General features: G+C 45.6%; 4 protein-coding genes across 8 annotated transcripts; 1 reads left to right on the forward strand and 3 right to left on the reverse strand.

The window, feature by feature from the left end:
- The first annotated feature begins 5,072 nt into the window (after window positions 1-5,072).
- Window positions 5,073-121,765, forward strand: DGLUCY (D-glutamate cyclase). 3 transcript variants are annotated; one of them, XM_056546975.1, is made up of 15 exons: window positions 5,073-5,164; window positions 19,156-19,201; window positions 22,897-23,008; window positions 34,140-34,293; window positions 38,810-39,008; window positions 40,011-40,161; window positions 41,310-41,432; window positions 42,465-42,662; window positions 44,814-45,074; window positions 46,095-46,194; window positions 49,180-49,328; window positions 50,760-50,879; window positions 51,002-51,153; window positions 53,542-53,699; window positions 121,368-121,765. In XM_056546975.1, the coding sequence occupies exons 3-14, from the start codon at window positions 22,906-22,908 to the stop codon at window positions 53,680-53,682; spliced, it is 1,851 nt and encodes a 616-aa protein (XP_056402950.1). In that variant the 5' UTR covers window positions 5,073-5,164; window positions 19,156-19,201; window positions 22,897-22,905; the 3' UTR covers window positions 53,683-53,699; window positions 121,368-121,765. The 3 variants fall into 3 exon arrangements, with proteins under 3 accessions (XP_056402950.1, XP_056402949.1, XP_056402948.1); XM_056546974.1 differs by lacking the exons at window positions 5,073-5,164; window positions 19,156-19,201 and adding an exon at window positions 19,203-19,281; XM_056546973.1 differs by lacking the exons at window positions 5,073-5,164; window positions 19,156-19,201 and adding an exon at window positions 20,929-20,991.
- GPR68 (G protein-coupled receptor 68) lies at window positions 61,890-89,088 on the reverse strand. The gene is made up of 2 exons (XM_056546977.1): window positions 89,043-89,088; window positions 61,890-63,702 (listed from the first exon to the last, which is right to left on the reverse strand). The coding sequence occupies exon 2, from the start codon at window positions 63,661-63,663 to the stop codon at window positions 62,554-62,556; it is 1,110 nt and encodes a 369-aa protein (XP_056402952.1). The 5' UTR covers window positions 63,664-63,702; window positions 89,043-89,088; the 3' UTR covers window positions 61,890-62,553.
- CCDC88C (coiled-coil domain containing 88C) lies at window positions 99,988-201,674 on the reverse strand. Of its 3 annotated transcripts, XM_056546970.1 has the most exons (31): window positions 201,370-201,674; window positions 190,527-190,627; window positions 186,046-186,154; window positions 166,415-166,484; window positions 166,270-166,328; window positions 164,931-165,014; window positions 164,241-164,381; window positions 158,188-158,372; window positions 156,523-156,604; window positions 155,844-156,002; window positions 155,016-155,162; window positions 151,983-152,127; window positions 151,118-151,299; window positions 149,415-149,552; window positions 147,341-148,411; window positions 142,556-142,683; window positions 140,738-140,879; window positions 137,503-137,673; window positions 136,547-136,708; window positions 135,941-136,218; window positions 135,558-135,701; window positions 133,698-133,884; window positions 131,468-131,613; window positions 131,272-131,361; window positions 127,727-127,959; window positions 121,389-121,568; window positions 118,518-118,586; window positions 118,292-118,360; window positions 112,622-112,884; window positions 109,668-109,883; window positions 99,988-107,752 (listed from the first exon to the last, which is right to left on the reverse strand). In XM_056546970.1, exons 1-31 carry the CDS (start codon window positions 201,427-201,429, stop codon window positions 106,841-106,843), a joined length of 6,123 nt encoding a protein of 2,040 aa, XP_056402945.1. In that variant the 5' UTR covers window positions 201,430-201,674; the 3' UTR covers window positions 99,988-106,840. The 3 variants fall into 3 exon arrangements, with proteins under 3 accessions (XP_056402945.1, XP_056402946.1, XP_056402947.1); XM_056546971.1 differs by lacking the exon at window positions 109,668-109,883; XM_056546972.1 differs by lacking the exons at window positions 99,988-107,752; window positions 109,668-109,883; window positions 112,622-112,884; ... (1 more) ...; window positions 118,518-118,586; window positions 121,389-121,568 and adding an exon at window positions 124,209-125,593.
- A 24,999-nt stretch (window positions 201,675-226,673) lies between these two features.
- Window positions 226,674-265,744, reverse strand: PPP4R3A (protein phosphatase 4 regulatory subunit 3A). The gene is made up of 15 exons (XM_056545987.1): window positions 265,042-265,744; window positions 257,011-257,066; window positions 251,373-251,471; window positions 247,795-248,412; window positions 243,006-243,083; window positions 242,437-242,553; window positions 240,080-240,196; window positions 238,756-238,887; window positions 233,808-233,910; window positions 232,497-232,655; window positions 231,540-231,709; window positions 231,245-231,387; window positions 229,804-229,994; window positions 229,224-229,450; window positions 226,674-227,615 (listed from the first exon to the last, which is right to left on the reverse strand). The coding sequence occupies exons 1-15, from the start codon at window positions 265,181-265,183 to the stop codon at window positions 227,499-227,501; spliced, it is 2,469 nt and encodes an 822-aa protein (XP_056401962.1). The 5' UTR covers window positions 265,184-265,744; the 3' UTR covers window positions 226,674-227,498.
- Between the last annotated feature and the right edge of the window lie 22,614 nt (window positions 265,745-288,358).

Here is a 288,358-nt window from a genome sequence, read left to right on the forward strand (position 1 = left end):
GGCGGGGCCCGCGGTCCAGATCCGGACCGTGGCCGCCAGTAATGCCGAACGGAACGCTCCCCTGTAGCAGTGTGGAAGATGGGGGGGGGGTGCAGCATTCTCCACACTGCCACAGCCCCCCATCCTCCACACTCCCACAGCCCCCCATCCTCCAACCTGCTACAGCCCCCCCATCCTCCCACAGCCCCCCCATCCTCCACACTCCCACAGCCCCCCATCCTCCAACCTGCTACAGCCCCCCCATCCTCCCACAGCCCTCCATCCTCCACACTCCCACAGCTCCCCATCCTCCAACCTGCTACAGCCCCCCCATCCTCCCACAGCTCCCCATCCTCCACACTCCCACAGCCCCCCATCCTCCAACCTGCTACAGCCCCCCCCCATCCTCCCACAGCCCCCCATCCTCCACACTCCCACAGCCCCCCATCCTCCAACCTGCTACAACCCCCCATCCTCCCACAGCCCCCCACCCTTCACACTCCTGCAGCCCCCCCATAAATAAAGCCCTACCCTGAAAATAAGCCCTAGTGTGTTTTTTGTGACTAAAATTAATATAAGACCCGGTCTTATTTTCAAAGAAACACGGTAAGAAACTACACATATATAGACACAGGCCTGCTCTTATAGACATAGACCTAGTGATACAGACATATATAGACCTGCTGACATATATAGACATAGACCTACTGCTACAGACGTAGACCTACTGCTACAGACGCAGACCTACTGCTACAGACGCAGACCTACTGCTACAGACGCAGACCTACTGCTACAGACGCAGACCTACTGCTACAGACGCAGACCTACTGCTACAGACGCAGACCTACTGCTACAGACGCAGACCTACTGCTACAGACGCAGACCTACTGCTACAGACGCAGACCTACTGCTACAGACGCAGACCTACTGCTACAGACGCAGACCTACTGCTACAGACGCAGACCTACTGCTTCAGACGCAGGCCTACTGCTTCAGACACAGGCCTACTGCTACAGACACAGGCCTACTGCTACAGACACAGGCCTACTGCTACAGACACAGGCCTACTGCTACAGAAACAGGCCTACTGCTACAGACACAGGCCTACTGCTACAGACACAGGCCTACTGCTACAGACACAGGCCTACTGCTACAGACACAGGCCTACTGCTACAGACACAGGCCTACTGCTACAGACACAGGCCTACTGCTACAGACACAGGCCTACTGCTACAGACACAGGCCTACTGCTACAGACACAGGCCTACTGCTACAGACACAGGCCTACTGCTACAGACACAGGCCTACTGCTACAGACACAGGCCTACTGCTACAGACACAGGCCTACTGCTACAGACACAGGCCTACTGCTACAGACACAGGCCTACTGCTACAGACACAGGCCTACTGCTACAGACACAGGCCTACTGCTACAGACACAGACCTACTGCTACAGACACAGGCCTACTGCTACAGACACAGACCTACTGCTACAGACACAGGCCTACTGCTACAGACACAGGCCTACTGCTACAGACACAGACCTACTGCTACAGACAGAGGCCTACTGCTACAGACAGAGACCTACTGCTACAGACACAGGCCTACTGCTACAGACACAGGCCTACTGCTACAGACACAGACCTACTGCTACAGACACAGACCTACTGCTACAGACACAGACCTACTGCTACAGACACAGACCTACTGCTACAGACACAGACCTACTGCTACAGACACAGACCTACTGCTACAGACATAGACCTACTGCTACAGACATAGACCCACTGCTATAGACATAGACCTACTGCTACAGACATAGACCTACTGCTACAGACATAGACCTACTGCTACAGACATAGACCTACTGCTACAGACATAGACCTACTGCTACAGACATTGACCTGCTTTTATAGACATAGACCCACTGCTACAGACGTAGACCCACTGCTACAGACGTAGACCCACTGCTACAGACGTAGACCCACTGCTACAGACACAGACCTACTGCTACAGGCATAGACCTACTGCTACAGACATAGATCTACTCAGGTATCAGATGAGTATCTGCCCCCTTCTGAATAAGTTTATCGAGAGTGGTACACACGCTAGGTAAGACCACCCAGTCACCTGTTAGCCGAGATGATACTTTCTTTTTATTAAAACAGGAAGAGACTGTACAAGGTTTATATAGATGACAGTGATGTCTGCGAAAGGGATTGTGTGAATTGAGTGTTAAAAGCACTTTATTGTGTGGTATGGGGTGTGAGATGCAGGGCAGATGGAATTACCCTAGGGGCAGATGGCATTAACCCCTTGTATTCGTGATGCCAGGGTGTTATTTATCCTCAATACCACCCGAAGGTATACCACTAGATCCTTGGCTAGGCACGGGGGCAATAATGACTCCGACGCCAAGTTACGGACAACAGTAGTTTTACTGAGTGACAGATGGTAAAGTCTATACAGTGTAGCCAGGGCCACGGAGGTGACCAATGACTTCAGAGACCTTAAGGGCTTGCTGAGACCTGTAGTAGAATGGGACAATTTAGTGCAGGCCACGCTGACTTGACAGATGACTTTGACTTGACTGACTTGTGACTGACAATGCTGTGACTGTGGCTTACTTGTGGCTGCAGACTTGACTTGAGGCTCCTATGACTCCAGACACACTCCTAGATTCGACTGCACTGGACCTCAGCTTAGCAGAAAGAGGGCGAGCAGAGGCTCCACCCAGGGCTTTTATGGGGGAGACTCTGGTGGGATCCCATTGGTCACCCTTAAGTCACCTGGCCACTAATACCTCCTGGGTAACAATCACATGATAACTCACATGACAACTGGTGATCACATGGGAACATTTCTTAGAGGTATAACACTTCTTTACACACTTTACAGCATAATAAATGCCAAAACATATGTACATGATGGGACGGGTGTAAGGAGGTCCAGAGGACACTGCAGGGAGGCTGCATGACAGGGCAGCAAGAGTACGGGGTAACAACTCCCATAATTGTCCATTGTAAAACTTTGTCTACGCAATTCTTCATTAGATACATTTTCTGCTATCTTTGCTACATTCCACAGCTAATCGCCATCTTCGATACACGATGGGAGGGGTAAGGAGCATACAGGTGGGGGAGGAGGGATCAGTTTAATTGAGCAAATATCTTAGTAAGTAGTTTAGGGAAAAATAGACATTTTATATTAGTACATATATATTAGTACATATGAATCCATTATAGCCCCCTCCCCCCTTAAAATGTCTATTTTACCTATCCCTTAACATGTGCCTAGCTCTTCTGTCCTTATATGCCCTGGAACTCTTTTGTGCTGCACGTTAGATAAGCCATGGCTACTTCATCGCCTCCCTTGTTGCAGTTTCTGCACATGAAGAACAGATGCTTTCCCTACGAGCCTTTAAGTCTGTATTGACCGGTAAGCTTTGTAATGGAAAGTAAGACTTATCAAAGTTGTCAAAGCTGAAAAACCCTACCTTATTGCCCAGGGCAGGAAGGTAATGAGTTGGCTGCACTGGCTGAGGCCTGTTCTGCGGCCACCAAAAGACAGGTAATATAGTTTTTTCCCCAGAGCCCAGTTATCTCGAACCTGTCATAGTGACTATCTGTTGCCCGGTTATCGTTACATGTAAGTCTGTTATTTGTATGTTGTTATATATAAGTCTGGCCAGTGTCTAAGGGACTCTGGGGGATTGAGTTCTAGTAACAAGACATCCCCATGATCTGTGAAGGGACTCTGGGGAATTGAGCGAACTGGGGGGCCTCCCATAATAACAAGACATCCCCGTGAACCCTAGAGGAACTCTGGGGATTGAGTGAACTGGGAGGTTGAGCGTGGTCATCCCTCTGACAGCAACACAGTGGGCTTGTCGCTTAAGGAGAGTGCCGGGAATTGCCCGTCACGGTCGCAGGATGCCGGAATATTGACACGGTAACTCCTGAATGTTTGGTATAAATGAAGATGAGAAACAGAATGTTACAGAAGGCCCATAGGAAGTAAATCAGAAAGTGGTTAGAGAAGAATGTAGGAGAAATTATAAAGTGTGTTGGAACTGTAGAAAGTGTTAATATATTGTTCAAGAATGTACTGAAGGAGTCAGGGGGAACCACAGGGGGTCCCCTGGAACCAATGAATAGCATAATAATAATAGTAGTGAATACTTTCCTTTTTAAAACTGTTAGTATGAATAAAAAGTGTTATAATTAATCATTTCAAACTAGTAAAAAGAAAAAGAAAATCCACGTGGTATTAGTTGAATTTTATGTTAATATATTTGCATCATTTTATCCTTTTATATTTTTGTGAATGTGTGAAGGAACCTTTGTGTGTATCCTATCTGTTATTATGTTATCTCTTGTATATGATTGTATGTGTTTGCAGTCTTTGTGTTATTGGTTGTTACAAAAGAAGAGAATGCTTGCAGATAGTGTTGTATATTTTGTATACATCCCTCCCCATCTCCTCTCTGCCTGGAGTCTGTGTACATCTGTGAGTGTATGATGTTGCATATACAGCACTTGCTATATCTAACACGCTACATTTCCAAGTGAGTATTGTATTTCTATGGTAATGGAAGACAAAGTCAAACTTCTTTTTCCCACATATTTTATGTAAGATACATTATAATCTTTGTTTTATAAAAATACAGAATCTTCAAAGCATAGGCATAGTGCTATGTCTCAGAATGGCGTCTGGGGACTAGCCAACTCCCAAAAGGTGGGGATTGTATGTTATACAAATGAATGTGTAATTAACATAAATGCTATAATATCATAGGATAAAGCAAGTTGTGGTGTCCCAGTATGGGATGGTGTGTCGCGGTACTTTCCTTCTGCCCTGTCAGGCAGAGTCCCTGCATGTCCCCAGGGTCCCCCTTATAGTATCACCATAATGTATATATGTTTGTATTATAAAAGTGTACTGTTTCTTTAATGTTTGTACCACATGATTGTTACCCAGGAGGCTCCAGTGACCAGGTAACCCCCCAAGTGACCTATGGGCTCCTTGCACAGCCCCCCTATTTAACCAGAGGAGGGGCTGTAATCACTCTCTTAGCACATTGCTTTTCCTGCTGAGGTTCCGTGCAGTCAAGTTGTTCCAGTGTCTGTGTCCAGAGAATTGGAGGCCTCAAGCCTAAAGTCCTGCAGCCACAAGTCGGTCATCAGTAAGTCAAGTCATCATATTGTCAGTCACCATCTCTGTCAAGTCCATCTGTAGTCACCGTGGCCTGCACTAAAGTCAGTCTAACTACTGCAAGTCCCAGCAAGCCTGCGAGGTCCCCCTGTGTCACTGGTCACCTCCTTGGGATATTTGGCTGTACTGCAAAAGACTATATCACCTGTCTTGCCTCAGTAAAGCTGCTGTTATCCTTAATCTGGCATTGGTGTCATCATTGCCCCTGCCTAACCCAGGATCAGCAGTATTACTTTCGGGTGGTTAAGGCTAAACCACCCCCTGGCGTCACGACAAGAAGGGGTTAATGCCATCTGCCCCTTGGGCCATAACATCTGCCCTGCATCTGCTTTGTTTTGGGTTTTGCCTAAGTCCTAATACAGTCATGGCTGTAGATGTTGGCACCCCTGAATTTTTGAAGAAAATGAAGTATTTCTCACAGGAAAGGATTGCAGTAACACAGGTTTTGCTATACACATGTTTATTCCCTTTGTGTGTATTGGAACTAAACCAAAAAACAGAGGGGAAAAAAGCAAATTGGACATAATGTCACCAAATTCCAAAAATGGTCTGGACACAATTATTGGCCCCTTAACTTAATATTTGGTTGCACACCATTTGGAAACAATAAGTGAAATCAGTGTCTTCCTATAAGCATCAATAAGTTTCTTACACCTCTCGGCCGGAACGTTGAACCACTCTTCCTTGATACCTTTCATCAATTTTTCTCTTCCGTCCGCGCCCAGGGAGATTAGCTACAGTGCCATGGGGTGTAAACTTCTTGATAATGTTGCGCACTGTGGACAAAGACAAATCTAGATCTCTGGAGATGGACTTGTAACCTGGAGATTGTTGATATTTTTCCACAATTTTGGTTCTCAAGTCCTCAGACAGTTCTCTTCTCCTCTTTCTGTTGTCAATGCTTAGTGTGGGACACACAGACACACAATGCAAAGACTAAGTGAACTTCTCTCCTTTTTATCTGCTTTCAGGTGTGATTTTTATATTGCCCACACCTGTTACTTGCCTGAGGTGAGTTTAAAGGAGCATCACATGCTTGAAACAATCTCATGTTTCCACAATTATGAAAGGGGACAATAATTTTGTCCGGCCCATTTTTGGAGTTTGGTGACATTATGTCCAATTTGCTTTTTTTTCCTCCTTTTTTTGTTTAGTTCGAATACACACAAAGGGAATAAACATGTGTATAGCAAAACATGTGTTACTGCAATCCTTTTCTGTGAGAAATACTTCATTTTATAAAGAAAATTTCAGGGGTGCCAACATTTCCGGCCATGACTGTATACAGTAAAGTCACCTTTCTATTTTGCATAATTTTGCCTTGAGTAATTGTAAAGTTCCGTAGAACAAACTGTTTTGTTGACATTGTTGTCCCCTTGGGTTAAAATTCTGTCTTCGAGAAAGGCTGAACTAATTCCAGGACTGTATCTTGTTTTGTTGATGGGGGAGTCACCCTGTAGGTTTCATTCACTGACTTGTAGCAGTGTTGGGGACTAACCCTTAACCCTCTCCTTTATATGGGCTTTTAAAGAATTCCAGTTAAGCACAGTCAGTTCCAGATCTCATACCCTCCCTGCTTGAAAACTCCCTTATCTTACGCCAAGCACAGAACACAACCTTGAATGATTCAGGGGGGGAGAGGAAAAAAAAATTAAATTAAAAATAAAATTAAAAAAAATAGAAAGAAAAGCATGATTGTTCGTTTCTTTTGATATTTGCTGGACTGTTAAGTTTGAATTCTAACAATTTACTACTTTGTTCCACAAATGAAATGTATTTTTTGGTATATATTTTGACATTTTGGTTTGACATTTAAGGTTACCTTCCCTACCCCCATCTTTCCTTATCATGTTTTACAAATTGTACATATCATCCAGGTCGGAATTTTATGCATGTTCTGAATTATCTAAGAGTTTTATAAATCGTAGCCCACAATACATTTTGTGCATGGGTTTCTCTGAACAGTGTGTCAATTTTTGTATGTTCCTGCCCTTTTGCTTTTTAATAAAAAATAATAAGTACATTTTCCCTCATGGGCTAAAAAATTGCCACATCGCCATTCAATGAAAATGACTGAGCTTAGTGTAATTCTCCATCAAGAACCTTCTCTAGGTATATAAGCCCTATATGATAAAATGTATGTTTCTTCTATACTGCTAAACTCTTTTCTATACAATATACCGTATATACTCGAGTATTAGCCGACCCGAATATAAGCCGAGGCCCCTACTTTCACCCCCAAAACCTGGGAAAACTTATTGACTTGAGTATAAGCTTAGGGGGGGGAAATACATCATCCCCCCCTGTCATCATCCAGACCCCCCCCTGTCATCATCCAGACCCCCATTATCATCACCCCCTGTCAAATCCCCCCTGTCATCATCACCCCCAGTCTATATCCCCCCTGCCATCATCCAGACCGTCCCCTCCGTCATCATATAGGCCCCCCTCATTGTCTACTCACCTCCCCAGTTCTCTCGGTCCTGTTGCTTAGTAGCTGCAGGGACCGTCCGCATTCCGGTGGGGAGGGTGAGCCGGTCTGGGCCGTCCATCTTCACCGGGAGGCCCTCTTCTCCACTCCGGGCCGGCCCCAGACTAGTGACTAGCTGCATTGACGCTTCCGCCGTCTGCTGTGCACGGACGTCCCTGTGCGTCGTCCTCAATGCAGCATCACTAGTCGGATGGTCCCTTCAGCGAAGATGTATGGCCCAGCCAATCCCCCCTCACCCTCACCCCCAACGTTTTTTTTTCCACTCAAGTATAAGCCGAGGGGGGCATTTTCAGCACGAAAAATTGTGCTGGAAAACTCGGCCTATACTCGAGTATATACGGTACTAATGTTACAGGAGACAGCAGAATTCTCCATTACAAGACAACCTCCTTACAGCTTACTGGTACCGCAGAGTCAGTTTTAATGCAAAACAATCTGGGCCTAAAGGAGGAAGGAATAAAGTTATTGCAGAGATTTGTCGGTAGCTATAACCCTATTCATTTCTTTTACTGCACAGCTCCCAGCTTCCTTTATGATAGCAATAATTCTGAATATGTGAGTGAAGCAGCTGGATTCCCATCTTGGTGCTCTGCAGCCTGCGGTGTGCCTGACACTTTATACAGATTGATACCTGTATATGGAGCCTGTGTACATGGTTCATAGCTGTAAGTCTTGAAGCAGAAACAAGTGGTCCCTCATATTCGTCCTAGACTCTAGACTCTGCTCCCCTGCACCATGTCTGGAATCAGCATCATATACTTTATACACTGCTCAAAAAAAAATACACACTAAGATAACACATCCTAGATCTGAATGAATGAACTAATTGTATGAAATACTTTTGTGGTGGCCCAGTACGGGATGGTGTTACCCCGTACCTTCCCTGCCCTATCAGGACATGTCCCTCCGTGTCCCAAGTTCCCTCTACAGTGTTTCCCCCATTGTAAATATGTTATGCAATATGCTGTGTATTGTACCTTTAACAAGTTATACCGTGTGATTGTTACCCAGGAGGTACCAGTGACCAGCTGACCCCAAGAGTGACCTATGGGCTCCTTGCTAGTCTCCCCATATAAGCCCTGGGTGGAACTAGCTCACTCTTTCCTCTCTTGGAGCTTATAGCTCTGTGTGCTGAGGTCCAGTGCAGTCAAGCTGTCTAACTGTGTGTGTTCAGAGCATTGGAGGCCTCAAGTCAAGTCCTGCAGCCACAAGTCAAGTACGAGTAAAATAAAGTCACCATCCTGTCAGTCACAAGTCAGTCAAGTCAAGGCATCTGTCTACTCAGCGTGGCCTGTACTAAATTCTCCCGTCTAACTACAAGTCCCAGCAAGGTCTCTGTGTCACTGGTCACCTCCTTGGGCCCTGGCTGTACTGCAAAGACTATACCAATTGTCTACCCTCAGTAAAGCCCCCATGCCTAGCCCAGGATCCAGCGGTATAACCTTCGGGTGGTTATAGGCTAAACCACGCTCTGGTGTCACGAATACAAGGGGGTAATGCCATCTGCCCCTATGATAACACCATCTGCCCTGCACCTCACACCCCACCATACCAATGGAAATCAAATTTATCAACCCATGGAGGTCTGGATATGGAGTCACACTTAAAATCAAAGTGGAAAACCCCACTACAGGCTGATCCAACTTTATGTAATGTCCTTAAAACATGTCAAAATGAGGCTCAGTAGTGTGTGTGGCCTCCACGTGCCCGTATGACCTCCCTACAATGCCTGGGCATGCTCATGATGAGGTGGCGGATACCTGGACAGTCTGTGGGGGATGGAGCAAGACATGATGTCCCAGATGTGCTCAATCGGATTCAGGTCTGGGGAACGGGCGGCCAGTCCATAGCATCAATGCCTTCCTCTTGTAGGAACTGCTGACACACTCCAGCCACATGAGGTCTAGTATTGTCTTGTATTAGGAGGAACCCAGGGCCAACGGCACCAGCATATGGTCTCACAAGGGGTCTGAGGATCTCATCTCGGTACCTAATGGCAGTCAGGCTACCTCTGGCAAGCACATGGAGGGCTGTGCAGCCCCCCAAAGAAATGTCACCCCACACCATTACTGACCCACCGCCAAACCGGTCATGCCTGAGGATGTTGCAGGCAGCAGAACGTTCTTCACAGTGTCTCCAGACTGTCATGTCTGTCACATGTGCTCAGTGTGAACCTGCTTTCATCTGTGAAGAACACAGGGCGCCAGTGGTGAATTTGCCAATCTTGGTGTTCTCTGGCAAATGCCAAACGTCCTGCACGAGGTGAGCTGTAAGCACAACCCCCACCTGTGGACGTTGGGCCCTCATACCACCTTCATGGAGTCTGTTTCTGACCGTTTGAGTGGACACATGCACATTTGGGGCCTGCTGGAGGTCATTTTGCAGGGCTCTGGCAGTGCTCCTCCTGCTCCTCCTTACACAAAGGTGGAGGTAGCGGTCCTGCTGCTGGGTTGTTGCCCTCCTACGGCCTCCTCCACGTCTCCTGATGTACTGGCCTGTCTCCTGGTAGCGCCTCCATGCTCTGGACACTACGCTGACAGACACAGCAAACCTTCTTGCCACAGCTCGCATTGATGTGCCATCCTGGATGAGCTGCACTACCTGAGCCACTTGTGTGGGTTGTAGACTCCGTCTCATGCTACCACTAGAGTGAAAGCACCGCCAGCATTCAAAAGTGACCAAAACATCAGCCAGGAAGCATAGGAACTGAGAATTGGTCTGTGGTCACCACCTGCAGAACCACTCCTTTATTAGGGTTGTCTTGCTAATTGCCTATAATTTCCACCTGTTGTCTGTTCCATGTGAAATTGATTGTCAATCAGTGTTCTTCCTGAGTGGACAGTGGGATCTCACACAAGTGTCAGTGACTTGGAGTTACATGGTGTTGTTTAAGTGTTCCCTTATATTTTTGGGAGCAGTGTATATTTATATAGGCAGAGGAACATGTTGCTTGCCACATTGTTGCAGCAGTAAGTGCCAGGCAAATGTTACCCAATGCCATCTACGAAAATACTCCAGGACGTATCAGATTCAATTCCTGGAAATATTGTTCACTTGGAGTTTTTCCATGTAAGTAAATTATTTGACACAGTCTATTTCCTGTGCCCAGAGGCGTAGCTTGTAGCTTCTGGGCCCCGATGCAAAATCTGCAACAGGGCCCCAAATGCCAATTAAAATACTGGTCTCTTATGGGGCAGATGTGTTTTGGGGCCCCCTTAGGCACTAGGGCCGCTGTGGCTGCTACCTGTATAGTCAAGCCCCTGCCTGTGCCTACAAATATTCACATTGAAATATATTGAAAGAACACCTAGCTTTATATCAGTGGTCTCCAATCTGAGCCATAGGTTGGAAAACACTGCTGAGGATCACACAGTCTCATTAGGGCAGGGGTCCTCAAACTACGGCCCACGGGCCACATGCGGCCCGCCGAGGACATTTATCCGGCCCGCGGCTGCCTGGGACATCCCTGTGTTCTGAAAGATGTTTTCGGGACACAGGGATGTGCTCTCTGAGACCCCGCGTTTACTTTAAAAACGCAGGGGCCGCCGGGAAGGTGGCGCACGCAGCAACGGAGCGCGGAGGAGCGGGGCAGCGATGAGGACGTGCGCTGGCCAGCTAGGTAAGTGTTACCAGCGGCACGTCAGCTTCGGTGCTCCGACCACCGCTCCTTCGGTCCCGGGACTTACTGCTATGTCCGGACCGGAGGAGCTGTGGTTGGAGCACTGAAGTGGGGGCAGAACACAGGATCGAGGCTGTATGTCTGTGGGGGAACATACTGCACCTAATGTGGGGGAACTATAGCCTAATGTGGGGAGCTATACTGCACCTAATTGTGGGGAGCTATACTGCACCTAATTTGGGGGATCTATACTGCACCTAATGTGGGGGAACATTATACTGCACCTAATGTGGGGGAACATTATACTGCACCTAATGTGGGGGAACATTATACTGCACCTAATGTGGGGGAACATTATACTGCACCTAATGTGGGGGAACATTATACTGCACCTAATGTGGGGGAACATTATACTGCACCTAATGTGGGGGAACATTATACTGCACCTAATGTGGGGAAACATTATACTGCACCTAATGTGAGGGAACATTATACTGCACCTAATGTGGGGGAACATTATACTGCACCTAATGTGGGGGAACATTATACTGCACCTAATGTGGGGAAACATTATACTGCACCTAATGTGGGGGAACATTATACTGCACCTAATGTGGGGGAACATTATACTGCACCTAATGTGGGGGAACATTATACTGCACCTAATGTGGGGGAACATTATACTGCACCTAATGTGGGGGAACATTATACTGCACCTAATGTGGGGGAACATTATACTGCACCTAATGTGGGGGAACATTATACTGCACCTAATGTGGGGGAACATTATACTGCACCTAATGTGGGGAAACATTATACTGCACCTAATGTGGGGAAACATTATACTGCACCTAATGTGGGGAAACATTATACTGCACCTAATGTGGGGAAACATTATACTGCACCTAATGTGGGGAAAAATTATACTGCACCTAATGTGGGGAAACATTATACTGCACCTAATGTGGGGAAACATTATACTGCACCTAATGTGAGGAAACATTATACTGCACCTAATGTGAGGAAACATTATACTGCACCTAATGTGGGGAAACATTATACTGCACCTAATGTGGGGAAACATTATACTGCACCTAATGTGGGGAAAAATTATACTGCACCTAATGTGGGGAAACATTATACTGCACCTAATGTGGGGAAACATTATACTGCACCTAATGTGGGGAAACATTATACTGCACCTAATGTGGGGAAACATTATACTGCACCTAATGTGGGGGAATTGTACTGCACCTAATGTGGGGGAACTGTACTGCACCTAATGTGGGGGAACTGTACTGCACCTAATGTGGGGGAACTGTACTGCACCTAATGTGGGGGAACTGTACTGCACCTAATGTGGGGGAACTGTACTGCACCTAATGTGGGGGAACTGTACTGCACCTAATGTGGGGGAACTGTACTGCCAACCCTAATGTGTGGGAACTACAACCTAACGTGGGGGATCTATACTGCCAACCTAATGTGGGGGGAACTGTGCTGCATACTTAAAGTGGTAGTCCACTAATAAGATATATAATTGTGCATATCTTTTGATATCTATAGTCCGGCCCTCCAACTGTCTGAGGGACTGTGAACTGGCCCCCCTGTTTAAAAAGTTTGAGGACCCCTGGATTAGGGCATGCTGGGATTTGTAGTTTTACAAAAGCTGGATAGCCACATGTTGGGAAACGCTGTGGGCTTAGGGCATGTTGAAAGTTGTAGATTATGAACAGCTGGAGATCACAGGCAGGCTTTTAGGTCATGCTGGGAGTTGTAGTTTTGCAATAGCTAGAGTAGTGGTCTTCAAACTGTGGCTCTCCAGATGTTGCATAACTACAATTCCCAGCATGCCCGGACAGCCGTTGGCTGTCCGAGCATGCTGGGAGTTGTAGTTTTCAAAGCTGGATGGCCACAATTTGAAGACCACAGAGCTAGAGAGCTACAAGTTGGAAAAACACTGCAGGAGATCACATGCAGACTGTTAGTGCAGTGTTTCCCAATCGGTGTTCCTCCAACTAAAACTCTCAGCATGCCCGGACAGCCCAGTTAAACAGTGCAACAGCTAAAGGCACATTGGTTGGGATTCGCCATGTTTGGGCATGCTGGGAGTTGTAGTTTGGCTACAGCTGGAGAGCCCCGGAGGCACAGTTCGGCTAGGTTCACACTACGGAATCTCCAGGAAGAAAATTTCCGCCTGGAGATTCCGATTGCGGCCAGCGCTGACTGAATCAGTCGGCGCTAGGACCGCGCGGACACTGCAGTCTCCAATAGTATTAGTAATAGTAATAGTATGAGCAAAGACATTCTTCAGGCGGAAATTTCCAAGCGGATTTTCCGTTCAGAAAATTCCGCTCCACAAATTCCAAAGTGTGAATTTGTGAACGGAAACCCATTCACTACACTATACAATTTCAAAGCAGAATTACAGGTGGAAATTCCGTAGTGTGAACCTAGCCTTAGGGAACACTCCAAGGGAACACACACAGCCTGTCAGGACATACTAGCAGTTGTTCTTTTGTAATAGCTGGAGAGCACTCGTCTATATTATTTGAATGATTCACTTTATATTGAGGGCCCTGAGGGTTATGTAGCTTTCATGACATCAACCAATAATAACTATTTACATGATGCAAACATATACCTAGACACCCACACGCCTATCACATGTGAAGCAAATACTTTCCCTGCAGTGCATACACCCGGGCACATACATCAGTCTGCCAGTCTCCTCACCAGATTCTCAGGTCCCAGGCACCGGCGCATCGGTATTTGGTAGAGATAGTCGGCATGTTGGATCTTTACTTCTTTACTGCCCAACCTTATTGTTCTTGAAGTGATAAGACAACAACCACGAGCGTAACTGGAGGAGTCCCAAAGACCCCTTCTGTTACATAAAAAAATCCTCTTGTCTTATAAATGGCACATGGAAGGTGGGGCCCCTGGAAAAATAAATTCACTGGGGCCCAGGAGCCTTTAAAGGGTAGCTCAGACCATCCTATTTTTTTTTTTTTTGCTAGCCCGTTACCCCCCCCCCTACGCCACTAGCCCGTTCCCTCCCCCCCCCCCCCCCCCCCGCATACCCCGTTCCCTCATTACACTTGCAGTTACTGCAGAGTCCGGCAGCGGGCGTGCAGGGACAGCGGCGGCAACGAGGCGGCGGTGGCGATGTGCGGGAGGAGTGGCCTCCCAGCCAGTGGCCGGGGAGCCAATGCGCTCGCTCCCGCCTGTCTGATTGACAGGCAGGGAGCGAGTGCAGCCTAACTGAAAAAGGACTGATTGCCACTCCAAAATCAGTCCTTTTTCAGTAGCCGGTTTTTAAATGTAAATTAGACCTTTTTAATGAAAAAAAAAAATAATAAAAGTATATTAGAGATATGTTGTAGTACATAAGTACTACAACATATCAAAAAATAAAGTTGGTGACAGTGCCCATTTAAGGGGTACTCTGGTGGGAAAAAAAAAAATTTTTCCAGAAAGTTAGACAGATTTGTAAATTATGCCATATTTTTTTTTTTATCCTTCCAGTACTTATCTGCTGCTGTATGCTCCAGAAGAAGTTGCGTTGTTCAAACTTAGCTAAACTGAGTTTGGAGTGGACAGAGGAGTCTGGAGGAGGACAGACGAGTGTGGAGGAGGACAGAGAAGTAAGGAGGAGGAGGAGGACAGAGGAGTGTGGTGAGGGTGTGATGAGGGCAGATGGAATTACTCTAGGGGCAGATGGCATTAACCCCTTGTGTTCGTGACGCCAGGTCATGGTTTATCCTCTACACCACCCGAAGGTATACCGCTGGATCCTGGGCTAGGCACAGGGGCAAATAATGATTCAGACGCCAAGTTACGGAACAACGGCAGCTTTACTGAGTCAGACAGATGTAACAGTCCATGCAGCTTGGCTAGGCTCAAGAAGGTGAATAGTGACTTCAGAGACCACTGGACCGGATTAACTCTTTCAGGCACAGACTTTACACAGTTCACAATGGCAGATAACAAACTTCTCTTCACCTCCCCCTCTATTTCACAAGCGCCTCGGAATAAACACTTTTCACTGATGAAGTCCCGTACACTTTCTGGTGCAATTTCTTTTTGCATCTGCGCGTAAATTTTCGGCAATACTGGACACCGTTCAGACTGGGGGGTAATTTTTGCACAAGGCGCACACCAGTATCCTGTTCGTAGGATGCCAAAAGTTGTGGTGAGGGTGTGATGAGGGCAAATGGAATTACCATAGGGGCAGATGGCATTAACCCCTTGTGTTCGTGACGCCGGGTCGTGGTTTATCATCTACACCACCTGAAGTTATACCGCTGGATCCTGGGCTAGGCACGGGGGCAAATAATGACTCCGACACCAAGTTACGGAGCAACGGCAGCTTTACCGAGTCAGACAGATATAACAGTCTATGCTGCTGGGCTAGGCCCAAGGAGGTGACCAGTGATGTCATAGACCACAGGGCTTTCTGGGACTTATAGTGGACTTGGACACTTTGATGCAGGGCCACTTTGATCCATGCCTATTTTGCTTGGAGCCCCCAAATTCCTTCAAGGCCCTGCTTAAGATGATACATAAGACAAGTGTGTGTGTGTGTGGTTGTGTGTGTGTGTGTGTGTGTATGTGGGGGGGGGTCACTGACTTGGAGTCTGCCTGAAAGGGCAGCAAAGGTACAGGGGTGCAACTCCTGTACTGGGCCACCTCAGGAGTATGAGGACAGAGGAGTCTGGAGGAATGGAGGAGGACATAGAAGTGTGGAGGAGGACAAAGGGGTTAGGAGGAGGAGGACAGGGGAGTGTGGAGGAGTAGAAGGACAGAGGGGTTAGGAGGAGGATGACAGAGGAGTGTGGAGGAGTAGAAGGACAGAGGGGTTAGGAGGAGGATGACAGAGGAGTGTGGAGGAGTAGGAGGACAAAAGAGTCTGGAGGAAGAGGCCAGAGGGGTCTGCAAGAGACAGAGGAGTCTGACAGAGGGGTCAGGAGGAGGAGGAGTCTGGAGGGAGGAGGACAGAGGAGTCTGAAGGAGGAGGACAGAGGAGTCTAGAAGAGACAGCGGAGTCTGAAGGAGGACAGAGGGGTCTGGGGGGAATAGGACAAAAGGATTTGGAGGAGACAGTAGTCTGCAAGAGGTATCTGAAGGGGAGAGAGAAGTCTGGAGGAAACAGGAATTTGGAAGGGAACAGAGGAGTCTGGAGGAAGACTGAAGAGTCTAAAGGGGTCAGAGGAGTCTGAATGGGAGACAGAAATCTGAAGGGGGGCAGAAAAGTCTGAAGGGGGACAGAATATTCTGGATGAGGAGGCAGGAGTCTGAAGGGGGACAGAGGAGTCTGGAGGAGGAGGACAGAGGAGTCTGGAGGAGGACAGAGGAGTCCGGAGGAGGAGGACAGAGGAGTAGAAGGACAAAGGAGTCAGAAGGAGGGGACAGATTGGGCTGGAGGTGGAGAACAGAGGAGCCTGGAGGAAAAGATGGATGATTCAGGAGGAAGTGACAGAGGAGTCTGGAAGAGGAGGACAGAGAAGTCTGGAGAAGAGAACAGAGGAACCTGGAGGAGAGGACAGAGGAGTCTGAAGGAGGGGATAGAGGGGGCTGGAGGTGTAGAACAGAGGAGTCCGGAGGAGGAGGACAGAGGAGTCTGGAGGAAAAGATGGATGATTCAGGAGGAAGTGACAGAGGAGTCTGTTAGAGGAGGACAGAGAAGTCTGGAGAAGAGGACAGAGGAGCCTGGAGGTGGAGGACAGAGGAGGCAGAAGGGGAAAGGGTATCTGGCAGCAGCTTATTCCTCTGTACCATTGTGATACATAAGTAGGCTCAGCAGTGTGTATGTGTCTGCTGGTGATGGGAACATTCAGCTGGATTAAAATGTACCTGCAGCTTTAAAAATACATAAGTCAAACGTTTTGATCGGTTGGGGTCTGAGCATTCAGAACCTGACCAAATGTTAGAACGAGCGGGGAGAAAATTGCAGCTGACAGAGACAATCCCATAGACAATGTAAGTCTGTCTCCTGCACAGCGCACTCCTCTGTCAGCTGGTTCTAGCATCTACCATCTCATGCAGGAAATAAATGTATAGATTTATGGCTCTACTGAAGTGAATCATAGATGGATTTATAGAAAGACATTTTAGATTCATCTGTGGTGAACCAGGAGAGTTGTGGTGTCTGGGGTGTTGCATTGATGTAAGTGCAGGGTCTGGTGGTATTAACCCTTATATGTCGTGACGCCAGGGTGCGGTTTCCTTAGTGTTAATGGTCCTACCGCCAACCGTCCCAGAAACGGTAGGGAAATTAACGTAATGTCCACATCAGACTTTATGAATAAACAGAAGAACTTTACTTGAAGATTTTATGCAACAGTCTTCATACGTAACAGTCTCTTAAGAAGCAACCGGAATGCAGGTTCCGCTGGGACTTTGAAGCAATGAGCTTTGATGCAGGCCACTGCGCAACTAATTATAATCTTTAAGGTGGTAGTAGTCACACAGGATTTGATAGATTAAGCTTGGTAACTCACGGTTTAGTGGCTGCAGGTTCTTAGGCTTTGGCCTAGATGAATTTAGATTTCTTCTGAGATGTTTGTGCTTGCTTGATAGTCCGTCAGCAAGAGCAGGAACTAAGAGAGTCAAATTAGTGGCTACAGCCCTTTATATAATAAGGGGCTGGACTAAGCTCATTGGTCAGCAAACCTGTAAGTCCTGAACCCAGTGAACTCTGGGTACATCACATGACCATGGAAGGTCCTTGAACAATAGTACATTACAACTGTGCATCACGTGACCCGGGAAAGGTCCTATACATATATATCTCCTATACATTAATATTATCTTTATATATTAAACAATGTACAATTTATATGAGGCGTCCAGGGGTAAGCCCTGCAGGACAGCCCTATGGGAATGAAGGGACTCTGGCTGAGGGGACTTTAGACAGGGACAGGACCAGATCCTGTACCGGGACACCACACATCTAAATACAGGAAAATGTTTCCCCTACAAGGAGCTAAATATATGGTGACTCCCAGAGATCATAAAGCAGCTGAATGAGGCGAAGTCCACAGAGTTCTGCTTCATGTCCTGGGAGCTGTCCTGCAATGACACATATCTGCCAGCAGAGAGCAGCTCAGTCTTTCCTCTTGCTTTATGGCAGTGTTTCCCAACCAGGAGGCCTCCAGCTGTAGCAAAACTACAACTCCCAGCATGCCCGGACAGCCTTTGGCTGTCCGGGCATGCTCGGAGTTGTGGTTTTGCAACAGCTGGAGGTAAATTGGTTTGGGAAACATTACTTTATGAGTTCATTTATTTTTTTTTTTTTTATTCATCGCCCATTGTCAGAGGGATGCACCAAAGGCTATGAGGGCATGCTGGGAGTAGTAGTTTTGCATTAGTTGAAAAAAAAAAGACCCCTATAAACTACTTTACATCGGTCTAAATTAAAAGAATAAGGTATATATATATATATATATATATATATATATATATACACTGTATATATAAATATATATCTATATATATTATTGGGTATTAAGAAACATGATTGTTGACTGTTTCCAATTACAGCCCTGGTTAGTGAAGATTCTCAGTGTAAGATGGCACAGGGTAGTTTTGCTTTTAACAAATAATCCTTTAAATACAGAAGTTTTGTCAGCTTATTCTTCTAAATAAGTTTATAAAATTAAAAAAAGGTAAAGTAAGAAATATCAATGCAAAAATCGTGAACAAGGGATATAATAGGAAATTGGAATAAATAATACAATTGTATTGTAAATGAGTAAATTGTATTCATGGTGATAATAATAATAATTCTGGTAATTTCGTTCTCTCACCACTAGATGTCGCTGTGATACTAATAACGTTTATTCCTCAGGAACCTTGTTTGGCGGCTGCAGTTTCCGCTCGGGGGGTGCAGGAAGGTGAGTGTGTCCGCTCTGTGACTTGTCCTGGTGCAGAGGAGGATCAGTGTCCTATAGAGGAAGTGAACATAAAGTAACGGGTGTGTAATGTCTCCATAAGTCGTGATGCATTGCTATACAGTATTTGACCATATGGGGTGCTGTGGGGTCCGACACCTAATAAGGCTCATCATAAGGTGTAGTTACCCCTACTGAGGGCAGTAACCTTTATCATGTGTCACTGTTATGTGTATTGTCCTGGTGCATATGACATTACATGCTCAGTATACCTGAATATATATCATCACTGTGTATTATCCCTGTACTGTGACATCACTGTATATTATCTCTGTACTGTGACATCACTGTGTGTATTATCCCTGTACTGTGACATCACTGTGTATTATCCCTGTACTGTGACATCACTGTGTATTATCCCTGTACTGTGACATCACTGTGTATTATCCCTGTACTGTGACATCACTGTGTACTATCCCTGTACTGTGACATCACTGTGCGTATTATCCCTGTACTGTGACATCACTGTGTATTATCCCTGTACTGTGACATCACTGTGTATTATCCCTGTACTGTGACATCACTGTGTGTATTATCCCTGTACTGTGACATCACTGTGTATTATCCCTGTACTGTGACATCACTGTGTGTATTATCCCTGTACTGTGACATCACTGTGTATTATCCCTGTACTGTGACATCACTGTGTATTATCCCTGTACTGTGACATCACTGTGTGTATTATCCCTGTACTGTGACATCACTGTGTGTATTATCCCTGTACTGTGACGTCACTGTGTATTATCCCTGTACTGTGACATCACTGTGTATTATCCCTGTACTGTGACATCACTGTGTGTATTATCCCTGTACTGTGACATCACTGTGTGTATTATCCCTGTACTGTGACATCACTGTGTATTATCCCTGTACTGTGACATCACTGTGTATTATCCCTGTACTGTGACATCACTGTGTATTATCCCTGTACTGTGACATCACTGTGTACTATCCCTGTACTGTGACATCACTGTGTATTATCCCTGTACTGTGACATCACTGTGTATTATCACTGTACTGTGACATCACTGTGTATTATCCCTGTACTGTGACATCACTGTGTATTATCCCTGTACTGTGACATCACTGTGCATTATCACTGTACTGTGACATCACTGTGTATTATCCCTGTACTGTGACATCACTGTGTATTATCCCTGTACTGTGACATCACTGTATATTATTGCTGGATTGTGATAGTAAAGTGGGGCCCTTTGCAGGTTTTTGCTGTGGGGCCCCTTGGTTACCCGTTTGGCCCCTGTGTTGAGCTTTATACAGCTGGGATTGTAAGGTTTGGTTCACAATTAGCAGATTTGTTACTTAAATCTCTGCTGCTCGTTCATCTGGATGTGGTTGTTCCTGCAGCAGTTGCCATGATGTACAGGACACGTGAATACTGATTGACCTGCCCTAAATTAGGGGAGATTGAGAAAGAATACATTTATTCTCTATTAACCTGTTTATGTAAGTATGGAGCCGGGCTGCGTTTCTTGCTGACGTTCGGTCTGTGTGTCAGTATGAAGGGTCGTCCGTCCCTCCTTGTGGCTGATGTACAATCGTTCTCTTTCAGGAGATAAACTATAAAACTTATGACTGTTTAACCAGTTAGTTAAAAATTGATACAAAGTGAAGAAAATCTGGAGATCAGGCTCTGTGTATAATCCGCACTGTGTATAATCCGCACTGTGTATAATCCGCCTGGTATGGACGGAGCTGGGTCCCCAGGGCCCGAGGTAGGTCACATGGTGAAGGGGCCGCAGCGGTGCCGTGTCCTGTTGTCACATTCACTGCTGCCAGGACACGAGGGGAAGAAGTCACTTGTGTTATGTATAAGCTATCTGTATGTTGTAATGACCTCTGCTTGTTGTCAGTGAATGGAACCATCGATCTGACAGGATGTGGACAGGCACTGGGTGGAGACAGTTGCAAATAGATAAGTGGTTTCCAAACTGTGGCCCTCCAGATGTTGCAAAACTACAAATCCCAGCATGCCCGGACAGCCTTTGGCTGTCCGGGCATGCTGGGAGTTGTAGTTTTGCAACATCTAGAGGTCCGCAGTTTGGAGACCATTGCATTAGACCATGCCCAAGGCTGTCCAGACATGCTGGGAGTTGTAGTTTTGTAACATCTGGAGGTCCGCAGTTTGGAGACCACTGCATTAGACCATGCCCAAGGCTGTCCAGACATGCTGGGAGTTGTAGTTTTGTAACATCTGGAGGTCCGCAGTTTGGAGACCACTGCATTAGACCATGCCCAAGGCTGTCCAGGCATGCTGGGAGTTGTAGTTTTGCAACATCTGGAGGTCCACAGTTTGCAGACCACTGCATTAGACCATGCCCAAGGCTGTCCAGGCATGCGGTGAGTTGTAGTTTTGCAACATCTGGAGGTCCACAGTTTGCAGACCACTGCATTAGACCATGCCCAAGGCTGTCCAGGCATGCTGTGAGTTGTAGTTTTGCAACATCTGGAGGTCCGCAGTTTGGAGACCATTGCATTAGACCATGCCCAAGGCTGTCCAGGCATGTTGGGAGTTGTAGTTTTGCAACATCTGGAGGTCCGCAGTTTGGAGACCACTGCATTAGACCATGCCCAAGGCTGTCCAGGCATGTTGGGAGTTGTAGTTTTGCAACATCTGGAGGTCCGCAGTTTGGAGACCACTGCATTAGACCATGCCCGCGGCTGTCCAGGCATGCTGCGAGTTGTAGTTTTGTAACATCAGGAGGTCCACAGTTTAGAGACCATTGCATTAGACCATGCCCAAGGCTGTCCAGGCATGCTGGGAGTTGTAGTTTTGTAACTTCTGGAAATCCACAGTTTGGGGTAAACTGGAATCCTTTCATTAGAATAGGACACATGCATAATGCTTGCTGGGCAGTGTAGTACGCTCGCCTGTCCGGTCTGCAGTGCATCTCTCTATGCACCATGTCAGATCAGGAGAGAGAGTACCTGCATGTACAACCTCCTTAAAGAAATTATTCACAATTAGAAAAAAGCATTTGCAGCTTTCTTCCAGAAACAGCTCCATCCCTGTCCTCAGGTTGTGTGTAGTATTACACCTCAGCTCCATTCAATTCAATTGAACTGAGCTGCAATACCAACCATAACCTGTGGGCAAAAGTGGCGCTGTTTGTGTAAGAAATGAGTTATGTTTTTTTTCAATCCTGGATATAGGGATTATTTTCTCATGAACCAGATCAGAGAGTTTACAGCAAAAGCTGCATTGACTCATTGGACACATCAGTGGGTTTATTAATGCGTTGCGGTCGCGTTGCACTTTTGTCACAATTGTCCATAATCTCAGCAAAAATTGCAAACTTTTAAGCGTGGACTCCACTTGGCTATTGTGTCATCTGCAAATTGCATTAAAGTGTAGTGACCTAAATGGATCCAGATTTTGGGGAAAAAAAATCATGAATGACTATTGCGAAGAATGTGTCACAGTCGTATAAGGGCTTTTAAATTTGTAGTTGTGAATTTTTTGTATTGCATTTTTTTACATAGATTTCATCGCAGGTGACACTGTGTATTTTTGCTATAGGGATCAGTGCAACATTTTTGCAACATTTGATGCACGATCTATAAAAACTGTACAGTCAGATCTGGTGATCCTAATCATTATTTGGTTCTTCTCCTGACAGGAGCCGGGAATGGTTTGTCTGCACTCGCTGAGGTCTCTGGTCCCCTCTGCTGTCCGCTGTTTAATACGTCAAAATGGAATCCATGTCCGTAACACGTCTGGGATGTCTGCAGGTAACAAGCGCTGACATTAATGGGTATAACCATGTAAACGGTCCCTCGCCATGATAGTAATGCAGATGGTGCTGCAGGGATCTACAGGACGTTGAATTGTCCTTCTCATGCAGTGGTCTTCAACCTGTGGCTCTCCAGCTGATGCAGAAGTACAACTCCCAACATGCTTCTTGGACAGATGGGAGTGGGGATTTTTTCAGCAATTTTGGGGAAATCACAGCAAAAACTAAATAGTACACAACATGAAACCTATCCCGATCCCATAGAGATAGCAGCAGCAGTATAAAAATAATGCTGGGAGGGGAGGTTTATAACTACTATATATCCTGATCCCATAGAGAGAGAGAGCTGGAAGGGAGGTGTATAACTACTATATATCCTGATCCCATAGAGATAGCAGCAGTATACAGGTAGAGCTGGAGGGGAGGTGTATAACTATTATCCCAATCACATAGAAATACCAGCAGCAGTATAAGATATCATGATCATGTTCTGATCCCCGAGAAATTGCAGCAGCAGTATACAGATAGAGCTGGAGGGGAGGTGTATAACCACTATCTATCCTGATACCATAGAGATTGCAGCAACAGTATACAGATAGAGCTGGAGGGGAGGTGTATAACTACTATATATCCTGATCCCATAGACATAGCAGCAGTATACAGATTAGGGATCGACCGATTATCGGTATGGCCGATATTATCGGCCGATAATCACGATTTTGGGCATTATCGGTATCGGCAATTATCTTGCCGATAAGCCGATAATGCCCCGCCCCCCGCACCGCCCCCACCGCACCGCAACCGCCACCCCCTCGACCCGCCGCACCGCACATCCGACCCACCGTGTCGCACCCCCCACCGTGATGCTAGGCGGTATACCGGTATGGATTTTTTCCCATACCGCTATACCGGTCGGGCCCCTCCCCCACCCTCCGAGTGAATAAAAAAATTAAACTTACCCGTAATGGGGGTGGTCCAGGCCATCCTTCCTTCATGTAGTGTCCGGGGACGTTCCGGGTGGAGGGTGGTCCGGTCCGGGCCGTCCTTCTTCTCCCACGGTCTTCTTCTCCACTCCGGGCAGGCTCCGGCCTAGTACGCTGCATAGACGCCGCTACGCCGTGACGTCGGGTGCGTCACTGCGCAGCGATGTCTATGCAGCGTACTAGGCCGGAGCCTGCCCGGAGTGGAGAAGAGGCCCGCCGAAGAAGAAGGACAGACCGGACCACCCTCCACCCGGAACGTCCCCGGACACTACATGAAGTAAGGATGGATGGCCCGGAGCACCCTGGCAGGTAGGGGAGAGAATCGGGTGGTGGCGGCGGCGGCGGCGGCCTATGGCCCCGCAAAAGCCACTGCAGATCATTGATTTAAAGCGCCCGCTTTAAATCAATGATCTGCAGCGGTGTCGCAGGGGGTTAAATAGCCGATAACTTATACCGGAATATCGGTATAAGTTATCGGCTATCGGCCCTAACCTGCACCGATTATCGGTATCGGCCCTAAAAAACCGATATCGGTCGATCCCTAATACAGATAGCTGGAGGAGGGGCGTATAATTACTATTTATCCTTATCCCATAGATATAGCAGCAGTATACAGATGGGGGGGGGGGGAGTTCTGAGAGCTACAAGAAGAGATCTAATGGTGATGATGTCATCCTGTAGTTCACAGGAAGTCAGCTGACCAAGGACTGACCACTTCCTCTGACACATTAAGCACTTTTTCTGTGGGTCAGACTGGTGATCACATGACCCATTTAAAGGGAACCAATCAGCATATTTTAGCATATATAAAGCTTGGCAATGCGATATATATGCTAAAATCCTTATCCTCACCATGGTGAAGGTATTGAGTTATAAATTCCCTCCCGGCCGCCCGGCAAGTAGTCCACTGGGCGGGGACTTACACTTACCAGCTTTGTTTGCTGCGGCCATGGCCCCGACAGCTTAAGTGACGGCTCGCGACACCGCTCTGCTCCGTCTTCTTAGGGAGCAGAGCGGTGACGCGAGTCTTCATTCAAGCCGGGGGGGGGGGGGGGGGGTGCTTTATAACTTAATATCTTCACGATCCCATATCAGGGGTGCCAACATTTACGGCCATGACTGTATAACGTCTAGCTCTGAGGGGGTGTAACGTGCACCTCATGACTTATAACACAAAGTACCATCAGCGCAAAACTTTAAAGGAATGAACACGAGAGCAGAGAGTCCACAATCTTGGCGTTGTCAATTATTGAAGGAAATTGGCCAAAGTTCATAGTGTAAATGTATACTGCTATAATGATTGTATAACTGGATGACCATACCTGACTGCATGTTATATCACTATATACCGTATATAACCTGTGCTGTTAGGGATCCTACGATGTCAGGTAAGAAACAATAAAAACACAGCAGAAGCATGTACTGTTGCAATGCCCCGGTTCTGAAACCACCTCAAATCCATTTGTTTTGGGGATTTTAGTTCTGTTCTTCCTAATTAAACAATTGCTCAGTACTACAATTCCCAGAATGCATTGCTTTCCCTCAGCTCTTCATCACAGCCCTCCCACTTTGCTTTCACCTCTGCTACATTACTCTACAAGTTTCCTACCCAGAGCTGCTGTGGAACATCATATTCCACAGCAGACTGTTCACACAGTCAGTGAGGTTGCATCACCTGCTTCATTGCCTGTCTGCTCCTCTGCCTGTGGCATTGTTTAGCACAAGGCAGTATGCTGTAACCACACCTCATTGTTCGCTAAATGTCCCAATATAGATATATATGTGTATGACAAGGAGTTGGTGATGTAGGTGTAATTCAGTGGTGGTGAAATCATTTAGGGGGCGGGCTAGAGCTTAAAGACAAAATCCAGCCACACCTCCTGAGACCGCAGAGGATTATACGTTGTCTCTGGAGGGAGGGAGAAGGGAGCTATGGAGACAACATCACACTGACAATGAGAGGACTACACAACTTCCTGTCAGGAGAAAGGGAGGGGCTGGGGAACTGCTGAGTGTCACGATGCCGGCTGGCAGGTAGTGGATCCTCTGTGCCAGAGAGGGATTGGCGTGGACCGTGCTAGTGGACCGGTTCTAAGCCACTACTGGTTTTCACCAGAGCCCGCCGCAAAGCGGGATGGTCTTGCTGCGGCGGTAGTGACCAGGTCGTATCCACTAGCAACGGCTCACCTCTCTGGCTGCTGAAGATAGGCGCGGTACAAGGGAGTAGGCAAAAGCAAGGTCGGACGTAGCAGAAGGTCGGGGCAGGCAGCAAGGATCGTAGTCAGGGGCAACGGCAGAAGGTCTGGAAACACAGGCAAGGAACACACAAGGAACGCTTTCACTGGCACTAAGGCAACAAAATCCGGCAAGGGAGTGCAGGGGAAGTGAGGTGATATAGGGAAGTGCACAGGTGAACACACTAATTGGGACCACTGCGCCAATCAGCGGCGCAGTGGCCCTTTAAATCGCAGAGACCCGGCGCGCGCGCGCCCTAGGGAGCGGGGCCGCGCGCGCCGGGACAGAACAGACGGAGAGCGAGTCAGGTAGGGGAGCCGGGGTGCGCATCGCGAGCGGGCGCTACCCGCATCGCGAATCGCATCCCGGCTGGCAGCGGAATCGCAGCGCCCCGGGTCAGAGGACGTGACCGGAGCGCTGCCGCGGGGAGAGTGAAGCGAGCGCTCCGGGGAGGAGCGGGGACCCGGAGCGCTCGGCGTAACAGTACCCCCCCCCTTGGGTCTCCCCCTCTTCTTAGAGCCTGAGAACCTGAGGAGCAGACTTTTGTCTAGGATGTTGTCCTCAGGTTCCCAGGATCTCTCTTCAGGACCACAACCCTCCCAGTCCACTAAAAAAAAATTTTTCCCTCTGACCTTTTTGGCAGCTAAAATTTCTTTGACCGAGAAGATGTCCGAGGAGCCAGAAACAGGAGTGGGAGGAACAGATTTGGGAGAAAAACGGTTGAGGATGAGTGGTTTGAGAAGAGAGACGTGAAAGGCATTAGGGATACGAAGAGAGGGAGGAAGAAGAAGTTTATAAGAGACAGGATTAATTTGAGACAAAATTTTGAAAGGACCAAGATAGCGTGGTCCCAACTTGTAGCTAGGGACACGGAAGCGGACATATTTAGCGGAGAGCCATACCTTGTCTCCAGGGGAAAAAACGGGGGGAGCTCTTCTTTTCTTATCCGCGAACTTCTTCATGCGTGATGAAGCCTGTAAGAGAGAATTTTGGGTCTCTCTCCATATGATGGAAAGGTCACGAGAAATTTCATCCACAGCGGGCAGACCAGAGGGCAAGGGAGTAGGGAGGGGGGGAAGAGGGTGACGGCCGTACACCACGAAAAATGGGGATTTGGAGGAAGACTCAGAGACCCTGAAGTTATACGAGAATTCGGCCCATGGGAGGAGATCTGCCCAGTCATCCTGGCGGGAGGAAACAAAATGTCGCAAATAATCACCCAAGATCTGGTTAATCCTTTCTACTTGTCCATTGGACTGGGGATGATATGCAGAAGAAAAATTTAATTTAATCTTGAGTTGTTTACAGAGAGCCCTCCAGAATTTAGACACGAATTGGACGCCTCTATCCGAGACAATCTGCGTAGGCAACCCGTGAAGACGAAAAATGTGTACAAAAAATTGTTTAGCCAACTGAGGCGCAGAAGGAAGACCAGGAAGAGGGATGAAATGTGCCATTTTGGAGAATCGATCAACGACCACCCAAATAACAGTGTTGCCACGGGAAGGGGGTAAATCAGTAATAAAATCCATACCAATCAGAGACCAAGGCTGTTCGGGGACAGGCAGAGGATGAAGAAAACCAGCGGGCTTCTGGCGAGGAGTCTTATCCCGGGCACAGATAGTGCAGGCTCGCACAAAGTCCACAACATCCGTCTCCAGAGTCGGCCACCAATAGAAGCGGGAGATGAGTTGCACAGATTTCTTGATACCCGCATGACCTGCGAGATGGGAGGAGTGACCCCATTTGAGGATTCCGAGGCGTTGGCGAGGAGAAACAAAGGTCTTTCCTGGAGGAGTCTGCCTGATGGAGGCAGGAGAAGTGGAGATCAGGCAGTCAGGTGGAATGATGTGTTGCGGAGAGAGTTCAACTTCTGAGGCATCCGAGGAACGAGAGAGAGCATCGGCCCTAATGTTCTTATCGGCAGGACGAAAGTGAATCTCAAAATTAAATCGGGCAAAGAACAGAGACCACCGGGCCTGGCGAGGATTCAGCCGTTGGGCAGACTGGAGGTAGGAGAGGTTCTTGTGGTCGGTGTAGATAATAACAGGAGAACTTGATCCCTCCAGCAGATGCCTCCATTCCTCAAGTGCTAATTTAATGGCTAGAAGCTCTCGATCCCCGATGGAGTAGTTCCTCTCCGCTGGAGAGAAGGTCCTAGAGAAAAAACCACAAGTGACAGCATGCCCGGAAGAATTTTTTTGTAGAAGAACAGCTCCAGCTCCCACTGAGGAGGCATCAACCTCCAATAGGAAGGGTTTGGATGGGTCAGGTCTGGAGAGGACGGGAGCCGAAGAAAAGGCAGACTTGAGTCGTTTAAAGGAGTCTTCTGCTTGAGGAGGCCAGGACTTGGGATCAGCATTTTTTTTGGTTAAAGCCACGATAGGAGCCACAATGGTAGAAAAATGTGGAATAAATTGCCTGTAATAATTGGCGAACCCCAAAAAGCGTTGGATAGCACGGAGTCCGGAGGGGCGTGGCCAATCTAAGACGGCAGAGAGTTTGTCTGGATCCATCTGTAGTCCCTGGCCAGAGACCAAATATCCTAGAAAAGGAAGAGATTGGCATTCAAACAGACATTTCTCAATTTTGGCATAGAGTTGGTTGTCACGAAGTCTCTGAAGAACCATACGGACATGCTGGCGGTGTTCTTCTAGATTGGCAGAAAAAATTAGGATATCGTCCAGATATACAACAACACAGGAGTATAACAGATCACGAAAAATTTAATTGACAAAGTCTTGGAAGACGGCAGGGGCGTTGCACAGTCCAAAGGGCATGACCAGATACTCAAAGTGTCCATCTCTGGTGTTAAATGCCGTTTTCCACTCGTCCCCCTCTCTGATGCGGATGAGGTTATAGGCGCCTCTTAAGTCCAATTTAGTGAAGATGTGGGCACCTTGGAGGCGATCAAAGAGTTCAGAGATGAGGGGTAAGGGGTAGCGGTTCTTAACCGTGATTTTATTAAGACCGCGGTAGTCAATGCAAGGACGTAGGGAGCCATCTTTTTTAGACACAAAGAAAAATCCGGCTCCGGCAGGAGAGGAGGATTTACGGATAAAGCCCTTTTTTAGATTCTCCTGGACGTATTCGGACATGGCAAGAGTCTCTGGGGCAGAGAGAGGATAAATTCTGCCCCGGGGTGGAGTAGTGCCCGGGAGGAGGTCGATAGGGCAATCATAAGGCCTGTGAGGAGGTAGAGTCTCAGCTTGTTTTTTGCAGAAAACATCCGCGAAGTCCATATAGGCCTTAGGGAGACCGGTTACTGGAGGAACCACAGAGTTACGGCAAGGGTTACTGGGAACCGGTTTTAGACAGTTCTTGGAACAAGAGGACCCCCAACTCTTGATCTCCCCAGTGGACCAATCCAGGGTAGGGGAATGAAGTTGAAGCCAGGGAAGTCCAAGGAGAATTTCCGAGGTGCAATTGGGGAGGACCAAAAGTTCAATCCTCTCATGATGAGATCCGATGCTCATAAGAAGGGGCTCCGTGCGGAAACGTATGGTACAGTCCAATCTTTCATTATTTACACAATTGATGTAGAGGGGTCTGGCGAGACTGGTCACCGGGATGTTGAACCTGTTGACGAGAGAGGCCAAAATAAAATTTCCTGCAGATCCTGAGTCCAAGAAGGCCACTGTAGAGAAGGAGAAGGCAGAGGCAGACATCCGCACAGGCACAGTAAGACGTGGAGAAGCAGAGTAGACATCAAGGACTGTCTCATTATTGTGCGGAGTCAGCGTACGTCTTTCCAGGCGGGGAGGACGGATAGGACAATCTCTTAGGAAGTGTTCGGTACTAGCACAGTACAGGCAGAGGTTCTCCATACGGCGTCGTGTCCTCTCTTGAGGTGTCAGGCGAGACCGGTCGACCTGCATAGCCTCCACGGCGGGAGGCACAGGAACAGATTGCAGGGGACCAGAGGAGAGAGGAGCCGAGGAGGAGAAACGCCTCGTGCGAACAGAGTCCATATCTTGGCGGAGTTCCTGACGCCTTTCGGAAAAACGCATGTCAATGCGAGTGGCTAGGTGAATAAGTTCATGTAGATTAGCAGGAATTTCTCGTGCGGCCAGAACATCTTTAATGTTGCTGGATAGGCCTTTTTTGAAGGTCGCGCAGAGGGCCTCATTATTCCAGGACAATTCTGAAGCAAGAGTACGGAATTGTACGGCATACTCGCCAACGGAAGAATTACCCTGGACCAGGTTCAACAGGGCAGTCTCAGCAGAAGAGGCTCGGGCAGGTTCCTCAAAGACACTTCGGATTTCCGAGAAGAAGGAGTGTACAGAGGCAGTGACGGGGTCATTGCGGTCCCAGAGCGGTGTGGCCCATGACAGGGCTTTTCCGGACAGAAGGCTGACTACGAAAGCCACCTTAGACCTTTCAGTGGGAAACAGGTCCGACATCATCTCCAGATGCAGGGAACATTGGGAAAGAAAGCCACGGCAAAACTTAGAGTCCCCATCAAATTTATCCGGCAAGGATAAGCGTATCCCAGGAGCGGCCACTCGCTGCGGAGGAGGTGCAGGAGCTGGCGGAGGAGATGACTGCTGAAGCTGTGGTAGTAACTGTTGTAGCATAACGGTCAGTTGAGACAGCTGTTGGCCTTGTTGCGCTATCTGTTGTGACTGCTGGGCGACCACCGTGGTGAGGTCAGCGACAACTGGCAGAGGAACTTCAGCGGGATCCATGGCCGGATCTACTGTCACGATGCCGGCTGGCAGGTAGTGGATCCTCTGTGCCAGAGAGGGATTGGCGTGGACCGTGCTAGTGGACCGGTTCTAAGCCACTACTGGTTTTCACCAGAGCCCGCCGCAAAGCGGGATGGTCTTGCTGCGGCGGTAGTGACCAGGTCGTATCCACTAGCAACGGCTCACCTCTCTGGCTGCTGAAGATAGGCGCGGTACAAGGGAGTAGGCAAAAGCAAGGTCGGACGTAGCAGAAGGTCGGGGCAGGCAGCAAGGATCGTAGTCAGGGGCAACGGCAGAAGGTCTGGAAACACAGGCAAGGAACACACAAGGAACGCTTTCACTGGCACTAAGGCAACAAGATCCGGCAAGGGAGTGCAGGGGAAGTGAGGTGATATAGGGAAGTGCACAGGTGAACACACTAATTGGGACCACTGCGCCAATCAGCGGCGCAGTGGCCCTTTAAATCGCAGAGACCCGGCGCGCGCGCGCCCTAGGGAGCGGGGCCGCGCGCGCCGGGACAGAACAGACGGAGAGCGAGTCAGGTAGGGGAGCCGGGGTGCGCATCGCGAGCGGGCGCTACCCGCATCGCGAATCGCATCCCGGCTGGCAGCGGAATCGCAGCGCCCCGGGTCAGAGGACGTGACCGGAGCGCTGCCGCGGGGAGAGTGAAGCGAGCGCTCCGGGGAGGAGCGGGGACCCGGAGCGCTCGGCGTAACACTGAGACAACACTACACTGACAATGAGAGGACTACACAACTTCCTGTCGGGAGAGAAAGGATGTGGAGCTGCTGAGACAACACGACACACACAATAAGAGGACTACACAATTTCCTGTCAGGGGTGATTCATGCAAAAACATGCTGAAGCCAGTACAATGTATGATAACCCTATATTAGTAAGTTGTATATCCTGGGTTAGTAGTATAATTTAAACACAATTTTAATTTGAACCCCAAACGTGACCTCATCAAAACCTTCCAGAGGACATCCCACTCCATCCTGTCAAAGACCTTAGATGCATACAGAGAGAGCGGATGGATGCTCCCACTCTGTGCTTTCTGAATGCAAGTAAAAACCGTATGAACATTATCAGATGCACTCCTACCTGATAAAACCGCTTGGATCCATTTTGATAATCTTCACAATATGCCCCTTCAAATGTAGATTAAGGATTTTAGAAAAGATTTTAACATTCTTATTTATCAAAGAGATGGGCCTGTAATACTCCAAATACAATGGGTCTTTATTTTTAATGCTTAGTAGAACATATGGGTGGACTGGGCCAAGAACTCTCCCTGACAGGAGTCATTAAGAACTTCTAAAAGCTTAGGTAGTAAAGAAGACCTAAATCTCCTATAAAAAAATTGTGCATCTCTAGCAGGTTAGCCACACACCAGAAGTTGGGGGGATGAGATGTGGGTGCTGAATGGAATGTGATTACTACGGGGGGAGATGAGATGTGGGTGCTGAATGTAATAACTACTGTGGGGGATGAGATGTGGGTGCTGAATGGAATGTGATTACTACGGGGGGAGATGAGATGTGGGTGCTGAATGTAATAACTACTGTGGGGGATGAGATGTGGGTGCTGAATGTAATAACTACTGTGGGGGATGAGATGTGGGTGCTGAATGTAATTACTACTGTGGGGGATGAGATGTGGGTGCTGAATGTAATAACTACTGTGGGGGATGAGATGTGGGTGCTGAATGTAATAACTACTGTGAGGGATGAGATGTGGGTGCTGAATGTAATAACTACTGTGGGGGATGAGATGTGGGTGCTGAATGTAATTACTACTGTGGGGGATGAGATGTGGGTGCTGAATGTAATAACTACTGTGAGGGATGAGATGTCGGTGCTGAATGTAATTACCACTGTGGGGGATGAGATGTGGGTACTGAATGTGATTACTACTGTGGGGGATGAGATGTGGGTGCTGAATGTGATTACTACTGGGGGGGATGAGATGGGGGGGTGGATGAATGTAATTACTACTGTGGGGGATGAGACGTGGGGGATGAATGTAATTACTACTGTGGGGGATGAGATGTGGGTGCTGAAGGTATATACTATGGGGGGATGAGATGTGGGTGCTGAATGTGATTACTACTGTGGGGGGTGAGATGTGGGTGCTGAATGTGATTACTACTGGGTGGATTAGATGTGGGTTCTGAATATCATTAGGTAAAAAGGTAGACCTTCTTTTTAATTTTAAATAAAAATATATTAAGTTAGTATGGGTGCAGCTAGGTAATTTTTTTTTGCCTAGGGGTGGGTGCCCTAAGGCCAAGAATGTTGGGAAACACACACTGGCATAGGGAATGCAGCATGATCCAGAAACACGTCTGTCTAAAAACATTCCCCCTTATAATTCCCTCTGGTTATCTATTTCTGACTCTTATACGGATCCATTTTTATCTCTCGTTGACATAACTGCTCTCATTTTGACTCCTAATGATTAGAATTGAGTTTATTTGTTTTGTAACTTTCAACAAATTTGTTTTGGCCACGAAAAAAAATCCCATGTTAGTTTTTATCTGTCAAAAAATTCTTATATTCTGACTGTTTATTTTTATGATTCTGCAGATTTATATCAGAAGGAAACTCTGAGAAAGTTCTGGACAACCCTTCCACATTTCTCCTAATTTTATTTTCCTTAGGTCACACTTTTTCTTTTACAACTACATCTAAACCTTAAAGGGGTCCTCTGGTGCTCCAGCGTTCTGAACATTTTGTTCATAACGCTCGCAGCCGGAGGCCGTCGTTGTGTCAGTTTTTTTTTCTTTCCCTTACTTAAAGGGGGTACTCCACTGCCCCATTTTTTTCGGAGCATTTAATTCCAAACGATGTGTGCAGGCTGCGTGGGTCGTGATGTCACATCACACCACACACCCTCAATGCAAGTCAGCCGCCACGCCCCCTCCCACAGACTTGCATTGAGGGGACGTATCGTTACATCATGAGGGGTGTGACTGTGACGTCACGACCCCTGCAGCCCGTACCCAGCGTTCAGAACTAAATGTTCCGAACGCTGGGGCAGTGGAGTACCCCTTTAAGTATGGGGGGGGGGGGGGAAACTTGTGGTAAGTCTGTGCAGCAAAAGATGTGACAATATGTTTTCCCAGAGTGCTTCTTTAAAGATCAGGTACAGATATCTATAAATACAGATCCCATGTTTCCTCCATGCTCTAGATGACTGTGTGTATGTAAATTTCCAGGATACAATCAGGCCAACGTGGTGATTCTGCACAAGTCTTTAGCTGATGATTTTGAGAGATTTTGCCGGGAAAATACTGGTCCCCTGCCTCTGCTATACCGCAGCGCTCCCGGGGAGTGGAAGTCTCCCCCCCTGAGCAATGACTCCGATATACGGTAAGGAAGTCTGATATATCCGCCATCATATGTAATGATATCAGCCGCTCCTCTTATAACGCTCCAGTACTGATATAATCTCTATATATTACATCATATGTGACTGATATCAGCCGCTCCTCTTATAACGCTCCAGTACTGATATAACCTCTATATATTACATCATATGTGATGATATCAGCCGCTCCTCTTATAACGCTCCAGTACTGATATAATCTCTATATATTACATCATATGTGATGATATCAGCCGCTCCTCTTATAACGCTCCAGTACTGATATAATCTCTATATATTACATCATATGTGAGTGATATCAGCCGCTCCTCTTATAACGCTCCAGTACTGATATAACCTCTATATATTACATCATATGTGATATCAGCCGCTCCTCATATAACGCTCCAGTACTGATATGACCTCTATATATTACATCATATGTGATGATATCAGCCGCTCTTCTTATAACGCTCCAGTACTGATATGACCTCTATATATTACATCATATGTGATATCAGCCGCTCCTCTTATAACGCTCCAGTACTGATATAATCTCTATATATTACATCATATGTGATGATATCAGCCGCTCCTCTTATAACGCTCCAGTACTGATATAACCTCTATATATTACATCATATGTGAGTGATATCAGCCGCTCCTCTTATAACGTTCCAGTACTGATATAACCTCTATATATTACATCATATGTGATGATATCAGCCGCTCCTCTTCTAATGCTCCAGTACTGATATAACCTCTATATATTACATCATATGTGAGTGATATCAGCCGCTCCTCTTATAACGCTTCAGTACTGATATAACCTCTATATATTACATCATATGTGAGTGATATCAGCCGCTCCTCTTATAACGCTCCAGTACTGATATAATCTCTATATATTACATCATATGTGATATCATCCGCTCCTCTTATAACGCTCCAGTACTGATATAATCTCTATATATTACATCATATGTGATGATATCAGCCGCTCCTCTTATAACGCTCCAGTACTGATATAATCTCTATATATTACATCATATGTGATGATATCAGCCGCTCCTCTTATAACGCTCCAGTACTGATATAACCTCTATATATTACATCATATGTGATGATATCAGCCGCTCCTCTTATAACGCTCCAGTACTGATATAACCTCTATATATTACATCATATGTGATGATATCAGCCGCTCCTCTTATAACGCTCCAGTACTGATATAATCTCTATATATTACATCATATGTGATGATATCAGCCGCTCCTCTTATAACGCTCCAGTACTGATATAACCTCTATATATTACATCATATGTGATATCAGCCGCTCCTCTTATAACGCTCCAGTACTGATATAACCTCTATATATTACATCATATGTGATATCAGCCGCTCCTCTTATAACGCTCCAGTACTGATATAATCTCTATATATTACATCATATGTAACTGATCTCAGCCGCTCCTCTTATAACGCTCCAGTACTGATATAACCTCTATATATTACATATGTGATGATATCAGCCGCTCCTCTTATAACGCTCCAGTACTGATATAACCTCTATATTACATCATATGTGATGATATCAGCCGCTCCTCTTATAACGCTCCAGTACTGATATAATCTCTATATATTACATATGTGATGATATCAGCCGCTCCTCTTATAACGCTCCAGTACTGATATAACCTCTATATATTACATCATATGTGATGATATCAGCCGCTCCTCTTATAACGCTCCAGTACTGATATAATCTCTATATATTACATCATATGTGATATCAGCCGCTCCTCTTATAACGCTCCAGTACTGATATAACCTCTATATATTACATCATATGTGATGATATCAGCCGCTCCTCTTATAACGCTCCAGTACTGATATAATCTCTATATATTACATCATATGTGATGATATCAGCCGCTCCTCTTATAACGCTCCAGTACTGATATAATCTCTATATATTACATCATATGTGATGATATCAGCCGCTCCTCTTATAACGCTCCAGTACTGATATAATCTCTATATATTACATCATATGTGATGATATCAGCCGCTCCTCTTATAACGCTCCAGTACTGATATAACCTCTATATATTACATCATATGTGACTGATATCAGCCGCTCCTCTTATAACGCTCCAGTACTGATATAATCTCTATATATTACATCATATGTGACTGATATCAGCCGCTCCTCTTATAACGCTCCAGTACTGATATAATCTCTATATATTACATCATATGTAATGATATCAGCCGCTCCTCTTATAACACTCCAGTACTGATATAACCTCTATATATTACATCATATGTGATATCAGCCGCTCCTCTTATAACGCTCCAGTACTGATATAACCTCTATATATTACATCATATGTGACTGATATCAGCCGCTCCTCTTATAACGCTCCAGTACTGATATAATCTCTATATATTACATCATATGTGACTGATATCAGCCGCTCCTCTTATAACGCTCCAGTACTGATATAATCTCTATATATTACATCATATGTGATATCAGCCGCTCCTCTTATAACACTCCAGTACTGATATAATCTCTATATATTACATCATATGTGATATCAGCCGCTCCTCTTATAACGCTCCAGTACTGATATAATCTCTATATATTACATCATATGTGATGATATCAGCCGCTCCTCTTATAACGCTCCAGTACTGATATAATCTCTATATATTACATCATATGTGATGATATCAGCCGCTCCTCTTATAACGCTCCAGTACTGATATAATCTCTATATATTACATCATAAGTGACTGATATCAGCCGCTCCTCTTATAACGCTCCAGTACTGATATAACCTCTATATATTACATCATATGTGATATAAGCCGCTCCTCTTATAACGCTCCAGTACTGATATAATCTCTATATATTACATCATATGTGATGATATCAGCCGCTCCTCTTATAACGCTCCAGTACTGATATAACCTCTATATATTACATCATATGTGATATCAGCCGCTCCTCTTATAACGCTCCAGTACTGATATAACCTCTATATATTACATATGTGATGATATCAGCCGCTCCTCTTATAACGCTCCAGTACTGATATAACCTCTATATATTACACCATATGTGATATCAGCCGCTCCTCTTATAATGCTCCAGTACTGATATAATCTCTATATATTACATCATGTGATGATATCAGCCACTTCTCTTATAACGCTCCAGTACTGATATAATCTCTATATATTACATCATATGTGATGATATCAGCCGCCCCTCTTATAACGCTCCAGTACTGATATAATCTCTATATATTACATCATATGTGATGATATCAGCCGCTCCTCTTATAACGCTCCAGTACTGATATAACCTCTATATATTACATCATATGTGATATCAGCCGCTCCTCTTATAACGCTCCAGTACTGATATAATCTCTATATATTACATCATATGTGATATCAGCCTCTCCTCTTATAACGCTCCAGTACTGATATAATCTCTATATATTACATCATATGTGATGATATCAGCCGCTCCTCTTATAACGCTCCAGTACTGATATAACCTCTATATATTACATCATATGTGATGATATCAGCCGCTCCTCTTATAACGCTCCAGTACTGATATAACCTCTATATATTACATCATATGTGATGATATCAGCCGCTCCTCTTATAACGCTCCAGTACTGATATAACCTCTATATATTACATCATATGTGATGATATCAGCCGCTCCTCTTATAACGCTCCAGTACTGATATAATCTCTATATATTACATCATATGTGATATCAGCCGCTCCTCTTATAACACTCCAGTACTGATATAACCTCTATATATTACATCATATGTGATATCAGCCGCTCCTCTTATAACGCTCCAGTACTGATATAATCTCTATATATTACATCATATGTGATATCAGCCGCTCCTCTTATAACGCTCCAGTACTGATATAATCTCTATATATTACATATGTGATGATATCAGCCGCTCCTCTTATAACGCTCCAGTACTGATATAATCTCTATATATTACATCATATGTGATATCAGCCACTCCTCTTATAACGCTCCAGTACTGATATAATCTCTATATATTACATATGTGATGATATCAGCCGCTCCTCTTATAACGCTCCAGTACTGATATAATCTCTATATATTACATCATATGTGATATCAGCTGCTCCTCTTATAATGCTCCAGTACTGATATAATCTCTATATATTACATCATATGTGATGATATCAGCCGCTCCTCTTATAACGCTCCAGTACTGATATAACCTCTATATATTACATCATATGTGATGATATCAGCCGCTCCTCTTATAACGCTCCAGTACTGATATAACCTCTATATATTACATCATATGTGATATCAGCCGCTCCTCTTATAACGCTCCAGTACTGATATAACCTCTATATATTACATCATATGTGATGATATCAGCCGCTCCTCTTATAACGCACTAGGTGAAATCTTTGGGTTTCATGTTTTCTAGCACGGATTGTCTTCAGTATCGGAGATATGAACATGGCGTCTATGCTGAGAGTCTCACCAGTCTGGAGAATTACTCAGAGCAGCTGAAGGATATGGTGACTTTCTATCTCGGATGCAGCTTTTCCTTTGAGAGCGCGGTGCAGAAGCTCGGGGTCCCTGTGAGATACGTGGAGCAGGGGCGGAATGTCAGCATGTATAAGGTAGGTGTATTGGGGCGTAAGGTAGAGGGCGAATCCAGTACTGTGGATTAGATGGGGAATATGATTATAGGATAGGAGTTTTATCAATTTGAAGAGGGTGGGGGGGGGGGGGTAGATTCATTATATGGAGTTATCCGGTTTATAAAAACAGCGCCTCACCTGTCCTTATGTCCTGTGTTGTATTGCAGATCAGTTCCATTAAAGTAAATGGAGCCAAGTTGTAATAAGAAGTGGTGCTGTTTTTGAAGAAATTAGCTCTGTTCTCTGTTGCCGTTAAAGGGGTACTCCGCCTCTAGATATCTTATCCACTATCATAGCTGCGGCACCCCAGACATCCAGTGCACAGAGCGAACTTCGCTGGATGACTGGCGATGCGGGGTGGAGGCTCGTCACTGCCGTCACGCCCCCTCCCATAGACTTGCATTGAGGGGGCATGACTGTGACGTCACGATCGGGGCGCGGCCGTGATGTCACGAGCCTCCGGTGCTGCAGGGAGATTGCGGGGTCCCCAACGGCAGGACCCCTGCAATCAGACATCTTATCCCCTATCCTTTGGATAGGGGATAAGATGTCTAGCGGTGGAGTACCCCTTTAAGACAAAATATGGAAGAGCAGATTCTTGCTGTATTCACAACCAATGTTCTCACATAAATTATAGTAAATGTATAACGCTCCTCCTGCTGCGCCCGCTCACTTTTTGTGAAAGTGCCGTGAAGAGTGCAAAATAGGAAAAAAATTTAAACTTTTTGGGGCAAATGAGACTTCTAAAGGAATTGGCAACTTTTGCGCTGCAGGTTTAATAAGCTCCTCCAGAGACTTTGGACCTGAGGTTGCATTGTGGCCTTGCAGGTAATGATTGTTAATGTGGCTGCATTACTCCATGCAAGGGGCAACACATTGAGCAATCCAAACCTGTGAGGATGGCTCCTTGTGTCTCTACCCATCATGTGCGTGCAGACTCTGAAGACTTCTTCCCGTGATGCAGTCTTTGTTTCTCCACAGACGTCTGTGCCGTGCCATCCAGCGGGCGCATTTTCCTGTAATCTGGTGGTGACCATGAGGCCGATTCCACAGCACAAGCTGGAGGCTGCAGCTATTGCCACACACCCCATGAAGAAATGTCATGGAGCTCCAGTGCACATAGGTTCCCCAGGTCAGCCGTGCCTTGTGCAGCGCCACTCACCCGTACAGATAATAATGGCTACTACGGATAATAATGGCTGATGTTAGGAACCAGCATATTGGTGCAGAATAGTCCAAATCACTATGGGATAATCCTGCCATACGCACTCCAGCATATTTTTTTAAGGATTGGCTATTATTAGAGAATAATTTAAAAGGTCTTGTGTATGCCTTGTGCTTACCTGTTTTAGCTGATGTGGCAGGCATGGGAGTTTTTAGCCATCCTGGTTACAATTCCATCACTGAAATGTTTCCTAATCCTGCCTACGTTTCCTATGAATCCTCTGGCTTTGCAGAGAGAGGAGGGGCAGTCTGATCACTGCACCTGGTCATCTATTTAGGCTTCTTGTGCTGGAGATCAACCAGGTGATCTGATTAGACTCATAAGTGGGTTGGGGTCAGTTCACATTATGTGCTGTTAGGATGCATTTTCTTACTCAAAATGCACTTTTTAGAGAAATATTGCCATTAGGCTGTGTTCACACAGAATTTTACTGCATTTGTACACAATTGTTTTTTTCTGCGTTTTTTTTTCTCAATTGCTGTAAAATAGTCAAATTTTTACAGTGATTTGGGAAAAATCACAGCAAAAACAGGAAAAATGCTGCAAAATTATGCAGTGTGTGAACGCAGCCTCACAGGGGAGTTGTATAAATACTATATATCCTGATCCCATGGAGATAGCAGCAGCAATATACAGATAGAGCTGGAGGGGAGGTGTATAAGTACTATATATCCTGATCCCATAGAGATAGCAGCAGTATACAGATAGAGCTGGGAGGAGAATGTATAACTCCTGATCCCATAGAAATAGCACAGGTGGAGAGGTATATAAATACTATATATACTGATCCCATAGAAATAGCAGCAGCAGTATACAGATAGAGCTGGAGGAGAAAGGTTCAGGATTAACCTGTGTCTGTGTCCATAAAAGGGCACCAACATCGGCTACTTTCATCATCTGTACAACTACGTTGAAAAAAAATCACAGAACCTAATGCCCCAGGATAAATGCTTCTGGCTAGGACAGCCCTTTAATTTCTGAGTACAAAACATATCAGTGGGTTCTTCTTTATCTTCATATAAAAGACCATTTTCTCCTTTCTCCCTTTGATGCAGATTTTCTTGGGATTAAAGATCTTCAGAAGCCGGATTATGGGGATGCGGTGCAGTCACTTCCTGGGGACGTCCCGGTGTTTTGGGCTTGTGGTGTTACCGGGGTGGAGGCCGTTGTTAGTTGCAGTGAGTATTAACCCTACCCGCATAGAGCTGGCAAAACCTTATACATCGTGCAGCTCTGACAGATCTGTGTGTTTTGTTTCTACAGGTTGTATCTGGTATTGCAGCTCAGTTCCATTTAGACATAGACATCTTATCCCCTATCCAAAGAATAGGGGAAAGATGTCTGATTGCGGGTATTCCGGTGCTGGGACCCCCGCGATCTCTGTGCAGCACCCAGCGTTCGTTTAGAGCACTGTGTGTGGGCGGCGGGGTCGTGACATCATTGCCACGCCCCCTCCCATATACTTTCATTGAGGGTGTGTGGCGTGACTTCACATGGGTCGTGGCAACGATGTCACGACCCCGCCGCCTGCTCAAAACATTCAGAACAACAACAAACATATTCCGAATGCTGGGGCAGCGGAGTACCCCTTTAAAGGAGTGTTCCGGTCAAAAACAATTTTTTTTTTTTTTTCATATGAACTGGCTCCAGAAAGTTAAACAGATTTGTAAGTTACTTCTATTAAAAAAATCTTAATCCTACCAGTACTTATCCGCTGCTGAAATTGAGTTGTTCTTTTCTGGCTGACCACAGTGCTCTCTGCTGACACCTCTGTCTTTCTCAGGAACTGTCCAGAGCAGGAGAGGTTTGCTATGGGGATTTGCTCCAACTCTGGACAGTTCCTCAGACAGAGGTGTCAGCAGAGAGCACTGTTGTCAGACAGAAAAGAGCAACTCAACTTCAGCAGTTGATAAGTACTGGAAGAATTAAGATTTTTTTTTTTTAATAGAAGTAATTTACAAATCGGTTTAACTTTCTGGAGCCAGTTGATATGAAAAAAAATTTTTTCACCGGAGTACCCCTTTAAGTAAATGGGACTGAGCTGCAATGCTACACAGGACCTGTAGATGGAGTGGCGCTGCTTTTGCAAAAAAAGAAGCAGTGTTTTTCTAATACTGGGCAACCCCTTTAATAAGACTGAATTCTGCTGCTGTTTCTCTGTCCTCATTGTGTCTATGGACAATGGTGAATGTGTAATATTGCTCTTGCAGAATCTCCCTTGGCTTTCACCCATTCTCCCGGCTCCATGTTTATCACTGATGTAAAGAATGAGGACTCCCCATCCCCCGACCCCCAGGACGGTCCAGCGGTTGTACAGATTTCCTCCGATCCTCTGCATTACAGCCTGGTCTCACAGCGCACGGCGCACAAAATCAGATTGTTGGAAGAAATAGTTGCCATAGACCCAGGTAACTATATGTGATATAGTTGCAAAAGTTTTGCAGCTTCCTAAAATCTTAATTTAGCAAACGCCAAAGAAACTTTCAGCAGGTTAAAGCAAATGTTTAGCGTTCTACACCATAAGCCTATGGCCGGCACGCTACACTATGGCCATAGTGTGCAGCACCATATAAGACCCCCCCCCCCCCTGCTACATATGTACTTTGTTTCACTCCAAATTATCCTGTTGTTGTCAGTGAATGAAAACATAATAAAGGAGTGCTCTGCTGCTAGACATCTTATCTCCTGTCCAAAGGATAGGGGATAAGATGTCTGATCTCCCGAACGCTGGGTTCCTGCGGCATTGGTTGTGCAGTCACTGCCACGCCCCCTCGTGCAGTTATGCCACGCCCCCTCCATCCATTTCTATCGGAGGGGGTGTGTCGGCTGACACGCCCCCTCCCATAGACATGGATGGGGCATGGCGTGACATCACGAGGGGCGTGGTCATGGCATCACGATCACGGCCTCTGGCTCCGAGTGTTCTGAACAAAATGTTCAAAACGCTGGAGCACCGGAGTACCCCTTTAAGGCTGATCATCCAGCATGTAAGAATTATGGAGGCCACTGAACTCATGGGAACTTTCAGTGCAGCAGAAATGTTTTGTCCCCTTCTCCAGATCTTGTCTGTGAGCTCTACAGGCAGTCCTTTCTACTCTTTGCTTGGTGTTTTCTCTGATATACATTGTCAGATGTGAGAACTTATATAGACAGGGCTGTATCTGAGCTATACAGGTAGTTCTTTCCCTCTCATGGCTTGGTGTTTGCTCTGATATACATTGTCAGCTGTGGGACCTTATATAGACAGGGCTGTTTCTGAGCTCTACAGGCAGTTCTTTCCCTCTCATGGCTTGGTGATTGCTCTGATATACATTGTCAGCTGTGGGACCTTATATAGACAGGGCTGTTTCTGAGCTCTACAGGCAGTTCTTTCCCTCTCATGGCTTGGCATTTGCTCTGATATACATTGTCAGCTGTGGGACCTTATATAGACAGGGCTGTGTCTGAGCTCTACAGGCAGTCTTTTCCCTCTCATGGCTTGGCATTTGCTCTGATATACATTGTCAGCTGTGGGACCTTATATAGACAGGGCTGTTTCTGAGCTCTACAGGCAGTTCTTTCCCTCTACATTGCTTGGTGTTTGCTCTGATATACATTGTCAGCTGTGGGACCTTATATAGACAGGGCTGTTTCTGAGCTCTACAGGCAGTTCTTTCCCTCTCATGGCTTGGCATTTGCTCTGATATACATTGTCAGCTTTGGGACCTTATATAGACAGGGCTGTGTCTGAGCTCTACAGGCAGTTCTTTCCCTCTCATGGCTTGGCATTTGCTCTGATATACATTGTCAGCTGTGGGACCTTATATAGACAAGGCTGTTTCTGAGCTCTACAGGCAGTTCTTTCCCTCTCATGGCTTGGCATTTGCTCTGATATACATTGTCAGCTGTGGTGCCTTATATAGACAGGACTGTGTCTTGTCCAATCATTTTTTTATCACAAGGAACAACATAACAAAATGTGAAAAAAAACAAAAGTGAAAGGATCTGAAAACTTTTTGAATGCATTTTAAATCACTTTTTTTTAGGGACACTGCAGGTATACCTTGGGGTACCAGTGTACTGAGGTGTATTGCAGCAGGATTTTAGTGGACTGAATGTAGTTTACTGTTTCTGCAGAATATTCCTCTTTTTTTCTTAACTTTTCTGTTCTTCAGCTTTAAAGGGGTATTCCGGCTTTATACATCTTATCCCCTACCCAAAGAATAGGGGATAAGATGTATGATCGCAGGGGTCCTGCCGCTGGGATGCTCGCGATCTCTGTGTAGCCCCTGGCAGCCACGCCCCCTTGTGATGTCACGCCACGTCCCCTCCATTCATGTCTATGGGAGGGGGAGGCACATCCGTCACACCCCCTCCCATAGACAAAAATGGAGGGGGCGTTGTGTGACGTCATGAGGGGGCGTGACCGTGACAGGGGCTGCACCGATATCGCGGGGGTTCCAGTGGCAGGACCCCTGTGATCATACATCTTATCCCCTATCCTTTGGACGGGGCATAAAGGGCATGTATAAAGCCGAAATAACCCTTTAAGGAATGGTGACGATGTGATTGTCTTGCAGGTAACAGAGGTATAGGGAATCTGCTCCTTAAGGATGAGCTGCTGAGGAGCTGCCTGTCTCTGTCTCACGCCCGATCCGTCCTCATAACCACCGGATTCCCCACTCACTATCAGCACGTTCCTCCCGAGGAGACGGACGGTCCCCCCGGGGCCCTCGCTATGACCGCCACATTGCAGGCCCTTGGAAAGAAGGTTGTCATAGTTACAGATGAACACGCCATCGGCATGTACAAAAAAATTGTGGAAGATGCGATAGATCAAGGTACATTCCCTTAGAGTTTATATAGGCAGAATTGCGGTTAACAAAAAATAAATAAATACATTAAAAAAAAAAAAAAAAAAGGCAGTATTTTGTAAATCCACCTCCCAAAAATTTAAGCAATGGCAGTTAAAGGGGTTATCCAGGAAAAAACTTGTTTTAAAATATCAACTGGCTCCAGAAAGTTAAACAGATTTGTAAATGACTTCTAATAAAAAATCTTAATCCTTTCAGTACTTATGAGCTTCTGAAGTTAAGGTTGTTCTTTTCTGTCTAAATCCTCTCTGATGACACGTGTCTCGGGAACCGCCCAGTTTAGAAGAGGTTTGCTATGGGGATTTGCTTCTTAACTGGGCGTTTCCCGAGACAGGTGTCGTCAGAGAGCACTTAGACAGAAAAGAACAACTTTAACTTCAGGAGCTCATAAGTACTGAAAGGATTAAGATTTTTTAATAGAAGTAATTTACAAATCTGTTTAACTTTCTGGAGCCAGTTGATATCTAAAAAAAAAAGTTTTTTCCTGGATAACTCCTTTAAAAAGTTGTATGTACCTGAAAATGACACCAATAAAAACTACAGATTTTTAAGTTTAAAAGTCCCCCACCCTCCCCGTTTTTTGTCAAGGAAATTAAGTTATGGGTCTTGGAATGTGGCAAAATATTTTATTCTATTTATTTATTTATTTATTTTTTTTTATAAAAAAGTGTTTATTTAAAAAGTGCCAAACTACTAAAATAAAATTTTTAAAAAACTATGCAAATTTGGTACAGCTGTAGCGCTAGAGAATAAAATTACAAATGATGTTAAAAGAAAACTTGTCACACAAAAAAACATGGCAAAGAAATAATAAATAAGTTATTGCTGTTGGAATGTGGTGATGAAAGAAAATAAGGAAAACTGTTTGGGCGATAATACTCAAGTTGGCTTGGTCATTAAGGGGTTAAACATAATAGAAGAGAAACGGTAAATGGTAGACACACAGCGCAACGTGAACTTATCACTTCATTGCTTTGTATTTCCCAGGAGTCCTGCGGGTCACTGTACCTGTGTTATCCTACAAGGGAGAAACTCCAGATTGTGCCGTGAAATTTCTGTGTGAGAATGGAGACCCGTCGGCCCCCAGGTTAGTCACTGGCTCCCCCTGCAGGTTCACAACTAGAGGTGAGCGAACTTACAGTAAATTCGATTCGTCACAAACTTCTCAGCTCGGCAGTTGATGACTTATCCTGCATAAATTAGTTCAGCTTTCCGGTGCTCCGGTGGGCTGGAAAAGGTGGATACAGTCCTAGGAAAGAGTCTCCTGGGACTGTATCCACCTTTTCCAGCCCTCCGGAGCACCTGAAAGCTGAACTAATTTATGGAGGAAAAGTCAGCAACCGCCGAGCCGAGAAGTTCGTGACGAATAGAATTTACTGTAAGTTCGCTCATCTCTATTCACAACATGACCAATGATAATGACGATCTGTATTCACTTTTATGTCTATAAACATCCCAGAGCGCTATTCCGTTCACAGGACATAAAGTGGTTAAAAAAAAACAACTATTTTATTAAAGGGGTTATCCAGGAAAAAACTTTTTATATATATATATCAACTGACTCCAGAAAGTTAAACAGATTTATAAATTACTTCTATTAAAAAATCTTAATCCTTTCAGTACTTATGAGCTGCTGAAGTTGAGTTGTTCTTTTCTGTCTAAGTGCTCTCTGATGACACCTGTCTCGGGAACCGCCCAGTTTAGAAGCAAATCCCCATAGCAAACCTCTTCTACTCTGTGCAGTTCCCGAGACAAGCAGAGATGTCAGCAGAGAGCACTGTTGCCAGACAGAAAACAACAATTCAACTTCAGCAGCTGATAATTATTGAAAGGATTAAGATTTTTTAATAGAAGTCATTTACAAATATGTTTAACTTTCTGGAGCCAGTTGATATAAGAAAAAAAAAATGTTTTTCCTGGAATACCCCCTTTTTTTTATTTTTTATTTTTTAAATCAGGTAAATTTTTATTGAACTTTTTCCAATAACAACACACACAAAAAAAAGAAAAAGTAACAATACATACACAAATCCCCACCTCCCACCCACAAAGAACCCACCCACAAAGAACAAATCCCCACCTCCCACCCCCACCCACAAAGAACAAATCCCCCTTCCCACCCGCGTGTCTTCTCATCGCAAAAAGCAATAAACAACTTTCGGTACGAACAGTGCAGTACAATATATAAACATTTTAACATACAAATACGCAATGCGTCCGAAACGCCAAACTGTGGCATCGTTGGAATACCCCTTTAAGAGGCTGATAAACCCTGTATAGCAGTGGTCTTCAACCTGCGGACCTCCAGATGTTGTAAAACTACAACTCCCAGCATGCCCGGACAGCCGTTGGCTGTCTGGGCATGCTGGGAATTGTAGTTTTGCAACATCTGGAGGTCCGCAGGTTGAAGACCACTGCTGTATAGGATAGTAAAGCCTCGTTCTAACCGTTTTGGAGTGGAAGTAAATCGGAGATGATTTTGAAATGTGATTTGGATGGGAGAATTGTTGTGGATTCTACATCCAATTCGGTGCAGAATTTTAGCTGTATTTTTGTGTATGCCTTTGAAATTGATTGCAACCCGACCCGGTATCAGATGAGTATCTGCCCCCTTCCTAATTAGGTGTCAGAATCAGCATATGCCCGATATGCCCGATATTCTTCCTGTATTTGGAACAATTACAAGGGTTTATATACCGTAGTCTGTAGCATTTCATGAACAGCTGTCCTTGTGATTGGTTTCTTCCATCTGTAGGTGTTCCTCGTCCATCACGTGGGTCTCATCATTTTGGGTGGAGTCTCTCTGGAAATGCCATCTTGAGACGTTCTTTCAAACACGATGGGAGGGGGCAGAGCGTGTTGCCATTTCTGCAGGCGTATTCTGAAATAGATATTTTACCTCATCCTCCAAACCTTGTGCTTACATGTTTTAGCTGATGTGGCAGGCATACTGCCTATCTTTTCCATGAATTCCCTGGCTTTACAGAGAGAAGGGGTGGAGTCTGATCACTGCACCTGGTTTTCTAATTAAGTGTCTAGACTCCAGCAGCTGAGACTCATAAGTGGGTTGGGGACATTTCACATTATGTGCAGTTTTAATGCATTTTTTTATTTATTCATTGTGTGTTTTCTAGAGAAATATTCCCATAGGGAGAAGGTAATTAGATCCATGAACACAATTTAAGTATTTTATAAAGATATAAAGCTTTCAGACTGTGTTCATATGTTTTTTCTTTTTAACTGCATTTTTATAGCATTTTTTACCATGTTTTTGCTGTGACTTTCCAAAATTAAGGTAAAAAGTATGCATTTTTATCGTGACTGTATAAATCCTGAACCCATAGAGGCGTCAGCAGTATACAGATAGAGCTGGAGAGCTATCAGCAGTATACAGATAGAGCTGGAGTCGGGGGGTGGGGGTGGGGTGGGGGTGTATAACTACTATATATCCTGATCCCATAGAGATAGCTGGAGGGGGTGGGTGTATAACTACTATATATCCTGATCTCCTAGAGATAGCAGCAGTATACAGATAGAGCTGAAGTAGAGGTGTATAACTACTATATATCCTGATCCCATAGAGATAACAGCAGTAGTATAAAGATAGAGCTGGGACAGGAGCTGTGTAACTACTATTTATCCTGATCTCATAGAGATACAGCTGGAGGAGAGGTGTATAACTACTATATATCCTGAACCCATAGAAATAGCAGCAGCAGTATGCAGAGAGAGTTGGAGGGGAGGTGTACAACTACTATGTATACTGATCCCATAGAGATTGAAGCAGCAGTATATGGATAGAGCTGGGAGGGATCTAATAGGTGAGGATGTCATCCTGTAGTTCACATGAAATTAGTAGGATCAAATTCTGTAGGATCAAATTCTGTGTTCACTAAAATCTCAGAACATGGCCCTGCTTATGCCAAATGCTGTGTTCCTGAATGTTGAAGTATTGCTGTACAAGGGAATAAAGTTTTATTAGACTACAAAATAAAATAAATAAACAAAAAAGGAGCTGCACCTTCTAGTTATCCTGAGTGACATTTTAATCTTATTCGTTCTCCTCTCCAAGGTTTGACCATTTGATAGCCGTAGAAAGAGCCGGACGAGCGAGTGATGGGAATTATTACAACGCCAGGAAAGTCAATATCAAGCACTTGGTGGATCCCATCGATGACCTGTTTGTCGCTGCACAGACCATTCCCGGCATCAGCACAACAGGTAAGCCCTGCATGTAATACTGTTTATCAAATACTGTTCCCAAACATTGCGCCTCCAGCTGTTGTATAACTACAACTTCCAGCATGCCCAGACAGCCTATGGCTGTCTGGGCATGATGGAAGTTGTAGTTATACAACAGCTGGAGGCTATAACTATAACTTTTTTTTATTTTTCTATATATGAGGCTGTTTGAGGGCTCATATCTTGTACAAAGACCTGTAGGTTTTATTTGTACCATTTTTTTTAAATGTTTTTTCAGATGGGGCTATTTGATCACTTTCTATTATTCTTTTCAGGCCTATGATATGACAAAAAAAAATCAGCATTTCTGGCATTTTGTATTTTTTTATGTTTACGCTATTCACCATGCAGGATCATAAGCTTTATATTTAAGTATATTAAAGAATAATTTTTTTATTTTTTATTTATAAAATGGAAAGGGGGGGGGGGGGTAAATGTTATTAGTGGAGGGACTGATTTACAGTTTTAATTATTTATTTGAATTTTATTTCCTATTTCACATTTCTTTAAATGGGCACTGTCATTAAAACAAATTTTTGCTATTGCACGCTTTATGGTAAATAAAAAAAATCTTTGTAATGTACTTTGTTCAAAATAAAAAAGCTGCCACTAGGTGTCTCCCTACTTGTCCAAAGCACATCTGCACAACCCCCCCCCCCCCCCCCCATCTCTTGCACAGACTTTGGACTCCTGCTGGCCTGGCAGAAGTCCAAAATCAGCAAATACTAAAGGTGGGGGGGGGGGGGGTTGCAGCCTTATCCAGTCATAGCTCATCTCACACTGAACTGCTCTGAGCTGTGTGTAGCAGAGTGAGGGAGGAAGTTCTCCCCTGTATGGCTTCAGATGATGTCACGCCTGCTGGGGAACGCCCCTTCCCAGTCTGTGAATCTGACTGAGCAGAAAATACAGAGCAATATCAAGGTAGAAAACTAAAAATAATAAAAAATAAAGGCAGGGGGTCGTTTATCATGATGGGGGCCGTGACCTGGGAGGATTATAAAATGCAACAAGATCATGAGAGGTACTGTTTCAGCTTTTTTTAACCAAGAAGAATTGACATTTCCATATCTAGATATGGGAAGCTGATGGAGACATCCCGTAAAACACTGGCAGCTGTAATTGCAGCAAATGGTGGTTCTACCGAATATTCAGGGGGGTAAATAATTATTCATCCAACAGATGTCAACTTTTTGGTTCTCATTATTCTTTCATAATTTAAATTATTATGTATTTTGCACTAGTGCTATACATGTTGCACTGATCAAATTGTAAAAGTCTATTTAATTCTCTTTGAATTCTGGTTTGTAACAGTAGCAACATTGGCAGAAAGTCCAAGGGGGTGAAAACTTTTGTAATTAGTTTCCTTTGGTTTTTTGTTGTATGTATCATATAGTTGTTTCCACTTTACAGGGATTGGAGATGGTGGCAATGAGCTGGGCACAGGCAAAGTGAAAGAGGCTGTAAAGAAATATATCAGGAATGGAGACACCATCGCATGTGATGTGGCTGCAGATTTCGTAGTGATCGCCGGTAAGAAGCAAAGAACATACTGGTCGTCTTCTCTCTTATTAATGTGTTTTTGTTCTGTCATTTCTACCATCTTCTTTCCTTTGCTGCACTTATGTACCCACGTTGTCTTTGTTCTATCCTAGGTGTGTCCAACTGGGGCGGATACGCCGTGTCCTGTGCCTTATACCTCCTGAACATCTGTGAAATTCATGAACGTTACTTGAGAAAAGCAATTGGATTCCCGAAATTGTCAGAGCGAGAGACCTGGGCCTCCTCACTCCCCTCTGTCCAGAAGGTGATATTTCCCTTACATTGTGCAGTATTTAATAAGGTTCCCCAGGCTTTTTTTTTACTAATTCATTGCCAATCCTTTGGTTAGGCCAATAATATCCGTTCAGTGAAGGTCTGGTGAATATCCGATCTGTGGAGGTCTGATCAGTATCCAATCACTGGAGTTCTGATAAGTATCATATGAGTAATAGTCTGATCATTATATACGATCAGTGAAGGTCTCATCAATATCCAATCTGTGGAGGTCTGATCAGTATCCATTGAGTAAAGGTGTGATCAATAACTGATCTGGTGAGGTCTGATCAGTATCCAATCACTGGCATTCTGATAAGTATCCAATGAGTAGAGGTCTGATCAATATACGATCAGGGAAGGTTTGATCAATATCCAATCTGTAGAGGTCTGATCAGTATCCAATCACTGGAGTTCTGATAAGTATCATATGAGTAAAAGTTTAATCAATAAACGATCAGTGAAGGTCTGATCAATATCCAATCTGTGGAGGTCTGATCAGTATCCGTTGAATAAAGGTCTGATCAATATCTGATCTGGTGAGGTCTGATCAGTATCCAATCACTGGAGTTCGGATACGTATCCAATGAGTAGAGGTCTGATCAATATACGATCTGTGGAGGTCTGATCAGTATTCAATCACTAGAGTTCTGATCAGTATCCAATGAGCAAAAGTCTGATCAATATACGATCAGTGAAGGTCTGATCAATATCCAATCTGTGGAGCTCTGATCAGTATCCAATGAGTAAAGGTCTGATCAACATCCGATCTGTGGAGGTATGATCAGTATCCATTGAGTAAATGGTCTGGTCAATATCCGATCAGTGAAGGTCTGATCAATATCCAATCTGTGGAGCTCTGATCAGTATCCAATGAGTAAAGGTCTGATCAATATCCGATCTGTGGAGGTATGATCAGTATCCATTGAGTAAATGGTCTGGTCAATATCCGATCAGTGAAGGTCTGATCAATAGCCAATTATTGGGGTTCTAATTAATACTCGATCAGTGGGGCTCTGTTCAATATCTCATTTAGGGGGCGGTCTAATCAATATTTGATCAGTGGGGGATGGGGGGGGGGTCTGATCAATATACAATCAGTCTGGGTCTGATCAATATTGGATCATTGGGGATATTATCAATATACGATCAGTGGGGTCTGATTAATACCCGATCAGTGGGGGGGTGATCAATATCCTACCAGGCTATACCTTTTTTATTGCAGCTTGTGTAGTGAAGGAGATGAGCTGCACTACCACATCCAGCAGTCTATGGAGCCTGATAAGGATGCAGCAGCCCCTTCAACCGGCTGATCGGCAGGGGTACTAAGAATTGGACTCTCACCAGTCAGTTATTGATCAGACCCCCACTGATAGGATATTGATCAGACCTCTCATCAGACCACCACTAATAGGATATTGAACAGACCCCCACTGATCGGATATTGATCAGGCCCCCACTGATCGGATATTGATCAGGCCCCCACTGATCGGATATTGATCAGGCCCCCACTGATCGGATATTGATCAGGCCCCCACTGATCGGATATTGATCAGGCCCCCACTGATCGGATATTGATCAGGCCCCCACTGATCGGATATTGATCAGACCCCCACTGAACGGATATTAACTGAACCCTGAAGAACCCCTTTAACATTTATAGTATTAAACTCTCCATGTATAGAGTGTGTATAGCCGCCAGGTTCAAAATGTATCTCTTGTCCTGCATTTTATTTTGCTATTTTAACCCTGAAGTTGCTGGACTAGCACCTCCTGTCATTATCAACATTTCTTGCACAATCCTGTTGGGCTTTTTTTTATTCCTGTGTGTTTATCTGTCAGACATCACTCACCCAGATTGGAAGTTAAATGGAAGCTCAATAGCTTAAACATACAGCTTGCAGAATACATAGTTGGGTGATGGTGCAGGGAGACCAAAAATAATACAGTAGTCACATGTATATTGTGATCATTGGACTTATCACCTGAATTTGGCCTTGACTTTTTGCAACAGCTGGAGAAGCTTAGGTTGAAGACGCTCTAGGTCTGTATTTCCCAACAATTCTGCCTCCAGCTGTTGCAAAACTACAACTTTCAGCATGCCTTTGGCTGTCTGGTCATGATGGGAGTTGTAGTTTTGCAACAGCAAGAGGTACGCTGGTTGGGAAAACACTGCTCTTTGTGAAAGCTTTGTATCCAGTATAGCCGGTCTTCTGTGAATGGGGATTCTGCATCTCACTTTACATGTTAAAATGTTACTTCTATTGGAACCCAAGATCATTATCCCCAGTGAAGGGCAGTGGTTGGTGCTTGTACTTATGTGTATATATTTTGGACAACCGCAGCACTTTGTAACTATGTATCTAATATGTTTCTACAGGAGGAAAAGCTACTGGCGATACTGGTGAATCATGGTATCCGCAGTGGATTTACTGGGAATCTTGCCATGGAAGTAGACGGTCTTCCATTCTACGACGTTCATTCGGACATGATCAAGCGGCTTCTTGAGGTCATTGAGTAATCGGTCGATGTCACCAGGTCAGATGTTGATCACAGGCAGCAATAATCAATCAAATATATTTTGTGTTTTATACAATGTTTAACTTTTCCAACCAAGGTGCCTCCAGGTGTTGCATAACTGCAACTCCCAGCATGCACGGACAGCCGAAGGCTGTCCGTGCATTCTGGGAGTTGTAGTTATGCAACAGCTGGAAGCAGCTTGGTTGGAAAACACTGGTATTCATCTGGGATGAATACACAATGCAGATAAACGCCATTGTACAATGATGAAATTATATTTCTTCTATATGAATGAAACCCATTTTTAGCAGCTAGGAGCAGGTTGTGTGCATCCTTCTTCTTTTCAGTGGGTTCTGCATTTGCAGCAGAACCAGACACTCAGACCTCTAGATTCAGCCGCAGCTAAACTTAGCAAAACAAACACTGTTTCCTGGAAAAAAAAAAATCTTGTTGGTGGAACATAGGTTTCTGGAAACTCTGAACAATTAACCACAAATGACTGAGATTGAAGCCAATCTATTGTCCTGGTGCATATAGACCGCAGCTCTGACGCTTCACATCCTCTCCTTTGTCGATGGCTCTGATGTAGTGACGCCCGGTTTTATTAGCCCAAGCTCATAACACGTGGACAATCTCCGCCAAAACACAGATTTAGCTTTTATTTTATTGTAGGTTGCAGACAGGAAAACAGTATTTTTAGTGAGTACTTCTATGAAGACTAGTCAACACCAAGCCCGGCTCTGCTTATAGGCAAAATAGGCAGCCACCTAGAGCGCCTTCTTGATGGGGACGCCGCTCTGCCTGCTGCAATAAAGTAAGCAAGCATCCGAAACACCTGCCCATCAAGCAAAACCCCGCCACGGTACCCCCACCCCACCTGTACTATAATAATCAGCTTTTTTCAGCCTGCTGGAGGAGCACAGCACCAACTCTGAGGCAGACACGGGCAATCACTAAGGTCAGGTCCATCCAACATCCTGACATCGCACGCACCACATCGGGAAGAGCCAAGGGGTGGCAAAATTAGCTTTCACCTAGTGTTGCAAAAATCCTTGCACCAGGCCTGGTCAACACTATCCTGGTTTAGGGTGGGATCTATTTCGTTTTGGGTTGACACTGTCCAAAATTTAGACTTGCAGTTGTCCTGATTTAGGACGGGCTTACAAAAAAGACAAAAAAGAGCGCTCCATGGTGCAATAAATAACATATGTGGGAACGCTAATAATGATAGAGCGCTTACCAATGTAAGTTGTGCAAAGGCCAGCACAACTTGGATGATAGCATGAAGCAGATCCCTCTGCTGCCACTCCACAATAAAAGCAATTAAAAAAACCAACGACCTCCAGACCAGTGGATGGTAAGGCGCTGAGGGACCAGGCAACAGTTGAAGCAATCAGCTTTATTCCCAAAATGCAATGCGTTTCGCGCTAGTACACTTCATCAGGCATCATTTTCATTTGCCTGATGAAGTGCACTAGCGTGAAACGTGTTGCATTCCCAGTTTAGGGTGGGTTTTATCCCAATAAAGGGGGAATTCTGTCCCGGTTTCGGGTGGGCTCTGTCCCGTTAAGGGTGATCGCTAACAAGAATTCTAAGTGTATTCCATGTTGAAAAAAAACAATGTAAATTGTGCTTTCTGAAAGATAGTATTTTGCATTTGTAATGTTCTCCAGCTATGGACAGAGCTGCAGGTGACGAAGAGCAGCATTCCCCATTGCTTTCCGTGTAACGCTGTCCGGTTCCTTATCTAATAATACAGAAAACGTAATAGCAGATAATAAGCAGATAATCCTCTTGTAATCGTCTTGTAAAGATAATAAGAGGACATCCAGCACTCATCTCAATTGATTTGCTTCATCTTCAGTAGGGAGGAAAGCTGGACGATGTCATCTGAAACCATGTGTTTTCTTGTCATAAATAATCTGATTATGCCTGGTAACGCTGATCACACCGCAAAACCCACACAGTCAGCTTAGACCACATGGCAGAGCCCACACATTCCATTAGTTTTTAATTATGCAAATAAAGAAACGCAGCCCAAAAACGCTAAAGTGAAAACACAGCCTAAGGTGATGTTCACACAATAGCTCTGATTTACTGTTAGTGTTGGTTTTCTGTTTTGTAAAAATTTTTTCCTGACTTTCTATTTTTTTCTGCACATGGTCATCATTAATTATGAAATCTGCCCAAATTTGGCGCAGTGTGACAGAAATACACTACCGACCATGCCACTATTTAAATTGTTAAATACCGTAGTTTTTTACATTTAAAAAAGGGACTTGTAATATTTCTTAGAATATATAATACAAATAATAGACTCGCCTTCAGAATTGCAATTCAAAATAAATAAATAAAAACTAGGCAGTTATCGAGCATTTTTTAATAAATATGAAAAAGTCAAATTTCCTTGTATTATTATGGTGTTTAATGAATTTAAATGCTAAACACCTGCCTATACACCATCCCATAACAGTGATGCACATGTGCTGTGAGGTATAGAAGGCGCAGGCTCACTGGTAACATTCATTGCATGTGCACAGCCAAAATGACAGCATTGGAGGCGTGGGGCCAGCTCACTCAGCTCCCCTGCCTCCTCTATGTTCACTTTCTGCCCCGTCTATGCTAGTGAAGGCCATGGGGGAACGCTCTGCTCTCTATGCGCTCACCCACTGCTTTCATTATCATAATAATAAGGGGGCTGGGCCAGACCAGGAGGCAGGGGAGCTGAGTGAGCCGGTGTAATGAAGTTCCGCCTCCAATGCGCACTGGATAGCAATGTATAGAAGGTTTACAGTGACAGAACTCTGCATATACTCAATGGATTTAAGTAAGTGACCCCTCTTTGTAAAGCTGTTCACCAGTACTATAACGCAGTATATTGGGTTTAGTGCGGGTGAACATGGTGTCAGATTCTCTTTAAACATAGTTTTGTACACAAATAAAGACATGCACGCTAGTTACAAAGGTATGACAAATATACTTTAAATAGGATCTATTGAATAGTGCCGCCAGTTCATTTGCAAATTTCTACATCACAGATTCACTTTAAGGGCTTAAGGGGGCACTACGCTGGAAAACAACTGGTGCCAGAAAGTTATACAGATTTGTAAATTACTTCTATCAAAAAATCTTAATCCTTCCAGTACTTATCAGTTGCTGTATGATCCACAGGAAGTTCTTTTCTTTTTGAATTTCCTTTCTATTTGACCACAGTGCTCTCTGCTGACACCTCTGTCCATTTTAGGAACTGTAGGTATGTAGGTTTTCTATGGGGATTTGGTCCTACTCTTGACAGTTCCTGACATGGACAGAGGTGTCAGCAGAGAGCACTGTCGTCAGACAGAATGGAAATTCAAAAAGAAAAGAACTTCCTGTGGATCATACAGCAGCTTATAAGTACTGGAAGGATTAACACTTTTTTTTTTTTTTTATAGAAGTAATTTACAAACTTTCTGGCACCAGTTGATTAAAAAAAAAATGTTTTCCAGTGGAGGACCCCTTTAACATTGTAATGTGAACAACACCTAAGCTTTTTTTTATGTTAAAGGGGTATTCCATGAAAAAAATGTTTTTCATATCAACTGGCTCCAGAAAGTTAAACAAATTTGTAAATTACTTCTATTAAAAAATGTTAATCCTACCAGTACTTATCAGCTGCTAAAGTTGAGTTGTTCTTTTCTGTCTGACAACAGTGCTCTCTGCTGACACCTCTGTCAGTCTCAGGAACTGTCCAGAGCAAGAGAGGTTTGCTATGGGGATTTGCTGCTACTCTGGAAAGCTCTGGAGAGGTGTCAGCAGAGAGCACTGTGGTCAGACTGGAAAAAACTACACACCTTCCTGTGGAGCATATAGCAGATGATAAGTACTGGTAGGATTAATATTTTTTAATAGAAGTAATTTACAAATCTGTTTAACTTTCTGGAGTCAGTTCATATGGAACAATTTTTTTTTCACCTGAATACTCCTTTAAAAAGGATTTAAAAAATGATGCACGCCTTAAAAAACAGGTAGCTACTTAAATAAATATCCTTTCGGAAACTTAGAAAATCAAACTGCTGCTATTAGATGTAATTTTAATACTTGGATCCATGCAGTTTGATGCTGTAACCACAGGGGGCGTATATGTTGCTGATATGCATGGGGTAAATCCGCAGTGAGTTACATTTACAGTTTTACACACAGCCGAAATTGATCTGCAGATTAGATTTTTTTTAATGCACAGCACCTTAACGGGGTACTCTGCCCTAGACATCTTATCCTCTATCCAAAAGATAGGGGATAAGATGTCTGAGCCTTGCTGCTGGGGACCACCGTGATCTCAGCTGCAGCACCCCAGACATCCGGTGCACGGAGCGAACTTCACTCTGTGCTGGATGACTGGCAATGCAGGGCGGAGGCTCGTGACGTCACGGCCACATCCCTTCAATGCAAGTCTATGGGCGGGGGCGTGACGACTGTCCCCTATAGACGCCCCCTCCTATAGATTGCATTGACCGTGACATCATGAGCGGGGTGTGGCCGTGATGTCACAAGCCTCCGGCACCGCACCCAACGCTCTAAACAAATGCCGGGTGCAGCAAGGAAATCGCAAGAGTCCCCAGCGGCGGGACCCCCCCCGATCAGACATCTTATCCCCTATTCTTTGGATAGGGGATAAGATGTCTAGGGCTGGAGTACCCCTTTAAACTTATGTCTCACATTGTCTCCATATTTATTGTATGGATTTTGCTGCTCATTACCCCAAAATCTACAATGTCAACTTTAAAATATTTTTTTTTTGTTTTCTTAGGGAATCCAGAGCAGCAAACCTGCACCAAATCCGCTCAGATTTGGAACAGTTTTCAATGCAGATTCGCTGCAGAAAAGTGGTGCAACAAATCTGTCTAGTTGCAATGTAGCCTAAATCTGCATTGTTGTATAATGTGCAAATTAAATACATTAGAGGTCGCCTGTTATTGGTTTTGTGCATATAGCATGTATTCAGACCCGTTCGTTTTTCACATTTTGTTATGTTGTTACTTTGGCTAAAATCCATTTCTCCCCCGCCCCCCTATCATTCTACACTCAAAACCTCATAATGACAAAGTGAAAGCAGAATGTTAGAAATCTTTGATCGATGTAAAAAAATAGTATTCAGACTCCGCCCATTTCTCCTGATCGTCTCTGAGATGTTTCTCCACCTTGATTGGAGTCATCTGTGGTAAATTCAAATGATTGGACAAGAGACAGTCCTGTCTATATAAGATCTCAGCTGATAATGCATATCAAAGAATATAAATAAATAATAAAAAGACATGAGGAGGAAAGAACTGCCTGTAGAGCTCAGAGACCGGATTGTGTGGGCCGGCTGGAATCACTGCCAAAGGGGCTACACCTAAGTCCTGAGTATAGGGTAGGAATACTCATGTCATATGTTATAGTAAAGGGTATGAATATTTATGTCACTGCAAGGTTAAGTAAACATTTGTAACATTCTGTTATCACTTTGTCATTATGGGGAATACAAGGAGCAACAGAACAAAATGTGACAGAAGTGACCAGGGGTGAAGACTTTCTGGATACATTGTATATAGTGACCGGGGGTGAAGACTTTCTGTATACATTGTATATAGTGACTGGGGGTGAAGACTTTCTGGATACATTGTATATAGTGATCGGGGGTGAAGACTTTCTGGATACATTGTATATAGTGACTGGGGGTGAAGACTTTCTGGATACATTGTATAAAATGACCAGGGGTGAAGACTTTCTGGATACATTGTATATAGTGACTGGGGGTGAAGACTTTCTGAATACATTGTATATAGTGACCGGGGGTGAAGACTTTCTGGATACATTGTATATAGTGACCGGGGGTGAAGACTTTCTGTATACATTGTATATAGTGACTGGGGGTGAAGACTTTCTGGATACATTGTATATAGTGATCGGGGGTGAAGACTTTCTGGATACATTGTATATAGTGACTGGGGGTGAAGACTTTCTGGATACATTGTATAAAATGACCAGGGGTGAAGACTTTCTGGATACATTGTATATAGTGACTGGGGGTGAAGACTTTCTGAATACATTGTATATAGTGACCGGGGGTGAAGACTTTCTGGATACATTGTATATAGTGACCGGGGGTGAAGACTTTCTGTATACATTGTATATAGTGACTGGGGGTGAAGACTTTCTGGATACATTGTATATAGTGATCGGGGGTGAAGACTTTCTGGATACATTGTATATAGTGACTGGGGGTGAAGACTTTTTGAATACATTGTATATAGTGACCGGGGGTGAAGACTTTCTGGATACATTGTATATAGTGACCAGGGGTGAAGACTTTCTGGATACATTGTATATAGTGACCGGGGGGGGGGGTGAAGACTTTCTGGATACATTGTATATAGTGACCGGGGCTGAAGACTTTCTGGAAACATTGTATAAAATGACCGGGGTTGAAGACTTTCTGGATACATTGTATATAGTGACCGGGGGTGAAGACTTTCTAGATACATTGTATAAAATGACCGGGGGTGAAGACTTTCTGGATAAATTGTATATAGTGATGGGGGGGAAGACTTTCTGGATACATTGTATAAAATGACCGGGGGTGAAGACTTTCTGGATACATTGTATAAAATGACCGGGGGTGAAGACTTTCTGGATACATTGTATATAGTGACCGGGGGTGAAGACTTTCTGGATACATTGTATATAGTGACCGGGGGTGAAGACTTTCTGGATACATTGTATATAGTGACCAGGGGTGAAGACTTTCTGGATACATTGTATATAGTGATCGGGGGTGAAGACTTTCTGGATACATTGTATATAGTGATCGGGGGTGAAGACTTTCTGGATACATTGTATAAAATGACCAGGGGTGAACACTTTCTGGATACATTGTATATAGTGACTGGGGGGTGAAGACTTTCTGGATACATTGTATGTAGTGACCGGGGGTGAAGACTTTCTGGATACATTGTATATAGTGACCGGGGGTGAAGACTTTCTGGATACACTGTATATAGTGACCGGGGGTGAAGACTTTCTGGATACATTGTATATAGTGACCGGGGGGGTGAAGACTTTCTGTATACATTGTATATAGTGACCGGGGGTGAAGACTTTCTGGATACATTGTATATAGTGACCAGGGGTGAAGACTTTCTGGATACATTGTATATAGTGACCGGGGGGTGAAGACTTTCTGTATACATTGTATATAGTGACCGGGGGTGAAGACTTTCTGGATACATTGTATATAGTGACCAGGGGTGAAGACTTTCTGGATACATTGTATATAGTGACTGGGGGTGAAGACTTTCTGGATACATTGTATATAGTGACCGGGGGTGAAGACTTTCTGGATACATTGTATATAGTGACCATGGGTGAAGATGTTCCAAGTACTTTGTATATAGTGACCATGGGTGAAGACTTTCTGGATACATTGTATATAGTGACCGGGGGTGAAGACTTTCTGGATACATTGTATATAGTGACCGGGGGTGAAGACTTTCTGGATACATTGTATATAGTGATTGGGGGTGAAGACTTTCTGGATACATTGTATATAGTGACCGGGGTGAAGACTTTCTGGATACATTGTATATAGTGACCGGGGTGAAGACTTTCTGGATACATTGTATATAGTGACCATGGGTGAAGATGTTCCAAGTACTTTGTATAGCTTCCAGTTTTGTTTCCTGACATATATTGGTAACAGGGCTTAGTTGGAGTAAAGGTTTGTTTGTTTCTTACAATATTTGTGACAACACTGTGCAGCACAGAAATGCAAAAGGCAAATAAAGTGATTATGAAAAACGTACCAAATTAATTGTAAATCCTGCAACAAGTATGGCACGTTTTATGATATTTGCATGAGGGAACGGCACACTAGCGAAGTGGAGTAGGCGCAATGGCGCAAATGGTTAGCCCACCCCTCCTCCTTGACTTATTTTTCTTTTCCGTGTTTCACATATGAAACAATCTGCAGCTTTTCAGTTCCTTGTTTGTTCATTACTGAGGTTACCAGGAATACTCCAGCAAGTCTCGGTCTAGACCAGTGTTTCCCAACCAGTGTGCCTCCAGCTGTTGCAAAACTACAACTCTCAGCATGCCCGGACAGCCAACGGCTGTCCGGGCATGCTGGGAGTTGTAGTTTTTGCAACAGCTGGAGGCACACTGGTTGGGAAAAACTGGTCTATTCAGTAACATCTGATCAGTTTGCAGTTTTATGAAGCATCTAGTCTCTGTATATACATGTCATTTTTTAGCATCCATGTGCCACCTCCTCCCTATACCTGAGGGTCAGACTCTTCCATTTTCGGGTATACCGGGAGTTACAATTTTGCAACAGCTGGAGGCACATTGGTTGGGAAAAACTGGTCTATTCAGTAACATCTGATCAGTTTGCAGTTTTATGAAGCATCTAGTCTCTGTATATACAACATGTCATTTTTTAGCATCCATGTGCCACCTCCTCCCTATACCTGAGGGTCAGACTCTTCCACTTTCCCATTTTTGGGTATACTGGGAGTTATAATTTTGCAACAGCTGGAGGCACACTGGTTGGGAAAAACTGGTCTATTCAGTAACATCTGATCAGTTTGCAGTTTTATGAAGCATCTAGTCTCTGTATATACAACATGTCATTTTTTAGCATCCATGTGCCACCTCCTCCCTATACCTGAGGGTCAGACTCTTCCACTTTCCCATTTTCGGGTATACTGGGAGTTATAATTTTGCAACAGCTGGAGGCACACTGGTTGGGAAAAACTGGTCTATTCAGTAACATCCGGATCAGTTTGCAGTTTTATGAAGCACCTGGTCTCTGTATTTACATGTCATTTTGTAGCATCCATGTGCCCCCTCCTCCCTATACCTGAGGGTCAGACTCTTCCTCTTTCCCATTTTCGGCTCTGGATACTTTGTGTTTGCACAGTACTGTGGTCTCTGTCTCTGCAGGGGAAGGATTTGCTTTGCCGGCCTCTCCCCTGGAGACATCCGTATTGTTCAGCTCATACTCTTCTTTTTGCGCGACCCTCCCGCAGCTTATACAGCGCAGACAGGAGTCCTTCATCCTCACAAAGTCCTTGTAGGTGCTCTCGCTGGCAAAGCAGTAGAGCGCAGGATCCGCGACACAGTTAAAGGTGGTGAGCAACAGGGACAAGTGGTAGGTGTTGTAGATTTTAGAAGCAAATTCGCAATTCTTCTCGAACAAACTCCGAACGACCACCAAGATGTGATAGGGGCCGAAGCAGACCAGAAATATCAGGACGGTGCTGAAGACCAGCTGCTTTATCTGGAGCTTTCTCTTTATCTGCGTCCCTTGGCTCTTTCGAATGACCCTAAAGATCCGACAATAAGAAAATAAAAGGAGAAAGATTGGAAGGAGGAAACCGGCAAAGAATCTGTAATAATTGATTCTGTGCTCCCAACTCTTTATGGGATAATGTTCAAAGCAGACAGTATGGCTTTCGGGGTCCTTGCTGACCTCCCCGTGACCAAAAAAGATATAACTGGTCATTAATTCCTTGAGCCAGATGACCAGGCTGACCACAAGGGCGACTTTCATTGTCCGCAGCTTGTGGAACCGGAAAGGGTGAACTAGGGCCAGGTACCGGTCCATGGAGATGCAACATAAGAACCCGATGCTGATGTATATGTTCTCATACAGGATGATGCCACAGATCTTACACATCACCTCATTGTAAGTCCAGTTGTCGTGTTGAAGGACATATTGAAGCCAGAAGGGCAAGGAGAAGATGTACAGGAGGTCAGCCAGGGTTAGGTTGACCAGATATATCCCTAACTCATTCTTGGCTTTGATCTGAAGATAGCCATAGTACAAGGACACGCAGTTTGCTGGGAGGCCTATGACGAACACCGCAATGTACACTACTGGGAAGAGAGTCTGATGTATGGTGTGGTCAATGTTGCAGAAGGAGATGTTGCCATCCAGGTCGTCATCAGTCACATTCTCCATGTCACAGGTCACTTCAACATTATTGGTCTTCTGGGTTCTCTGTAAGGAACATAATATTGGAATGAATAGAAATGTCCTTCAATGATGGGATAGGTGCTGTATGTATGGCTACAACATAAACTATTTTTATAATGACCAAAATCCTCATAAAACATATATCTAGACATCAGAGGTAGATAGCTGACTGATATCCTGTGGGCCTTAGAGCTGATGGGACCCATAGATCTCACTGAGCTAGGTGGGACTTTGTGAAGGACAACCTGAAATGAGGGAATCAAACTCCTCTGTCCTCCTCCTCCAGACTCCTCTGTCCTCCTCTGTCCTCCTCCTCCAGACTTCTCTGTCCTCCTCCTCCAGACTCCTCTGTCCTCCTCCGTCTCCAGACTCCTCTGTCGTCCTCCTCCTCCAGACTCCTCTGTCGTCCTCCTCCTCCAGACTCCTCTGTCGTCCTCCTCCTCCAGACTCCTCTGTCCTCCTCCTCCTCCAGACTTCTCTGTCCTTCTCCAGACTTCTCTGTCCTCCTCCTCCAGACTCCTCTGTCCTCCTCCTCCAGACTCCTCTGTCCTCCTCCTCCAGACTCCTCTGTCCTCCTCCTCCAGACTCCTCTGTCCTCCTCCTCCAGACTCCTCTGTCCTCCTCCTCCAGCCTTCTCTGTCCTCCTCCTCCTCCAGGCTCCTCTGTCCTCCTCCTCCTCCAGACTTCTCTGTCCTCCTCCTCCTCCAGGCTCCTCTGTCCTCCTCCTCCTCCAGACTTCTCTGTCCTCCTCCTCCAGCCTTCTCTGTCCTCCTCCTCCAGCCTTCTCTGTCCTCCTCCTCCTCCTCCAGATTCCTCTTTCCCCTTCCTCCAGACTTTTGTCCTCTCCTCCCTTCAGACTCCTTTGTTCTCTCCTCTAGACTTCTCTGTCCTCCTTTAGACCCTTTGCCCCCCTCCGGCTTCCTCCAGACTCTGTGGCTTCCAGTCATCTTTGTCCTCCATCCTGACTCCTCTGGCAGCGGATTACCTCTCTGATCATACCTGATCTATCTCCCCAACATCTATTATTGGGGGAGAGTCAAGAGGTCCCGTACACATTAGATCAGTGTTTCCCAACCAGTGTGCCTCTAGCTGTTGCAAAACTACAACTCCCAGCATGCCCGGACAGCCTTTGGCTGTCCGGGCATGCTGGGAGTTGTAGTTTTGCAACAGCTAGAGGCACCCTGGTTGGGAAACACTGCATTAGATACATGAGGAGTGTACAAAGATTTTATATGTAAGACATGCACACTTGGTCCCCCCCAGTTGACACTTCTGACCTGTATAGAAGCAGCTGGGTTGCAGCCTAAGAGGATAATCATACATTGCAGATTTGGTGAAAAAATTGCTGAAACTAAAAATGCAGTTTTGTTTATCTGGATGGCTGCATCCAGTCACATCAGTCACATGTAAATTCCCCCTTCTTATAATTATGTGTATGTATATTAGTATAAACCTATTCTCAATGGCTTTTGCAATAACACAATATTAAACAATTGGAAACCACATAGCGCTTCACTCCCCCGCTTCTCCACCTGTATCTCTTACCTAGATACAATTTTGCATGTACCCATCTACCTCTGGCATATAACACGCACACATTTCCGTCATCCACCACAAAGTTCCTAGATGTTCACTTTGTGTCTTTACTTATTCACATTTATTTCTTTATGCTTCCTGCTCGTATTAACAGAGGTCTCCACCCAATGGCATTAGCCATTCACAATAAAAATGACACACATCCTCCGAACAAACAAAGGCTCCCAGCTCTCCCTCTGGTTAATGGGATTTTCTCACTCTGGGGTATATAGTGTAAACACTGTGACGGGATGGGGCGTGAGGAGCTTTGCCAAGTGATTCCATTTTCACACGGTATTGTCTGATATTATATTTCTGTGTAGAATTAAAGGTTATGCACATATTTGCTCCAATTAATCGGAAATAAACAAACATATCTTCAAAAATGACTGGTTAAAATTCTCCTAATAAGTGTGTATACAGCTCTTATTGCAGACCCGTGTGCAGCAGGTGGATTCATCTGCTGATCCATGCTTTTTCTATGTAGTCTGATCATGCAGTCACGTATCGCACCTTTTTTTTTGTGCTAATCTCCTGATTGCTGTAAAGGCCTTTGTGGCTATAGCAGGTTGTTATTATTTAAACAAAGCATGTTCTATATCCCCGAGGATACTGTTTACCCCTGTCAGCCTAACAGAGAATATAGAGAGACAGGTATTCTATCATTTATAGAAGGAAGGGGAGCAGCTTCATAGGGAACTAAACCTGCAGCTGTACAAGCTGGGAACACTCAATGAGCTCTGAATCTGCAGCTATACAAGCAGGGAACACTCAATGAGCTCTGAACCTGCAGCTATACAAGCAGGGAACACTCAATGAGCTCTGAACCTGCAGCTATACAAGCAGGGAACACTCAATGAGCTCTTAACCTGCAGCTATACAAGCAGGGAACACTCAATGAGCTCTGAATCTGCAGCTATACAAGCAGGGAACACTCAATGAGCTCTGAACCTGCAGCTATACAAGCAGGGAACGCTCAATGAGCTCTGAACCTGCAGCTATACAAGCAGGGAACGCTCAATGAGCTCTGAACCTGCAGATGTACAAGCTTGGAACACTCAGTGAGCTCTGAACCTGCAGCTATACAAGCAGGGAACGCTCAATGAGCTCTGAACCTGCAGCTATACAAGCAGGGAACGCTCAATGAGCTCTGAACCTGCAGCTATACAAGCAGGGAACACTCAATGAGCTCTGAACCTGCAGCTATACAAGCAGGGAACACTCGGTGAGCTCTGAACCTGCAGCTATACAAGCAGGGAACACTCAGTAAGCTCTGAACCTGCAACTATCCAAGCAGGGAACATTCTGCGAGCTCTGAACCTGCAGCTATACAAGCAGGGAACACTCAATGAGCTCTGAACCCTCAGCTATACAAGCAGGGAACACTCGATGAGCTCTGAACCTGCAGCTATACAAGCAGGGAACACTCGATGAGCTCTGAACCTGCAGCTATACAAGCAGGGAACACTCAGCAAGCTCTGAACCTGCAGCTATACAAGCAGGGAACACTCTGAGCTCTGAACCTGCAGCTATACAAGCAGGGAACACTCAGCGAGCTCTGAACCTGCAGCTATACAAGCAGGGAACGCTCAGTGAGCTCTGAACCTTCAGCTGTATAAGCATGGAACACTCGGTGAGCTCTGAACCTGCAGCTATACAAGCAGGGAACACTCAGTGAGCTCTGAACCTTCAGCTGTATAAGCATGGAACACTCAATGAACTCTGAACCTGCAGCTTCAGAAGTAGGGAACACCCACTGAGCTCTAAACCTGCAGCTGTATAAGCAGGGAACACTCAGAAAGCTCTAAACCTGCAGCTTCAGAAATAGGGAACACCCACTGAGCTCTGAACCTGCAGCTTCACAAATTGAAACACACATTGAATGCTAAATCTGCAGCTCCACAAGCAGGGAAAAGCATCTATACTGTGAATCTGCAGCTTTACAATCGGGACACCCACTTATTGATGATCTTCCACCATGAGGATACCTACAGGTTAGAAACATGGCAGTGGGGAATTGGCACCTCCTACACCATTCTACTTAGATAGATACAGAAGAACTAATATAGGAAACACTGTAGGCAGGAAATCTGACTGTGAGGACTTTCTTGCTGGACCGTGACTTGCATTCAGTGCATGGCGCACAGCTTAAAGACTACCCTCTGCTTAATCACTCATAGAGAACTGTGTGGTCATACAGTTACAGCTGCACAGTCCTCTCTATCCCCTCCCTGCACTCATCTCTATGCTCATAGAGAGAAATGTGTGACCATACAGTTACAGCTGCGCAGTCTTGTCCATCCCCTCCCTGCAATACTACCGGGACCACCAGGGATACTAGCATTAAAGTGTACCTGCCATTAATTAGCATGTTTTTAGGTAAAAAAAAATGTTCGTCCCTGCAGTTATTGCCTGTGTGTCTTTGTGAGGAGTCCAAATACATGAAGTGAGGGCAGAACAAGAGCCCTGCTTGTTCTCAATGTACAGAGCCCTGCTTGTCCATGGTGTACAGAGCCCCGCTTGTCCTCAGTGTACAGAGCCCTGCTTGTCCTCAGTGTACAGAGCCCTGCTTGTCCTCAGTGTACAGAGCCCTGCTTGTCCTCAGTTTACAGCTCCCTGCTTGTCCTCGGTGAACAGAGCCCTGCTTGTCCTCGGTGAACAGAGCCATGCTTGTCCTCGGTGAACAGAGCCCTGCTTGTCCTCAGTGAACAGAGCCCTGCTTGTCCTCGGTGAACAGAGCCCTGCTTGTCCTCGGTGTACAGAGCCCTGCTTGTCCTCGGTGTACAGAGCCCTGCTTGTCCTCGGTGTACAGAGCCCTGCTTGTCCTCGGTGTACAGAGCCCTGCTTGTCCTCGGTGTACAGAGCCCTGCTTGTCCTCGGTGTACAGAGCCCTGCTTGTCCTCGGTGTACAGAGCCCTGCTTGTCCTCGGTGTACAGAGCCCTGCTTGTCCTCGGTGTACAGAGCCCTGCTTGTCCTCGGTGTACAGAGCCCTGCTTGTCCTCGGTGTACAGAGCCCTGCTTGTCCTCGGTGTACAGAGCCCCGCTTGTCCTCGGTGAACAGAGCCCCGCTTGTCCTCGGTGTACAGAGCCCTGCTTGTCCTCGGTGTACAGAGCCCTGCTTGTCCTCGGTGTACAGAGCCGTTATCTTCAGTGAATTATAGGGAGCGGTCACCTGTGTTCACACTGTACAGCGATAGTACATGTGTGTCTAATAGGTAAAGAACTAGAAGGGAGTCGCAGCATTTCTTAGCGACATGGGGTCTAGTATTGAAATAAAGCTCCATCCTTGCTGCAATGTGCCCTTGCATCTATGTAGTCATTGGGCCCCATTGTACTTAGGGGCCCATATATATGTCTATCCCTGATTTCACATTATACCCAATGACTGCGTGGGTGCAAGGACACATTGCAGCAATAGCCAGTGCTGAGACCCTTCTAATGTGATCACGTAGCACCCCTGCTGGTCATGGCAGTAGAGCCCATCTCTGGTGTCAGGTTCAGGAGGTGTAATTTATGCAGTTTATCGACTACTGCAGTGTTTCCCAACCAGGGTGCCTCCAGCTGTTGCAAAACTACAACTCCCAGCATGCCCGGACAGCCGTTGGCTGTCCGGGCATGCTGGGAGTTGGAGTTTTGCAACAGCTGGAGGCACATTGGCTGGGAAACACTGGACTACTGTGTACAAACATATGTATATAGGCAGCCCAGGAGCAGAAGGAGCCCATCCTGAGCTCTGTCACGTAATCCTCATGGCCATAGCCCCCTTAGATATATACAGAGCGTATAATACATGCAGGTCTGGTATTCCGAGGTCCCGGCCTCTCCTATCCTCAGGAATTTTGATTCTCCCACAGTAAACTTCTCAACCTTGGAGTCATCTCTGCAAATTTACATCTAAACCAATTTGATAAACTAAGGCAAAACTAGGAAGAAGGATTCCTCCTGAACATTCCAGATTAGTGCTGGAGGGGGCTGTGATAGGAAAGGGTTAAGAGGGCAACATGGTCACTATTAGTTCCTGCTCTGCGGCAAAGGTTATTTGGAAAGTTTCACTGTTCTCGGGAAAAAAAGTAAGATCCTGGGAAATACTTAATAATAAATTGACATGTTCTGCAGATTATTACACCTCTAGCCTCTCTACAGTTTTGCAGAACATCGCTCTGTCCTCTCTACCTCCTGATATATAGTGATATATCCTGCAGATTATTACCCCACTGTCCTCTCTACAGACCTGCAGAACATCGCTCTGTCCCCTCTACCTCCTGATACATAGTGATATATCCTGCAGATTATTGCATCACTGACCTCTCTAGAAATCTGCAGAACATTGCTCTGTCCTCTCTACCTCCTGATATATAGTGATATATCCTGCAGATTATTACACCTCTGACCTCTCTAGAGATCTGCAGAACATTGCTCTGTCCTCTCTACCTCCTGACAGTGATATATCCTGCAGAATATTACACCACTGACCTCTTGAGATCTGCAGAACATCACACTATTTCTCTTTACCTTTTCACAGATACATAGTGATATATCCTGCAGATTATTACACCCCTGACCTCTATACAGATCTGCAGATCGTTCTGTCCTCTCTACCTCCTGACGGATACATAATGATATATTCTGCAGATTATTACACCTCTCGAGATCTGCAGAACATCACACTGTTCTCTTTACCTTTTTACAGATACATAATGCTATACTCTGCAGATTATTACACCACTGACTTTTCTAGAGATCTGCAGAACATCGCTCTATCCTCTTTACCTTTTCACAGATACATAATGCTATATTCTGGAGAGTATTACTCCACCAAACTCTCTAGAGATCTGCAGAACATCGCTCTGTCCTCTCTACCTCCTGACCGATACATAATCTGCAGGATATATCACTATGTATCAGGAGGTAGAGAGGACAGAGCGATGTTCTGCAGATCTGTAGAGAGGTCAGAGGTGTAATAATCTCCAGAATATAGCATTATGTATCTGTGAAAAAGTAAAGAGGATAGAGCGATGTTCTGCAGATCTCTAGTAAAGTCAGTGGTGTAATAATCTGCAGTATACATCACTATTACACCACTGACTTTTCTAGAGATCTGCAGAACTTCGCTCTATCCTCTTTACTTTTTTACACATACTTATGTGGTGGCCCAGTATGGGAGGTGTTAACCTTGCTGTCCTGTCAGGCAGCCTCCCTTCAGTGTCCCCTGGGCCCCCTTGCATCTGTCCCCCATATAAATATGTTTATTATGTGTTATAATATGTAATGTGTGAAGAAAGCGTTGTCCCTTTAAGACTGTTAAGACCCCCATATAAGTCCTGGGTGGAGCCTCTGCTCTCTCTCTTGGAGCTTAGAGCTCTTTCTGCTGAGGTCCAATGCAGTCGAGTCCAGGATTGTGTCTTTAGTCATAGGAGCCTCAAGTCAAGTCTGCAGCCACAAGTAAGCCACAGTCACAGCATTGTCAGTCACAAGTCAGTCAAGTCAAAGTCATCTGTCAAGTCAGCGTGGCCTGCACTAAATTGTCCCGTTCTACTACAGGTCCCAGCAAGCCCTTAAGGTCTCTGAAGTCACTGGTCACCTCCTTGGGCCCTGGCTACACTGTATAGACTTTTCCACATGTCTAACCTCAGTAAAGCTACTGTTGTCTGTAACTTGGGGTCGGAGTCATTATTGCCCCCGTGCCTTGCCCAGGATCCAGCGGTATACCTTTGGGTGGCATTGAGGATAAACCACGCCCTGGCATCACGAATACAAGGGGTTAATGCCATCTGCCCCTAGGGTAACAACATCTGCCCTGCATCTCACACCCCATACTACACATAGTGATATATCCTGCAGATTAGTACACCACGAACTCTCTAGAGATCTGCAGAACATTTCCGCAGTATGTTCCCTCTGTTCCTTGACACAAGTATCCATGTTCATTGTTCAGTCATTATGTAACACTTGGGTAGACTGTGTACATGGTGTTGTGAAGTTTCAGTATCGTGCAGTAGCTGATGCCGCCTACTCCTACTTTCTTAGGGCTTACTGCAGTGATTCCCAACCAGTGTGCTTCCAATTGTTGTAAAACTACAATTCCCAGCATGCTGGGAGTTGTAGTTTTGCAACAGCTAGGAGCCATTCTGGATTTGAAACAGTGGCTTAGGGCATTGCGATGACTGGGCAGCAATATGGGGGGTAATTTCCAATATGGCCGCGTCCACTGTGTTGGGGCGGGGGCGGGGGGGGGGCACATTGTTGTTTAGATAAACAGATCAATAAATCTCTGGTATCATTCCTAGACTCCTCATAGATCTGAGCGCAGACGGTGACATCACACCACGCCGGGGAAGTGTCTCCAGCCGTCCGCTCGTGCTTGGATTTCAACAATAATTTTTTTTCCCCTCCACAAATGATTTCCGCTCTTCGGGTTGTATAGTCATCTCATCCCAGACACTAGGCAGATGACACGCACTTTACTTATGATTACATGATCTATACTACATGGCGGTACATTGAGGAATTGTACAGTCTTTTCAGTTTTTTAGTAGTCACTTAAAGGGGTACTCCGCTGCCCCAGCTTTTAGAACATTTTTCTCCGACGGTCATGCCCCCTTGTGATGTCACGCCACAGCCCCTCAATGCAAGTCTATGGGAGGGGGCATGACGGCCGCCCACCCCCTCCCATAGACTTGCATTGAGGGGGCCTGGGGTCATGAGGGGCGTGTCCCTGACATCACCACCCCAATTGCCCGCACTCAGTATTCTAAACAAACACAGGGTGCTGCACGGAGATCACGGGGCTCCCAGTGTGGGACCCCTGCGATCAGACGTCTTATTCCTTATCCTCTGGATAGGGGATAAAATGTCTAAGGGCGGAGTGCCCCTTTAATCAGAAAGTGAAAAATTGGTTAAACAACATAGTTGGATAAAAATTACCTTGAATGGTTATTATTAGTATTTTCAGTCTTCTCCCCTATCCCCTAAACATACTGTTTAGAATGGAGGGTGCTGCACAGAGGGTCCCGGCATCAGGATCCCTGTGATCAGACATCTTATCCCCTATCCTTTGGATAGGGGATAAGATGTCTTGGGGTGGAGTAACCCTATAACTATTCCATGGCTATAAAAGGGTTCACCCACATATAACTATGATATTTCATTATTTCAGGGACAGTCGTGACCCTCATAATATTTATAAGGGAAAAGTTAGATATTTAGTTACTTATGAAGACTTTCCCTGTTGTGCATGGATAATACTGAAATTACTTTATCCCCATTGCCCAGGTGGTCACCAGGGTTTAGGAACTATCCTATAGAAATTGAACATGGTCGTACTGTTGGGTAAGGTTTCATATAGAAAGGAACCTGGGTGTTTGGGTTAGGGTTAAGTTCTTGTCGGGATTGAACAAGGTCACACAGTTGGGTTAGGTATATACATTGGGTTTCATATAGAGAGGAACCTTGGTTTTTTGTGCCACCTTTCTGGAGAATGATGGCATCTTGTGTCCTGTTGGGTAAGATCTTGCTGGAATTGAACATGTTGTATTGTTGGGTTAAGGCTGATATATTTTTGGAAGTGTACGTGGTCATACTAATGACATGGTTAAGGTCTTATTAGAAGTGGACATGGTCGCAATGTTGGGTTCTTGAGGTCTTGTTAGAAATGAACATTGCCGTACTGTTGGGTTACAGCTAAGGTCTTGTTGGGAGTGAACATGCATGTTCTGTTGGGTTGAGATTGAGGTCTTGTTGGGAGTGAACATGATGGTACTGTTGGTTTGAGGTTGAAGTCTTTTTGAAAGTGCATATAGTTGTATTGTTGGGTTAGGGTTTGGGTCGTCTTGGAAATAAACATGGTAGTTTTGTTGGTTTAAGGTTGAGTTCTCGTTTAAAGTGAACATGCGTGTACTGTTGGGTTCAAGGTGAGGTCTTGTTGGAAGTGAATATGGTCATATTGTTGGATTAGAGCTGAGTTATTTTTCAAAATAAACATGGTCATACTGTTGGGTTAGGGTTGAGGTCTTGTTGGAAGTAAACATTGCCAAACTTTTGGGTCAAGGTTTAGGTCTTGTTGGGAGTGAACATGGTCATGCTGTTGGATTAAGGCTAAGGAATTGGTCATGCTTTTGGGTTAGGGCTGAGGTCTTCTTGGATAAGAACCTGGTTATCCTGTTGGGTTTACTTTGAGTTCTTGTTGGAAGTAAACCGCTGTTGGATTAGGACTGAGGTCTTTTTTGGTATTAAACATGGTCATTATGTCGGGTTAGCTTTTGTAGGGTTGAGTTCTTGGAGTTCAACATGATCATGCTGTTGAATTAGGACTGATGACTTGTTGGAAGTAAACAATGGTGTACTATTAAGCTAAGGTTGAGTTCTAATTGGAAGTGAACATGTATGCACTGTTTGGAAAAGTTTTGTTGGGAGTAAACATGGTCATACTGTTGGGTTAGGGTTGAGGTTTTGTTGGACCTGAGCATGATCATACTGCTAGGGTTGTGGTCTCATTGGAAAAAAACCTGGTTAAACTTTTGGGTTAAAGTTTAGGTAATGTTGGAAGTGAACAGGGTCATGCTATTGGAATAGGGCTCAGGTCTTGTTAAAAGTGAACAGGGGCGTACTGTTGGATTAGGGTTGAGGTCTTTTTGTATGTGAACATGTCATACTGTTGGGTTAGGGTTGAGGTTTGGCTTAAAGAAAACATGGTTATACTGCTGGATTAGGGTCCATACACACTTTTTGGAATATGTTAACATCAAAGATGGAGGTCTTTCAGTTTGTACCATCTCCATAAGCTGGTGCTGAGAGGCACTGAGAAGAAAATCTCTTTGCTTATAGAACTTCAGATGACTGTGCCATGTGCGCAGTGATTACCCATCCATTAGGCCAAATTATACCACTGGGAACACTACTGATCTCTGGGATTTCAGCTACATGTCCTGCTATGTTTGTCTGATAATCAGTGGTCAGGGACAACCCCCTTAACGGTTCTTCACTTCCAAAATGATGGAATTGGAAGAGATTTGTGGATAACAGGAGAAATAAGATTAATATTATGTATATGTACGTCAGCCGTGCGGTTGCACGTGTTTATTTCATATTTTATGGTCATTGTTGCTGTTTTTGCTGACTTCAGGTGGTTTATGGTTCTATTGATAAATCTCCCTGACTGGCTGTGACAGAGTTCTCTCTGGTTCCTTCAACTTTATGGTTCTTTTTCTTAGTGATTAACTGTATAGTGCAGTGGTTCTTAACCTTGTTGGAGGTGCTGAACCCCACCAGTTTCATATGCGCATTCATCGAACCCCTCTTAATTGGAAAAATAAAATGATTTTTTTCAAATTCAAAACATAGGAGGTATATATTTATACATAGGAGGTATATATTTATACATAGGTGCACAAAATGAACAAAACCATTAAGACACATTAGGCGCAGGCAGTGTTCCCCCACACATTAGGTGCAGGCAGTGTTCCCCCACACATTAGGCACAGGCAGTGTTCCCCCACACATTAGGCACAGGCAGTGTTCCCCCACAAATTAGGCGCAGGCAGTGTTCCCCCGCACATTAGGCACAGGCAGTGTTCCCCCACACATTAGGTGCAGGCAGTGTTCCCCCACATTAGGCGCAGGCAGTGTTCCCCCACACATTAGGCACAGGCAGTGTTCCCCCACACATTAGGCACAGGCAGTGTTCCCCCACACATTAGGCACAGGCAGTGTTCCCCCACAAATTAGGCGCAGGCAGTGTTCCCCCGCACATTAGGCTCAGGCAGTATTCCCCCACACATTAGGCGCAGGCACTGTTCCCCCATACATTAGGTGCAGGCAGTGTTCCCCCAGTCATTAGGCGCAGGCAGAGTTCCCCCAAAACATTAGGCACAGGCAGTGTTCCCCCACACATTAGACACAGGCAGTGTTCCCCCACACATTAGGGACAGGCAGTGTTCCCCCACACATTAGGGACAGGCAGTGTTCCCCCACACATTAGGGACAGGCAGTGTTCCCCCACACATTAGGGACAGGCAGTGTTCCCCCACACATTAGGCACAGGCAGTGTTCCCCCACACATTAGGCACAGGCAGTGTTCCCTCACACATTAGGCACAGGCAGTGTTCCCCCACATTAGGTAGGCAGTGTTCCAACCACAGACATACAGCCTCCAGCCATATACAGTGTATGCCCGTGTACTGCCCACTTCAGTGCTCCGACCACCGCTCTGGCTATAGCAGTAGGTCCCGGGACCGGTGGTCGGAGCACCGAAGATGACGTGCCGCTGGTCACTTACCAAGCTGGCCAGCTTGGTGTCTTCCTCCTTCTTGATCCTCCGGTCTTCAGCACCTTCGTTTCTATGGGCGCACGGGACGTCAGTGACGTCCCGGCGTGCGCTATCTCCCGGCGGCCCCCTGCATTTTTAAACTTAATGCGGGGCTGCAGGGAGTTAATAGTGATGGGGGGAATTGCCCCGTCGCTACAGGACGGGCAAACACCGGCTCTTCTCGGGGCCCCAAGCAATTGCTTGGTTTGCCTGTCCTGTTGCGACGGGCCTGAAGTCGGGTGTGTGTCTTGACCTCCGCCGAACCCGCGAGACTGTCTCGCCGAACCCCTGGGATTTGATCAAACCCAGGTTAAGAACCACTGGTATAGTGGAAGTTAATAGTGACCTCACTAGGGTGTAAAATTCTGAATATTTGAAGTATATGGAGCGTCTTCTTAGTTTCTTTATTGAGAAAAGCGATATATATGTCCTAATTATCTGTTGGTGAAATCCTTTCTGCAAGTGTCAACTAATCCACTGGCCGCCCCCGGAATCGTTGCTGATAAGTAATGGCCCGAGCCCACTAATGTATGCACGGTCAATACACCGACCACTTAGCAAACCTCTCATGTCCTCAGAAGGTGAAAATGGGGTTGTCAGGATCACTTAACCCCGAATTATCAGGAGAGAACTCTAATATGAGAGGGGATATCAGCCTGTACAACACCTACAGAGGGGATATCAGCCTGTACAACACCTACAGAGGGGATATCAGGCTGTACAACACCTACAGAGGGGATATCAGGCTGTACAACACCTACAGAGGGGGATATCAGCCTGTACAACACCTACAAAGGGGATATCAGCCTGTACAACACCTACAGAGGGGATATCAGCCTGTACAACACCTACAGAGGGGGATATCAGCCTGTACAACACCTACAGAGGGGGATATCAGCCTGTACAACACCTACAAAGGGGATATCAGCCTGTACAACACCTACAGAGGGGGATATCAGCCTGTACAACACCTACAGAGGGGATATCAGCCTGTACAACACCTACAGAGGAGATATCAGCCTGAACAACACCTACAGAGGGGAAATCAGCCTGAACAACACCTACAGAGGGGATATCAGCCTGTACAACACCTACAGAGGGGATTTCAGCCTGTACAACACATACAGAGGAGATATCAGCTGTACAACACCTACAAAGGGGGATATCAGGCTGTACAACACCTACAGAGGGGATATCAGCCTGTACAACACCTACAGAGGGGATATCAGCCTGTACAACACCTACAGAGGGGGATATCAGCTTGTACAACACCTACAGAGGGGGATATCAGCCTGTACAACACCTACAGAGGGGATATCAGCCTGTACAACACCTACAGAGGGGGATATCAGCCTGTTCAACACCTACAGAGGGGGATATCAGCCTGTACAACACCTACAGAGGGGATATCAGCCTGTACAACACCGACAGAGGGTAATATCAGCCTGTACAACACCTACAGAGGGGATATCAGCCTGTACAACACCTACAGAGGGGATATCAGCCTGTACAACACCTACAGAGGGGATATCAGCCTGTACAACACCTACAGAGGGGATATCAGCCTGTACAACACCTACAGAGGGTAATATCAGCCTGTACAACACCTACAGAGGGGATATCAGCCTGTACAACACCTACAGAGGGGGATATCAGCCTGTACAACACCTACAGAGGGGGATATCAGCCTGTACAACACCTACAGAGGGGATATCAGCCTGTACAACACCTACAGAGGGTAATATCAGCCTGTACGACACCTACAGAGGGGATATCAGCCTGTACAACACCTACAGAGGGGGATATCAGCCTGTACAACACCTACAAAGGGGATATCAGCCTGTACAACACCTACAGAGGGGATATCAGCCTGTACAACACCTACAGAGGGGGATATCAGCCTGTACAACACCTACAGAGGGGGATATCAGCCTGTACAACACCTACAAAGGGGATATCAGCCTGTACAACACCTACAGAGGGGGATATCAGCCTGTACAACACCTACAGAGGGGATATCAGCCTGTACAACACCTACAGAGGAGATATCAGCCTGAACAACACCTACAGAGGGGATATCAGCCTGAACAACACCTACAGAGGGGATTTCAGCCTGTACAACACATACAGAGGAGATATCAGCTGTACAACACCTACAAAGGGGGATATCAGGCTGTACAACACCTACAGAGGGGATATCAGCCTGTACAACACCTACAGAGGGGATATCAGCCTGTACAACACCTACAGAGGGGGATATCAGCTTGTACAACACCTACAGAGGGGGATATCAGCCTGTACAACACCTACAGAGGAGATATCAGCCTGTACAACACCTACAGAGGAGATATCAGCCTGTACAACACCTACAGAGGGGGATATCAGCCTGTACAACACCTACAGAGGAGATATCAGCCTGTACAACACCTACAGAGGGGATATCAGCCTGTACAACACCTACAGAGGGTAATATCAGCCTGTACAACACCTACAGAGGGGATATCAGCCTGTACAACACCTACAGAGGGGATATCAGCCTGTACAACACCTACAGAGGGGATATCAGCCTGTACAACACCTACAGAGGGTAATATCAGCCTGTACAACACCTACAGAGGGGATATCAGCCTGTACAACACCTACAGAGGGGGATATCAGCCTGTACAACACCTACAGAGGGGGATATCAGCCTGTACAACACCTACAGAGGGGATATCAGCCTGTACAACACCTACAGAGGGTAATATCAGCCTGTACGACACCTACAGAGGGGATATCAGCCTGTACAACACCTACAGAGGGGATATCAGCCTGTACAACACCTACAGAGGGGGATATCAGCCTGTACAACACCTACAGAGGGGGATATCAGCCTGTACGACACCTACAGAGGGGATATCAGCCTATACAACATCTACAGAGGGGATATCAGCCTATACAACACCTACAGAGGAGGATATCAGCCTGTACAACACCTACAGAGGGGGATATCAGCCTGTACAACACCTACAGAGGGGATATCAGCCTGTACAACACCTACAGAGGAGATATCAGCCTGTACAACACCTACAGAGGGGGATATCAGCCTGTACAACACCTACAGAGGGGACATCAGCCTGTACAACACCTACAGAGGGGATATCAGCCTGTACAACACCTACAGAGGGGATATCAGCCTGTACAACACCTACAGAGGGGATATCAGCCTGTACAACACCTACAGAGGGGATATCAGCCTGTACAACACCTACAGAGGGGATATCAGCCTGTACAACACCTACAGAGGGGGATATCAGCCTGTACAACACCTACAGAGGGGGATATCAGCCTGTACAACACCTACAGAGGGGATATCAGCCTGTACAACACCTACAGAGGGGGATATCAGCCTGTACAACACCTACAGAGGGGATATCAGCCTGTACAACACCTACAGAGGGGGATATCAGCCTGTACGACACCTACAGAGGGGATATCAGCCTGTACGACACCTACAGAGGAGATATCAGCCTGTACAACACCTACAGAGGGGGATATCAGCCTGTACAACACCTACAGAGGGGATATCAGCCTGTACGACACCTACAGAGGAGGATATCAGCCTGTACGACACCTACAGAGGGGATATCAGCCTGTACGACACCTACAGAGGGGGATATCAGCCTGTACGACACCTACAGAGGGGGATATCAGCCTGTACGACACCTACAGAGGGGGATATCAGCCTGTACAACACCTACAGAGGGGGATATCAGCCTGTACAACACCTACAGAGGGGGATATCAGCCTGTACAACACCTACAGAGGAGATATCAGCCTGTACGACACCTACAGAGGGGATATCAGCCTGTACAACACCTACAGAGGGGATATCAGCCTGTACAACACCTACAGAGGGGATATCAGCCTGTACAACACCTACAGAGGGGATATCAGCCTGTACAACACCTACAGAGAAGGATATCAGCCTGTACAACACCTACAGAGGGGGATATCAGCCTGTACAACACCTACAGAGGGGGATATCGGCCTGTACGACACCTACAGAGGGGGATATCGGCCTGTACGACACCTACAGAGGGGATATCGGCCTGTACGACACCTACAGAGGGGATATCATCCTGTACAACACCTACAGAGGAGGATATCAGCCTGTACAACACCTACAGAGGGGATTTCAGCCTGTACAACACCTACAGAGGGGATATCAGCCTGTACAACACCTACAGAGGGGATATCAGCCTGTACAACACCTACAGAGGGGATATCAGCCTGTACAACACCTACAGAGGAGATATCAGCCTGTACAACACCTACAGAGGAGGATATCAGCCTGTACAACACATACAGAGGGGATATCAGCCTGTACAACACCTACAGAGGGGGATATCAGCCTGTACAACACCTACAGAGGGGGATATCAGCCTGTACAACACCTACAGAGGGGATATCAGCCTGTACAACACCTACAGAGGAGATATCAGCCTGTACAACACCTACAGAGGGGATATCAGCCTGTACAACACCTACAGAGGGGATATCAGCCTGTACAACACCTACAGAGGGGATATCAGCCTGTACAACACCTACAGAGGGGATATCAGCCTGTACAACACATACAGAGGGGGATATCAGCCTGTACAACACCTACAGAGGGGGATATCAGCCTGTACAACACCTACAGAGGGGATATCAGCCTGTACAACACCTACAGAGGGGGATATCAGCCTGTACAACACCTACAGAGGGGATATCAGCCTGTACAACACCTACAGAGGGGGATATCAGCCTGTACGACACCTACAGAGGGGATATCAGCCTGTACGACACCTACAGAGGAGATATCAGCCTGTACAACACCTACAGAGGGGGATATCAGCCTGTACAACACCTACAGAGGGGATATCAGCCTGTACAACACCTACAGAGGAGGATATCAGCCTGTACGACACCTACAGAGGGGATATCAGCCTGTACGACACCTACAGAGGGGGATATCAGCCTGTACGACACCTACAGAGGGGGATATCAGCCTGTACGACACCTACAGAGGGGGATATCAGCCTGTACAACACCTACAGAGGGGGATATCAGCCTGTACAACACCTACAGAGGGGGATATCAGCCTGTACAACACCTACAGAGGAGATATCAGCCTGTACGACACCTACAGAGGAGATATCAGCCTGTACGACACCTACAGAGGGGATATCAGCCTGTACGACACCTACAGAGGGGGATATCAGCCTGTACGACACCTACAGAGAAGGATATCAGCCTGTACAACACCTACAGAGGGGGATATCAGCCTGTACAACACCTACAGAGGGGGATATCAGCCTGTACGACACCTACAGAGGGGGATATCAGCCTGTACGACACCTACAGAGGGGATATCGGCCTGTACGACACCTACAGAGGGGATATCATCCTGTACAACACCTACAGAGGAGGATATCAGCCTGTACAACACCTACAGAGGGGATATCAGCCTGTACAACACCTACAGAGGGGATATCAGCCTGTACAACACCTACAGAGGGGATATCAGCCTGTACAACACCTACAGAGGGGATATCAGCCTGTACAACACCTACAGAGGGGGATATCAGCCTGTACGACACCTACAGAGGGGATATCAGCCTGTACAACACCTACAGAGGGGGATATCAGCCTGTACAACACCTACAGAGGGAGATATCAGCCTGTACAACACCTACAGAGGGGATATCAGCCTGTACAACACCTACAGAGGAGGATATCAGCCTGTACAACACATACAGAGGGGATATCAGCCTGTACAACACCTACAGAGGGGGATATCAGCCTGTACAACACCTACAGAGGGGGATATCAGCCTGTACAACACCTACAGAGGGGATATCAGCCTGTACAACACCTACAGAGGGGATATCAGCCTGTACAACACCTACAGAGGGGGATATCAGCCTGTACAACACCTACAGAGGGGGATATCAGCCTGTACAACACCTACAGAGGGGATATCAGCCTGTACGACACCTACAGAGGGGATATCAGCCTGTACGACACCTACAGAGGAGGATATCAGCCTGTACAACACCTACAGAGGGGATATCAGCCTGTACGACACCTACAGAGGAGGATATCAGCCTGTACAACACCTACAGAGGGGATATCAGCCTGTACAACACCTACAGAGGGGATATCAGCCTGTACGACACCTACAGAGGAGGATATCAGCCTGTACAACACCTACAGAGGGGATATCAGCCTGTACGACACCTACAGAGGAGGATATCAGCCTGTACAACACCTACAGAGGAGATATCAGCCTGTACAACACCTACAGAGGGGGATATCAGCCTGTACAACACCTACAGAGGGGGATATCAGCCTGTACAACACCTACAGAGGGGATATCAGCCTATACAACACCTACAGAGGGGATATCAGCCTGTACAACACCTACAGAGGGGATATCAGCCTGAACAACACCTACAGAGGGGATATCAGCCTGTACAACACCTACAGAGGGGGATATCAGCCTGTACGACACCTACAGAGGAGATATCAGCCTGTACGACACCTACAGAGGAGATATCAGCCTGAACAACACCTACAGAGGGGATATCAGCCTGTACAACACCTACAGAGGGGATATCAGCCTGTACAACACCTACAGAGGGGATATCAGCCTGTACAACACCTACAGAGGGGGATATCAGCCTGTACAACACCTACAGAGGAGGATATCAGCCTGTACAACACATACAGAGGAGATATCAGCCTGTACAACACCTACAGAGGGGGATATCAGCCTGTACGACACCTACAGAGGGGATATCAGCCTGTACAACACCTACAGAGGAGATATCAGCCTGTATAATGGGCAAAATTATGACGTTATCTGTGGTGTTACATAGGACTGCAGGTAATAACTAATATGTTATCTGCACTCAGAGAGTTATAACTGTGTTATCTGGGGTGTTACATAGGACTGCAGGTCACATCTATACATTATCTGTACTCAGAGAGTTATCACTGTGTTATCCGGGGTGTTACATAGGACTGCAGGTCACATCTACTACATTATCTGTACTCAGAGAGTTATCACTGTGTTATCTGGGGTGTTACATAGGACTGCAGGTCACATCTACTACATTATCTGTACTCACAGAGTTATCACTGTGTTATCTGGGGTGTTACATAGGACTGCAGGTCACATCTACTACATTATCTGTACTCAGAGAGTTATCACTGTGTTATCTGGGGTGTTACATAGGACTGCAGGTCACATCTACTACATTATCTGTACTCACAGAGTTATCACTGTGTTATCTGGGGTGTTACATAGGACTGCAGGTCACATCTATACATTATCTGTACTCAGAGAGTTATCACTGTGTTATCTGTGGTGTTACATAGGACTGCAGGTCACATCTATACAGTATCTGTACTCAGAGAGTTATCACTGTGTTATCTGCGGTGTTACATAGGACTGCAGGTCACATCTATACATTATCTGTACTCACCGAGTTATCACTGTGTTATCTGTGGTGTTACATAGGACTGCAGGTCACATCTATACATTATCTGTACTCAGAGAGTTATCACTGTTATCTGTGGTGTTACATAGGACTGCAGGTCACATCTATACATTATCTGTACTCAGAGAGTTATCACTGTTATCTGTGGTGTTACATAGGACTGCAGGTCACATCTATACATTATCTGTACTCAGAGAGTTATCACTGTTATCTGTGGTGTTACATAGGACTGCAGGTCACATCTACTACATTATCTGTACTCAGAGAGTTATCACTGTGTTATCTGTGGTGTTACATAGGACTGCAGGTCACATCTATACATTATCTGTACTCAGAGAGTTATCACTGTGTTATCTGTGGTGTTACATAGGACTGCAGGTCACATCTATACATTATCTGTACTCAGAGAGTTATCACTGTGTTATCTGTGGTGTTACATAGGACTGCAGGTCACATCTATACATTATCTGTACTCAGAGAGTTATCACTGTTATCTGTGGTGTTACATAGGACTGCAGGTCACATCTATACATTATCTGTACTCAGAGAGATATCACTGTGTTATCTGTGGTGTTACATAGGACTGCAGGTCACATCTATACATTATCTGTACTCAGAGAGTTATCACTGTGTTATCTGTGGTGTTACATAGGACTGCAGGTCACATCTATACATTATCTGTACTCAGAGAGTTATCACTGTTATCTGTGGTGTTACATAGGACTGCAGGTCACATCTATACATTATCTGTACTCAGAGAGTTATCACTGTATTATCTGTGGTGTTACATAGGACTGCAGGTCCTATAAAGTTCAGATAAAGTAGTAGATGTGACCTGCAGTCCTATGTAACACCACAGATAACAGTGATAACTCTCTGAGTACAGATAATGTATAGATGTGACCTGCAGTCCTATGTAACACCACAGATAACACAGTGATAACTCTCTGAGTACAGATAATGTAGTAGATGTGACCTGCAGTCCTATGTAACACCACAGATAACAGTGATAACTCTCTGAGTACAGATAATGTAGTAGATGTGACCTGCAGTCCTATGTAACACCACAGATAACAGTGATAACTCTCTGAGTACAGATAATGTAGTAGATGTTACCTGCAGTCCTATGTAACACCACAGATAACAGTGATAACTCTCTGAGTACAGATAATGTATAGATGTGACCTGCAGTCCTATGTAACACCACAGATAACAGTGATAACTCTCTGAGTACAGATAATGTATAGATGTGACCTGCAGTCCTATGTAACACCACAGATAACAGTGATAACTCTGAGTACAGATAATGTATAGATGAGACCTGCAGTCCTATGTAACACCACAGATAACAGTGATAACTCTCTGAGTACAGATAATGTATAGATGTGACCTGCAGTCCTATGTAACACCACAGATAACACAGTGATAACTCTCTGAGTACAGATAATGTAGTAGATGTGACCTGCAGTCCTATGTAACACCACAGATAACACAGTGATAACTCTCTGAGTACAGATAATGTATAGATGTGACCTGCAGTCCTATGTAACAGCACAGATAACAGTGATAACTCTCTGAGTACAGATAATGTATAGATGTGACCTGCAGTCCTATGTAACACCACAGATAACAGTGATAACTCTCTGAGTACAGATATTGTATAGATGTGACCTGCAGTCCTATGTAACACCACAGATAAGTGATAACTCTCTGAGTACAGATAATGTAGTAGATGTGACCTGCAGTCCTATGTAACACCACAGATAACACAGTGATAACTCTGAGTACAGATAATGTATAGATGTGACCTGCAGTCCTATGTAACACCACAGATAACACAGTGATAACTCTCTGAGTACAGATAATGTATAGATGTGACCTGCAGTCCTATGTAACAGCACAGATAACAGTGATAACTCTCTAAGTACAGATAATGTATAGATGTGACCTGCAGTCCTATGTAACACCACAGATAACAGTGATAACTCTCTGAGTACAGATAATGTATAGATGGGACCTGCAGTCCTATGTAACACCACAGATAACAGTGATAACTCTCTGAGTACAGATAATGTATAGATGTGACCTGCAGTCCTATGTAACACCACAGATAACAGTGATAACTCTCTGAGTACAGATAATGTATAGATGTGACCTGCAGTCCTATGTAACACCACAGATAACAGTGATAACTCTCTGAGTACAGATAATGTAGTAGATGTGACCTGCAGTCCTATGTAACACCACAGATAACACAGTGATAACTCTCTGAGTACAGATAATGTATAGATGTGACCTGCAGTCCTATGTAACACCACAGATAACACAGTGATAACTCTCTGAGTACAGATAATGTAGTAGATGTGACCTGCAGTCCTATGTAACACCACAGATAACACAGTGATAACTCTCTGAGTACAGATAATGTATAGATGTGACCTGCAGTCCTATGTAACAGCACAGATAAGTGATAACTCTCTGAGTACAGATAATGTATAGATGTGACCTGCAGTCCTATGTAACACCACAGATAACAGTGATAACTCTCTGAGTACAGATAATGTAGTAGATGTGACCTGCAGTCCTATGTAACACCACAGATAACACAGTGATAACTCTCTGAGTACAGATAATATATAGATGTGACGTGCAGTCCTATGTAACATCACAGATAATGTAGTAGATGTGACGTGCAGTCCTATGTAACATCACAGATAATATATAGATGTGACGTGCAGTCCTATGTAACATCACAGATAATGTAGTAGATGTGACCTCCTTCTATCTCCCAGGTTCCGTTTCTTCATTGCTGGTTATGAACCATATATATCAGTTTTCTTCTTTATAGTCTTTCTATGTCCTTTACAAAGTTTTTCTCTTTATTTGAAATTTGATTTTTTTTATTTTATCACCTCGTTATGCAGTCAGTGATCTTAATATTTCCTCTATTATACCTGTCTTTGTTCCTGTATCTGCCCCTGCTCCTATTAATGCCCCTGTTCCTGTATTTGCCTCTACTCATGTAAATGCCCCTGTTCCTCTATCTGCCCCTGCTCCTATAAATGCCCCTGTTCCTGTATCTGCCCCTGCTCCTTTAAATGCCCCTGTTCCTGTATCTGCCCTTGCTCCTATAAATGCCCCTGTTCCTGTATCTGCCCCTGCTCCTATAAATGCCCCTGTTCCTGTATCTGCCCCTGCTCCTATAAATGCCCCTGTTCCTGTATCTGCCCCTGCTCCTATAAATGCCCCTGTTCCTGTATCTGCCCCTGCTCCTATAAATGCCCCTGTTCCTGTATCTGCCCCTGCTCTTATAAATGCCCCTGTTCCTGTATCTGCCCCTGCTCCTGTAAATGCCTCTGTTCCTGTATCTGCCCCTGCTCCTATAAATGCCCCTGTTCCTGTATCTGCCCCTGCTCCTATAAATGCCCCTGTTCCGGTATCTGCCCCTGCTCCTATAAATGCCCCTGTTCCTGTATCTGCCCCTGCTCCTGTAAATGCCTCTGTTCCTGTATCTGTCCCTGCTCCTATAAATGCTCGTTTCTGTATCTGCCCCTACTCCTATAAATGCCCCTGCTCCTGTATCTGCCCCTGCTCTTATAAATGCCCCTGTTCCTGTATCTGTCCCTGCTCCTATAAATGCCCCTGTTCCTGTATCTGCCCCTGCTCCTATAAATGCTCGTTTCTGTATCTGATCACTCCTATAAATGCTTGTTTCTGTGAATGCCCCTGTTCATATAAATGCCCCTTTTCCTGTATTTTCCCCTGCTCCTATAAATGCCCCTGTTCCTGTATCTGCCCCTGCTCCTATAAATGCCCCTGTTCCTGTATCTGTCCCTGCTCCTATAAATGCTCGTTTCTGTATCTGATCACTCCTATAAATGCTTGTTTCTGTGAATGCCCCTGTTCATATAAATGCCCCTTTTCCTGTATTTTCCCCTGCTCCTATAAATGCCCCTGTTCCTGTATCTGCCCCTGCTCCTATAAATGCCCCTGTTCCTGTATCTGCCCCTGCTCCTATAAATGCCCCTGTTCCTGTATCTGCCCGTGCTCCTGTAAATGCCCCTGTTCCTCTATCTGCCCCTGCTCCTGTAAATGCCCCTGTTCCTGTATCTGCCCCTGCTCCTATAAATGCTCATTTCTGTGAATGCCCCTGTTCCTGTATCTGTTCCTGTATCTGTCCCTGCTCCAATAAATGCCCCATGTTCCTGTATCTTCCCCTGCTCCTATAAATACCCCTGTTCCTGTATCTTCCCCTGCTCCTATAAATGCCCCTGTTCCTATATCTTCCCCTGCTCCTATAAATGCTCGTTTCTGTGAATGCCCCTGTTCCTGTATCTGTTCCTATATCTGCCCCTGTTCATATAAATGCCCCAGTTCCTGTATTTTCCCCTGCTCCTATAAATGCCCCTGTTCCTGTATCTGCCCCTGCTCCTATAAATGCCCCTGTTCCTTTATCTGCCCCTGCTCCTATAAATGCCCCTGTTCCTGTATCTGTCCCTGCTCCTGTAAATGCCCCTGTTCCTGTATCTGCCCCTGCTCTTATAAATGCCCCTGTTCCTATATCTGCCCCTGCTCCTATAAATGCCCCAGTTCCTGTATTTTCCCCTGCTCCTATAAATGCCCCTGTTCCTGTATCTGCCCCTGCTCCTATAAATGCCCCTGTTCCTTTATCTGCCCCTGCTCCTATAAATGCCCCTGTTCCTGTATCTGTCCCTGCTCCTGTAAATGCCCCTGTTCCTGTATCTGCCCCTGCTCTTATAAATGCCCCTGTTCCTTTATCTGCCCCTGCTCCTATAAATGCCCCTGTTCCTGTATCTGTCCCTGCTCCTATAAATGCTCGTTTCTGTATCTGCCCCTACTCCTATAAATGCCCCTGTTCCTGTATCTGCCCCTGCTCTTATAAATGCCCCTGTTCCTGTATCTGTCCCTGCTCCTGTAAATGCCTCTGTTCCTGTATCTGTCCCTGCTCCTGTAAATGCCCCTGTTCCTGTATCTGCCCCTGCTCTTATAAATGCCCCTGTTCCTGTATCTGCCCCTGCTCATGTACATGCACCTGTTCCTGTAACTGCCCCTGCTCCTGTAAATGCCCCTGTTCCTGTATCTGCCCCTGCTCTTATAAATGCCCCTGTTCCTGTATCTGCCCCTGCTCTTATAAATGCCCCTGTTCCTGTATCTGCCCCTGCTCTTATAAATGCCCCTGTTCCTGTATCTGCCCCTGCTCTTATAAATGCCCCTGTTCCTGTATCTGCCCCTGCTCTTATAAATGCCCCTGTTCCTGTATCTGCCCCTGTTCCTGTATCTGCCCCTGCTCATGTACATGCACCTGTTCCTGTATCTGTCCCTGCTCCTATAAATGCTCGTTTCTGTATCTGCCCCTACTCCTATAAATGCCCCTGCTCCTGTATCTGCCCCTGCTCCTGTATCTGCCCCTGTTCCTGTCTCTGCCCCTGCTCCTGTCTCTGCCCCTGCTCCTGTATCTGCCCCTGCTCCTGTATCTGCCCCTACTCCTATAAATGCCCCTGCTCCTGTATCTGCCCCTGCTCCTGTATCTGCCCCTGCTCCTGTCTCTGCCCCGGCTCCTGTCTCTGCCCCTGCTCCTGTCTCTGCCCCTGCTCCTGTCTCTGCCCCTGCTCCTGTCTCTGCCCCTGCTCCTGTCTCTGCCCCATCTCTTATAAATGCCCCTGTCCCTGTATCTGCCCCTACTCCTATAAATGCCCCTGCTCCTGTCTCTGCCCCATCTCTTATAAATGCCCCTGTCCCTGTATCTGCCCCTACTCCTATAAATGCCCCTGCTCCTGTATCTGCCCCTGCTCCTGTATCTGCCCCTGCTCCTGTCTCTGCCCCATCTCTTATAAATGCCCCTGCTCCTGTATCTGCCCCTACTCCTATAAATGCCCCTGCTCCTGTATCTGCCCCCTGTGTGCTGTGATGGGTGTCATAGTTCATGTGCTCTTACCTGGGGGTCCCAGTGCTGGATATCAGCGGGGTCTCTCCTCTACCTGTCACCATCCTCCTCTGCTGTCATCCCACATCTGTTCAGCCCCAACCAGTTCTCTCCCATATCCTCCCCGTCCGCCTCTGCAGCTCCAGACCCCTCCCCAGGTGTCATGTATGTGGTGCTGGGGACGTGCAGGAGCCATCACTTTCCTATACGTCCTCCTGCATTCATATAGATGGATAGGGAAGCATTGTACCCGGCGCTTCAGTCAGAGACATTTCATTTTGTTGCTGGTTGTTAAACATATTGTGAGAGTTTATTTATTTATACTTTTGTAGCTTTTTGCATAAATGTTTTACTATTAGAGGGGTGAATGCAAAATGTGCTTAGAAAACAGTGTATTGGCCGTATTGATATAGAGACAGAGAGGTGGATGTAACATCTGGAAAGGGTGGACAGAGGACGCTGGAGGAGGACAGAGGGGTCTGGAAGAAAAGGACAGAGGACGCTGGAGGAGGACAGAGGGGTCTGGAAGAAAAGGACAGAGGGGTCTGGAGGAGGAGGACAGAGGAGTCTGGAGGAGGAGGGGGGCCAGAGGAGTCTGGAGGAGGAGGGGGCCAGAGGAGTCTGGAGGAGGAAGACAGAGGAGTCTGGAGGAGGAGGAGGACAGAGGAGTCTGGCGGAGGAGGACAGGGGAGTCTGGAGGAGGAGGAGGACAGAGGAGTCTGGAGGAGGAGGAGGACAGAGGAGTCTGGAGGAGGAGGACAGGGGAGTCTGGAGGAGGAGGACAGGGGAGTCTGGAGGAGGAGGAGGACAGAGGAGTCTGGAGGAGAAGGAGGACAGAGGAGTCTGGAGGAGGAGGGGGACAGAGGAGTCTAGAGGAGGAGGACAGAAGAGTCTGGAGGAGGAGGACAGAGGAGTCTGGAGGAGGAGGACAGAGGGGTCTGGAGGAGGAGGACAGAGGAGTCTGGAGGAGGAGGAGGCCAGAGGAGTCTGGAGGAGGAGGAGGACAGAGGAGTCTGGAGGAGGAGGGGGACAGAGGAGTCTAGAGGAGGAGGACAGAAGAGTCTGGAGGAGGAGGACAGAGGAGTCTGGAGGAGGAGGACAGAGGGGTCTGGAGGAGGAGGACAGAGGAGTCTGGAGGAGGAGGCCAGAGGAGTCTGGAGGAGGAGGCCAGAGGAGTCTGGAGGAGGAGGACAGAGGAGTCTGGAGGAGGACAGAGGAGTCTGGAGGAGGAGGAGGGCAGAGGAGTCTGGAGGAGGACAGAGGAGTCTGGAGGAGGACAGAGGAGTCTGGAGGAGGACAGAGGAGTCTGGGGGAGGAGGAGGAAGACAGAGCAGGAGGAGGACAGAGGAGTCTGGAGGAGGAGGACAGAGGAGTCTGGAGGAGGACAGAGGGGTCTGGAGGAGGAGGACAGAGGAGTCTGGAGGAGGACAGAGGAGTCTGGAGGAGCAGGAGGACAGAGGAGTCTGGAGGGGTCTGTCCCTTTCCCCTCTTTAGAAATGTTACAATGTTCCTGTGTGTGACGCAGGATAGCTGTATAATATTAGGACATTCTGCTGTGATACACACTGATCTGCTGGGTATAGTAGTCAGGGGTCGGCGTCCTGTAACGCTATGGAATATTTCCAGGTGGACATTCCACAGACAATGGGCGCTGGCAGAATATGCCGGCACTAGGACCGCTCAAAAATGCGCCAGGATCGAGATTTCTGCGGTAGATGTTGTTTTACCACTGAAATGCAGCGTCATGTGCACAGTGCAGCAGAATCCCATTGAAATCAGCGGTACTCTGCTGCAGCGGAATGTCCGAGCAGAATATTCCCACAAAATTCCGCCGTGTGAAAATGGCCTATTACATTATATTTCTCTTGTGAGGTAAAAGACGACAATATGGGGACATTTATTAATCTGATCCAAAGAATAATTCTCTGTCGCCCGTAGCAGCCAATCCGAGCTGAGCTTTCATTCCTTGGATTATGGACGCTGCTCTGTGATTGGTTGCTGTGGCCGGTAAAGACATTTTTCCTCCATAGACAATTTTGATAAATCTGCCCCATTGTTTATGGGCCACACCCGGGGAGAGCGCAGCTAATATATACAGAGACATCCCCGGGAAGCCTCAGTGTTTACTCCACCGACCGCTCCTCCATTATTGGATTTTCTCGGATGCTGAATCATAACAGGGAAATCCAGAGGATTCCATAGCGTCCACTCTAATCCCCGGCGGAAAATCACGTCATGTGTCTGGATATTGGGGGTTTATGTCCGAAAACCTTCATCATTGGGGAATGAAACGTTCTGAAACTTCCTAGAATTAAGGGGAGATTTGAGGATGTCTAAAAGATTAATAAAAAGTTTTTAAAAAGTGACACTGGATGGACTGGATGCAGCAGAGAGTCCTGCTACACTGTAACGAACTCTGCCTTGTGCAAGTCAGACATGATTAAAGGGGTACTCGGGTGGAAAACAATTTAAATGATCTGGTGCCAGAAAGTTAAACAGATTTGTAAATTACTTCTATTAAAAAATCTTAATCCTTCCAGTACTTATCAGCTGCTGTATGCTCTGCAGAAAGTTCTTTTCTTTTTGAATTTCCTTTCTGTCTTACCACAGTGCTCTCTGCTGACACCTCTGTCCATTTCAGGAACTGTCCAGAGTAGGAGCAAATCCCCATAGCAAACCTATCTCACTCTGGACAGTTCCCGAAATGGACAGAGGTGTCATCAGAGAGCACCGTGGTAAGACAGAAAGGAAATTCAAAAAGAAAAGAACTTCCTGCGGAGTATATAGCATCTGATAAGTATTGGAAGGATTAAGATTTTTAAATAGAAGTCATTTACAAATCTGTTTAACTTTCTGGCACCAGTTGATTTAAAAAAATAGTTTTCCACCGGAGTACCCCTTTAAAGGGGTACTCCAGTGCTCTGGCGTTCTGAACATTTTGTCACACCACGACCCCTCCCATAGACATGAATGGAGGGGGCGTGGCCGTGACATCACGACCACTGCCGCAGGAAGCCAGCATTTGTTTATAAAGTCGGGTGCTGTGGGAGATGGCGGGGGTCCCCAGCAGCAGGACCCTGCGATCAGACATCTTATCCCCTATCCTTTGGATGTCTAGCAGCAGAGTACACCTTTAAAGAAGTACAGTGGTAAGAAATGTATCCTCTAAATGTCTGATCAGAATATTCCGCACGGACATTCCGCTTCAGCAGAGTCCCATAAGTCCCATTGATTTCCGAGCGGTCCTAGCGCCTGCCAGAACCTTCACATGTCCGAAATGTTTGTTCATGGTTCCCGCACATTTTACTACTGTGTGAACAGTCTCTAAGGGTACGTTCACACGGCGGAATTTCCGTGCGGAATTCTGCAGAAGAGTTCCACCGGAAATTTCGACGCCATTTGGGATTCCGCAGTCCCAGAATTTCTGCTTTCCCCATTCTGTCAAAATGTATTAATTAAAAGACGAGTCTTATATTTTGCAGAATTCCTTCAAAATCAATGGGGCTTGAGTTTCAGCGGAATTCTGTGTTTAGAGAACACAGAATTCCGACGCAATTCTGCTGCAATTTTGGTGGAATAACACAATTCTGTACAGCAAGCTTTGCTGAGCGGAATTTCTGCGGAATTGCGGAAATTCCGTCACACGAACAAAGCCTTATGCTGGATTCCATTCGGAAATTCTACCGTGTGAACGAGCCCCTAGAGCTGGGGGGGGGGGGGGGGGGATTGAAGGGTCGTATAAGCTGCAGAATCTTTTTCTATTTACAGTGATGATGATTATCTGCATTAGACGTATACATGACACCTTCTGCCTCTCTTCATTACTTTCCTTACGTGACCATTTCTGCAGATTGAGAGTCAGATTATAATGATGGAAAAGTCTTCAGTGAACCCTATGGCAGTGTTTCCCAAGCAGTGCGCCTTCAGCTGTTGCAAAACTACAACTCCCAGCATGCCCGGACAGCCGTTGGCTGTCCGGGCATGCTGGGAGTTGTAGTTTTGCAACAGTAAAATTGGAGTGCAAGCGATTTGGATCTGTCTGTACAGTTATTGTACACGAGGGGTTAATCTATACGTTCCGGCCGCTCACATGTCTGCGCAGCTTCAGTCTCCCAGACACGCGTCCTGCATTTCATTTACACAATTAGAGCGTCTGCTGGAGAGGACGGAACGGAAATCCATCCAGAATCAGTGAGTGCATCAATGTCTCTGAGGAGAGGACAGGAGCCTGTAGTGTCCAGATGTTACTATACTACAACTCCCAGCATGCCCTGACAGCAATCGGTAAATCTTATTCTCCAACATGTGGCTCTCCCATCATGACCCCTCCAATACTGCCCCCTGTGGTCTCCACTAGTAACAGTGACCCCTCCAATACTGCCCCCTGTGGTCTCCACTAGTAACAGTGACCCCTCCAATACTGCCCCCTGTGGTCTCCACTAGTAACAGTGACCCCTCCAATACTGCCACCTGTGGCCTCCACTAGTAACAGTGACCCCTTCAATACTGCCCCCTGTGGTGTACCCTAGTAAAACCCCTCCGATTCTGCCCCCTATAGTCTTCACTAGTAACTGACCCCTCCGATTCTGCCCCCTATGGTCTCTACTAGTAACTGGTCCCTCCAATACTGCCCTCTATGGTCTCTACTTGTAACTGATCCCTCCAATACTGCCCCCTATGGTCTCTACTTGTAACTGATCCCTCCAATACTGCCCCCTATGGTCTCTAATTGTAACTGATCCCTCCAATACTGCCCCCTATGGTCTCTACTTGTAACTGATCCCTCCAATACTGCCCCCTGTGGTCTCTACTTGTAACTGATCCCTCCAATACTGCCCCGTGGTCTCTACTTGTAACTGATCCCTCCATTACTGCCCCCTGTGGTCTCTACTTGTAACTGATCCCTCCGATTCTGCCCCCTATGGTCTCTACTTGCAACTGATCCCTCCAATACTGCCACCTATGGTCTCTACTTGTAACTGGTCCCTCCAATACTGCCCCTTATGGTCACTACTTGTAACTGGTCCCTCCAATACTGCCCCCTATGGTCACTACTTGTAACTTATCCCTCCAATACTGCCCCCTGCGGTCTCTACTTGTAACTGATCTCTACAATACTGCCCCCTATGGTCTCTGCTAGTAACTGTGACCCCTACAATACTGCCCCATGTGATCTCAATTAGTAACTGCCCCCCCCAGTACTACCCCCTTTGGTCTCCACTAGTTACAGTGACCCCTCCAATACTGCCCCCTGGTCTCCACTAGTAACTGACTCCTTCAATACTGACCCCTATAGTCTTCACTAGTAACTGACCCCTCCAATTCTGCCCCCTATGGTCCCTACTGATAACTGATCCCTCCAATCCGGCCCCTTTGGTCTCTACTAGTAACTGTGATCTCCCCAATACTGCCCCCTTTGGTCTCCACTCGTAACTGACCTCTCCAATACATCCCCCAACCCCCCCCCCCCATACCACAGTTCCTATAGAAAAGCACACATAACTATCACAGTACAAAAGCTAAACTCTTCTCTGCTACATCTACAATTTGCAGCTGCAGTTGTGTTCCCTTCTGTAGAGCAGGGCTCAAGTCCTGCAGGAACGCATGGGAACGAAGTCCCTGCACTTTTTCCACAGCAGGAACCCTGTTCCCAATAGCAGGAGTCCTGCAGGACTAGCCCTTAAAGGGGTACTCCGGTGAAAACCTTTTTTCTTTTAAATCAACTGGTGGCAGAAAGTTAAACATATTTGTAAATTACTTCTATTAAAAAATCTTAATCCTTCCTGTACTTATTAGCTGCTGAATACTACAGAGGAAATTCTTTTCTTTTTGGAACACTGATGACATCATGACCACAGTTCTCTCTGCTGACGTTATACTATAATAATAATAACACTTTATTTATTGTTGTCCTTAGTGGGATTTGAACCCAAGTCCCCAGCACTGCAAGGCAGCAGTGCTAACCACTGAGCCACCATGCTGCCCTTAGCATACATCTGCTATGCATGGTTGCTAAAATGGTGATGTCATCAGTCTTCCAAAAAGAAAGGAATTTCCTCTGTAGCATTCAGCAGCTAATAAGTACTGGAAGGATATAAGATTTTTTAATAGAAGTAATTTACAAATATATTTAACTTTCTGCCACCAGTTGATTTAAAAGAAAAAAGGTTTTCGCCGGAGTACCCCTTTAAGTGGAAATCTTGAGTTCCCACACTTTTTTTTCCCCCAGGACTTGACCCCTGCTGTAGAGCATATACATATATACATATATACCTCACCTCCAGAGCTGAACTCTCCTCTGTGTTGGGAACGGAATGCGGTTTACCTGATATTGGCGCACAGTCATGTGACGTCAGAATGAACTGCGCTCTTACAAGGAGTCGGGGGTCATGATTGCAGCTCTGGAGGTGTTTGCTCAGTCTAAGGATTTACAGAATGACTCAGTATTGTGTGTAGGACGAGTCTTGTGTAACACGTTGCGCTCTATGCGTTTGTTGATGGGACGGTGCTCTTTGGCGCGATCTTATGTAACATTTCCTCCTTTGTCTCCAGATGGAATCCATCTTGTGGGGGAGTAGGATCCATTATTCAGTTTCCCCCTGGCCATAGAACTTAGATAAGTGCTACCCAGGGCACCTCCATCTGTTGCAAAACTACAACTCCCAGCATGCCCGGACAGCCGAAGGCTGTCCGGGCATGCTGGGAGTTATAGTTTTGCAACAGCTGGAGTCACATTAGTACAACAGTACTTGTCTAAATAAACGATTCTACATAACTTTAAAGGATAGAATAATATGAACTCAACAGATGCAAAAATCATAATATTAACTGTAGCCCACTGGATTGAATCAGTTTGTTGATACCCAGCTTTCCTAGGAACAGAATAAAAAAATGCAGCTTAAAGGGGTATTCCAGGAAAAACCTTTTTTTTTAAATATATATATATATATATAAATATATAAATCGGCTCCAGAAAGTTAAAACAGATTTGTAAATTACTTCTATTAAAAAAAATCTTAATCCTTTCAATAATTATCAGCTGCTGAAGTTGAGTTGTTGTTTTCTGTCTGGCAACAGTGCTCTCTGCTGACATCTCTGTTTGTCTCGGGAACTGCACAGAGTAGAAGAGGTTTGCTATGAGGATTTGCTTCTAAATTGGACGATTCCCGAGACAGGTGTCATCAGAGAGCACTTAGACAGAAAAGAACAACTCAACTTCAGCAGCTCATAAGTACTGAAAGGATTAAGATGTTTTAATAGAAGTAATTTACAAATCCATATAACTTTCTGGAGCCAGTTGATATATATATAAAAAAAGTTTTTTCCTGGAATACCCCTTTAATCTTTAATATACAGGATCGTTGCCTTCATGGCTGCAGAGTCTGGTTATTTATTGGATCTTATTGGCAGCGGCGGCAGCGCTCCTGACAGCTGCCATCATGTAAACAGCGTCGATCTGCTCGCCCTACAGTCTTGGCTACAGCTGCTTTGACCTGACTGGATGATGTAACTGTGTGAGGATTATACCGCACAGATGTTGTCTATGGTGCAGGAAGATATTAGGGAATATATTGTCTCACTGTATTGTCAGACAACAGGGGGAGATTTATCAAAGCTGTCAATTTCCCGCATCAATATAGACCAAACTACAAAGGGTTAAGCCGGTCTAGAGTCGCGCGACTCTTGATAAATTCTGCGCACAGACTTCCGGATCTACAGTTTAGACTGTATTTAAAGGGGTACTCCGGTGGAAAACTTTTTCTTAATCAGCTGGTGCCAGAAAGTTAAACAGATTTGTAAATTACTTCTATTAAAAAAAACTTAATCCTTCCAGTACTTATCAGCTGCTGAATACTACAGAGGAAATGTTTTTCTTTTTGGAACACAGAGCTCTCTGCTGACATCATGACCACAGTGCTCTCTGCTGACATATCTGTCCATTTTAGGAACTGTCCAGGAGTAGGAGAAAATCCCCATTGCAAACATATGCTGCTCTGGACAGTTCCTAAAATGGACAGAGATGTCAGCAGAGAGCACTGTGTTCCAAAAAGAAAATCATTTCCTCTGTAGTATTCAGCAGCTAATAAGTACTGGAAGGATTAAGATTTTTTAATAGAAGTAAATTTACAAATCTGTTTAACTTTCTGGCACCAGCTGATTAAAAAAAAAAAAAAAAAGGTTTCCACCGGAGGACCCCTTTAAACCTGCTCCAGCATGGTCTGACATTTCAGCGTACTTTCAGCTGATGCGACTTGTCGACGTAAAAGTCGCTAATGATGAATTCAGCACCAATGCATTTTTCCATTTAAAATAGACTAGAATGCATCATGGACTAAAAATCCTCTAAAGCAAAAGTCGAGAAAAAGTCGCACGTATTTAGACATCGACTTCCTGTGCGACAATTTTAGACAGGAAAAACCAGTCTAAATCCTTTGATAAATCTCCCCCCATGTATCCAAATGTCAGTCATGTGACCAAACATCTTTGTTCTAAAGGGCGATTGTCATCCAGATGACGTGAAAAGACGTATGCGTTACGGGTAACTGGCCTGTGAAAGAGCAGCTGTACACGTGGCGATCAGCACCTTGACTTGCCACTAAACAGTCTAGTGCAGGAGCATACTCAGCCGCCACGACTAATACTGCCACGTGCAGGCTTCTTATAGCCTCTGTATTTTCTGGCTCACTTTCTGTCTCCAGCTGTTGCAAAACAGCCAAAGGCTGTCCGGGCATACTGGGAGTTGTAGTTTTGCAACAGTTAGAAGCACACTGGTTGGTCTGGGCATGCTGGGAGTTGTAGTTTTGCAGCAGCTGAAGGTTCACTAGATGCGAAAGTGTAAAATCTGACTGTGATATACGCCCTATGTTATATGGGACCTAGGATAGGATCGATTACGCCAATAGTGGGGTGGTTCCTGGTTTGAATATTTACTATATATTTGTCCATTGACATCTGACATGGTATCACAGTTGCATTGCTCTCCACACCTTGTGAGACTTACTGGCCGACATTTATCATTGTCTTTAGACTGTTTTTTGTCTAGAAAAGGCGCAAAAAAGGCGCAAGCAGGGTTTATTTGCACCTTTTGATTTTCACATTTCTGCTGATTTTGAGTTGCAATCCATTGATTTTGGCAATACACATGATATGGATGGGATTTATGAACTGTGCCTTTTTGTTAAAAGGCACAAAAAAGGCGCAAAGCCACTGAAAATTCTGTAAAACTACACCAGCCCAGACCTAGTTTTTTGGTGTATGTCAAGAAAGAAATTTCAGAAAATATGACCTGCACAAAATGTATCAAATGTTCTGCGATCTTTTAATAAATGTGGTGCTTCTACACATTACAGCACACGAAAAGGGTGTAGAAAAATGCTTCACTTACACCTACAATGATAAATGCTTCACTTACACCTACAATGATAAATGCTTCACGTACACCTACAATGATAAATGCTTCACTTACACCTACAGTGATAAATGCTTCACTTACACGTTACACCTACAATAATAAATGCTTCACTTACACCTACAATGATAAATGCTTCACTTACACCTACAGTGATAAATGCTTCACGTACACCTACAATGATAAATGCTTCACTTACACCTACAGTGATAAATGCTTCACTTACACGTTACACCTACAATAATAAATGCTTCACGTACACCTACAATGATAAATGCTTCACTTACACCTACAGTGATAAATGCTTCACTTACACATTACACCTACAATAATAAATGCTTCACTTACACCTACAATGATAAATGCTTAACTTACACGTTACACCTACAATGATAAATGCTTCACTTACACCTACAATGATAAATGCTTCACATACACCTACAATGATAAATGCCGCCCACTTGAACCCATAGTAGACCAGTAAGGCCAGGTTCACACTGCATTTATGTTTCAATTTATTGTACAGTACGTGTTTTAGGCTTGGGTTACACTTGGCGTTTTTTTTTTAAGGCAATAGAGAATAAAAGTCGCCATAGAAGACCATTTCATGAAAATCCGCTATACCCTCAATGTGTTGAGATTTTGGTAAAAACATCTCTTAACCCTTAAAATGCCATATAAGGGTAAAAAAAATTATATTTTGACCAAAATCTTAAAATACTGAGGATATAGCTTTATTTATTTATTTTTCCTCATGAAATGTTCTATGGGAGGAAAAAGAATGCCATGCGTATTTTATAATTTTATATTGTCTCTTTTTTGGTGTGTGTGTGTGTGTGTCCCTAATTTTTCAAGTCACAAGGCTAAACAATCAAAAATAAAGCAGGGGATAAAATACCCAAAAGAAAAAAACACCAACACTAATGCTTACATCTTTGAAAAATAAAAGCCACAAAAAAAACCTGCATCTTGTGAGAGTAAAATGAGCGGGAAATTTTCTGTGGTCTTTTAAAGAAGAAAAATTTTTTTTTTACAAAAGTTGTGCGCAACCCCAACCTTATACACTTAAAAACGGATCAGAATCAATTCTAACAAAAATAACAAACATTTTATATACACATATACGTATGTGTATCTCTCTCTCTCTCTCTCACTCTCTCTCTCTCTATACCTACAATGATGAATGTATAATAAATATATACTTAAATATTAAATATTATATATAATATTTAAGTATATATTTATTATATAAAATAAAATATAATATATATATATATTTTTAAATACATACACACATTTTATATATATATATATATAGATATATATATATATATATATATATACATACCCAGACACACAATAAATATAAAGTGAATAAATAAATATATATCTATCAATTTTATATACACAATAGCATAGGTGATTAACTTTGCTATATACAAAACATAAATAGAATGTTCAGACTGAGGCATCTTACACAGGCCAAAATTTTTTAATTATCCTACACGTCATATTCCTCTGTAAAGCAAAAAAAAGGCGGAAGCAAAGTCGCTGAAAAGCGCACATTTATTACAAGAGAAAACACGGACAGGATGGAATCTGGAACGTACAATGATTGATTGGCGAACGGCATCAGTAGGAGAATCACATTGTAATAAAACCACTGCAATGCTCCTCACGATACAATATGGCCGTACATAGCACCACTGTTTACATTGAGGTTTGGCTGGGGCTGATCACGTTGTGGGATCGTGAATTACTGAAATTAGAGACACTTATATACAGAAGAAAAACTATACAGTCATATACATTGTATGTACATAGCGGCGGCGCCATCACAAAGTGCACGAATGTCCAGAACCAATCAGGGGCATGCACGATGCCGCCAACAGAGGTGCATCAAAAATGATGTGCCCCCCTTCATGTATGAGGGAAATAGACAACTATTACTTCAGAATTCTCAGTAGTAACAAAGTTTTATATCCAGTGATTTCCTTTCTTGCAGCATCTAAAATTCTGGCACTTGGTTGCAGCACAGACCTGTAATGCGGAAGCGGGAAACTGAGCATTCGTATCGGGGAATAGTCATGTGCTGCCATGACATCAATAGAATATATGATAATCCAGCACTTATTGGGCAGTGCTGATGCCAGATTAAAGGAATTAGACTGTATAGGGTTAAAATTTACTTACCAAAACTTTTTCTTTTCATGAGTCCCAAGGCGGCACACAACGGGTTAATATATTTCTTTTTTTTTCCTACTGTACAGAAGATATGATCACCAATTAGAATTAATTAACAAATTAATCAATAAACTAATGAAACCCGGCTAGGCACCTCCTATGGGAAAAAAAACAGCAGCAATAAACAAAGTTTAATAGGGAGGGAATTTGTGCCGCCTTGGGACTCATGGAAAGAAAAATTTTCGGTAAGTTAATTTTAACCTTCCATTTGGTTCCTTGGCGGCACACAAAGGGATATGCAAAGGGAGGGATTAGATCCAGCACATGTCTGCCAAAGGACACCTCCTTGCTAGCTATAAGATCCAACTTGTAATGGTTAATGATAGTGGCCGGAGAGGACCAAGTAGCTGCTCGGCATATTTCATCCAGAGAAACTTGAGCCAGATTTGCCCTGGATGTCAACATAGCTCTGAGGGAATGCACATGAACACCAACCGGACAATCTTCACCATGAATAGAATAACACAAATTGATAACATCCTTAAAGGGGTACTCCGCCCCTAGGAGTTATCCAAAGGATAACTGATAAGATGTCTGATCGTGGGGGGGGGGGGGCCGCCGCTGGGGACCCCCGTGATCTCCCTGCTGCCCCCGACATTCGTTTAGAGCGTCGGGTGCAGCTCTGGAGGCTCGTGATGTCACGGTTACTCCCCGCTCGTGCCATCACTTTAAATAAAAAATCTGTTAACCTTAGGAGGAAGTTATTATTAGCTGAAAACTAAACCCATAGTGTATTAGGCTTGAGCCCCTTATCAAAACCCTCTTTAAAAAAATTCCAGAACATGTGTAAGAGAAGGGGCCTCGGCTTGGTGACTGATCCACCAGGAGCGAAACACCTTCATAACTCTGGAATACACTTTGAGTGTAGACGGTTTCCTTGATGCAGCAAGCAGATTAATAACATCTTTTGAGAAACCTTGAGAGTGAGAATCATCCTTTAAGAAGCCAAGCTGTAATTTGTGTAGTGTTGGATGGCTCAGTCCTTCCTGAAGAACAAGGTCCGGAAGGAGAGGTAATCCCCAGAGACAGCCTTTCGAAAGATTTAATGAGAGTTGGAACAAAGCCCTCCTTGGCCCAAAAGGCAGAGGTGCCAAGACTTTGGCATGTTCTTCCTTGATCTTGGGCAACAAAGGAGCAGAATAGATGAAGTTTCCGATTCATCCTTGTTGCCATCACATCCATCTCTTGTTCTCCGAACTTCTTGACAATCTGAAGAAAGACTCTGTTATTCAGATGCCATTCTGCCAGATTGAGCTTCTTCCTGCTGAGGAAGTCTGCTTGAGAATTCAGGGAGCCCCGAATGTGAACTGCATAGAGATCTTCTAGATCCACCTTGTCTGGTCGCAACCACCAGGCGAGATCTTGTCTTGTGGAAACAGACAGGGACATATTCCTGTCCAGACCCCAGGGTCTTTGATCCACTGGGCAAGGATATCGAGCTGCAGGGGTCTATAATGTGCGCTATCCCCCATGGAATTGCACCCAGAGCAGATATCAAGCCTAGGACACTCATGGCAGACCCGACCGAAATCTCTGTGCATATGTCTGACAACCTCCGACTTCAGTTTGAGACGTCTGTTCTCTGACAGGAACAGCCTCATGGCAATAGCGTCGATCCTGAATCCGAGGAACTTGCCCTGCGTTATCAGAGACGGGTGAGATTTCAAAAAATTCAGGAAAAATCCATTACAGGACAGAGATTGTCAGATGGATGAAGAAGCTATTTTGAGTGGGCTAGAATTAACCAGTCATGTAAGTACGCTATTAAATTGACGCCTTGAAGACGGAGATGGGCCAATATTACCACAGACACCTTTGTGAATACTCGAGGAGCGGATGAGAGGCCAAAGGGGAGACAGGTAAATGGGAATGCATAACTTTCCTGAGATGAGCAGAATCTCCTGTGAGACCTGAGGATTGGGATGTGAAGGTAGGCATCCAATCGCCTTTTTCTAGCAGAGCCAGGACTGACCTGATGAATTCCATTTTGAAACCCTTTTTTTATTTTTTTATTTTACAATAAACTTGTTCAGGGAAGTCAAGTCTATAACGAGTCTCCATGACCCTTCTTTTTTGGGAACTGCGAAGACTCTGGAGTACACTCCAGAACCTCTTTGGCGGCCTGGAATGGTTCCAGATCTCCTTTTTGAAGGAATTCCCGAAATGAACAGACTAATTTGAGCACCCCCTCTGTTGAGGAAAACTTGTTTGAGGGAAGCTTCGTAGCCTCTTGAAATTACAGACTTTACCCACGAATCAGAGGATGTTTGATACCAGGCTGAGACAGAAAGGGAAACCCTGGCGCCGAAGAGTTGGCATTAAAAACCTTTAGAATTGTCAACGCCCTGAGGAGATTTCTTTTTGTATGAAGAAGATTGAGGCCGAGACTGATGCTGCTGTCTGTTCTTCTGAGCAATGAACCTCCTGTGCTGTGAAGATGCTCTAAACGGTCTTCTTCCCAGACGGAATTTCGGCTTCTTAGAAGTTGGAAAGAACAACCCTTTCTTATTGCTCATAAGATCACGCAAAATCTCTTCCCTTGGCACTGGAAAGCCATATCCGGAGAGCTTGACCAACCCGCAACGACACAACTGAGGCTTTACAAGGTCGAAGCAGCGGCAGCATAACCCCTTTTGAGGAATCCCTCAGCCCTCCTATCCATCTGATATTTGAGCAGAGAGGAGTCATCAGTCATCAACAGACTTTTTGGAAAGTCTCGACACTTTTTGATAGACTTTAGGAAGGGCATGCCAAATCTCTGAGCACCCCAGATCCATTCTGTAGGCAAACTTAAATCTGGACCCCATGTCCGATTTTTCTCTCATTCTTCTGCCATTCTGATTTAATGAGACTCCAAGAGAGGTTGACCAGGGTGAGAATGGTGACTAGACTGAGGAAAATAAAAAACTTTTTTAGGTAGATTCTCTTCTCTAGGCTCACCCTCGACAGTTTTCTTCACGGATTTAATTGAGGAATTAAAGGGGTACTCTGCCCCTAGACATCTTATCCCCTATCAAAAGTATAGGGGATAAGATGTCTGATCGTGGGGGTCCTGCCTCTGGGGACCCCCATGATATCCCTGCTGCACCCGGCCTTAGATTAGAGCGCCGGAGGCTCGTGACATTACGGCCATACCCCCTCAATGCAAGTCTATGGGAGGGGCGTGACGGCAGTCACACTCCCTCCCATAGACTTGCATTGAGGGGGCGTGACTGTGACATCACAAGCAGGGTGTGGCCGTGACATCACGAGCCTCCGCCCCGCATCGCCAATCACCTGTCGTGGAGTGAAGTTCGCTCCGTGCACCGGATGTCCGGGGTGTCGCTGCTGAGATTGCGGGGGTAGCGGCAGAGTACCCCTTTAAAATACCTACCCACTACTGCCGGCATGCGCTTCACCAGAAACTCTGGGAAGTAACATGCGCCGGGGTGAAAAAAAACCATTGGATTCCACAGGCAGTGTCGGTGCTTATAAATCTTGTCCCTAATAGTAAAAAAGTATCCATGGGTTCAGCTAAGCTGTGTCAACAGAATTCCAGGAGGAAGATCATAGGGGGAGATTTATCAGAACCTGTCCAGAGGAAAAGTTGCCCATAGCAACCAATCACATCGCTGCTTTCATTTTTAATATGGCCTCTGCAAAATGAAAGAAGCGATCTGATTTGTTGCTATCGGCAACTTTTCCTTTGCACAAGAAGGAAAAAAAAAAGTGTTTTTTCCCCCATATCCATAGGAGGTAATGAAATAAAAATAAATAAAATACCGGCCATGCCAATTTCTATAATTATATATGCGTGACATCACTGGAAGCTCCGCCCATGTCCAGACACGTCGTATCACGTACCAGCGTCAGCAAATTAACCCCTCAGCCTCCAGAGTCTGGCAGTGAGGTTCACAGCAGGGGGAAGGGGTGGATTGACAACTCATGGGGACCCCAGGTAAGAGTTGATCATGGGGGGCCACTGGGATTGCCACCTTTCTCGCCCAAAAATACCTGCCATTCTAATTTGCGTAATTAATTATATATGCATGACATCACATTAATCCCCCGAGCCGTAATCATTCCAGTTGATTCTCTATCCCCCCCCACCCCATATTCGTTTACTCATAACCATTCGTATCATAACCATAGCCAGGTTTCATTAGTTTATTGATTAATTCATTCTAATCGGTGATCATATCTTCTGCCCAGCAGAAAAAATATATATTTTAACCCTTTGTGTGCCACCGAGGGACGAAAGGGAATGAAAATTTTCTCAACATTCTTTGAAGTTTCTAAAGTCTAACATTTCATTGGACAACATCATCTTACATCATATGAGCCGTTCAGCAGCATATAGAGCAGTGTTTTCCCAACCAGTGCAGCCGTTGGCTGTGGGTGCATGCTGGAAGTTGTAGTTTTGCAACAGCTGGAGGCACACTGGTTGGGAAATACTGATATAAAGGGCTCACATCATGAGTACTCTCCAACCTGTGGCATTTTATCTGTAGCAAAACTACAACTCCCAGCATGCCCCGACAACTTGCAGCTGTCGGGGCATGCTGGGAGTTGTAGTTTTGCAACAAGCTGGGGAACACAGCCCTAAAGGCTTACATACATATCACCATAACAGAAGAATTGCATTTATACAGTAGTAAAGGACCCCAAAATATTCCTGACATATCATGGGACCCTCCGTTCAGTAAACAGTCCCCCAATATTTTATTACAGGTCTATAGACTCCAGTGTTAGCGCCACATTCCTCCAAACACGATGACCGCCTATACAAGACGCGGCTTCCCGTACAGTCCAGCTAGTCCTTGTGCTTCTAAATATTCAGTAGTCAATCAGATCAATAAATTAAACAATAAAGCAGAATCATTTATCAATAGTAAAAAAAAATCTATATGTGAATCTGATGAATTAATATCTGTATAATAGACGATCGGCTGTACATTACCGCTAAGCGAGAAAAGAGATGGAGAAAGTGCAATGCAGAGCGCAGAAATGAGAACATATATAGCGGTGTGGACTAGCAAATGTTGCAATACTACAACTCCCAGCATGCCCGGAGATGGTAGTAGTTGTAGTTTTGCAACATCTGGAGCTCCACAGTTCACGGCTATACACTCAATAGTAAAGAAATAGGGAATAAATTAGAGGAAGACCCCTTTAATAGGAAGGCTAAGGCCATGTTCACATGGGCAAAAATGTGCAGAATGTGGGCCTGGAAAACACAGGCGGACATTTTCACACATTTAAAAGTTCTGGCGGGCGCCAAAGAGCACTCGGAAATGTGCCGTCTCATAGGCATCAATGCATTGCCGAGTGAATAGACATGTCCGTGGCAGGAACACCCGCAGTGTCCACAGTACAGAAGAATCCCATTGAACTCAATGGGACTTTGCTGCAACTTGGAAATTCTGCTGAAATTTTAGGCTTCTTTCACACTGCCGTTTGGACACAGCAGTGTGACGTCCATCGGGGAAGACGGGGAGAATAGCGAGAGGAAAAATACATTGTGCAACATTTTTCCTCCCACTTCTCCTGTGAAAAAAAACGACGGACCCCATAATAGTAAATGGGATTTATCGGGACCCGTTGTTTCCCATCAAAAACAACGTGCGTTAAGGCACAAAAAAAAAGTGCCTGACGGACGTTCTCTGACGGGGCACAACGTCAGTGTGAAAGGGACCTTACTTCAATAGGATTCCGCTGTCCCATTCACACAATGTCTTTCAATTTTGTAGAATTGCAGGCGGAATCCCATTGAACTCGACGGGGCTTGAATTTCGACAGAATTCTGTATTTAGAGGACAAAGAAATTCTGCTGCAATTTTGGCAGAATTTGTGTGGCATTTTGCTGTGTGAACATGGCCTAACCGTACCAGCTGACAACTTTGCATCCCACTTTACAAGCAGCGGGTAATGACTCTAGGAAGCTCAGGGAATGATTACGTTGCACATTGAGAGTCCATCACTAATAGTAAAATTAGGTTAGTCTGATTTGGGTGATTGATAAAACGTAGGGACCAATAGAATCTACATAGGCACTAGAATAAATCCTACATACTTGTGTTCAGTTGCAATCACAAAAAAAGTGTTTTATGCTCAACTTCCAGCCCGTAGCGATAGTTTCCCATTTTATGAGGCGACACCCCAGAAAACCAGCATTTACTCAGACGCAACCGTACTCGTACCAAACTGTCTGTGGGTCGGCATTGGGGTCCGGAGAGGCGGGAGTACTTTTGGGCGAGGTTGCGTTAGAGTCGTCTTCAGCACTCGGTGGGGGGAGGCAGTCGGGAGATGGGCTTGGCGATTTAGGGTTAGCAGCTCCCGTCTGACCTTCCACCTCGGGAATGCTGGATATCGGCCTAACTGGTGAAACCATGGCCACTTCTCCAAAGCGGGAGATGGGCCTGGGCCGGCCTCTTCCGGAAGTCTGGGGAGAAGTGTAAGGCTGCTGTAAGGAGCTGGTGGATAGGGCGGGTTGTAGTGTCTTGTCTTCTCTGGAGACGGCCAGCGAAAGGCGTCTAGTATCTAGCGACCGCGTGCGAAAGTCGTCGCTCTTTGGTGGGTTGGACACCCTGGCGGGTTGGGGTCTGTCTCTAGGGAAGCCTGTCGGTGTAGATGTTCTTAAGATGTGACTACCAAAGTCCTTTAACATAGGTGTTTCCAGCTCTGGTTTGTCCATACGGTTCAGGTCTGGACCATTGGCTTTTAGTAAGTCTGCAGTGGCCAGGCTGAAAGCCCTGTTTAAGGAATTGGCCCTAGCAGCCAGGGGCCCCGGGTGCTGTGGCTCAGGAACCTGCTTAGTGCTGTTGACCGGCTGCTGCATTTGAGGTCGCCTGAGTGAAGCCGACGGGTTAGTCACCGGATCAGTCGGTCGCAGGTTGGGTTTGACGTATTGGCCGGGCCTGCCATCTTTGATATCTCCTCCAGGTAATTTGGCTGATAGGTTTCCATAAATTGCCGGTGTAGACTGAAAGTCTCTATAACCAGCCTGGACCGTCGGACCCCCGAAGTCAGAAGAGTCGCTGGTCTTCCTAATATAATCGCCCAACAAATCCTCCCGACCGCTCGACGTGTCCTGTAAAAGGATAGAAGGGTTAGTCCATAGTATTAAGAAGATGGTGCACTGAGGTCTTCACCAATTGTACCTAAAAAAAATATTCATTATCATCTACATTGCACTTTGAGATCTGACTAGTCACAAGTCCAGTGGTCTCCAAAGTGTGGTCCTCCAGCTGTTGCAAAACTACAACCCCAAGCATGCCCGGACAGCCGTTGGCTGTCCGGGCATGCTTAGGGTTGTAGTTTTGCAACAGCTGGAGGGCCACACTTTGGAGACTACTGCAGAGAGAGAGAGCAATAATTTTGAATCGCCTACTAGGAAGCCAATACAATATCAGTTGCGCCAAAATTTTCCACCACGCTGCGGGATGTGGTTTCAGTGGGCCTCACCTGTATGGATATGAAACACTAGTCCCAGTTGTGACATGAAGTGCAGCCAAAACAAGTGCAAGTGCGCAGCACGAAACATCTACATCTATGGACTATCTAAGGCGAAATGCACACATGGCAAAAACGTTGCGATTTCGTGCACGTAAAGTCTGCAGCAGATTACAGGACAAATTTACGTAAGATCCCATCCATGTGGATTTTTCTTTAAAGGGGTACTCCGATAAAAATCAACTGGTGCCGGAAAGTTAAACAGTAAATTAGTTCTATTAAAAAAATCTCAATCCTTCCAGTACTTATCAGCTGCTGTATGCTCCACAGGAATTTGTGTAGTTATTTTCTGTCTGACCACTCTCTGCTGCCACCTCTGTCAACATCAGGAACTTTCTGGAACAGGAGAGGTTTGCTATGGGGATTTGTTCCTGACATGGACAGAGGTGGCAGCAGAGAGCACTGTGGTCAGACAGGAAAGAACTATACAACTTCCTGTGGAGCATACAGCAGCTGATAAGTACTGGAAGGATTTAGATTTTTATATAGAAGTAATTTACAAATCTGTTTAACTTTCTGGCACCAGTTGATATAAAAAAAAAAATTCCCACCGTAGTACCCCTTTAACTCATCTTTTGGGAAACGCTCATATATAGGAGTCCGGGGGGGGAGGGTGCAGTGGGTATTGAAAAAAATAAAATAAAATCTTTCACATGCTGTGGGATTTTTCTAAGTGCAGATAAGCTTGTCGGGAGGTCTGCTGTGGTGTTTTTTTTTTTTTTTTTCACCTTTTAAACCTAAAAAAACAAAACAAAAAAACTACCCTTTCACTCTGCACTCCGAAGATGCAGTTTTTTTAGACTTTTTTTCTTTTCAAAAATTGCAGGTTTTATTTCTGACTTTTTAATAAAATTTTTTGCATAATTAAAGTCAATGTAATCTGCTGCAGCAAACCCGCTTCTAAATCCGCCCTTGTGAACGTAACCTAAGGCTATGTTCACACTACGGAATCTCTGGCTGGAAAAATTCTGGTTGAGATTCCAAGGGGGCCTGTGCCAACTTAATCATGTGGAATTTCTGAATGGAATTTAAAAGCCAAATTCCACTCGAAAATTCCGTAGTCTGAACCCAGCCTAAATCCGTGTGGAAACCTACTGTAAAAGTAAAATCCCCCTTGACGCAAATCAGTTTGATCCGTTTAGCATTGATACATGCAAAAAATATATGCAAAAAATATATAAAAAATTCACTTGTGCACATTAGTGACCCATTGGCCCATCAACTATTTCGCACATTCTTCCCATCATACAAACATTCTTGGTTTACTATAAGTCCAAAACTTTTCCACCACAAAAACGTTAGGAATGCGTAGACGTAAATGGGTTAGCGTGAACATTAGGTTATCATCCACCTCAATGTTAGTGTGAAGACGTAGATAATGGAAAGAGACTCCCCCAGGTGAGCTCGGAGGGTTAATAAACGCCGCTCCAGGAGATCACCGAGTGCGTGTTAGACATGAGAAGACTGAGGGGGAAAGAATTACAGCGAGGTACCCTGAGGATATACAGCGAGGTCGCTCTCCGGTCTGCTGCGCGTTGCCTCCATGCGCCGTTCTCAAGAGATGGCGACGAGGTTCCTGACGACGACTCTGAAGGCTCCTTGTGGTGAAGCGTGGGAGAAGGGGAAAGGGAAGAAGCGTGTAGGGAATCGGCCTCTAATAGAAACTCCTGCAGGGTGATGAGCTCGCTGTCAATGACACTGTGCCGGTGCTGGAGGAGAGACGGGCGTAAGATCATCAGCCTCCCATAGACCAGGCCGAAAGACCCCAAATCTGCACTCGTTAGACAGGATACCAAAAGATAACATTGAGCAACTCTGAGAAAACACTGTACTGTAAAGTACCTGGTGTAACGAATAACAGTATTTGCTAACCAGTGTGCCTCCAGCTGCTGCAAAACTATAACTCCTAGCATGCAAAATCTGGTATGACCCTGTGGGGTCTCCCAGGACTGTATGCAATACTCATGGAATCTGTGCACGTTCAAAGCAGAATTCCTTTTTTTTCAAGGCTAAACTAATCTATTTCCAATTAATTAGATTATTAAAGGGGTACTCCGCTGCTCAGCGTGTGGAACGAAGTGTTCCGAACGCTGGAGCCGGTAGCTGGTGATGTCATAGCCCTGCCCCCTCATGACTTCACACCCCGCCCCCTCAATGCAAGGCTATGGGAGGGGGCGTGACGCCCCCTCCCATAGCCTTGCATTAAGGGGGCGGGGTGTGAAGTCATGAGGGGGCAGGGCTATGACATCACCAGCTACCGGCTCCAGCGTTTGGAACAGTTTGTTCCAAATGCTAAGCAGCGGAGTACCCCTTTAATAATTTTGTCCACAATCTTTACCTATAGGGTATGAGCGAATCTACAATAAGATTATGAAAAAGAATGATTAAGAATCAAGCATTGATTTGTTTAGTCTTAAAAAAAGGAATTCTGCTTTGCAAGTGCTCAGATTTCCTGGGAAATGATTGTGTACAGTCAAGTATTACATATGTTAATTATTCTTATCAGACAGTGATTTGTTTAGTCTTGGAAAAAAAAAAAAGGAGTTTTGTTTTCCAAGTGCTAAGATTCCTGGGAAGAGTATTGCATTCAGTCCTGGGAGACCCCACAGGGTCATACCAGATTTTTTTTTATGGACTTTGAGCACTTGGAAAGCAAAAAATACTTTCAAGAATAAACAAATCAATGTTCAATTCATTAGATTTTTAATCATTCTTATACATATTATTGTAGATTCACTCACCTCTACTTACAGGTAAAGATAATGGATAATAATGTAATGAATCGGACATGGATTTGTTTAGTCTTCAATAAGTATTTTTATATGTCGAGTGTTCTAATTCCATGGAAAAAAAATCTGGTATGACCCTGTGAGGTCTCCAAGGACTGTATGCAATATTCTAGCAAGGAATCTGAGCATTTGAAGCAGAATTCCCTTTTTTTTTATTTTTATTTTTTTTAGACCAAACAAATCGATGTCTGATTCCTTAGATTCTTTTTCATAAACTCATTGTAGATTCGCTCACCTATATAGGTAAAGATTGTGAATAACAATGGTTAAAAATCTAATGAATTGGACAATTATTTGCTTAGTCTTGAAATAGTATTTTTCCTTTGAAGTGGCCAAATTTTCTTTAAAAAATTTAATAAAATCTGGTATGACCCTGTGAGGTCTCCTAGGACAGTATGCAATACTCCAAAGAATTTCAGCACTTGGAAAAAAAAAAAAAAGTGTTCCATTTTCCAAGACTAAACAAATCGCTGTCTGATAAGAATGATTAAGAATTAAATAGATTGGATACTGATTTGTTTAGTCTTGAAAAAAGTATTTTTACTTTCCAAGTGCTTTTATTCTCCCAAAAATCTGGCATGACCCTGTATGGTCTCCTAAGACGCAATAATTTTTCAAGACTAAACAAATCATTGTCCAACTTATTCACAATATTGTACATTTGCTTACTTCACTTCCACAAAATCCCAATAATACTGGTGATTAAAGCGTCAGAACACTGATTAAGTATGAATTTACCCTTCAAGTGCAATACTAGGTTACATGACAGCCCTCTTGGAATTATGACATCACAAGTGTGATGAAATTACTACCCTGTGATGTCAAAGATACCCTTGTGACATCCTTATTGTGATTATGCCTTAAAGAGCCAGTACACTGGTTAAAGGGGTACTCCGCCCACAAACTTGGGTAATAAGATGTTTCATGTTTGATCGCGGTGGGTCTTGCCTCCGGGACCCCCCCCCCCGAGAAGTGATGTCACACCACCCCCCCCCCCCCCTCCATGCATGTCTATGGGACAGCCGTCACGCCCCCTCCGTACACATGAATGGAGGGGAAGTGACATCACGAGGGGGCGTGGCGTGATGTCTCTGGCCACCCAAACCCAGCATTCTAAACATACTGTTTAGAATGCTGGGTGCGGCACGGGTGCTGAACGGAAATCGTGGGGGGTCCCAGCGGCAGGACCCTGCAATCAGACATTTTATCCTCAATTCTTTGGATAGGGGATAAGATGTCTGTGGGCGGAGTACCCCTTTAATGATGCACTTTCCCTTTAAATCATAACACAAATTTAGGAAAAAACAGCGCCTGTAATCCCAGCTGTCTTGAGAGGTCAGATATCACCACTAGAGATGAGCGAACTTACAGTAAATTCGATTCGTCACAAACTTCTCGGCTCGGCAGTTGATGACTTATCCTGCGTAAATTAGTGCAGCCTTCAGGTGCTCCCGTGGGCTGGAAAAGGTGGATACATTCCTAGGAAAGAGTCTCCTAGGACTGTATCCACCTTTCCCAGCCCACCGGAGCACCTGAAAGCTGAACTAATTTATGCAGGAAAAGTCATCAACTGCCGAGCCGAGAAGTTCGTGACGAATCGAATTTACTGTAAGTTCGCTTAATCTCTAATCACCACTCCACCTCTCCCGACTACTTACATTGGATGGGGACTTCTCATTACTCTCCTCCAGAAATTCTTCTAAGGTCACCATCTCGCTCCCCGGAGAGCCGGACCGCGGTCTTGGTTGCGCACGGCTCGGGGGCCTCCACTCAGGGTTGTTGTTGGACACCAGACTGGTTCTGTTAGCAGTTACTTCCAGTTTACTGCCGGAGCCGGTCCGACTGACGTAACTTTCTCTAGGTAACAGGGCAGCCTCCTTGGTGGGGATGAAATCATCGCTGCTCATACTGTCTGGTCTACCTGAGGGGAAACATGATGAAGCTAGATATAAAAAAAACTAAATAAAAGACGGACCAATAGCAAGTTATTATCACATGTCCAATGTTTATTTAAAGGGGTATTCCAGGCAAAAACTTTTTTATATATATCAACTGGCTCCGGAAAGTTAAACAGATTTGTAAATTACTTCTATTAAAAAATCTTAATCCTTCCAATAGTTATTAGCTTCTGAAGTTGAGTTGCTGTTTTCTGTCTAACTGCTCTCTGATGACTCACGTCCCGGGAGCTGTCCAGCTCCTATGGGGATATTTTCCCATCATGCACAGCTCCCGGTACGTGACATCATCATTGAGCAGTTAGACAGAAAACTTCAGAAGCTAATAACTATTGGAAGGATTAAGATTTTTTAATAGAAGTAATTTACAAATCTGTTTAACTTTCCGGAGCCAGTTGATATATTAAAAAAAAAGTTTTTGCCTGGAATACCCCTTTAACCCCTTCATGACCCAGCCCATTTTCACCTTCATGACCTGGGCATTTTTTGAAAATCTGACCACTGTCACTTTAAACATTAATAACTCTGGGATGCTTTTACTTATCATTCTGATTCCGAGATTGTTTTTTCGTGACATATTCTACTTTATGTTATCGGTAAAATTTCACTGATATTTGTATCCTTTCTCTGTAAAAAATCTAAAAATTTCATGAAAATTTTGAAAATTTTGCATTTTTCTAACTTTGAAACTCTCTGCTTGAAAGGAAAATGGATATTCCAAATAAATTACATATTGATTCACATATACAATATGTCTACTTTGTGTTTGCATTAAAAAATTTACAAGTTTTTACTTTTGGAAGACACCAGAGGGCTTCAAAGTTCCGCATCAATTTTCCAATTTTTCACAAAATTTTGAAACTCGCTTTTTTTCAGGGACCAGTTCAGGTTTGAAGTGGATTTGAAGGGTCTTCATATTAGAAATACCCCATAAATTACCCCATTATAAAAACTGCACCCCCGAAAGTATTCAAAATGACATTCAGTAAGCGTTTTAACCCTTTATGGGTTTCACAGGAATAGCAGCAAAGTGAAGGAGAAAATTCTAAATCTTCATTTTTTACACTCGCATTTTCTTGTAGACCCAATTTTTGAATTTTTACAAGGGGTAAAAGGAGAGAAATCACAGTAAAATTTGTAACCCAATTTCTCTCGAGTAAGCACACACCTCATATGTGTATGTAAAGTGTTCGGCGGGCGCAGTAGAGGGCTCAGAAGGGAAGGAGCGACAATGGGATTTTGGAGAGTGAGTTTTTCTGAAAGGGTTTTTGGGGGGCATGTCCCATTTAGGAAGCCCCTATGGTGCCAGAACAGTGGACCCCCCCCACATGTGACCCCATTTTGGAAACTATACCCCTCATGGAATTTAATAAGGGGTGCAGTGAGCATTTACACCCCACTGGCGTTTGACAGAAATTTGAAACAGTGGACTGTGCAAATCAAAAATTTAATTTTTCATTTTCACAGACCACTGTTCCAAAAATCTGTCATACACCAGTGGGGTGTAAATGCTCACTGCACCCCTTATTACATTCCGTGAGGGGTGTAGTTTCCAAAATGGGGTCACATGTGGATATTTATTGTTTTGCGTTTGTCAGAACTGCTGTAACAATCAGCCACCCCTGTGCAAATCGCCTCAAATGTACATGGTGCACTCTCCCTTCTGGGCCTTGTTGTGCGCCCCCAGAGCACTTTGCGCCCACATATGGGGTATCTCCGTACTCAGGAGAAATTGCGTTACAAATTTAGAGGGTCTTTTTTCCCTTTTACCTCTTGTGAAAATGAAAAGTATAGGGCAACACCAGCATGTCAGTGTAAAAAATTTTTTTTTTTACACTAACATGCTGGTGTAGACCCCAACTTCACCTTTTCATAAGGGGTTAAAGAAGAAAAAGCCCCCCAAAATTTGTAAGGCAATTTCTCCCGAGTACGGCGATACCCCATATGTGTCCCAAAACTGTTGCTCTGAAATACGACAGGGCTCCAAAGTGAGAGAGCGCCATGCGCATTTGAGGCCTGAATTAGGGATTTGCATAGGGGTGGACATAGGGGTATTCTACGCCAGTGATTCCCAAACAGGGTGCCTCCAGCTGTTGCAAAACTCCCAGCATGCCTGGACAGTCAATGGCTGTCCGGCAATACTGGGAGTTATTATTTTGCAACAGCTGGAGGCTCCGTTTTGGAAACAGTAGCGTACCAGACGTTTTTCATTTTTTGGGGGGAGGGGGGCTGTGTAGGGGTATGTGTATATGTAGTGTTTTTTACTTTTTATTTTAGGTTAGTGTCAGTGTAGTGTAGTGTTTTTAGGGTACAGTCGCATGGGCAGAGGTTCACAGCAAGTTTGCCGCTGGAAGTTTGAGCTGCAGCGCAAAATTTGCGCCATCTCAAACTTGCAGCACTCACTGTAAACCTCCGCCCATGTGAGTGTACCCTGTACATTCACATTGGGGGGAGGGGGCAAACATCCAGCTGTTGCAAACTCCGAGCATGCCCTTGAGCTGTCCGTGCATGCTGGGAGTTGTAGTTTTGCAACAGCTGGAGGAACACTGGTTTGGAAACACTAAGTTAAGTAATAAACTTTCAAGTGTTTTGCAACCAAACTTAGTGTTTCCAAACCAGTGTGCCTCCAGCTGTTGCAAAACTACAACTCCCAGCATGCATGGTCTGTCAGTGCATGCTGGGAGTTATAGTTTTGCAACAATTGCAACAGCTGGAGGCACTGAGGTAGGAAACGGACAATGTTTCCCAACTAGTGTGCCTCCAGTTGTTGCAAAACTACAACTCCCAGCATGCCCAGACTGCCAAGGCATGCTGGAAGTTGTAGTTCGGCAATATCTGAAGGATCAGATGTTGCCGAACTACAACTTCCAGCATGCTTGGGCAGTCTGGGCATGCTGGGAGTTGTAGTTTTGCAACATCTGGAGGTCCACAGTTTGGAGACCACTGTATAATGGTCTCCAATCTGTGGTCTTCCAGATGTTAGAGAACTACAACTCCCAGCATGCCTGGACAGACTGAGCATGCTGAGATTTGTAGTTTTGCAACATCTGGAAGAGCACAGATTGGAGACCATTATACAGTGGTCTCCAAACTGTGGACCTCCAGATGTTGCAAAACTACAACTCCCAGCATGCCCAGAAAGCCAAAGGCTGTCTGGGCATGCTGGGAGTTGCAGTTTTGAAACTCTCAGAGGCAGCAGTGAGATCGCTTTACGGCGATCTCACTGCTGCCAATGAAGATGCCGCACTGCTGCCGGAAACTCACCTCCGGGACGCAGCGCAGCCGGGACCGCACGGAGGATGCCGGGACCGCACGGAGGACGCCGGGACCGCTCGGGACACCGCTCGGACGGGTAAGTGACGCCGGGGGACGGGACAGGGACACTTAGCAGAGCGGTGTGTGTCCCGATCCCCGTGATCCGGACTCACACACCGCGCTGCTAAGTATTTTCATAGCGAAACGCTGCTATCAGCTAGTCAGATTTGCCCAGCTGATAGCAGCGATCGCTGGGGGGGGGGGTGGGGGACGAAACCCCCCGTGGTCGCACGGTAAGATGGCTGGCTATCAGTGATAGCCACCATCTTTCCGGGCGCTGCGGGATGCCGCGAGTAGCGGCAGTAATGTCCATGACGTACCTGTATGTCATGGGTCGGGAACACCTTGCCACCCATGACGTACAGGTATGTCATAGGTCGGGAAGGGGTTAAAGGGTACCTTTCATCAAAAAAACTTTTGATATATTATAGATTAATGTATGCAGAATAACTTTTCAATTGCATGTTATTAAAAAAATATGCTTCTTTCTATTGAATTTTTTCCCTTTGAAAAAATGACCACTAGAGGTCTCCCTACCAGTCCTGGCCACAAGCCTCATACCGCCCCCCTCAATGCAAGCCTATGGGAGGGGGCGTGACACGCCCCCTCCCATAGGCTTGCATTGAGGGGGGCGGAGCTTGATGTCACACGGGATGGATTTTAAATGGGGTGCTGCGTGCAAGATCACGGGGGTCCCCAGCGGCGGGACCCCTGCGATCAGGCATCTTATCCCCTATCCTTTGGATAGGGGATAAGATGTCTAAGCGCCGGAGTACCTATTTAAAGGGGTATTCAAAGGATAGGGGATAACATGTCAGATCGCCGCAGTCCAGCTGCTGGGGACCCCAGGGATCGCCGCTGCGGCACCCCGCCATCATTACTGCACAGAGTGAGATCGCTCTGCACGTAATGACGGGCGATACAGGGGACGGAGCAGCGTGACGTCATGGCTCCGCCCCTCATGACATCATGGCCCATCCCCTTAATGTAAGTCTATGGCAGGGGGCGTGACGACCGCCACGCCCCCTCCCATAGACTTGTATTGACGGGGGCGGGCCGTGACGTCACGAGGGGCGGAGCCATGACGTACCGATGCTCCGTCCCCTGTATCACCCGTCATTACGTGCAGAGCGATCTCGCTCTGCGCAGTAATGATAGCGCGGTGCTGCAGCAGCGATCCCTGGGGTCCCCAGCAGCAGGACCCCCGCGATCAGGCATCTTATCCCTTATCCTTTGGATAGGGGATAAGATGTCTAAGCGCCGGAGTACCCCTTTAAAGGTACGTTCACAAGTACACAGATTTGATGCGCAGGATTTTCTGCTGCAGATTTCAATGTAAACTAAATTTTTTTGTAGAAAAATATTACAATGAGGAGAAAGTGATTTGACCTATAATCACAATTGAGGTGTTTTATAAAGATGAAGCCTTTAGGCCACGTTCACACATTTTTACAGCATTTATAAAACCTTTTTACTGCATTTTTGCTGCCCCTTTTACAAAATCACAGTAAAAATTACCACAATTGTGCAAATCACTGTAAAAATGCACAATGTGTAAACAGTTGCAGCAGTATACAGAAAGAACTGATGTGGAGGTGTATAGCTACTATATATCCAGATCCTATAGAGATAGCAGCAGTATACAGATAGAGCTGGAGGGGAGGTGTATAACTACTATATATCCTGATCCTATAGAGATAGCAGCAGCAGTATACAGATAGAGCTGGTCTATGTGAGGGGTCTAGCAGGGGGGTCTTTATAGGTGATCTCATCCTGTAGTTTACAGGAACTAAGGGTCAGGACGGTGATCACATGACCCAGTTAGAGTAACACATTGGTGCAGCTGTGCTGGAATAAAACAGATGTTGCACAGGACTTGAGTGTTAATGATATGGGGGGGGGGGGGGAGATACAAAACCTGGAGCGATTCTTTAATAAAAATAGCCTAATACCATTCACAGCTGAGGGTTTGTTACACTTATAAACAATGCTCTATGAGCTTCAATACAACGGCACAACTCTAGTTTGTTATGATAGATGTTTTGGGGGGTCACTTACTTTTCAGGGTCAGCGGCGAGCTGGTGGTGGACGCGTTTCTGTTGTTATCCAGATTGTTGGGCCGAGGGACTGGAAAGAAATATTCTTCAATAAAGGAAAAGTAATAGAAAGAGGGAAGATAAGAAATAATGATGTCTGTAGCGATAGGTTCGGGGGCGACATGGTCTAAACTAGTGAATAGATTCTGATGTGGATCCAAATGAAAATAATAAATTGATGAATTTACCACGAAGTCCTCCGGGGCCGAGCTCTGTATCCGGTAACTGGTCAAAGACGTTATCCTCAGAATTGTAACCTAAATGTAGGAAATTCTGATTATTATTTTCAAAGTAATTAAAGGGTTAATCCAGGAAAAAAAACTTTGTTTTATATATCAACTGGCTCCAGAAAGTTAAACAGATTTGTAAATTACTTCTATTAAAAAAGCTTAATCCTTTCAGTACTTATTAGCTGCTGAAGTTGAGTTGTACTTTTCTGTCTAAGTGCTCTCTGATGACACCTGTCTCGGGAAACGCCCAGTTTAGAAGCAAATCCCCATAGCAAACCTCTTCTACTCTGTGCAGTTCCCGAGACAAGCAGAGATGTCAGCAGAGAGCACTGTTGCCAGACAGAAAACAACAACTCAACTTCAGCAGCTGATAATTTATTGAAAGGATTAAGATTTTTTTAATAGAAGTAATTTACAAATCTGTTTAACTTTCTGGAGCCAGTTGATTTAAAAAAAATGTTTTTCTCCTGGAATACCCCTTTAAGAAAAAAAGTATATTAACAAAATTATAGACACACATCTATCTATCTATAAATATATATATATATATATATATCCCTATATATACACACACAGTGATCCCTCAATTTACAATGGCCTCAACATACAATGTTTTTTTCTGGATCATTGTAACTTGAAACCAGACTCAACATACAATGTACAGACAGTCCAGATCTGTGAAATGTGTCACAACTGGAGGAACTGACCAATCAGAATGGGCATTTTACTGTTAAATCACCTGTATTACTGAAGTGCATGCACTGACTGGTGTCTAGTAGCGCCCCCTACAGTACAGGGAGGTATTACATGTTCTGTACTCTTTACCTGTATTACTGAAGTGTATGCACTGACTGGTGTCTGGTAGTGCCCCCTACAGTACAGGGAGGTATTACATGTTCTGTACTCTTTACCTGTATTACTGAAGTGTATGCACTGACTGGTGTCTGGTAGCGCCCCCTACAGTACAGGAGGTATTACATGTTCTGTACTCTTTACCTGTATTACTGAAGTGTATGCACTGACTGGTGTCTGGTAGTGCCCCCTACAGTACAGGGAGGTATTACATGTTCTGTACTCTTTACCTGTATTACTGAAGTGTATGCACTGACTGGTGTCTTGTAGTGCCCCCTACAGTACAGGGAGGTATTACATGTTCTGTACTCTTTACCTGTATTACTGAAGTGTATGCACTGACTGGTGTCTGGTAGCGCCCCCTACAGTACAGGGAGGTATTACATGTTCTGTACTCTTTACCTGTATTACTGAAGTGTATGCACTGACTGGTGTCTGGTAGCGCCCCCTACAGTACAGGGATGTATTACATGTTCTGTACTCTTTACCTGTATTACTGAAGTGTATGCACTGACTGGTGTCTGGTAGCGCCCCCTACAGTACAGGGAGGAACTACAAGTTCTGTACTACTCTTTACCTGTACCAGGGTTAGTTGCTTCTTTGGACACCAGGTGAGGGCTGCTCCATTTGGGACACTGTGTACTGTACAGGACCCTGAAGAAGCTCCTGTCCTCTACATAAACCATTGTTTTCCAACCAGGGTGCCTCCAGCTGTTGCAAAACTACAAATCCCAGCATGCCCGGACAGCCAACGGCTGTCCGGGTATGCTGGGAGTTGTAGTTTTGCAACAGCTGGAGGCACCCTGGTTGGGAAACACTGACATAGATAGTGATTACAGCTCCCAGCAGATCTTTATTACTTTTATATATAAGGATTTGCTTTATCTGTATTAGTTATCTACTTATTTTTCTTTAATCCTCACTTTTTCCTATTTTTGGATGACATTTTGGTGACTTCAGAACCAATTACCAGGTTTCCATAATTATGGTCTCAACATACAATGGTTTCAACATACAATGGTCGTCCTAGAACCGATTAATATTGTAACTTGAGGGACCACTGTATATATATTTATTTTTATATTTATTAATCAGGTAACAGAATCTTGCATGACCATGCTATGCTGCCCTCTGCTGGCTGAATGTCTACATAGAGCAGTGTTTCCCAGACGCGGTCCTCATGTCCGCCCAACGGGTCATGTTTTCAGGATTTCCTTAATCTTTCACAGGTGCTTTAACTGTTTTGATGCCGGATTCGCTGACCATAATTATATCAGCTATGAAGGACTAAGGAAATCCAGAAAACATGACCTGTTAGGGGGACTTGAGGACCGCGTCTGGGAAACACTGGCAGAGTACATGCGGAAGATCTGGGGGGGGGGGGGGGGGGGGGGAGGCGTTCGCCAACACAATTATGAAAGCAGCTCTGGATGTGACTGGAGTGATAAGAAAAAAGTATTTGAGGAGTAAGTTAACATTTCAGGGGGATTCATCTTCTTGCTATAAGTCAGTGGTCTCCAAACTGTAGCCCCCCAGATGTTGCAAAACTACAACCCCCAGGCCCCTGCAGGCCCGGACAGCCAATGGCTGGTGCGATTAGGCCTGCACATTTTGGCATAAACCAAAAGATTAAGCAATTAGTGCAACTTTTCTATGCAAAGGAAGGCATAGAGTTGTCATACATTTCCCATATAGTGTGTATTTATGGTTCTCCCTCCACCCATTGCAATAAACATGCATGCTCGGGAGACCTGAGCATGCATGTTTGTGATGGAGCATGTGGTTCTCTGTGCAGAGAAAGGTGTCAAAGTACCCCTATAGTGTGTGTTTATATGTTCCCCCCCCCCCCCCCTCCACCCATCGTAACATGCATGCTCGTAAGACCTGAGCATGCATGTTTGTGGTGATGCATATGGACACTCCCCACCATACATCACATCTCTGTTATCTCTACAGGGCCTCCTCTTCTTCGCTCACCTTTCGCTCTCCCCGGATGCTGTGACCTCAGACTCGCCGCGGGGCTCAGGTGGATCGCAGACGTGGAGAAGGCTCGGGACGCCGGACCTATCCTCCGGGGACGAGAAGCCCGCTCCGAGCCCTCCATCTCCTCGCCATGATAAGACATCCGATTCTGCTTGTGACCAACATCGACCAAGACTGGAGAACCAAAAAAAAAAAAAAAGAGCGCACAGTCTAGTGAGAACGGATCGCAACGCTGAGCGGACGTGGCCCTGACACAGCGCACAGCGGCGGATGCTGACCAATCAGTGGACTGTCCTTAGAGATCAATGTATCCAATAGAAAGTGATTTCTTATGTAACAATTTAGAATAAATGTTTAAATTTCCTTAAAAAGTAATGTATCTCGTATATCCGATCCATAAACTGCTCAATCACAAGCCCAGGATAGACCCCATAGATCAGTGTTTTCCAAACAGTGTGTCTCCAGCTGTTGCAAAACTACAACTCCCAGCATGCCTGGACAGCCGTTGGCTGTCCAGGCATGCTGGGAGTTGTAGTTTTGCAACAGCTGGAGACACACTGTTTGGAAAACACTGCCATAGATTAATCACTATATGTAAAGTCTAAGGCCGCGTTCACATCACGATTTTACCATCCGACTTGTGCGCACGATTTTTTTCATCTTCAAACTCGAACTAAACTGTATATCAAGGTTTATCCATTGACTAAATCTTATCCAACACATGCATCAGTTTTTGTCCGCATCCGATTTTGCGTGTGGGGGGAGAAATCATGGTTGAGCCGTGATTTTTCGCCCAAATTTTAAATTATATTAAAATAGTGTCCAATTTTATGTTATTAATTAATAATAGTGTCCAATTTTATGTTATTAATTAATAATAGTGTCCAATTTTATGTTATTAATTAATAATAGTGTCCAATTTTATTATGTAAACCGTATAGAATCGTGTGACTATGTAATTTAATCACTTTAAATCGCTCCCAAATTTTTTTTATTCATTTTTTTGACACATGCGCAGTAGCCCCCTTGAAAACTTAAACGGGTCCGATTTTGTTTAAAAAAAAATATGAATTATCCATTATCTATGGTTACGATTAGAGATGAGCGAACTTACAGTAAATTCGATTCGTCACGAACTTCTCGGCTCGGCAGTTGATGGCTTATCCTGCATAAATGAGTTCAGCCTTCAGGTGCTCCGGTGGTCTGGAAAAGGTGGATACAATCCTAGGACTGTATCCACCTTTTCCAGCCCACCGGAGCACCTGAAAGCTGAACTAATTTATGCAGGAAAAGTCATCAACTGCCGAGCCGAGAAGTTCGTGACGAATCGAATTTACTGTAAGTTCGCTCATCTCTAGTTACGATTTTTAATTACTTCCAAATTTGTAAAAAAAAAAATATTTGTATTATTTTATACGATTTTGTGCAATCAGTTTTCGTTTCGTCTCATTTTATTTTATATTGATTGGATGGTAAAATCGCGATATGAACGCGGTCTAAGTCATTTACACTGAAAGGAGTACTCCCGGGGGTGGGGGGGGGGGGGGTGAATTGTTTTCAAATCAGCTGGTACCAGAAAGTTCTACACAGTGGTTATTACTTCTGTATATAATCTTAACCCTTCCAGTACTTATCAGCTGCTGTATGCTCCACAAGTTGTGTAGTTCTTTCCAGTCTGACCACAATGCTCTCTGCTGACACCTCTGTCCGTATCAGGAACTGTTCAGAGTAGGAGCAAATCCCCATAGCAAACCTCTCCTGCTCCGGACTGTTCCTGACTAGAGATGAGCGAACTTACAGTAAATTCGACTCGTCACGAACTTCTCGGCTCGGCAGTTGATGGCTTTTCCTGCATAAATTAGTTCAGCTTTCAGGTGCTCCCGTGGGCTGGAAAAGGTGGATACAGTCTTAGGAGACTCTTTCCTAGGAATGTATCCACCTTTTCCAGCCCACCGGAGCACCAGAAAGCTGAACTAATTTACGCAGGAAAAGTCATCAACTGCCGAGCCGAGAAGTTCGTGACAAATCAAATTTAATGTAAGTTTGCTCATCTCTATTCCTGACAACAGGCGCACCATAGGGTAAAAAACACCCGGTGTGAGAGATCAAATGATAAACTGCTCACCCTGGATGGTTGTGTAGATTCATACACAATATATAAATGGTCGTCTGCTGCCCTCTGGTAGATGATATCGGATTAAAGTGCAGATATTGGCTTCAATGGACGTAACAGGCTCAATCGGCGCTGGCTGACCAGGACACAGCGAGGAGGATTAAAAAAACGGACTTTACTACCAGGATGCAACGTGTTTCGCTGTTCATGCGCAGCTTCTTCAGGCATAAGAAGGTGGAGACAGCGGCACACTTATAAAAAGGTAAAAATTTACCACTAATGTAACAGAATAAAATGAAGGGATTAACCCTTTACATGGTTACTAAGATGCATGCAGTGAATCCCCAGGAGAGGGCGCTGATCCATTGCATGCATGCAGCAAGAGAGTCCCTTAGAAGGGGTCGCTACAAAAAATGGGCCAATTTTGCTTCAGGATTTTCTTTATTTCATTTGCCCCACAATTACAGTTCATTATAAAATTATATTTGAACTTCTTAGGGTTTTTGTCATTTTAGGGTTAAGATTTTTATACAAAGGTAAATTTACAAATCTTATAACTTTTTTTATTTTTTTTTATTTATTATTTTTTATTTTTTTTTATTTATTATTTTTTATTTTTAAACTCCCCCCCCCCACCGGAGTACCCCTTTAATGTTAGACATTAGACTTAAAGACAAATAATTGGGACTACTCCCACAATGCACTGGTGGTCAGATACGCCGTTGCGCTGCGTCAGACCTTTACTATGAATAAAGCAACGTGTTATCCACATCACATGGGAGAGACAATAAAAGGGACAGGACATAGGCCAAAAAAAGCATTGTAGGGCAGTCCCTACACCCCACAGCCCTGTACTATGTATAACAATATAACCCACGAACCTGGACAAACAACGCAGACATACAGTATAAGTCACTTCTCATCCTGTCCTAATTGTAACATGTAAATTGCAATTTAACACTATTCGGATTTTGGTTTCACTCATTGCTCTTATGATCCACATACATAGTAAATGCAACAATATAGAACTCACGCAACGCACTAAAGCCCTGCCTACTGTATAAGATATTTGGACACCACTGATACATACGATGTATCATCTCCTCCTAATACGGACTCATTTCAGGTACCGGACCTGACACAAGACGCACAGTGAACAAAGGGTTAATAGACGGAGGCGCAACACGGCGGGTTAGACGAGAAAAAAAGCAAAAGAAAAACCAGACATGCAGTGCGAAGGGATCAATCATGACGTCTGGACGGACAGGAGGGGAACCACAGTCACCGAGGAGAAGTATTCATTCATTTCTGTATATATATATATATTTCTATATATAGGACCTAACCTGAAGAGCATTGGTTGTCGGGGCATGATGGGAGTTGTAGTTTCTGCACCAGCTGGAGAGCAGAGGCTGTTGGGTCATGATGGGAGTTGTAGTTTCTGCACCAGCTGGAGAGCAGAGGCTGTCGGGGCATGATGGGTGTTGTAGCTTCTGCTCCATGCTGGGAGTTGTAGTTCAATAGGTGAGGGTTGGGGGTGCTTCATTGAGAAATGAATTAATACTTCCCCTGGTCACATGGGATGACGGACGGTAGCACAGCAGCGCAGCATGTCACAGGCATAAAATATCGCTGCAGGGAGCGGTGAAGACTTACGCGGCCCCGGGAACAGACGCTTTCTGGTGAGCGGTGATTGGGCGGGATGGGGGGGGGGCAGATTCAGTTTTAAGAAAGGGGGGGGGGGGAAGGGTTAATAAATCTTCGCCTTTCCTTCTCGGTAACATGCAACTTACAGACTATACAGATGGGACGTGGAGAATTTACACTTTGGTCCTCGAGGTAAAAAAAAAACGTAATAAATATGTAGAATAATAAATAGGGGAAGGAAAGAAAATGGAGGAGACTGGGAGAGAGCGTCAGACGTCCCTGATCTCCGGGAGGGAGACCGAGCTCTTATGAGCGGTGGGGGAGATGTCTACGGATGACCAGAATCGCAGGCGCTCCGAGAAACGGCGCTGACTCTGGGGCGGCTTCTTCTCTTGACTCTTGCTTTTCAGAAATGGAAACTTTTTGTTGCGGGGGGCGGCTAGAGAAATAGAGAGAGGTGACCAGAGCGGGACAGGAGAGAAGTCAGAGTTATAATGGATTACACAGTGTTACATGAGGAGTATACATCTACCTGTATATACACTGGAAGAAAACATTAAAGGGGTACTCCGCCCCTAGACATCGTATTCAAAGGATAGGAGATAAGATGTCTGATCGCGGGCGTCCCGCCGCTGAGGACCCCTGTGATCCCCCTGCTGCACCGGCATTCGTTTAGAGTGTCTGGTTCAGTGCCGGAGGCTGGTGATGTCACTGTCCCGCCCCGCTCGTGACGTCAAGGCCACACCCCATCAATTCAAGTCTATAGGAGACGGCCATCACACCCCCTCCCATAGACTTGCATTGAGGGGGCGTGACCGTGACGTCATGAGCGGGGCGTGACAGTGACATCACCAGCCTCCGCCCCGCATCGCCAGTCCACTCCGTGCACCGGATGTCTGGGGTTCCACATTGGAGATCGCAGGGCTCCCCAGCGGCGGGACCTCTGCGGTCAGACATCTTATCCCCTATCCTTTGGATAGAAGATAAGATGTCTAGGGGCGGAGTACCCCTTTAAGGGGGATCTCCCACATGGAGTTTTATTTTCCTCATTAGATTAGATACTAAACGTTCTTTTTTCTAATCGGTTTCTATTTTCTGATTGCAGTCACCATGGAAAGTGTTAAAAAACATTTCCTTTACGGTTGCAAAAAGACGCTAAACAACACAGAAGTGAAGTGGATACAGCCGTTTCACGCAAAATTTCTACTAGATGAACTTTGTTGCTATATCTTTTTGTATGGGATTTAAGCATTTCATGGATTGAGGTGTTTCCTTTAACCTGTGTCCACATTGCCGTGCTGTCCCAGGTGGTTTCATGCTGTGATTACCAACAATTGTGTCGACTGCTGTATCTATGTATGTTATGCTTTACAGCAGTGGTCTCTAGACCAGGGGGCCTCCAGCTGCTGCAAAACTACAACTTCCAGCATGCCCGGATTTGCTGGAGGTCCACAGTTTGGAGACCACTGCTTTACAGCAAGCCCCCTGGACACACAGTGAAGGAAAATATTATTTGCTGATCTTGTACATATGTCCACAGACAAAATAAATAATCAGTCGACTATTTCATTGCCTGTTTATCTGAATAGTGAAAGACAGAATAACATCAACAAAAGTCCCAAAAAAACATTTAGATTAAGTTATGATTTGATTAGCATTTTCCTCAAATCTTATACAAGAAATACATTTTTCATCCCATGGTGGAGAGTTTGGAATCTGATTGATGACTTCTGTGGACAGGTGTCTTTTATACAGGTAACAGGCTGAGATTAGGAGTGTTCCCTTTAATCTCAGCTTCTTACCTGTATAACAAGATACCTGAGATACAGAAATATTGCTGATTGATAGGGGATTAAATACTTAATTTAACTTAATTCTTAACTTATTTGAAATGCCGTTTTCTATATATTTTTAGGTTATTTTGTCTCTCACTGTTCAAATAAACCAACCATTAAAATGAAAGAATTTTTTTTCCAGTGGACAAGTGTAGAAAATCAGCAGGGGATCAAGTCTTTTTTTGTCTGCACTGTAGACAACAATAAACAGGAGCTGTCCCAGTGACATGAATGGGAAAGGTTTCTGGGCATGCTCTGTGCAGAGGTCATTTCACAGGAGAGGGGGAGACTAAACTTCTATTGTCTTTATCTACTGGTGTCACCTTTTGCTGTAACGCCGTACAGATCTCTTTCCAGCATCCTTCTTCTTATCACCGATTGAACAAGAGGTCTCAACTTATTTTGGCCACTAGGCCTAAAACTAAGAACTACAAGATTTAAGGATGAATTTTAAAATATAGATAGTAAAATTAAAAGAAAAGAAAAGAAAACATATAGAAAGAAATTCCAAAAGTTCTTAAAAAATATATTTCCCATAAAAAAAAACCTGATATGAAAAAATAAAATAAAAAGTGCCAAATGGGTTGGAAACTATTGCTCTAAAGCAGTGGTCTCCAAACTATAGGTTGCAAAACTACAACTCCCAGCATGCCCGGACAGAATGCTGGGAGTTGTAGTTTTGCAACAGGTGAAGGGTCTCATAAATTAAAATATGATGAGATTTCCGTGTAACTCACCTTTATTGCTGAAGGTTCTTGCTGAGTCTTTCTCGTCAGATGCCAGGGAACAGTTATCCGTATTCTCGTGCTGGACTCGCAGCGGCCGCGAAACAGACGGTGATGCCGCCATCTCCAGGTTCTCCGCCGTTTGGTTGGCAACGTCGCCCACAGACTTGGGTCTCTCTCTGGAACTTTCTTTCCTGGGTTTGATGAGTTTGGCCAGAGCTCGAGCGCCGGACCAGTGATTCTTCCTACGGATACAAAATCCCAGTAAGGGAACAGACGTTATACTGGGAGCAATAGGGGGTGCGGGGGTGACGTCGCATTGTTTCCATTGGATAAGAAAGTAATATAAATATATAATATGCCCAGCAGAGGTGAGTGAAATGAGTGTTAGGGTCCCATCCGAAATGAGGCCACCTCCGTGTGGTTGATGGGGGACGCGTTTTGATCAAAAGTGCGCTAAGAGCCTCCTTTTTTTGACCAAGAAAAACAAAGAAAAGAGAGGTAAGGCACAGTGGAGGACTTATAGTCCAGAGTGGGTGCACAGGCTCCAAGGGTCCGACTCAAGATCCCAGGTAATCGAAGAATGCAAGGAAGAAGCGGCACTCCAGGGATTGTAATCCAAGAAAATGATTTATTCACCCATCAGTGAGATGCAACGTTTCGATCCACAATCCGGATCTTTATCAAGCTTTTTTTGACCAAGAGTGCTGCTGCAACCTTCTTTTTTGTATATAATATATGTATATAAAATCTCTCTATATATATATATATTATTTTTTTTTATTATATTTTATTATATATATATATATATATATATATATATATATATATATTAAAAAATTATATATATTCTATATCTATATATATTTTATATTTTAAAAAATATATATTACGTATACATTATTTATCTCCTGCAGTTATATTAACGTGGCCAAGATACTCATCCCTCCACCCTCTACAGACAAAACTAACAAAAGGCAGCTATGTCTACTGAATTTGGGATAATTTAAGATTATTACAAAAGAATTTGGGAAACCAACAGCTGGAACATGAGACCAAAAGGCCCTACTGTGCATATAGAATACTGCAACACAGTGCCAACATCATACAGTGCCATAACTAATACAGGGCAAAGATAAAAATGCCATACTGTGCACACTAAATACTGCTATACAGTGGTTTCAACATACAATGCCGTACTGTGCATAATACTGCCACACAGTGCTAAAATCATACACTGTCATACCATGCAAACCTAATACAGGGTCTATATAACAAGGCCATACTTTGCATCCCAAATACTGCCACACAGTGTTTAAATCATACAGTGTCATGCCATACATATGTAATAATACTTCCACACACTGCTTACATAATACAACCATATATTATAAAACTAATACAGGATCTGGATAGCACTATCACACAGTGAACACAGTTCCATACTGTGCACAACAAATACTGCTAAACATCATACAACCACACACTGCAAACATAATACAAGGTCTATACAGCACTGTCATACAATGCATACCTCATACTGCTATACAGTGCCTACATCATACAACCACACACTGCAAACATAATACAAGGTCTATACAGCACTGTCATACAATGCATACCTCATACTGCTATACAGTGCCTACATCATACAACCACACACTGCAGACATAATACAAGGTCTATACAGCACTGTCATACAATGCATACCTCATACTGCCATACAGTGCCTACATCATACAACCACACACTGCAGACATAATACAAGGTCTATACAGCACGGTCATACAATGCATACCTCATACTGCTATACAGTGCCTACATCATACAACCACACACTGCAGACATAATACAAGGTCTATACAGCACTGTCATACAATGCATACCTCATACTGCTATACAGTGCCTACATCATACAACCACACACTGCAGACATAATACAAGGTCTATACAGCACGGTCATACAATGCATACCTCATACTGCCATACAGTGCCTACATCATACAACCACACACTGCAGACATAATACAAGGTCTATACAGCACTGTCATACAATGCATACCTCATACTGCCATACAGTGCCTACATCATACAACCACACACTGCAGACATAATACAAGGTCTATACAGCACTGTCATACAATGCATACCTCATACTGCCATACAGTGCCTACATCATACAACCACACACTGCAGACATAATACAAGGTCTATACAGCACGGTCATACAATGCATACCTCATACTGCTATACGGTGCGTACATCATACAACCACACACTGCAGACATAATACAAGGTCTATACAGCACGGTCATACAATGCATACCTCATACTGCTATACAGTGCCTACATCATACAACCACACACTGCAGACATAATACAAGGTCTATACAGCACGGTCATACAATGCATACCTCATACTGCCATACAGTGCCTACATCATACAACCACACACTGCAGACATAATACAAGGTCTATACAGCACGGTCATACAATGCATACCTCATACTGCTATACAGTGCCTACATCATACAACCACACACTGCAGACATAATACAAGGTCTATACAGCACGGTCATACAATGCATACCTCATACTGCTATACAGTGCCTACATCATACAACCACACACATCATACAAGGTCTATACAGCACTGTCATACAATGCATACCTCATACTGCCATACGGTGCCTACATCATACAACCACACACTGCAGACATAATACAAGGTCTATACAGCACGGTCATACAATGCATACCTCATACTGCCATACAGTGCCTACATCATACAACCACACACATCATACAAGGTCTATACAGCACTGTCATACAATGCATACCTCATACTGCCATACGGTGCCTACATCATACAACCACACACTGCAGACATAATACAAGGTCTATACAGCACGGTCATACAATGCATACCTCATACTGCTATACGGTGCCTACATCATAGAAATATACACTGGAAACCCAATGCCTACATAACACTGGCATACAGTGAAAACATAGCGCCATACCGTGCACACCTCATACTACCATACATTGCCTCCATCATAGAAGCCTACACCGCAAACCTAATACCAGGTCAGCGCAACACCATAATGCTAGAGGGAGGACATCTAACACCATACTGTGCATGCTTAAAGGGGTAGAAAAGTTAAACAGATTAGTAAGTGCCGATCAGTGCCGCGCGCTATTAGCGGCGGGTCCCGGCATCACTATGACGCCGGGCCCGCCATGATATGATGCAGGGTCACCGTGGGACCCCGCGTTATATGACGGGAGCGGGACCAAGGAAGTACTCATACATCCTTGGTCCTTAAGGGGTTAATGCTGCCATACAGTGCCACCATAAGAAATGTTACACGAGCGACCAGAGAGCATACAGCTATATTACGGTTACATGAGTATATTTAGGAAAGACTTTGCTGATCTGCACAAGGCACTAAATTCTGTATGTAGCCGCCTTAGGCAAGGGAATGCTGCAGATCCTATATACTCCACGTGCTGTGCAGACACTTAGGTCGCAGACAATGATCGGTAACACTCACTTCTTTGGCGCGGGGTCATAGAACTTATACTGGTCCATTATCTTCTCCTCCAGCTTCTCCTTCTGTCGTCTCAGGTCATTTAATTTATCTCTATGGGAAGAAAGGACATCACATGATCATGTACTGAGACGCCTCCCAATGCACATGGATACGGTGTGACGGTATACGGTAAATGCATGTCCTCTGCTGCACCTACATGTACTGTTTCTGCTCCTCGTAGTAGTGCTCTTTACTCTCCATACTGGACTCCAGTAACATCTGGTTCTGCTGGTTCAGCATCTGGATCTGGCTCAGGAGGTGATGGTTCTCCTCCTCCAGGTTACGCTTCAGGCGGCTCATCAGCTGCAATTAATTCATGTCAGAGAACGTCACTCCAAGTAATGCAATACAATTGCCTCAACACAACAGCGCCACCTGATGGCCAGGCGAGGAATATGTCTGCACATATACAGTGGTCCCTCAACATACGATGGAATCCGTTCCAAATTAACCATCGTTTGTTGAAAGCATCGTATGTTGAGGGATTCGTGCAATGTAAAGTATAGGACAGTGGTCTACAACCTGCGGACCTCCAGATGTTGCAAAACTACAACACCCAGCATGCCCGGACAGCCAACGGCTGTCCGGGCATGCTGGGAGTTGTAGTTTTGCAACATCTGGAGGTCTGCAGGTTGTAGACCACTGGTATTGGAGGATATACTCACCTGTCCCCGCTGCTCTGGACCGTCACCGCTCATCACCGCTGCCCTGGATGTCGCCTTTCATCGCTGTTGCCGCGTCCCCGGGGTGTCCCCGATGCTCCGGCAAGGCCTCTGCTTCCCCGGCATCCTCGCTCTCCGTCGCCGCCATCACGTCGCTATGCACGCTGCTCCTATTGGATGACGGGACGGCGTACGCAGTGACGTGATGACGAAGATGGAGAGCGCCGACGATTCAGGGGATCCCGAAGAGGACGCGCCGGAGCCCCGAGGACAGGTAAGTGATCGTCAGCGGACCACACTGGGCACTGTAAATGGCTATTCGGTGGTAACTGAAGCAGTCTGCGCTGTAGGATAGCCGTTTATACGATGGCCCCGACATACAAAAGCATCGTATGTTGATGCTGCCTTCAGCATGTGATGGACTCAGAGTGATCGTATGTCGGGGGGGTCAGCAGTCTCCAAACTGTGGACCTCCAGATGGTGCAAAACTAAACTACACTTCTCAAAAAACTAAAGGGAACACTTAACAACACCATGTAACTCCAAGTCACTGACACTTGTGTGAGATCCCACTGTCCACTCAGGAAGAACACTGATTGACAATCAATATCACATGGAACAGACAACACGTGGAAATTATAGGCAATTAGCAAGACACCCCCAATAAAGGAGTGGTTCTGCAGGTGGTGACCACAGACCACTTCTCAGTTCCTATGCTTCCTGGCTGATGTTTTGGTCACTTTTGAATGCTGGCGGTGCTTTCACTCTAGTGGTAGCATGAGACTGAGTCTACAACCCACACAAGTGGCTCAGGTAGTGCAGCTCATCCAGGATGGCACATCAATGCGAGCTGTGGTAAGAAGGTTTGCTGTGTCTGTCAGCGTAGTGTCCACTGTATGTCCACTCATATGGTCAGAAACAGACTCCATGAGGGTGGTATGAGGGCCCAACGTCCACAGGTGGGGGTTGTGCTTACAGCCCAACACCATGCAGGACATTTGGCATTTGCCAGAGAACAACAAGGTTGGGAAATTCACCACTGGCCCCTGTACTCTTCACAGATGAACGCAGGTTCACACTGAGTACATCCGAATCATACTGAGCACATCTGGGACGTCTCGCTCCATCCACCACAGACTGTCCAGGAGTTGGCGGATGCTTTAGTCCAGGTCTGGGAGGACATCCCTCAGGAGACCATCCCCCACCTCATCAGGATCATGCCCAGGCGGGGAGGTCATACGGGCACGTGGAGGCCACACACACTACTGAGCCTCATTGGGACTTGTATTAAGGACATTACATAAAGTTGGATCAGCCTGTAGTGGGGTTTTCCACTGTGATTTTTGAGGGTGACTCCATATCCAGACCTCTAGGGGTTAATGATTTCCATTGATAATTTTTGGTGATTTTATTGTCAGCGAATTCAACTATGTAAAGACGAAAGGATTTCATACGATTAGTTCATTCATTCAGATCTAGGATGTGTTATCTTAGTGTTCCCTTTATATTTTTGAGCAGTGTACAATTCCCAGCATGCTCAGATAGCCAACGGCTGTCCGGGCATGCTGGGAGTTGTTGTTTTGCAACATCTGGAGGGCCACAGTTTTTAACCCACTTGTATAGTATAATGGAGAGGTCTAATAATTGGACACATTCTTAAAAAAATTGGTGCTAGTTTTATATCCCGTTCCCTGCGGTGAAGTTAGCGCCCCCCCCCGGTCCTACCTCACAGCGGTTGTCCAGCTTGGTCAGAGTAATGTCCATGGTCTGGTGCTGCTCCTTTAACTCATCGAACTTGGCCTGCCATCGGTTCAGCTCCATCTGGGCGTTGTTTAGCGAACCCTTCATGTCCTTCGTGTGTTTGTGTAAAGAGTTGTATTCGCCCTGGAGCTCATTGTGCAGGAACTTCAGTCTGAAACACACAAGATGCAATGTGAAAAGCATTTAAAAAGGGAACACGGTCATCCCTAATTTTATATGAATGAAGCTTAAAGGGGCTCTCCAACATAAGGTGACTTTAGTATTTACCTGCCAGATAAAGGAAGGATCCGGGCTAATGGTCGTGTCCCGAGACCCCCATAACGCTGCTGCTTTCTTTTTGTGAAATGGCTATTTCCTGCTGGAATTCCCTCCCTTCAACTACAAGTTCCAGGATCCCTTGTTTGTAAGTGTGAGGTCCCTCTCACACACCAGTCACCCAACCCATTGCAGCACAGCTGAGCTCCCTTCCATGCGTGCTGTGCTTGAAACCACAATTCCCTGCAGCCCTGTGGAGAATAATCTCCCCCTCCATCCATTGAAGCAAAGACAGGCTCCCTTTCATCACCTGACTAGTGATGTAATGTCTAGGACCTCACTGCAACCTGGGAAAAGCCAGAGACCGCATTCATTTTGTAAGTGGCAAAAATCACATAAGAATTGTGAGACCACCATCACACACAGGTACAGACACTATATTATGAACTACACTAACTTTATAGCCCCTGTAACATAGTGAAATAAAAAAGAAAATTCCCGGAATACCCCTTTAACACACAGCCAAAATTGTCAGGTCCTATAACAAACACAGCAGTGGGGGGAGGCTTCTGCTGCAGAAAGCTTCCTCCCAGCTGAGTCTGATCTGAAGTCAGAGTAGAAAAAGGGCGAAATGGATAGGACCAGGGCTCAAGTCCTGCAGGAACTCATGGGAACGGAGTTTCTGCACTTTTTTCACAGCAGGAACGCAGTTACTATTAGTAGGAGTTCTGCAGGACCAGCCCTTAAAGGGTACTCTGCCCCTATCCAAAGGATAGGGGATAAGATGTCTGATCGCAGGGGTCCCGCCACTGGGGACCCCTGCGATCTGGGCTGCGGCACCCCAGACATTCGGTGCACAGAGCGAACGTCCCTCAGTGCTGAATGACTGGCGAAGGGGGGCAGAGGCTCCTGACGGCCATCACGCCCCATCCCATAGACTTGCATTGAGAGGCGGTGGCCGTGATGTCACGAACCTTTGGCGCGTTACCCAACACCCTAAATGAACACCGGGTGCAGCAGGGAGAATGCGGGGTTCCCCAGTGGCGGGACCCCCACGATCAGACATCTTATCCCCAATTCATTGGATAAGGGATAAGATGTCTAGGGGCGGAGTACCCCTTTAAGTGAAAATCTTGGGCGAGTTCCCATACTTTTTTTCCCAGGACTTAACCCCTGGATAGGACACACACAAGAAAGACTGGATCGGAATCAGAAAAGGATCCCAGAAGAGCAGGATAACAAGGGCATTGGGATAAGGATTTTATATGCACCTTTAAAGGGGTACTCCGGTGCTGAGCATTCGGAACAAATAGTTCCGAAAGCTTAGAGCTTGCGTCGCGGCTCGTGACGTCACGGCCCCACGTCTCGAGACATCACGTCCAGCCCCCTCAATGTAAGTCTATGGGAGGGGGCGTGGCGACTGCCACGCCCCCTCCCATAGACTTACATTGAGGGGGCGGGGCGTGACATCACGAGCCCCGACACAGGCTCTAACCTTTCGGAACTATTTGTTCCGAACGCTCAGCACCGGAGTACCCCTTTAAACAACCATTTTGCTAGTGCCCTCACCTCTCCAGCTCTTCTCGTAGCTTCTCGTTCTCACTCGCGGACAGGACATTCTTCTTCTTTTCCTGATGTAATTCTTCATTCTCACTGTTCAGTGCTTTGTCCCGTTCCTCCAGCTCTGCCTTATGGCGCAGCAGGTTGTTGTAGCTGCAACAAAACGCAACAATTTATAAAAAGGACAAAAGAGGCCAAACACTGAAATCAATATGGCGTTTGGCGTATCGGTTCAGGGTAAGCAATAACCCCAATGGTTCTGTGAAGACCGAAATGCTGCACAACCAGGAGTCAGGAGGATGTAAAGTGTGTTTCTACTAACTGGCAGCAAGCGGAGATCTTGGTGGAACAGAAGCATATGATCGTGTGGCGATCGTTTCACCAGGACCCACCTGTCCTCCATGCTGCGTTGCGTCTGCTCCAGGCTCTTGTGCTGCGCCTTCAGCGCGCTGTGCTGCCCGATGAGCCCCTCGTACTCCGCAGACTGACGTTCGTACAGGGACACCAGGTGATCGTGGTCCCGGAGCAGCGCGTCATGGCTGGCGGTGGCCTCTTCCCGCTGGCGCGCCACCTTCTCGTTCTCGCCCTCTAGGATGCTCAGCTGGTTCTGCAGCTGGGAGATCTGCGATTTTAAGGAAGCGTTTTGGGAAGCAGCTGCAGAACTCTCCACCTGAAACCAATACAGGAAGGGTTAGGGCTCGTTCACACTGCGGACATTCAGCCGGCGGAATGGCAGCTGGCAGCAGGCGCTGTTAAAATCGCCGGCGGTAGGACCGTGCGGCTGAACGCCGTCTCATAGACAGCAGTGCAGTGAAGGCGTTACTTTTTTGGGCGGACGTCCATTCCGCTTCCACTAGTGGAATTCCGCTGCTGCAAGCGGAATTCTGCCGGCGGAATGTCTGCAGTGTGAACGAGCCCTTAATGCGCCATTCACGGCTACTGGAACTAGAAGAGAAAAAACGTCCTTATTTCCCCCTAGACATTTTCTCCCCGTTCACCTGCAGATTTGCCGTCTGCGTCTGCAGAGCGGTATTGTTTTCTTGCAGGAAAGTGATCTGTTTCTGCAGCGCCCCCATCTGGTTATTGAGGGAATGGTTCTGCGTTTCCAGATGGCGCAGTTGGTCTTTCGTCAGCTTCTTCTCCGCTTGCAGCGCCGCGTTCTAGATAAAATACAGAAAAAAAAAACATCAAATCTCATAAGCGGGGATAGATTCCTATTAAAGGGTCAAAGGCCACATCCATTAAAGGGGTATTCCGACCAGAATAATTTATCAGTGGATAGGTTATATTTACTTCATTGGTGGGGTTTAGTCTCGGAGCCCCTCCACTGATCACCAGGATTCGAGACCTACGTGCAGCAAGATGGCGGCTAGGAAGTGTTAGGATGGAGTGGAGATCCCCCGCCCCGTAGGTCAATGTTTCCCAACCAGTGTGCCTCCAGCTGTTGCAAAACTACAACACCTGGCATGCCCAGACAGCCTACAGGGGAGTTCCCCCACCCCGTAGGTCAGTGTTTCCCAACCAGGGTGCCTCCAGCTGTTGCAAAACTACAACACCCAGCATGCCTAGGCAGCCCACGGGGGAGGTCCCCCACCCCGTAGGTCAATGTTTCCAAACCAGAGTGCCTCCAGCTGTTGCAAAACTACAACACCCGGCATGCCCAGACAGCCTACAGGGGAGTTCTCCCACCCAGTAGGTCAATGTTTCCCAACCAGGGTGCCTCCAGCTTTTGCAAAACTACAACACCCAGCATGCCCGGGCAGCCCACGTAGGAGGTCCCCCACCCCGTAGGTCAATGTTTCCAAACCAGAGTGCCTCCAGCTGTTGCAAAACTACAACACCCAGCACGCCCGGACAGCCGTGCGGCTGTCCGGGCATGCTGGGTGTTGTAGTTTTGCAAACCCTGCCTAAGGTTTATTGTCCGGAATACCCCTTTACTATACGACGCACTTACATCCCGTTCCAGCTCGATGGCGCGGTCCTTCACCCTCCACAGCTCCCGCATGCTCTCCGGTTGCCCGTTCTCCAGGGTCTCCGTGTTGTGGATGTTACGGCCGCTCCTACCGCGGGAGTTCTGCACCGTCTGATCTACATTCACATTTTTCATCTCAAAGTTTTGTTTCAGCTGAAATATTACAAAAAACGAAAGATCAGATTTAGACAAAAGGGATATTTTTTTTCCTTGCCTGCTCCCCAAGAGCTGACAATCTAAATCTACAATCTATCTCCCCCCCCCTGTGATGTAGAGGTTGTGGTGCTTTCTCACGCTCGGCTGGCACCGTGGGCCCTGATGGTGATGGCCGGGCCCTTCCTGGTGCTAATTGTTTCCTGTACATACTGGGATCACAATCACCGATCGCCCCTTTCATCCACTGCATTTACTTACAGGACACTGAGCCCATCAGGAACAGAAATTCTGCAACTTTCATTCGTTCTAATATATTTCAATAATTCTGCATGCTGTCAGTGAATGGAAACAGGCATAGAACCCTGGATAGCTGAGAGTTCCGTACATTTCTCTGCATAGAAGTCTATGGCTTGGCTGGTGAGGGAACGAAGCACAATAATGCCCGCTTCCCTGGATAATCGCTCACAATTGAAGCGGGTCTCAGGAGTGACACTGGGTCCGATCAACATCTTTTGACATGTCTGACATTGTCAAAAGTTGTTTTTAATGACAGTATTGCTTTAAATTACAATGATTAACCACTATATACCCACACACACAGCTCTGCTGCACCCACATACACTACTCCACTACACATTCTGCTCTGCGGCACATACATACACACAGCTCTGCTGCACCCACATACACTACTCCACTACACATTCTGCTCTGCGGCACACACATACACACAGCTCTGCTGCACCCACATACACTACTCCACTACACATTCTGCTCTGCTGCACCCACATACACAGCTCTACTATACATACTGCTCTGCAGCACCCACATACAAAGCTCTGCTGCACCCACATACACAGCTCTACTATACATACTGCTCTGCAGCACCCACATACAAAGCTCTGCTGCACCCACATACACAGCTCTACTATACATACTGCTCTGCAGCACCCACATACAAAGCTCTGCTGCACCCACATACACAGCTCTACTATACATACTGTTCTGCTGCACCCACATACACTACTCCACTACACATTCTGCTCTGCGGCACACACATACACACAGCTCTGTAAATGATAAACAATTACATACTAACAGCTCAGCTGCACCCACATACACAGCTCTACTATACATACTGCTCTGCAGCACCCACATACACAGCTCTACTATACATACTGCTCTGCAGCACCCACATACACAGCTCTACTATACATACTGCTCTGCTGCACTCACATACAAAGCTCTGCTGCACATATTGCTCTGCAGCACCCACATACACAGCTCTACTATACATACTTCTCTGCAGCACTCACATACAAAGCTCTACTATACATACTGCTCTGCAGCACTCACATACAAAGCTCTGCTACACATATTGCTCTGCTGCACCCACATACACAGCTCTACTATACATACTTCTCTGCAGCACTCACATACAAAGCTCTACTATACATACTGCTCTGCTGCACTCACATACAAAGCTCTGCTACACATATTGCTCTGCTGCACCCACATACACAGCTCTACTATACATACTCTTCTGCTGCACCCACATACACTACTCCACTACACATTCTGCTCTGCGGCACACACATACACACAGCTCTGTAAATGATAAACAAATACATACTAACAGCTCAGCTGCACCCACATACACAGCTCTACTATACATACTGCTCTTCAGCACTCACATACAAAGCTCTGCTGCACCCACATACAAAGCTCTGCTGCACCCACATACACAGCTCTACTATACATACTGCTCTGCTGCACCCACATACAAAGCTCTGCTGCACATATTGCTCTGCAGCACCCACATACACAGCTCTACTATACATACTGCTCTGCAGCACTCACATACAAAGCTCTGCTACACATATTGGTCTGCTGCACCCACATACACAGCTCTACTATACATACTGCTCTGCTACACATATTGGTCTGCTGCACCCACATACTGCTCTGCTATACATACTGCTCTGCTGCACCCACATACACAGCTCTACTATACATACTGCTCTGCTACACATATTGGTCTGCTGCACCCACATACTGCTCTGCTATACATACTGTTCTGCTGCACCCACATACACAGCTCTACTATACATACTGCTCTGCTACACATATTGGTCTGCTGCACCCACATACACAGCTCTACTATACATACTGCTCTGCTACACATATTGGTCTGCTGCACCCACATACTGCTCTGCTATACATACTGTTCTGCTGCACCCACATACACAGCTCTACTATACATACTGCTCTGCTGCACCCAAATACAAAGCTCTGCTACACATATTGCTCTGCGGCACACACATACACAGCTCTGTAAATTATAAACATGTACATACTTACAGCTCAGCTGCACCCACATACACAGCTCTACTATACATACTATTCTGCTGCACTCACATACTAAGCTCTGCTACACATATTGCTCTGCTGCACTCACATACAAAGATCTGCTACACATATTGGTCTGCTGCACCCACATACTGCTCTGCTACACATACTGCTCTGCTGCACTCACATACAAAGCTCTGCTACACATATTGCTCTGCTGCACCCACATACACAGCTCTACTATACATACTGCTCTGCAGCACTCACATACAAAGCTCTGCTACACATATTGCTCTGCTGCACCCACATACACAGCTCTACTATACATACTGCTCTGCAGCACTCACATATAAAGCTCTGCTACACATATTAGTCTGCTGCACCCACATACACAGCTCTACTATACATACTGCTTTGCTGCACTCACATATAAAGCTGATTTCAATAAAGACAAGTCCCTCAGTATATAGTGGTTGGAAGTCGCTCTGTGACTGATCACATTCTCAAGCTGTGCAGGACCTTTCACACTGGGCCTAGTGCTATGTTCTTGGGTGTTTGGATGCCATGCACATTGCATCCAGCTAACTCCTGACCGACTCTCCTTTGAATGACAGGATCACCTAGTTTGGGAATCGCCGCTCTAAAGCTTTACTATAATTCTACATATTCACAGTCTGAGATATAACACTGGGGAATCCTAATCCCGGCTTCTTACCGAGTTCAGCTCATTCTGCAGCTGCTGGTTCAGACTCCGGACCTCGTCCACCTGACCCTCCAGGGACAGAATTTTACTTTCTTTTACAGCCAAAGTCGTCTTTAGTGTTGATTCAATTTTACTCTCCAGAACCTTGTATTTCCTGGAAAATAAAGAAAAATTGTGAGAAATGTTGTTGAAACCACAATATGTTAATGTCTACGCAGGTCATCAGCGCTAAAGATATGATAACAGAGAGCAATAGACTGTATAGACCCGTCCTATGATTTAGTCTCACCCCAACCTGACGTGGCTGATAACAGAGAACAATAGATATATTCACCTGTCCTACAGTCACCTCTCCTGACATGGCTGATAACAGAGAACAACAGATATATTCACCTGTCCTACAGTCACCTCTCCCCTCCTGACATGGCTGATAACAGAGAACAATAGATTATATTCACCTGTCCTACAGTCACCTCTCCTGACATGGCTGATAACAGAGAACAACAGATATATTCACCTGTCCTACAGTCACCTCTCCTCTCCTGACATGGCTGATAACAGAGAACAATAGATTATATTCACCTGTCCTACAGTCACCTCTCCTGACATGGCTGATAACAGAGAACAACAGATATATTCACCTGTCCTACAGTCACCTCTCCCCTCCTGACATGGCTGATAACAGAGAACAATAGATTATATTCACCTGTCCTACAGTCACCTCTCCCCTCCTGACATGGCTGATAACAGAGAACAATAGATTATATTCACCTGTCCTACAGTCACCTCTCCTCTCCTGACATGGCTGATAACAGAGAACAATAGATATATTCACCTGTCCTACAGTCACCTCTCCCCTCCTGACATGGCTGATAACAGAGAACAATAGATTATATTCACCTGTCCTACAGTCACCTCTCCCCTCCTGACATGGCTGATAACAGAGAACAATAGATATATTCACCTGTCCTACAGTCACCTCTCCCCTCCTGACATGGCTGATAACAGAGAACAATAGATTATATTCACCTGTCCTACAGTCACCTCTCCTCTCCTGACATGGCTGATAACAGAGAACAATAGATTGTATTCACCTGTCCTACAGTCACCTCTCCTCTCCTGACATGGCTGATAACAGAGAACAATAGATATATTCACCTGTCCTACAGTCACCTCTCCCCTCCTGACATGGCTGATAACAGAGAACAATAGATTGTATTCACCTATCCTACAGTCACCTCTCCCCTCCTGACATGGCTGATAACAGAGAACAATAGATATATTCACCTGTCCTACAGTCACCTCTCCTCTCCTGACATGGCTGATAACAGAGAACAATAGATTATATTCACCTGTCCTACAGTCACCTCTCCTCTCCTGACATGGCTGATAACAGAGAACAATAGATTATATTCACCTGTCCTACAGTCACCTCTCCCCTCCTGACATGGCTGATAACAGAGAACAATAGATTATATTCACCTGTCCTACAGTCACCTCTCCCCTCCTGACATGGCTGATAACAGAGAACAATAGATATATTCACCTGTCCTACAGTCACCTCTCCCCTCCTGACATGGCTGATAACAGAGAACAATAGATTGTATAGACAAGAACTGTTGCAAGTTCATTATAAACTGTTACATTGTAACCAAAACTGATACATTTTTGAATAACGTGGAAATATATACCATTAAAACCAACCAGATTTTACCTATAAACACCATGTGACTCCTCATCAGGCCACACCCCCCTTAGTGGCGCCACCACATTCTATTACTACGCCTCCATTATTTAGTGTACAATGTTCTCTATACAGAAGTTACTCACTTTTCGGCATTGCTGTTCTCGTCTTGCAGCATTAACTCTTTGTTTAGCCCGATCTTCTCCAGCTCCAGGCTCAGTTTGTCCAACTCGCTCGACATCTGTTGAGTTTTCAACTTTTCCAAGACCAGATCCTGTAGTTACAGATCAGTACGAGAAATGATAAGGGTGCAATTTAGTGTATAAATCTACATGCTGACTGTGTCCTGTTACCGGAGCGCAGGGCATTATGGGAGATCACATATTGACTGCAGATAAACAAACATTCTACATATTAGCCAGAAGTGTAGAGAATAAATATAACAATTCAATGTACAGTGCATAGTGAAAGTATTCGGCCCCCTTGAACTTTTTGACCTTTTGCCACATTTCAGGCTTCAAAACATAAAGATATAAAACTGTAATTTTTTGTGAAGAATCAACAACAAGTGGGACACAATCATGAAGTGGAGCGAAATTTATTTGATATGTCAAACTTTAACAAATAAAAAACTGAAACATTAAGCGTGCAAAATTATTCAGCCCCTTTACTTTTAGTGCAGCAAACTCTCTCCAGAAGTTCAGTGAGGATCTCTGAACGATCCAATGTTGACCTAAATGACTAATGATGATAAATAGAATCCACCTGTGTGTAATCAAGTCTCATTATAAATGCACCTGCACTGTGATAGCCTGAGGTCCGTTTAAAGCGCAGAGAGAGCATCATGAATAACAAGGAACACACCAGTCAGGTCCAAGATACTGTTGTGGAGAAGATTAAAGCCGGATTTGGATAGAAAAAGATTTCCCAAGCTTTAAACATCCCAAGGAGCACTGTGCAAGCTATAATATTGAAATGGAAGGAGTATCAGACCACTGCAAATGTACAGAGACCTGGCCGTCCCCCTAAACTTTCAGCTCATACAAGGAGAAGACTGATCAGAGATGCAGCCAAGAGGCCCATGATCACTCTGGATGATCTGCAGAGATCTACAGCTGAGGTTGGAGACTCTGTCCATAGGACAACAGCCGTATACTGCACAAATCCGGCCTTTATGGAAGAGTGGCAAGAAGATATCCATAAAAAGTGTTGTTTATAGTTTCCCACAAGCCACCTGGGAGACACCAAACATGTGGAAGAAGGGGCTCTGGTCACATGACACCAAAATCCAACTTTTTGACAACAATGCAAAAAGTTATGTTTGGCGTAAAAGCAACACAGCTCATCACCCTGAACACACCATCCCCACTGTCACACATGGTGGGGGCAGCATCATGGTTTGGGCTTTTCTTCAGCAGGGACAGGGAAGATGGTTAAAGTTGATGGGAAGATGGATGGAGCCAAATACAGGACCATTCTGGAAGAAAACCTGATGGATTCTGCAAAAGACCTGGGACTGGGACGGAGATTTGTCTTCCAACAAGACAATGATCCAAAACATAAAGCAAAATCTACAATGGAATGGACCACAAATAAACATATCCAGGTGTTAGAATGGCCAAGTCACAGTCCAGACCTGAATCCAATGGAGAATCTGTGGAAAGAAGTGAAAACTGCTGTTCACAAACGCTCTCCATCCAACCTCACTGAGCTCCGGCTGTTCACAAACGCTCTCCATCCAACCTCACTGAGCTCCAGCTGTTCACAAACGTTCTCCATCCAACCTCACTGAGCTCCAGCTGTTCACAAACGCTCTCCATCCAACCTCACTGAGCTCCAGCTGTTCACAAACGCTCTCCATCCAACCTCACTGAGCTCCAGCTGTTCACAAACGCTCTCCATCCAACCTCACTGAGCTCCAGCTGTTCACAAACGCTCTCCATCCAACCTCACTGAGCTCCAGCTGTTCACAAACGCTCTCCACCCAACCTCACTGAGCTCCAGCTGTTCACAAACGCTCTCCATCCAACCTCACTGAGCTCCAGCTGTTCACAAACGCTCTCCATCCAACCTCACTGAGCTCCAGCTGTTCACAAACGCTCTCCATCCAACCTCACTGAGCTCCAGCTGTTCACAAACGCTCTCCATCCAACCTCACTGAGCTCCAGCTGTTCACAAACGCTCTCCATCCAACCTCACTGAGCTCCAGCTGTTCACAAACGCTCTCCATCCAACCTCACTGAGCTCCAGCTGTTCACAGATGCTCTCCATCCAACCTCACTGAGCTCCAGCTGTTCACAAACGCTCCATCCAACCTCACTGAGCTCCAGCTGTTCACAAACGCTCTCCATCCAACCTCACTGAGCTCCAGCTGTTCACAAACGCTCTCCATCCAACCTCACTGAGCTCCAGTTGTCCACAAACGCTCTCCATCCAACCGCACTGAACTCCAGCTGTTCACAAACGCTCTCCACCCAACCTCACTGAGCTCCAGCTGTTCACAAACTCTCTCCATCCAACCTCACTGAGCTCCAGCTGTTCACAAACACTCTCCATCCAACCTCACCGAGCTCCAGCTGTTCACAAACACTCTCCATCCAACCTCACTGAGCTCCAGCTGTTCACAAACGCTCTCCATCCAACCTCACTGAGCTCCAGCTGTTCACAAACGCTCTCCATCCAACCTCACTGAGCTCCAGCTGTTCACAAACTCTCTCCATCCAACCTCACTGAGCTCCAGCTGTTCACAAACGTTCTCCATCCAACCTCACTGAGCTCCAGCTGTTCACAAACTCTCTCCATCCAACCTCACTGAGCTCCAGCTGTTCACAAACGCTCTCCATCCAACCTCACCAACCTCCAGCTGTTCACAAACGCTCTCCATCCAACCTCACCGAGCTCCAGCTGTTCACAAACGCTCTCCATCCAACCTCACCAACCTCCAGCTGTTCACAAACGCTCTCCACCCAACCTCACTGAGCTCCAGCTGTTCACAAACGCTCTCCACCCAACCTCACTGAGCTCCAGCTGTTCACAAATGCTCTCCACCCAACCTCACTGAGCTCCAGCTGTTCACAAACGCTCTCCACCCAACCTCACTGAGCTCCAGCTGTTCACAAACGCTCTCCACCCAACCTCACTGAGCTCCAGCTGTTCACAAACGCTCTCCATCCTACCTCACTGAACTCCAGCTGTTCACAAACATTCTCCATCCAACCTCACTGTGCTCCAGCTGTTCACAAACGCTCTCCATCCAACCTCACTGAGCTCCAGCTGTTCACAAACATTCTCCATCAAACCTCACTGAGCTCCAGCTGTTCACAAACGCTCTCCATCAAACCTCACTGAGCTCCAGCTGTTTTGCAAGGAGGAATGGGCAAAAATTTCTGTCTCTCGATGTGCAAAACTGATAGAGACCTACCCCAAGCGACTTACAGCTGTAATCGCAGCAAAAGGTGGCGCTACAAAGTATTAACTGAAGGGGGCTGAATAATTTTGCACACCCAATTTTTCTGTTTTTTATTTGTTAAAAAGTTTGAAATATCCCAAATATTGGATGATTGTGTCCCACTTTTTGTTGATTCTTCACAAAAAATTACAGTTTTATATCTTTATGTTTGAAGCCTGAAATGTGGCAAAAGGTTGAAAAGTTCAAGGGGGCCGAATCCTTTCACTATGCAGTGTAATTTGCAAACTTTTCCTTTTATGTATAATCTGTTTTATTTCTCTTGCTGGAGGAGTTTTGTTTATTCTGAAGTATATGCATTGGAATAATTTCTTTATTTTATTCTAATTAATTTACTTTCATTTATTTAAAAAAAAAATACATTTTTAATTTTTTTTTTAAATTTGTTTCATTTATTTAATACATTTTTATTTATTTTATTTAATTTGTAAATATCTTTATTTTCATTTATTTAAAAAATATTTTATTTATTTTTTAATATCTTTATTTTCATTTATTTAATTTAGTTTCATTCATTCATGTATTTTATTTAACCAATGTATTTTTATTTTATTTTTTTTATTTAATTGTATTCATATTCATTTAATTTATATTTTTATGTATTTAGTTAGTTGTTTTAGAAGAACTCCGGATTAAAAAACTGACCACCTAATGGGACTACCAGTGATCAGCTGCAATCTTTGGGGAACTTGGCAGTGTGCGTTCAATTTTCCTGCAGTGCCTCCGCAGGATAAGTGAGGTATTACACCACACTTCTTCAAATCAATGTGCTGTCTGTAAAATGCAGGACAGGAGGGGACCTCCAGAGAGACTTGCTCTTTACGGCCGCTCTTTTCTGGACTAAAGAAGAGGATCCTGCTCTTAACCTGGCAGTAAAACTCTCCTGTTCTCGCCATATGCATGAAAGTCCAGCGCGGCATATATGTTTTCTATGGAAAAGGCTAGGCCAAAAACCAGTGTTTCCCATACAGGGTACCTACAGCTGTTGCAAAACTACAACTCCCAGCTTGCCCGGACAGCCTTTGGCTGTCCGGGCATGCTGGGAGTTTTAGTTTTACAAAAGCTGGAGGCAGCCTGGTTGGGAAACACTGCAGCAGCCAGACAGTTCTGGCGCCGACTTTGAACTCCCAGAGCAATACAAGGTTGGGTGGAGAGTCCGGAGGCCCCCATTCACTTTAGATAGCCAGCAAAACCTGGTGGGTGTGGCTGACATTTGGGCACCTCAAGCGTTCAATTTCCCTGCAGCGCCACCAGAGGAGAAATGAAGCATTACACAGCGTCTATTACAATGAATGGGTTGTTTGTGTAATGCAGGACAGGACTTGGCCTCCAGACACTCTTTGTTCACGACCCTCGTCTTGAAGATGATACAGAGGACCCCCCTGTCCCATATTATCTCAGAGTTCCATAATACTGTATGTTTTTGTATTATTTTTTTTGCCTGGACCACCCCATTACACCGTACCTCTCGTAGTGTGGCCAGCGTCCTCTTATCCACCGTCAGTTGCTGCACCAAGTCCTTATTTTCCTTCTCCAGTTCTCGGGTTCTAGAAGACATCTCCCTCAGCTTAGAGACCTCCTTCTCCAGCGTCTTGTTCTCCTTCTCCAGGTCGGCCAGCTTGACCGTGTTATCATCCAATATGGCGTCCTTCAGCTCCACCTGCTGCCACAGCCTCTTGGAATCCTTCTCCAGCATCTTCTTGTCTTTCTCCAGTTGGGTCATCTCCTGCTCCATCACCATCTTCTCTTGCTCCAGACGTTCCAGCCTCTTACTATTGATCTTCATCTCCTCCGAGGTCTTCTGCAGTTCTTTGTTTTCTCTCTCGGTTTCCTTCAGCTCTGCTTCCAGCTCATTCACCTTCTTATTTCCGGCCTCCACCATCTGCTGTAGCCTCCAGTTTTCCTCGCTGAGGCCTTGGTAAGTCACTTCCAGACGCTCGGACTTCTTCCCAAGGGCCTTCAGCACTTCCACGTTCTTCTGCAGGTCTTCCTTCTCCTTCTGGAGCTCGCTGTTCTCTCTCTCCATCTGGGTGATCCTGGCACAGGAGAACCTCATGGCCTCCACCGCTCTCCTCAGCTCCAGGTTCTCCTCATCCAGCTGCTTGTTCTCGTTCTCCAGAACCTCCAGTCGGATGGAGACGTTCTGCATCGTGTCCAGAGACTTCTTAAATATCCTGTTTTCACTTTCCAGTTTCCCGTTCTCTTTCTCCAGCCCCTCCACCTTCTCTTCTAGGATCCTCATGGAGGACAGTTTCTTGGTGACGAGTTCATTCTGCTTCTGTAGTTTTCGGACCTCCTTCTCCATCTCCTCCGCCTGCTCCACCTTGTCCTTCACCTGGTCGTACGCCTTCTGCAGCTGCTTCTTCTTGTGTTCCGCTTCATTCAGCTTACTGCTGGTCTCTGTGATGGTTTCATGGAGCATCTGGTTTTCCATCTCAACTTCTTTGACTCTCGAATCTGCACTTTCTTGGGCCCTTTGTTGTAAAGCCGCCATCGCCTGCGACAAGTGTTTATTTTCCTGTTCCAGCTCCTTAATCTGCAAAAAAAAGTTTAGAAACCAAGTAAGAAATAGGGCTACAGAGGTTGCGCAGCCAAAATCTGCTATGCTGGCAGTGTGTTCTATGGCGATCTCTGTCACCATGTAGCCCCAGCCTTAAAGGGGAACTCTAAAAACTACATTTTTGCTTTTGCACTCCTTATGGTAAATAAAATATTTCTAATGTACTTTGTTAAAAAAAAAAAAAAGTTTTCTATGTTTTATTTGTGTTTAAAAAAGCTGCCACTAGGTGTCTCCCTCAGAGCACATTTCCCCCCATCTAGTGCACAGACTTTGGACTCCAGCTGATGCAGTCTAGGGTGCTGGGTATGTGTGTGTGTGTGCGCAGCCTTAGCCTATCATAGCTCATCTCACACTGAACAGCTCTGGGCTGTGTGTAGCAGAGTGAGGGAGGAAGTTCTCCCCTGTTTGGCTTCAGATGATGTCACGCCTGCTGGGGAACGCCCCTTCCCAGTCTGTGAATCTGACTGAGACGGAGCAGAAAATACAGAGCAATATCAAGGTAGAAAACTAAAAAATAATAAAAATAAAGATAGGGGGTGGTTTACCATGATGGGGGCTGTGACCTGGGTGGATTATAAAATGTAATAATATCATAAGAGGTATTCTTTAAAGGAAATCTGTCATCAGTATCACGTGAACTAAGCTGTCAGTACAGGCAGGTAATGCAGGTGACACTGATGATAACCATACTTACCTGTCCCTGCTCCATGCTCCCGGTCTCCTGCTATCTTCCTTCATATATTCTGTTCCAGGGCCGACTTGGAGCATGGGCGGAGCTAAGCTCCGCCCATGCTCCAAGTCGGCCCTGGAACAGAAGATACGAAGGAAGATAGCAGGAGAACCAGAAAACGGAACAGGACCAGGTAAGTATGGTTATCATCAGTGTCACCTGCATTACCTGCCTGTACTGACAGCTTAGTTAACGTGACACTGATGACAGATTTTCTTTAAAAACAAAAAGTTTAGATGAATCACCGACCTGCTTCTCCTTCTCCGATTTCACGCTGTCCAGAATTCGGGCGAGCTTCTCCTTCTCCTTCAGTAAATCTTCCCCCAGACTCTCCAGGTCGGCGCTGCTCTGCTTTTCCTTTTCAATTTGAGAGTTTAGGTTTTCAATCTTAAAAAAAGGAAAGAAAAAAATGTTAAAAAAATAAAATCCTTTGTCAAATATAAATGAAATAAATGGGGGGGGGGGGGGGGGGATTTTTTTATAGTTTTCTTTCACCTTTAATCTTGGTGTAATATGCGCCATTTTTTCATGGCCCTCCAGACTTCAGCATATTAATGATGCATTTGCGCCTTGCCCATTGGTTTTGTACCCTGACAGACGTTCTCTGCTGTACTTTTTTTTTTTTTGCCATATTTTTATTTGACACCTTATAGTAAGATCCCTGTTCTACAATGGCTGACAGGAACCAGCAAACGATCAGTGAGATCAGCATTTGATTATACAGCCTGCGAGCCTCAATGGCACGGCGCATTAAATGAATCATTTTTCGGGTACACATCCCATTATCCCAGGTCGATTTGTGACCAACCATAATTTAAGTGGTTGCAAATGAGCGTTTGTTTGTTTGTCAGCTGCTCAGTGGCCCTTTTAGGTTGTATTCAAATGTAGCGGCTTATTAGCGGGAGGGCAATTAATTACAAATTTTCACACGATTTGAGTCATTTGCGGCAAAGGTGCATGCGGTAATGAGTTGCAGTAAGGCTAATGAGCCGCAACCTGTGAACACAGGCCGATTATCGGGGACAAGAACCCTCATTCACCCCATAATCAGCCTGCGTAAAAAGGCCTTAAAGGGGTACTACGCCCTTAGACATCTTATCCCCTATCCAAAGGATAGGAGATAAGATGACTGATCGGGGGGTCCCACTGCGATCTCCCTGCAGCACCTGGCATTTGTTCAGAACGCTCGCTGCAGTGCCGGGGGCTCGTGACGTCATGGCCACGCCCCCTCAATACAAGTCTATGGCAGGGGGAATGGTGGCCATCATGCCCTCTCCCATTGACTTGCATTTAGAGGGAGGATGTGCTGTCACGAGATGGCGTAGTCGTGATGTCACGAGCCTCCGGCTCCGCATCGCTAGTTATCCGGCACGGAGCAAAGTTCGCTCCATGCACCGCAGCAGAGATTGCGGGGGGGGTTCCAGCAGCGGGACCCCCCCGTGATCAGACATCTTATCCCCTATCCTTTGGGGCCGGAGTACCCCTTTAAGGCACAATCTCACTCCACTCTATGGGCTGCATAGAAATTTACTAACCCAGCCATTGGCTGTCCGGACATGCTGGGAGTTGTGCAACAGCTGGAGGCACACTGTTTGTAAAGCACTGGTCCAACCTGTGGCTCTCCAGCTGTTTTAAAACTACAACCCACAGCAGGTCTTTATAGCCCAAGGGCCGATTATCAGAAACAGAAACGCTCATCCACCCGATGATCAGCCTGTGTAAAAGGGCCTTAAAGCTAAATTTTTGGCACAATCACACTCCACTCTATGGGAGTGTTTCCTCTCACTAGTGAGGCTAGGCTGGGTTCCCATATGGTGTCAGGTAGCTTCCCTAAAGCATCTATAGGAGGAGCCATGCGTCTTTTCTCTAGTAAATGTCCCTATAACCCTCCCTATATCAGAGTGGTCTCCATGGTGGAGGCCGAGGCAGGACGACCCCCCCCCAGTACCCACCTTCTCGTTGAGCTGCTGGTTCTCCTTCTCCAGTTCTTGGCTCCTCAGGCCGCTCTCCTCCAGGCTGATGGAGGCCTCTCGGAGCTCCTGGATGATCTGCTGGAGGCTCTGGTTGTCCTTCTCCAGCTTCAGGATGCGGCTGGACGCCGACTCATTCAGCTCGAACACAAAAGATTTCCTGGCTGTGAATCAAAGGAAAGATCTGTATTCTGAATTTGGCTGTTGCAGAACTACAACTCCCAGCATGCCCTGACAACCTTCAGTGTATTCCACTAGTGCATCATATCCCCCCGACCTGTGGGTCTTCTGCTGTTGTAAAACTACATCTCCCATCATGCCCTGACAGCCCTTGGTGCATTCTATACCCCAACCTGTGACTCTCCGGCTGTAGCAACAAACTACAACTCCCAGCATGCCCCGATAGGATGCACCAGTGGGACGTACCAGGGCTATTGTACAACTCAGTGTTTTTCCAAACAATGCATCTCCAGCTGTTGCAAAACTACAACTCCCATCATGCCGGGCAGCCTTCAGCTGTTAATACATGATGGGGATTCTAGTTTCTCAATAGCTGGAGAGCCACAGGTCAGGTAACACTTCTATAGGGCACCGTTTCTCCCGTGTCACTAGGGGGCGCTCCTTAGCTATATTTGGCAACTGTAGGAAATCCGTTGGTGACTTATTGAGTAAACATCGCAACGTTCCAAGAAAACGATAAAGAGCAGGTAACAGGAGCCAAACCCAGAGCCAGGATCAGGCCGAGCTAATGGCATCCTAAGATGACCTGAGCGGTGACAAATAACGCAGGTGGGCGGAGTCATATAACGCTCCGTAATGTGAGGATATCAGTTTATATCGTTCTCACCATCGGACAGATCGCTGCTCTTTGACGCCTGCTCCAGCTCCCAGCCCAGCTGAGCCGACTCGTTCATGCTTTGCTTGTGCGCGATCTCCAGCATCATGTTCTCCTCCAGCAGCTCCTCGATCCGGTTCTTGTCCGAGAATCGGTCCTGGCAATGGAAAACACACAGATTGGCGATACATGACCACGCCGTTACCCATAGCAACCAAGTTCAAAAGGAGAATCTATCATGTAATTTATGTCAGCAGCTAATAGTCAGTGCTGGTGTCCCTAGAGGTTGCCCCACTGCCTAGTGACCCTAGAGGTTGCCCCCGCTGCCTAGGTGTCCCTAGACGTCGCCCCCGCTGCCCAGCGTCCCTAGAGGTCGCCCCCGCTGCCCAGCGTCCCTAGAGGTCGCCCCCGCTGCCCAGCGTCCCTAGAGGTCGCCCCCGCTGCCCAGCGTCCCTAGAGGTCGCCCCCGCTGCCCAGCGTCCCTAGAGGTCGCCCCCGCTGCCCAGCGTCCCTAGAGGTCGCCCCCGCTGCCCAGCGTCCCTAGAGGTCGCCCCCGCTGCCCAGCGTCCCTAGAGGTCGCCCCCGCTGCCCAGCGTCCCTAGAGGTCGCCCCCGCTGCCCAGTGACCCTAGAGGTCGCCCCCACTGCCTAGTGACCCTAGAGGTCGCCCCCACTGCCTAGTGACCCTAGAGGTCGCCCCCACTGCCTAGTGACCCTAGAGGTCGCCCCCACTGCCTAGTGACCCTAGAGGTCACCCCCACTGCCTAGAGTCCCTAGAGGTCGCCCCCACTGCCTAGTGACCCTAGAGGTCACCCCCACTGCCTAGAGTCCCTAGAGGTCACCCCAACTGCCTAGTGACCCTAGAGGTCACCCCACTGCCTAGTGACCCTAAAGGTCACCCCACTGCCTAGTGTTCAATGTGGTCGCCCCACTGCATAGTGGTCGCCCCACTGCCTAGTGTCCCTAGAGGTCGCCCCACTGCCTAGTGTCCCTAGAGGTCGCCCCACTGCCTAGTGACCCTAGAGGTCGCCCCACTGCCTAGTTTCCCTAGAGGTTACCCCACTGCCTAGTGTTCATAGTGGTCGCCCCACTGCCTAGTGTCCCTAGAGGTCGCACCACTGCCTAGTGTCCCTAGAGGTCGCCCCCACTGCCTAGTGACCCTAGAGGTTGCCCCCACTGCCTAGTGACCCTAGAGGTCGCCCCCACTGCCTAGTGACCCTAGAGGTCGCCCCCACTGCCTAGAGTCCCTAGAGGTCGCCCCCACTGCCTAGAGTCCCTAGAGGTCGCCCCAACTGCCTAGTGACCCTAGAGGTCGCCCCACTGCCTAGTGATCCTAGAGGTCGCCCCACTGCCTAGTGACCCTAGAGGTCACCCCACTGCCTAGTGACCCTAGAGGTCACCCCACTGCCTAGTGTTCAAAGTGGTCGCCCCACTGCATAGTGTTCATAGTGGTCGCCCCACTGCCTAGTGTCCCTAGAGGTTGCCCCACTGCCTTGTGTCCCTAGAGGTTGCCCCACTGCCTAGTGACCCTAGAGGTCGCCCCCACTGCCTAGTTTCCCTAGAGGTCACCCCACTGCCTAGTGTTCAAAGTGGTCGCCCCACTGCATAGTGTCCCTAGAGGTCGCACCACTGCCTAGTGTCCCTAGAGGTTGCCCCACTGCCTAGTGACCCTAGAGGTCGCCCCCACTGCCTAGTGACCCTAGAGGTCGCCCCCACTGCCTAGTGTTCAAAGTGGTCACCCCACTGCCTAGTGACCCTAGAGGACGCCCCCACTGCCTAGTTTCCCTAGAGGTCACCCCACTGCCTAGTGTTCAAAGTGGTCGCCCCACTGCATAGTGTTCATAGTGGTCGCCCCCACTGCCTAGTTTCCCTAGAGGTCACCCCACTGCCTAGTGTTCAAAGAGGTCGCCCCACTGCATAGTGTTCATAGTGGTCGCCCCACTGCCTAGTGTCCCTAGAGGTCGCACCACTGCCTAGTGTCCCTAGAGGTCGCCCCAACTGCCTAGTGACCCTAGAGGTCGCCCCACTGCCTAGTGATCCTAGAGGTCGCCCCACTGCCTAGTGACCCTAGAGGTCGCCCCACTGCCTAGTGACCCTAGAGGTCACCCCACTGCATGGTGTTCAAAGTGGTCGCCCCACTGCATAGTGTTCATAGTGGTCGCCCCACTGCTTAGTGTCCCTAGAGATTGCCCCACTGCCTAGTGTCCCTAGAGATTGCCCCACTGCCTTGTGTCCCTAGAGGTTGCCCCACTGCCTAGTGACCCTAGCGGTCGCCCCCACTGCCTAGTTTCCCTAGAGGTCACCTCACTGCCTAGTGTTCAAAGTGGTCGCCCCACTGCATAGTGTCCCTAGAGATCGCACCACTGCCTAGTGTCCCTAGAGGTTGCCCCACTGGCTAGTGACCCTAGAGGTCGCCCCCACTGCCTAGTGTTCAAAGTGGTCACCCGACTGCCTAGTGACCCTAGAGGTTGCCCCACTGCATAGTGACCCCAGAGGTCGCCCCACTGCATAGTGTTCCTAGTGGTCGCCCCACTGCATAGTGTTCCTAGTGGTCGCCCCACTGCATAGTGTCCATAGAGGTCAAGCAATTGCATAGTGTACATAGAAGTCCCCCAACTGTCTAGTGTCCCTAGAGGTCACTCAACTTTATAATAATCATAGAGGTCACCCAACTGCATAGTAACCATAAAAAGGTCTGGTTGTAGTTGTAGTTTTGCAGCTGCAGGAGGGCCACAGCTTGGAGACCTCTGATATAATACTGCACCAGTGACTATAAATCAGCGTTTCCCACTTTGTGGCTCTCCAGCTGCTGCAAAACTACAATCCCCATCATGCCCTGGCAGCCGAAGGCTGTCAGGGCATGATGGGGGTTGTAGTTTTGCAACAGCTGGAGAGCAACAGGTTGGGTAACATGGAAGTGCTTTGCATGCAACAGTCATGATGGGAATTGAAGTTTCACAACAGCTGGAGAACCGCAGTTTGTCAGGGCATGCTGGGAGTTGTAGTTCTGGTTGGGGAGCTCTGCTTTAATTATTAGCGCCCTCACCAGCTCCAGGTCGTGGATTTTGGATTTCAGCTGCAGGTTCTCCTTCTCCAGCTCGTGCACTTTGTCGGTCCGGGCGCGCGCCGCCTCCAGCTGCTCCTCCAGTAGAGTCTTTGTCTCGATGAGGATGAGATTATCTTCTCTCAGCTCCTGCAACGAAATGATAGCGAATCACATCTCATTTACCAAAAGGAAACTACAACTCCTATCCTCCCTTCCAGATAATGCAGACAGGAATCCCATAATCCAGAATATGTCTTTGTGCCGGATTACTGGGATTACACCCGTCGCACTTGTTCGGTCACCAGCAGCAGTAATCTGATCATTTAGGTATTGATCTGTATACAGTCTGATGGGAGTCGTACCGGGTCAGCGCTCCCGCACACAATGCTACCTGGGTATCGGCGTTTCGTCTCAGTTTCGCCGCGGCTCTGAACATATAATGTTAATGGGATCAGGTTTCTCCTCTCGAGGGAAACTGTGAATTTAATCTGTTACTGCAAAGAATAATCCAGCAAAATACACTCTCCGGAGGTCACAAAACCAGAATACGGTGCGGAATAATGTATGACTAAGGAGATATTACCATTCAGGCGTCTGGGAAAGCTGAGTGACCACAACCCCCTGTGGGAGCTGTAATGGCCGCCTTGTTACTCATCAGGCACCATGGAATAAATGCCGACCATCACCTTGTTTCACAATAGTATCACGACAGAACAGAAATACGAATCATGTGACTTTCTATATAAAGGCGGTTCATGTAGTCACCCAGCTTTTCCTGGAGGGATAAACGCTAAGGAGCAACTGAAGAAAAAAAAAAACGGAACTTACGTCCATCCGCGCCTTGTAGAATTCCACATCGTGAAGTTTTTCCCGGCAGCGGATGAGTTCGTTCTCCAGGCGGTCGACCTTGCTCGCGGCTTCTTTTAGCGAGTCCAGCTCGTCCCGGTACGTGCGCGCGGTGCGAGCCTCTACCCCCAGCTGGGTGTTCTGGGAAACACAGGAAAAGGCGGGAAATAGGGAAATATTTAAATTTTTTTTATCTAATTAACACCAACTGATGAGCGTGCACGGGGCGTGTGATATCTGGTCGCTAACGAATTGCGCTAAGATTGTAGCATCACCGCCACATCAGTATATCCATATTGGAGAGGAATTCACAAGTCTTAAGGGGTACTCCGCTGCCCCAGCGTTCGAAACATTTTGTTACGAACGCTGGGTGCGAGCTGAGGGGGTCGTTACTTCAAGGCCACGCCCCTTCAATGCAAGTCTATGGGAGGGGGCGTGACTGTCGTCACGCCCCCTCCCATAGACTTGCATTGAGGGGGCGTGAACGTGACGTCACGAGCTTCCACCCAGCGTTCAGAACAAAATGTTTCGAACGTACCCCTGAGTACCCCTTTAAAAAAAGATCCTTGAAGGAAAGTGTAAATCACTGAAATGTTACAATCTTCCCAAGCATGTGAATATATATCTTTATGTGTCTGTACATATATATTTCTTCTTTTACCTCTTGTTTGAGCCTCTGGATCTCCAGGCTGAGTCTCTCCACTTCATGTTTAGTGTCCAAGAGAATCTCAGACTTTTCTTCCCTGTGATGATTTATAAATATTAAAAAAAATTCTACAATGTAAGTTTACAGGTGTCTATTAAACCCCAGGGCTGCACTCACAATTCTGCAGGCTGAATCATTCTAACATCGCCTGCTTGTTCAGTGTCTGTTCAGAGGCTGTTATAGTGATTTGCATTTTGGGAAATGTCATCTTTACATCAGAGATTGTGCAGTCACATGATGGAGAACAAAAGTAATTGCCCCCCGGTAACAATTTAACTCAGGATAAGTTATGTAATGTATGTACACAGCGACCCCACCAGCAGAATAGTGAGTACAGCTCAGGATATAACTCATGATCAGTACAGGATAAGTAATGTAATGTATGTACACAGTGACCTCACCAGCAGAATAGTGAGTACAGCTCTGGGGTATAATACAGGATATAACTCAGGATCAGTACAGGATAAGTAATGTAATGTATGTACACAGTGACCCCACCAGCAGAATAGTGAGTACAGCTCTGGAATATAATACAGGATATAACTCAGTATCAGTACAGGATAAGTAATGTAATGTATGTACACAGTGATCTCACCAGCAGAATAGTGAGTGCAGCTCTGGAGTATAATACAGGATATAACTCAGGATCAGTACAGGATAAGCAATGTAATGTATGTACACAGTGATCTCACCAGCAGAATAGTGAGTACAGCTCTGGAGTATAATACAGGATATAACTCAGGATCAGTACAGGATAAGTAATGTAATGTACATACACAGTGACCTCACCAGCAGAATAGTGAGTACAGCTCTGGAGTATAATACAGGATATAACTCAGGATCAGTACAGGATAAGTAATGTAATGTATGTACACAGTGATCTCACCAGCAGAATAGTGAGTACAGCTCTGGGGTATAATACAGGATATAACTCAGGATCAGTACAGGATAAGTAATGTAATGTATGTACACAGTGACCTCACCAGCAGAATAGTGAGTACAGCTCTGGGGTATAATACAGGATATAACTCAGGATCAGTACAGGATAAGTAATGTAATGTATGTGCACAGTGATCTCACCAGCAGAATAGTGAGTACAGCTCTGGAGTATAATACAGGATATAACTCAGGATCAGTACAGGATAAGTAATGTATGTACACAGTGATCTCACCAGCAGAATAGTGAGTACAGCTCTGGAGTATAATACAGGATATAACTCAGGATCAGTACAGGATAAGTAATGTAATGTATGTACACAGTGATCTCACCAGCAGAATAGTGAGTACAGCTCTGGAGTATAATACAGGATATAACTCAGGATCAGTACAGGATAAGTAATGTAATGTATGTACACAGTGATCTCACCAGCAGAATAGTGAGTACAGCTCTGGAGTATAATACAGGATATAACTCAGGATCAGTACATAATCAGTAATGTAATGTATGTACACAGTGACCTCACCAGCAGAATAGCGAGTACAGCTCTGGAGTATACCTTGTGAAAGGATGAATTCTCATTTTGTGGTAATATTTTTTGTATTATATTTGTAATATGATGTCACTATTATATACGTTTTCTGCACTTCTGTCTGGAATCACCGCGCTGAGGAGTTACTCACAATTCCTGCCGTAAACGTCGCACTTTGGCTTTGCTGTCCGCGAGCTCCACAGCCAAATGCTGCTTGTCCTCTGTGGATAAATGGCTGATCACGTTGGACGACAAATCTGGACTGGAGGACTTGACTGGACTGGGTGGATTCATAGACTGGAGGTAATCCCTCTCCTGGGTGAGATCTACGATCACCTGAAAACAGAACAAGAAATCAGCATTCTATAGATTCTACAGGAGTGGTCTCTAAACTGTGGACCTCCAGCTGTTGCAAAACTACAACTCTGTTTGGGCATGCTGGGAGTTGTAGTTATGCAACAGCTGGAGGTCCACAGTTTAGAGACCATTGCTCTATAGCTACTCTATGATTAGCGTTAAGCCTTTCAGGCTGTATTTGTGCGAGGGGTGTGAGTACGTTCCGCCCCTGCACTTCTAGGTGGGGTGTTAAGGAGTTGTGTGTAGGGGGCAGAAGTAGGTAACGCCCCTGCACCTACTGGCGGGGTGTACGTGACGTTTTTCAGAACAGGTAGACATGCTGCGTCTGGCGTTTGATTCTCCCGCCATGTGTTGAAGTTCTATGGCTGTTCCCGAGGGTTAGGTCGTCGGTGCGGCCGCAACATCTCCCGTAGTCTGCTACCTCGCAACGGGATGCCTGGCCGACCGCTTGGTAAGATCGTGACTTATCTCCAGTACGGAGGTCGCCGCGAAAGGTACTGTTCATATATAGATTGGGGGCACAGAGAGCGCGCACAGTAGTTATTCTGCGAGCTGCTCTGGGAGTGCTGGGGCGCAGCACAGTAGTGAGTGAGTATGCGGGGAGGGGGTTCTCCGCTGTTTGACTCCAGGGTTTGCATGGGGCCATTGCTTCAGATTCGGTGCTCACGTGATCCGGCTTCAGCTCCGGGTCTCGGGGGCCGCGGTGGTGTCCAGGCAGTCACTGTGGTGCAGGGCCGGACGGCTCTTACTCTGGGTCATGTCAATGTGGGACAGATCCGCCGCTCGTTGAGTCTAGTGCTATATCATTTCGTTCGGGGAATGAGTCAATGTTATAAAGTGGTCCCTCAACATATGATGGTAATCCGATCCAAATGGACCATCGTTTGTTGAAACCATCGTATGTTGAGGGATCAGTGCAATGTAAAGTATAGGACAGTGGTCTACAACCTGCGGACCTCCAGATGTTGCAAAACTACAACACCCAGCATGCCCGGACAGCCAACGGCTGTCCGGGCATGCTGGGTGTTGTAGTTTTGCAACATCTGGAGGTCCGCAGGTTGTAGACCACTGTTAGAGAAAGTTGTACTCGCGTGTCCTCGCCGCTCCGGACCGTCACCGCTGCCCGGTATGTTGCCATCCTTCGCTGTGGTCACGTCCCCGGGGTGTCCCCGACGCTCCGGCAAGGCCTCTGCTTCCCCGGCATCCGCGCTCTCCGTCGCCGCCATCACGTCGCTACGCACGCCACTCCTATTGGATGATGGGACGGCGTGCGCAGCGACGTGATGATGACGATGGAGAGCGCCGACGATGCAGGGGATCCCGAAGAGGACGCGCCGGAGCCCTGGAGGACAGGTAAGTGATCATCAGCGGAGCACACGGGGCACCGTAAATGGCTATCCGGTGGCAGATGAAGCAGTCTGCGCTGCCGGATAGCCGTTTATGCGATGGCCCCGACATACAAAAGCATCGTATGTTGATGCTGCCTCTGAGAGTGATCGCATGTTGAAATTATCGTATGTCGGGTCATCGTAGGTCGAGGGGTCACTGTATTGTGAATCTCATGCCGAGCCAGCGGACGGTTTCAGTAGCAGACTATCAGGTCGACGTGTTCCCCTGCTGTGTAAAAGGTGTCCTGGCTAATCCTTTGCAGGTGTATTTCGCTGGTACCTTATATCATTATAATAGGACCAGATACACGGAGCGTTAGCGGTACGCACAATGCTTTCCGACCGGTTACTGCTGCAATTTAGCGTTATGCTTGTTTTGTTTTTTCATGTTAATGTCCTGATGCTAGTGATTTCATATACGGCTTTATAATAGTGACCTCAGGTATATATCCTCACACTAGTGATAGGTGTCATTTCATGCATTTATGTTGTGCTTAAAACTTACACTGTACATACGCCGGGTGTGTTTGTACTTTACATACGCTCGTGGTTCCATTGTACATATGTAGCTTGTAGCGTTATTCGCTTATAGCTTAATGCTGTATGTGGTGTCCCGATACAGCACCTGGTCCTGTCCCTGTCTAAAGTCCCCTCAGCCAGAGTCCCTTCATTCTCATAGGGCTCTCCTGCAGGGCTTACCCCTAGTCGCCTCATATAAATTGTGTATTATTGAATGTATATATACATAGGTATTATAAGTGTATAGGACCTTAGCAGGTCATGTGATTATAATTATGGTTGTACTATTGTTCAAGGCCCTTCCAGAGTCATGTGATGTACCCAGAGTTCACTGGGTTCAGGACTTACAGGTTTGCTGACCAATGAGCGTAGTCCAGCCCCCTATTATATAAAGGGCTGTAGTCTGTAAATTCTCTCTCTTAGTTTCTTCTCTCTTCCTGACGGACTATCAAGCAAGCACAATCAGCATAACGTCATTCAATTCATCCAGGCCAAAGCCTGAGAGAACCTGCAGCCACTAAACCGGGAGGTGCAAAGCTCAATCTATCAAATCCCGTGTGACTACTAAAATATTATAATAATTAGTAGCACAGTCTGCATTAAAGCTCATTGCTTTAAAGTCCCAGCAAAACCTGTGAGGAACCTGCATTCCGGTTACCTCTTAAGAGACTGTTATGTATGAAGACTGTTGCATAAAATCCACAAGTAAAGTTCTTCAGTTTATTTATAAAGTCTGCTGTGGACATTCCGTTATGGACCATTAACACTAAGGAAACCGCACCCTGGCATCACGACAACTAAGGGTTAATACCACCAGACCCTGCACTTACATCAATGCAACACCCCAGACACCACAACTCTCCTGGTTCACCACATGTACATACGTTGGTTGTCATATCGTACATATGCTAGTACCTCTCATAATCGTACGTACGCTAGTAGTTGTAACTGCACATACGCTTGTACCATTTATACTGTGCACACGCTAGTGGTTATGATACTGTAGTAGTTATACGGTATATACGCTTGTACCATGTATATTGTACATACGCTCATACTATTAGTACTGCACATACACTCGTAGTTATACTGTGCACACATTGTGCCACTTATACTGTAAATACGCTTGTGCCATTCATACGGAACATACGCTCATAGCTTTATACTGTTTACCGTACATATGCTCATAGCTTTATATTGTGTTTACTGTACATACACTTTATATTGTGTTTACTGTACATAGCTTTCATACTGGACATACGCTTGAAGCTTTCATACTGTAAAGATGTTTCGTAGCCATACCATACGTTCACTAATAGTTTTACTGTACAAAGGCTTATACCATTGTACTGTACATACACTTGATAACATAATTACACATACGTAGGTGCATACCCTTCATACCTGACAAGTCCGCTGACACGATGGTTACGTAAAGACCTGTCACGTTTACAGGCTCAATGACAACGCTAAGAACCGTCACGTCTACAGACACGATGGTTCCTTAAGACCTGTCACGTCTACAGGCACGATGGTTCCCTAAGACCTGTCACGTCTACAGGCACAATGGTTCCCTAAGACCCGTCACATCAACAGGCACGATGGTTCCTTAAGACCTGTCACATCTACAGGCACCGATGGTTCCCTAAGACCTGTCATGTCTACAGGCACCATAGTTCCCTAAGACCTGTCACGTCTACAGGCACCATAGTTCCCTAAGACCTGTCACGTCTACAGGCACCATGGTTCCCCAAGACCTGTTACGTCTACAGGCACCATGGTTCCCTAAGACCTGTCATGTCTACAGGCACCATAGTTCCCTAAGACCTGTCACGTCTACAGGCACCATGGTTCCCTAAGACCTGTCACGTCTGCAGGCACGCCTGTTGGTGTACAGGCGATATGGCGCCACAAGGTTATCATCAAAGGTCTGTCATGTATTTTTATTATTGTATATCGTTTTGCTAACAGTTTATTTTTGCCTCTCAATAGCAGGGACTTGGATAGCTTCATGTTATGTCTGACAGGTATCTATCGGTTTCACTCTTGCCATGATGTCATAAGTATGTTAAAGATGCATATATCAGCTAGCATGTCAGCTCCTGTTTCAGTGCCGGCTAGTTTCTTTCAGAGTGGGCGTGACTATTATAGCCTATCTGTACCAGGCATCGAGTACTAGGACAGCTAGATCGCAGATCCTACTTTTCTGTCTCAACTTAGAGTCTAAATATGGGTTTGTGTTAGTTGTTGTGGTATTTGTTTACAATTATGAATTCTGTCATTTATCCTACCAGGTTAACTTTTTGCCCTCTTAAGGCGTAACCTCCGTCACAGTTATTGGGCACAGATCTGACCACTTTGTTGAGTTTGATGTTGTTCCATGCAGGTGTGTGCGCATCGAGCACAATTATTATTTAGATTATTACTATAATTATTATCCTTTTACTACTATTATTATTTTATTACTCTTATTATTATTTAATAATAAAATATTCTGCACTCTGATACCTTACAACATAATTTACAGCTGTGACTTTTCCATAAACAGACCCCGCGGTCGCACCAGAATATCCAGCTATGGAGCCAATGTCAGATAACGCCAAATGAGCTCAGTCACTGGAGCAGAGAATGACCCCCCTGGGGCATGGATTCATTTTGGCTGCCATTCAAAGAGGACAAGCGAGCGTCGTGTCCCGCACCAGAGGTCAGCGCCACCAGCAGGGAAGAGGTGCCGGCTGCTCCCTTCCTCCCCAATCACAGGGTGGAAAGAAAAAAATAATAATCAAAGCACAGGGCGAGTTGTTTTTTTTAAATATTTTTGTCCTATTTTAGTCTGAAGCGCCCCCCCCCCCCCCCACATAGGAAAATCATTATTATAAATACAAAAAAAATGCGCCTGCCTTCACATACCTGGCCCACCTCCCCCCCAATAACAGGCCTGATCTATGAGGGGGTCACATGAGTCTAAACAGCACTTGTAATGGGGGACGCTCTTTCAAGAACCGGATGATAACTACACTTTTAGGGTCTTTATATGCGCTTAGTGCGATCGCCCTCCCATACCAGGCCCGATCTGTGAGAGGGGGGGGGGGGTCACCAGGCCCGATCCGTGAGGGGGGGGGGGGTCACCAGGCCCGATCCGTGCGGGGAGGGGGGGTCACCAGGCCCAATCCGTGAGGGGGTCACCAGGCCCGATCCGTGAGGGGGGGGGGGGGGGTCACCAGGCCAGAGGGGGGAGAGGGTCACCAGGCCCGATCTGTGAGGGGGCATGCTGGGAGTTGTAGTATTGCAACATCTGGAGGTCCGCAGGTTGAAGACCACTGGTCTATACAGTACATCCACTATGTTCGATCCCCCTTAACCCCCAACACCATGAGGGGGATCACCCAGGACCCTCTCACAAGGACAGGTCGTTATTAAACCTGAAGTTTGAGGGTCCATGAATTCAAAAAGTGCGATTCACCCCCTAAAGTTGCCAAATCTAAGCCCCATCATCACTGTTGTCCATGGCAACCAATTCGCTCCCACCTTTCCCATATATACGAACAGTGATCTGATTGGTCGCTATGGGAAATGCGGACACTTTTTGTTGGGTAAAAATCATGTGATTGAACTCGGACAGGAGTTAGGGGGCGGAGTTACCACTAAGTGCCATCCCTTCCTACCCAATAAAGTGCCAGTCTGTGGAGCAGAAGGTACAAGCCCCTCCCCTTGATGCCGCACATGGAGGCCCTGCTCTTAATAATCAGTGTTGCCCCTAGCAACCACCTGGATTTTATCTTTCCCAGATACGAGCTGCGATCTGATTGGTTGCTAAGGGCAACGCTGACACTTTGTCAGGGAAAAGTCATGTGACTCCTCTCAAGGGCATTTAGGGTTAACCACAAAACACTGTCCTTCGGCGCCAGCGGTTACCATTGCGCCCGCCGCCAACATTTACCTCTTTACAGTCGTCCCTCTCATCGAGCAGCCTCTTGAGGTGGACCGCCATGTTTCGGGATAGAGAGTCCAGCTCCTCGGGGGCCATGTCCGGCAGATCCAGCCATTGTAGATCAAACACGTTCTCCTGGTTGTGGGTGACCTGTCACACAGCAAAATCACCCATCATTTACAGGAAGCGCAGGAAAGCTGGGTGACAAACAGTATGGCTGCCGTTAAAGCTCCAACAGCTGACACCACCCAGTTCTTCCAGAACCCTGAATGGTAACAAGTCACTTTTAGTGAGCGTGCTGACATCTAGGAAAGCTGGGAGACATTTTAGCCATATTGGTTGTAACCCAGCTGTCCCAGGATCCTGATCAGTAACTAGTCAATTTTATTGATAAAGCTTTGAGACAAGTCGGCCATATTGGCTATAACCCAGCTTTTCCAAAACAAGACAATTGTAAACGTGTGACTGAGCGCGGGCATCTTTGGCAGCACGTTCGTCTCTCAGCGCCAATGTAATGATATAAGCAGTGACTGCGCGGTGTATTATATTACAGGATGATAGAATACGATAGATTTATTATCGGTTCTACGGGTCATGTGATCAGCGCCCGCCATCTGCCATCATAGTTCCGTCTCCAGGACGACCCGTTAACATAAGCTCCTCTATAATGAATAATTCAGGGTGACCAGCGAGCGTTACCTCCTGGATGTGCGATACGATTCCCTCCTGCGTCTCGATATCCAGCTGCTTGATCTTCTCGATATACTCCTCTTTCCTGTCACACTGAAACAACAAGACAAATTACATCCACTCATCTTTTCTAGACTCCTGAGCAGCAAATACAATTTTGTGATTCAGCTTCACTTCACCTCATCACTGTGTAACCAGGTCGAGGAGACTAAGAAAGCTGGGTGATAACAAATATGGCCTCAATGGTAGCTCCTTTAGAGGTGGACGCCCAGCTTTCCCATAGCCCTGAAAAGTTATTTATTGAGGTTTCCTCAGCCCTTATATGGTTGGCAGATTTACTTTTTGGGGTGACAACTACTATAGTCTCTATTAGCTCCCACAGAGAAAGTTATAATACATTGTACTTCCCTTTTTTAGGACTATATCCCAAAGAACTATTCAGGGGTATGGAAAAGCTGGATGACCACCTTTGTTAGCTATAAAGCAGGCAATATTGGTGCTCGCAGAACTTTTTGCGCATCCCGAATGGTAATTTTGCAGAGCAGTATTAGAGACAGGGAAGTAACTATGCACAAGTGCCGTTCAGTGGCATAGGAAAGCTGGGGGACTGTAATAAAATGTATATTAGTTGTTCACCAGCTTTTCTAGTTTACTGAAAGACACTGAAAGTTCCGTTCAGGCATAGGGGAACACTGGATGACACCCACTGTGGAATCCGTAACAAACCCTATACTGGTTGTCACTCAGCTTTCCCTGTTTCCTGAAATACCAAGCTGACAGTATGGATCCGTTCACACTAGAAATCCTGCTGAAATCTGCGCTTATTTTGCACAGAAGTTTACCGGAATCTGCTCAAAATTTCTGAGCAGAATTTCCATAGTGTTAATGAGCCCTTAAAAGTTCTATTCAGGAGAGCGGTAAAACACTCAGCTTTCCCAGGTTCCTGAAAGACCAATATGACAAGTGCTATTCAAGTGTGCAGGAAAGCTGGGTGACCTCATTTGTGGGAGTTGTAACGGCACCCAGCTTTCCCCCAAAACACACACAGTGAAGAGGTCTTAATTTGTAGTTTGGCGCTGTTGTTGCCGGTGGATTTAGCGCAGGTGACAGGAAGGAACACGCTGCGGTGAGGTAAGGCGCCATTCTGCCTCTAATCCCCATTGTCTGTGATAATTATTGACCTTGTCAGCGCAGATTTTCCCAGCGCTGGAGGCTACAGACCCGGCTCTGCAGCAACACGTCGATTCTAATCCAGCAACGTCTCCTCTCATCATCACACGCTACAAACCATCGAAACACCACCGCCACCGAAAAACGCGGAAAAAAAACGTACAAACGCGCCACTCACCTGCACGGCGCAGCCCAGCATCAGCAGGAGAATCTTCTTCAGCTCCTCCATGCTTCTCCCTGACGGACAATACAAAAAAGTATAAAACGTCGGCATTCACGTATACAAGATGGCGGCACGTCTGCGTTATGGGGTCATCACAAACCTGTCAGGGGGTCTTTACCGATCAGCAGAACATTGGGCAGAGTCATCACAATCAGCTGCTGCAGAACCTCCTGCAAAAAACAAAATTACATTTTTTCTTTCTTATTACTTAAAAAAAATATATATTTTTTTTATTAAATAAATTATATGAAATAAAAATGTAATTTATATATTTAACTAAATAAAAAAACATTACATTTATTATAATAATTTTTTATTAATTTTTCATTATTTTTTATTTTTTTATTTTAGCAGAATTTATATGCGAATCCACAACAAAATCTCGCAGCGATGCTGCAGTAGTCACCCGGGCCGGACGGGCCTCACATACACAGCTCTATTGGGCTGTATTCACACAGGGGATTTTATTTTTTATTATTTTTATATATATATATATATTTTTTTTTTTATTGTGCAGCTTTGACAATATAGCCACAATTCCTCTGCTATTGACAATTATTACAATATGGCGGACGATATCTGTAATGCCACAACTTCCCGATTATAGGGCAGTGTTTTCACACCAGGGTGCCTCCAGCTGTTGCAAAACTACAACTCCCAGCATGTCCTGGACATCCTTAGTTTACAAGTAGAAAACCTGTCGTAAGGTAGTCCTGCTTAAACAGGTGCAGGGTCGTTACAGTGTATCAGAAATGCTTTTCTAAGGCAGTACTACCCAAGCAGTGCTCCTCCAGCTGTTGCAAAACTACAATATCCAGCTTTCCCAGACAGCTGTTGGCTGTTCGGACATGCTGGTAGTTGTAGTTTTTGCAACAGCTGGAGGCTCACTAGTTAGGCGGTTTGAACCTCTAGATGCTGCAAAACTACAAGTCTCAGCATGTCCAAACAGCCTCTATATAACAGTGTTTCCCAACCATTGTGCCTCCAGCTGTTGCAAAACTACAACCCCCAGCATGCCCGGACAGCCAGAGAGCAACAGGTTGGAGAACACGGTCTCTGTATAGCAATGTTGGCCGCTTAGGGCAACGTTTCCCAACCAGGGTACCTCCAGCTGTTGCAAAACTACAACTCCCAGCATGCCCGGACAGCCAACGGCTGTCCGGGCATTCTGGGAGTTGTAGTTTTGCAACAGCTGAAGGCACACTGGTTGGAAAACACGGATATAGGTCTCCAAACTGTGGACATGCTGAGACTTGTAGTTTTGCAGCATCTAGAGGTTCACAGTTTGGAGACCTATATCAGTGTTTTCCACCAGTGTGCCTCCAGCTGTTGCAAAACTACAACTCCCAGCATGCCTTGACAGCTTTTGGCTGTCCGGGCATGCTGGGAGTTGTAGTTTTGCAACAGCTGGAGGTACCCTGGTTGGGAAACGTTGCCCTAAGCGGCCAACATTGCTATACAGAGACAGTGTTCTCCAGCCTGTTGCTCTCTGGCTGTCCGGGCATGCTGGGGGTTGTAGTTTTGCAACAGCTGGAGGAACACTGGTTGGGAAACACTGCTGTAGGGCCTGGACTACTCTCTATAGGTGAACATAAATTATATATATCTCTATCCACGATGGTGATGAACATGTAGCCTATATGATCATCTATAGCAATGTTTCCCAACCAGGGTGACTCCAGCTGTTGCAAAACTACAACCCCCAGCATGCCCAGACAGCCAAAGCCTGTCCGGGCATGCTGGGAATTATAGTTTTGCCACAGCTGGAGGCACCCTGGTGGGGAAACACTCATCTATAGAGATGTATGTTACCCAAGTAAAAAGAGTTCTGACAGTAACGCCAGGGATATGCCCAAGCTACCCCAAAATGGCGGCTCTAGAACCAACAACGTGGTCTGATCACCAGGGGGGGCACAGTGACCCCCCCCATCCCTATACGTCACCGGAGACCAGGAGTCCCACATTCCGGCCCCCACAACCTCTGAAGGAATTAGTCACAGCCAATGGAGACGCCTGAATAGAAAAGAGCAAAACAAAAAGAGAAGCAGCGGCCGAGAAAGAGAGAAAGCGCTAAATAAACGCTGAAAAGAACAAAACCAGCATGAGCTCACCCCCCCCCCCCCCCCGCCCCCGCCCGCCCCATTAACCCCTCACAGCCCAGGAGACAATTCACATCATCCCCACCAGATTCGGATCTGATATATTATTAACCAAATACAATTTATTGTGTATATATATATATATATATATATATATATATATATATATACACACACACTCACTATATATATATATATATATATATATATACACACACACACACTAGATATATACACGGCTCACAAAATAAAGTGAACCCATAAACAACGCCATGTAACTCCAAGTCACTGACACTTGTGTGAGATCCCACTGTCCACTCAGGAAGAACACTGATTGACAATCAATTTCACATGGAACAGACAACACGTGGAAATTATAGGCAATTAGCAAGACACCCCCAATAAAGGAGTGGTTCTGCAGGTGGTGACCACAGACCACTTCTCAGTTCCTATGCTTCCTTGCTGATGTTTTGGTCACTTTTGAATGCTGGCGGTGCTTTCACTCTAGTGGTAGCATGAGACGGAGTCTACAACCCACACAAGTGGCTCAGGTAGTGCAGCTCATCCAGGATGGCACATCAATGCGAGCTGTGGCAAGAAGGTTTGCTGTGTCTGTCAGCGTAGTGTCCAGAACATGGAGGCGCTACCAGGAGACAGGCCAGTACATCAGGAGACGTGGAGGAGGCTGTAGGAGGGCAACAACCCAGCAGCAGGACCGCTACCTCCGCCTCTGTGTAAGGAGGAGCAGGAGGAGCAGGAGGAGCACTGCCAGAGCCCTGCAAAATGACCTCCAGCAGGCCACAAATGTGCATGTGTCCACTCAAACGGTAAGAAACAGACTCCATGAGGGTGGTATGAGGGCCCGACGTCCACAGGTGGGGGTTGTGCTTACAGCCCAACACCGTGCAGGACATTTGGCATTTGCCAGAGAACACAAAGATTGGCAAATTCACCACTGGCCCCTGTGCTCTTCACAGATGAAAGCAGGTTCACACTGAGCACATGTGACAGAGTCTGGAGACGCCGTGGACAACGTTCTGCTGCCTGCAACAACCTCCAGCATGACCGGTTTGGCGGTGGGTCAGTAATGGTGTGGGGTGGCATTTCTTTGGGGGCCGCACAGCCCTCCATGTTCTTGCCAGAGGTAGCCTGACTGCCATTAGGTACCTGTGGAGAGTTGTAGTTCTGCAACAGCTGGAGGTCCACAGGATGACTTTTGTCCGTCAGAGCATGATGGGAATTGTAGCCAGAAAGCCACAACCACTGAAGTCACTATAAACTACAACTCCCAGCATGCCCTGACAGCCAAAGACCAACACTGTGGCTTTCCAGCTGTTATAACAACAACAACAACGACCAGCCTTTGGCTCTCAAGACATGCTGGGAGTTGTAGTTTGGGCAACAAGTGGGGAGTTACAAGGGACCTCTGACAGGGCCCTAGAGTTTGGGTCCCCAATTGTTGATCAGGGGCCCCACATTTTACACCGCAGTCACATGACGTGTGGCAAAGTCTTTGTCCTATACAGCAGCGACAGGAACCAGTTTTACAACATGAACATTTTTTTTTTTTTTGGCCGATCCCCCTAAAATAAACAAAAGATATCGAGCGCCCAAAGTCCATCCCCATAAAGAGACAATTCAGCAGAAACACCGCAATCCCCATAGAGCCGCCACCACCCAGCTGTCCAGGAGTCCTGAATGGTAACAGGCCACAACAGGGGCAGCTAGTGTAACAGGATCCTGGGAAAGCTGGGTGAGCACAACGAAACGAGGAAAGAGTACAAAGAGAATCACAAACCATAATGCAAGACTTTAAGGGTTACAGTTTATATACAGTGTAAACCATGAAAGGAAATTCCTTTAGTCCGGCATTTATTAATCCAGAAAATGTAATAATCTGGCAGCAGATTTAATAGTAACATTTTACATTTGGGATCCAGATAGACCTGAAAAGAAGTAAATATTATATTCATCTACAAGTGCCCAATAATCTGGAATCAATTGTTCTCACTGTTGCAAAACTACAACCCCTAGCATGCCCTGACAGCCGAAGGCTGTCAGGGCATGCTAGGGGTTGTAGTATTGCACCAGCAGGTGAACTACAGGTTTACCTTTAGTTATCAGGGCATGCTGGGAGTTGTAGTTTTGCAACAGCAGGAGAACCACAGGTTTACCTTTAGTTATCAGGGCATGCTGGGAGTTGTAGTTTTGCAACAGCAGGAGAACCACAGGTTTACCTTTAGTTATCAGGGCATGCTGGGAGTTGTAGTTTTGTACCAGCAGGAGAACTACAGGTTTACCTTTAGCTATCAGGGCATGCTGGGAGTTGTAGTTTTGTACCAGCAAGAGAACTACAGGTTTACCTTTAGCTATCAGGGCATGCTGGGAGTTGTAGTTTTGCAACAGCGGGAGAACCGAAGGGTTACCTTTAGCTATCAGGGCATGCTGGGAGTTGTAGTTTTGCAACAGCGGGAGAACCGAAGGGTTACATTAAGCTATCAGGGCATGCTGGGAGTTGTAGTTTTGCACCAGCAGGAGAACCACAGGTTTACCTTTCGTTATCAGGGCATGCTGGGAGTTGTAGTTTTGCAACAGCGGGAGAACCGAAGGGTTACATTAAGCTATCAGGGCATGCTGGGAGTTGTAGTTTTGCACCAGCAGGAGAACCACAGGTTTACCTTTCGTTATCAGGGCATGCTGGGAGTTGTAGTTTTGCACCAGTTGGAGTTCCATTTATCCGTTTACACAATACAACAACCTGTAATATTAAACAGGAAGATCAACTATTCTGGATCATCAGAGATTACGGATTATCAGACGCCAGATTAAAGGAATTCCCCTGTACACAGCGCCGCGATTTATACCAGCGAATAATTTACAATCCGTCTAATAAAGGAGGAGAATCCCAACCTCAGATTAGTTAGAAATCAATATTGGTATTTAGGGGATTTTCTGCTGATTGTCCCTATAAGAGGCGCCCAGGAGTATATGGGGTAATCCCGCTAATGAATGGGGGGGGAGGGGGAGGGGTATCCAGCGGATGGGTCCGGTCACAGAATAACGGGCAGCGAAGAGTTAAACGGAATTATAAAATCGCACTGAGCAAATAATCCGAGCGTTCAGTGGCCTGGGTAATAGGTAAAGTCAACAGGAAACGACAGCGAGGGAGGGCGATGATGTCATAGGAAGTCGCATGAATACAAAGCCCCTGATATTCACGTATTTTGGGGTTATCACAAAATCATGGCCGCTTTCCTCCAAAAAATCAGTCATATCTGTCCGTGGCTGGTATTACAATGAATAGGACCGAGCTGCAAAACCGCACATAGCCTGTGAACAGGGGTGGCGCTGTTTTATACACCCAGAGTATTCAGACTCCCCCCATTGCCTCTAACGAATCACAGGGATGTTTATAGCCGGCTGCAGACTGTCTATGGCAGGGTTTCCTAACCCGTGTGCCTCCAGCATGCCGGGAGTTGCCGTTTTGCAACAGCTGGAGGCACACTGGTTGGAACACACTGATCTATGGGCAGCGCAGGCTGCAGGCCGTCTATGGGGAACAGGCTGTCATAAAATATCCCCAGCCTTCTGGTCGCACAGGTGAACGCAGCCCCTGGCACACTAGGGGTTAACCAAATTCCTTCGGTACCAGGTCTGATGCCAAGAAAGCACAAAGGGGCATCTCCGGGCAACAAGCCGCGGCCTGAATGACATTTGTTTAACGTTTCAACATCGTAAATCTCAACATGATCTCCACAAAGAGTCACCTATAACCAAAGAATAGAACTGGTTCCCCAGCAGCACAGAGGACTTCAGGAGAGACATAGTGCAGGGAGCAGGGTGAGAGTCATATAGTAGAGGAGCAGGGTCCATAGCAGTACAGAGAATGTCAGGAGAGGAGTGTACTGATCATGTGGAGGTAACAGGGTGAGAGTCACATAGTAGAGGAGCAGGGTCCACAGCAGTACAGAGTATGTCAGGAGAGGAGTGTGCTGATCATGTGGGGGTCACAGGGTGAGAGTTATATAGTGGAGGAGCAGGGTCCACAGCAGTACAGAGTATGTCAGGAGAGGAGTGTGCTGATCATGTGGGGGTCACAGGGTGAGAGTTATATAGTGGAGGAGCAGGGTCCACAGCAGTACAGAGAATGTCAGGAGAGGAGTGTGCTGATCATGTGGGAGGTCACAGGGTGAGAGTTATATAGTAGAGAAGCAGGGTCCACAGCAGTACAGAGTATGTCAGGAGAGGAGTGTGCTGATCATGTGGAGGTCACAGGGTGAGAGTTATATAGTAGAGGAGCAGGGTTCACAGCAGTACAGAGTATGTCAGGAGAGGAGTGTGCTGATCATGTGGGAGGTCACAGGGTGAGAGTTATATAGTAGAGAAGTAGGGTCCACAGCAGTACAGAGTATTTCAGGAGAGGAGTGTACTGATCATGTGTGGGTCACAGGGTGAGAGTTATATAGTAGAGAAGCAGGGTCCACAGCAGTACAGAGTATTTCAGGAGAGGAGTGTACTGATCATGTGGGAGGTCACAGGGTAAGAGTTATATAGTAGAGAAGCAGGGTCCACAGCAGTACAGAGTATGTCAGGAGAGGAGTGTGCTGATCATGTGGGAGGTCACAGGGTGAGAGTTATATAGTAGAGAAGCAGGGTCCACAGCAGTATAGAGTATGTCAGGAGAGGAGTGTGCTGATCATGTGGAGGTCACAGGGTGAGAGTTATATAGTGGAGGAGCAGGGTCCACAGCAGTACAGAGTATTTCAGGAGAGGATCGTGCTGATTTTTTGAGGTCACAGACTGAGACATAGTGGAAGCACCTTGGCAGCACAGAGTATTTCAGGAGAGGAGTGTGTGGATCTTGGAAAGTCACAGACTACAAAAATTTCCCTGGCGGTAGGCTCAGAATCCGGAGCAGAACAGAATAGTCTATTGCCATTCTGGGGTCTGGAAAAGCTGAGTGACCCCTGCGGAGCCCCTAATACAGCCATATCCATTGCCGCCCTGCCGTACCAATTATGACATAAACCAGTGTGCCTCCAGCTGTTGCAAAAATTCAATTCCCAGCATGCCGTTGGCTATCTGGGCATTCTGAAAATTGTAGTTTTGCAACAGCTGGAGGCACGCTGGTTGGGAAACACTGACATAGTCATTAGAAAGAAGGCAAGTGGCACCAATACCTTAGCCAGGCAGCTCCCAGAGATGGACAACAGGAAGGCGCAGCAGGTAACCAGGTAACTCCAGCCGCGGCGGTGTGAGGACAATACGGTTATACAACTCAGAACTGGACCGGCGTCCTGCACTCACCGCACAGGTACTGCTCACTCGGCTCCCATCTCGGGCTGCTCCTCCGGATCGGCTGACAAGGTAGCGTGGGGCGCTTAGAGGCCCGGAGGAGCAGCCCGAGATGGGAGCCGAGTGAGCAGTACCTGTGCGGTAAACACTGACATAGACTGATATTATTAGGGCTTATTCACATGGTGCAGTCAAACTGTAGTTTTTGCTGTGAATTCTTATTTTTATAATTATTTTTTTATATATTTTTTTATTATTATTTTATAATTATTTTTATTTTTTATTTTTGTTTTTAATTTTTATTATTTTTTTTATATTTATAATTTTTTATGGTAATAATAAAACATTATATATTTAAAGGGACAGGCTCCTTAATTCAGATCTTGGCTTCTAGGACACCCGTCCCCCAGACCTCCCAGCACCTTATGAGGACTGACACATGACAGCTGCCCCCGCCCGTCTCTTGCACCATCTGTTGCGGGGGCAGCTGTCACCTGGCGGCTTCTATCACCAGGAATCATGAAAGATTAAGCAGCTCCCCCGACCTCACCCCAACGGGTGCCAGGGGAGAGGCGACGGTGCCAATCAGAGACAGTAGGCATGTGTGTGACATATATGTGCACAAGAGGCCGCTGCCAGGAGCCGCACGGGAAACATGGATAAGAGTAGGTATCACACATGACAGGCTTAGATACAGCGGCTCAGCATATATTATCACACGATAGGCTTAGATACAGTGGCTCAGCTTATAGTACTACAAGATTGGCTTAGATACAGTGGCTCAGCATATAGTACTACAAGATTGGCTTAGATACAGTGGCTCAGCATATAGTACTACAAGATTGGCTTAGATACAGTGGCTCAGCATATAGTACTACAAGATTGGATTAGATACAGTGGCTCAGCAGACAGTATCACACATAAAAGCAGCTCAGAACACAGTATCACATGTTAGGAATAGACACAGTAGCTCATTAGACAGTATCACACATCATAGGATTAGATACAGCAGCTCACCAGGTAGTATCACACATGACAGAAATGGATACATCAGACAGTATCTTTCATGAAAGGCTTAGATACAGCAGCTCAGAAGTCTTTTTCATACAAGATTGCCAAGCCACTGTATCTAAGAAAAACAGTATCACACATAATTGGATTAGATACAATAGTTTAGCACTGTATCACACATGACAGGGTTAGATACAGTGGCTCAGTAATTATGACATGGACTTCTGAGCTACTGTATCTAAGCCAGACAGCATTACATGACAGAATTAGATACAGCAGCTCAGAAAACAATATCACATTGATTTTTAATCCACTGTATCTAAGCCTCACATTATCACACATGATAGGCTCAGATACAGCAGCTCAGACAGTATCACACAAGAGGATTAGATACAGCAGCCAAACAGACAGTATCACACATAATAGGCTTAGATACAGCTGCTCAGCAATCCTATATAAAACGGTCTGGCTTAGATACTGTGGCTCAGCAGACAGTATCACACATGATAGGATCGGATACATCAGACAGTATCACATCCACAGCACAGACATTATATAAACCTTCTAATGCGTTACAGTGTATAGTCGTGATTCCCAACCTGTGGCAGAACTACAACTCCCAGCATCCCCTACACCTGATGCTGCTGGGAGTTGTAGTTCTGCAGTCTATAGCCTGGGATCAGCCGCAGGTGGAGGGACGTTGTGTAAGTGACAGATAAAGCAGCGATAATAATGTGCGGACACTTCAGTGTGTACGATGCTCAGCGGTTTCTATAGGGACCGGGGCCCATAATCTGTATACATGGCGGCACACAGGCCCCGCCCACTACTAATCACGTGTAATTATTAGTCTACACGGAGAGGAATGAGGACCGGACCAGACACACGGCTGCCATTCCACCCCAGGTACAGGAGTGTGCGTGTTTTGCGTTGCCTAGCAACCGGCGATGCTGACCACAGGCCATACAGCAGACAGCGCCAAATCCAGCAGGGGCGGAGTCCTCACATCTCCATCCGTAATCACTCCGACTAATAAGGGGCTCCGCACAGAAGTAATCAGTAAATGTGGATCAATATTAATAATAGATCGGCCCCCGGGGGCCAACACCCGTCTGAGCCGGGTTTAATAGAATTCAGCGTTAACCCTTGTGACCCCGGTTTCCTCTAAATTTACATCTTAACAAAAAGGGCAAATTAAAAAGTCACTTTCTTGTGAAATCCTCTATTTACAAGCAGCGAAAGGTCAGATCCCCTGTGAGCAGAGATAAGCGGCGCCCGGTGGGTCCTGCGGGATGGATCCCCTGTGAGCAGAGATAAGCGGCGCCCGGTGGGTCCTGCGGGACGGATCCCCTGTGAGCAGAGATAAGCGGCGCCCGGTGGGTCCTGCGGGACGGATCCCCTGTGAGCAGAGATAAGTGGCGCCCGGTGGGTCCTGCAGGACGGATGTGAGGTTCAACATGAATTATTCTCCTAAATACAGGCTAGAAAATGAGTACAGTGTACTACAACTCCCAGCACGCCCAGACAGCCTCTATATGGCAGTGTTTCCCAACCAGTGTGCTTCCAGCTGTTGCAGAACTACAACTCCCAGCACGCCCAGACAGCCTCTATATGGCAGTGTTTCCCAACCAGTGTGCCTCCAGCTGTTGCAGAACTACAACTCCCAGCATGCCTGGACCCCCCCAAAAAAGGGGCCATTATATGAAGGTTGAGATCTTGAGGCAATAAGGATCCCCAATACATCATCAGAAGGAGATGGGGATAGGAGGGCTTGATGTTTGCCCCCTATAATTTATGGCAACCCCCAGCGGCCCCATGCCAGAGACCCCCAGCGGCCCAATGCCAAAGACCCCCAGCGGCCCCATCCGTGAGACCTCAGGGGCACAATTCGAGAGACCTTAGGGGCCCCATCCCAGAGACCCTTCTTCACCATCAGATGAACAAGCAGATACGAATTACTCTCATTGTAGCGAAATGTATCATCTGCGCTGACACCTCGCGAAACTTAGCGCCAACAGAGGAAACACGAGGGAAGTCGCCTCCCCGGGATTTGCTGAGTATTCGAAATCCCAGAATTCCTTCCTTCTATGGCAACGGTTCAGCGCAGGGCGAGAAGTTGCTGAAATTTATGAAATTCGGACGACACCGACAGACACGAGAATGATGCAAAAACGGATTCAGACTGTGTTTAAGTTTTATCTTTTGACTTCTAGGGGATTGAAAATACCAGCGATACAATACTGGAGGAATGTCTGGCGCTAAAAAATACATCAATAAATAAATAAAAATAAACCATTAAATAAAAAAGTTAATTAACTAGATAAGTAAATAAATAATATAAACAATTAAATAAAGTAAATAATTCAATAATATAAAGAAAAGCAAATAAAATAAAGTAAATAAATTAATAATATAAACAAGAAATTAAATAAGTAAATAAAATAAATAAGTAAATAAATAATGCACATGAATCAAACCATTTAAATGCATTGTTTTTTATTTTATTTTTATTTTTATATATATGCATAAAAATGAAAATACGGAAGTGTGAATAAAGCCTTAAAGGGGTATTCCAGGAAAAAAAAATGTTTTTATATATATCAACTGGCTCCAGAAAGTTAAACAGATTTGTAAATTACTTCTATTAAAAAATCTTAATCCTTTCAGTACTTATGAGCTTCTGAAGTTAGGGTTGTTCTTTTCTGTCTAAGTGCTCTCTGATGACACGTGTCTCGGGAACCGCCCAGTTTAGAAGCAAATCCCCATAGCAAACCTCTGCTAAACTGGGCGTTTCCCGAGACACGTGTCATCAGAGAGCACTTAGACAGAAAAGAACAACCTAAACTTCAGAAGCTCATAAGTACTGAAAGGATTAAGATGTTTTAAAAGAAGTAATTTACAAATCTGTTTAACTTTCTGGAGCCAGCTGATATATATAAAACGTTTTTTCCTGGAATGCCCCTTTAAGGCCACATCCACATGTACGATACCAATGTGTGTGTGTGTGAACCCTTATTATGGTCCCACGTCCTGGTCCTCTATGGGACCGACAGCAGAGATGGAGGGTTTTGGGTTTGCATCATTATAACATGTGTGATGCGTATTTCTCAATTTAACACCATGTTTCCCAACCATTGTGCCTCCAGCTGTTGCAAAATGACAACTCCCAGCATGCCCGGAGAGCCTTTGGCTGTCCGGGCATGCTGGGAGTTGTCATTTTGCAACAGATAGAAGTGCACTGGTTGGACTGGACATGCTGGGAGTTGTAGTTTTGCAACAGCTGGAGGCACCCTGGTTGGACTGGGCATGCTGGGAGTTGTAGTTTTGCAACAGCTGGAGGCACCCTGGTTGGACTGGTCATGCTGGGAGTTGTAGTATTGCAACATTTAGAGGCACCCTGGTTGTACTAGGCATGTTGGGAGTTGTAGTTTTGCAACAGCTAGAAGCGCACTGGTTGGACCAGGCATGCTGGGAGTAGTAGTACTGCAACAGCTGGAGGCACACTGATCCACGTCATCACAACAAAGATCCATCATCTGCTACAAACCGAAAAAAACAAAACAAAACAAAACATCTGCCGGCGGTGGCTCCATATGCTGCTCCTCCAGACTACCAGGAATCAGTCATGTGTGAACGACCTGACAGCTAATCCCATAGAGCTAAGACAAAGAGAGGAGACCCCCCCCCCCCCCCTCAATTCAGGAATCTTGGGATCTTTACATTACAAATAGAATGAAAACCTCCATTCTTTACACTGCAGGCTGCACCGATCATAGAGTCTGAGAAACCGTGATCAACTGCAGGTGGAATAGTGTTAATTGTAACCTGTAGTCATTGTTACCCCAAGCAGTGTGCCTCCAGCTGTTGCAAAACTATAACTCCCAGCATGCACGGACCAATTACTGTGCCTCCAGCTGTTGCAAAACTACAACTCCCAGCATGCCCGAACCAACCAGTGTGCCTCCAGCTGTTGCAAAACTACAACTCCCAGCATGCCCAGACCAACCAGGATGCCTCCAGCTGTTGCAAAACTACAACTCCCAGCATGCCCAGACCAACCAGGGTGCCTCCAGCTGTTGCAAAACTACAACTCCCAGCATGCCCAGACCAACCAGGGTGCCTCCAGCTGTTGCAAAACTACAACTCCCAGCATGCCCAGACCAACCAGGATGCCTCCAGCTGTTGCAAAACTACAACTCCCAGCATGCCCAGACCAACCAGGGTGCCTCCAGCTGTTGCAAAACTACAACTCCCAGCATGCCCGGACCAATTACTGTGCCTCCAGCTGTTGCAAAACTACAACTCCCGGCATGCCTGGAAAGCCAACTGTTGTGCACAAACCTTCTCCAGACTGGTCTTGTCTATTCCACAAGAGTTAATCGTAATCCTGAAGCTTCTGAGGCCTCCCTGCGGACCAGGCATAGAAGGGGTCTCCAGGGACCCCTATAGTGTTTACTACAATGAAGAGGAGGAAGAAATCTCCAGGGCGCAGTCTGAACAGGACCTGACAAAAATAGATGAAACTCTAAGAAGATATTACAGAGCTGCTCTTAAAGGGCCATAAACAAAAAGGCAAAACAATAGAGAGGGGACACGATTGTAAAAAACCAAACAGCCAAATAACATCACCGCATAGGGCTCAGATATCACCAGAGGGGCCACAGACTGTCAGACACATATTGTTCTTTGACTTTGGTGCCACTGAGGCCATGTTCACACTACGGAATGTCCGCACGGAAAACCTCAGTGTTCACATTCCACATGAATGCACCGTCCCCAAAAGGATGAAAGCGTCCATTTTTCTGCGGACACTGAAATCAGAATTTCCATGTCAGAAACATCTGGCTTGGAAATTCTGACGTGTGAACATGGCCTCAAGCTGATATGGCTGATAACAGAGAACAATCGATTATATTCACCTGTCCTACAGTCACCTCTCCTCTCCTGACATGGCTGATAACAGAGAACAATAGATATATTCACCTGTCCTACAGTCACCTCTCCTCTCCTGACATGGCTGATAACAGAGAACAATAGATTATATTCACCTGTCCTACAGTCACCTCTCCTCTCCTGACATGGCTGATAACAGAGAACAATAGATATATCCACCTGTCCTACAGTCACCTCTCCCCTCCTGACATGGCTGATAACAGAGAACAATAGATATATCCACCTGTCCTACAGTCACCTCTCCCCTCCTGACATGGCTGATAACAGAGAACAATATATATATTCACCTGTCCTACAGTCACCTCTCCTCTCCTGACATGGCTGATAACAGAGAACAATAGATTATATTCACCTGTCCTACAGTCACCTCTCCTCTCCTGACATGGCTGATAACAGAGAACAATAGATATATTCACCTGTCCTACAGTCACCTCTCCTCTCCTGACATGGCTGATAACAGAGAACAATAGATTATATTCACCTGTCCTACAGTCACCTCTCCTCTCCTGACATGGCTGATAACAGAGAACAATATATATATTCACCTGTCCTACAGTCACCTCTCCTCTCCTGACATGGCTGATAACAGAGAACAATAGATATATTCACCTGTCCTACAGTCACCTCTCTCCTCCTGACATGGCTGATAACAGAGAACAATAGATTGTATTCACCTGTCCTACAGTCACCTCTCCTGACATGGCTGATAACAGAGAACAATAGATATATTCACCTGTCCTACAGTCACCTCTCCCCTCCTGACATGGCTGATAACAGAGAACAATAGATATATTCACCTGTCCTACAGTCACCTCTCCTCCTGACATGGCTGATAACAGAGAACAATAGATATATTCACCTGTCCTACAGTCACCTCTCCTGACATGGCTGATAACAGAGAACAATAGATATATTCACCTGTCCTACAGTCACCTCTCCTCTCCTGACATGGCTGATAACAGAGAACAATAGATATATTCACCTGTCCTACAGTCACCTCTCCCCTCCTGACATGGCTGATAACAGAGAACAATAGATATATTCACCTGTCCTACAGTCACCTCTCTCCTCCTGACATGGCTGATAACAGAGAACAATAGATTGTATTCACCTGTCCTACAGTCACCTCTCCTGACATGGCTGATAACAGAGAACAATAGATATATTCACCTGTCCTACAGTCACCTCTCCTCCTGATATGGCTGATAACAGAGAACAGTAGATTATATTCACCTGTCCTACAGTCACCTCTCCCCTCCTGACATGGCTGATAACAGAGAACAATAGATTATATTCACCTGTCCTACAGTCATCTCTCCTCTCCTGACATGGTTGATAACAGAGAACAATATATTATATTCACCTGTCCTACAGTCACCTCTCCCCTCCTGACATGGCTGATAACAGAGAACAATAGATTATATTCACCTGTCCTACAGTCACCTCTCCCCTCCTGACATGACTGATAACAGAGAACAATAGATATATTCACCTGTCCTACAGTCACCTCTCCTCTCCTGACATGGCTGATAACAGAGAACAATAGATTATATTCACCTGTCCTACAGTCACCTCTCCTCTCCTGACATGGCTGATAACAGAGAACAATAGATATATCCACCTGTCCTACAGTCACCTCTCCCCTCCTGACATGGCTGATAACAGAGAACAATAGATATATCCACCTGTCCTACAGTCACCTCTCCCCTCCTGACATGGCTGATAACAGAGAACAATATATATATTCACCTGTCCTACAGTCACCTCTCCTCTCCTGACATGGCTGATAACAGAGAACAATAGATTATATTCACCTGTCCTACAGTCACCTCTCCTCTCCTGACATGGCTGATAACAGAGAACAATAGATATATTCACCTGTCCTACAGTCACCTCTCCTCTCCTGACATGGCTGATAACAGAGAACAATAGATTATATTCACCTGTCCTACAGTCACCTCTCCTCTCCTGACATGGCTGATAACAGAGAACAATAGATATATTCACCTGTCCTACAGTCACCTCTCCTCTCCTGACATGGCTGATAACAGAGAACAATAGATATATTCACCTGTCCTACAGTCACCTCTCTCCTCCTGACATGGCTGATAACAGAGAACAATAGATTGTATTCACCTGTCCTACAGTCACCTCTCCTGACATGGCTGATAACAGAGAACAATAGATATATTCACCTGTCCTACAGTCACCTCTCCCCTCCTGACATGGCTGATAACAGAGAACAATAGATATATTCACCTGTCCTACAGTCACCTCTCCTCCTGACATGGCTGATAACAGAGAACAATAGATATATTCACCTGTCCTACAGTCACCTCTCCTGACATGGCTGATAACAGAGAACAATAGATATATTCACCTGTCCTACAGTCACCTCTCCTCTCCTGACATGGCTGATAACAGAGAACAATAGATTATATTCACCTGTCCTACAGTCACCTCTCCTCTCCTGACATGGCTGATAACAGAGAACAATAGATATATTCACCTGTCCTACAGTCACCTCTCCCCTCCTGACATGGCTGATAACAGAGAACAATAGATATATTCACCTGTCCTACAGTCACCTCTCTCCTCCTGACATGGCTGATAACAGAGAACAATAGATTGTATTCACCTGTCCTACAGTCACCTCTCCTGACATGGCTGATAACAGAGAACAATAGATATATTCACCTGTCCTACAGTCACCTCTCCCCTCCTGACATGGCTGATAACAGAGAACAATAGATTATATTCACCTGTCCTACAGTCATCTCTCCTCTCCTGACATGGTTGATAACAGAGAACAATATATTATATTCACCTGTCCTACAGTCACCTCTCCCCTCCTGACATGGCTGATAACAGAGAACAATAGATTATATTCACCTGTCCTACAGTCACCTCTCCCCTCCTGACATGACTGATAACAGAGAACAATAGATATATTCACCTGTCCTACAGTCACCTCTCCTCTCCTGACATGGCTGATAACAGAGAACAATAGATTATATTCACCTGTCCTACAGTCACCTCTCCCCTCCTGACATGGCTGATAACAGAGAACAATAGATATATTCACCTGTCCTACAGTCACCTCTCCTGACATGGCTGATAACAGAGAACAATAGATATATTCACCTGTCCTACAGTCACCTCTCCTCTCCTGACATGGCTGATAACAGAGAACAATAGATATATTCACCTGTCCTACAGTCACCTCTCCTCTCCTGACATGGCTGATAACAGAGAACAATAGATTGTATTCACCTGTCCTACAGTCACCTCTCCTCTCCTGACATGGCTGATAACAGAGAACAATAGATATATTCACCTGTCCTACAGTCACCTCTCCCCTCCTGACATGGCTGATAACAGAGAACAATAGATATATTCACCTGTCCTACAGTCACCTCTCCCCTCCTGACATGGCTGATAACAGAGAACAATAGATTATATTCACCTGTCCTACAGTCACCTCTCCTCTCCTGACATGACTGATAACAGAGAACAATAGATTATATTCACCTGTCCTACAGTCACCTCTCCCCTCCTGACATGGCTGATAACAGAGAACAATAGATATATTCACCCGTCCTACAGTCACCTCTCCTCTCCTGACATGGCTGATAACAGAGAACAATATTATGTTCCTGTCCCTTTAATTCCCATTTCATCTGTTGCTGCAGTACACGGGACGAGGAGCAGTAATGATCAGCCTATCGCCATGGTGACATAAATAATAAACAAGCCGGTGGTGTCTCCAGATGGGGCTGCGTACATCTTATGGGGGGGGGGGGGAGGGGTCATCCATAGTCACAGGTGAGAACATTCCGGACAATACACGATGGCGCCTGCACTGCGGCTTTGTTCTCACTGTTTACCTACAAACCACAATGTTACTACATATTTGGCGCCGTTCTCCCTTCACGTCCTCTGAATAGTTATTGATAAATCATCATCCGCCATCAATCATCGCCATCAGCTGGTAAACAAGAAATTCTGTCCTCACTATTACACAACAATTTACTATGGAAACAGGAGACAATTTAGCGCAAAAGAATGGAAATAATCAATTAATAAAGATTTATAAAATCTAAACAGACGCCTCATGTGACTTCGGCAAAATAGTTGGGAATTGGCGCTGGAGAGAATGGCGCAGATCTCCATAACACAGAATCCAATAAATATATATATATTATACCGCACAATATACGTTTTTTTATTATTTACTTTTTTAAACATTGGAGTCGCCCATTTAATAAGAGTTGCCCAATGTAAACTGCGCCAAACAATACAAAAACGCGGCATGAACAGAGCCGCCTCCATTGCCTCCGAACATGATGAAGATTTCCCGTTTCTAGTCTCCGCAGATTTCCCCTCTCTGCTTGCTGTCAGGGAAAGAAAATAAATTCTAGTTTATAGGTGGAAAATGTTGTCCTGCTTGGAGAGGTGCGGGGTCGTTACAGTGTATCAGAACCACTTTCCTCAAGTGTCGAAAGAAATTGTAATAAGGCCGGAGCGTGATACGAGGAACGTGTCCAAAAGTTACTGCCCCACCCCCCCTTTTCTGCGACAACAAACAGCGGACACATCGGGGTATATAACTACATCCTACACGTTACGGTGTTTATACGCGGCCTCCATTGTGCGGCATCAGGACCCAACAAACACGCACCGCCCCGCAGGGGGAGCCCCCAAAATATACAATGAGCAGGAAGAGACCGCCGGTAATGTTCCTGTTATTTGCTTTCTTACAAAATAAGCCAATTAACAATATGGAAACGATGAATTCTGCAAGAAAAAACAAAGTCACGACACCGCAGCTGCTGCCAGCTGGACCAGGGCCAAAGACAGATCGGGTCAACACAAAGCGCGCGAGAAAAACGGAACCAGCGTGGAATCCGATCTACAAAACTGTAACAATATAAAAGTGACACAAAACAACACAACAGATCACAACATAATAAAGAAGATACAAAAAACTATTACGGGTCACAAAGTGCAAGATCACAAAACTGGATCCCGCGCCATAAAGTGACATCGTAGATCACAATGTGACAACGTAAAAAGTACGCTCTGCGCCGCCAGGACACTTAAGGTCATGTGACCTCCGCTTACAACGTGCAGTAATATCCCTGAGATACAATGTTTCCTCCTGTAAATATTTTGATATAATTTTTTTCTAGGAAAAAGATACAAATTGTGTTTGCAAGGACCCTGGAGGGGGGGGGTAACTGAGCGGCTCCAGACACGTGAAAGGGTTAATAGCGCACACTCTGTGCAACGCGGCACCTTAGGCAGGCGCTATTTGTGTAATGTGATAGACCGCGGCAGAGGATCACATGTCCAAGGTCATCACATAATAAGGATCTGAACCACAGAGATCTAGTATATACCAGGGTTCAAAACTACAAGGCTGTCAGGGCATGCTGGGAGTTGTAGTTTAACAACAGATGGAGAGCTAAAGCTTGGGAAATAGGATGCACTAAAGGCTGTCAGGGCATGATGAGAGTTGGAGTTTAGAAACAGCTGGAGGCACACTGTTTGGAAAACACTGAGCTATAGGTTGGGAAATATAATGCGCTGAGGGCTGTCCGGGCATGCTGGGAGTTGTAGTTTAGAAACAGCTGGAGGCACACTGGAAAACACAGCTTCAGGTTGGAAACAGAAAGCACTAAAGGCTGTCAGAGCATGCTGGGAGTTGTAGTTTTGCATTAGTTGGAGAACTATAGGTTAGGAAATAGGATGCACCAGTGAGATCTACCGATGGATGTCAGGGCATGATGGGAGTCTTGAAACGCACAGGGGTATAGCAGGGTGTCTCCAGCTGTTGCTAAACCACAACTCCCAGCATGCCTGGACTGAAAAAAGCTGCCCAGGCAAGCTTGGAGTTGTAGTTCTGCAACAGCTGGAGGCACCCTGGGTGGGAAACACAGAACTACAGTGTGGGAAATTTAATGCACTGAAGGCTGTCCGGACATGATGGGAGTTGTAGTTTTGGAACACAGAATACACTTTTGGTTTGAATACACTGCATAGAAATTAACTAACCCAGTGCTTTCCAAACAGTATGCCTCCAGCTGTTGCAAAACTACAACTCCAAGCATGCCCGGACAGCCGTTGGCTGTCCGGGCATGCTGGGAGTTGTAGTTTTGCAACAGCTGGAGGTGCCCTGATTTGATTACACTGCTTTGAGTCCATGGCACTGACCCCCAGAGCTGCTATCAATGCAGTAACTTCAATCACAATGAAGGGTTAAAGGGTTAAAGGTCCAGCAGCCGTCATCACATTGATACCAGCACCCGAGGGGTTAGTCACGCAGAGGATATCCTGAGTGTCTCTGTACAGGAAGCCTCCGCCGCCGTACCTGGTAGTAGGTCTTGATGTGTCGCACCAGGATGGTCAGGTTCTGGATCCGCAGGTTGATGTCGTTGTTGACCTGTTTGTTGATTCGCTGGTTGGACGGTCGCGGATCTCTGTGCGGAGAGAGAGAAGGGATCGGTCAGCGAGTAATTATATACAGTGCAGGGTCAGAGGTCACTCTCACCCCCAGACCCTAATCATACGGCTCCTAGGGGGAAGGTGAAGGGGGCAGAACTGCTCTAGTCACATCCAGAGCTGCAATCACAATTCTGCTGGAGAAGATCACAAGGGATCGGATCATACACTGGGGGAGATCGAGAGACCTGAACTAAAAGAATCTTAGGGATGGATCTATAGGGATCTATAATGAATCTATAGGGATTTATAAGGAATCATTGGGATCTATAGGGATTTATAATGAATAAATGGGATCTATAGGGATTTAGAAGGAATCTACAGGGATTTATAAGGAATCATTGGGATCTATAGGAATTTATAAGGAATCTATAGGGACCTATAGTGATTTATAAGGGATCTATAGGGATTTATAATTAATCTATAGGGATTTATAAGGAATAATTGGGATCTATAGGTATTTATAAGGAATAATTGGGATCTATAGGAATTTATAATGAATCTATAGGGACCTATAGGGATTTATAAGGAATCTATAGGGATTTATAATGAACCTATAGGGAGTTATAATGAATCTATAGGGATTTGTAAGGAATCATTGGGATCTATAGGGATTTATAATGAAGCTATAGGGATCTATAGGGCTTTATAAGGAATCATGGGATCTATAGGGATTTATAATGAAGCTATAGGGATCTATAGGGCTTTATAAGGAATCATGGGATCTATAGGGATTTATAATGAATCATTGGGTTCTATAGGGATTTATAAGGAATCTATAATGAATCATTGGGATCTATATGGATTTATAAGGGATTTATAGAGATTTATAATGGATCTATAGGGATTTCTAATGAATCATAGGGATCTAGAGGAATTTATAATGAATCTATAGGGATCTATAGGGATTTCCATTAAAATTAGACGGAAAAAGTTCAGCACAGGTAATTTTTGTTTTATTTTACAATGAAAGTGCATAGTAATTATTTGGGATGTAATACGATGTTTACGCGTCTTTTGTAATACATTTTTTATGCGTTTTTGCACACATTTTATTTTTATTTTTTTACATATTAGTGTCTAAATACTAGAAAAATGGAAATAAACTAATTTGTATAGACTGCACAGAAAATGCCAATAAAATATACATAAAAAATAAATAAAATCGCCCAAAAAATGCTAAAAAAATATAAGACCCAAAAAGCTATACATAAATAGTAATAAAATAATTAAATAACTATAAGTAATTAAAAAAAAATCGAATAAAAACAGTATTTTTGAGCCATATTAGCTATTGCAGTGTTTTCTAACCAGGGTGCCTCCAGCTGTTGCAAAACTACCCAGCATGCCCAGACAGACAACGGCTGTCCGGGCATGCTGGGAGTTGTAGTTTTGCAACAGTTGGAGGCACTCTGGTTGGGAAACACTGCCTAATAGAAAGAAATTGTAATAAGGTCGGAGAGTGACATGGCGATCGTGTCCAACAACTCCCAGCATGCACGAATAGCCAAGAGCAACAGCTGGAAGCACACTGGGTGTGAACAGAGCCTTAGGTCGGGCATCTGAACATGTTGCAGATTTGCATTATCTTCAGATCTGTCTACTTTGCCCCAACATTCTACGCCAAATATTTTGCACAATTTTGTCACATCCCTCTTCCCCAGAAAGCCACACCCCTCTTCCCCAGAAAGCCACACCCCTCTTCCCCAGAAAGCCACACCCCTCTTCCCCAGAAAGCCACACCCACCTTCCCCAGAAAGCCACACCCCTCTTCCCCAGAAAGCCACACCCCTCACCTGAGAAGCCACACCCACCTTTTGCAAAAATAGTTTAAGACCCCTAAATTCACAATAAAATTCACCCAAATTCTGCAATATTTTTTGACAATGTCCAAGTGCAAACACCTTAGTAAATGGGCCCCAGTAAGGTCATGTTCACATGGCAAAATGTCCGTGCGGAATTCCACTGGAATATTCTGCAGTGACATTACGCAGCAGCAGAGTCTTATTGATTTCAGTGGATTCTGCTGAACTGTTCAAGAAATTCTGAAATTTCTGGTGCGAAAATCCCGATCCCGGTGTCTCCAGACGTCTATTCTTTCTGCGGATTCCGTAAGTAAATACATTGCTGTCGGCGAGACGGCGCATCTCCGAGCGGTCCTAGCGCCCGCTGTCACCGTCATTCCGTGTGGACATTTCGCACATTTTTCTCCCGTGCGGACACGGCCTAACTTTACTCCCGGCAGAGGACGACGGCGCCCGCAGGATCCGGTTCACATTCTCCAGTTCTTGAATGGTTTCTGCAGCTGTGAATATTTCGGCGCCTTTTGACAGTAAATCCTATAACAAGACGATTATAGAGCGCGGCGTCTCGTGTGTCACCGGCACATGGAACTATAGTGTCAGCTGTCACATATCTGAGGAGGACGGCACCCAGGGGCCCCGGGGACAGCTGCTCAGGACAGAGCCCAGAGGTCAAAGGGCACAGAGCCTCCATAGGGTGTAATAGTGACAATACAAGAAAACGCCGAACCACGTGGAGAACACCCCAAATCTGTAAGGGACACCTGTCATATATAGAACACTGGTGAGGAAAAGAAAGTCCGGGCATGCTGGGAGTTATAGTTTTGCAAGAGCTGGGGACACAAGGTCTTAGGGTCAGCTGTCAGTGCATGCTGGGAGCTGTAGTTCTGAACACTGCCCCTGTATAGTAATGACATCCCCTTAGGGAAGGGTTTTCCAGCTAGGGTGCCTCCAGCTGTTGCAAAACTACAACTCCCAGCATGCCCAGACTGCCTTTGGTTGATGATTTCCGTTATTTGAACCTCATTGAGGCTGAGACTGTAAAACACAATGACACAACCGATCAGCCCCCGTGCGGCCTTATCTGCTCCGGATCATCTCCAAAATTCTATATGAAAACTTTCCAGGCTTTGGTCACCTGTGATTTCTCTCCTGGAAACCATCATCCAGCCGACATCTTATAATCTCATTGCTTCAATTACTCCTAATAACCTAAATCTGCTCCACCTATGAGCATCCAAGAGGTGCGGGGGTCCAGGGACGTCCCGGGGGTAGTTACCTCCTTCACCCCTCCACCCCCTCCCTCCGAACCAGAACTGAAAGCTGCTCTGTACAGGCGACTCCCAAATGAATGGCGTCCAAGTACTGTTCAGGGTTTTCATGGGTTAACGACTGCCTGTCCGGAGTCACAGATTACTGCCCCCCTCCCAGCTACAGTGTTCATCAGTGCAGCTAAAGGGGTTATCCAGGAATAGAAAAACAAAGCTAATTTCTTTTAAAAACTGCTCCCCGTCTGTCTCCAGGTCGGGTGCGGTTCTGCAGCTCAGTTCCATTTAAAGGGATACTCCGCCCCTAGACATCTTATCTCCTATCCAAAGGATAGGGGATAAGATGTCCGATCGCCGCGGTCCAGCTGCTGGGGACCCCGGGGAACGTCGCTGCGGCACCCCGCTATCATTGCTGCACAGAGTGAGTTCACTCTGCACGTAATGACGGGCGATACAGGGGCCGGAGCATCGTTGCGTCATGGCTCCACCCCCTTGTGATGTCATGCCCCGCCCCTTTCACTACAAGTCTATGGGAGGGGGCGTGGCGGTCGTCACGCCCCCTGCCATAGACTTTCATTAACGGGGCGGGCCGTGATGTCACGGGGGGCGGAGCCATGACGTCACGCTGCTCCGTCCCCTGTATCGCCCGTCATTACGTGCAGAGTGAACTCACTCTGTGCAGCAATGATAGCGGGGTGCCGCAGCGACGTTCCCCGGGGTCTCCAGCAGCTGGACCGCAGCGATCGGACATCTTATCCCCTATCTTTTGGATAGGAGATAAGATGTCTAGGGGCGGAGTACCCCTTTAAGTGAATGGAGCCAAGTTACAATACCACAGCCAACCTAGACACAGACGTGGAGCTGTTTTTTATGAAAGAAATTAGCTCTGTTTTTCTATTCCCAGAATAGAAAGAGGCAAAATAAAAATGAAAAATTAACTCATTGGTGTCATCTGCCTCTGAACATTTATTTCTGCACCCGTCGCCTTCACACACGACTTGTTCTGAGCCAGAAAGGAAGTGGTTGAAAAGTCACTCTACAGTTTTCGCAATGAAAATGCACATTGATCTACGGATTGAGTGATTAGTCATAAGAGACATGAATACTGCGACACTATGGAGGTCTTCTGCAAATAACACTCAACTAGTACTAAAAAAATAAGCTAAAAAAAAGTTTGCACAATTCACATATAAAGCAGCGGCGAAAAAAATCAAACAACCCATTCAGCTCTGCTACATCTGTATACGGATCCACAGCTTAGTCTTCCCCCGTATACTCACATCTGCAGCATGATCTTGTTGAGGAAGACGCCGTCCACCAGATCCATGTATGTCGCCAGTTTACTCTCATTCTCGTTCCCGCACGGTCCGAAGGTTTTCACCTATAGAAGCGGAAAAAGAAAAAAGACGAGATCGATGAGAAGGAAAATCTGGAGGAATCCAGGTGATTACAGGACAAACTCCGGGGTGATCAATTACCGTCATACAGTGCAGTCTAATACACAACCTGTCCTGTGTATTCTATTGTGGAACATCCACTGCAGCATTTCCCAACCAGCGTGCCTCCAGCTGTTGTAAAACTACAACTCCCAGCATGCCCGGACAGCCGTTGGCTGTCCGGGCATGCTGGGTGTTGTAGTTTTGCAACCTCTGAAGGTCCGCAATTTGGAAACCACTGCTCTATGAAATCAAAAAATTAGCTACGGGCATGCTGGGAGTTGTAGTTTTGCAACAGCTGGAGGCACACTGGCTGGAAAACTGATGTAGTGTTATTTTATAGATAGGTCTAATCTAAAACAACTGTATCTCATTTATTATACAACCGATGGGACATTGATACATTGTATCAGAGAGAGAAACCAGGATCAGTAAGGACCTCACCAGCAGAATAGTGAGTACAGCTCTGGAGTATAATACAGGATATAACTCAGGATCAGTACAGGATAAGTAATGTAATGTATGTACACAGTGACCTCACCAGCAGAATAGTGAGTACAGCTCTGGAGTATAATACAGGATATAACTCAGGATCAGTATAGGATAAGTAATGTAATGTATGTACACAGTGACCTCACCAGCAGAATAGTGAGTACAGCCCCGGAGTATAATACAGGATATAACTCAGGATCAGTACAGGATAAGTAATGTAATGTATGTACACAGTGACCTCACCAGCAGAATAGTGAGTACAGCTCTGGGGTATAATACAGGATATAACTCAGGATCAGTACAGGATAAGTAATGTAATGTATTTACACAGTGACCTCACCAGCAGAATAGTGAGTACAGCTCTGGGGTATAATACAGGATATAACTCAGGATCAGTACAGGATAAGTAATGTAATGTATGTACACAGTGACCTCAGCAGCAGAATAGTGAGTGCAGCTCTGGAGTATAGTACAGGATATAACTCAGGATCAGTACAGGATAAGTAATGTAATGTATGTACACAGTGACCTCAGCAGCAGAATAGTGAGTGCAGCTCTGGAGTATAATACAGGATATAACTCAGGATCAGTACAGGATAAGTAATGTAATGTATGTACACAGTGACCTCAGCAGCAGAATAGTGAGTGCAGCTCTGGAGTATAGTACAGGATATAACTCAGGATCAGTACAGGATAAGTAATGTAATGTATGTACACAGTGACCTCACCAGCAAAATAGTGAGTACAGCTCTGGAGTATAATACAGGATATAACTCAGGATCAGTACAGGATAAGTAATGTAATGTATGTACACAGTGACCTCACCAGCAGAATAGTGAGTACAGCTCTGGAGTATAATACAGGATATAACTCAGGATCAGTACAGGATAAGTAATGTAATGTATGTACACAGTGACCTCACCAGCAGAATAGTGAGTACAGCTCTGGGGTATAATACAGGATATAACTCAGGATCAGTACAGGATAAGTAATGTAATGTATGTGCACAGTGACCTCACCAGCAGAATAGTGAGTACAGCTCTGGGGTATAATACAGGATATAACTCAGGATCAGTACAGGATAAGTAATGTAATGTATGTGCACAGTGACCTCACCAGCAGAATAGTGAGTGCAGCTCTGGAGTATAGTACAGGATATAACTCAGGATCAGTACAGGATAAGTAATGTAATGTATGTACACAGTGACCTCACCAGCAAAATAGCGAGTACAGCTCTGGAGTATAATACAGGATATAACTCCGGATCAGTACATGATAAGTAATGTAATGTATGTACACAGTGACCTCACCAGCAGAATAGTGAGTACAGCTCTGGAGTATAATACAGGATATAACTCAGGATCAGTACAGGATAAGTAATGTAATGTATGTACACAGTGACCTCACCAGCAGAATAGTGAGTACAGCTCTGGAGTATAATACAGGATATAACTCAGGATCAGTACAGGATAAGTAATGTAATGTATGTGCACAGTGACCTCACCAGCAGAATAGTGAGTACAGCTCTGGGGTATAATACAGGATATAACTCAGGATCAGTACAGGATAAGTAATGTAATGTATATACACAGTGACCTCACCAGCAGAATAGTGAGTACAGCTCTGGAGTATAATACAGGATATAACTCAGGATCAGTACAGGATAAGTAATGTAATGTATGTGCACAGTGACCTCACCAGCAGAATAGTGAGTACAGCTCTGGAGTATTATACAGGATGTTCTAGGACTTTAGATAACTTATATCTGTATAATGTGGATCTGAAGAGACGGATTCGCGTTCATATAACCCAATGGGCCTCAGCATTAGGATAATTTCGCCTCTGACCTACAACAATCGTCATTGCCAAATAGTCAGGAGTTCCCACCCTCCTTGGAAGCGGCGCCCTGGCATCCATTATAACAGGATCCCTCACTCTGCAGTCAGGACACAACTCTCCGGCTCTGCTCTGCAGACAAACAAAAGCCCTGGAACTAAGAAGGATGTTATTGTCAATGTGACCCAGAGCAGAGACAAAAGCCGCAGCCCCCCCCCCCCCCCATGAGACTCCTCTGCAGTCTCTCTCTCTCTAGAGAACCGTTACCCTCCCAGCACCTGTCTCCTGATGACAGTCACAACCTGTCTGACAGCGCTGGAGAGAAGTGACCCCTAATAGACATATCTGTACGCGGCACCTGTGATGACAGGTTTACACCCTGTGTGGTCAGTCGTGGCCCAGTTGGTGAACTCGGCCACAGAAGGACAAAAGTTATTCACAAATGGCTCTGGAGCAGTGTTTCCAAAGCAGTGTGCCTCCAGCTGTTGCAAAACTACAACTCCCAGCATGTCCGGACAGCCAACGGCTGTCCGGGCATGCTGGGAGTTGTAGTTTTGCAACAGCTGGAGGGACACTGCTTTGGAAACACTGTTTTAAAAAGAGTCAAAGCTACATTATATATATTTTTATTTATTTTAAAGAATTCTATATATATTTTTAACATTTATTTATTTTTATTTATTTCTTATCTAATTCTACATTGCATTGCAGTTACCTGGTGGATTCCCAAACGTTGCATCATTTTTGGTGCCTGTTCCAAAGCATACATATAAGCCTTTATCTCAGGCCTAAGGGGGATGGGTTACACTACAGACTATTGCTCCCAAGTCCTGAGAGAACAACCCCCCCCCCCCCCCCACTCCCTTTCCATCCATGAGAACTTAAAGATCTGAAAAAGACGAAAGACGATCCGGTATTTTGTTGTGTAATGAAGTGTTTCATATTACAGTCCACACAGAGTCACCGCACCCAGATATAGAGGCGGCTGGACGACAGGCACAAAATACAAGAGACCTGACAATATACAGCCCAGACCACCGGGACAAAATACAGGAGAACTCACTATATACAGCCCAGACCACCGGGACAAAATACAGGAGAAATTACTATATTACAGCCCAGACCACCGGGACAAAATACAGGAGAAATTACTATATAAAGCCCAGACCACCGGGACAAAATACAGGAGAACTCACTATATACAGCCCAGACCACCAGGACAAAATACAAGAGACCTGACAATATACAGCCCAGACCACCGGGACAAAATACAGGAGAAATTACTATATTACAGCCCAGACCACCGGGACAAAATACAGGAGAAATTACTATATAAAGCCCAGACCACCGGGACAAAATACAGGAGAACTCACTATATACAGCCCAGACCACCAGGACAAAATACAAGAGAACTCACTATATACAGCCCAGACCACCGGGACAATATACAAGAGAACTCACTATATACAGCCCAGACCACCGGGACAAAATACAAGATAACTCACTATATTACAGCCCAGACCACCGAGACAAAATATAAGAGACCTGACAATATACAGCCCAGACCACCGGGACAAAATACAGGAGAACTCACTATATACAGCGCAGACCACCGGGACAAAATACAAGAGAACTCACTATATACAGCCCAGACCACCAGGACAAAATACAAGAGACCTGACAATATACAGCCCAGACCACCGGGACAAAATACAAGATAACTCACTATATTACAGCCCAGACCACCGAGACAAAATATAAGAGATCTGACAATATACAGCCCAGACCACCGGGACAAAATACAGGAGAACTCACTATATACAGCCCAGATCACTGGGACAAAATACAAGAGAACTCACTATATTACAGCCCAAACCACCAGGACAAAATACAAGAGAAATTACTATATACAGCCCAGACCACTGATACAAAATACAAGAGAACTCACTATATACAGCCCAGACCACCGAGACAAAATACAAGAGAACTCACTATATACAGCCCAGACCACCGGATAAAATACAGGAGAACTGACAATATACAGCCCAGACCACCAGGACAAAATACAAGAGTACTCACTATATACAGCCCAGACCACGGGACAAAATACAGGAGAATAATAATTTTATTTATATGGCGTCTACAGATTCCGCAGCGCTTACAATTATGGGGAACAAACAAAGACAAGTATCAGACATAATATTACACAATAACTATTCAAACAAGAGGTGTGGGGAAATGTTGGGGGATATGTTGGGGGATATGTTGGGGGATATGTTGGGGGATATGTTGGGGGATATGTTGGGGGATATGTTGGGGGTATGTTGGGGATATGTTGGGGATATGTTGGGGATATGTTGGGGATATGTTGAGGCCAATTAGAGACTGTTATAGGCCTGTCTGAAGAGATGTTGTTGTTGAGTCTGAGGGATTGAGGGATAGCATTCCAGAGAACCGGTGCAGCACGAGTGAAGTCTTGGAGACGGGAGTGAGAAGTTCGGATTATAGAAGATGTTAGTGTGAGATCATTAGCAGATTGGAGAGAACGTGTAGGATGGTAGACGGAGATGAGAGAGGAGATGTAGGGAGGTGCAGCATTGTGGAGAGCTTTGTGTGTGAGACTGAGGATTTTGTACTGTATTCTGGACTGAATTGGTAACCAGTGTAGTGACTGGCACAGGGAGGAGGCGTCGGTGTAGCGGCTGGAGAGGAAGATGAGTCTGGCTGCGGCATTAAGGATGGACTGGAGAGGAGAGAGTTTGGCCTATTAGTAAAGAGTTACAGTAGTCGAGGCGGGAGTGAATCAAAGCAATAATGAGAGTTTTAGCAGTTTCGGTCGTGAGAAACGGGCGGATTCTGGAAATGTTTTTGAGATGCAGGTGACAAGAACGTGAAAGAGACTGAATATGGGGAGTGAAAGACAGATCAGAGTCCAGTATAATCCAAGACAGCGAGCCTGCTGCCCGGGAGTTATGGTAGTACCACATACCGAGATGGAAATGTCAGGGGTAGGTACAGGATCAGTTAATGGAGAAAAAACAAGAAGTTCTGTTTTAGAAAGATTTAGTTTCAGATATAAAGAGGACATGATGTCTGAGACGGCAGCGAGACAGTCACTGGTATTCTGTAGGAGTGCAGGGGTGATGTCTGAGACAGCAGAGAGACAGTCACTGGTATTCTGTAGGAGTGCAGGGGGGATGTCTGAGACGGCAGAGAGACAGTCACTGGTATTCTGTAGGAGTGCAGGGGGGATGTCTGAGACGGCAGAGAGACAGTCACTGGTATTCTGTAGGAGTGCAGGGGAGATGTCTGAGACGGCAGAGAGACAGTCACTGGTATTCTGTAGGAGTGCAGGGGTGATGTCTGAGACAGCAGAGAGACAGTCACTGGTATTCTGTAGGAGTGCAGGGGTGATGTTGGAGGAAGAGGTATAGAGTTGGGTGTCATCAGCATAGAGGTGGTACTGGAAACCAAATCTACTGATTGTTTTTCCAATGGGGGATGTGTAAAGTGAAAAGAGTAGAGGACCCAGGACCGATCCCTGGGGAACCCCGACAGCAAGAGGAAGAGGAGAAGAAGTAGAGCCAGAAAACGAGACGCTAAAGAAGCGGCCAGAGAGATAGGAGGAAAACCAGGCGAGTACAGAGTCCTTGAGACCGATGGAGCGGAGACTACTGAGGAGGAGTTGGGGATCCACAGTGTCAAAAGCCGCAGACAGGTCCAAGAGAATCAGTAAAGAGAAATTGCCATTTCATTTTGCTGTCAGAAGATCGTTACGGACTTTGGTTAGGGCCGTTTCTGTGGAGTGAAGGGAGCGGAAACCAGACTGTAAGGGGTCAAGGAGAGAGTTCTCGGAGAGATAGTGGATAAGGCGGGAGTAGACCAAGCGTTCCAGGAGTTTGGAGATAATGGGGAGATTTGAGACGGGTCGATAGTTGGCTGCACAGGACGGGTCCAGAGATGGTTTTTTCAATAGTGGGTTATGATAGAGTGTTTGAAGGAGGAGGGAAAGACCCCAGAAGAGAGGGAGAGGTTAAAGATTTTAGTTGGGTGACAGCTGATAGCAGGAGAGAGAGACTGGATGTGGTGTGAAGGCATGGGGTCACTAGAGCAGGTAGTGGGGCGGGCGGAGGAGAGGAGCCTGGAAACCTCATCCTCCGTTAGAGGCTCAAAAACTGAGAGTGATGAAGAGGAGACGTGGCTGGGAATTGGATCTTTTAGGGGACTGGGAGAGGATTTCCTCACAAATGTCATCAATTTTAGTAAATAGTAGAACTGACAATATACAGGTCAGACCACCGGGACAAAATACAAGAGAACTCAATATATACAGGTCAGACCATTAGGGCAAAATACAAGAGAACTCATTATATACAGCCCAGACCACCGGGACAAAATACAAGAGAACTCACTATATACAGCCCAGACCACCGGGACAAAATACAAGAGAACTCAATATATACAGGTCAGACCATTAGGGCAAAATACAAGAGAACTCACTATATACAGCCCAGACCACCGGGACAAAATACAAGAGAAATTACTATATACAGCCCAGACCACCGGGACAAAATACAAGAGAACTCACTATATACAGCCCAGACCACCGGGACAAAATACAAGAGAACTCACTATATACAGCTTTGATTAAGACGACCACAGAACCTTATAGTGTATCAGGTCTCTTGGGGCTTGTGACCCTAATACTGATAGTAACATTGGCCACATTACACTGCCTGAAGTCAGACACAGATGTCTGAGCAGTAACAAGAAGAAAGAAAGTGACAAGTTACAACTCAGCCGTATATACAGGATGCCAACAATAGATATACAGTAAATGGGGCATTTCCTGCCACAATCACACAAATTCCTCCCCCTCCCCCTAAAAATATAAATCTTCTATTCACAGTCTAGTTACTTATATCTATTTCTGGAAAACCTGGGTGACAACCAATATGACCAGAGGTGTAACATGTAGTCATGGGCCCCACTGTGACCACGTTCAGCAGCAAGTACAGAAGAGATGTCACAGTACAGGGATAATACACACAGTGATGTCACAGTACAGGGATAATACACAGTGATGTCACAGTACAGGGATAATACACACAGTGACGTCACAGTACAGGGATAATACACACAGTGATGTCACAGTACAGAGATAATACACAGTGATGTCACAGTACAGGGATAATACACACAGTGATGTCACAGTACAGGGATAATACACAGTGATGTCACAGTACAGGGATAATACACACAGTGATGTCACAGTACAGGGATAATACACAGTGACGTCACAGTACAGGGATAATACACACAGTGACGTCACAGTACAGGGATAATACACACAGTGATGTCACAGTACAGAGATAATACACAGTGATGTCACAGTACAGGGATAATACACACAGTGATGTCACAGTACAGGGATAATACACACAGTGATGTCACAGTACAGGGATAATACACAGTGATGTCACAGTACAGAGATAATACACAGTGATGTCACAGTACAGGGATAATACACACAGTGATGTCACAGTACAGAGATAATACACAGTGATGTCACAGTACAGGGATAATACACAGTGATGTCACAGTACAGGGATAAAACACACAGTGATGTCACAGTACAGAGATAATACACACAGTGATTTCACAGTACAGAGATAATACACACAGTGATGTCACAGTACAGAGATAATACACAGTGATGTCACAGTACAGGGATAATACACACAGTGATGTCACAGTACAGGGATAATACACACAGTGATGTCACAGTACAGGGGTAATACACACAGTGATGTCACAGTACAGGGATAATACACAGTGATGTCACAGTACAGGGATAATACACACAGTGATGTCACAGTACAGGGATAATACACACAGTGATGTCACAGTACAGGGATAATACACACAGTGATGTCACAGTACAGGGATAAAACACACAGTGATGTCACAGTACAGGGATAAAACACACAGTGATGTCACAGTACAGGGATAAAACACACAGTGATGTCACAGTACAGGGATAAAACACACAGTGATGTCACAGTACAGGGATAAAACACACAGTGATGTCACAGTACAGGGATAAAACACACAGTGATGTCACAGTACAGGGATAAAACACACAGTGATGTCACAGTACAGGGATAAAACACACAGTAATGTCACAGTACAGGGATAAAACACACAGTAATGTCACAGTACAGGGATAATACACACAGTGATGTCACAGTACAGGGATAATACACACAGTGATGTCACAGTACAGGGATAATACACAGTGATGACACAGTACAGGGATAATGCACAGTGATGTCACAGTACAGGGATAATACACACAGTGATGTCACAGTACAGGGATAATACACACAGTGATGTCACAGTACAGGGATAATACACACAGTGATGTCACAGTACAGGGATAATATACACAGTGATGTCACAGTACAGAGATAATACACAGTGACGTCACAGTACAGGGATAATACACACAGTGACGTCACAGTACAGGGATAATACACACAGTGACGTCACAGTACAGGGATAATACACAGTGATGTCACAGTACAGGGATAATACACAGTGATGTCACAGTACAGGGATAATACACACAGTGATGTCACAGTACAGGGATAATACACACAGTGATGTCACAGTACAGAGATAATACACAGTGATGTCACAGTACAGGGATAATACACAGTGATGTCACAGTACAGGGATAATACACACAGTGATGTCAAAGTACAGGGATAATACACACAGTGATGTCACAGTACAGGGATAATACACAGTGATGTCACAGTACAGGGATAATACACACAGTGACGTCACAGTACAGGGATAATATACACAGTGATGTCACAGTACAGAGATAATACACAGTGATGTCACAGTACAGAGATAATACACAGTGATGTCACAGTACAGAGATAATACACAGTGATGTCACAGTACAGAGATAATACACAGTGATGTCACAGTACAGGGATAATACACAGTGATGTCACAGTACAGGGATAATACACAGTGATGTCACAGTACAGAGATAATACACACAGTGATGTCACAGTACAGGGATAATACACACAGTGATGTCACAGTACAGGGATAATACACAGTGATGTCACAGTACAGGAATAATACACACAGTGATGTCACAGTACAGGGATAATACACACAGTGATGTCACAGTACAGGGATAATACACACAGTGATGTCACAGTACAGGGATAATACACACAGTGATGTCACAGTACAGAGATAATACACAGTGATGTCACAGTACAGGGATAATACACACAGTGATGTCACAGTACAGGGATAATACACACAGTGATGTCACAGTACAGAGATAATACACAGTGATGTCACAGTACAGAGATAATACACAGTGATGTCACAACACAAGAGTAACAATAAATACAACAGACAGGGGTAACCATAGGGCTCAGTAGTGAAGCCTGGAATGGCGCCACATTGTTTCCCTGACACTTTACATACTTCTCTCCTTAGTTACTATAACAGCTGTTGCTTCGGTACATTTGACCCTTGTTACAGCTATAATGGAGTTTGCTATGTTTGGTTTGTTATTAATCAGTTCAACTAGACATAATAGCCATTCAGGATCATAGGAGAGTTGGGTGTCAGCCCCCTTGGGTGGCTGATTCCTGGGCAGAGGCCCTTAAAATGTTCAGGATACATAAAGCAGATCTATAAGGGACCACCTGACCGCAGAGCTAGCAATCTAATGGCCAGGAAGCCTAAGGGGTCGGAGCTGTTGGTGCATTCTGGGGCTGAGGGGGTTAAGCGGTGCCCCAGGCGGGTGAATTGTCAGTTTTGGTTACAGGGCTATAAAGTTTATTCTGTGTCTGGAGGAAGTGGCCCTATTATCACCTACATGAGACCCCCACATCTCCAGGAATGCTGCAGGGTGGGGGCAGGGCAAGGAGATCGGGGCTGCAGATCAATAGACAACACGTGACTGCAGGTGGTCGGTGCGGGGGAGGGAGGAGGGGGGCGAACAACGGATACAATGTAACTAAAGAAAAAATAAACAACCAAACTGTTAAATATAAACAGAACGAAGTCGAAACAAAGTAACAAGAGGGAATCAGTCACAAAGTAACAATGTTTAGGGCAGTGGTCTTCAACTTGCGGACCTCCAGATGTTGCAAAACTACAACTCCCAGCATGCCCGGACAGCCAACGGCTGTCCGGGCATGCTGGGAGTTGTAGTTTTGCAACATCTGGAGGTCCACAGGTTGGAGACCACTGGTTTAGGGGATCCCCAGCAACCGCTGCCAGACACCAGGACACTTAGGACCCCCAGGACACTCACCCACGTGACCAGCGGACTCTCCAGGAACAGGTCCAGGAGCTGGGAGATGGTAACATCCATTATATCCAAGGGATCGGCCCCAAATATCAGAGGAGTAGAGAGGAGTCCATGCTGCTGCCGGTGCCCCTGCTAACAAGTGAACAATGAGAGTCTCATCCCTGCAGGGGGCAGAGCACAACCCTCCTCCTCCTGCTGATCAGTGAAGATCTGCTCTCAGGTGATCAGTCATCCAGAGACCCCCACATACAGGGAGGCATGAACTTACTAAGGGGGTCTTACAGCAGGAAACTCACTACTGGGGGCAACTTACTACAGGTAGAGACTGTGCAGGCAGCATGGAGGGTGGATGGGCACAGGGGCAGCCAGTCAGACAGCAAAGTGGGTGTGGTGGACTTTACACTGACCAATGGGAGAGGGAGTTCAGTCTGAAGGGGGTTGGCTGGGGGGTTTGAACAATGCTGGGGGGAGCTGCACCTGTGCCCTGCTGTCTGGGTAGTTGGTACTGAGTTATATCCTGTATTATACTCCAGAGCTGTACTCACTATTCTGCTGGTGGGGTCACTGTGTACATACATTACATTACTTATCCTGTACTGATCCTGAGTTATATCCTGTATTATACTCTAGAGCTGCACTCACTATTCTGCTGGTGAGATCACTGTGTACATACATTACATTACTTATCCTGTACTGATCCTGAGTTATATCCTGTATTATACTCCAGAGATGTACTCACTATTCTGCTGGTGAGGTCACTGTGTACATACATTACATTACTTATCCTGTACTGATCCTGAGTTATATCCTGTATTATACTCCAGAGCTGCACTCACTATTCTGCTGGTGAGATCACTGTGTACATACATTACATTACTTATCCTGTACTGATCCTGAGTTATATATCAGACAGGAGGCTCATATCTTATGCATTAATCTTCCTTTATTAATGCCCATAGCAGAAATTCAAAACTCTTTTAATGAATTTTTACTAAAACTTAAAGAACCACTTAAAACTACAACTCCCAGCAGTCCATAGGGTGTATTGACCAATCCCTGGTCAGGATGCTTGGTATATAAAGGACTGCTTCCATCGTCTCCTCCTCTTTCTTTCTGCTCATAGCAGAACTTCAGATAAGTATTATCAATGTTGTTTGACTGTCTGGGCATTTCAAGTATAGGTCTGTATTCTATAATACAGTCCTCCCTGTTGCCCTGTGTTTTTCATTCTTTTCATTCTATTTTTTATTACATTCTATTCATTATATTTGCGACTATATAATCTATTATTTCTATACTCTGATTCTCTAATACTGCGCCCTTATACCCCCACTTCGGGGTTTTTCTTTTTCCTGTCAGCGGCACACGCCGCCCCTGTGCGGCGCCTGTCACAAGTCAACTCACTTCTTCTTCAGCGCCATCTTCGGCACCATTTTATTTACCTCTCTTCTTCTTCTTCCTCCTTTTCGCGCTCGCTCCGCGCGGAGGGGAGGTAGGCGTGTCTTAGTCAGATAGCTCGTCCTATCTGTGCACAGTGAGCGGTAATCTCGCGAGATTTCGCCGCTCTGCGATTTTTCAACACTCCTCCCTGCATCGCAATCTCCAGTTCAGTGAGATCGGCGTGAGGGACGGAGCCTGGACTAGTTGTTGCTGTACATTGTCGGTATTTACTGGGAATTTATTCCCTATTACCCTTACTGCCCCAGCTTACCTCTATAAAGCCCTTGTAGATTCTAACTGCTACAGTCCCTGGGTACATTCACATACCCCATACTGATTAACATTATGGCAGATGACAATACTACTAGTTCCCCCAGGGGAGAGGATCCTTCCTTGGATGCACCCCTTTACCTGACTGCTGCCCAGATCCAAGATCTGATAAATAAATCAGTGCAAGCAGCGATGTCCTCTGTCCTACCCCCCAAAAGTTCGCAGCATCCTGCACATACTTCTCAAAAACCCTCATGCAGTGGCGAACCACCCTATAAAAAGGGTAAAGCGTCTCAAAAACGCAATCATACCATCATGGTATCCGACTCCCCGGCAGGGGAAGTAAATTGTATGCACCAGGCAGTTCCCGAACCGGCCTGCCGACCCACTTTGCCTCCAGACTCTAATAGACCCCTGGGCCCCGGGGAGTTGCGTAAGCAGGGGCAACGATCCGCTAGACGGACCAAACCGGATTCATTTGTAGATTCTACAGATGAAGAATCCTCCGCAGAATCCGAAGTGGCTGATGCCAATGAGTCTGACGATGCAATTGAGGATAGTGGGCATATGGCGATCCCTGAGGACGCTAACCCTGTACCCCAGGGTGACATCGTGTTAGACTCTCGTGGAGAGCCTTTCTTTGACCCAGAGGCTATAACCCATCCACGCTCTGGAGACTGGGCTCCCACCCCTGAAGTGTCCCAATATATAGAACATTGGGCTCGCAGGTCGGTGGATAAGGCTAACCGCAACAAGTTAAAGGCGGAATGCCCCCGACCATGCATCCCCAAGAAGGTGGTGCTGACGCCCGAAATTGACCCCATACTCTTACGATACCTCACTAAACATGGAAAATATTCCAAGAAGGGTATCGAGAGATCCTTCAGGACCATCCAGGATCGAATCTTGGACCTCTTCGGTCCTGTCACCATGATTCTCAATCTATCAGAACAGGCGGCGGCAACCGATCAACCGATCGATCTGCTACAACTTAGAGGTTGGGCCCAAAGAGCGGTATGTTTGCTCGGGTGTGCAAACACCACTTGTGCGACTGAACGTCGACGATCAATCTTGATGAGACTTGACCCACAACTCTCTCACTTAGCGGAGACTGAACCCGGACCCGCTGCCGAGGGCCTTCTCTTCGGAGATACCCTTATCAAAGACATCAATAAGATGGTCGGGCTGTATACCAGCCTTGACAAAGCCCAAACATCCCTTAAGAAATCGAGTTCGGCTAAGGTTTTCACAACGGCCGGCAGAAGCAGGAGCCGATCTGCCGGCCGCAACTACAATACTAGGCCGTACAACAGAGCTCCAGCTCCTCAGTACAACCAGGCTCCACAACCCTACCCTGTGCCAGTCGCACAATCTTCACCCTTCTTTCCACCCCGTGGACGTCCTTGGAGAGGACGTGGAGGAAGAGGCTACCCCCGCTCCAGACATACTACCGGTGAGTACAACACACCTGAGTTCTTTTCCCATTCCCGTAGGGGGCAGACTGCAACATTTTATCCACGCATGGTCAGCAATTACTGCAGACGCATGGATACTCCGGACAGTGGCAGGGTATCAGATAGAATTCTGTTCCCTACCAGACTTAACTTCAATTCCACACCCCATCCGGTTCTCCGAACTAAACGTTGCTCTTATAGACAACGAATTACAGGACCTTCTGTCCAAACAAGCGGTGATGGAGGTGGACCCCCTTTCCCCGGGGTTCCTCAGCAACCTCTTTCTGGTCAAAAAGAAAGGGGGAGGTTATCGCCCCGTCATAAACTTGCGAAATCTCAATCAACATGTCGTTTATCGACATTTCAAGATGGAAGGCATCCACCTTCTACGAGACCTTCTACAACCGGGAGACTGGTTGGTGAAGGTAGATCTAAAGGACGCATATCTCACGGTTCCCGTACATCAGGCCTCCCAACACTTCCTACGTTTCCTGTGGAGGGCCAGAATGTGGCAATTTACTTGCCTACCCTTCGGTCTCTCGTCCGCCCCATGGTGTTTCACCAAACTTCTGAAACCGGTGGTGGCAGCCCTAAGGAGCAGGGGAGTGAGATTGATTATATATCTAGACGACCTGCTCATCATGGCTCGTTCCAAACCTCAAGCGGAGGAACATGCTGGCTGGACGGTTCAATTGTTACAAAACTTAGGGTTCATCATCAATCACGAGAAGTCAGTTCTCGTCCCAGCTCGGGAGATGGAATTTTTGGGATTCTTGGTGGACACCGATCATGCTGTCCTCAAATTACCCAAAGCCAAGCTGACCACCATCCGCAAGGAAATCAGGGCCGTGTTACACAAACGACGAGTGTCGTTACGTGTGCTAGCACGCCTGGTCGGACTTCTATCAGCCTCCATACAGGCCATATTTCCCGCCCCTCTCCATTATCGGGCCCTTCAGAGGCTCAAGTCGCTACATTTGCGACAAGGACTCCGTTACGCGGACGAAGTTCCCCTATGTCCGGAAACCGTAGTGGAACTTCGGTGGTGGTTACGTCATGCCGTCGAATGGAACGGCAAGACCATCTTCAATCCCACTCCAGACTTCATTTTGGAGTCGGATGCGAGCCGTCACGGTTGGGGTGCTCGATGCGGTCTCTCTTCAACAGGAGGGACATGGTCCGCAGAGGAGTCTCTGCTGCACATCAATGCGCTGGAGCTTCTGGCAGCATTTTTTGCCATCAGGAGCCTTCTACCTCGAGTATCCAATTGCTGTGTATTGTTGCGCATGGACAATATGTCTGCGGTCCAATATGTCAATCGATTGGGAGGCCCCAGGTCCAGAGTACTTGCAGACCTCGCGAGAGAGCTTTGGCATTTTTGCCTTGCCCGCAACATTGTCCCGATAGCGGAATACATTCCGGGGATTTCCAACATAGTGGCGGACTGGAACTCACGCTACCTGACAGATTCCAGCGATTGGCGGCTGGACCGATTAGTCTTTCAGTCCATTTGCCGCCTGTGGGGTCCTCTCTCTATGGACCTGTTCGCCTCCCGACTCAATCATCAACTGCCCCGTTTTTACAGCTGGAGGCCGGATCCAGAAGCCTACGCGGTAGACGCCTTCCGCCACATATGGCCCCGGGGGACGCACTATGCATTCCCACCGTTCTCAATGATCCTCAGGGTGCTTTTACAGATAACGAACCTGAAGGCGTTGGTGGTGGTGATCACTCCCTGGTGGCCGACACAGCCATGGTTTCCCCTTCTTCTGGGGATGACTGTGGATTTTCCCAGATTGCTCCCTCAGCTCCCTCATCTCCTGTCCAATCCGACAGGGGATCTTCATCCTCTGATCACAGACCACACCCTGCATCTCCTCGCATGGTTGGTTTCGGGGTGCCAGACACGGATAAAGACCTTTCAAGATCAGCTAGGGACCTCCTTGCCTTGGCCTGGGCCCCCGGGACTAGATCGGCATATCGATCAGCCTGGAGACTCTGGGTACGTTGGTGTGATCAACGGCAAGTTAATCCCGTTCAGGCACCTGTGTCTGTAGTGGCCAACTATTTGGCGGATTCTTTTGAATCCGGGAAATCTTATAGTTCTATCAATGTGTACCGATCTGCAATCTCTGCTTATCACACCCCAGTGGATTCCCTACCAGTAGGCAAACACCCCTTAGTATGTCGCCTCCTGAGAGGCGTTAAATTTAAACGTCCTCCTCGCCCCAAGTATCAAGCCACCTGGGATGTATCTAAAGTCCTATCCATGTTTTCGGCATGGGAGGACAATGACGCACTTTCTCTGAAATTGCTGTCCTTCAAGCTTACGGTGCTTCTCTGTTTGATCTCCATCAAACGCGTATCGGACGTTCGGGCTTTAGACATCTCCAGGCGACAATTCTCGCCATTAGGAGTTAAATTCTCTATCGTACGTAGGACAAAAACCGGACTTCATTCTGTTTTCTATCCTTCTTTTCCCGCACATCCACGCTTGTGCGTGGTCCGCTGTCTTCAATCATATGAGTCTCAGACTGCTTTGCTACGTTCCTCGGAATCCTCCCAACTCCTCATCTCTTACGTGCGTCCTCACCAACCGGTGGCTTCAGCCACTCTAGCACGGTGGGTACGCTCTGCCATGGATATGGCAGGGATTGACGTTTCCCTGTTCGGGGCCCACTCGACCAGAGGTGCGATGGCTACTAAAGTGGTCACCGCGGGAGGTTCCCTGGCAGACCTATTGATGGCAGCGGATTGGTCTTCAGAGGACACCTTCCGTCACTTTTATTTTAGACCGGAGGAACACATATCTATGTCAATTTTGTAATTTGTCTGTCATGTATTTATATCATTCTTGTATCATTCTTATGTCTAGCTTTGAACTTGCATAAGATATGAGCCTCCTGTCTGATATATAAATCTAGATTTTCCTAGCTTGTGACGGAAAATATTAGTTATATGAAGACAGGAGGCGAGTATCTTCCCACCCGACCCAACCCTGTCATGGTATTCCTTTTCTTCCCAGGATACTGAAGACGGCGCCCTACATGTCGGAGGCTGAGGTGTTCCGGAAAATTTTCCTACTCGTTATGGTGTCCCCGTTGGGACATGGTTTCGGCCGGTGATTCAAGGTCTTATGGAATCGGTTTGGGTTCTACCGTGATTCCAGGTTCAAGTTACGGCTACAACTTTCGCATCAAGAAAGAGGAGGAGACGATGGAAGCAGTCCTTTATATACCAAGCATCCTGACCAGGGATTGGTCAATACACCCTATGGACTGCTGGGAGTTGTAGTTTTAAGTGGTTCTTTAAGTTTTAGTAAAAATTCATTAAAAGAGTTTTGAATTTCTGCTATGGGCATTAATAAAGGAAGATTAATGCATAAGATACTCGCCTCCTGTCTTCATATAACTAATATTTTCCGTCACAAGCTAGGAAAATCTAGATTTATAGCCTGTATTATACTCCAGAGCTGTACTCACTATTCTGCTGGTGGGGGTCACTGTGTACATAAATTACATTACTTATCCTGTACCGATCCTGAGTTATATTCTGTATTATACTCCAGAGCTGCACTCACTATTCTGCTGGTGAGGTCACTGTATACATACATTACATTACTTATCCTGTACTGACCCTGAGTTATATCCTGTATTATACTCCAGAGCTGTACTCACTATTCTGCTGGTGAGGTCACTGTGTACATACATTACATTACTTATCCTGTACTGATCCTGAGTTATATCCTGTATTATACTCCAGAGCTGTACTCACTATTCTGCTGGTGAGATCACTGTGTACATACATTACATTACATATCCTGTACTGATCCTGAGTTATATCCTGTATTATACTCCAGAGCTGTACTCGCTATTCTGCTGGTGAGATCACTGTGTACATACATTACATTACTTATCCTGTACTGATCCTGAGTTATATCCTGTATTATACTCCAGAGCTGTACTCACTATTCTGCTGGTGAGATCACTGTGTACATACATTACTTATCCTGTACTGATCCTGAGTTATATCCTGTATTATACTCCAGAGCTGTACTCACTATTCTGCTGGTGAGATCACTGTGTACATACATTACATTACTTATCCTGTACTGATCCTGAGTTATATCCTGTATTATACTCCAGAGCTGTACTCACTATTCTGCTGGTGAGATCACTGTGTACATACATTACTTATCCTGTACTGATCCTGAGTTATATCCTGTATTATACTCCAGAGCTGCACTCACTATTCTGCTGGTGAGATCACTGTGTACATACATTACATTACTTATCCTGTACTGATCCTGAGTTATATCCTGTATTATACTCTAGAGCTGCACTCACTATTCTGCTGGTGAGATCACTGTGTACATACTTTACATTACTTATCCTGTACTGATCCTGAGTTATATCCTGTATTATACTCCAGAGATGTACTCACTATTCTGCTGGTGAGGTCACTGTGTACATACATTACATTACTTATCCTGTACTGATCCTGAGTTATATCCTGTATTATACTCCAGAGCTGCACTCACTATTCTGCTGGTGGGGTCACTATGTACATACATTACATTACTTATCCTGTACTGATCCTGAGTTATATCCTGTATTATACTCTAGAGCTGCACTCACTATTCTGCTGGTGAGATCACTGTGTACATACATTACATTACTTATCCTGTACTGATCCTGAGTTATATCCTGTATTATACTCCAGAGCTGCACTCACTATTCTGCTGGTGGGGTCACTGTGTACATACATTACATTACTTATCCTGTACTGATCCTGAGTTATATCCTGTATTATACTCTAGAGCTGCACTCACTATTCTGCTGGTGAGATCACTGTGTACATACATTACATTACTTATCCTGTACTGATCCTGAGTTATATCCTGTATTATACTCCAGAGATGTACTCACTATTCTGCTGGTGAAGTCACTGTGTACATACATTACATTACTTATCCTGTACTGATCCTGAGTTATATCCTGTATTATACTCCAGAGCTGCACTCACTATTCTGCTGGTGAGATCACTGTGTACATACATTACATTACTTATCCTGTACTGATCCTGAGTTATATCCTGTATTATACTCCAGAGCTGTACTCACTATTCTGCTGGTGAAGTCACTGTGTACATACATTACATTACTTATCCTGTACTGATCCTGAGTTATATCCTGTATTATACTCCAGAGCTGCACTCACTATTCTGCTGGTGGGGGTCACTGTGTACATAAATTACATTACTTATCCTGTACCGATCCTGAGTTATATTCTGTATTATACTCCAGAGCTGCACTCACTATTCTGCTGGTGAGGTCACTGTATACATACATTACATTACTTATCCTGTACTGACCCTGAGTTATATCCTGTATTATACTCCAGAGCTGTACTCACTATTCTGCTGGTGAGGTCACTGTGTACATACATTACATTACTTATCCTGTACTGATCCTGAGTTATATCCTGTATTATACTCCAGAGCTGTACTCGCTATTCTGCTGGTGAGATCACTGTGTACATACATTACATTACTTATCCTGTACTGATCCTGAGTTATATCCTGTATTATACTCCAGAGCTGTACTCACTATTCTGCTGGTGAGGTCACTGTGTACATACATTACATTACTTATCCTGTACTGATCCTGAGTTATATCCTGTATTATACTCCAGAGCTGTACTCACTATTCTGCTGGTGAGATCACTGTGTACATACATTACATTACTTATCCTGTACTGATCCTGAGTTATATCCTGTATTATACCCCAGAGCTGTACTCACTATTCTGCTGGTGAGGTCCTTACTGATCCTGGTTTCTCTCTCTGATACAATGTATCACTGTCCCATTTGTTGTATAATAAATGAGATACAGTTGTTTTAGATTAGACCTATCTATAAAATAACACTATATCAATTTTCCAACCAGTGTGCCTCCAGCTGTTGCAAAACTACAACTCCCAGCATGCCCGTAGCTAATTTTTTTGATTTCTTAGAGCAGTGGTTTCCAAATTGTGGACCTTCAGAGGTTGCAAAACTACAACACCCAGCATGCCCGGACAGCCGTTGGCTGTCCGGGCCTTTTGGGAGTTGTAGTTTTGCAACCACAGGAGAACTCTTCACTAGTGGGTACACTGGGCATGCTGGGAGTTGTAGTTTTGCTACAGCTGGAGGCCCCCTGTTTGGGTATGCGATTCCCACCAGGCCACTTTCTATTTGCTGCAGGCGATCACCCATTGAAGCTGTGAATGAGATCCGGCTCTGAATCACCTTTCTATGGAGATTATGAAGATATTTAGAACTTTCTTTTTTCTTTTTCTTCTACATTTGTGGCACAAAAAGTCTCAGTAACTTCTCATGCGACTTTTTTTAGACTTTTGATCATATGTAAATGAACCGTGTGCAGCACTTTACACCGGTGTTATACAGTGGGCGCCGATTCATTATGGAGAATAATCGTACAGAGAAGTGTGAGCGGAGGACATTATTAGTGAGTGAGGGAGGTACTGTGGGGACATTATTAGAGAGTGAGGGGGGTACTGTGGGGACATTATTAGAGAGTGAGGGGGGTACTGTGGGGACATTATTAGTGAGTGAGGGGGGTACTGTGGGGACATTATTAGAGAGTGAGGGGGGTACTGTGGGGACATTATTAGAGAGTGAGGGGGGTACAGTGGGGACATTATTAGTGAGTGAGGGGGGTACAGTGGGGACATTATTAGAGAGTGAGGGGGGTACAGTGGGGACATTATTAGAGAGTGAGGGGGGTACAGTGGGGACATTATTAGTGAGAGGGGGGGGCAGTGTGGACATTATTAGAGAGTGAGGGGGTACTGTGGGGACATTATTAGAGAGTGAGGGGGGTACAGTGGGGACATTATTAGAGAGTGAGGGGGGTACAGTGGGGACATTATTAGTGAGAGGGGGGGGGCAGTGGGGACATTATTAGAGAGTGAGGGGGGTACTGTGGGGACATTATTAGTGAGAGGGGGGGGGCAGTGGGGACATTATTAGAGAGTGAGGGGGTACTGTGGGGACATTATTAGAGAGTGAGGGGGGTACAGTGGGGACATTATTAGTGGGGGGGCAGTGGGGACATTATTAGTGAGTGGGGGGGCAGTGGGGACATTATTAGTGGGGGGGCAGTGGGGACATTATTAGTGGGGGGGCAGTGGGGACATTATTAGTGGGGGGGCAGTGGGGACATTATTAGTGAGTGGGGGGGCAGTGGGGACATTATTGGTGAGTGGGGGAGGGGGCAGTGGGGACATTATTAGTGGGGGGCAGTGGGGACATTATTAGTGGGGGGGGGGCAGTGGGGACATTATTAGTGAGTGGGGGGGGTACAGTGGGGACATTATTAGTGAGTGGGGGGGGGGAGGTGCAGTGGGAACATTATTAGTGAGTGGGGGGGGGGGGTACAGTGGGGACATTATTAGTGAGTGAGGGGGGTACAGTGGGGACATTATTAGTGGGGGGGGGGCAGTGGGGACATTATTAGTGAGTGGGGGGGGCAGTGGGGACATTATTGGTGAGTGGGGGGGGGCAGTGGGGACATTATTAGTGGGGGGGGCAGTGGGGACATTATTAGTGAGTGGGGGGGTACAGTGGGGACATTATTAGTGGGGGGGCAGTGGGGACATTATTAGTGAGTGGGGGGGTACAGTGGGGACATTATTAGTGGGGGGGCAGTGGGGACATTATTAGTGAGTGGGGGGGGTACAGTGGGGACATTATTAGTGAGTGGGGGGGGGGGGTACAGTGGGGACATTATTAGTGAGTGGGGGGGTACAGTGGGGACATTATTAGTGAGTGGGGGGTGTAGTGGGGACATTATTAGTGTGGGGGGGGTACAGTGGGGACATTATTAGTGAGTGGGGGGGGGGGGTACAGTGGGGACATTATTAGTGAGTGAGGGGGTACAGTGGGGACATTATTAGTGGGGGGGGGGGGCAGTGGGGACATTATTAGTGAGTGGGGGGGGGCAGTGGGGACCTTATTGGTGAGTGAGGGGGGCAGTGGGGACATTATTAGTGGGGGGGCAGTGGGGACATTATTAGTGAGTGGGGGGGTACAGTGGGGACATTATTAGTGAGTGGGGGGGGGTACAGTGGGGACATTATTAGTGAGTGGGGGGGAGGTGCAGTGGGAACATTATTAGTGAGTGGGGGGGTACAGTGGGGACATTATTAGTGAGTGGGGGGGGGTACAGTGGGGACATTATTAGTGAGTGGGGGGTACAGTGGGGACATTATTAGTGAGTGGGGGGTACAGTGGGGACATTATTAGTGAGTGAGGGGGGGTGCAGTGGGGACATTATTAGTGAGTGGGGGGGGGGTACAGTGGGACATTATTAGTGAGTGGGGGGTACAGTGGGGACAATATTAGTGTGTGGGGGGTACAGTGGGGACATTATTAGTGAGTGGGGGGGTACAGTGGGGACATTATTAGTGAGTGGGGGGTACAGTGAGGACATTATTAGTGTGGGGGGGGGGTACAGTGGGGACATTATAAGTGAGTGGGGGTACAGTGGGGACATAAGTGTGAGGGGGGCACAGTGGGGACATTATTAGTGAGTGGGGGGTACAGTGAGGACATTATTAGTGTGGGGGGGGGGGTACAGTGGGGACATTATTAGTGAGTGGGGGGGTACAGTGGGGACATTAGTGAGTGGGGGGGCACAGTGGGGACATTATAAGTGAGTGGGGGTACAGTGGGGACATTAGTGAGTGTGGGGTGTAGTGGGGACATTATTAGTGTGGGGGGGGTACAGTGGGGACATTATTAGTGAGTGGGGGGTACAGTGGGGACATTATTAGTGAGTGAGGGGGGGGGGGTGCAGTGGGGACATTATTAGTGAGTGGGGGGGGGGTACAGTGGGGACATTATTAGTGAGTGGGGGGGTACAGTGGGGACATTATTAGTGAGTCGGGGGGGTACAGTGGGGACATTATTAGTGAGTGGGGGGTACAGTGGGGACATTATTAGTGAGTGGGGGGTACAGTGGGGACATTATTAGTGAGTGGGGGGCACAGTGGGGACATTATTAGTGAGTGGGGGGTACAGTGAGGACATTATTAGTGTGTGGGGGGGGTACAGTGGGGACATTATTAGTGAGTGGGGGGGGGGTACAGTGGGGACATTAGTGAGTGGGGGGGCACAGTGGGGACATTATAAGTGAGTGGGGGTACAGTGGGGACATTAGTGAGTGTGGGGTACAGTGGGGACATTATTAGTGTGAGGGGGGCACAGTGGGGACATTATTAGTGAGTGGGGGGGTGCAGTGGGGACATTATTAGTGAGTGGGGGGGTACAGTGGGGACATTATTAGTGAGTGGGGGGGGGGTACAGTGGGGACATTATTAGTGAGTGGGGGGTACAGTGGGAACATTAGTGAGTGGGGGGTACAGTGGGGACATTATTATTGAGTGGGGGGAGGCACAGTGGGGACATTATTAGTGAGTGGGGGGGTACAGTGGGGACATTATTAGTGAGTGGGGGGGGGTACAGTGGGGACATTATTAGTGTGGGGGGGGGTACAGTGGGGACATTATTAGTGAGTGGGGGGGGTACAGTGGGGGCATTATTAGTGTGGGGGGGTACAGTGGGGACATTATTAGTGAGTGGGGGGGTACAGTGGGGACATTAGTGAGTGGGGGGGGCACAGTGGGGACATTATTAGTGTGGGGGGGAGGCACAGTGGGGACATTATTAGTGAGTGGGGGGGTACAGTGGGGACATTATTAGTGAGTGGGGGGGTACAGTGGGGACATTATTAGTGAGTGGGGGGGGGGGTACAGTGGGGACATTATTATTGAGTGGGGGGGGTACAGTGGAGATGGAGGGAAGGTGAGGAGAACGACTTTGCTCAGAGAAGACGCCCTCTGTCACTCACTGGATATAACTGCACTGTAATCTCTTATTGTGTTGCTGGTATCTACCGCTATATGGTCGCTGCATGGGGGGAATATTGGTTATATTGGGCTGTGCAGCAGATATAGTACATGTGATGGGTTATTTGTATGGAGCTTTTAGTATGTGCAGACGTGTACTATACAGAGTAACGCTGTCAATTATTTGGTGCTGGTGTATTATAAGGTCACCTGACATCAGAGAGGCTGGGATCTGTATACACCTGACATCAGAGGGGCTGGGATCTGTATACACCTGACATCAGAGAGGCTGGGATCTGTATACACCTGACATCAGAGGGGCTGGGATCTGTATACACCTGACATCAGAGAGGCTGGGATCTGTATACACCTGACATCAGAGAGGCTGGGATCTGTATACACCTGAGATCAGAGGGGCTGGGATCTGTATACACCTGAGATCAGAGGGGCTGGGATCTGTATACACCTGAGATCAGAGGGGCTGGGATCTGTATACACCTGACATCAGAGGGGCTGGGATCTGTATACACCTGACATCAGAGGGGCTGGGATCTGTATACACCTGACATCAGAGGGGCTGGGATCTGTATACACCTGACATCAGAGGGGCTGGGATCTGTATACACCTGAGATCAGAGGGGCTGGGATCTGTATACACCTGACATCGGAGGGGCTGGGATCTGTATACACCTGACATCAGAGAGGCTGGGATCTGTATACACCTGAGATCAGAGGGGCTGGGATCTGTATACACCTGAGATCAGAGGGGCTGGGGTCTGTATACACCTGACATCAGAGAGGCTGGGATCTGTATACACCTGAGATCAGAGGGGCTGGGATCTGTATACACCTGAGATCAGAGGGGCTGGGATCTGTATACACCTGACATCGGAGGGGCTGGGATCTGTATACACCTGAGATCAGAGGGGCTGGGATCTGTATACACCTGAGATCAGAGGAGCTGGGATCTGTATACACCTGACATCAGAGAGGCTGGGGTCTGTATACACCTGACATCAGAGGGGCTGGGATCTGTATACACCTGAGCAGTCACTATGCGCAGTCTCTTTGTGCAGTCCACTCTTCCTGTGCAGTCTCTGTAAGTAGTCTCTTTCTCCCGTGCAGTCTCTATGTGCAGTCACTGTGGAGGATTTATCAATAATTTTGGAGTGTTTGTGTGTTCTGTGTATATTTTGCATCTATTAATTATTCACAATTTTAGTTTATTCCTCAGACATCTGTCAGCGCGGTTCATATATAAAAGCGATGAGCTGGCGTTTTCTCGCGGACGTTCATGTTGCGGTAATTAAGTTATCATGTGTGAAATTTACATAAACACAGACACAGCGCAAACCTACCAAAAAAATCACAAATTGACATCACCCCAACAGAGCTCCAGAGAAGACTTTTCTTACACGTCTTTAATCTCAGTCTTCTTCACTGTGTGCAGTCTCTTCCTCCTGTGCAGTCACTGTGTGCAGTCTCTTCGTCCTTGTGTGAAATTCACCACATATCGTGCAAACTTTTATTAGATGTCCATTAACTCTACGAGAAAAAGAACTACAACTACACCCTCCACTGTGTGCAGTCTCTTCCTCCTGTGCAGTCACTGTGTCAGTCTTTTCCTCCTGTGCTGTCCCTATGTGCAGTCTCTTCCTCCTGTGCTGTCCCTATGTGCAGTCTCTTCCTCCTGTGAAGTCACTGTGTGCAGTCTCATCCTCCAGTGCAGTCACTGTGTCAGTCTTTTCCTCCTGTGCTGTCCCTATGTGCAGTCTCTTCCCCCTGTGCAGTCACTGTGTGCAGTCTCATCCTCCAGTGCAGTCTCTTCCTCTTGTGCAGTCTCTGTGTCAGTCTTTTCCTCCTGTGCTGTCCCTATGTGCAGTTTCTTCCTCCTGTGCTGTCCCTATGTGCAGTCTCTTCCTCCTGTCCAGTCGCTGTGTGCAGTCTCATCCTCCAGTGCAGTCTCTTCCTCTTGTGCAGTCACTGTGTCAGTCTTTTCCTCCTGTGCTGTCCCTATGTGCAGTTTCTTCCTCCTGTGCTGTCCCTATGTGCAGTCTCTTCCTCCTGTGCAGTCACTGTGTGCAGTCTCATCCTCCAGTGCAGTCTCTTCCTCCTGTGCAGTCACTGTGTCAGCCTTTTCCTCCTGTGCTTTCCCTATGTGCAGTTTCTTCCTCCTGTGCTGCCCCTATGTGCAGTCTCTTCCTCCTGTGCAGTCACTGTGTGCAGTCTCTTCGTCCTGTGCAGTCACTGTGTGCAGTCTCATCCTCCAGTGCAGTCTCTTCCTCCTGTGCAGTCACTGTGTGCAGTCTCATCCTCCAGTGCAGTCTCTTTCCCTCCTCAGCACAGTGTTTGTAGTTGACTTTATGTGTTTATGGAGCAGGAAGTATCTGTCTTTCCCCCGGTCAGTCATATTAGCGCTGGGGTTGTGTCTTCTCACTGTATTTGCACTGTTGTGTATCGGTTCATATTATGTTGTAGCTTCTATGGCACCTGTCATTCTGACTCATTGCTATGAATTCTATTTCTATAATACACTGGCGCCACCTAGTGTCCATGGAGGAGGTTTCTCAATCCAATTGACCACAATAGTCTCACAATACTAAGGACTAACTCTGTGTTTTTCAAACACTGTGCCTCCAGCTGTTGCAAAACTACAACTCCCAGCATGCCCGGACAGCCAACGGCTGTCCGGGCATGCTGAGAGTTGTAGTTTTGCAACAGCTGGAGACACACTGTTTGGAAAACACCGGTCTAGCTACCGGCTTCCCCTTCCAGCTTTGAGCATCACTATCCTGTCTCCATTGCTGGGTCCTAACACCCGCCAGCTCCAGCATGTAGTGTGTCCCCACCTGACCCCATTGAGCGGGTTACTAGACCCTGCAGGGAGGTGATTGGAGGCGTCAGATTTTCATGTTAAATACCCCAATGTCATATGGTTTAAATTGTCGGACGGAACGTACATTGCTTTACTGATGGGGTTATACATGTTGCACTTCTGCATTAGGCCGGGTTCACATCATCGTCGAGCTCTGCTCCTGAAACTCCTGAAAAACAGCAGAAACCCGTCGGACCCCATTCAATGTCAATGGGACCCCCTGGTGTCTGTTCTGCCTCGGACTGTCCAGGTTTGTTGTTTGTTGCTAGAACACATTCAGAGCCAAATACGTGTTCATATTATCCCTGATGTTATTAAAGGGGTACTCCGGTGGAAAACATTTTGTTTAAATCAACTGGTGCCAGAAAGTTCTACAGATTTGTAAATTACTTCTATTAAAAAATCTTTACCCTTCCAGTACTTTTTAGCAGCTGAATGCTACAGAGGAAATGCTTTTCTTTTTGAATTTCTTTTTTCTCTTGTCCACAGTGCTCTCTGCTGACACCTGATGCCCGTATCAGGAACTGTCCAGAGTAGGAGAAAATCCCCAGAGTAAACCTATGCTGCTCTGGACAGTTCCTAAAACGGACAGAGGTGTCAGCAGAGAGCACTGTGGACAAGACAAAAAAAATTCAAAAAGAAAATAATTTCCTCTGTAGCATACAGCTGCTTAAAAGTACTGGAAGGGTAAAGATTTTTAATAGAAGTCATTTACATATCTGTTTAACTTTCTGGCACCAGTTGATTTAAAAAAAAAAATGTTTTCCACCGGAGTACCCCTTTAAGACAGATTTGTAAATTACTTCTATGTAAAAATCGCAATCCTTCCAGTACTTATCAGCTGCTGTATGCTCCACAGGAAGTTGTGTAGTTCTTTCCAGTCAGACCACAGTTCTCTCTGCTGCCACCTCTGTCCGTGTCAGGAACTGTCCAGAGCAGGGGAGGTTTACAATGGATATTTGCTCCTACTCTGGACAGTTCCTGACACGGACAGAGGTGTCAGTACAGAGCACTGTGGTCAGACTAGAAAGAACTACACAACTTCCTGTGGAGCATACAGCAGCTAATAAGTACTGGAAGGATAAAGATTATTAAATAGAAGTCATATACATATCTGTATAACTTCCTGGCACCAGTTGATTTAAAAAAAAAAATGTTTTCCACCGGAGTAGCCCTTTAAAGGGGTACTCCAGGGAACTGAACTTACCCCCTTATCCACAGGATTGGGAATAAGTTGCTGATCACAAGGGGCCCCAATGTTTGGACACCCACAATCAGCAACTTAAAGGGGTACTCTGCCCCCTAGACATCTTATTTCCTATCTAAAGGATAGGAGATAAAATGTCTGATTTCGGGGGGGTATGGCCGCTTGGTGGCTGGGGGTCCCAGTGGCAGGACCCCCCCCCCCTCCCGTGATAGACATCTTATCCTTTGTATAGGGGATGAGATGTCTAGAGGCAGAGTCATTGTGCAGTATTGGAGTAGACTTCCTTACATGTAATTTCCCCTTTAAGAAGCGTTATTGTTGCAGATGCCCCAAACGAAGGAAGAAGTTTTAACAATGAAATGAACTTTAAAGGGGTACTCCGGTGGGAAACAATTTTATTAAACCAACTGGTGCCATAAAGTTTAACAGATTTGTAAATCACTTCTATTAAAAAATCTTTACCCTTCCAGTACTTATTAGCAGCTGTATGCTACAGAGGAAATTCTTTTCTTTTGGGATTTCTTTTCTGTCACAACCACAGTGCTCTCCTCTGACACCTCTGTCCATGTCAAGAACTGTCCAGAGCTGGAGAGGTTTGCTATGGGCGATTTTCTCCTGCTCTGGACAGTTCCTGATATGGACAGAGGTGTCAGCAGAGAGCACTGTGGTTGTGACAAAAAAGAAATCCCAAAAGAAAAGAATTTCCTCTGTAGTATACAGCCGCTGATAAGTACTGGAAGGATTAAGAATTTTTAATAGAAGTAATTTACAAATCCCTTTAACTTTCTGGCACCAGTTAATAAAAAAAAAAAGTTTTCCACCGGAGTACCCCTTTAAGGAGTATAGGTTTGCCGAGCGTGGTGTAGATTGGTATGTACATAGCTCCCGGCTCCCTGCCGACTCCTAGCAACACACACAAGGGCTAATAATCCGTACCAGCACCACGCGACATGACGACGGGTGACAGATGGGGAGTGGGAAAGGAGGCCAAATATCAGGAGAGGAAACAGGGATAAGTAATATGTGTTGTCTCGGATTTTTCCCAGGTTGCAATGCGGCCCAGACCTGACATCACTAGTCAGCTGATGACAGGGAGCCTGTCGGCTTCACTGGGTGGAGCGATCGCTTGTTGGGAGAGAGATCAATCTGCAACTAATGCAACAGCTGTAGGCACCCTGATTGAAAACCACAGGTCTTTTGAATAGATGCAGCTCATTTATGTATCAATGGGTGGGGGGAGGAAAATGGAATTATGAGATTTGTAGAAAAAAAAAAAAAAAACTCAAACAGGAAATACCAGTTCACAACAGCTAGCCACAGTGTTCTGGTAATCTCACAACATAGCCATTTATCCCCAAGACAAGCGCAGATCCTTCCTAAGCATGTCCATTACTGTCTGCCAGGTACCTACTAAAATCACCTTATGGTGGAGAACCCCTTTAAGATACTCTGTCCGGATGGAAGACGCGTTGTCCAGCAGTGAAAACAAATGAACCAGAGAGAAGACACATTTTTTTTAATTCTTTTGACAGAATAGCGTCTGCGTTTTACACCGAACAGCGAGTTTTGCTGTTCCTGGGGTGTGTACTTGTCATGCTGTATACCAGGGCTCCACAAATCCCAGGCGCCAGGTCACTTTGAATTTCTGGCGCTTAAGGGTTTTTGTCAGCGATCGCAGCATTTAAAGGAGTACTCTAGGATCTAAAAACGTATCCCCTATCCTAAGGGTCCTGTACGGGGCCCAACAGTCCACACAAATGGGACACCACCGAATGAAGCGGCACTACAACACTATAAGAGAGCCGGAGCACTGCATTTGGCAATATCCGGCTCTGCCATAGCGCTGCATTGAGGGGGAATGTTGGCAGCCGCTTCTTGTGGTGGTCGACACACCCCCTTTGTGCGGACTGCTGGGGCACCGTACGGGAGATCCTTAGGATAGCGTATAAGTCTTCAGATCCTGGAGTACTCCTTTTCACAGTTATGACACATATACCTGGTGGCCCTGTAGTCTAAACAGTCCCCTTGTGATGTAATAGCGGGGTGCCGATTGGTTGTCATGCCAACCCGAGACCTGTACTAGACCTCGGTGCAGGCCCTGAGTAGGCAATTGATACAGTTGTTAATAATGGAGCGTGGATCTTATTGCTTATGCGTTACAGTGATCTGTATAAGCAATCAAACAATTGCTTATAATAGGCCCCTAGAGGGAAAAAAAATAAATAAAAAATGTTTACATAGAATTTTTTTTTTTTTTAATAAAACATGATCAACAAGTCAAAGCCAATACTATGTAAAAGTGGTAATTGTGAAAATGAAAGTGCAAAAATGAAAAAGTTGTGCTGGTCATTTTAAAAGTATTTTTTTTTTAAATGTTGCCTAAATGTTGCCGTCTTCTAGATTCGTTACAAATTAGTCAAGCCCTGCTGTATACTAGGAGTTTTAAAAGGGTTTTCTGACGTTTTGCAAAAATTCATATCCTGCTAGAAATGGGACGAAAAAAAAAAAAAAAAAGAAAAAAAAAAAGCTATACTTACCTATCCCTGTTCTCCTGCAGCTCCATCTGGGCCCACGATTTTCTGTCTTCTTCCCAGCAGGACACGCCCACTCAGCCATTCATTGGTTGAGACAGAATATCACTGCAGTCAGTGGTTGGCTGAGCCAGCGGGTCCTGAGCTCATTCAGGGGACTGGATATAACAGAGCGGGAACTGTGGGGGGACCAGGGATAGGTATTAGAGATGAGCGAACTTACAGTAAATTCGATTCGTCACGAACTTCTCGGCTCGGCAGTTGATGACTTTTCCTGCATAAATTAGTTCAGCTTTCAGGTGCTCCGGTGGGCTGGAAAAGGTGGATACAGTCCTAGGAGACTCTTTCCTAGGACTGTATCCACCTTTTCCAGCCCACCGGAGCACCTGAAGCCTGAACTAATTTACGCAGGATAAATCATCAACTGCCGAGCCGAGAAGTTCGTGACGAATCGAATTTACTGTAAGTTTGCTCATCTCTAATAGGTATGTATGTTTTTTTCCCCCTGTATTCTTTCCTGGCCCCAGCAGAATATGCATTTTTTGCAGAACCCTGCATCAACCCTTTAAAGGGGTATTCTAGTAAAACAAACTTTTTTTTTTATTTTTTTATATCAACTGGCTCCAGAAAGTTAAACAGATTTGTTAATTACTTCTATTAAAAAAAATGTTAATCCTTTCAATAATTATCAGCTGCTGAAGTTGATTTGTTCTTTTCTGTCTGACAACAGCGCTCTCTGCTGACATCTCTGCTTGTCTGGGGAACTGTTTCCTATTGGGATTTGCTTCTACTCTGGACAGTTCCCGAGACAGGTGTCATCAGAGAGCACTTAGACAGAAAACAACAACTCAACTTCAGCAGCTTATAAGTACTGAAAGGATTAAAAAAATTTCAATAGAAGTCATTTACAAATCTATTTAACTTTCTGGAGCCAATTAATAAATATGAAAATTTTTTTTCCTGGATAAACCCTTTAAGGTCCTTCATCTTTTCTAGTGGTATCTGGTTGGGTATGGCCACCTATTACCTTCCACCGTCATCACACTGAGGATTACCGGAGCGGATGATGGACCTCTAGGTCTTTTAGGATTTTCCTCCTGAGAAGTGTCAGTGATTCCAGGCGATCACCCGAGCATGGAGATCTGCTATGTTGGAAATCAGGTGCCATGTCATGGTCTTCATCCTGAAGTCTCCCAACACCTAGGCCAGTGTTTCCCAACCAGGGTGCCTCCAGCTGTAGCGAAACTACAACTCCCAGCATGCCCAGACAGCCGAAGGCTGTCTGGGCATGCTGGGAGTTGTAGTTTCGCAACAGCTAGAGGCACCCTGTTTGGGAAACATTGCTTTTAGAGATCTGTGAATATTTAGATCGGTCGGGGTCTCAGTGCGTGTTACTCACCAGCTCTCAGCAATTTCTGTCTCACTGCTGCATTATAAATCTATAGGGAAAGCAAGACAAAGATCGTTACGAATCGGGGAATGAATTCCGCCATTGGCTATTTTTTTTTTTTTTTTGTATAGTTTGTGACAGTGACACTCCAAAAAACAATGCAAATTTTGGAGCATGCATATAGTCCTAAAATCTGCAGCTTCCTTCAAGCAAACAGCTGGAGACACTCGGGTAGGTAAACATTGACCTGGGCGGACAAGTGACACGTACCCTTGGATAAAATATGCAGAGCTGCCACATGGTCACCATCTTTAACTTTCATCAAGCACAATAGGCTGGACACATCCCTCCACTTCTTTTCCTGCCTTATTTATGTGCTGCCTTAGGATGACAGGAAGCCGAAAATTTGTTACCTGAAATTTTTATTTCCTGGAGTCCATGAGCAGCACAATATGCTTTAAACAATGGAGACAAAGTTACCAAAAGGGCCATCGACTTTTACAGGACTGCTCCTTGATAAAACCGCTTCAGGTGAAACCCGTTGGGAGTTGTGGTGTGGGGGATGGGGCGAGTCCCGTTTCTCCATTACTGGTCTGTATTACATTTACTGCTATCCTGTTTCCTCATATTTCACTTTATGCACTTCTTTTACTTAAAAGTTTTTTTTTTGTTTTTTTTTAGTATTCTTTATGAATTGTTCAATTATGCACTATTGGAGCACCTTTTCCACTTTGATTATTGATTTGCTCGCTCACTATTTTTCACGCACTTGCACTTTTAGCAGCTGACCAGTTGCTTGCAGTATTACTATTACATTTGTACTAATGTTGCAGGACCTCTCACCCCAGTACCCCCTCTTTTTATCCATTCAGCATACAGTGGTCCCTCAAGTTACAATATTAATTGGTTCCTGGACGACCATTATATGTTGAAAACATTGTATGTTGAGACCAGAACTCTATGGAAACCTGGTAATTGGTTCTAAAGGCACCAAAATGTCATCCAAAAATAGGAAAAAGTGAGAATTAAAGAAAAATAAGTAGATAACTAATATAAAGCAAATCCTTACATATAAAAGAAAGATCTGCTGGGAGCTGTAAATCATGGTCTGTGTCAGTGTTTCCCAAGCATGGAACCCCCAGCTGTTGCAAAACTACAAATCCCAGCATGCCCGGACAGCCAAAGGCTGTCCGGGCATGCTGGGAGTTGTAGTTTTGCAACAGCTGGAGAAACCCTGCTTGGGAAACACTGGTCTATGTAGAGGACAGGAGCTTCTTCAGGGTCCTGTACAGTACACCCAATGTCCCAAAAAAGTAACATGGAGCCGCTAACCCTGGTACAGGTAAAGAGTACAGAACATGTAATACCTCCCTGTACTGTGGGGGCGCTACCAGACACCAGTCAGTGCATACACTTCAGTAATACAGAGGTTTTACCAGGGAATGCCCATTCTGATTGGTCAGTTCTTCCGACCATTGACACGTTTCACAGATCTGGACTGTCTGTACATTGTATGTTGAGTCTGGTTTCAACTTACAATGGTCCAGAAAAGACCATTGTATGTTGAAACTATTGTAAGTTGAGGGATCACTGTATTTACTTTTAATACTCAGTTCTTTTTAATAATATAATTTTTTGTATGCATAATATATATTTTTATATACATACATTGACTACTTCGATTTTATTGGGGGTCCACATTAGGTGTGGTCTCCATACATGTGGTAGTGGAAAATTTGTTACCTGAAATTTTTATTTCCTGGAGTCCAGGAGCAGCACAATATGCTCTAAACAATGGAGACAAAGTTACCAAAAGTGCCATCGACTTTTACAGGACTTCCAGGACACCATCTCCAGATGTTACAGGATCAGGCGCGTCCCCAATATGTTAGGACATATCCTGCTGCCAGGAGCACTACTATTAGAGGGACATTTTTATTTAAGCAACTTTCTACTCTTTTCACTACTTGCCAGTGGGCAGACAGTAGTATTATTAGTTGAGCAAAATCCCAACTTTTGCAAAAAGTTTTGCAGCAAAGCAACTTTTTCAAAAAAATTTGACCAATTTTGTCACTCTGTGCTGTGGTAGTGAATAATAAATTCTCCCAATAGTGTCTAAAATGTAGGACTTCTTTACAGGAAAAAATAAAATAAAAAAAAGTGCAACTTTTGGCACAGATCTATGCCTGCTCATTAAGGGCCCACAAGGCATTTCATAAAAATTGTGTAAATTGCGCCAAATGTATTTAAAATGGAAGCAACTTAATCTGAAGTTTGGAGTAAACATTCACTTCTGTGCAGTTTTTATAAAGTAATAAATGCTGAGATAAGTCGCAAGCTTTCCACAACTATGGTTCACACCGAGATTACGGAATTTAGGCCACAGAAAAAAGAAAAAAAAGCAACACAAAAACACAAATGTGGGAAAAACAATTCAAAAACTGCCAATGACCCAAAAATGCTATGAGAAAATTGCTTCAACAAAAGCATTATGGGTACAGTGTCTTAGACTTGGACTTACGGCTAACATTTAGCTGCAGCGTTTATCACCAAAGTTTAAAGGGGTATTCCGGCTTTATACATCTTAAAAGGGGTATTCCGGTGAAAACCTTTTTTCTTTTAAATCAACTGGTGCCGGAAAGTTAAACAGATTTGTAAATTACTTCTATTAAAAAAAATCTTAATCCTTCCTGTACTTATTAGCTGCTGAATACTACAGAGGAAATTCTTTTCTTTTTGGAATGCTCTCTGATGACATCACAAACACAGTTCTCTTTGCTGACGTTATTATAATAATAACACTTTATTTATTGTTGTCCTTACTGGGATTTGAACCCAAGTCCCCAGCACTGCAAGGCAGCAGTGCTAACCACTGAGCCACCATACTGCAGTTTGCACACATCTTCTATGCATGGTTGCTAAAATGGACAGAGATGTCAGCAGAGAGCACTGTGCTCGTGATGTCATCAGTGTTCCAAAAAGAAAGGAATTTCCTCTGTAGCATTCAGCAGCTAATAAGTACTGGAAGGATTAAGATTTTTTAATAGAAGTAATTTACAAATACGTTTAACTTTCTGGCACCAGTTGATTTAAAAGAAAAAAGGTTTTCACTGGAGTACCCCTTTAAACCCCTATCCAAAGGATAGGGGATAAGATGTATGATCACAGGGGTCCACTGGGGCCCCCCCACAATCTCTGTGCAGCCCCCAACTTTCTTTCCCTGGCACTGCCTCCGAGACGGGGACGTGATGTCACGGCCACGCCCCCTAGTGACCTCACACCACACCCCCTCCATTCATGTCTATGGGAGGGGGCGTGACAGCGTCACGCCCCCTCCCATAGACGTGAATGGAGGGGGCATGGTGTCACTAGGGGGTGAGGCCTTGACATCACGTCCCCATCTCGGAGGCAGCGCCCGGTACAGAATGTCGGGCTGCACAGCGATTGTAGGTGGTCCAAGCGGCGGGACCCCTACGATCATACATCTTATCCCCTATCCTTTGGATAGGGGTTTAAGATGTATAAAGCTGGAATACCCCTTTAAAAAAGTAAAGTGGTCATCAGTTTCACCCGCATTAACCTGTTGGGTACAGCTGTTTAGTGAGGGCGAGACTGATGATAACTATACTTACCTGTCCCCGATCCATAGTCCCATTGGCCTGTTATCTTCCTCAGAATTTAAGGAGCACGGTGACGTCTGGGCGCTCCTAAAGCTCTGCACGCGCACTAAGCCTACAGCCTGAAGGAGGAAGATGACGGGACAATGGGATTATGGATCGGAGACAGGCGAGTATGGTTATCATCAGTGTCACCCTCACTACACAGCTGTACAGGTAAGTGCGGGTGAAACTGATGACTGTTTCGCTTTTAAAAAAGTTTAAGAAAGCAATGATGAGTTTGATTTCTGCCTGTGTTGAAGCTTGTTTTTGGCATATAATGCATTGCATGACTTCCTATCTAAAACAGCGGTCATCCATTTCTGTAGAAAAAAAAACAAGGGTATTTTTTATACTTTTTTTGTACAAACCAAATCCTTCTGCAACATTCCTGTAGTCTGGTTACAATAGATGGACAGATACTAAGGACACTAGAAAACAGACAGAGCGGCGCCCACATCCCTGATACCTGCTGCATGTGGGAGTGCGAATTCATGAGTTTCTGTTCTTCCTTATCCAGTCCTCCAAAGTACCAGACGAAAGAACGTAAGCATCACAAGAGGAATCATATTTACTTGAAAAAAAAATTTAATGGTCCCAAACAGATTCAACAACTCAGCATACACCCAGGGTGGGAAAAAAAAAGGAATATAAAATGATACAAATCATGACAAGAAGTGACCACGTCTAGAATTCCACTCAAATTTTTTTTTCTTTTCATCTTTTAATAAAGTTAGGGTTGAGATCTTCCCCTAAACCTTCAAAAGAAAGCTGCAGTTTAAGGGTGTACAAGTTGAGGGGGAAGAAAAAAAAAAAATTTTTTTAGGAAAAAAAAAAAAAATTATAATAATAATCTGTTGTAATCGGCTCACCCCACCAAGGGTTTCTTTTAAAACCTGTTGTGGCAAATGTAATGACAAAAGAAATAATTTAGGATGTGTGAATCCTATATAGGCAGAAAGGTTCCACCCATCAGAAGTGCTGGCATCCATTGTATATATAGCTGCAGACTTTCCTATCGGCGCCATCTCAGAGCCTCTCTCCTCTTCTTGCTTTAAGCTTTGGAGCATCTGACCAGCCAATCGAGAGTTCAACAAGAAACTCCTGCCCTGTTGGCTTTTGTTTTAATTATTTTTTTATTTTATTTGACTTTTATTTCCTTCCCTGAGAAAAGGGCAAAGTGTGGTCTGCAGGAGAGTACAAGGCGTCTAAGTCCTTTCCAAATGTCATGTCTTCCCTCCCTCGTGCTCCTGGGGATTGGCACTTATGAGCTGATATCTACATGTTGGTTTGTGTCAGACTCGCTCACAGCGCGGGGTGCCCGCCTGCGGTGGATTTTTCTGTTTTTTTGGGGAGATTCAGTTGTTTGATGGGATTTGTCCAAACAATTTGCTGGTATTAAGAGCCAAGCCTTGCTTTCTTGCTGAGTGGCAGAGTTTCTTCCTTCTCCTCCTCATCTTCAGTATCGTCGTCCTCATCGTCATCTGGATAGTCTACTAGTCCCACAAGGCCTCCCTGGAAAAAAATAAATCGTAATTGCTACAGGTTAGCAGAAAAAAACTACATATAAAAAGGTAGGGCTGGGCGGTATACCGGTTCATACAGAATTTTTTGGGCTGCACGATATGAATTCTCCCCCATACCGCAATAACGGTTGGGCCCCTCCCCCTCAGGAAGGTATTATCAGCCTAGTGCAGCGCTGTCCCCACATCGGGGAACTAACCCTATGTTACCCGCCAGCGCTGTTCTGCCCCCCCCCCCAAATTAATGATCAGCCCAGCGGGGTACTACTCAAGCACTGCCCTCCTCCTCTTTGTTGGGGGCCGCCGGAACTCACTGTATGCCAGTGGTCTCCAACCTGCGGACCTCCAGCTGTTGCAAAACTACAACTCCCAACAGCTGGAGGCACACTGGTTGGAAAACACGAATATAGGTCTCCAAACTGTGGACATGCCGAGACTTGTAGTTTTGCAGCATCTAGATGTTTACAGTTTGGAGACCTAGATCAGTGTTTTCCAACCAGTGTGCCTCCAGCTGTTGCAAAACTACAACTCCCAGCATGCCCGGACAGCCGTTGGCTGTCCGGGCATGCTGGGAGTTGTAGTTTTGCAACTGCTGGAGGTCCGCAGGTTTGAGACCACTGCTGTATGCTGTATCCCTATGCCCGGGCTGCAAAAGATACAGAAAATAAACTGTGAAAATACCGTTATATACCGTGGAACCGCCGTAAGTTAAAAAAAAAATAAAAAATAAATAATAAATAAAAAAATACCGTGATACATATATTTGGTCATACCGCCCAGCCCTATATGAAGTCACATAGTTCATAAAGACCATCAAGTTCAACCTATATCCGTATTGTGTCCTTACCGTGTTGATCCAGAGGAAGGGAAAAACCCTTATGAAGCTGAGGCCAATTGCCCCACGACAGAGGGAAAATTCCTTCCCGATTCCAATATGGCATCAGAATAAATCCCTGGATCAACGTTCTGTCCTTGTAAATCTAGTGTCCACAACCTGTAATGTTATTGCTCTCCAGGATCACTTTCTCTGGCAAAGACTTCCATCGTGTCACTGCTCTTACAATAAAGAACCCCATCTGTGCTGTGTTCTGGGTATAAATAGATCCTAGTGAGATCTCTGTACGGCCCCTGATATATTTATACATAGTTATTAGGTCACCCCTAAGCCTTCTACTGATTTTCTTTCTGGGTACTGTAGTCCTCCCATTCCCATATTACTCTGGTTGTCCGTCATTGAACCCTCTCCCCTATATCTTTCTTATGTATCCACATGCACAAATATCTTTCTGCTAAACACTATATACCACTCATCTCGCCACTGATGTCATCTGTAAAGATCCATATACATGCATTAAACTGATGACAATAAAGAGATCAATCTTCTCCTGAGCGTCTGAGACACAGCTGAAGATTTTTCACTATATTGTCATCAGTTTTCAATAAACGCATGTTTATGGATCTTGCACCAGTCTTTGCAAACCTATAAGTCACCGTGCACTCACAATATTTGGCATTTATCTGACACAGATCACTTACTCCCCAGTTCCCTCATTCATTATGACTGAATATATATATATATATACATACACTGAGTATATACCTTTGTAGTAATAGCTGCCGTCTGGGGTGTGCTTTTAGAAACTGATCCAGGGGACCCAGGAGAACCAGGGGACCCAGGAGGACTAGGTGAACCCGGTAGGCTGCTCGCTGTGGATTGGCTGGTGAGGTTCGTCTTGGTTCCTCCAGAAAAAGAAAGTTTAAAACTCGAACTCTGGCGGCCAGTGAGACTGGTCTTCAGGAGAACCTCTTTCTCTTCGCTTTCCTTCACTGCAAATCATAAAACACAATATTAGAATCCAAGAAGGGTCACAAATTAATTCAGTGTCTATGGAACCAGCGGTGCATTTTACTTTGCATTTCGATGAGTAACTTATTTGAATAGTGTTTGCTAAATACAAATTACCACAGTAATATTTACTATAATGAGTGCGCTGATCGGTGTTTTCCCTCTCTTTTACTGTATGTTATTGGTTTTGACAGGTGACTACAGCAGCACCTTTTTATCATCATTATTATTACTTTGGTGCTGCCAGCCCACGTTTTTGTTTGTAAGGATGAATACGTGGGCTCCTCTCCAATCAATTAAACGGAGAGCTACAAATTTCCAACCAGATCCTTACATTTCTTTCTCTCCATGAACTTGCTGATGGGATCATTCAGATCGTCAATGTTCTTTATTTTGTCTGAAGGTAGCACCATGGGATCCCCGTCCTCCAGGTCATCCTCATCAGTGTTAAACCACATCTCCTCCTCGTCCTCTATAGAGCGAGCATCTCTCCGGTACCGGTGATTCCTGAGGATGGACCGCATGCTGCAGAGCACATAAATGTTAAAGCGTTATGTGAATGATATTCAGCCTAATAGATGGAAGAGAGGAAAAGAGCAGCGCAGGTCAGATGAAATCTATCTACTGATTCTCTGCCCTGGTGGAAGGAGCAACATATCAAATTCATTAAAAAAAATATTTAAGTCAAGTCATGTTGGGAAATGAAGTAATAAGCTTAAAATCTGTAATAATGAAAAATATTTTTCATTGGGGGGGTTTGTAAGGGGGGAGAGGGAGGTTTTGTTGGTGGGGGCAGAGGGAGGTTGTGGGTTTGGTTTGTATTTGTTTCTAAACTACAAAATGTTCAATATACATTTTCTGATTGAAAAAAAAAAAATAATAATTCTTCATTAAACGGGTACACCGGTGCTTAGACATCTTATCCCCTATTCAAAGTATAGGGGATAAGATGCCTGATTGCTGGGGACCCCGTGATCTTGCACACGGCATCCCATTAGAATCAGTCCCCAGAGCATGTTCGTTCCGGGTCTGATTACTGTCGATCACGGGGACGGAGCATTGTGACGTCACGCTCCACCCCCTCAATGCAAGCCTATGGGAGCTGTCACGCCCCCTCCCATAGGCTTGCATTGAGGGGGCGGAGCATGACGTCACAATGCTCCATCCCCGTGATCGATAGTAATCAGACCCGGAACGAACACGCTCCGGGGACTGATTCTAACTGGGTGCGGCGTGCAAGATCACGGGGGTCCTTTGCATAGGGGATAAGATGTCTAAGCGCCGGAGTACCCCTTTAAGGGTAGGGTTACACGTAACGGATCTCTTTGTTACTCTCATAGATCACTATATATAATCTCTAGTATGTCTTAGAACAGTAGTCTTCAACCTGCGGACCTCCAGATGTTGCAAAACTACAACTCCCAGCATGCCCGGACAGCCGTTGGCTGTCCGGGCATGCTGGGAGTTGTAGTTTTGCAACATCTGGAGGTCCGCAGGTCGAAGACCACTGTCTTAGAATAACAGACTTTTCCATGGTCTGTGCAAGATGTTTCTACGTGCTGAACCAATTTAAGGACTGGCCTCCAACCTGTTGCAAAACCAATCTCCTCATCATGTCCTAAAAATCTTCAGCTGCATGATGGGCATTGTAGTTTTGCATCAGCTGGGGAGCAATAGGTTGGGGGAACACTGAATTGAGTAAATCAGATGCTGCAGGATAGCTAGGTTAGAAGTAAACATGGCTCAGTCCTCAATGATTTGGCTCGGACACAAACCTGTCAAGTTTGGGGTTGTCTTGCCTTTCACGTTGCTGATCATATCGCAGTTTAAGTCCTTTGAATGTCTGTACATATTCCACATCTTCTAGCGCTTTCCAGTAATTCTCAATGACATGAGCTGTCAATGACTTGATATCCTCCTGTTATAGACAGGAAACATGTCAGTCAATGTGAAGGGTGGTAACCTGGATATATATATATATATATATATATATATATATATATATATATATATATATAATCACTATCATATTTCCCTATACTTTTATATTCATATACACCCGGTACTCACCACTCGTACATATTCGAAAATCTCAATGATGGCAGAGTTAAGGAGGTTATACCGAGAACCATTATTGAGAAATGCTTTAACCACAGGCTCAAACAGGAAGCTTTTCACTATATATCTGTTGTAGAATTCATCCTTCAAACCGACTATTTTCCGCATGAACCGCAAGGAGCCTGTAAGAAAAACAAATGGTATATTACAACAGGCACATGGTGAAGAAGTAAAGTAGTCATGGCTTATAAGGAGTACTGCAGTCTCGGACACTTATCCCCTATCGATCCCCTGTACAGGGACCCGACATTGCTGAAGCTCTGCATGGCTAACGTGCGTGCCGTCGACCTCACTCAACAACACGCCCCCTCCATACAGCTGTATAGGAGAGGTGGGTATGCACGAACGCTGCATCTCTTCTACAGAGATACATGGAGGGGGTTGTGTCAACCGCGGCCGGCAGCTGTGGCCGGCACGCCTCCTGCACAAGAGAACCGCAGCAGAGCCGGGGCCCTGTACAGATCATGGGGGGGTCCCAGCGATCAGATACTGCGGAAAGGAGATAAGTGTCTAGGGCTGTAGATCTCATTTAAGGATTTCTACAACATTTTTTTCCCCAGCCAGTATGCCTCCAGCTGTTGCTTAACTACAACTCCCAGCATGCCCGGACAGCCAAAGGCTGTCCGGGCATGCTGGGAGTTGTAGTTTTGAAACAGCTGGAGGCCCACTGGTTAGAAAACACTGTTCTACATCGGCAAGGGTGCCACAATCAAAAGCAACGTCAATTCTAAACATGTCAATTCAAGAGGATGCGCCTAGTTCTCAATCAGTGCCGTAGCTGCATTCTTATGAATCCTGGACCACCGCACAATGTAGGACTGTTTCATGCGCAGCAGGTTCTCCGCATTCTGTGCTGTGACCGTACCGAATGAAGTCAGAACGTGAAGAAATAATGTCTTAGGTACTCACACAGGGCCAGGAAAGAGTGCACCGAGGACATAAGTACCAGCACTCTGCGCAGGATGTCCTTGTTGATGATGTAGTTCTTGATGTGATAGGTGTGATGTTCGACGCAAAACGTCAACAGCTCCAAGATCAGTGCCAACAACTGAGCCGTCTGGAAATCATCTGAAAGAAGATAAAAACTTATAATGGGGAAAAAAAAAACTAGAAGAAGTTTCTGGTTAGCAATAGAGATGAGCGAACTTACAGTAAATTCGATTCGTCACAAACTTCTCGGCTCGGCAGTTGATGTCTTTTCCTGCATAAATTAGTTCAGCATTCAGGTGCTCCGGTGGGCTGGAAAAGGTGGATACAGTCCTAGGAAAGAGTCTCCTAGGACTGTATCCACCTTTTCCAGCCCACGGGAGCACCTGAAAGTTGAACTAATTTATGCAGGAAAAGCCATCAACTGCCGAGCCGAGAAGTTCATGACGAATCGAATTTACTGTAAGTTCGCTCATCTCTAGTTAGCAACTAAAATACAAGGTTTCCTATTTTTTCTAAGCATTCTGTTCAATAAATCAAACTTTTCTTATAGGACTTTTAAAGGAGATGTCCAGTGCAGATTTTCTATTCCATCCTGCCCGGGCTGTAAAAAAAAAAAAAGACAAAACAAACTTTCACTTACCTTCCTACGTTCCCCCGGAGCTCCGCAACAGCTGATCCGCTGTTTACTTCCTACTTCCCTTAGCCCGGTAAGTTACACGGTGCTTCAGCCTATCACCGGCCGAGGCGGGACATCTCTGCGGCCCGTGATAGGCTGAAGCGCCGTGTGACTTACCGGGCTAAGGGAAGTAGGAAGTAAACAGCCCGGCCGACCGATCAGCTGTTGCGGAGCTCCGGGGGAACGTAGGAAGGTAAGTGAAAGTTTGTTTTGTCTTTTTTTTTTGCAGCCCGGGCAGGATGGAATAGGAAAAGTCTGCACCGGACATCTCCTTTAACTATGTGGCCAATAACAAAAGCAAAATGCTTCTGAAGCAACACTGAGCATAAAGTAACTAAGCATCTTCTTATTGTTCTTCTTGCCGACAGTAGAAGGGTTTCTAAAAAGCTGATCTGATGTGCAGATTCTGCTCTATCCACAGATGTACATATGCACAGAGTATATCTTATAGTGGACTCCACAGATGACACAACCAAAGTCTTTAGCAAAATGCACAGGTTGCCTCAGATCACCCCTTTGCGTCGGCCAGCCAAGGGATAACATATTCTCTCCAGTGGCTACTATATGTGAGATAGAAGAGAGATATATGACAATACCCCTTTGGGCTTGCTGACCTTTACTGGGTTTCTCCTCTGTAGTGTTAGCCAGTAATGGAGCAGTGAGGACGTGCATGCAATGCTTGTAGAAGAAGCCTAAGAATTCAGTCTTCTCTGTTTTCTACAAAAATAAATAAAACAGGTGTTTGTCGCACATAGGGAAACAATGACCAGACCAGTCTCAGCATACACTCCACACTCTAAGAAGAATCTGACAGCCCGTTCACCCATACTAACCTGCTGGCATTGAGCAATAGTGCGGGTGATGGTAGAACTGGGCGGTATGACCAAATAGGTGTATCACGGTATTTTTGTAACTTATGGCGGTTCCGCGGTATATAACGGTATTTCTTTCACCAAAACCCCCCACCCCAAATCATGTGACCCGAGAGCGCTCTTCTGCTCCCCCCAAATCATGTTACCTGCCAGCGCTGTTCTGCTCCTCCCCAATTAATTATCAGCCCAGCGGGGTACTACTCACATATGTCACCCGCAAGCACTGCCCTCCTCCTCTTTGTTAGGGGCCGCCGGCACTGGAACTCACTGCACGCCAGTGGTCTCCAACCTGCGGACCTCCAGCTGTTGCAAAACTACAACTCCCAGCATGCCCGGACAGCCAACGGCTGTCCGGGCATGCTGGGAGTTGTAGTTTTGCAACAGCTGGAGGTCCGCAGGTATTAGACCACTGCTGTACGCTGTATCCCTATGCCCGGGCTGCAAAAGATAAAGAAAATAAACTTTAACTTAACTACGTCGGCCTTACGCTGAGGACGGGGACGTCGGACAGCCGGCAGCCTATCACCGGCCGGAGTGATGTCCCGCCCCGGCCAGTAATAGGCTGAGCCCACTGTCATGTAAGAAGCCGGCTCCTTACATGACAGTGGGCTCAGCCCATCACTGGCCGGGGCGGGACATCACTGCGGCCGGTGATAGGCTGACAGCTGTCCGACGTTCCCGTCCTCAGCGTAAGGCCGACGTAGTTAAGTTAAAGTTTATTTTTTCCCGCCCACCCAGCAGGTTCAGTACAAACGACCCCTACAATAATATAATAAATATGCATAAACTTTCTTAGCAGTGATGTAGCCGCTATGTGCTGTGAGATCTCACATGTATGCATACTTATTAGAGGGCGTTCATACTGGGCCTACCAGGCAGGCATAGCAGGGCACTAGTGGGCTAGATAACATTCCCAGTGCACCAAAAATACAAATATTTACTAAAAGGCAAAAAGTTGATTTTTATGCTTAACCGTGAAATGTCTGTCTTTCTCGGAGGAGCCATTGGGGGACACAGAAACCGTGGATATATGCTGCTGTCACTAGGAGGCGCTGACACTATGGCAACAAGAAAAGTCGGCTCCTCCCAGCAGGATTTACCCGCCCACAGGCACCTGAGCTAATCAGTTTAGTCCCGGAGCAGTAGGAGAGGACCGACAGGTAAAGATAAAAAACAGTAACTGTCCGAGGAACCCACAGAATAAAAATTAACTGAAACCCCCCTCAGACAGGTAACCGAACCAGGAACACCAGAACAAATGGGTGGGTGCTGTGTCCCCCAATGGATCCTCCGAGAAAGAAATTTTACCGTAAGCATAAAAATCTACTTTTCTCGATCGGCTCCATTGGGGGATACAGAAATCGTGGGACGTACCAAAGCAGTCCCCGGGGTGGGCAAAAAATTTAGGTGGAAGGTTGGACCACAGCCTTGCGGCCCAGACCAGCATATGCAAAAGGTATGTACCTGGTAAAACCTCGTAAACATGTGTAAGGACGACTAGGTGGCCACCTTGCAAGGCCGAAGTCCTGTTGTGGAGAGCCCAGGAGGCCCTGACAGAACGAGTGGAATGAGCTGAGACCCTGAAAGGAGGAGTCTTCCTCTTGCAACAGTAAGCATCCGAAATGGCAGAACGGATCGGCTGTGAAAAGGTTGCCTTCGAAGCAGGAAGCCCCTTACGTCGACCCTCCATAAGCACAAACAAGGAGTCACTCTGCCGAAAGGATGAAATGACCGAAAAGGTAAATCCGAACGGCCCGTACCATGGCACGTCGTCCACTGGACAAACCATGTCGACGTACCATGCCCGCCTAGGCCAGTCCAGAGACATGAGAATGGCGGGAACGCCCTCCGCTTTGAGCTTCCTCAGGACCCTGGGAAGGAGAGGAAGCGGAGGGAAGGCGAGGTGCGACCAGGGAAGCACCAGGTTGCAGATTTCAGCAAAACGCTTCTGGATGAAGAGACCACTCGCCGAGGTCAGCTGAGGAGCGGCTGAGAAAGTCCGCCTTTTTTGTTTCGCCTTGGGCAGGAACGAAAAAAGCGATCCCTTGGAAAAAAGTACACTCGAATCCTCTGACCCAAGAGTCCTGCACGTGTGCGGACCAAACGCCCTCCCACCCGAGAAGAATCTTCAGTTGGGGGTGTCCCTTCAGGCAGAGGGTGCCGGTCTGGTCGCCTTACTCGAGCCTTAGGACCAAAAGGACAGGAAGGAGGTCGACTTCCTTTGGGAGTTGGTACGGCGAGACTTATTCTGTGGTAATGAGGAGCTTTTACCTCCAGTACGCCTCCGAGTTTCCAAAAAGTCAAGAACCAGTAAAAAAAAAAAAAATAAAATAAAAAGCTAAGTGAGAGATTTCTTGGAAGCGGCATCAGCGTCACAGGCCTTGAGCCACATGGAATGACGAAGTGCCACTAGATTACCTGTGGCAAAAGCCATACAACTGGCCGACAAAAAAAGTCTCCAGCATTTGACAGTTGAAGTGCAAGATCCGCCAAATCTTCTGAAGGGGCCCGGACAAAATACCCTGGTGGAGTTGAGAAGCGTAGACAGAAAGGGCTTCTGACACACAAGCAAAGGTAGGAAGTATAGATGAACCTGCTGCTTCAAAGGCGAATTTTGCTAGATTTTCAATCCTCTTATCCGCCGGGTCCTTGAAAGGACGCTGCATCCGCCAAAGGCAGAGTAGTCGCCTTTAACAGGCAGGAAACCGGAGGATCCACGGTTGGTGGACATGTCAATCTTGCAATGAGGTCCTGGGCCAAAGTAAACTGTGCCTGAACCTTCTTAGTCCCTTGAAAGCGTTTGTCTGGATGCTTCCATGCTGTTTCCAGTAAGGTGTCAAATTCAGCAGGAGAGCTGAAAACCTTAGGAGAGGGACAGGAGCGGTGAAAGGAAACTTCTGGAGCTGGTTCCTCTAGGTGAAAGGTGTCCCTGATGGCCAAGATTAAGTTGTCTACCATGTCGGACATGCCGGTCCGGTCCTCTGAGTCAGAACCCGACGCCTCATCTTCCAGTTCCCCCCAGGGTGAAGGCAGCCTTGGATGAAGGCGAAACGGACCTAGTACGCAGATCTGGAGACCTAGGGCGGCGACAAGGAGAGCGACCCTGAGATCAGGTGCTCTTCCGGAAAACCACGAGGAAAGCACCTGTTCCGAGTTCCAGATTCCGGAATAGAACCTGAGGAGACCACCCTAGGGTGCTTTAGAGATCGATCAAAGGTATGATCAGGGGAGTGGGAGAGAGCCTCTCTGGCGGTCTGCTGTAAAGCAGACCTCTCCAATGTAGTCACCACAGAACGGAAAACCCACACCAGGACGGAAAACGTCAGAGAGGGAGGAAACCCATTCCGGGGGGAGAGTAGAGCCCGCATGTTCCGGCAGAACATCCTTCAAGGAGTGGGCAGAGCTAAGTACCGTGAGAGGACCGTGGCTGCAGCCATTATGAAAGCCCCCTGTGCTTCGGCAACTTCAACTGAAAATCATCCGGGGGAGAGAAAAAGCTGACGGCAGCACAGCCGACAGCTAACGGAATCCCCGGCGCTCTGGTCACCTCACTTGTGGAGGCGGCTGAAGCGAAAGTTAAATGCCGGTCTCATGCGCATAGCACAGCACCGGAAGAGTAGGGCTGTAAAAATGCCCCTGAATAATGTGAAACAAAGCCTACACCACTGATTATGTCCCCTCCATCAGAATGGTAGAGCAGGCAACAATTCCCACCCAAGGACTGTCTTCAGCCAGCTATAGTCCTGCATCACGTCAGGCTGAGGGAAGATATCTCCAGGCGTTGGAGGGAAGGGGTTAACGGTGCATACTTTATGCCCTGTGCCCCTTAGTGCCATGCTCCTGAACCCCCACCTAAAAAACAAGAAAATAGAAAGGAGAAAAGAACCTAAAACAGGCCCGAACTATAAAATAAAAAAGAAGACCGGGTCTGGAGCTCTCCAGACATGTGTCTGCCTCCTACTGACACTAATCTATAACTGATCGCTCAGGTGCCTGTGTATATCCTGCTGGGAGGGGCTGACTTTTCTTGTTGCTTAGTGTCAAGCCTCCTAGTGGCAGCAGCGTATACACAAATTTTTTGTGTCCCCAATGGAGCTGATCGAGAAAAATAAAAAACACGGTTGTGGCAGAATCACCCAGTTTTAGCAGGTTAGTATAGACAACCCTGCTGTCAGATTCTCTTTAATACAAGCAAAGTACAACATTCAAGCCATGTAGAGTAACAGGAGCAAATGTACGACAGACAGAGAAACAAAAACTGTACGGTGAGCATCCAACCATAAGGAAATGGGTTGTAAAGAAAATCAAAAAACCCAAATCCTTATTTTGGATGTATTCATAATGTAAAGCATCCTGCGCAGATTTGATGTGCAGGATATGAAGCTGCAGATTTTATGCTGCAGAGTTCAATGTAAACTAAATGTCTGAGCATCAAATACTAAGCAACTCAAGAATATGAGCAGAATACTGTACACGTGAATAAACCCTTAGGGGGGCAGCACGGACAGGACAGAACACAATAGATGGTCTGACAAATTACGGAAAAGAAAAAAGGGAATATTAAGTGACAAAATGTCTTGATATATAAAAAGACACATCGCAAACACTAGTAATGAATACAATCTGCACCAGTGCACAGACAGACAACAGATCACCACACACACAGGTAATAAGCAGAGAATTTTCTTACACTGGTGGTGGCCAGCATGTTATCTGGATCTACCAATGTCCTCAGCAGTCCTGTCAGCTGCACCGCTCCCCCCAGCTCTGGATCAGTGTCACAAATCATATGCTCGATGATGAGGTTAATCAGCAAGATGTCCTAAAAAAAAAAAAAAAAAAAAGAGAACATGAGAGAGGGGTATATTGGATTAAAAGAACAAGGTGGCTGTATCTCAAAACCGCAGCTACATGTCCATGAATTATCTCTGGTAATACAGCCCGGTGCAAATGAACTAAATGACATTTTATATATTGTGGCACTGTTTATGAAAGGAAGCTGCCATGTCTTTCTAATCCAGTACAACCCCTTAAATGGGCGCCGTCATTAAAGGGGTACTCCGGCCCTAAGACATCTTATCCCCTATCCAAAAGGATAGATGTCGTCTGATTGCTGGGGACCCCCGCAATCTCGTATGCAGCACCCACCTTTGCCCGCTGCACGTCACGATACTCCGGCCACGTAATAGTGACCCTTCAGACACAGAGTGATCATCGCTCTGTACAGCGGACAAAGGTGGGTGCTGCATGCAAGATTGCGGGGGTCCCCAGCGGTGGGACCCCCGCGATCAGACATCTTATCCCCTATCCCAGTGGTCTCCAAACTATGGCCCACCAGTTGTTGCAAAACTACAACTCCTAGCATGCCCGGACAGCCAACGGCTGTCCGGGCATGCTGGGAGTTGTAGTTTTGCAACAGCTGGAGGGCCATAGTTTGAAGACCACTGTCCTATCCTTTAAATAGGGGATAAGATGTTTTAGGGCACTCCTTATGGTAAATAAAAAAATCTTTCTAATGTATTTCATTTAAAAAAAAAAAAAATTTGAAGTTTTCTATGTTTTGTGTTTAAAAAAGCTGCCACTAGGTGTCTCACTACTTGTCCAGAGCACATTTTCCTCCCATCTTTTGCACAGACTTTGGACTCCTGCTGGCCTGGCAGAAGTCCAAAAGGAGGAAATACTGAGGGTGGTGTAGCAGCCTTAGCCAATCAGAGCTCATCTCACACTGAACTGCTCTGGGCTGTGTGTAGCAGAGTGAGGGAGGAAGTTCTCCCCTGTATGGCTTCAGATGATGTCACGCCTGCTGGGGAACGCCCCTTCCCAGTCTGTGAATCTGACTGAGCAGAAAATACAGAGCGATATTAAGGTAGAAAACTAAAAAAATAATAAAAATAAAGGCAGGGGGAGGTTTATCATGATGGGGGCAGTGACCTGGGAGGATTATAAAATTTAACAAGATCATGAGAGGTACTCTTTAAAAGGACCATTAAAATGAATCCAGAAATAATACTTACATCATCGTTCTGCTGCGACTCCTGCATTACAAACTCCCGCACCATGGATGGGTTGTACTCCACAAGGTAGGAAAAGATATCGGTGGCCGCACTACGGACTTGTGTATCATCCATACCCTGAACGGGACACAAAAAATAATACAAGGTCATTGTATAAGGTAACAGTTTGTGGTGGTGGAATGTGCAAAGCACATTATTTTCCAGAGCTAAACAACAGCAGGTAAACAGGGGACAATTTATCTACAGCAGTGTTTCACACCCAGAGCGCCTCCGCATGTTGCAAAACTACAACTCCCAATGGCAAAGTTGTAGTTTTGCAACAGCTGCAGGAACAGTTAGGAAAATACTGCCCTATTCTGTGGATAGGAGAAAAGTTTTACATAACCAGACAACCCCTCTTTAAATAGGCACTGTCAGATACAAACACTTGTGATATGTTGTAAAGCAGGTATAACCAACAGGTTTTGCAATTGCTTTCATTAGAAAATTTTCAGTATTTCATACTGATAAATCCAGTCAAACAACTGCCCCCCCCTGCTTGCTTGGACACATACTAGTCCTGCTGTGTCCATGCGTCATCACCTATGTCATGGACACACTTCCTTGATTGACAGCTGTGAGCGCAGAGCTAATCCTCGCACTGTCATCTTGTGTCCCGCTACTGTCAGTGAGGACAAGCTGGGAGTTGTAGTTTTAATAATGCTAGGGGAGATGTGAGTAGACAGCATACTGAGGGAGGGGGCGGAGACCTGCACAGTGAGGCCACACCCCCTCCCTTTGAGAGGAATTCAGACTAGTGAGCTAAATTAGAAGGTGTAGTAAAAAAATAAAAGTGGATTGAGTGATATATTAAAAAAAAAAATTTTTGTTGGATCTGACGGGTACACTTTAAGGTTTGTCACAATCCCCCTCCTTTATTGACAGCGATTGTGACGGATCCTAGAGTCACCCTATCTACCTGGATGGACTTTAGGACATCACTATTTGTACCCCTCTGTTGAAGTTGTCCAGTGACAAAGTTCAGAGTTAAAATACTTTTATTTACTGTTTTTCATACACCTTTCGCACTCTGTCCACCTCCTTTACACAATACACCTTTTGCATATGGTTCACATTTTGCACACGGTTCACCTTTTGTACAATACAATTATTCTACACATGCTTCTCCTTTTTGCACACAGTCCAACTTCTGCACACCTCCACCTTTTGCACTCAAGGCACTGTATAGGGAGAGCTAATCATCTTTATTGGATTATCTCCCAGACTCACTGTCACCTGTATTGTCTTTACTGACCCTTCCCCCTGTGATGTCCTTCCTATAAAAGGAGACACTTGTTCCACAATAAAGAGTTCTGATTTTATACCTGAAGACTGGTGTTGCCTGGTTCTTTGGGTACAAGGATGCAATAATCTCTAGTTCTGCCTGGGGATATTGCCTGTGATACGCTAGGGCTTGTCATCCAAAAGGAGAAGTCACTTTTGGCGGAGTCAGTCCGTCAAGAACCAGGCAACACCAGTCTTCAGGTATAAAATCAGAACTCTTTATTGTGGAACAAGTGTCTTCTTTTATAGGAAGGACATCACAGGGGGAAGGGTCAGTAAAGACAATACAGGTGACAGTCAGTCTGGGAGATAATCCAATAAAGGTGATTAGCTCTCCCTATACAGTGCCTTGAGTGCAAAAGGTGGAGGTGTGCAGAAGTTGGACTGTGTAGAATAAGTGTATTGTACAAAAGGTGAACCGTGTGCAAAATGTGAACCATATGCAAGAGGTGTATTGTGTAAAGGAGGTGGACAGTGTGCGAAAGGTAGACCATGTGCAAAAAGGTGTATGAAAACAGTAAATAAAAGTATTTTAACTCTGAACTTTATGTCACTGGACAACATCAACTGAGGGGTACAAATAGTGATGTCCTAAAGTCCATCCAGGTAGATAGGGTGACTCTAGGATCCGTCACAGCGATCACTTTTGTTTACACTATAAGGTTACAGTAAAATGCAGCAGCTGTGTAAGTAGGACTATGTTTATTAAAAATAGGGCATATTCTAGAAATATTTTGCAAACACGTATCAGTGCAGATAAGCACCCATTTGTGGTGGCAGCTCATTTAAAACATACATGGTTATATTTCCTTACTGTAACACTTGTGGTTGTATGATATTCTACATGTACCATTCACTGTGTATATTTACCATTAGCATAATCTTATTTGTAGCGTTTTTGTTTATTGAAAAATCAATAAAAATTACAATTGATAAAACAAACATACAGGCTTATTAAAAGAATGGATTTATGTACGATAGGCACTCAAACCTATAAACTGCAAACATACACAGGGCAGATGCCCATTCCTTACCAGAATGACTTCCAGGGCAGGCAGGATGCCCATGTTAGATAAGGTCTTGAAGAAAGCATCTCTGTTCTGAGGTTGTAATGTTTGAGAGAAAGCGCAAAACTCTTTCAGGAAGTTCACCTGAAGCAGAATAGAAGGACAGCCATTATGTCGTAAGGTTAATAAGTCACTTGCACAGTGTTAAAGGGGTATTCTGCCCACAGATAGGGGATAAGATGTTTGATCGCAGGGGTCCCGCCACTGGGGACCCCCGCAATCTTGCATTCAGTACCCACCTCTTTGAGCTGCACGCCACGCTGCCAGCTTACAAACTTCCGGGTGCCGTGAAGTCACGCCTCCACCCCCGTGTGATGTCACCCCCCGCTATGCAAGTCTATGGTAGGGGGCGTGACGGCCGTCACGCCCCCTACCATAGACTTGCATAGCGGGGGCAGGGGGTGATGTCACACGGGGACAGAGTCGTGACTTCACGATACTCCGGCCCCGTGGTTCTTTGGATAGGGGATAAGATGTCTTAGGGCCGGAGTACCCCTTTAAGGCTTTTTGTACGGGTTTACTACAGCTACACATACCAGCTCCTGACGCTTCTCATCATCTGTGGCTTCATCTGTGAGGTGCGCAAATAGTTCGGTCAGAAATTTCTCATCCTCCTAAAGTGAGTATATAAAGAAAGTGTAAAAAGCTGTGCCAACAGGGCACCTCCATCTCATTTTTGTGGGTTGCCCGCAGGTCCTCTTTAAAGATGATTTCAAAAGAATATCAGGAAAGTAACATAGTATAATGAAAAATAATACAAAAAAACATAGTACAGATAAACAGGAAAGAGTGAAGCAGAAAAAACGTAGGAAAATGTGCGGAAAAAAAAAATGCAGTCAGAATACAATGTGGTGAAACAGCCAAAAGACTTCACATTTTATCAAAAACTCTCCTCCTGACAATATTTTTCTAATAAACGCATCAAAAGTGCATATGATGTGAACTTACACCAACCCAATTATGAGTCTAATCAATTCACCTGGGTGATTTCCAGCACCAGTAGCATAATTAGATGATCAGGTGCAGTGATCAGACTCCAGCCCCTTTCTCTGCAAAACCAGAGGATTCATGGGAAATGTAGGCAGCATTAGGAAATCATTTCAGTGATGAATTGCAGTCAAAATGGATGCAAAACTCATGCTTGTATAACATTAATGATCCTGTACGTTAAACGGGGAAAATAAAATTGCAGATTTTTGGTCACATCATAGATCAGGAAAAAATAAAAACAAACAAAAAAAAAAAAAGGTAAAAAATTCCCATCTAAAACTAGAGTAAGTTATAAACAAACAAAAAAAAAAAACACAAGAAAAATACGTTTTTAAAAATATAAAAGAAAGCTTATAAAAACTTCTGACCACCCCTTCTCCTATTTGTCAAGTTAGAGAAACATAAATAAAACAAACAAGTAACATATTTGGCTGCACGCTGAATTGTCAGAACGATCGGCCCCTTAAGAGCACAGACCATTTTTATTTTTGCATTTTTTTCCTTTTAAGAGCCATAACTCTTATTTTTCCATCCACAGATCCATATCAGGGCTTGTCTTTTGCAGGACCAATCATACTTTGTGTGATTTTTAATCAATAAAGACAACATTGCAAAAAATGGGACCTCAAACAGTCCTATAGGCAGAAAATTTAAAAAAGTTGTAGTCAGAATAAGGCGCCAATTAACGAGCCAATGAAATCCATATATATATGACCCGATTGCCATAGTAGTTACCTGTACTCTATCTTGTATCATCTTTACTGAAGAAGGGGCCTATGGAGGCTACAAAACGCGTCTAATTTGATACAATATAATACGGAACTACCACCCCTATCATCGCCATTTACCAAACATCGGAACCTGTACTTCTGCTATTTGAATCCGAGCAATCTCTCCATGAGACAAACACCTAACTATCACTGACCCGCATCCAGCGCTGATCTCTTATCCTTATATTAACTACCACCCAGACTGAGCGAGGATCTCCACTTCACCGCTACGAGGTGTGCACACAGTGATGGCTCGCGGGATCTCCGCTAGCAGCCGCACGTACTGCAAGAACCAGGAGCAACTTGTGTATACAGGACGGGTGAGGGGTACTTGGTACCACCATATCTATTGCAAACCTTTTACAACATTAAAGGGGTTATCCAGGAAAAACATTTTTTATATATCAACTGGCTCCAGAAAGTTAAACAGATTTGTAAATTACTTCTATTAAAAAATCTTAATCCTTTCAGTACTTATGAGCTTCTGAAGTTAAGGTTGCTCTCTGATGACACACGTCTCGGGAACCGCCCAGTTTAGAAGAGGTTTGCTATGGAGATTTGCTTCTAAACTTGGCGGTTCCCGAGACACGTGTCATCAGAGAGCACTTAGACAGAAAAGAACAACCTTAACTTCAGAAGCTCATAAGTACTGAAAGGATTAAGATTTTTTAATAGAAGTAATTTACAAATCTGTTTAACTTTCTGGAGCGGATGTTGCGTTGAAATGATATATCTGCTTGCAAGTTTATATCTGCCTATTTTTCATTCTTTAATCTTGGAGAGACTTTGCTGCTATATATCTACGGATACAAGACTTTGTCATCATATATATAATATATATATATTTATTTATATATTATAAATGAATGGCATTTGTCTCTGAATAGGACCCCAAAGACTATGCACCTACTATAAGAACTAAATATGAATTGCAACTCATTTCTGTCTAAGAACGATTTGTTTGCAAAACGGCAGCTATATTTCTTTCTACAGATATTATTTGGATTTACAGGTTTTATGAATGTTTATATTTATTATGCATACTAGGTGGTAGTTTACTTTAATGGATTAGTATTTTTTTTTTTTACGCATTAGTGCACCCACGATGGGTATCGCATATAAAATCCTATTTTACATTTACATTGTTGTACCGTATATACTCGAGTATAAGCCGACCCGAATATAATCCGAGGCCCTTAATTTCACCCCAAAAACCCAGGAAAGGTTATTGACTCGACTATAAGCTTAGGGTGGGAAATACATCATCCCCCCATGTCATCATCATCATCACCGCCTGTCAATCCCTTCATCAGTGGTCTTGAACCTGCGGACCTCCAGATGTCGCAAAACTACAACTCCCAGCATGCCCGGACAGCCGATGGCTAAGCACCGGAGAACCCCTTTAAAGCATTATTGTCACTTAAAGGCAAAATCCTGTAAAAATAAATCTATCCACTAACCACAGGATAGAGGATAAGTAGCTGATTGCAGGGGTCCGAGTGATGGGACCCCCCACGATCACTGGGTACACTCAGTGAGGAGCATGTGCTGCAGGTGGCACACACTCCATTCATTTGTATTGGAGCGCCGGAAAAACAAGAGTACAGCACTCGGGCATCACCGGCCCTCCCATAGAAATTAATGGAGGACGTGCTGTCTACCAGTAGAAGACATGCGCTCCTCCAAGAGAAGAGGGGTCCCGTCCCAGAGATCGCAGGGGGTCCCAGCAGTTGAACCCCCCTGTGATCAGCTACTTATCCCCTATCCCAGTGGTCTTCAAACTACGGACCTCCAGATGTTGCAAAACTACAACTCCCAGCATGCCCGGACAGCCGTTGGCTGTCCGGGCATGCTGGGAGTTGTAGTTTTGCAACATCTGGAGGTCTGCAGGTTGAAGACCACTGCCCTATCCTAAACTTCTTCCATGTTACATAGACAAATCAGAAGTTTTGATCGGTTGGGGGTCTCTGTGAAGATACCCCCAATGATCTGTAGATATTGCCAGAAGTGCAAGGCTGCAGGAGATGGGCTATGTTCACAAGACAGAATTTCCATACAGGATCCAGAGGAAAATTTCAGCTTGGAAATTCTGCTACACGAAGGTAACATTTCTGGTGAAAAAGGAATTTCTGCTGTCCCATTAACACATCAGAATTTCCTCTGCGGAAATTTTGCATTCCGGATTCTGCAAAAACATTGACCCTTTATCTTTAGCAGAGTCCACTGAAGTCAATGGGACTATGGATTCTGTCCAGAATCTGTGTGCAGAGTACAAGAAATTAAAGGAGTACTCCAGGATAAGAAAACTAAGGAAAGGGGATGAGTTTCAGATCGCGAGGGGTCCGACCGCTGGGGCCCCCCCCATGATCTTCTGTACGGGGCTCTCGGCTCTTTGCCGAAATAGCTCATTTCAACCACCGCATGATGCGGCGTCCGACATGCCCCCTCAATACATTTCTATGGCAGAGGCGGAGGTTGCTGATTGCAGCGCTCCGGCTCTCCCATAGAGATGTATTGTGGGGGCGTGTCGGCTGCCGCATCATGCGGTGGTCGGACACAGCACCTGGCCGCCGACTGTCGGGGCCCAGTACGGGAGATCGCGGGGGGGGCGGGCGCCCCAGCAGTCGGACCCCCTGCGATCTGAAACTTATCCCGGAGTACCCCTTTAAAGGGGTAGTCCAGTGGTGAAAAACTTCTCCCCTATCCTAAGGATAGGGGATAAGTTTGAGATCGCGGGGGGTCCGACCGCTGGGGCCCCCTGCGATCTCTCTGTACGGGGCCCCGGCTCTCTGCCCAGATAGCGGGTGTCGACCCCCGCACGAAGCGGCGGCTGACACGCCCCCTCAATACATCTCAATGGCAGAGCCGGAGATTGCCGAAGGCAGCGCTTCGGCTCTGCCATAGAGTTGTATTGAGGGGGCGTGTCGGCCGCCGCCTTGTGCGGAGGTCGACACGCCCCCTTCCCGCGGGCTGTCGGGGCTCCGTACAGGATAGGGGATAAGTTGCTCACCACTGGACTACTCCTTTAAGCACAAATTCCACGTACTCTCTGCACAGAATCTGCAAAAAAAAATTAAAAATCTATTAGCATGGCAGAAAGGAATCTGAGCGGAAGCACAGAAATTCCACCATGTAGAAAGTCTATGGAGCATGCCACTCCACAGCCATGTGCTTCTCCCGGCTACATTTAGATTGGCTGTGAAATTGTCAGCGCTGAAACCCCAACCGATCAAAAAACTTTTGGACACGTCAAGTTCTTTTTTTTTTTTTTTTTTTTTTTTTTAAGGCGACAGTAACGTTTTAAATAAAATTGATCATCAGAATAACTAGATTTTTTTTCAACCAGGGCCTAGGTGGTAGCATTAACGCTTTCAGTAAATAAGAGAATACAAACCTTATTGGTGACATTTTTAAAACACAAATGAGATTATACACACTTGCTGTTATATATGAAGACATAGAACGTATCAGAAAAGCATCGAAAACACCAGAATTAGTCAGTTTTCTCAGGTCAGCGTCTGGGTGCTGGGGGGGAAAGGGCTGGATGCAGACATCTCAGACTTACCTGTAACATCCCAACTATCTCCACTTTGTTAAAAAATATGAAGGAGTGGAGAGTAGACAACATGTTTTCTTCAAAGACAGAGGGGGTGGGCAATACCACATCTTGTATGTACTGCACTCTGTACGTCTGGTGGATTTTCTGTTTCAGTTCTGGGTCCGATATGGGGATGACCTCTTTAAACTTAGCAGTTTTTGTTAGAAATTCCCTGTGTTTGCGCTGTACAGATAAAGAGGGGTCGTACTCCAGGCAGCCAATGATGTCCATAATGCAATCTTCAGAAAACATGACTTCAAAGAGTGCAGTTCGGTTTAAGAGGAAGATGCCCTTAACTATTTCATACAAGTGGTGTAATCCTTCAATGTTCTCCAGGTCTTCACACACGTGGAAAAGTTCCAGGAGTTTTTTAATGTACCCCTCGTTCTCTAAGGACAGAGCCAATTTTTCGCGGCGAAGCGGAGAGGGCAAAGACGAGGCCACTACTTCGGCAATTTCCTCTAACCGACTAAGTTCACAGGATGGCAATTCCAAGCCTGGAGAGGACATGTCCTCGAAACGCTCTTCTTCCGATTCATCAACCAGATCCTGAGTGATGTCCACAGAAGGGTCTTTTCCTTGTACCTGCAGAAAGGAGAACAATTGGGTTTATGTTCTAAACCAGTGGTCTCCAACCTGCGGACCTCCAGATGTTGTAAAACTACAGCTCCCAGCATGCCCGGACAGCCAACGGCTGTCCGGGCATGCTGGGAGTTGTAGTTTTGCAACATCTGGAGGTCCGCAGGTTGGAGACCACTGTTCTAAACATTAGTTGATGGCAGACTTTCACTTGTGACAGGATAATTCAAAACATATATATCTATATATCAGTAATTGCACATAGATCCTTCCATCTATTATATGGAAAATCACAAAATCTCTGGGAGGAAAACTTTTTTTTTCTTTTTTAAATCAACTGGTGCCAGAAAGTTTGTAAATTACTTCTATTAAAGGGTACCTCTGATCAAAAAAACTTTTGATATATTATAGATTAATGTATGCAGAATTACTTTACAATTGCATGTTATTAAAAAATATGCTTCTTTCTATTTCATTTTCCACTTTGAAGAAATGACCACTAGGGGTCTCCCTACCAGTCCTGGCAGCAAGCATTTCAGACTCATGCTGGAGTCCTAAACACTATGAGCTGCCAGTCTGCTTTGTTCACAAAGGAGAACACTCAGAGCTGCCAGCCTGCTTTGTTCACAGCCTGTTTGGCTGTGAACAAAGCAGGCTGGCAGTTCTGAGTGTTTAGGACTCCAGCATAAGTCAGAAATGCTTGCTGACCGGACTGATCGGGAAAAATACAATAGAAAGAAGCATATATTTCATTAACATGCTATTGGAAAGTTATTCAACATTCATTAATCTAAAATATATCAAAAGTTTATTTGATGAGAGGTACCCTTTAAAAAAAAAAATCTTAATCCTTACAGTACTTATTAGCGGCTTCATACTACAAGGGAAATTCTTCTCTTTTTTTGATTTCTTTTCTGTTATCACAGTGCTCTCTGCTGACACCTCTGTCCATGTCAGGAACTGTCCAGAGCAGAAGAAAATCCCCATAGCAAACATATGCTGCGCTGGACAGTTCCTAAAATGGACAGAGGTGTCAGCAGAGAGCACAATGGTCAGACAGAAGAGAAAGCCAAAAAGAATAGAGTTTCCTCTGTAGTATACAGCTGCTAATAAGTACTAGAAGGATTAAGAATTTTTAATAGAAGTGATTCACAAATTTGTTTAACTTTGTGGCACCAGTTGATAAAAAAAAATAAAAAAATAAAAATAAAGGTTTCCACCAGAGTACCCCTTTAACGACCACGGATGTAAATGTACGTCCTGGTTTGGCGGTACTTCCCGCACCAGGACGTACATTTATATCCAGTGTATGACCGCGAGTCATCGGAACGGTGGTGTGGGGGGTGTCTGAGGATAGTGAAATTTATAATGCAGTAACAATCCTTATGCATTGGCAATGTATAAAAGCAGCCACTTATGAACATGCCCTAAGATGACAACCACTGCACATTATTCAGTCTATTCCTGTTGCGTGAAAGTTACAAATTAGATTTTCATATTGTGTCCGTTTTCAAGCTCAATAACCATTCAATTGCTTGTGGTTAAAGGGGTACTCCGGCCCTAAGACAGCTTATCCCCTATCCAAAGTGGGACTCCCCGCAATCTTGCATTCAGCACCCCTCTCTTTGAGCTGCACGCCGCGCTGCCAGCTCACAAACTGCAGGGTGTCGACCACGGGGCTGGAGTATCGTGTTGTCACGACTCCGCCCCCAGTTTGATGTCACGCCCGCCCCCGCTATGCAAGTCTATGGGAGGGGGCATCACGCCCCCTCCCATAGACTTGCATAGCAGGGGCGAGGCGTGACTTCACACGGGGGCAGAGTTGTGACGTCACGATACACCGGCCCTGTGGTTGGCACCCGGCACTTTGTGAGCTGGCAGCCGCCATTAGCGCTCATAGAGGTCAACGGTGACGCCCCGATTCCTCCCCGTCCCAATACAGTTCTATGGGGGAGACGGGGAGGCATGAACGCTGCCTCCCCCCGCCTCTCCCATAGAGATGTATGGAGGAGGCGTGCCGGCCGCAACGTCATGCTGCGGCTGGCACGCCCCCTGCACGGGAGAGCCACGGCATAGCCTCGGCCCCGTACAGGAGATCACAGGGGGTCCCAGCGGTCGGACCCCCCCGCGATCAAACACTTATCCCCTATCCTGTGGATAGGGGATAAGTGTTAATTACGCTGCAGATGTCCATTAAAGATTGCGGGGGTCCCCAGCAGCGGGACCCTTGCGGTCAGACATCTTATCCCCTATCCTTTGGATAGAGGATAAGATGTCTCAGGGCCGGAGTACCCCTTTAATGTCTAAAACCGTGTTTCCCAACAAGTGTGCCTCCAGCTGTTGCAAAGCTACAACTCCCAGCATACCCGGACAGCCAAAGGCTGAAGGCTCACGGGTTGGGAAACACTGGTCTAAAATAAGGTGCCTGTTATTATTATTACATTGTAGATTGCCTAACATTTAGGTTTCACTCATTTCAATAGAGAAGACCCTGTGGATTGTGATGGAAAGAGCTTTGGCTCAAATCTTCATGGATCTTTGTGGACACCAACATACTAGGATACTGCTGACTTTGCTTCACCTACCTGACAAAAACCGTGTGAGAGGTAAACACCTAGGGGAGGATTCGTCAATAGTGGTAGAGCACGTTTGTTATCTATATTAGGCACAAACTGTGTAAAAACTAGGAATTTGCACAAACATTTTTGCGCCTTTTGACATGGTCGAGCTAGAAGTTCTTTTGCAAAAGTATTTAAGAACATTTTCACACAAGTTTACACCCTCATATTGCAGATTTAAAAAAAAAAAAACATTTGCTTTCAACAACATGCGTTGGGTAAGCTGTGTGGACTTGCACCTAATTTATCATACGACATGCGGCCATTTAAAAAATTTGTGGCAAGACGACAAAAGAAAAACACCACTCCAACATACGAACATGATAAATTCCCCCCAAATCTCATTACCTGACATATTTTTTCCCAAATCTCATCACATCCAGCTTTTTCCTGAAAACTAAGAGCCAAGTCATAATTTTCAGCCTCTGACCAAACGATCAACGTGTCCTGCAAAAATAGAAGGATAAAAGATCAGAAAATTAACCAAAGAAATAGAACCCGCAGTCCGCATATCAACACTTTCTACATCGAAATGTGGCCAGGTTAGGGCAAAAAAACTAAAGTAATATGTGCTCACCTTTTAGACAAGAAAACCGCAAAGATATCCCTGTCAAACGGAAAGCAGGAAACCAGGCAGAAGTTAAGTGATGGGTCCTGGTTACCCGCTGAAGCTTTCAATGAAGTTAAAGGGGTACTCCAGTGGAAAACTTTCTATTTAAAATCAACTGGTGCCAGAAAGTTAAACAGATTTGTAAATTACTTCGATTTAAAAATGTTTTAATCCTTCCAGTACTTGATAGCGGCTGTATACTACAGAGGAAATTTTTTTCTTTTTGGATTTCTTTTCAGTCTGACCACAGTGCTCTCCGCTGACACCTCTGTCTATGTCAGGAACTGTCCAGAGCAGAAGAAAATCCCCATAACAAACATATGCTGTTCTGGACAGTTCCTAAAATAGACAGAGGTGTCAGCAGAGAGCACTGTGGACAGACAGAAAAGAAATCCAAAAAGTTAAGAATTTCCTCTGTAGTATACAGCCACTAATAAGTACTGGAAGGATTAAGATTTTTATATAGAAGTAATTTTCAAATCTGTTTAACTTTTTGGCACCAGTTGATTTGAAAAAAAAAAAAAAAAATTCCAGCAGAGTTCCCCTTTAATTGGAGCTTTAGGGGTCCTCCTGCATTGCCCATTACACCGCACTGCACACAGGTGTTCTCCAAGCGGTGTTCTCCAACCAGTGTGCTTCCAGCAGTTACAACACTTGTAGGCGGGAATTTATCATTGTAGGTGTAAGTGAAGCATTTATCATTGTAGGTGTAAGTGAAGCATTTATCATTGTAGGTGTAAGTGAAGCATTTATCATTGTAGGTGTAAGTGAAGCATTTATCATTGTAGGTGTAAGTGAAGCATTTATCATTGTAGGTGTAAGTAAAGCATTTATCCTTGTAGGTGTAAGTGAAGCATTTTTCTACACTTTTTTTTGTGTGCTGGTAATGAGTAGAAGCACCACATTAAAATGGTCACAAGGCATTTAATACATTTTGTGCAGGTCACATTTTCTGAAATTTCACTCTTCGCATACACCAAAAATCTAAGCTAAGCTAAGTCTGGGCTGGTATAGTTTATAGAGACTTTTTGGTGGCTTTGTGCCTTTTTTGCGCCATTTGACAAAAGGCGCAGTCGATAAAACCCATCAATATCATGCGAAGACTCGAAATGAGTGGATTGTAACTCAAAATCTGCAGAAATGTTTAAACCAAAAGGCGCATAAAAAAAAAAAAAAACTAGCACCAAAATAAAGCCAAAAGTAGACAAAAAAACAGGTGTACACTAGGGATCGACCGACTATCGGTTTGGCCGATATTATCGGGCGATTATCACGATTTTGGGCATCATCGGTATCGGCAATTACCTTGCCGATAATGCCCCGCCCCCCGACCGCAAATACCCCCCCCCGACCCGCCGCACTGCGTCGCACCACCCACCGCACCGCCCCAGCCCCATTGCCATCCCCGGTTTTATTATTACCTGTTCCCAGGGCCCACGCTACTTCTGGCTCCTGCTGCGTCCTGCGTTACGCTGTGCGCGATGACACGTGACGTCACCGTCAGTGCGCACACTGACAGCTCAGGAGGACGCCACCGGAGCCGGATGTAGAGTGGACCCCGGGAACAGGTAATAATAAAACCGGGGATGGGGGTGTGACGCGGAGCGGTGCGGCGGTGGGGGGGGGGTGGGGGGGGAGCGGTGCGGGGGTGGCGGTGATAGGACCCCAGGACAGGCAGGGGGAGAGAAGCGGGTGGCGGCGGCGATCTATGGCACCGCAAAAGCCACTGCAGTGCATTGATTTAAAGCGCCCGCTTTAAATCAATGATCTGCAGCGGTGTCGCGGGGGGATAAATAGCCGATAAGTTATACTGATATTCCGGTATAAGTTATCAGCTATCGGCCCTAACCTCCACCGATTATCGGTATCGGCCCTAAAAAAAAAACGATATCGGTCGATCCCTAGTGTACACACAATGATAAATGCCAGCCGTAGTTTTTACCCAATTGGAGCACTGTTGGCGAAACACTGCGCTACATACTGACGAACGAAAGTTGTACGGATTATACCGTATTTATGGGGGTATACCATGCACCGGCCTATAACACGCAACCTCATTTTACCAAGGCTATTTGGGTAAAAAAAAAAAAAGTTTTTTACCCAAATATCCTTGGTAAAATGAGGGTGCGTGTGTGTGCGCATGTGTATACCCCAATACACTGTTTCTGACCCCGCAGAAGCCCCCAGGAAAGGCAGGGGGAGAGAGGCCATCGCTGCCCGCTTCTCTCCCCCTGCCTTTCCTGGGGTCTAGAGCCCTGCTGCCGCCGCTTCTCTCCCCCTCTGCCCCATTGCCTCCCCCCATCCCCGGTTGTATAATTACCTGTTGCCGGGGTCGGTCCGCGCTGCTTCTGGCTCTGGTGCCGGTCTCCTGCTTCGTTGCTATGCGCGGCGTAATGACTTGTGACGTCTTCAATGCGACGTCACTCGTCATTACGCCACGCATAGCAGCGACGCAGGAGACCGGCACCGGAGCCAGAAGCAGCGCGGATCCGACCCCGGCAACAGGTAATTACACAACCGGGGATGGGGGGAGGCAATGGGGCAGCGGCGCCGGCAGTCTCTGGACCCCAGGATAGGCAGGGGGAGAGAAGCGGGCAGCGGCGGTCTCTGGACCTGCAAAAGCCGCTGCAGTTCATTGATTTAAAGCGCCCGCTTTAAATCATTGAACTGCAGCGACTTATCGGCGTATAACACGGAGGTAGACTTTAGGCTAAAAATTTTAGCCTTAAAAATGTGCGTTATACGCCGATAAATATGGTAATTATAGTGGCCATGGCCAAACATTTCCATTAGAATAAAAAAAAATAAAAATATTATAATTATATATATATATATATATATATATATATATATATATATATATATATATATATATATATATATTTTATTATTAATAATAATAATAATAATAATAATAATAAAGAATTGCAACATGCACCACGGATTCTAGGAGAATACATATCACAGACACAACAGCGGACGTATTCAGTTCCATAATACAGCCCACTCCGTGTGCTGCCATATAGTGTCCGTGCATACCGCAGAAGCAGTAAATACTGAGCGACATCCTCAGCACCAAAATAAATACAGACAGAGAATGAGAAGACATCGGACTGGCTCAGAGTACCATGCACAGCACTGTGGGATCTGTGTATTCCAACCAGGGTACCACCAGCTGTTGCAAAACTACAACTCCCAGCATGCCCGGACAGCCTTTGGCTGTCCGGGCATGCTGGGAGTTGTAGTTTTGCAACAGCTGGAGGCACCCTGGTTAGGAAACATTGGTGTAGGAGCATAAATCTTACATGGAACAGCCTGTCAGGCATGGAGAGAGAACGTATGCATTCATATGTACATTTTATAGGGGAATGTTTTTGAAAAAGCTTTTGGACATATTATAGAGAAATTTCAGTAGTTAAAGGGGTTATTGAGGAAAAAAAAAATTTTTATATATCAACTGGCTCCAGAAAGTTAAAACAAATTTGTAAATGACTTCTATAAAAAAAAAAAAAATCTTAATCCTTTCAGTACTTATGAGCTGCTGAAGTTGAGTTGTTCTTTTCTGTCTAAGTGCTCTCTGATGACACGTGTCTCGGTAACTGTCCAGAGTAGAAGCAAATCCCCCATAGCAAACCTCTTCTACTCTGTGCAGTTCCCGAGACAAGCAGAGATGTCAGCAGAGAGCACTGTTGCCAGACAGAAAAGAACAACTCAACTTCAGCAGCTGATAATTATTGGAAGGGTTAAGATTTTTTTTAATAGAAGTAATTTACAAATCTGTTAAACTTTCTGGAGCCATTTAATATATATATATAAATTATTCCCCGGAATACCCCTTTAAAATGAGTTCTGAATTCTGAGACCCTAACAAGCTCTGAAACAATGAAGCAGAAGCGCTCAGATAAGCGGTGTTCTTCTTCAGCTGTGATCACCTCGCCTTGAAGACGCTAACGGAGTAGTGTGGGAAGTGATAAAACGTATGCGTCCCTATAGTGATCCGCTTAGGACGAGGAGGGCTGAGCAGAAGAGGGACACCGCTCACCTGAGCACTACTGATCTTCTGTTTTAGTGATCAGTGGAGGTCTCAGGACCAGGAACCACAACTAACATGTCAGAAATGTCTGTCAAACATTTATTCTTAAAGGGGTACTCCCCTGGAATTTTTTTTAAATCAACTGGTTCCAGAAAGTTTAAACAGATTTGTCAATTACTTCAATTAAAAAAAATCTTAATCCTTCCAGTACTTATCAGCTTCTGTATACTCCACAGGAAGAACTTTTCTTTTTGAATTTTCTTTCTGTCTGACCACAGTGCTCTCTGCTGACACCTCTGTCCATATTAGGAACAATACAGAGCAGGATATGTTTGCTATGGGGATTTGCTCCTACTCTGGACAGTTCCTGAAATGGACAGAGGTTTCAGCAGAGAGCACTGTGCTCAGACAGAAAGGAAATTCAAAAATAATGAACTTCCTCTGGAACATAGAGCAGCTGATAAGTACTGGAAGGATTAAGATTTTTAAATAGAAGTAAAAAAATAAATAAAAAATGTTTTCCAGTGGGAGTACCCCTTTAACAGCAGTGGTCTCCAGCTGTTGCACATCTACATCTCCCAGCATGCCCGGACTGTCATTGAAGGGCCACAGTTTGGAGACCACTGCTATCTTCCCCACCCTTTAGCTATCCAGCTGTTGCTTAACTACAACTCCCAGCATGCCCGGACATGGTTGTAGTTTTGCAACAGCTGGAGAAGGCAAAGATTATAGACCACTGCTTTAAAGGGTTACTCCGCCCCTAGACATCTTATACCCTATCCAAAGGATAGGAGATTAGGTGTCTGATCGCGGGGGGTCCTGCCAACTGGGACCCCCATGATCTCTGCTGCAGCACCACAGTCATCAGGTGCACGGTGCGAATTTCGCCCCATGACTGATGACTAGCGATGCGGCGCTGACAGCACGGCCACGCCCCCTTCATGACATCATCCCCTCCCTCTCAATGCAGGTCTATGGGAGGGGGTGTGACGGCCACCACGCCCCCTCCCATACACTTGCATTGAGGGGGCAATTTCGTGATGTCACGAGCCTCCGATGCTGCAGCCGCCATTCTAAACGAACGCCGGTTGCTGCAGGGAGATGGCGGGGGGGGGGGGGGGGGGGGGTCCCAGCAGCGGGACAATTGCGATCAGACATCTAAGGATAGGGGATAAGATGTCTAGGGGTGGAGTACCCCTTTAAAGAATACAATCTGGAACAAATATTCATCACTAAAATATCCGTAACAAATAAGTAACACCTGCTCCAAGCTGAATAGAAAACTCCGTTCATTCCCAGCCTCCCCGGTAACGCTATATACAAGTATCCGTCTCAGTGTTTACCTGCTGCTTCTGGTAGGCCGTGTTCGGGTTAATTTTCGATTCCAAAAGCAATGAGCCTGAAAAAAATAAAAAATAAAATAAAATACAGAAAATAGAACTATATGAATAAATCCCATCTCCATAGAACAGATAACACCCCACCCCCAACGGCTGCAAAAAGTCTTGTTATAAGTAGGTGGAGTCGACTGGAAAAATACAAGAACAACAAACATCACTTGAGACCTCGGATACAGAAATGGAAGTGTGACCGGTTTATTCTACTATGGCTGCAATGTAGCAGCATTCAGCAGGCGGTTCTGCGAAAACCACATATTCTCTCCTCTGATCGCACATAAACCTACGTGCAGGTTTTTCTTAAGCGTTGTCTCTGCTACAGAGTACGCTGCACAACACAAAGACGGGGGGCGCCGAAAATATTTGGGGGCCCCAGCTATTGTTAAAGCGCACAGAGCTGGTCCCCTGCCCGCTCTGCACAGATTGCTGCAGAAAAATGCAGTTACCGAGGCAACCGAAGGACACGCAGCAAGTTCCATGCATGAGCCCTTTTCTGATGAACCGAACTCGTGCACAGAACTCGCCAAGCTTCGTATGGTCGCCTCGGCAACTGCGTCTCTCCACACCGATCTGGGCCGAACAGGCAGGAGATCGAATCTGGACGCCGAGCGGGTATAACTAGAAGTTGGTTGCGTCTGTAATTTTGCTGTCGATAGAGGATTGACTTAGGTGACCAGGGTGTGTCAATATAAAGGTATATGGGAAATGAAAGAGTCTTCCAAATCCCCAATAAGCATTGGTCTCAAAACAGTGGCCCTCCAGCTGTTGCAAAACTACAACTCCCAGCATGCCCGGACAGCCGTTGGCTGTCCGGGCATGCTGGGAGTTGTAGTTTTGCAACAGCTGAAGGCACACTGTTTGGAGAACGATGCTCCACAAAAATATCCTAGCATGGCAGAGCCAAATGTAATCCCATGGGAAATCTGTAACTTCTTCTTTAAGAGTCTCCTCTGTCCTCCACTCGTTACCTGTATTAATGGCTCCTGTTTGAACCTGTTATCAGTATATAAGACACCTGTCCACAACCTCAAACAGTCACACTCCAAACTCCACCATGGCCAAGACCAAAGCGCTGTCGAAGGACACCAGAAACAAAATTGTAGACCTGCACCAGGCTGGGAAGACTGAATCTGCAATAGGCAAGCAGCTTGGTGTGAAGAAATCAACTGTGGAAGCAATTATTAGAAAATGGAAGACATACAAGACCACTGATAATCTCCCTCGATCTGGAGCTCCACAAAAGATCTCACCCCGTGGTGTCAAAATGATCACAAGAACGGTGAGAAAAAATCCCAGAACCACACGGGGGGACCTAGTGAATGACCTGCAGAGAGCTGGGACCAAAGTAACAAAGGCTACCATCAGTAACGAACTCCACAGCCAGGAACTCAAATCATACAGTGCCAGGCGTGCCCCCTGCTTAAGCCAGTACATGCCCGGGCCCGTCTGAAGTTTGCTAGAGATCATTTGAATGATCCAGAAGAGGATTGGGAGAATGTCATATGGTCAGATGACACCAAAGTAGAACTTTTTGGTAAAAACTCAACTCGTTATGTTTGGAGGAGAAAGAATGCTGAGTAGCATCCAAAGAACACCATACCTACTGTGAAGCATGGGGTGGAAACATCATGCTTTGGGGCTGTAAAGGGACCTGGAAAACTGATCCATATAAAGAAAAGAATGAATGGGGCCATGTATCGTGAGATTTTGAGTGAAAACCTCCCCCCATCAGCAAGGACATTGAAGATGAAACGTGGCTGGGTCTTTCAGCATGACAATGATCCCAAACACATCACCCGGGCAATGAAGGAGGGGCTTCATAAGAAGCATTTCAAGGTCCTCGAGTGGCCTAGCCAGTCTCCAGATCTCAACCCCATAGAAAACCTTTGGAGGGAGTTGAAAGTCTGTGTTGCCGAGTAAGAGCCCCAAAACATCACTGCTCTAGAGGAGATCTGCATGGAGGAATGGGCCAAAATACCAGCTACAGTGTGTGAGAACCTTGTGAAGACAGAAAACATGTGACCTCTGTTATATCCCTTTGTTGGCAATGAAAGTATTGAGATGAACTTTTCTTATTGACCCAATACTTATTTTCCACCATAATTTGCAAATAAATTCTTTAATAATCAGACAATGTGATTTTATGGATTTTTTCTCATTCTGTCTCTCATAGTTGAGGTTTTAACTAAATACTTTTCTGCCCCACTGTACATTGGAGCTTGGTGCGACAATTTTGTTGCTTCACATCTGTGCACCCAATTTTCTCACCCAAACATAAATGTTGCAAAATATCTACACAAATTTGGATTTTTTTTGTGCATTTTTTTTTTTTTTTTTAAAGTGCAACTGTTGCCTAAAATAGGCCTGTGGAGCTGCGCGTGCACACAGTGCATTGGGGCTTTATCAGCCTAATCTAGGCATACCTGTGATAATAATGCTGACTGTATACGCGAACGAGGTGACTGGGAGGCGGGGTCTGTACTGCCTCTCTCCGCTTACACCACGATTAACAGACGGCGCATGCGCAGAAGTGCACAGGGCCATCACATGCAAGTCCTGTATGTCTATCAACAGCATGACATAGCTGGAGAGAGGCGGGGTGGCCCCGGAGCAGAGATTGTTTGGCCAACTCCTGCAGTTGCCAATAGCAACCAATCAGATCACTTATTTTTTAAATTAAAGAAATGATCTGGTTGGTTGCTATGGGAAACTGTATCACTTTCCCTCAGCACAGGTTGAGATAAATCTCCCAGTGTGTGAAGCTTCGGCTCTGCCATAGAGTTGGGGGTCAGCAGCCGCTTCGTGCGCCCCTCCCGCGGGCTGTCGGAGCCCCTTAGTGGTCGGACCCCCCGTGATCTGAAACTCCGTTTTTCAAGACTGGACTACATCTTTAAAGGGGTACTCCGACCCTAAGACATCTTATCCCCTATCCAAAGGATAGGGGATAAGATGTCTGACCGCGGGGGGTTCCGCCGCTGGGGACCCCCGCAATCTTGCATTCGGCACCCACCTCTTTGAGCTGCACGCCGCGCTGCCAGCTCACAAACTGCCGCGTACCGACCACGGGGCTGGAGTATTGTGATGTCACGACTCTGCCCCCTTGTGACGTCACTCCTCGCCCCCGCTATGCAAGTCTATGGGAGGAGGCGTGACGGCCGTTGAGTTGTTCTTTTCTGTCTGACCACAGTGCTCTCTACTGCCACCTCTGTCCATCTCAGGAACTGTCCAGAGCAGGAGAGGTTTGCTATGGGGATTTGCTCCTGCTCTGGACAGTTCCTGACATGGACAGAGGTGAGGTCAGACTGGAAAGAACTACACAACTTCCTGTGTAGCATACAGCAGCTGATAAGTACTGGAAGGATTAAGATTTTTTTTTTTTTTTTTTAAAGGGGTACTCCGGCGCAAAGACATCTTATCCCCTATCCAAAGGATAGGGGATAAGATGCCTGACCACGGGGGTCCCGCCGCTGGGGACCCCCGTGATCTTCCATGCCGCACCCCGTTAGCATCAGCCCCCAGAGTGTGCTCGCTCCGGGTCTGATTACTAGCGATCACAGGGACGGAGCATAGTGATGTCACGGCTCCGCCCCCTCCCTAGGCTTGCATTGAGGGGGCGGAGCCGTGTGAACCAAGCCTTAGCCGATTGCCGTCTAAGGATGAGCCGGCAACCGGTATATGGCGCGGGCTCCCAACTCCATACCGGCCGACCCCCAGCTGATTAATGTAACTGGGGGCCACCGTTAATAGCTGACATGCGGCGATTGCCACGGCTGGCTATTAACCCTTTAGATCTCCGCTATATTCTATATTGCCCAAACCCCCCCCCCCCTTGCAGCACGATTGCAAGGGGGGGGGGGGGGGGGCAATCAATGTGGAGGTAGCCGGAGGGCTTACCTTTCCTTCCCTGGCTGCTGCGGCTCTAAGATTGATAGGGCTTGGCTGAACCAGGCTTTATCAATCGAGCGCAGAGCACAAAGATCAATGTGGTTCTATGGAATTTCATTGATCTATATGATGAATCTAATGATTCCTCTTAAAAGTCCACTAAGGGGACTAATAAAGTTGACTAAAAGTAACAAAAAATATATAAATAAAAAAAAAAAAAAAAAAAAACAGGGAGGTTCTTCGCATATCACGTTATCAAAATTTTGTGTACCCTCCCACCATGGTAAGGTGACCTCATCAGGATGGACCCTTCACTGTAGATTTGACGATCGGGGCACCTAAGATTCTGTTATTACCAGGGGGATGGGTGGGGTACACGACCAAGATGGAGGCAGACATTTCCCCCCCCACCCCCCAATCCAATACAAAAAAATTGGTCACCACATCAAAAAGAACGGTTATATATTCACAGGTGTGAGCTGCCGGGGCTGAAATACAAGAGGAGCAGCAATTCTGTGTTATGTCAATTCACATGTGATGCGTTTGTGTAGAGGGAGGATATTACATTGGTTGGAATTTTTCGCAATCGCATAAATATCGAAGACCCACAACCTTTAGGGTATGTGCACACTGGGGAATTCCGCATAGTGAACGTTAGCATCAGTGTGAATGGATCTTCCGTGAGACCCGTTCACACTGAGGAATTTCAGCGTCGGACAATTCCGCCGCTGAAATTGTTCAGCGCAAAGAAAGAGCATGTTCATTCTTTGCGCGGAAGTCCGCGAGCACTGCATAGCCGTCAACTTTCTGGTACCAGTAGATTTAATTTAAAAAAAAATAATAAATAAAAAAATGTTTTCCAGTGTTACCTTTAAAGGGGTACTCCGCTGCTCAGCGTTTGGAACAAACTGTTCCGAACGCTGGAGTCGGGAGTTCGTGACGTCATAGCCCCGCCCCCTCTTGACATCACCCCCCGCCACCTCAATGTAAGTCTATGGGAGGGGGTGTGACAGCCGTCACGACCCTTCCCATAGACTTGCATTGAGGGGGCGGGGAATGACGTCATGAGGGGGTGGGGCTATGACATCACGAGCTCCCGGCACCGACCCCAGCGTTCAGAACAGTTGGTTCCAAACGCTGAGCAGCGGAGTACCCCTTTAATAGGTAAATAAACCGCTATGCCTACAATGACATCACCTGGTCCGGCGCTGGTATCAGAGTAGCCATGACGGAGCGAACAAGGCCTTACCGCCATAGACTGAAGACTTATCCCGACCAATGTTACACTGTATCAGTCTAAGGCTGCATTCACATTTCGTTTTTGCAATACGGTTCCTGTATCAGTAAGACATTTCGTTTTTGCAATACGGTTCCTGTATCAGGTTTTTTGTAAAAAAAAAATAATAAATAAATAAAGTGTCTCAAAACTGGACCGAACCGTGTACGACCATATAGACCTCTGTACGGTTTGAAAACTGATGTCCGGCTGCATACGGTTAATTTTTTTTATTTTTCATTTATGTTTGTCCTTAATTAAATAAAGTTCTTCTTGTCCTATTTGTGGGAAGAACTTTCGGCGTGCACCGCGCATGTGCAAACTGCAAAACCGTATTGTGCAAACCAGAAGGAACCGTACGCACATACGGTTCAGTACGGTTCCTATAGACAACCATGTTAAAAAAAAAAAGACGTATACGGGTTGTATCCGGTTTTTCACCTGGACATAAAACCGTAGTAGACTACGGTTTTGTGTACGGGAAAAAAAAAAACGGAGAAAAACGTAAAACCGTAAAGCAAAACTTACAGAAATGGAGGCCACGGTTGGCATACGGTTTTCTATGAAATGTCTATACATACGGTTTGCAATACGGTTCCATACATTTATTTTTTTTTCACTGAAACCGGATACAAAAACGAGATGTGAATGCAGCCCAAACAGGGTGCCTCCAGCTGTTGCAAAACTACAAATTCCAGCATGTCCTTACAGCCACAGCTGGGGGTTATAGGCTACACAGCATTTCAGATATATAGGATCCTATGTCCATACATTTGTTCTCCAAACTGTGAACCTCCAGCTGTTGCAAAACTACAACTCCCAGCATGCCCGGACAGCCAACGGCTGTCCGGGCATGCTGGGTGTTGTAGTTTTGCAACAGCTGGAGGAACACTGTTGGAAAACACTAGCCAAGGTCAATGTTCTTTAACCTGCCAAAGGCTGATGGGCATTGTAGTTATGCAACAGCTGGAGAGCCACAGAACTACTGTACATTAGGAAAAGCCCTGCTTGCTGTCAGTGAATTGGACCGTTATTGTTTACATCCAAAGTGTATGTTCGCTCACAAAAAAAAAAACTGTATGTTATTTAGGGCTGTATTTTCAGCCAATTATGGTACAAAAACTGACAATTTTTTTTTCCTTTTGCAGCCATGTTTTTTTGCCGTTCAGGGACGAAAATATATATGGTATATATATATATATATATAAATATATATATATATATTTTTTTTTTTTTTTTTTGTCGTTGTGTGAACATAACCCAAAGGGTGAAAAGGTGACAGCTATTTTGCCAGGAAGCAGCTATGACTGGCTCCGATGACTGTCTACACCAGTGGTCCCCTAACAGTGGGGGTTCCGGGCATGCTGGGAGTTGTAGTTTTGCAACAGCTGGAGGTCCACACGGATACACAAACAGACCTTCAGTTGTGAGCAGGACCAGCTTAGAACACATCTGGATAGCAACCGGGATGTTTACACCCACTGACTGGAAGCAGAGATGTCAACAATCAAGATCTCAGCTTGCTGTCAGAGGAGAGGCGTTGGTTTATTACCTTCAGTAGTATCAGTATATGACAATGTTCTCCAACATGTGGGGAGACTACAACGCCGTTGGCTGTCCTGGCATGCTGGGAGTTGTAGTACTGCAACGCCTAGAGGCATGCTGGGAGTTGTACTTCTGCAACATACCCTTTGGATGTAAACAATAAATGTTCAATTCACTGACAGCAAGCAGAGATTTTCCTAGTGTAGTTCTCTTAGAACAGTGATCCACTACCTGTGGCTCTCCAGCTGTTGCTGAACTACAATGCCCATTAGTCTTCAGCTGAACCAAAACGCAGAGTTGTAGCTAGAGATGCACAGTATGAAGAAAACACTGGCCTAGACTTGTGTTTCCCCAATCAGTGTGCCTCCAGCTGTTGCATAACTACAACCCCCAGCATGCCAAACAGCGAGCTGGAGGTCCACAGTTTACAGCCAATGGTATTGGCATAGGATCCTATATACTGTGCAGCCTATAACCCCCCAGCTGTGACTGACTGGGCATGCTGGGAGTTGTAGTTTTGCAACAGCTGGAGATCCACAGTTTGGTGACCACTGGTATACACCAATGTTCTCCAACCTATGGCATGACTAAATCATACTCTGACACTGATGGGAGTTGTAGTTCCCATCACAGGTTGGAGAATCACATATTGAGGATCAAAGCCTCCACAGGGACAAAACAGAACTAGGAAAAAAATTAAAGTTCTCTGCTTGCTGTCAGTGAAAGGAAACATTCTCTTCTTTGGACCTGGTCTAATCCCTGTTACAGTGTATCAGTCTATGTCAATGTTCTGTGGTGAAAGTATAACTCCCAGCCTGGCTGTCCAGACACGATGGGAGTTATGGTTTTGCCACAGGTTTTAGAGGACTACTAAGAGTTCTACAACTCTGTTTGCTGACAGTGAATGGAATCTTTCTGTACATTCAAGGCGTGAATATGAAACTTTGTCAGGGTCACACAGCTGACAGCTTTGTTGCAATGTATCAGCGGATTGTGCACACTGACACATTGTAGCAAACCAGTCCTCACCAGGATGGCACCGGAATATCATAGGGCACGTGTACACACAGCTGACAGCTTCGTTACAATGTATCACTGGCATCACAGCTTTGTGTTGTAGCCATGCTTAATTCGGCACTGATACATTGTGCCAAACCATCCGTTGTTTTACACACACTGACAGCAAGCAGAGATACTGCAGTAGTGAGGAATGGAAACAAAGCAGTGACATAACCGCAGGAGACAGTTCACACTCTGTTCTCCGCACTCACCGTCGCTCTCGGCCCGCACCAGCAGGGACATGCCCTTCAGCCGGTCCACGTAGCCGGAGGACACATGGCCGGTGCCCCGGTCGTCCCACTGCCGGTCCTCGTTGAGGGTGTAGACCTTCACCCTCCGCCGGGTGTCCGTCATACTGGCGGCCGTGTGCTCCGGGAGGCCCGGTCCCCGGGCTGTCGTGACTCCCGCCCCCCGGTCAGCAGGGCCCGATCCCCGGGCTTTCCTACAAGCCGCAGACCGGAAGGGAGGCCTCAGTCCCCGGGCTTTCCTGAAGGCCACAGCCCGGCGTATCGGTCGCGCTGCTCGGGGTCTTGGGCTTCTTCTCACCCCCGCCAGGCCCGATCCCCGGACTCTCCTGACACCCGTAGCGGCTTCCTTCTCAGACCGACCCCGGGACCGATGGTTTCCTGCCCTCCCGGCTGCAGGCCTCAGGTCCCCGGTGTGTCGCCGCTTCCCGCTCGTCACCCGGTGGAGGTGATGACGGGCCAGAGCCCGGGGCTCGCTGTGCTGTGATGGCGGGAGGATGAGTCCGGGCCTGTCCTTACTATCCCGGCCGCTGCTCTCCGCTCACTCCCGGTGTCTCCGCCCTCTCTGCCCGCCGTGCCTGGCCCAGTGTGTCCGTCACAGCGCCGCCGCCATATTCCCTCGTCCCCTCCCTCCTGCGCGCCTCACCCCCCTGGGAGAAGAGGGGGCGATCACCCCCAACACTGCGCCCTGTTACCCCCTATAAGGCGCCTTGTTACCCCGATACTGCGCTCGTGTCACGTGTTTCCCACATCCAAGATCCCCCCCAATACTGCATCAAGTTACCTCAGAATCCAACAAGATCCCCCCCAATACTGCACCATGTTACCTCAGAATCCAACAAGATCCCCCCCAATACTGCACCATGTTACCTCAGAATCCAACAAGATCCCCCCCAATACTGCACCATGTTACCTCAGAATCCAACAAGATCCCCCCCAATACTGCACAATGTTACCTCAGAATCATCCCAGATCCCCCAATACTGCACCATGTTACCTCAGAATCATCCAAGATCCCCCCAATAATGCACAATGTTACCTCAGAATCCAACAAGATCCCCCCAATACTGCACCATGTTACCTCAGAATCCAACAAGATCCCCCCCAATACTGCACCATGTTACCTCAGAATCCAACAAGATCCCCCCCAATACTGCACCATGTTACCTCAGAATCCAACAAGATCCCCCCCAATACTGCACCATGTTACCTCAGAATCATCCAAGATCCCCCCAATACTGCACAATGTTACCTCAGAATCCAACAAGATCCCCCCAATACTGCACCATGTTACCTCAGAATCCAACAAGATCCCCCCAATACTGCACCATGTTACCTCAGAATCCAACAAGATCCCCCCAATACTGCACCAAGTTACCTCAGAATCCAACAAGATCCCCCCCAATACTGCACCATGTTACCTCAGAATCCAACAAGATCCCCCCAATACTGCACCATGTTACCTCAGAATCCAACAAGATCCCCCCCAATACTGCACCATGTTACCTCAGAATCCAACAAGATCCCCCCCAATACTGCACCATGTTACCTCAGAATCCAACAAGATCCCCCCCCCAATACTGCACCATGTTACCTCAGAATCCAACAAGATCCCCCCCAATACTGCACCATGTTACCTCAGAATCCAACAAGATCCCCCCCAATACTGCACCATGTTACCTCAGAATCATCCAAGATCCCCCCAATACTGCACCATGTTACCTCAGAATCCAACAAGATCCCCCCCCCCCAATACTGCACCATATTACCTCAGAATCCAACAAGATCCCCCCCTATACTGCACCATGTTACCTCAGAATCCAACAAGATCCCCCCAATACTGCACCATGTTACCTCAGAATCATCCAAGATCCCCCAATACTGCACCATGTTACCTCAGAATCCAACAAGATCCCCCCCAATACTGCACCATGTTACCTCAGAATCATCCAAGATCCTGCCAATACTGCACCATGTTACCTCAGAATCATCCAAGATCCCCCCAATACTGCACCATGTTACCTCAGAATCATCCCAGATCCCCCCAATACTGCACCATGTTACCTCAGAATCCAACAAGACCCCCCCCCCAATACTGCACCATGTTACCTCAGAATCATCCAAGATCCCGCCAATACTGCACCATGTTACCTCAGAATCATCCAAGATCCCCCCAATACTGCACCATGTTACCTCAGAATCCAAAAAGATCCCCCCAATACTGCAACATGTTACCTCAGAATCATCCCAGATCCCCCTAATACTGCACCATGTTACCTCAGAATCCAAAAAGATCCCCCCAATACTGCACCATGTTACCTAAGAATCATCCAAGATCCCCCCCAATACTGCACCATGTTACCTCAGAATCATCCCAGATCCCCCGAATACTGCACCATGTTACCTCAGAATCCAAAAAGATCCCCCCCAATACTGCACCATGTTACCTCAGAATCATCCAAGATCCCCCCAATACTGCACCATGTTACCTCAGAATCATCCCTGATCCCCCGAATACTGCACCATGTTACCTCAGAATCATCCCAGATCCTCCTAATACTGCACCATGTTACCTCAGAATCCAACAAGATCCCCCCCAATACTGCACCATGTTACCTCAGAATCCAACAAGATCCCCCTAATACTGCACCATGTTACCTCAGAATCCAAAAAGATCCCCACAATACTGCACCATGTTACCTCAGAATCATCCCAGATCCCCCCCAATACTGCACCATGTTACCTCAGAATCATCCCAGATCCTCCTAATACTGCACCATGTTTCCTCAGAAGCCAACAAGATCCCCCCAATACTGCACCATGTTACCTCAGAATCCAACAAGATCCCCCTAATACTGCACCATGTTACCTCAGAATCCAAAAAGATCCCCACAATACTGCACCATGTTACCTCAGAATCATCCCAGATCCCCCACAATACTGCACCATGTTACCTCAGAATCATCCCAGATCCTCCTAATACTGCACCATGTTTCCTCAGAAGCCAACAAGATCCCCCCAATACTGCACCATGTTACCTCAGAATCCAACAAGATCCCCCTAATACTGCACCATGTTACCTCAGAATCCAAAAAGATCCCCACAATACTGCACCATGTTACCTCAGAATCATCCCAGATCCCCCACAATACTGCACTATGTTATCTCAGAATCATCCCAGATCCCCCCAATACTGCACCATGTTACCTCAGAATCATCCCAGATCCCCCACAATACTGCACCATGTTACCTCAGAATCATCCCAGATCCTCCTAATACTGCACCATGTTTCCTCAGAAGCCAACAAGATCCCCCCAATACTGCACCATGTTACCTCAGAATCCAACAAGATCCCCCTAATACTGCACCATGTTACCTCAGAATCCAAAAAGATCCCCACAATACTGCACCATGTTACCTCAGAATCATCCCAGATCCCCCACAATACTGCACCATGTTACCTCAGAATCATCCCAGATCCCCCACAATACTGCACCATGTTATCTCAGAATCATCCCAGATCCCCCCAATACTGCACCATGTTACCTCAGAATCCAACAAGATCCCCCCAATACTGCACCATGTTACCTCAAAATCATCCCAGATCCCCCCAATACTGCACCATGTTACCTCAGAATCCAACAAGATCCCCCCAATACTGCACCATGTTACCTCAGAATCCAACAAGATCCCCCCAATACTACACCATGTTACCTCAGAATCCAAAAAGATCCCCCCCAATACTGCACCATGTTACCTCAGAATCATCCCAGATCCCCCTAATACTGCACCATGTTACCTCAGAATCCAACAAGATCCCCCCAATACTGCACCATGTTACCTCAAAATCATCCCAGATCCCCCAATACTGCACCATGTTACCTCAGAATCCAACAAGATCCCCCCAATACTGCACCATGTTACCTCAGAATCCAACAAGATCCCCCCAATACTACACCATGTTACCTCAGAATCCAACAAGATCCCCCAATACTGCACCATGTTACCTCAGAATCATCCAAGATCCCCCCAATACTGCACCATGTTACCTCAGAATCATCCAAGATCACCCCAATACTGCACCATGTTACCTCGGAATCCAACAAGATCCCCCCAAAAATGGTATGCCATGTGTTTTTTTTTTTTTGCTGTCCTGGCACCTAAATGCGACATGCCCCCCGAGCAAAATTTGCTCTCAAAAAGCCAAATATGACTCCTTCTTTTCTGAGCATTGTAGTTCGCCCGTAGTGCACTTCAGGCCAACTTATGGGGTACCTCCATACTCAGAAGAGATGGGGTTACAAATTTTGGGGGGTATTTTCTGCTATTAACCTTTGCAAAAATGTGAAATTTGGGGGGAAACACATTTTAGTGAAACATTATTATTTATTTTTTACTTATGCAAAAGTCGTGAAACACCTGTGGGGTATTAAGGCTCACTTAATTCCTTGTTACGTTCCTCAAGGGGCCTAGTTTCCAAAATGGTATGGCATGTGGTTTTTTTTTTTTGCTGTTTTGGCACCATAGGGGCTTCCTAAATGCAACATGTCCCCCAAAAACCATTTCAGAAAAACGTTCTCTCCAAAATCCCCTTGTCGCTCCTTCCCTTCTGAGCCCTCTACTGCGCCCGCCGAACAATTTCCATAGACATATGAGGTATGTGCTTACTCGAGAGAAATTGGGCTACAAATACAAGTAAAAATTTTCTCCTTTTACCCCTTGTAAAAATGTAAAAATTGGGTCTACAAGAACATGCGAGTGTAAAAAATGAAGATTGTGAATTTTCTCCTTCACTTTGCTGCTATTCCTGTGAAACACCTAAAGGGTTAAAATGCTGACTGAATGTCATTTTGAATACTTTGGGGGGGGGGGGGGGGTGCAGGTTTTATAATGGGGTCTTTTATGGGGTATTTCTAATATGAAGACCCTTCAAATCCACTTCAAACCTGAACTGGTCCCTGAAAAATTGTGAGTTTGAAAATTTTGTGAAAAATTGGAAAATTGCTGCTGAACTTTGAAGCCCTCTGGTGTCTTCCAAAAGTAAAAACACGTCAATTTTATGATGCAAACATAAAGTAGACATATTGGAAATGTGAATACATTTTTTTTTTTATTTGGAATATCCATTTTCCTTACAAGCAGAGAGCTTCAAAGTTACAAAAATGCAAAATTTTAAATTTTTTCAACAAATTTTGGGATTTTTCACCAAGAAAGGATGCAAGTTACCACAAAATTTTACCACCATGTTAAAGTAGAATATGTCACGAAAAAAAAAATCTCGGAATCGGAATGATAACTAAAAGCATCAGAGTTATTAATGTTTAAAGTGACAGTGGTCAGAATTGCAAAAAAACGCTCTGGTCCTAAGGTGTAAAATGGCCTGGTCCTTAAGGGGTTAAGGGGGGTCCTGCCAGATATCTAACAACCTGGTGTATTATCTATAGTAATCCCTAATACATATTTTCTTATTGTTACATCACCCCAAAATCACAGGAAGGGTGAAATAATGGGGAGCATCGTATTATATCTCTGACTGAACCCTCGTAAATATTTTCCACATACAGTGGTCCCTCAAGTTACAATATTAATTGGTTCTGGGACGACCATTGTATGTTGAAACCATTGTATGTTGAGACCAGAACCCTATGGAAACCTGGTAATTGGTTCTAAAGCCCCAAAATGTCATCCAAAAATAGGAAAAAGTGAGAATTAAAGAAAAATAAGTAGTTAACTAATATAGATAAAGCCAATCCTTATATATGAAAGTAATAAAGATCTGCTGGGAGCTGTAAATCACTGTCTATGTCAGTGTTTTCCAAGCAGGGAGCCTCCAGCTGTTGCAAAACTACAACTCCCAGCATGCCCGGACAGCCAAAGGCTGTCCGGGCATGCTGAGAGTTGTAGTTTTGCAACAGCTGGGGGCACCCTGCTTGGGAAACACTGGTCTATGTAGAGGACAGGAGCTTCTTCGGGGTGCTGTATAGAACACACAATGTCCTAAAAAAAAAAAAAAACATTGAGCCTCCCTCACCTGGTGTCCAAAGGAGCAGCTAATCCTGGTACAGGTAAAGTGTACAGAACATGTAATACCTCTCTGTACTGTAGGGGGCACTACCAGACATCAGTCAGTGCATACGCTTCAGTAATACAGGTAAAGAGTACAGAACATGTAATACCTCTCTGTACTGTAGGGGGCACTACCAGACATCAGTCAGTGCATACACTTCAGTAATACAGGTAAAGAGTACAGAACATGTAATACCTCCCTGTACTGTAGGAGGCACTACCAGACACCAGTCAGTGCATACGCTTCAGTAATACAGGTGAAGAGTACAGAACATGTAATACCACCCTGTACTGTAGGAGGCACTACCAGACATCAGTCAGTGCATACGCTTTAGTAATACAGGTAAAGAGTACAGAACATGTAATACCTCTCTGTACTGTAGGAGGCGCTACCAGACACCAGTCAGTGCATACACTTCAGTAATACAGGTAAAGAGTACAGAACATGTAATACCTCTCTGTACTGTAGGGGGCACTACCAGACACAGTCACTGCATACACTTCAGTAATACAGGTAAAGTGTACAGAACATGTAATACCTCCCTGTACTGTAGGGGGCGCTACCAGACATCAGTCAGTGCATACGCTTCAGTAATACAGGTGTTTTACCAGTAAATTGCCCATTCTGATTGATCAGTTCTCCCGGCCATTGACAAGTTTCACAGATCTGGACTGTCTTTGTCCAGATTGTCATTGTATGTTGAGTCTGGTTTCAACTTACAATGGCCCAGAAAAGACCATTGTATGTTGAAACTATTGTATGTTGAGGTCATTGTAAGTTGAGGGATCACTGTATTCCTATACAGTCACAGTTACCCCCAAACGTGTGATACTATAATATCGGGTGGTAAGTATCATTCTGTAATATCCCTGACTTAACCCCGATAGCTATTACCTCAGCTTTACCTCAGTCACATTATATTTCCCTAAATATCTCATATTTAGGGGGGCTCTGTAATATTACCTCAGAAAGTTGATTGAACCTTAAGGCTGGGTCCACACTGCGATTTAGCAGTATGTCAGAATTATCCAAAATGGTAAACAGTAACGTAGTGCAGTGAATGCCATTCATTTCAATGATCCGAACTCTGTCCATTACATTGTCTAGTATGACCCCAGAGGCTAATATGACATTCCTCTTAATTCCATCGGGGCATTTAGTATATGCAGTGCCTTATGTGTACACTGAACACATTAAATATTTAAAGTGTACCTGCATTAAAGGGGTACTCCGGCGCTAAGACATCTTATCCTCTATCCAAAGTATAGGGGATAAGATGCCTGATTGTGAGGGTCCCGCCGCTGGGGACCCCCCTGATCTTTCACGCAGCACCACGTTACCATCAGCCCCCAGAGCATGTTCGCTCCGGGTTTGATGACTGGCGAACTGGCGAACATGCTTCGGGGGCTGATGGTAACGGGGTGCTGCGTGAAAGATCACGGGGGTCCCCAGCGGCGGGACCCCTGCGATCGGGCATCTTATCCCCGATAAGATGTCTTAGTGCCGGAGTACCCCTTTAACAAAATCTTTTCATATAATGTAGATAACATTATATGTATATTTGTAATATACATCGATTAAAGAATTTGTATATTTTTGGGTGAAAAAATGCTGTCCCTGCAGCTATTGCCTGTGTGTCTCTATGAGGGGTCCAAATACAGGAAGTGAGGACAAGACAAGCAGGGCCCTGTGCAGGCTCCTGGCTTGTCAATCATCCTGATGTGTGAGCCGGGGGCATGTCACAGAACCTCACTGCACAGAGTCCTGCTTGTCCTCTGTGTACAGGGCCCACTTGTCCTCTGTGTACAGGGCCCACTTGTCCTCAGTGTACAGAGCCAGCTTGTCCTCAGTGTACAGAGCCCTGCTTGTCCTCAGTGCACAGAGCCCTGCTTGTCCTCAGTGCACAGAGCCCTGCTTGTCCTCAGTGTACAGAGCCCTGCTTGTCCTCAGTGTACAGAGCCCTGCTTGTCCTCAGTGTACAGAGCCCTGCTTGTCCTCAGTGTACAGAGCCCTGCATGTCCTCAGTGTAAAGAGCCCTGCCTGTCCTCAGTACACAGAGCCCTGCTTGTTATCAGTGCAAAGATCCTTGCTTGTCCTCAGTGCACAGAGCCCTGCTTGTCCTCAGTGTACAGAGCCCTGCTTGTCCTCACTGCACAGAGCCCTGCTTGTCCTCAGTGTACAGAGCCCTGCTTGTCCTCAGTGTACAGAGCCCTGCTTGTCCTCAGTGTACAGTGCCCTGCTTGTCCCCAGTGTACAGAGCCCTGCTTGTCCTCAGTGTACAGAGCCCTGCTTGTCCTCAGTGTACAGAGCCCAGCTTGTCCTCGGGGTATAGAGCCCCGCTTGTCCTAAGTGCACAGAGCCCTGCTTGTCCTCAGTGCACAGAGCCATGCTTGTCCTCAGTGCACAGAGCCCTCAGAGCACAGAGCCCTGCTTGTCCTCAGTGTACAGAGCTCTGCCTGTCCTCAGTGTACAGAGCCCCGCTTGTCCTCAGTGTTCAGAGCCCTGCTTGTCCTCAGTGTTCAGAGCCCCGCTTGTCCTCAGTATACAGAGCCCCACTTGTCCTCAGTGTACAGAGCCCCGCTTGTCCTCAGTGTACAGAGCCCTGCTTGTCCTCAGTCTACAGAGCCCTGCTGGTCCTTACTGCACAGAGCCCTGCTTTTCCTCAGTGTACAGAGCACCGCTTGTCCTCAGTGTACAGAGCCCTGCTTGTCCTCAGTGTACAGACCCCTGCTTGTCCTCAGTGTACAGACCCCTGCTTGTCCTCAGTGTACAGAGCCCCACTTGTCCTCAGTGTACAGAGCCCCGCTTGTCCTCAGTGTACAGAGCCCCGCTTGTCCTCAGTGTACAGAGCCCCGCTTGTCCTCAGTCTACAGAGCTCTGCTTGTCCTCAGTGTACAGAGCCCTGCTTGTCCTCAGTGTACAGAGCCCTGCTTGTCCTCACCTCAGTGTACAGAGCCCTGCTTGTCCTCAGTGTACAGAGCCCTGCTTGTCCTCAGTGTACAGAGCCCTGCTTGTCCTCAGTGTACAGAGCCCTGCTTGTCCTCAGTGTACAGTGCCCTGCTTGTCCCCAGTGTACAGAGCCCTGCTTGTCCTCAGTGTACAGAGCCCTGCTTGTCCTCAGTGTACAGAGCCCAGCTTGTCCTCGGGGTATAGAGCCCCGCTTGTCCTAAGTGCACAGAGCCCTGCTTGTCCTCAGTGCACAGAGCCATGCTTGTCCTCAGTGCACAGAGCCCTCAGAGCACAGAGCCCTGCTTGTCCTCAGTGTACAGAGCTCTGCCTGTCCTCAGTGTACAGAGCCCCGCTTGTCCTCAGTGTTCAGAGCCCTGCTTGTCCTCAGTGTTCAGAGCCCCGCTTGTCCTCAGTATACAGAGCCCCACTTGTCCTCAGTGTACAGAGCCCCGCTTGTCCTCAGTGTACAGAGCCCTGCTTGTCCTCAGTCTACAGAGCCCTGCTGGTCCTTACTGCACAGAGCCCTGCTTTTCCTCAGTGTACAGAGCACCGCTTGTCCTCAGTGTACAGAGCCCTGCTTGTCCTCAGTGTACAGACCCCTGCTTGTCCTCAGTGTACAGACCCCTGCTTGTCCTCAGTGTACAGAGCCCCACTTGTCCTCAGTGTACAGAGCCCCGCTTGTCCTCAGTGTACAGAGCCCCGCTTGTCCTCAGTGTACAGAGCCCCGCTTGTCCTCAGTCTACAGAGCTCTGCTTGTCCTCAGTGTACAGAGCCCTGCTTGTCCTCAGTGTACAGAGCCCTGCTTGTCCTCACCTCAGTGTACAGAGCCCTGCTTGTCCTCAGTGTACAGAGCCCTGCTTGTCCTCAGTCTACAGAGCCCTGCTTGTCCTCAGTCTACAGAGCCCTGCTTGTCCTCCGTCTACAGAGCTCTGCTTGTCCTCAGTCTACAGAGCTCTGCTTGTCCTCAGTGTACAGAGCTCTGCTTGTCCTCAGTGTACAGACCCCTGCTTGTCCTCAGTCTACAGAGCCCTGCTTGTCCTCAGTCTACAGAGCCCTGCTTGTCCACCTGCACTTCCCGCATGTGGTTTCCTCACGGAGACAATAGCTGTAAGGACAAAAATATACACATTTTTCACATATAATGGTATTATCTACATTATATAAAACGTTTTTGTTAATGACCGGTACACTTTAAAAATAATTAAATATTCTCTACATGTTCTCCCATAATCACCTCAGTGTTACCTCAAAAATATGTATTCTAGTAACATATGCAGTATGACAACAAACATTGGGGATGCATTATTACCTGAACGAGGTCTGTGACTGTACCCCAATACATAATTCAGCACTTTTGTGTTCCCCCAAAAATCACAAGATCACAAGTAAGACATCAAATACTGGGGAGGTGGTATGTAATATTGTATTGTCACTGAAGGGGGAGGGGGTATGCCACTGTGGTTGAACCATAAAGCAAATAATCAGACCCCTGATCAGATTCCTAAATTATCAAACCACAGACCAGAACCTTAAATTATCACACCCTAGACCAGAACCTTATATCATCAGACCCCAGACCAGAACCCTAAACAATCAGACCCCAGACCAGACCCCTAAACTATCAGACCACAGACCAGACCCCTAAATTATCAGACCACAGACCAGACCCCTAAATAATCAGACCCCAGACCAGACCCCTAAATTATCAGACCCCAGACCCCCAAATAATCAGACCCCAGACCAGACCCCTAAATTATCAGACAACCAAATAATCAGACCCCAGACCAGACCCCTAAATTATCAGACCCCAGACCAGACACCTAAATAATCAGACCCCAGACCAGACCCCTAAATAATCAGACCAGACCCCCTTAATTATCAGGCCCCAGACCAGAACCCTAAATTATCAGACCCCAGACCAGAACCCTAAATTATCAGACCCCAGATCAGAACCCTAAATTATCAGACCCCAAACCAGACCTGTAAATTATCAGACCCCAGACCAGACTTCTAAATTATAATACCTCAGACCAGACCCCTAATTTATCAGACCCAAGACCAGATTCCTAAATTATTCCTTAATTATCAGACAAATTATCAAATTTAGGGGCCTGATTATCAGACACCTTCTTTTTCAGTTCTCAGACCAGGCAAAAAAAAGTCTCTATGATCATAGAGATGAGTGCAGGGAGGGGATAGAGAGGATTGTGCAGCTGTAACTGTATGACCAAACAGTTCTCTCTATGATCATAAAGATCAGTGCAGGGAGGAGATAGAGAGGACTGTGCTGCTGTAACTGTATGACCAAACAGTTCTCTCTATGATCACAGAAATGAGTGCAGGGAGGGGATAGAGAGGACTGTACAGCTGTAACTGTATGACAACACAGTTCTCTCTATGATCATACAGATGAGTACAGGGAGGGGATAGAGAGGACTGTGCAGCTGTATCTGTATGACCACACAGTTCTCTCTATGACCACAGAAATGAGTTCAGGGAGGGGATAGAGAGGACTGTGCAGCTGTAACTGTATGACCACACAGTTCTCTCTATGATCATAAAGATAAGTGCAGGGAGGAGATAGAGAGGACTGTGCAGCTGTAACTGTATGACCACACAGTTCTCTCTATGACCACAGAAATGAGTTCAGGGAGGGGATAGAGAGGACTGTGCAGCTGTAACTGTATGACCACACAGTTCTCTCTATGATCATAGAGATGAGTGCAGGGAGGAGACAGAGAGGACTGTGCAGCTGTAACTCATATCTATCTTGCCATATTTTTGTTTCCTATCCTGTTTATCTCACATCTATCTATTTCATATCTATCTATCTCATATATATAATTGTATATATCTACAGTGGTCCCTCAACATACAAAGGTAATCCGTTTCTAATGGACCATCGTTTGTTGAAACCATCGTATGTTGAGGGATCCGTGCAATGTAAAATATAGGACAGTGGTCTACAACCTGCGGACCTTCAGATGTTGCAAAACTACAACACCCAGAATGCCTGGACAGCCACGGCTGTCCGGGCATGCTGGAAGTTGTAGTTTTGCAACATCTGGAGGTCCGCAGGTTGAATACCACTGGTATTGGAGGTTATACTCACGTGTCCTTGCCGCTCTGGACCGTCACCGCTCATCACCGCTGCCCTGGATGTCGCCTTCCATCTCTGTCGCCGCGTCCCCGGGGTGTCCCCGCCACTCCGGCAAGGCCTCTGCTTCCCCGGCATCCTCGCTCTCCGTTGCCGCCATCATGTCGCTACCCACGCCGTTCCTATTGGATGACGGGACGGCGTGCGCAGCGACGTGATGACGACAATGGAGAGCGCCGATGATGCAGGGCATCCCGAAGAGGACGCGCCGGAGCCCCGAGGACAGGTAAGTGATTGTCAGCGGACCACAAGGGGCACCGTAAACGGCTATCCGGCAGCAGCTGAAGTAGTCTGCGCTCCCGGATAGCCGTTAATGCGATGGCCCCGACATGCCTTCAACATGCGATGGCCTCTGAGAGGCCATTGTATGTTGAAATGATCGTATGTCGGGGCCATCGTAGGTCAGGGGGTCACTGTATATCTATCTATATATTTATCTATCTCCTATCTATATATACAAACAAAAGAATTACAGCAGCACACTGCTAACGCCAAGATATATGTGTAATATAACACTTTTTTCATTGCAATACTGCTAGAGAGAAAAATAGAGGTTCTTAGCTTACCATTTGGCCAAATAGTGTGCACCATCCCACCACCATCATAAGGTGACCTTAGTTGGTGGGTTGGTACACACTATTTGGCCAAATGGGAAGCTAAGAACCTCTATTTTTCTCTCTAGCAGTATTGCAATGAAAAAAGTGTTATATTACACACACAGTCATGGCCGTAAATGTTGTCCCCCCTGAAATTTTTCTATATAATAAAGTATTCCTCACAGGAAAGGATTGCAGTAACACAGGTTTTGCTCTACACATGTTTATTCCCTTTGTGTGTATTGGAACTAAACCAAAAAAGGAGGAAAAAAAGCAAATTGGACATAATGTCACCAAACTCCAAAAATGGTCTGGACAAAATTATTGGCACCCTTAACTTAATATTTGGTTGCACACCCTTTGGAAAAAATAAGTGAAATCAGTGTCTTCCTATAACCATCAATAAGCTTCTTACACCTCTGAGCCGGAATGTTGGACCACTCTTCCTATAACCATCAATAAGCTTCTTACACCTCTCAGCCGGAATGTTGGACCACTCTTCCTATAAGCATCAATAAGCTTCTTACACCTCTCAGCTGGAATGTTGGACCACTCTTCCTATAAGCATCAATAAGCTTCTTACACCTCTCATCCGGAATGTTGGACCACTCTTCCTATAACCATCAATAAGCTTCTTACACCTCTCAGACGGAATGTTGGACCACTCTTCCTATAACCATCAATAAGCTTCTTACACCTCTCAGCCGGAATGTTGGACCACTCTTCCTATAACCATCAATAAGCTTCTTACACCTCTCAGCCGGAATGTTGGACCACTCTTCCTATAACCATCAATAAGCTTCTTACACCTCTCAGCCGGAATGTTGGACCACTCTTCCTATAATCATCAATAAGCTCCTTACACCTCTCAGCCGGAATGTTGGACTCTTCCTTTACAAACTGCTCCAGGTCTCTTATTGGGCGGCGCCTTTTCCCAACAGTAATTATAAGATCTCTCCACAGGTGATCAATGGGATTTAGATCTGGACTCATTGCTGCCACTTCAGAACTCTGCAGCGCTTTGTTGTCATCCATTTCTGGGACTTTTTCACATATGTTTGGAGTCATTGTCCTGCTGGAAGACCCAAGATCTCGGACACAAACCCAGCTTTCTGACACTGGGCTGTACAGTGCGACCCAAAATCCATTGGTAATCCTCAGATTTCATGATGCCTGTAATGAGCAGCGCCCTGGCCGGACATACTGTCCGTGAGCGCATCTTCCCCCGGGGCTGGGATTCGCATCGCTGGACACGCCCGCATGCGAGTCCCAGACTGTCACTCACCTCCGTCCCTGGCCTCTGTCCCTCAGCTCCGACGTGCGCGCTCCCGCCTCCTAGCGCGCTCCCGCCTCCTAGCGCGCGCGCTGGAGCTTTGACATTTAAAGGGCCAGTGCGCCCATAATTAGTGTTCGCACATGTACCTTTGTTATAAGTATTTGCTCCTCCCTAGTACCCCTTCCGGATCTTTGTTTGCCTTGTGCCTTAGAGAAAGCAGTCCTTGTAATTCCTTGCCGTGTACCAGACCTTTGTATTCCGTGACCCGACCGTGTTTCTAGCCGCCAGCCTATTGACCTTCTGCTACCCTACTGACTTTGCTCCTGTGCCGCCTGCCCTGACCTCTAGCCTGCCTGACTACATCCTGCCTATTCCTTTGGCACCATGCTTCTCCTCAGCCGACTGTGTGGTCAAGTTGCGACAGGGGTAGTGACCTGGGTGTCGCCTGCTGCAGCAAGTCCAACCCGCCTTGCGGTGGTCCCTGGTGAAAACCAGCGGCACCTTAGACTCCGCTCCCTGGCACGGCCCGCGTCATCTGCCACACAGGTCCAGCAGGATCCACTATATCACCTATTCCAGACTACCGTGGTTTTACGGATCTACTACTCCCTGGGTACCTGCCGTCTGCGGTGAGTCTTACAATGCCTTGCACACAGTCACGGCACCCAGTGCCAGAGGCAGCAGAACAACCCCAAAACATCACTGACCTCCCCCATATGTCACTGTAGGTACCGTGTTCTTTTCTTTGTAGGCCTCATTCCATTTTCGGTAAACAGTAGAATGATTTGCTTTACCAAAAAGATCTATCCTGGTCTCATCTGTCCACAAGACGTTTTCCCAGAAGGATTTTGGTTACTCAAGTTCATTTTGGCAGTGGGGTCCTCCTGGGTCTCCTCCATAGTGGGGTCCTCCTGGGTCTCCTCCATAGTGGGGTCCTCCTGGGTCTCCTCCATAGTGGGGTCCTCCTGGGTCTCCTCCATAGTGGGGTCCTCCTGGGTCTCCTCCATAGCGTTTCATTTCATTTAAATGTCGATGGATAGTTTGCGCTGACACTGATGCTCCCTGAGCTTTCTGTTGCCCATGCTTAGGCTAGGTTTCCACTTTTTTGGGGGGAAAACTGCCACTGCAGTTTTTGAGCCAAAGCCAGAAATGTATTCGAAAGGAATAGGATTTATAAAGGAAGGTCTTATACTTCTCCTCCCTTATGGATCCACTTCTGACTTTGGCTCAAAAACTGCCAGAAAACCCCCCAAGTGGAAACTTAGCCTTAGTGTGGCACACACAGACACACAATGCAAAGACTAAGTGAACTTCTCTCCTTTTTATCTGCTTTCAGGTGTGATTTTTATATTGCCCACACCTGTTACTTGCCCCAGGTGAGTATAAAGGAACATCACAGGCTGGAAACAATCTTATTTATCCACAATTGTGAAAGGGGCCAATAATTGTGTCCAGACCATTTTTGGAGTTTGGTGACATTTTGTCCAATTTGCTTTTTTCCCCCTTTTTTGGTTTAGTTCCAATACACACAAAGGGAATAAACATGTGTATAGCAAAACCTGTGTTACTGCAATCCTTTCCTGTGAGGAATACTTCATTTTATAGAGAAATTTCAGGGGGGACAACATTTACCCCCATGGCTGTATATCTTAGCACTAGCAGTGTGCTGCTGTACTTTTTTGGGTTGTACTTGTAGTTCAGCCGCAGGAGCGTGCACCTGTGTATTTGAGATATATATATATATATATATATATATTAGTTGTGTAGGATATGCTGACCATTTTTTTGCTTTTTATATCTATCTATCTCATATCTATCTATCTCAATCTCATCTATCTATTTATCTATCTCATATCTATCTATCTATCTATCTATCAATCTCATATCTATCAATCTCATATCTATCAATCTATCGATCTCTATCTATCAATCTTATATCTATCTATCTCATATCTATCTATCAATCTCATATCTATCAATCTCATATCTATCAATCTCATATCTATCTATCAATCTCATATCTATCAATCTCATATCTATCAATCTCATATCTATCAATCTATCGATCTCTATCTATCAATCTTATATCTATCTATCTCATATCTATCTATCAATCTCATATCTATCAATCTCATATCTATCAATCTCATATCTATCTATCAATCTCATATCTATCAATCTCATATCTATCAATCTCATATCTATCAATCTATCGATCTCTATCTATCAATCTTATATCTATCTATCTCATATCTATCTATCAATCTCATATCTATCAATCTCATATCTATCTATCTATCGATCTCTATCGATCTCTATCTATCTTTCCTGTCTGGTTTCCCATTGTGATTCCAGTGCAGGTTTTGGGTTTCTCAGATGGTAATCAGCAGCCCCTGCAGATCATCAGATGTCATGTGACTCTGGAGCATTGTTGATGTTGATGAGACAAATCCCATTTCAGCTGCTCAGTGTGAACCTGAATGAACACAGAGAACACTCTGAGGAGGACTCTAGGTGCTCTGGAGGGCAGGTTAGATACAGATTTGTTAAATTTGTTACTTTTTATTTTAAAGGGGTTGTGCGCTGCCCTAATTTTCGGACATCCGCTCACAGCGTCCGGAAGTTCATTACTCTGAACGCTGTGTGCAGGCTTCCGTGTTCCCGGCCGCCGGGTGTGACGTCACGCCTGGCCCCTTGCCCGCCCCCTCGTCATGTCTCGCCCGCCCCCTCTACCAAAGTCTATGGGAAGGGGGCGTGGCAGCGGTCGCGTCCCCTTCCCATAGACTTTTGTTGAGGGGGCAGGCGAGACGTCGCGAGGGGGCGGGAGAGACATCGCGAGGGGGCTGCGAACACGGAAGCCCGCACACAGCGTTCGGAGTAATGGACTTCCGGACGCTGTGAGCAGAGCTCCAAAAGTCAGGGCAGCGCACAACCCCTTTAACCCCTTGATAACTGAGCAATTTCTGCAGTTTTGCAACTTTTGGGGGCAGTGGGGGGTCATTCTTACGCTGTGCACTTCATGGTAAAATGACAGGTTATCTTTATTCTGTAGGTCAATACGGCTACAACGAAACCCAATCTACGTAGGTTTCTTTTTCTATTGGATTTTATTTTACTAGTTTTACATTTAAATATTTTATTTAAAAAATTACAACTTTTTAAGATAAGTACAATTGCCTAAGGCTAAGTTTCCACTTGGTTTTTTTTCTGGCAGTTTTTGGATTTCTGCCACTGCAGTTTTTGAGCCAAAGCCAGAAGTGTATTCAAAAAGAATAGGACATATAAAGGAAGGACTTCTCCTCCTAAATGGATCCACTTCTGACTTTGGCTCAAAAACTGCAGTGGCAGATGTCCAAAAACTTCCAGAAAAAAACCCAAGTGAAAACTTAGCCTAATTCTAACACCTATAACTTTGTTTTATTGTAAAAGGGGCTTATTGTTTCTTACTTTTGTATTGATGGGACTTTAACTAACATTTTCTGATGTGCGATGACTAAAAGTCAGCAATTCCGTTTTTTATAGTTTTTTTTTTTCTCTTTCTACATTTACACTGTTTACCATACAGGATCGATAAGTACACACATGGCAATAACAAAAATTAAATGTGCCTGCAAGATACTGATCAATTCAGTTCTTAAAAATGTTTTAGGGTTTGTTTGTTTTTTGTTTAAAAAAAAAAAATAAAGTTAAAAATTGCCTCAAAATATCCTTATGTGTGATTGCACCCTCAGTTCACACATGGTAAAATTTACTGCCATATTTTGTTACCTGCGTATGTATATGTAAATACTATGTATTTTTCTCAGTAATTTGGCAAAAGAAAGACAATTTTCTGCGTACTGGACCCAGGGAATGATGAATGTTTTTTGTGCAATTTTCAGTGATGTAATAGCAGTACAGTGGGGTATAATACAGGATATAACTCAGGATCAGTACAGGATAAGTAATGTAATGTATGTACACAGTGACCTCACCAGCAGAATAGTGAGTGCAGCTCTGGAGTATAATACAGGATATAACTCAGGATCAGTACAGGATAAGTAATGTAATGTATGTACACAGTGACCTCACCAGCAGAATAGTGAGTACAGCTCTGGAGTATAATACAGGATATAACTCAGGATCAGTACAGGATAAGTAATGTAATGTATGTACACAGTGACCTCACCAGCAGAATAGTGAGTACAGCTCTGGAGTATAATACAGGATATAACTCAGGATCAGTACAGGATAAGTAATGTAATGTATGTACACAGTGACCTCACCAGCAGAATAGTGAGTACAGCTCTGGCGTATAATACAGGATATAACTCAGGATCAGTACAGGATAAGTAATGTAATGTATGTACACAGTGACCTCACCAGCAGAATAGTGAGTGCAGATCTGGCGTATAATACAGGATATAACTCAGGATCAGTACAGGATAAGTAATGTAATGTATGTACACAGTGACCTCACCAGCAGAATAGTGAGTGCAGATCTGGCGTATAATACAGGATATAACTCAGGATCAGTACAGGATAAGTAATGTATGTACACAGTGACCTCACCAGCAGAATAGTGAGTACAGCTCTGGAGTATAATACAGGATATAACTCAGGATCAGTACAGGATAAATAATGTATGTACACAGTCAATGTAGCACAATAATGACTGTAATTAAGAATCTGTACAAAATAATAATAGTGTGGATATATATTAATTATCTTAGCTTTTTATATATTTTTTCTTATGCATAGACTGATAAATTATTTCTGCACTAGTAAAGCAGAAGTAATATCGTCTATAGACAGAAGGTGGCAGTGTGACCTCATGTTTCCTAACATTTTCCCACGTTACATAAGTTTATTTCACAAATTGCATTTTAGGCAGTGTTCACATGTGTGTAACTTTTACTTTTCGATTTTGAATGATTTAAAAAGTACCTGTCACCAAATAAACTTTTCTAAACTAACTCAGGCTATGTTCTCTAACTGCTCCTAACACTCCTCCCATCCTTAAAGGGGTAACATTTCCTTTCTGTCTGACCACACTGCTCTCTGCTGACTCCTCAGTCCATTTTAGGAACTGTCCAGAGCAGGAGAGATTTGCTATGGGGATTTGCTTGTACTCTGGACAGTTCATAAAATGGACAGAGGTTTCATCAGAGATCACTATGGTCAGACAGAAAGGAAATTCAAAAAGAAAAGAACTTTCTGTGGAGCATACAGCAGCTGATAAGTATGTGATGTATTAAGCTGTTTAAATAGAAGTAATTTACAAATCTGTTTAACTTTCTGGCACCAGTTGATTTAAAAAAAAAAAAAGTATCTTACCTTTATTCTTGCTCACATAGTACAATCTCCCAGCAGGAGAAAGTGGGTGTTTCCCAGCAGGCATGACATCACTGAAGCCTACAGGGGACCACTTTTGTCCTCACATCTTTGTGCTGTGATGAATAGAAGACCTCAAGCTCTGTGCATGTTTCAGTGAGGCTCTGTGCTCAGAAGCACTTCCTGATTCTTGTCTCCTGCCAGGCAGGGAGGAGACCAAACTGTTTGTTTTACACAGTGAACAGAACAGAGCCACCTAATGGCTGTTTCTTCAATCACATTAAAAACATATAAAGGTTGAGAATTTTAACAGCAAGTCAATAGCAAAGTGTCTTATAATTACATAAGGAACAATATATTAAAAGTTTAGTTTGGTGACGGGTACACTTTAACCCCTTAAGGACACAGCCCTTTTTTTTTGCATCTTCGTTTTTTCCTCCTCACCGTCTAAAAATCATAACTCTTTGATATTTCCATCCACAGACCAGTACGAGGGCTTGCTTTTTTGCGCGACCAGTTGTATTTTGTAATGACATCACTAAATTTACCATAAAATGTATGGCGCAATTAAAAAAATATTATTTTTGTGGGGAAATTTAAAAAGAAAAATGCAATTATGCAAATTTTGGAAGGTTTCATTTTTACCGTGTACACTTTATGGTAAAATTATATGTTTTCTTTATTCTGGGGGTCAGTACGATTAAAATGATCCCCATGATTACATACTTTTCTATTATTGTACTGCTTTAAAAAAAAAATCTAACTTTTTAACCAAATTAGTGCGTTTAAAATCCCTCTATTTTGATGACCTATAACTTTTTCATTTTTCTGTATAAGCAGCGGTGTGAGGACTCATTTTTTGCACCATTATCTGTACTTTTTATTGATACTACATTTGCATATATGAAACTTTTTAATAATTTTTTTTTAAATATTTTTTGGAATATTATGTGACAAAAAAGCAGCAATTTTGTACTTTTTTTTTCCTCTTACGTTTATGCCGTTCACCGTACAGGATCAATAACATTATACACTGCTCAAAAAAGGGAACACTTATACAACACAATGTAACTCCAAGTCACTGACACTTGTGTGAGATCCCACTGTCCACTCAGGAAGAACACTGATTGACAATCAATTTCACATGGAACAGACAACACGTGGAAATTATAGGCAATTAGCAAGACACCCCCCAATAAAGGAGTGGTTCTGCAGATGGTGACCACAGACCACTTCTCAGTTCCTGTGTTTCCTGGCTGATGTTTTGGTCACTTTTGAATGCTGGCGGTGCTTTCACTCTAGTGGTAGCATGAGACCGAGTCTACAACCCACACAAGTCGCTCAGGTAGTGCAGCTCATCCAGGATGGCACATCAATGCGAGCTGTGGCAAGAAGGTTTGCTGTGTCTGTCAGCGTAGTGTCCAGAGCATGGAGGCGCTACCAGGAGACAGGCCAGTACATCAGGAGACGTGGAGGAGGCCGTAGGAGGGCAACAACCCAGCAGTAGGACCGCTACCTCCGCCTTTGTGTAAGGAGGAGCAGGAGGAGCACTGCCAGAGCCCTGCAAAATGACCTCCAGCAGGACACAAATGTGCATGTGTCCACTCAAACGGTCAGAAACAGACTCCATGAAGGTGGTATGAGGGCCCAACGTCCACAGGTGGGGTTGTACTTAAAGCCCAACACTGTGCAGGACGTTTGGCATTTGCCAGAGAACACCAAGATTGGCAAATTCACCACTGGCGCCCTGTGCTCTTCACAGATGAAAGCAGGTTCACACTGAGCACATGTGACAGACGGGACAGAGTCTGGAGACGCTGTGGAGAACGTTCTGCTGCCTGCAACATCCTCCAGCATGACCGGTTTGGCGGTGGATCAGTATTGGTGTGGGGTGGCATTTCTTTGGGGGGCCGCACAGCCCTCCATGTGCTTGCCAGAGGTATCCTGACTGCCATTAGGTACCGAGATGAGATCCTCAGACCCCTTGTGAGACCACATGCTGGTGCGGTTGGGTTCCTCCTAATACAAGACAATGCTAGACCTCATGTGGCTGGAGTGTGTCAGCAGTTCCTACAAGAGGAAGGCATTGATGCTATGGACTGGCCGCCCGTTCCCCTGAATCCGATTGAGCACATCTGGGACGTCTCGCTCCATCCACCACAGACTGTCCAGGAGTTGGCGGATGCTTTAGTCCAGGTCTGGGAGGACATCCCTCAGGAGACCATCCTCCACCTCATCAGGAGCATGCCCAGGCGTTGTAGGGAGGTCATACGGGCACGTGGAGGCCACACACACTACTGAGCCTCATTGGGACTTGTATTAAGGACATTACATAAAGTTGGATCGGCCTGTAGTGGGGTTTTCCTCTGTGATTTTGAGGGTGACTCCATATCCAGACCTCCAGGGGTTGATACATTTCATTTCCATTGATAATTTTTGGTGATTTTGTTGTCAGCGCATTCAACTATGTAAAGAGGAAAGGATTTCATACGATTAGTTCATTCATTCAGATGTATCATTCAGTATTTTTTTGGAGCAGTGTATTTTGATAGTTTGGACATTTACACATGCGGCGATACCAAATATGTTAATGTTTTTTTTTTTTTACACTTTCTTGGGGTAAATTGGGAAAAAGGGGTGATTTACATTTTTATTGCGGGAAGGGATTTTTCAATTTTCAACTTTTTTTTATTTTATTTTATTTTATTTTTTTATTTATTATTATTTTTTTTACACTTTAATAGTCCCCATAGGGGACTATTTATTGACATCATTTGATTTCTTAGGGTACACTCAAACTGCCGAATTCTGCGAGTGGAATTCCGTGCAGTGAACATTATTATCAGTGTGAATGGATCTTCCGCGAGACCCGTTCACACTGAGGAATTTCAGCGACGGACAATTCCAACGCTGAAATTGTTCTGCGCAAAGAAAGAACATGTTCATTCTTTACGCGGAAGTCCACGACCACTGCATAGCCGTCAATGGTGACGGCCCAGTGCCGCGCCTTACACGATAACCACTGTTGTTAAGGAGCACCACTGTGTTGTTAAGGGGTTAAAGGGGTTATACAGGATTAGAAAACCAGAGAGGATTTAAAAAAAAAAAAAAAAAAAAAACGCACCACATCTGTCCTCAGGTTTATTGTGGTATTGCAGCTCAGCTCTATTGAAGTAAATGGAGGAAAGTTGTAATACCCCAAACAATCTGAGAACAAGGCTGGGGCTGTTTTTGGAAGGAAATTTCTTAGATTTTGCTGGATAACCCTTATAAAAATGTTAGGGATGTAATCCTGTATACCTTAGGGTATATACAGCTCTGTATTGTTGAGCACTTTTGTGAGCCTTGGTTTTATTACTTATCTTCGCCACATCGAGGTAAAAGAACCATTACTATGTGTATAGTTGTTTGGTTTATTGTTTTTGATCTGAAGAAGAGGTTTTCCTTGAAATGCATCATTATGGGCAGTAAAAGTTTTCGATATATTCTTTATCTTTGCCCGTCTGTAAGATAATTCTGTGAGCGCCTCCTCTGGTGACATTTTTATTTTCTTTCTTTCACTTTTATTAAAAAAATTTTTGGAAACTTTTTTGGAAACCTTATATTAACCGTTGAATGGCTGGCTTTGCTGGTTTTAGATTTATTGAAATTTTTTTTTAAAACTTTATTTACTTGTAAAAAAAAAACAATGCTATGCATTTTTAATGCTTTTTTTATTTTTATGTTTTTATTTCTTTTTATTTATTTTTTTTTAACCATTTCAGCAACAAAAAAGTCCACAGATTTTTGGCAAACGATAATTGTGTCACCTTTATTATACACGGTATACCAAAAATAATAGTTAACTGAGACTCGCCCAGCAAGGGGCTTAAAGGGGAATTCTGGGCAAAAACATCTAATCCCCTAAGATAAGATGTCTGATCGCA

The sequence above is a fragment of the Hyla sarda genome, chromosome 11 (assembly GCF_029499605.1).
Source record: "Hyla sarda isolate aHylSar1 chromosome 11, aHylSar1.hap1, whole genome shotgun sequence".
Classification (NCBI taxonomy): domain Eukaryota; kingdom Metazoa; phylum Chordata; class Amphibia; order Anura; family Hylidae; genus Hyla; species Hyla sarda.

What these genes read in the sequence shown, in the direction of transcription:
- DGLUCY (XM_056546973.1), top strand. Translation starts at nt 20,962, where the DNA reads ATGGACGGAGCTGGGTCCCCAGGGCCCGAG. An exon ending in CTGGGTCCCCAGGGCCCGAG is followed by an intron (nt 20,992 to 22,896) that starts GTAGGTCACATG and finishes TTCTCCTGACAG; the next exon opens with GAGCCGGGAATGGTTTGTCT. An exon ending in GGAGACCCGTCGGCCCCCAG is followed by an intron (nt 46,195 to 49,179) that starts GTTAGTCACTGG and finishes CTCCTCTCCAAG; the next exon opens with GTTTGACCATTTGATAGCCG.
- GPR68 (XM_056546977.1), bottom strand. Translation starts at nt 63,663, where the DNA reads ATGGAGAATGTGACTGATGACGACCTGGATGGCAACATCTCCTTCTGC.
- CCDC88C (XM_056546970.1), bottom strand. Translation starts at nt 201,429, where the DNA reads ATGGATGTTACCATCTCCCAGCTCCTGGACCTGTTCCTGGAGAGTCCG. An exon ending in TGCTGGGCTGCGCCGTGCAG is followed by an intron (nt 165,015 to 166,269) that starts GTGAGTGGCGCG and finishes TTGTTGTTTCAG; the next exon opens with TGTGACAGGAAAGAGGAGTA. An exon ending in GCATCCGGGGAGAGCGAAAG is followed by an intron (nt 118,587 to 121,388) that starts GTGAGCGAAGAA and finishes TCCTACATTTAG; the next exon opens with GTTACAATTCTGAGGATAAC.
- PPP4R3A (XM_056545987.1), bottom strand. Translation starts at nt 265,183, where the DNA reads ATGACGGACACCCGGCGGAGGGTGAAGGTCTACACCCTCAACGAGGAC. An exon ending in ATGAGAAGCGTCAGGAGCTG is followed by an intron (nt 242,554 to 243,005) that starts GTATGTGTAGCT and finishes ATTCTGCTTCAG; the next exon opens with GTGAACTTCCTGAAAGAGTT. An exon ending in AGAGGAGAAACCCAGTAAAG is followed by an intron (nt 232,656 to 233,807) that starts GTCAGCAAGCCC and finishes ATCTTCTTTCAG; the next exon opens with ATGATTTCCAGACGGCTCAG.